Raw genomic sequence first — 288,358 nt, 5'->3', positions numbered from 1 at the left:
GGGAAAAAAATAAATAAAAAGTCTTAACTTCCACCTTTTTAGTTTCTGGTAGAGCTGTCTGATATGTTATAAAGTTTTGTGACTTACATGGCATTTCATTTTTATCAATGCCATTTAGCCTATGGCTGGTATTCCATGGCAGAAGGACATGGGGAAAGATGTACTCATTTTTAGTTTGACTGAAGAAAAGTCTATGGTTCATTAGAACTTAGATGTCTTCCCATTAGAAAAACCCTGAGGAGACTACATTCCTTTTCATTTCACTTTATTAAAATAATAATAAAAATAATAAAAGACTAGCATTTCTGCTCTGTTTCCATTCACAGCTAGAAATTCTGCAATAATAACCTTTCTATCAGTATTTTATCATTTTTGGATCTCAGTTAGAGATATAATCCTTTACAGGAAATTAAAAGCAAAAGCAAAAAACTATTAATAAGAATCTCCAGACTGCCCACTGATTCAGAATTGAGTCTTGATTCAATCATCATTTATCCTGTTGCACTACATTATATCCAGTCTTTAAAAGAAACTTTGATTCATACTTTCAGTTTTTAAACATATTCAGAATATGGTCACTTAGGAAAAGATTAATCTCTTTTGTCTTGAGTTGCTTCAGAGGCAGCCATTTAGGTTCTGTCTTCAGTAAATGGAAGAAGATAGAAACTACCATAAATTATTATCATTATTCTGTCGTTTTAATCATTTTCTAATTTAATTCATAATTGATCTAAGTTAGATGAGATGCATCTTAGATCACTGAATGCTGTGATATACAGCTAATATATTTAGTAATATGTAAGTCTGAAATCTCAGACTTTGAAACTAATCACTTCAATCCCTACTTAGGCACCTGATTTCAAAAGCATTACTTGGTTGTTCAAGTTCCTGGAATCCATCCTAAGATTTTCTAGGGAACTGAATACAATTGCAAACTAGAACATGAACAGGTAACCAGATCTGAAAATCTCTGCTATAAAATTCTGGCCCGAAAGCTCCTTTTTGATGTTGGAATTAACACAACAGCTAAAAGATGTTGTGTATTAATTGGGATGCATATGGCCCATTAAAAAAAAAAAAAAAAAAAAATAATTAAAAAAAAAAGTAAGGCTTAAGAAGGACACTCTTTAAGAAGGGAATTCTGAATGTTTACATCACTATCAAGCTCCAGGGCAATAACTCTAAAAAATAACAACAGAAGCAATAGATGGGGCAATCCAGCCTGCAAAAGAAAGGAAGGCACTTGATCCATTTAAAGGTCGAGACCAGGGCTGTCAAACACATTTTCACTGGGGACCATGGTAACTACATTTACATTTATACAGTCCTAAAATTGCATTCAGCCCTTTAAGAGCAACTGCGAGGCTGACATGGTCCCAGTGAAAATGAGTTTGACACCCCTGGTGTAGATGGATTGACACAAAAAGAAGGTAGATCTCGTTTTTGTTATGGGTAAAGTCCTGATCCCTGACTGTTCAGAATGAGGCCTGTTTACTAGTTTGGGTTTCTTTCTAATAGTAGTCATTGTTCTGGGTAGGAACAACCCCAGGTTCCAGTATAAGTTGGGGAATGACCTATTAGAGAGCAGCGTAGGGGAAAGGGACCTGGAGGTCCTGGTGGGCAGCAGAATGACCATGAGCCAGCATTGTGCCCTTGTGGCCAGGAAGGCCAATGGCATCCTGAGTTGTATTAGAAGGGAGGTGGTTAGCAGATCGAAAGAAGTCCTCCTTCCCCTCTACTCTGCCCTGGTGAGACTACATCTGGAATATTGTGTCCAGTTCTCCGCCCCTCAGTTCAAGAAGGACAGGGAACTGCTGGAGAGAGTCCAGTGCAGGGCAACAAAGATGATGAAGGGAGTGGAGCATCTCCCTTATGAGGAAAGGCTAAAGAAGCTGGGTCCCTTTAGCTTGGAGGAGACTGAGGGGTGACCTCATTAATGTTTACAGATATATAAAGGGTGAGTGTCAGGAGGATGAAGCCAGGCTCTTCTTGGTGACAACCAATGGTAGGACAAGGGGTAGTAGGTTCAAACTGGAACACAAGAGGTTCCACTTAAATTTGAGAAGAAACTTCTCAGTAAGGGTGACAGAGCACTGGAACAGGCTGCTCAGGGAGGTTGTGGAGTCTCCTACTCTGGAGACATTCAAAACCTGCCTGGACACCTTCCTGTGTAACCTCATCTAGGTATTCCTGCTCCGGCAGGGGGATTGGACTAGATGATCTTTTGAGGTCCCTTCCAACCCCTAACATTCTGTGATTCTGTGATAAGACATGGAGTAATGTCTTGTACCTGAGTCTTGTCCCAACACAGATTCAATATCTGTCTATCCTGGGATAGATGTCGGATCTGGACAACCATCAGGATTCCCTCCACCTCTTGAAAGTATTCATCAAGATTTTGAGACTTCAGTGGCAAGTAGTCAAATTTTATGACTTTGGCTATTTAAATTTCCTAAGAGACATTGCAGATAAAAGTGTTGGCCATTAACTAGATATGCAGACCTTTGCTAAACAAGAATCAGATTACTTAAAAAGGAATTATCTTAGAAATATTTTGGTACTCTGAATACAAAGGTGCTCTAATTCTTTGGCTAATAGGTTCCATAAATAGGACTAGTGATTTATCATTTCAGTGTTAAAATTTCTTAGCAGAGGAGACTATAGATGCAAAATGAAAACTTCCTTATTTAATTCAAATATAATGCAAGAGAGAGCCCTGCTGGCAGAGCTTGATAAATACAATCACTATTTTAGTAGCCTAAGTAAATTACATACCTTATAAAAATAAGAGTGAAACACACATCCTGGAATATTTACTTCTTCATATCCTCCTTCACTTTAAATGGTTCATTGAGAAATCCGAAAACATATTCATTCATATGGATGCTTCATTATTCCATTGCTCACAGGAGTAGTGCTATGATGTAACCTCCTCCTTAGCAGAATAAATGGACTATGAAATATTTCACCAGGACAACACATGTAAGCCACCTTGCCCCCTGTTCTTGGATGCTCTAAAAATGTGAGGGTGAATTTAAAGTTTCTGTTCACACTGTGTTGAAGCTCCAAGTAGTTTTAAAAAAGAGAAGCAGAAAAAAAACACCCAGATAAAAAGACAGAAAGCTGAAAAGAGGATTCTTTGCTACTTACATGGCCAGCAAGGAACGTAAGAAATATCTATTCTGTTTGACTCAAGCATCTACACTGTATCTTTCTGCAGTACATTTCTGTCATGTGTGGGTGGCGTTGGGGGTGGCAAGTGTTCCAGAAGATTTTACATGTACTTAAATTGGTTCTTCTGTATAATAACAACAAGAAAAATACCAAGAGCAGACGGATTCGAATAAAGCTGTAGTAAGCAGAGTAAACAGGCCAGCATCAAATCTAAATGAAGTAAGTGCAACTAGGGTATAATGCATACAAGAAAGAACTAACTACTGGAAGAAGGAAAAAAAAAAAAAAAAGCTTGTCTCATTTTGCATTATGGTTCAGAAGACATACTAGTCTCACTCATCAGCTTATGAAACAATCACAACAAGTGAAAAAATTGACACTGAAGTAGAAGTGAAAAGATTTCTTCATAGCTGCACATTATTTTTTCTTAATCTTCTATTCAAAGGATCCATGATAGCCCAGTAAAAAGCAAGTGCAGCACTAAACCCTTTAAGTTGTAGGGAATATTCATTTCCTAAACTAATTCATCCAGTAATTAAAACTAGGCATCTAGTAAAATATGAGACAGTAAGAAATCCATAGTACCTACATGAGGTTGGCTGACCTGTCAGAGTCTACAGGAGAAACACAGACATCTGGAACACCAGGTGGAGGGCATGTAAAATACCTTAAAGCCTCCCAAATCACACTAAAATTCTTTGTTTAAGGTTTAAGATACTTGTGTGCAAAGATGCCTAAGAATTTATTACAATTCAGTGAAGAGCTAAGGGAAGAAACATTTACCTAAATGTAAACAACTCCATGAAAAGATGTGTCAGGATGTCTGTCCTCTGGCTGAGGTTTCATAGGATGCAGATCTCCCTGGATCATACTTTCCAGCCCTTTGCAGATCTCCCGGACACCCCAAGACATCACAAATAACACTAGAAACCTACATTTACACAAGTGCATCAAGATCCTTCTCTGTACTGACAGTCGAGACTAGAGTATAATTCAGCTCATTCAGCAAGAGGCATTTACATCCGGGCAGGAGAACAGCCCTCAGAAACAATAAGGTTAGGTGAATTAATGGCTAGTTTAGTAACGTTTTGCTGTTTGTTCATTAGAAAAATAAGTTAAAATTTCCTATGGAATGCAGTTTTATCCTGGGAAAATATAATGCAAGTAAGATGCAAAATCATTCTTAGAAATGTTTATTTTGGGGAAAGATGAAGAATAAGCAAGACAGAATAAAAAATATATATTAAATTTAATTCACTTATAGGTTAAATATGCAGAGCTCAGATTGTATTTAATGGAAGAACTGCATCCATTTCTGGGCTCACCAGTTTAAGAGGGACAAGGAGTTACTGGAGGGAATCCAGTGGAGAGCCACAAGGATGACTAGGGGTCTGGAGCATCTTTCTTATGAGGAGAGACTGAGAGAGCTGGGTCTATTCAGCCTGGAGAAGGCTGAGAGGGAGTCTTATCAATGTTTACAAAGATCTGAAGTATGGATGTCAAGACGATGGGACCAGACTCTTTTCAGTGGTGCCCAATGATAGAATGAGGAGCAACGGGCACAGACTGAAACATCGGAGGTTCCATCTGTATGTGAGGAGAAACTTCCTTACTTTGAGGGTGCCAGAGCACTGCAACAGGCTGCCCAGAGAGGTTGTGGAGTCTCCTTCTATGGAGACATTCAAGACCTGCCTAGACACATTCCTGTGCAATCTGCTCTGGGTGAACCTGCTTTAGCAGGTGGGTTGGACTGGGTGATCTCTAGAGGTCCCTTCCAACCACAACCATTCTGTGGTTCTGTGGTTCTGTGGTTCTGTGATTCTGTGAACGAGTTGACTCATGCCAAGATTCTACATATGCATTTTTTTACATATATGTCTTTGTGATGGAGAGCAGGAAAAAGTAGGAATCTAGAGTAAGAATAAAGATGAATACATACCTGAGGGCAAAATAGGAAGGGTAGTCGGTGAAGCCAGTCTATACAGTTTATATCACAAACCTGGGTAACAGGTTATGTGAAAGTATGCCAAGAATTTGAAAAGGAGATTAGCTGTGGTCCTAAGCAATATATGTCAAGGAACTAAAAAACTCACTAGCATTTACAAATACACTTACTGGAGGTACAGTCAGTGTCATCTTCTGTATTTTAGCAAGCTATAAATGGATTTAATCTAATTAGTTAATGCACAGAGGCTGTGCAAATACATAGCCTGTCCGGGACAACTGCTTTCTAAAAAAGGTATCTGTCCCATGGTTTATACCTCTGTTGTCACTGGCAGGCTTTGTATCTGCACATTTACAGGAGAAATGCTGGTATTTTTTATCCTTTTTTTTTTGTACTTTCTCATATCTGTATCTTTTCAAATGATGGGATGCAAAGAGAGAAGAGCAATTGAGGTCTAGGTGTACTTTAAGCATAAAATGTCATGTTGATGTTCTTAGTAGCAATTCCCAGCGTCTAGTTTCTTTTTTGATTTCCATAACATTTTCACAAAACTATCTGTTATAAATTCAAGGTCTTTCTGTCCAGTTACAGTGGTCAGATCAGAGCCCATTAGTACTTGTCCCACTATACTTGGCACTGGTGAAGCCACACATTGAATACTGTGTTCAGTTTTGAGCCTCTCACTACAAGAAAGACATTGAGGTTCTGGAGAGAGTTCAGAGAAGTTGGTGATGGCTCTGGAGAACAAGTGAGGAGCAGCTGAGGGAACTGGGGCTGTTTAGCCTGGAGAAAAGGAGGCTGAACGGAGACTTTATCAATGTCTACAACTACCTGAAAGGAGGTTGTAGCATGAAGGGTCTTGTTCTCCTCTCTCAAGTGATTGGACAAAAGGAAATGGCCTCAAGTTGCTCTGGGGGGGATTCAGATTGGATATTAGGAAAAAATTCTTAATGGAAAGCATTGTGAAGCATTGGAACAGGCTCCCCAGGGAAGTGGTGGAGGCACCATCCCTGGACGTGTTCAAAAGATTTATAGATGGGATTCTTAGGGGCATGGTATAGTGCTAGAGTTAGGCTATTGTTGGATGCAATGATCTTAAGGGCCTCTTTGAACCTAACTGATTCTATGATTCTATTAAATATATAAATAGAGGGAAAAAGCTGGCCAGACCAAGTAACTCATACAAAGCTGATTTCTACATATGAATAAACAGCTAAGGAAGACACAACTCAAAGTTTCTCAGCTATGTAAGCAAAAGTGAATCTTACTGCACCAAAAGTAGAAGAAAGCAGGTTGTTTCTGAAGAGCATTGAGATAAAAATGAAAAAAAAAAAAAAGAAAAAGAAAACAAAAGAAAAATATATGATGAAAAGTTGAGACAGATCCCTAGACCCCTGAAGAGCAAGACTGTGCAAAGGTTATCAGTATGGAAAAACATCAGAAGGCCCTTTGCTCTCTTTCATTCTTTTCTTCTGCCTTTTTTTTTTTTTTTTTTCTTGTTGTTGATATTTTTTTTGTTGTTTTGTTTTGGGGTTTTGTTTTCTTTCAGTATGAGCAATCATTATTCAGTTCCACACTTTCATAAGCATCAACTACAACTTCCTTTGCTTTCATATAGGTGAAGTACACAACAGATATGTATTCACTTTGTTACCCTGGAAGTCTGCTGCCCTAACTAACTGCCTAATATTTCCCATGCCTGAAGCAAACACTGGATGAATACAGCACTGGATATGGTGCATAATTAAGCCAACTGAAGTTATCTGGTATTCATGACATCCCAATTAAGTAAGATTTTGGAAAGTGACTAATTAGAATTCAGTCTCTTGGTGAGTGAGTACACAGTTTTCTCCTTAAGTTATTTCAAAATATTCTGCTCAGTTTATGAAGATTGGTGGTTTTTTGTTTGTTTGTTTGTAGTTTTGGTTTGGTTTTTTTGTTTTGGTTTGGTTTGGTTTGGTTTGGTTTGGTTTTTTTTGGCTAACAAACATTTGTACAAACTAAGCATAAGGTCCAAGAAAAGTGAGTTTTTTTCTTCATCATCTGTGTCAAAGATTCTTCAGATCAAGTTCTCTCTTATGGCCTGTTATTACCGCTGAGTACCCTGTTATATGAGGAAAGGCTAAGACAACTGGGTTTGTTCAGCCTTTAGAAAAGAAAGCTTAGGGACACCTTATCACCATGTGACTGTATTTAAAAGGTGCCTACGAATAACAGAGACTCCCTTTTTACAAGAAATCAAATGGAAAAGATGAGGGGTAATGGATACATATTATTCTTGTGGAGATTCTACTGGATAGAAGAGGACAATTTTTTATTGTGGGGACAGTCAGCTATTGGAATAATCTCGCCAAGGAAGTGGTGGATTCCTCAACTTTGGACACTTTTAAGATTTAGCTGGACAGGGTGCTGGGCCATCTTGCCTAGACCTTGCTTTTTTCAAGAAAGGTTGGACCAGATGATCCTTGATGCACTTTTGAAGATAGTGTTCTATGATTCTATGATCATGCTATTCAAATTATATTCCAAGAAGCACCTTTACGATCCTGTCATCTCTGTCAGGATACACAATGCAAAGTGAGGTCAGAAACTGCAGACAATGGGGTAGCACAAGTGTGCCTTTTCGATTAGAATTTAGTTAAGAATCCTGTTGATTGTGAACAATTCACTTCCCTCTTCCCCCTCTCCCAGGGTATATTTCTTCAGCAGTCCCGTAGTCTTAACACTTTTGTTTTTCTTTAATAAGTTGAAGACAACAGATCTGATAAGTTACTCTTCCAGATACTCTTTTACACAAAGAATATGCTTCAGAGTGGAATAGTTTAATAGAATTAAGCCAAATGTTCATTATCTAAAATTGTATTTTGTTGGCTCTTCAATCTATGTGTCATAGATTTGATATAGTTCAAGGCTACAAAGTGACCGCCAAACCACTAAAAACTTCCAGATGCAGAAGTTAACATCATGTTTTAAAAAGGTTTCCTAGTTAATGCTTTCTCTTTCTAAATCTCATTTAATTAAAAAAATATTTTAAAAAAATTAACTTTCACCTGTCTTAAACAGCTTCTCTGAAAATAAAATACCTTCATGTTTATAAATTTGCATTTTAATTCAATATCGAATTTACCTAACTTAAGGTTGTAGTCTGTGCATCTTTCTTTGCCCACTTGAAGGCTGTTAAAAACCATTATATTAGCAACTTCTTTTACACCATTACTTGTTCTCTTCTATATCTTCTCTTCAATAAACTAAATTGATTGTTTCTTAACCTTCTTATCATAAGGTTTCTATTAATATTGCATTTTCTGCATCATTTTTTTTTTTGCCTGTTGTGAGTAAGTCCTGTTATCTTGCCAGTATTCCAGCAGCCTTCTGATAACAGTTGTCTACACACTAGATCTATCTACTACTACTTTTTTTAATTAACTGAGAGACACTTTACACTCACTGCACAACCTAGTTCCTGGCCATTGACTTTAACTACAGCTGAACACTATGAATGAAGATGTAATTGAATTCAACTCAGTTCAACTATACCTCTTTATGTATAGGTGCCTGATTCCCACAGTTTCTGATGTCATATTTTCTTCAGCGTCCAGCCCTTTGAAGAATAGGACAGCCATTTAAGAACTGAACAAATGCTTGACACTTCTATATCCTCAGGGTCACCATCTACAAAGACATTTCTATTCATCACTCTCCAGCTAAAAATTTCTAATGAGAGACCTAGGAGCAATTCTCATTTTCCTGCTTTTTCTGTGTAGGCCAACTGTGGCCTTATTGTGTGTTGAAATAAGATATTATTCCATGCATGTGATATTTTGCTCTCACTTCCTTGAGAAAGAAACTCTGGCAAACAACCAAGAAAGAAGCTGTGATGTGCTCCCTCAACAGAAATGTCTAGGGAGCAGCACTGCAGAATTTTGACACAGCTTAGTTATTTACCACACCTACAGCTGATCTGTTTCTACTTCTCAACTTTATAAATTCTTAGGACTCTCTCAGCAATGGCATCTGACTTGGCAGAAATGCCTTAAGGGTATTATTTTTTATAACTTGGATCTGTGCATGGAAAAAGGACAATATGCAAGACACAAGAATACATTACTCTCTTGAACAGTCTAGTAGAAAGTAAAATGAATTCTCTTTTCAAGCATCTAGCAAACAAGGTTTCTGGCCAAAGCTTAACCTGCAAAGAGCAACACTTCTATTATGCTTCTATGCACTGGAGTAGCTTTCACCATTAGTCCATATCCCAAATAGAAAGACTTACTATAGCAACCATGTATATAAAGCCGAAGAAATTTGAATGCAACTGCTGTAACCTCTATTATGAACACATCTATTCCTAATATTTCTAAGTATACATGAAGTCTATATTTTAGGTGCCTCTTGGTAGCTAAAGAATAATGAGTGTGTTGTCAAGTTATGCAGTCAGTGAGGTATGAAAAGAAACTACAGTGTTTGAAAAAGAATGTTGGGGGAAAAAATATTTTTCTTGAATGTATTTTGAACATTTTATATTAACTTTGCTTCATATTCTTTTAAAATGTCATTTTCACTGTTGTCCCAAACATCTTCTTTACAAATTTTGTAGATAAGTACTTTTTTAACATGAGAAATTATCTTGAATTTAGAAAGACCTTTAAAAAGAAAGAATTGTCAGTGCAAAATTATTATTAAAACTTAAACTTCTCAAGTTTTGATAGTAGCATTTTTAAGATTTTGCTGAAAACAGTTGATTTTTTTACTTTTTTTCTAAAACTTCATATGTATAGAAAGAAAGATAATTTTAATAATCTTGTACTCATTTTCAACAAAGTTAAAGAAACATAAGTTTTACAGCAACTTCAGGCTTTAGCATATACTAACATTCACACTTTTAGATAGAATTTGAAAGAACATTGTTTCTTTTTTTCCCCTGCATTTTCTTTCAAGGTTCCTTGTCTATTCTTTTAAGTTAAAACTTCTTCCTAGGTATTCTACTATATTTTAAAAGCTATTTGTGATATGTGTAAGTCTATGAATTATGCTTTTTCAAGGAGTCCTAGTTATGTTTTTCACTATTTGACTCATCTTTTATTATGTATTTGCTTATTTGCTTATTAAAATATTATGAGCATTCAGCAGAGAGGACCTGTTTGTTTGTTGTTTTTTTTGTTTTTTTTTTTTTAATGAACTTAGCTATATTTAGCTGTATCTTGCTTTTCTTTTGTGTATTTCTGATACACTGATTTTCCAGTACCATACTATAGACTTGATGGATGAGGAATGTTACATGAGATCGGAGCTATTGTAAGGGATACATGAGAAGCATCCATCCCTGCAACCACTTCAGGATGGAGAACCTAATTCTTACTAGAGCTATTCATTCTGACACTGTGCAGGCAGGAGAATAATGAAAGCCATCAAGGCTCAATGTATTGATTTTCCTCACCCCAATTTATTACTAAGACTTATTGGCAGTGACTTCCATTTGCTTTTGCCTTTTCACCTGCTTCTCACAGTCTCTTCCAACTGCTTCAAGCATTTCCAGCCACCATCAGCTGAGTACACCTTCTGTGCAGAAACAGCATGACCTCACACCAAATGAAGACTATGGCCAGTGACCAACAGGGCTGGCTGACTGAGCGAGTACTTTCAGCTCACTCACCAGCTGATCATTTAAGGCAGTAGAAAAAGGAATTTGTGTAGGCAGGTCAAGAATCTATTGTAGTTTACCATATCACTTGAAAGTACAAATGAACCACATCATATATAGCCAAGATGGGACTTTATACAGGATGCAGAAGATCAGCTCCATGTCTGCTACAAATAAGCAAATCTATGGTTAAGAAAGGTTTAATCTCATGCAAACACTCAGGGAAGTCCAGGTTTTAGTGGTATTTCTCAAGACTTAGTGTTATTCTTTGGTAATATTAGGCCAATAAATTATTTTCTGTTTGTTTATTCTGTTACTTCATTTTTCTTCTAAACCATCAGTCACTGCTTATAAGCTCCTTGGTGTTTCTGATTTCTTCTGTCCATCCTGAGTATATCCGATCTAGTCAACTATCACGTCATACTCTCCCCAGCATGCTGGGCTTTACAGAAGTCTGGTTTACCTTACTGAAGTAGATTCAATGCAAGTAAAGGCACTCTTTACTGCATGCTCAGCTTTTCCACAGTTCCTTGCCTGCCTTATTTTTTGCCCAGGCCATTCCTGATGCGTTTTTTGTCATCTGAAGGACAACGTTTCCCACTGACTTTACAGTGCATCTGTGATTTGCCATGTGCCCTTAAAACTTCTTGGAATCTCTGTCTACAGTAGCACTACCTTCAGACCAGATATTAGGAAGATATTTTTTATTATAAGGGTAGTGAAACACTGGCACAAGTTTCCCAGAGAGGTGGTAAGTGCCTCATACCTGGAAACATTCAAGGCCAGGCAAGATGGGGCTCTAAGCAACCTGATCTAGCTGAAGATGTTCCTGTTCATTGCAGGAGGGGCTGGACAAGATGACATTTGAAGGTCCCTTCCAACCCAATCCATTCTGTGATTCTATGTTGTCTTGTGCTAAAGGAGAAACATTTGTGGCCCAGGTACTCTAGCTGATCATTCTGGCTTTGTACAAGACAGAATACCTTCCTTCCATTCAGACAGTTTACTGGAGGATCTCAAATGAAAAAATTAATTCTTTTCTGTCTACATAGTGTAGCTGTTGAATAAATATAGCAAATTCATTAAATTTAAGTTGATGTTTTGAAGAAGACCCAAAGGTTAGTCCTGCCAACTAAATGAGTTTCTCAAAGTTTCTCCAAGAATCATCACATGTGATCTGGTGGAGAAGAGGGGAAAATGCAAAGGTGTGTCCATATATTGTGCAGTAAGAAGTTCTATACAAAAAAAAGGAGGAAAGTTTGGGGGAATTTGCTATTTTCTAGTATAACCAAATATAACACCTTTTTCAGATGACCCTAGACTTTGAAGAATTTCTCCCTTTTCATATACAGCTGAAATCTGGAGAAGCAAAAGGCCCAATAGTCCAATGAGTTTTTCCTAGCTCATTAATAATTTTGATAAAAGTTTGTCATTATTTTTCAGTTCCTATTAGCTCACTATCAGGGTATGAATTACTTAGTAAATCAAGGAAATAACTAAAAAGACATAAAGCTGAATAAAGCGAAAATACACATCTACTCTAAATGCCCTCGTCTCATAGTCAGTCATGTATCTAGTGAACATTTCTGGAACTACCTCCAATGTAATTTCACCATTAGTGCACATGAAGGTGTTGTCTCCTAATGATTATATGTCCCTTACTCTAGTTTTGTTATATTCAGTGGTATTTTTTCTCTTTCAAGATTTTATATCTGAATTACATGCAAAATTTCATGAAAACTTGCTTCTTAAATTTGTTATTTGTTTGTCACTGTTCAGGTTTGGTGTTTCCTTTCGTCATACACACCTGTGTATTTTGATGGAACAGTCAAGTGTGATGACACCAATGCACAATTTATAATGGTCAATGTACCTCTCGCACACATTTCTGAAGCTTCTTTTTTTGCATTACTCTACATCCCTGTCCTCTGTTTCTGTGATACCTGTTTACTTCATTAAATACAAAGTGTGTAGTAGAAATTTCAGCCCAGTAAATTTGATTTTTTGCCATCACCAGTAGAGTTCCAGGCATTGCATCTGTGACAGGGGCAGAAAAGGTCGCTCTCATGGGCCCAGGGAGACCTTAGCTGTTTGGAGCTGCTGTAGCCGGTTTGAGCTGGTCAGCCCCTGCCTTACCAAGCTCACATTTCTGTCACCAACCTGCCAGACCAACAGCCTTTTTGTGTCATGGACACCACTGCCCTCTCCTGTGGGACACCCGGAAGGAGTCAGGGGACAGTGCAGAGGCAGATATACACCCCCAGAACCCCAGGCAATGGACCAGGCTGGGGAGTCCCAACCCATCACAGACACCCTACTCCTCCCACCAGGGATAACAAGGCAGCCACAATTCAGCCCTGCGCATATAACACTGCGAACTGACCAGATGATTGTTGTAGATACACAGACTTCATGAAAACTCACTGGAAGGGCTTAAGATTTCTTTTAATTAAATATAGATGCCTTTGTCTACAAAAAAAAAAAACCCAGACTATTTTTTCAGAAGAAGGAGATACAGCCTGTGGGGAAGAGGAATAAGGCTTTCTTTTTTAAAAAATGACTAGACTAGGAGTAGCTGTAGATTCAATGTGCTCAATTCTTGCAGGGGGAAAAAAAAAAAAAAAAAGAAAAAAAAAAAAAGTGGCCACAAACTGTACTCCCAGACCCTTTCAAACAAACCCCTGTGAAGTCAGTGAAAACTATGAAAACATACCTAGACAGAGCTTGAGCCCTTGCTGTTTAATAGCATAACAGTGAAAAACGGGAATTAAATATTTGAACTGTGAACTGCTATGCTGTTCCCTAGATACATCTCACTGAACCTTGAAGGATCCTTTCAGTTGCCCACAAGCAGTCATGTGGCATTATTTGTGATGGCCTACAGTGCTCAAGTTACCTACACAGAGCTGGAAAGTAACACATGGGATCTTGAGGGCAACTGTATCAGAAGGCTTAGTGCATTTCAAATGGTGCTGGGAACCTGTGCAAGGGCAAAGTGCAACTTAGGTACTTAAAATGTAACAACAGAAAGCCTATTTTCTATTGTAGACCATCTAAATGTCATTCTTCTTATCTAAACTAAAAAAACAAACCCAAAACAAAACAAAAACAAAAACAAAGACCAAAAAAACACCTCCTTTCTTGTGAAAATGGCTTAACACTGCATAAGGTTGGCATCAAGCTTCTAGCGAAGAGCTATGTAAGGTGTAGCAGTACAGAAATCAGGTTTTACACTTCGTATTTGTCATGCTACTGAACTTTTTGTTCACATTCCTCTCCTCAAAATTACCTGTTTTACCTAGGCATGCTCTAAGCTGATTAAAACTGTGATTCTTGCTTTACAAATCAGTGGACTGTGATGTGAATTTCTGAACTTACCTCCAAATTAATATCAACATGTGAATTGCCCAAGAAAAGAGGCACAAATACTAAGTCTTATGATGAGAGAAGAAGGGGATACAAATCTCCCTAATATGTACAATGTTTGCACATCCTGTCATACTGTTCAGGAGGGCACTGGGTTCAGGAAAGACATCACCCTTCTCATGTGTCTTATAATGGGGTCCTGCTCCATTCAGAGACCCATGGGAAAAACATTTGCTGGAAGCATGCAACCACAAAGCCCTTAGAGACTTCACAATATCTTAAAATTTTCCTAAGAAATCAGTTTACAACCTGAAGCACAAAGCAATGTATTAAGACTGTATGAAAAACAAGAGTATTTAGCATTAACAATTTGGTTTTCTTTACATTCAAAATAAATCAAATATTTTCCTCCAAAATCTCCTGGTATTTAAAAACTTCATTAAAGTGAAAAAGGTCACAAATTAAACACAAAAACACACAGTCAGATTAATAAACTGCTTTATTTTTCCCTGTCACAAACTGTAACATTCCACTTGAGTAATTTATTCACTTCTTCTATGACTTCAAAATAGAATGGTAGTTATGAATCAACATTCAGCAATAATTTGAGCATAATGGAATTAATGAAATGTAAAGTACAGCTAAAAATACCTTTGTTTACTTACTTTTACTATTTTTAGTTTTCTTTTAAACTTTTTTCCTGTCATTTTTGAACTCATTGTTCAATCTACTCTTTTACTTTTCAGTTTGGAACAGTTTATTTTAGATTGGTTACATTAAAAATATGAAAAATAAACTATTATTCTATATCTAATGCAGTTGGTGAGAAATGTTAACTTTAAAGTCAACTTTTAAAGCATTTGTTCTTGCATAGTTGGGTATCTGACATGCTGTGATCACTGTTTATCATAGTAATCAATACTGACTTTTTTTCTGTGTGCTTCTACTGTACAATACTCACCTTTTGTCTTTTGTTTTACACTTAGATTATTACTTGCATGGGCCAAGACTGCTCAAAACAATAACATATAATAATATCCCATGACAAGATTTTCTCTGTGGTGACTCCAGGGAAATTAAGTATCTAGAGGTAAAGCCAAAGGTTGATTATTTGAATAAAAACTTCAAGTAATTTTCTAAGTGTGATAATTGTGTCTTCAGAGCATCTTTCGTTTGTATCTTACACTGAAAGTATGCATGTGTATGTATATGCATATATAAATTAGCATTCACCATTCTTCTGAAGAAAAACAAACAGTACAATGAAAAACAGAAGGCAAATCAAGATTTATGCCTGGAAAGCTATACAACTTTGGGTAGCAGTGCCTTCAGGTCAAAAGCAACAAAGAACAATGATATACAAATCACCAAAAATATAGTAAATTGATGCTAATATAATAGTGCTCACAAATAAAATTAAACTAGAATCCATAAATTCCTAAGTTCTATATAAAGTTATTGTAATAAGCAACAGTAAGTCAACATCCTATCCTTTCATGTGAAAATGGCCTAACCCTGCACTTTTAACTGCAGAAATCCAATTTACTAAATAATAACTGGCTGTAGATCTGCCAAATTCTGTGTTTCTATTGCAGTAAAAAATATTCCTGTTCTTCAGTCAACTTTTCTTTGAAAATATACTTTTCTGAACAGTTTTCTGGATGCTTTTCCAAGAGTATTCTAACCTTCAAATAAAATGCTAAAGTTCCTATGGCCAAAGAATAACCAGTAGTATATTCTGTATCACCTTTTACCTGTGAGAATGTCTACAAAAGTGCAGTAGGGGTGAAGCATCACCTACTTTTTATTTATTCACAATGAATTGGTGCCCAAAGAACTTCCAAGCATTTTTTACAAAATGTGAAAGTTATTATGACATATTGTGTTCACTGGCCATCATATTGTGATTTGTCTGGAAGGAGATTTAGTGTTTTGCAATTTTTTCATTTAATGTAAATAAGTAACTGTAGAGACTTTTGTATCAGGTTCAGTATAGATGCAGAGTTCATGCATTCAGTGTGATTGGCATTTTATTGAAAACGTAGTTGAATAAAGATAATAAGGATTTCAGGTCTACATTGATCAAACATAGGATTCGAATCCTGAAAGCTTACTCTGCAGATAAGTGAGGAAGTCACTAGTCTAAAGTACCAGTCAGTGTTTCAGTTTATTTTCTGCTGGAAATATTGCATGTTAGCTGGATAGATATTAATACAGGAAAAACAAAAACAAAACAAAACAAAACAAAAAAACAGCCTTTGTTTTCACAGGATTAATTTAGAGAGCTTCCAAGATGTGTCAGACCACTATGCAGATCTCTTTTCTGCACCTTGAAGACCATGGATCTACTAGCTTTGATAATCTATTTGCAAACCAAAGCATAAGCCTTCTTCAAACAAATTCTACCTATCCACAAAAGCCTTTTTCCTCCATCATGATCTCATTCTTTAAGAAACAGTAATATATACAGTTATATAGTATATATAAAATTTGAACAAGTATCTGGATGACAATGTGAGAATCAGTGACACACTCAAGTGCTAATAGAGCAACTTTATTACCAAGCTGCAGTTTACTTTCCTGAAAAAAAAACAACTTATTTGTTTTAGTAGTTTGTAAAACTTAAAAGGATAGAGGACATTGAAACCAAAGCCTAGGTATATAGAAGGGAGGATAAAACTACACAGATGTGTATAGAAGAGGCCACACATGAAGGCAACCTATTAATATGAATCATGTATGACTATCAAACCCAGCAAAAGGTAAAACTGTAATAACAAAAATTATACACAAGAGATTAAATGTAAATGTCAAAAGTAGAAATAAATCTCATTATTGAGACATTGAAAAGGAAAAAACAAAAACAAAAACAAAAACAAAAAAACACAAACAACAAACCTTTCTTAAAAAGTGCTTGTCTGCTGCCTTGAAATATGGAAGACAATATAAGATGCATGCGTGTATATCTGCAAATACATTAAGATTTTCAGCTCTTTTCCAGAATTTTTTTTGTATTGATTGCCTTACAGATTAGACATGATTAGTCTCACTTTACTTTTCAAATCATTGTGTACTGAGCATGTTAAGTGGAATTTCTCCTTGTTAATGCTGCTGAAAGCTCTATTAGAATCAGTGAAAAGGATAGATACTCCTATATGTAGCACCAGTTCAGTAGTTTGCATTTGCTATGTATAAAATAGATTGCCAATTCATCATTTATATTTTATGTATACTACTGGATCCTCACACTAATACTTTCATACAAATAAGTCAGTTCATACTTCAGGGTGGTAAAGAAAAAGAGGTCACCTGCACTTACAGGGTTCATGAACATTGTCTTCATGCAGGATTGCACAGGAACAGGGCGTTAAATTCCTGCTAAATGTGAGCAGGAGCCTTAATTCAGAAAATACTGAGAAACAGTCCTCAGATAACTTTTTTCTCCATGAGTTACCTTGGTTTTGATTTATTATTTTTTTTTTAAATACTGACTGTCACATCTGTAAGGTCTCCTTCAAATCAGTCACGTAAACTTTACACACTCCCTGCTGAAGGCCACTATTTTTAATAATAATGTGGAACAAGGTTTTTAGTCCAATCTCACATTTTGCTGGGCATGTGGGCTCTATTGAATTAATGTACATTAAAATGAAAAATGAAAATGTCATGCTTTTCAAGGACCAAGAGAGATAATGTATTCCTGCCAAAGTATTCTCTTAGCTTCAGCCAAAGTTTTCTTTTTCATTATGTGCCTGACCATAGTGGTTTCTATGTACTTGTGACAAGTTTTGGCCTATAGCAGTTGGACAAAACTTTGTTTGAGAACTAGCCAATAATCCAGGCATTTATACAAAAAAGATGAGGAAAAAGCAAGAAATGAATCTCCTACCAGATGTTTGTCTTGTGGTGTTTTTTCTCTGGCTCATCTTTCAGGCTATGAGCATTTTCCAAGGTCAATAGAAACTTTCTCTTCTTTTTTGTTTCTGTTGTTGTTGTTGTTGTTGTTGTTGTTTTAGCTTTCCAGTAATGTTGTCTAGATCACTGAGCAGGGAAAAGCTGCCTAATACATGCATGAATATAAAGAATAATGAGGAGAGGAAAATGAATTTACATCTACATGAAGAAATAGCTCAATACGTTTTATTTCTTCTATTAACAATATGCACTGGTATCACTAAAATATTGTATAGACTAAAGGACCTTTGATTTGTAGTAGAGATTTCAATGTGACTTCAATTAAAATAGGAAACAAAACACAGAATAAAAGTAGTATGTACCTTTTCCTGTTGAACAGGTGATGTGATGATGGATAGGGTATTCAGTGCATGGACAGTAAAGCTTTCACAGTAATAAACATATTATTCCAACACTTGGCACACAGTACCTGGAGTAGAATATTCCTAGTAGCAATATCCCCATCACTTAATATTTTAACAAAAAATTAATGCTAGTAGAACTGGTGACTTCAGAGGCCATATTATATTAAATACTCCTGGGTATCTGCTAAATTGCATTTTTTTAAAAAAATATTTGTTCTGCATAAAATAAGAGGGAGTTTACAAAATTTACAGAAAGACAACTGACTGCCATGAGCATGTGTGAGGGCCCTGTGGACTGCAAGAACTATTTGCTCAAGAGGATAAATACTATGTGAATTCCTTTGAATGTAAGCCCTGAAGTTCAGCAATACTGTTGATACAACTTACATTAAGATGTACAGTTCTCATCTGCAAGGAAGATTTCTAACTCGACTAAATAGAAGTTTAGCATATCTTTATAATATTAAAATATATCCAACTTTTCAATTCCTTGTACAGGAAATAAACTTTATTTAAAATGTTTATTTTCTATTGTGCTTTAGTCATGCAATTTCCATTGCATTAAAGGTATGTTTTCTGTTTGAAAATATGTATATCAGTACTTGGCATATATTTCTGGTTTCAAGGAAAACAAGACTATTCACAATGACAGAGTTTAAGATGAAGAGCACAAAGACCAATGATAATCATCTTCATAGTAATATGAAAGACAGTAGAACTATAAGTGAGAAATAAAAGCCATGACTCACAGAGACATAACTGGTGTCTCCAATAGATTTCATACACTTGAAGCTTAATTTTCAGTCTGGACAGTTTTATTGATAGAGACTTTCTAAAACATTTTTTTTTCTGTTGGTCTGATTGTTTTTAATAATAATAAATAAATATTGCATATTTTTCTTGTATAGGTTTTGGGTTTTTTTAACAAAAATATTTAATTAAAATACTATACAGCATATTAGCATTGTAATGGTTTTCTGTGCATGCATGCATCTTGGTAGACAGCCAGTTGAACATGAGTCAGCAATGTACCGGAGCAGCAAAGAAGGCCAACAGTATCCTGGGCTGTTTTACAAGAAGCACAGCCAGTAGAGCAAGGAAGGTGATTATCCCCTCTGCTCAGTGGTTATCCCCTCTACTCAGTGGTTCTTAGACCACATATGAAATATTGCATCCATTTTGCTGCCTGCCAACCCCCTGCTCCCAAACAAGAAAAGCACTGATCCACTGGAGTGCAGGTCCAGAGAAGAGTCAGCAGGATGATCAAGGCTAACACACTTGCCTTGTAAGGAGATGTTGAGAGACCAAGACTTGGGCAGCCTGGAGAAGAGATGACTGCAGAGACGCTTAACAGCAGCTCCCAATGCCTGCAGGAAGGTCTTCAAGGAGATGAGTCAGGTCCTCTATTACAGTACATGATGGGAGGACAGGATGCAACAGAAAAAGTATTTCTGAATGTATATGACAAAGAATATTTTCCTTCCCTGAAGACAGTCAGGTGAGTGGAGCATGTTCTCCCCAGAATTTGTTCCAACCCTAGTGAACGAAGGGGTTTTCAAGGCCTGACTAGATAGAGTCCTTCCTGAGCATCTTCCTCTGACTTCACAATTGATCCTGCTTGTAGCAAAAAGTTGGACTAGACACCTCCTAAAGTCCCTTCAAATTTAAATTATCCTATGATCTTATGATATTTTTGGTTGAAATCAAAAGATTTCTAGGTGCCTACAGGAGCACTTAAATTCATGGAGATTTCTGTGTTCCACTGATAAATGCGAATTTAAGAGGCATAACCCCAAAAAAATAAAGGTTGGCAATTGCTGGGTTCTCACACACAGATCAGGTAGTCCTGCTGATGACAATCCTGTCAAAGGCACGTTACCTGCTGTCAGGTGCCTTGGTATTTCAGCTGCATTCTTCTTCTGCATTCCACTGCAGTCAAGTATACTGGTTGACTCCCCCTGGTGACCAGAAGATGCCACAATGCTGGGTAAGTATATACCCACTTTTCCTGAAATTAAGACAGGGTCTTACAATATTTTTTTCTCCAAAATATGTATTAGGGCTTATTTTCAGGGGATGTCTTATTTTTCCATGATTAATAACCTGTCTGGCATCACTCCACTCCTGAGCCCATTATATTAGAGTCTCTAATATTTGGGTCTCGTGCAGTCTTTCGAGTGTAGGGGAAAGGGACCTGGGGGTCCTGGTGGACAGCAGGATGACCATGAGACAGCATTGTGCCCTTGTGCCCAAGAAGGCCAATGGCATCCTGGGGTATATTAGAAGAGGGGTGGTTAGTAGGTCCAGAGAGGTTCTCCTCCCCCTCTACTCTGCCCTGGTGAGACTACATCTGGAATATTGTGTCCAGTTCTGGGCCCCTCAGTTCAAGAAGGACAGGGAACTGCTGGAGAGAGCCCACCACAGAGCCACAAAGATGATTAAGGGAGTGGACTATCTTTCTTATGAGGAAAGGCTGAGGGAGCTGGGTCTCTTTAGCTTGGAGAAGAGGAGACTGAGGGGTGACCTCATTAATGTTTGCAGATATATAAAGGGCCAGTGTCAGGAGGATGGAACCAGGCTCCTCTCGATGACAACCAGTGGTAGGACGAGGGGTAATGGATACAAAGTGGAACATGGAAGGTTCCACTTAAACATGAGAAGAAACTTCTTCTCAGTGAGGGTGACAGAACACTGGAACAGGCTGCCCAGGGAGGTTGTGGAGTCTCCTTCTCTGAAGACATTCAAAACCCACCTGGATGCCTTCCTGTGTAACCTCATTTAGGTGTTCTTGCTCTGATGAGGGGATTGAACTAGATGACCTTTTGAGGTTCTTTCCAATCCCTAACATTCCATGATTTTGTGAAGCTGAAAAGAAAATGAAGCAAGGCTCTTTTCAGTGATGTTCAGTAACAGGACCAGAGGCAACTGGCACAAGCTGAAACCCAGGAGGTTCCATCTGAACAACGGGATAACTGAGCACTGATACAGATTGCCCAAGAAGGTTTTGGAGTCACTCTTCTTAGACATATAAAAATCTAACTAGATGCAGTCCTCGGCAACTTTCTGTAGGGGGCTCTGCTTGGGTGAGGTTGGGCAATATGACTATGACTATATCTAGGAATGCCAAACTTTAAGCAAAGACTAGTATACAAAGACTATCATTCCCTCTTGGCCAATCAGGACGCTCTTTACATTCTGCTCCTAAGTGTAGTATTCACATGAAATCTTGCCCTTACTCAGGATTGTGATTCCACAGATACTGGAGTTCATTTCAGGAATGGGCACAGAATCCTTTTTTTGTTCTGGTTTTTTTTCTTATTATTAAATATGACAGTGCTTTGGTGTACTGTAGACTTGTTATCTGATATCTGATAATTGTGCATTGTCTAGCATAGCCTCTTTTGCACTATGTACTGTCATTCTTGTTGCATTATAAGCATAGGTATGTGTCTTTTCTGCAAGAAGCATAGAGCCTTTGGTATGTGTTGAAACCAAGCCATTCAGAAGCAGCTTGATGAGAAGCCCTTAGTACTATCAAAGTGCTTTTACATCTCACTGAAGGCCATATTACTTTTGCCTCTTGCTTGACAAGTGCCTCAGAATAGATTTGTGCTTAGCAGTGATGAAGTAACACGGCAGCATTGAGGCTGTAACATGGCTACATCACATTTTATGACTCTAGGAAAGGTGCTTAATTGATAAATAAATTGTTCAAAAATGTTCAGTTCTATTACAGCTACTACCAAGACCATTCAGGTGAGCAGATCATCCAAATTCGGTCAGCTGATAACCTTTCATTTCCTTCAGGATGTTGGGCATGCACTGCATTGCAAGTCTGCATCTCAGCTATATTCAGCAAATCTTTCTTTACTGTAAGGATGTTTAAATCAGTAGAGCCCAATAAACCTTCACAGCCATTAAAATTATTTTCCACCCAAATGAGCACAGATAGTAACCAAGCCTCTAGTTTAACGAAACCTTGTTTGGAAATTTGCCCCTTTAAATGACAGTAGTTAATTTTAGAAGTCTGTATACTGCTTTTTCTTTGGAACACTCTTTTTGGTCCTTTAAAAACCAATGTTTCTAGCAGTTTCCATCCAGTTGTCATACAGAGAGGTGTCTTCTTCTTTGGTCTTAAACCCAATGAGCCAATTTTTTTGTGCTGTAAGATAGTAACTTGAGTAACATTTTCTACAAACTGTGACTTTTGCTGAGCACACAGCAATGTAAAAGATGTTTAATGTCATGTTTTATAGTTGATGCCTTTATGGCCTGTGCTTTTTTATGGTATGTAATGCTTACTGTTGTACTTTTCTACCTCAATATCTAGCGAAGAAATTAACTGAAAATATTGTCGACTTGCTGTAGCTGATGAAAACAATAAAACAGTGAATTGTCTAAGTAACATCTCAGCTGTGAAGAGGTATTTTTAGTTACAACTTTTGAAGAAGGTTTGGGTTGATTGTTTTTTTGTTTGATTTAAATTGAAGAACCACTAGTATACCTAGATAAAATATCTATGATAATCATTAAAATGTATCAAGAAATATAAAAGCACATTTATAGACTAATGTACTCCATGTAAAAGCTTCATCTGCAAAGTACTGTGTGTACTGTGTAATCAGGCTTTTCTGCAATTTCTGTTCTTGTCTTTCCATTCTGTTCTGGCCTTCTGCCTCATTTACAAGAAAGAAAAACTTCTTTGCAGAAGATAACAACACAGACTGGCTTAAAGTAAATTTTCTATTTAATATTTGGTACAAGACTGAAGTACCTGAAGATCATAAGACAGGGAACTACTATGGCTCACCTGTTCTATACATTCATTGAAAACTTCTGCAGTCCTCTCTTGCTTCTCTTTCTTTGAGCAGTCCTCCAGAAAAGGATCTGTAAGTGCATCCTTAAATGCATTCTTCTTTTAAGAGTCCTCTGAGACTAAAACAAGACTTTGCATAAATGCTCACAAGTGATTACCTGAGTGTAATCCCCTTTGATTGTAAACTCCTTCAGTGTTAGTACTTGTTCATGTATAGTCCTGTCTTACCTTATCAAAATACCCATGCAATACAAATTATCTGCTTGAAGAGAAGTGACTGTAAATTTTGTTTTACGTAGTGATTACTATCCTTGGCCATTATTATTGTTTTATCTGATCAGATTCACTTCTGTCTTCTGTGATTATGGTCATTATAATCAATAGTAAAAAAAAAAAAAAAAAAAAAAAATTTAGTTGATTCTATCTGTGGCATTGTTATTGGGGCATTTGGCATGTTTAAGAAACAAGTAGTGAGTAACTGAATAAACAGGTACTCCAGAAATGTTATTAGTAATGGAGTAATAATCTCTGTAGGAGAGTATTAATAGATAACTGATTCTTTCCCTACAATTACCTGACAGTCTTGAATTTGTAATCCAAGGATCTTCTTTGCTATTTTCCTTACAGTATCACCTTGTGATCTGTTACTATCTGACAAAATTCCAGTAGCTCTACTTGGATGCAGTATTTTCCATTTATTATGTATTGCAAGTGAAATCACAGTGACACTCCTAGATGTATAACATAGTTTATTAATACAGTAAAATAAGAAACCCCAAGATTCATTTTACCACAATGTGTAAATTATGTACAGCTAACATATTGCTGTCATTATTTAATAACTATTACTTACTCCTTATATATTTTGAGACACTAGTACTCTTAATATTATGGTCCTCAGATGATATTTGATTCGTTAATTGCTAAAAGTAGAATGAAATTTATGCAACCTCATTTAGCTGTCCAAAATGGTGGCAGTGGTGGAAGTAGTGCTCTCTTCTATCAGTGCATAGGGATAAGCACATTCAGAGCACAGTTCATCTTAGCACGAGATAGGAATGCAAGGCTGACAGGAAGAAATGGCTACAGTCTTTCTATGCACCATGAAGAGGTGGAGGTCTGACCACTAATCCAGACTAGTTTCTGAACTAGGGCTTCTTTAAAAGGAAACTTTAATCTATCTGTAGTTTCTAGTTTCTGATTTGGATTTTTAACAGTTTACTGTTTATTATTTTTTTTCTCTCATTTCCTTTCTTTTCTATTAACCAAATAATAGATTTCAGAACTCTATTTTTTGGAGGACTTTATTTTGTTTGTTTGTTTAGTAAGTATAAAAACATCAGTGTTTAAAATGATCATTTCTTCACAAAGGAAAATAAACAAGATGGAATGTATGCATACTTAGGCAATTGTTGGGTTTTAGTTGAATTTATACTGTAGGTATCTAATCTTAATTTAAATTAGTTCAGCTGACTGTTTTATTTTAACTTCTAAATAATTATGCATTATTTGTAATGACATTATAGAAGACACAAAATTAGATTGCTTTATGTTTACTAGCCTGCTTAAAATCCGCTATGATAAACTATTTTTTAACAAATTCTCTAACGAAATGAAGCTTACATGAGTTACCTATCTGTCTATCTGTTTGTCATCTGTTTCACAATATTGTTTTTTAAAATGGTTGTTCAATTTCTGCCAGAAAGAGTGGAATTCTCAAAGACAATTTGTCTTCTCTTTCATAAATCAGGTGGCTGGAAAGGCTGGCCCATATACTTACAGTCTGAGAAAGGCTTCAGCTCATTAATTTTCTGTTCTGTTTGACCTGTTACCAGACAAAAAATAACAAATGGATCAACATATATGGCTTCTTATGTAATAGGTAATTAATGGGTGAATGAAGAAGCCTGATGTATCTTGAGAACAGAGTGTGCAAGGGCAGAGGGAAAAAATGTAGGGAAGTGTGGGAAACATTGAAAAGTAAAATACAGATACAGGACCATATGTCAGGGGTTCTGAATTTGTTCTGTCATTAGAGCATAGTACAGAAAGCTATAGGAAATCAACCTGCACTATTTTCACTGTTTGGAAAACAATTTTGACACTCTTCTTATAGATAAATGTTAGAGAAACTATTCATCCTGCTGCTTGTCTGATTTGTCAGTCTACATCTGACCTCTGTTGATGTACCAATGTGTGCTTTGTCTTATACTGTAGTTGTATTGATTTTCACTCACAGTAAGCCCTGCTCATTGCTAAGTTCTCTATAGACCCTATGCCCTTTTCTTAATTCTCCACTCAAATGTAACTGAAGACGTACACTATTATGGAATAAAGAATAACTGACATTACATTGCATCCTAGAAAATAAGTCGTGTTTTGATTTTGCTTGTTTCTTCCTTGATTGTAAGCTTTCATAGTAAGGACAATAATTTACTCTCTTTGTATGTCACTAAGCTGTTGAAGGCATTACTATACTGCATTGTCATGTGACAGCAGCAGATAGCTCTAGTTAAAAGGGAATAGTCGTGAAAGCATAGTTATATGTTGTATTCAACTACTATGCAATATAACAATATCAAAAAACATTGGAGAATGTCAGTCCAATGGCACTGATCACTTGTAAGTTTTCATCACCCAGTCTCTACATTAGACCCTTTGCAAGTAGTATTAACCAACAAGAAAATCATTATTCAGGATTCTAAGCTTCATTGTATCTCCATTGTGACTTGTGCACATTAAAGAAAAAAGTAATTTGTCTAACGAGATATCAGAAACTTAAAGCTATAGTTAAATCATAGATGTCTGTTTCTGTATGAATATATAGGCTTCACTACTTCACTTGTTATATCAATATTTCAGTGAATGCAAAATTTTTTTCTATGTTTTTGAGTTGTCTTAATGTAATGAGTCCATTTCTGTTTCCTTGTTTCAGGCTATTGATGACACTACTGCAGGAGTATAGCAGTGAGAGGAGGCTGCAATAAATAGGTCAGAGTAATTATCTCACAACTTTCCTTTAAATCTCCTATCACTATAGGGTGTAGACCTGACGATGAAAATATCTTTGCCCAGCTCAGCAACATGCTATGAGAGACAGCTTATGGAATAAGATACTGAAAGAGATAGCAGCATGAGAAAGTGTAAAAATATAACATGAGGAACAGAAAGAAAATGTCTTTGAGATTAAAGCAGTAAAAAGGTTGAGACCTGATTCTCTTTGCAGTAACTGCCATAAATTGGGCATAATGCTATGAAAGAAGTGAACAGTAGTTTACTTGAAAAGATTTTCCAAGTTTTATATTTCAAATATAGCTGTCCTTATGTCTAAGGAAATAAAATGTGGCAAAACTACGTGATGAGGCAAAAGGTAGTTCTGGAAGACATAAAAAATAATTATTCTTTATATTTTGACCTTTTTGGTAATGTGTTTAATAAGTTATTTGCTTGTGAAACTTGCAGACCAGTGTACAGTGATTTTGAAATCAGTTCATCTCTTACTGTTCTCTTGTATTTTGTATTTCTTGTATTTTTGTGTATTTTGACATGGTCAGGGACTTAGTATATGACTTGAATGCCATGATATTTCAGGAACTGAGATGTGTGAGCTGGAAAGATGACTATTAACTAAAGCAGGATTATATTTGTCTTTTTTGTAACTATGATGACAAGAAATATATATGAGTAAGTCCAGCTGAAAGTTAGTGATTTTTTTTTTTTTTTTTGCATAGAAATACAATAAGCTGTGAGCAATTCAATCAACAATTGAAACTGACAAACCATCCTATTCCTAGTGCTATTGATTAATGAAACTTATTGAAGATGCTGAAACTTAGACCTCATGTGTATGAGACCTGAACCAGAAATCTACAGCTGTATCTGTTTCCCTGATGATCAAAAAAAATTCTGCCTTGCCATATGTGCAATTAAAAGTGTTATTCATTTTTTTTTCTTGCTTCTTTTAGCAATATTGGTGCAGAGATAAATACCTATCACAAAACTGAGGAATTTTGTTAAGCAACTGTCTGTGATTTCTACCTGACAATTTCACCTCTTTCTAAAAATGTTCATAAAAGAGAGCTTGTTAAAATGCAAAACCAAAAACAAAATAACAAAATCAAAGAGAAAGAATGAGGACAAAAATTAAGTATGTTTTAGATTATTAAGTAAGAAACACAAACTACAGATTATCCTGAGGTTTTATATTTGTATTTGACATGTTTAGTGTGGAAAATAGTATTAATTTATTCCAGGTTCCTCCATTCAGTTATCATCTTATTGTAATACACTTTCTGAGAAAAGCCTCCTGGTCTGGTTGGAAAAATCTAATAATAGACCCAAAACCTGCTTATCTCAGTAGTAACTCGTTAATGGCTCAGTATCAAACAGTATAAATTCTGAAAATTTGGTCTTTTGCAATTTTCTGGATCTTTTCTTACTGTTTTTTACTGGTTTTGAATGTTAACTACAGCAGTCATTAACATGTGTTCTTACTGAGATGAGGTTGCTGGAACAAATAAACATGGCATGACTCTCTCAGTAATGCTCTTTTAATTTGCAAATTGAGTTTTAACAACATCTGATTTTTACTTCTGAGTTTTTTTGGGGAAAAAAAAAAAACCAGGTAAAAAAGGTTAGTCTCTCAAAATTATGACAGCCATGTAAAGCAGTTGTTTCATGGTGTCTTCGGGAAGGCCTGTGGACTTTGGAGCTTGCAGCCTGAGTCTAATTTCTGCTACTTGAATACTAAAGTACACTTACCTGAAAATTTGAGGTTGGCTGCTTTAAAAACAAAAGGAAAAGATGAATGAACAGGACAGACACAGACTCAAAGCAAGCTCTACAGACCATGTGAACAACTTAGACTCAAACCTAATGGTGTAGTGAGATGAATGAAGTCTAATACTGCATCTAATAAAGACTGTTCACATGTATGCCATGTTCTTAAGCACTTTCCTGGGAGTCAGTGTGCAAAGTGAATTTAGATAATAATGTACTTCTGGAACACACAATCAAAATAGACGTCCTTAACTCATTACTATTTTTGTTGTTGATCTGTTCCTCATAAGCTTAAAATGCATTACAGCTGTCTGTTTATTAAAGGAAGATTCATGCTAGAAGTATAGAAGTAGAGCAGCAATGGGTAATAAATACTTATGGAGCACTATATATTTACCTGTGCATCAGTTATTCCTGTCTGGTATAAAGAAGGGAAATTTTTAAGAGGCTAAAAATATGAAAAACAGAATGTCAATCTCATAACTTCAAGCATTGCTTTTGATGCTGACTAATATTCTATCAAGGAATAATTGATTCACAAACTGGGTTTTCAGGTATTTTGCCCCTGTGGGCTAAGTAGCATCCAACGAAGATCAAAAGTGCCTTTGAAATCCGGTGTTCAGAGACAAAACATAAATGTGTTAGATGATCTAGGGCACAATAACAAGCATACAGAGAAAAAAGTTTAGTACATCTCCCCTGATGGTACATTAGATCAAGGGATACACTGCTGAAATGTTGATGTAACCTTGGACTGAAATTATAGTAACTTCTGTAAGACTTTTAGTAGTGTAAGATCAACATGACCATAAACACTAGGTACATAGCAGATGACCAGTCATCTAGCCAAGAAAGCATGGGGTCCTATCTTAGAAGTGTGTATATTTTTATACCATGCTATGTTACGTCATGTCATGTCATGAACTAAACTGAGGTGATAATGTTTATTTTCCCAAACAAGATGAGGATGACTATTAGAGTTTTTAGTATTTTTCTATGTAAAGAGGATGTAGCTACTCAAGGAAGGATTTATGAATGTACTGTGCCACTTTAGCAGTACGTTGGCAAATGAGTTCTGAAGCTCCTCATTTAGACTCCTGTCTGAGATATCTGGGATAGCTAACATCTATGCTTCTAGGTCCTTAACAATCTAACTTCAGCTCAAAGTAACGTCCATTTTTTTTGCATAATAACTTATCTCTCAGAAAGCAGAAGACTTGTATTCAAGGTCTATCTCAGAAACAAGTTCCCTGAACCTGCGTCTGCCACATTCCAAGAAAACTCCAGGCACAGAAAGTATTTGGATAGCACGTTTTCCATTCTCCTGTAGAAATTACGACATTCTTTGTTTAGTTTTCAAGCTCCCCAGTTTAGAGGACCTACATCTCATTGGAAAATTATAAAAAGAAGGACAGCCCATTTTCTACTGATAACTATATTTGAGCAAAATGGCTCTAGACACATTCTGCCTTCTGGAAAGAAGAATTTGGCACCAACTATGAACATGTGAGAGAGAAGAGATGCAGCCTATTCCAAATAGCAGTCTTTTCCACACTTCCTCTACCTTTGTTACTATGCATAATCGAATGGAGATTTATTGATCTTGGCAATAGGGCACTCGCGCAGAATAGCTGAGACCTGAACATCTCGTGGTCTTTATGTATTTTATCTGACTCTAGTTTAATATAAAATTGTAAATGCACATGAAGTCTCATAAACACAGACACATTCTTGCCCTCCCTTTTTGGCTAAATTACTTGTTAAGCCATTTGCAGTTGATTTATTTCAGCCTGACCTAACATAACAGTGCTGATGGACAAGGACAGAATTATGCAGGTTATTTGTTACATTATTGGATTCTCCAGGGAACTGTCTTGGATAATAAATTAATCTTAAAAACAAAGAAAAAAATCACCCACACAAAATATTTTGTAAATAAATGAAAGAACTTAAAATTAAGGACCTAATCAACATCTCTGCCTAATCCCTAAACACTTGAATATTTCTAACTTTATAAGAATTAATAAAGGTGCATTACATTATGACATAAATACATGTCAGTCATGGACGCATCCCAAAGTCAGTTTTAGACCGACAACAAGTTTCAAAACAGACTTTATTCTAGCCAGAAAAGTGTAGCCAATAAATTGATTAGGAAAAAGGTTTATACAATTATTTAGCACTCCAACAACGTAGAATTCAGGTTCGGATATCAATTGAGGAGATTATTGGGGTATGACAACATAAGAATAATGAGGAACCACAACGTGCATGCATACACTCACAAGAAAAAAAACCAGAGGCTTCTCACTCCAGGGTACCCACAAGAAATAATCACTCACTTGGATTAGGCAAAGGCTCACACTTGCCTGGTTAGGCAAGAACTCATTCAAGGATATATCCAGTAAATAACCACTCACCCAAACAAGGAGGTGAGGCACTCTCAATCCTGGGAAGTCTCCTTAGACAGTGTCCCAGTTTAAGGGGAGGGTTCCAGTTCACAGACCCACTGCTCCAAGAAGACCACTCAAAGGGCGCCTTCAGTGGGGACCTCGTTTTATAGCCTAGTCAGATCTGACTGTGGGTATTACAACACAGTCCAGAAGTTTCGCAGCTACTCTGGGCATCTCCTCTGTTAAGGACCCTGTCAATTGACTGAGGGTCCCACCTTTCTGTCCCACCAGTTGATGGAGGTGAAATCACCCTGCTCCGGTGTAGGAGAGGATGTGACTGTCAACACCTTGGTACTACTCTAGGTGTGTACTTGGGGACAGGCACAGTGGGGCACAAAAGGTGCTAAAGAGCCATCAGCTGCCCCATTGAAGGCTCCAGATCTCAGGGGAATGTGCAACTGCCACAGCAATATACACATTATTCGTTAGGTATATATTGCTTAGCACACACAAAAAATGAACTAGAGAAGTTTTTGGTCAAGAGGGACCTTCTGCCAGTATTCTGTCTTGACCTCTTTTTATAAGAAGAGCAACTTTTAAAAGAAAATCATTACTTTTTGAATTATTTAAAATACTGATAATGTAACACTTAGTACAAAATTTAATGATCGTATGACAAAAACCTCAGATCATTCTAGAGTTTTTCATAAAATCTAAGAAAACTTAAACAAATTTTAGGATTGGTGCTGTACTGCAATTTCAGTAATATGTTCTCTAAAAGCAAACAAAAGACAAAATGAGCCATATAGTAACTTGGTTGTGTGGTTTTGCTGTTGGTGATTGGTAGCAAAGAGATATTTTCTGCTTTCATTTTCAGATATGGTAGTACTGACAACCACTCTTCCCTAGCTTTGATGAGAAGCAGATTTCACTAACAAAGTCAAACTGCAAGATTTGTCACATGTTCATTTTAAAAGTGTTAGATCTTGAAAGTCTGTAAAATTATTTTCATGGTTAAGTTCATACGCTGCCTTGGGAAAGATGTGATTTGATTAATCAACACTTAGTATGTGAGTTGAGTTAATGATTAACACTATGTAAAATTTGCTGAATATGTTAACTTTTGAATTGTAATTGGTATTAATGAACATTAACAATCCTGTTGATTATAAACCAAAAGTACCATACAGGAAAACAACCACTCTGCTGGTTTTCTACAGGTTTAACTATGTTTTTATGGAAAATTGCTCCATAACTGGAATCATAACTGCATAATATGAAAAGAAAGATTGTAAAATTGCATAGCAGTGGCTTACAAGAGTTTTCAAAATTGTCCTTATCCAAAGTAAAAAACATTGTGAAATATAGGATGCATAGGAAGTAACATAATTTGCCTTATACTATTTTTTATTTCCTTAATTTTAAGTAATGTGGCTTATAGTGTTAATAAAATAGTAAAAATGGTCTCTTAAATAGGATGAATCTTTTTCCTACCCTGTGCATTTAAAAATATTATACTGGTTGACTTCTGAAAAACATAAGGCTTACATAAGATTTGTGAAAACAAACAAACAAACAAAACCTAAGATATTTTAATTCCAGACACTATTAATATCAGTAAATTGATATGTTTGTCACATTTAAATTTCTGTTTGTTCAAAATTATAGAGTCTATCAACCCTAACATTTTTTCTAGTTGTTTGGTATTTGTCACAATAAGTGCTGCAAATTTGGCCTCATCTTCATGGTGAGTTAAGCAAAGACATTACCTGATAGTATGTCATAATAATGAATTAATTAAAGCTAGGGAAGTGCTCATAATATGCTAATGAACTCTACTGCCCAAGCTAAAAATAAGTAACTTTAAAAATAACCATGGAAGCCTTTAGAGTGGCAATTATTTAATTACAGGGCACCTTTAAAGAAATTAATGATAACTCAAAGTGAATATAATCATTTTTCCAGTTATGCAACTTCACAAGAGCAGCTAAGAAACAGCATTCAAAGTGTAGAAGTTCAGGTGACATCAATCAAGGCAGTTCCATGGAGTTCAGTCAAATGACAACTGTTTGTGATAATTATGCACTAAGTTTTAATTGCTTAGTTACTACAACTGTATTTGACATCTGAGATGTCACTCAAGTCCTTCTTAAATTTATCATTAAAACAATATAAAGGTATCATGTATTAACCTTTTATAACCTCTTACACACAGAAGCCCTGATTGTACCTTCACAAAATCCAGGTAGTGCTGAAAATGGGTGATACATTAATTAAAGTATATAATGCTTAAATGTTAGTGCAATCCAGTCTTAATGGGTTGCTGGTGATGTTTTACACTGTTCGTTTCTGTATGCTGCAGAAGAGATGCAGAGGGACCAAAATGGAACCCAACAGTGTCTTTACTCTATTTAGGCCAGACTGAAAGAAAAAGTTTGGTTGTATTTAACCACTTCAGTTCAGCTTTTCTGATTGAAAAGACACCTGCTAAATGACTAGCTAAATTCAGTATGTTCTTCCCTTTTGATCTGAAATTTTCCTCCAGAGCTTTTGCAGCAATAGATACAACTTCTCTGATGTGAGCAGTCAGGTTATTTCCTCTCCAAATAAGACCCGCCGGAATTAGAAAATAGGCTGACAAGATCTTAATGTCCTGAGGGACACAGTTGACAAGTAATGCTCTAAAAACACTCCGTATATACAAACTTCACTGAAATGCCAAAAGCAAAGCAAGAAAAAGCACAGGAGACTAGCCCTGTTTCATTTAAAAACACAAGGTGTATAGATGCTTTTTTTTAATATAATATCTTACCACACAGACAGCTTGAGCAGGTTTAGGCATACCTTAGCCCAACATGATTCAAACATGCTTTTAATACTCAAGAACATAACCCAAGTCAGAAGTTTAACTAGGTGTTGCAGATATTCAGTTCTAGTGAAAATGTCTCGCTCTGTAGCAGTAAATAAAAAACATGGGCAGAATACAGAGAAAAAACCCTCATATATTGTGCCTACATTTCAACAGTTATGCTGGTTCTCTCATGAAGTTTGACTATGAACTGTACTTTATCACTAGGCTATAAAAAACAGAGGTGTCAAAAGAAACAAGGCAGAGTAATAAACTCATAGGTTAAAGCTCAGATGACTCAGGCTTCTATGCAGCTCCAAGCAAACAAACACACTCCCAAACACTGGGAAAATAGTAATTGCATAGAATGCAAATATAATCAAAACAAAGAGTAATGAAAATATTCAAGATATTAAAACAGTTGTTATAAATATCTAAATTCTTTGAACTGTTAGTAAGACCCCAATAAATCCACCAAAGTCCTCACAGTAAGAACAGTAGCGCTCCAGATACACAGGCCCCTGAGCTGTAAGACAGGAACAGGGAACAAAATGAAGCCCAAATAATCCAAGGGGAAATGGTTGGTGACCTGCTACACCACTTTGACATACGTGTCTATGGGGCCAGATGGGATCCACCCAAGAGTACTGAGGGAGTTGGCAGAGATGCTCACTAAGCCACTTTCAATTATTTATCAGAAATCCTGACTAACTGGGGAGGTCCCTGTTGCTGGAATTTGGCAAATGAGATGCCCATCTACAAGAAGAGCTGGAAGGAGGATCCAGGGAATTACGGGCCTGTCAGACTGGCATTGCTGCTTGGGAAGGTCATGGAACATGTCATCCTGACTGCCATAATGCAACACATATAAGACAACTAAGTGATCAGGCCCAGTCAGCATACGTTGGTTGACAGCCAACTGAACATGAGCCAGCAGTGTGCCCAGGTGGACAAAAAGGCCAAAAGTACCCTGTTGTATATCAAGAACACTGTGGCCAGCAGGACTAGGAAAGTGATAATCCCCCTGTGCTTGGCACTGGTGGGGCCACACCTCAAATACTGTGTCTGGCCCTCTCACTACAAGGAAGACATTGGGGTGCAGGAGAGAGTCCAGAGAAGGGCAATGAATCTTCTGAGGGCTCTAGTCCTCTTATGAGGGGTGGTTGAAGGAATTTGAGCTGTTAGCCTAGAGAAAAGGAGTCTCAGGGGAGACTGGGAGACCTTATTCCTGTCTACAACTACCTGAAAGGAGGTTGTAGCATGGAGGGTGTTGGTCTCTTCTTCCAGGTAATGATTGACAGGACAAGAGGAAATGGCCTCAAGTTGTCCCAGAGAAGGTTCAGATTGGTTATTAGGAAAAAATTCTTCATGAAACAGGCTGCCCAGGAAAGTGGTGGAGTCACCATCCCTGGAGGTGTTTAAAGGATGTATAGATGAGGTTCTTAGGGACATGGTTTATTGCCAGAGTTAGGTTATGGTTGAACTCAATGATCTTGAGGGTCTCTTCCAACAAAAATTATCCTATGATTCTAAATTAAGGGATTCTATTCCAGAGACAAAAGAGGATTTATGGTTTCTACCTTTCAGTTGTTAGGATTGTCTTGGCTATCAGTATCAGAAGGAACATAAATAAAACTATCTGAGATCGAGCCTCAGTGTCCCTTAGAATGATTAGAAAAGTTCTGTTAAAATCAATATGCTGAACTCAGAGCTTGTATTAATACAACAGTTTTTTGAATACGTGCCAGAGGAAAAAGAAAATAGGGTATTCTGAACTGACTTTTACTAATTTTACCTATCAATGTCACATCTTTTCAGACAGCTGCCTTTTTTTGGGGTCAGCAAGCCAACAGTGTAAAATTGATAATGCACATATCTCTGAATCGGGGATATCTTATTTTCAAATTTTCTCAAAAATATCTTAACATGAAACAGAATTTATTTTAAGTTTGCAACCTAGCTAGTGAACTATTCTCTCAAGCACAGTATTCATACAGTTAATATAGCATCACAAAAGTGAGATCCCAAGAACTTTGATAGTATTATGGATTTCCATTATTGTAGGAACAAGCTCAAGCTAATCTGCTTTTTTTTTTTGGTAGGTTTTGTTTTGTTCCATTTTGTTTTCCCCAATGTCATCTCTGTTCAGCAGTCCAAAAACGTTTAAGAGACTCCAGCATCTAGACTTATCTGTATTATCTACCGTCAGAAGATACAAACATAACTGTTCCTAGCTAAAGGTCACGGTAAGATCTGCAAGTATAACAAATGTGAAATTCTCATAAGCAAGTGTAAAGACAAGGTTATTAGATTTGTGACCACATTCTTTAGCAGTGGATTTACTCCAGTATTTTAACAATAAAGAACTATAGATTATGGGTCAAGTTGCTATCCTGAGCATAGTGTTTGTTTTCTCATGATTAGAAAAAAAAAGGATTTGCTAAAAGTGTACAGTCATTATTTCTTCCTTTTCTTATTTTGAGAAAACTCACTGGCTTGTGTTTCAATATCACACCCGATATTCTTTTTCTCATTTTAATCAGTGGTATTGTGTTCCGCTTAAAGAGAAATCTCTTGCTTGCTTTGTTGATAGTATAGCTATAGTAATGAGACATACTTGGAGTCATCATCTGTAGCTAAAACTACGTTTATACTTCTTGTCCAATTAATTTTTTTTCTTTCTTTTATGCCTAACACTAAGAGTTTGATTATAGCTAGAAAAATATTTGATATCCTTACTTTTCACAATGTTGCATGCAGTTGTAAGGAGATGCCTGATGCTCATCTTCTCTGATGATATGACATTGTTTCAAATTATTCTGCAAAATAGTGTGACTGAGACTGGAGCTATACAATATCCTGAAGTCAAAATTTTAAATTAAATAAATATCTCAGTCTAGCATAACAGTAGAACAATAGCAGAGTGTGAATTTTCCAAAATGGACATGTTTGCTAGGAGAGTTTATTAAAAGGCTTTAATTTCCTGATATTCACTACAAACAAAGAAACACCAAATACAGTAGGAAATCTTGTTTATCTGGAAATTTTCAGAATCTGGCACCATCACAAAACCAAAACATGGGCTTAATCTAGCTTCAGTGCAAGAAGATCTGATCAGATTTCATTGCCTTGTTGTCTTTTTTTTTTTTTTTTTTCCCTCTCATTTCTTTCACACTGTTTCTGCCATTTCTGGAGGTGGCTAGGCTAATTTTTGGCACTTTTATAACGCTATATTCAAACAAACAAACAAACAAACAAAAACACAGTTAAAGCAATCAGTATTTTTTTCTAGCTCAATACCACGTGACCTGTTTCTACAGACATATTTACGACGCAGAAAAATACTTCTGAATTTTACTCTTTGCCTCTGTGTTTTGTTCTATTCTGGTTTTGATTTGTTTCCTTTCAAGTTTCCCTGGCAGTACTATCAATGACAATTTTCACATTCTTTTTAATCACTTTTCTCTTTCAATTTTTTGACCCATATCCTCTTTATAACTATCAGCCAGACTAAAATACTTTGCAGTTATGTAAGATAAATTTGCAGGATCAGAGGTGCTGTGTGCCTTTCAGTCAATGACAAAAATAAACTTGTAAAGAGCTATTTGAAACATAATTTATTCTTTTAAGCTATGGAGGACTTATGCATCAGAGATTCTTAGACATGCAAGTTGTTCACTAGCTACTGGGCTGTTTATTTATTGTTTTTATTGTATTCGGCTTCTCTTTATAGATAAAACAGCAGAAACTATTGTAAATTGGTTGTTCAAGCTGTGAGGTGGAATCCATAGATGAACATTAAAATGTACATGACAGAGATTGCAAGAAAACAGAAGTTGATGATGGAATTTGACGTAAAGCCACTGGTATTGTTAAATATTAAAACAGATGAGAGAAAAATTTCTTTCATAACAGTATTTGCTGTTGACCAAGAGCAGCTCTTACACTGCTGCCTGTGAGACCCTATTCCACTTGAGGTTTACCAAGGCTCATTTCAGTAACATCTGAATTACTTTCCTCTTGAGTTAAATACAAATGAAAATGGTGGTACACAGGCCAGCACCAATACTACAACATTAGTACACCAGAAGAGGAAATATAGTACTGTGTAGTGTGAGGGGAACACCACCAACTAATAAGTGGTAGAACTGAGACTACTATCAAACCAGAACAGATTTTTCATTGGTAGAAGTCCCTATGTGTCAACAGTGTCATAGTGTACTGGAGTCACCCTGTACCACATCTCATTAAAATCTCATACATATTTGTAAAATAAACACTTTAAACTTCCTGAATGCCAAATTAATGAAAATTGATTAAGCAAATTTATTTCCCCATGCTTTGGGCATTCTAACCACTAAGAAGAAGTTTACTGCCTCTAAAGAGTGACTAATTTTTAATTGTAATATTATTTTGACTTAGAGACTATAGATTTTCAGTTGACTTCAAAACTTCAGGTTTAAAACCTCTTGTGATATAATGACTAGAGTTATGAAAAATACACAGAAGTGCATCACAGCTGAATCCAAAATTTTATGTTTATCAGTGGTAGAATTATGAGAAAACTGTTATTGGCATACCTTTTAATTGAAAAATCTAAAACTTGAGACAGGCCTCTCTGAAAAAATCATTGATGCGGACAAAGCTCTTAAGGTTGGATATATAGTAACTTCAAATTCCTCTCAAATAGTAATTTCAGGGTAGAGATTAATGGCTTCCCTATAATAGCAGGCAAAACACACTAGCTTTAACTAAATTTTCTTGAGGTTTTCTATGTCTATAAATCTTGAACTAAAAATGGCACTTGATTTGTGAACCTAGAATCTTGAGCATTAACTTAAGAGATGAAAATGAATTCTGATAAAGTTTGTGATAAAGAGAACCAGTTTCATACAGGCCTGTTAGTATTTCCTCTGCAAATAGATCACTTGAACAGTAATTGTATCTGCCAGGGGACAAAGCAAGACAAGAAAATGAAAGAAAGACAAGAAAATAAAAGAAAGTTAAGCCCAGATACCTTTTTATGACTTACCTGGTACATAAATGCTGAGTTTGGCCCTGTCAACACTCATAACTATCTGGGATTCCCCAGATGTGGAACTTTTTTGTTGAAAGCTGACTCAACTTTACATGGAAACTGAACAGAGTTTTGAGGATCACAATAACGACATTCAAGTCTGAGAGTATCTTAACTTAATGCACAATTAATTCTGTATGGCATAAAAAAAGAAATATAAAACGAGTATGCTAGCTAGTCTACAGTAACAATGCTCGTTCTTGTCTCCCTATATGTAATGAAAGTAATATGTAACTATTTTATTTATGTTATTTTATTATAATAATTATGAAAATATAACTTAAAAGACAGCAAAACTAATATGTCCCTGTCATAATTTAATCTATTATACTATCATAATCAACTTATTTAGACATCATAAGAAAAAGTATGATTATGCTTAGAATATATTAAACTTCTGTTTATTGTTTTTATTCTGAAACAAGTAAAATCTTCAAATAAACTGCAGATTTCAGAATTATCCTCACTGTTCCAAATAACAATTACAACTGACTCTTCCGGTGGTTATGTGTCAACCATGGAAAAGAATAATGCACTTGTCACAAATACATATATTTATTTTGAATATCAGACAGGTGAAATCTAATATTTGATCCTGGAAATTTTCTAGATCAAGAAACAATCTTTTTTTTTTTTTTTTTTTAATCCCAGTGATAATGATGAAAGCAGTTATTTTACACTTACACTTTTATTAGTAAAATAAGATCCTATGAAAAAGGTGCAACTGTGCTTTTCAAAAATCTAGAAAAAAATCTGCATTTTCATAGTAACTAATTCAATACACAGACAAAAAATCAGTGCTTCATGTTTTCTTCAGCCTTATTAAGACAACAATCTCAATAATCCTGCCCTTTAGAAACATTTAATGTATTCTCCCTCCCACTCAAATGTTAGTAGTACTCAAATGAAACAACTGAAGATGAAAATCATTGTAAAGACAAGATGGAGAACTAGATAGTCAATAGCTTGAGAAGAGAATGAAAGCTGCAGGACAGAGTAGACTCTTGAAGGGAAGAACACTCTTCTGAGTGAAATATCATCCCCCTGATCATATTGCCCCAAACTCTTTTAATAACTGTCTTTCTCCTCCTTCCACTACAACTTTAAATTATTTTGATGATAAATTTTAGTTTGTGGTTCCAAACACTATTGCATAATGGAACGGCAAAATTCTATTTCCTCTATATTCCTGAGAAAATTTGAGTCCATTCCACTTTCAGTATTCATATACATGCTACTTTTATACTGAACAGTGGCTCAGATGTGTCTCATAAAATTTCTCTTTTGCGCATCAAATTACAAAGAAGAGGTGAATTATCATACATTTAGACAGAAAACACTCAGTATTTACATTCAGTATATTAATTCATTTTACTTTTTCTTCGTAACTATTAAAGATACATAGCTCAAACATTTGTGAAGAATTGTTGTAAACTTCCCAATTTTATACTATTTGAAATCCTTTGTGATTAAATTGCTGCTTCTGAATCCAAACCTGCAGAATCCTACATTGTATTCTGGCTCCCACTATACCGTATGTACATTTTACTGGCAAACATACCATGAAGTTTCATGTCTACTTTTATTTTCAAGTAGAACAGTCTTCAATGTGTTAGTCTGTGCCTTCTTATATTTAACCCCAAGAACCTGAGTATTGTGTCTAACCATGAAACATAAGGATTAAGTCTCATCTCCTTCAGAATTGAATCATAAAAACAAATATACAAAGCCCCAAGACAAGAAAACTTTCCCAGGTTCAAGAAGATAAAAGATCCTTTAAAAATCTTCTCATTTGACTTTTTTGTGCTGCAATATGCCTAATTTCTGTAAGAATATAAGAGAAATAAAATAGCAAAATGCATAGACACTAAGAGTGGAAAGAGACATTCAGGAAGAAGTTGTGGGATTTTGGTTTCAAATTGGAGTTCAATGTGAGTAAGATGTTCAGGACAAGGCCCTAAAGGAACCTTTTCTATCTAGTTCATTACATTCTTTATTAAAACCTGTAATGGATTTGTGATAACCTCAAAAGAGACATTGCATAATTTAAGAATAAGCATCGCTACTTATATGAAGTTGAGCCTAGGAAGTTCTTACTCTCTTGTACACCTGACAGTACTGTGGGATAATTGCCTAATTAGTAGTTTAGCTTTGGCAGTGAAGATGCATATGAAATTATATTGAAATTCAAAAGCTGTCATTTATGCTGGCTATATGCCAGTCATTGCAGTTATCTTTGGAAGTCTATTTATCCTGTGGGTTTTTTTGTAGCAGCCACTAACCACTGATGAAAATTAATAATAGTAATAATAATAATAATAATAATAATAATAATAATAATAATAATAATAGAAGTGTGAAATAGCTGAAAGAATATCAGTTACTAATGTTTCAGGGCCTCTCAAATTAACAGAAGCTAAGCAATACACAGCACTGGAAATAGGCTGCAGAAATGGGTAAAAGATCATATCTTGGTACACCTAAATGCTAGCCCTTGGGTATCACCTGCTGAGAAATCATCCTCCCTGGAAGGATGTTTACAAATGAATTCACTCTACCTTTGAAATTAGACTCCTGCAGAAAGAAAACATTCAGTGTTAGTGTGTTCAGAAGAAGGCAGAACAGAATCTATAGTTTAGGATAAGGCTTAACTGGTTTTCAGTACTCAAGGTTTCCTTTATCCAGTTTGAAATTTAAACATGCTGATAGCATGCCACAGTCTAACAGGAGGAGTCAGAACTTCTGTGCAAGGCAATTTTATGCTGGAAGTATAAGGCATTGAGTGGATTGACACGTGAGAGCTGAGACTCCTCAGATAGCCCAAGGTAATAGTGATGATGTTACATGCTGGTATGACTTCACCAGACATGAATACTGAGCAAATTAGTTAATTCTGTAGCTTGGTTAAAAATTGTCTCATAACGTAGCTGAACACTCCACAAAGGTGTCTTCAGTAAAAGGGAAGCACTCTGTAAAAATTCAAACCCTACAGTGACAGAATTTGTCTAACAATCAAGTATATTAAATTATTTGAACAGCCATGTCATTCATCTCAAAAAAATCAGACAACTGTAAATGCTAAAGCCATGTCAATATTTAAGTTGAAATTTGTCAGTTAATATCCATTTGCCATAAACATAGTCAGTGTTTCCGATTGTTTCATCAAAACATAGAATCACAGAATCATAGAATCATTTTGGTCGGAAGAGACCCCCAAGATAATTGAGTCTAACCATAACTGAAAAGCAGCAGCAAACGGTGTCCCTGAGAACCTCATCTATACATCTTTTAAACATACCCAGGGACTGTGACTCAACCGCTTCCTTGGTGTAATGCTTTAACCCAAGTTAGCAATATAACCACAACAGCTGCTCGCTCACTCTCCACCCTCCTACCCCTGAAACAGGGGAGAGAATCAAAAGGGAAGGGAGAAACTTGGATTGGGATGAACACAGTTTAGTAAAATAACAAAATACTAATATGTTACTAGTAAGTATATATATATATATATATATGTTAGAAATAGTATATTGAATAAAAGATGCTCAATGCAATTCCTCATGAACTCCATCCGCATTGAGCAGTAAGTCCCAGGAGGCATACTCTGTCCCTGGTTCTCAGAACAGAGCAATTAAAAACATTAACTCTGTCCTGGGATGTTATCTTCTTATTCTCAAATTAAGTTTAAACAATAACCATGCTAGCTATGAAAAGCACTTGCTTGTGATTTTAAAGTTCTATATTACAAACTCATTTCTAGCTGAAACAAATTTGCATCAGACTGAACACTCAGCAAGCTATTCAATTTAGTTGCTTAAGTCTACTTGTTATATATTACTTCAAAAAGCTTTGTACAAGTTTTCCTCTCATAAAAGAGAAATGTTTAATGCAATGAGAGTATATTTCCAGCTTGATTAACACATCTCATAATCCTTCTTAAAACAAATTAGGATAGAATACCTGAAGTTCTGCCTCTGGATATTCAAAAACCTTCAATTGCTGTGCAGCTGGGGTGAAGTTTTTAACAAGCTTTTATGTTTGAAGTGCAAATTAAGCAGAATTTAAGAGTCGATGTCTAAAGCAGTGTCAAAGTTCTACCTCCTGCAAGTGCTGAAGTGCTTGACAAAGCTAAGTTTTAATCAGAAACATTAAATCATGCACCCAAAGCTTGATTTTGCCGAAGGCCACATATATTGTTATGTTGGAAGAGCCTTGAAAGTGGTCTACTACCTTACTTTTGAGACTATTTTGGTATAAAAAGTCTGCTGCCATCTAAATTTAAGCTTCTTACTCCTGAGGTTCTTTATATATTTAATCATAGCATCATAGGAATAGGGCAGGATGAGATTACAGGCGGTCAGCAATTCTATGTCAGGATCAACTCTATTAAATCCGTTCTTGACAGGTATTTACTAAAGATATATTTAAGAACCTCCAGTTATGTAAATTCAGCAGCAGTGTAGGAAACACATCATCTGGAAATAGTCCCATTTTTGCTCCAGTATACTGGTCCTCAATCCATCTTCTCTGCAATCACAGAGCATTTCTGAGATCCCTTCCAGAATTCAGTTCCTTTAGGAGGAGAGACAACTAGACATCTCCCTAGCAAAGCCTATATGACTATGGTTCACAAGTTAGTTCCCTATAGAAACCTCTCCAGCAACTAGTGTACATTAGGTCACACTAAGTCGTCCTCTTTCAGGCCATGCTGGCCCTCCAACAGCACAAATACTCTCAGGATATGCCTTTTTTTTTTCTCTTTTCTTGTATGCTGGCACTTTGGTATCTTGCGTTAGAAACATAACCGTTGTTGTATGTGAGACAACCAAAATAATATGTTTATCTTGGCCACATTAGGAAGAATATAACTCTAAAACAACAACATCAACGCTTTAAGTATTGCAAAATGTTTCAGCTCAAAGAAGGCTCCAGAGGGCTAAGAGAGCAACATATCAGTTACAATGTGCTTTGAGTTACTCCAAACTGAGCCTAGGGAGAAGGGATGAAGTAAGAATGATGTGATTCTTCCTATCCAACTAAAAGGACATTGCAGGACAACTTCCCACCTGAGGGATTACAATGTCTCCTTAATTGTTATGTAAAATTATCCCCTCTCTGCCCCAAAACGTTAAGGCCCACGATGAAATCTTCCATAGTCATTACATGAGCAGTATGGTGTGTGCCATCTGCCTGATGAACCTCTGGATGAGTAGGTACAAACACCTTACTAGTACTGAGACAGATTGTACTCTAAGGTGTGTGTCATGTGGACGAATCTAGACTACTAACAAACACTAGGTAAATAAATATATGGGCCTATGTGGGTCTACTAGAAAACAAACAGGGACTACTCCCTGAATCATGTTATTAGAACAGTATACGTGTACTTAATTATTTTGTTTGTGGGTTTTTTGGTTTTTTTTTAATCTAAATTCAGTATTTATTACCAGTATTTATTATTATTATTTCCTATTGTTGAAAACTTGCAATGTCTATGAAAACTGTTAACATCTTTTTTCTTTGATTTCATTTCCCTAAACTCTATTACCCCAGCTTTATCCAACTGTTAGCCATATTAAGAGTTGCAATACAAACACTTCAGTTTTAAGAAAGACAACACTGCAGTATAGACTGTGAAAAAAATTACATCCCCTTGGTCTTTGTTTCTTGACTATCCACATTGCTTAATTTTTAATTTATTCACAATCTCCCTTCTTAGGGAAACTTCTAGCTTTCTCTAAGACAAATCCGAATGCAGTTCTGCTGGATAGTTCACACCAGAGGCTACTCCCAAAAGGGAAGCTGGAAGACTACATCATACCAACTTCTGCCTGCTGTAGATAGTCTTACTCTCTCATCTCAACAAACTGTTCATCCTGCAATATCGCCATAATGCTCTCACGTGCACGGGACACAATACACATACTTCAAAATTATTGATGTAAGAGCACTATTTCACTTAATTAAAGCACATTCCTCATGTTGTTTGAGAAATTTTAACTGTGAAAAACTCCCATTATGCCCGTGTAAACAAAACAGTAATTAGATTTATGTAGTCACTGGCAGTGAGAACTGCTAGTAGTGAGAACTACTCAGTAGAACAAATCCAAGTATTTACTTCAGAATTAACTGAATAGTTCTCTAGCCGTCATTTAACAGCAGTCACGAAATAAAATAATAACCAGAATATATTTTTAAGAAAATATTTGAGGTACCTAATATATTCTCCTCAGAGATCACTGAATAAAATAATATGTCCACTGTCTATGTAAATTTGATATTTTTCTTTTGCTGCTAATATTCAGATCAAATGTCTTCAGCACAACTGAAATTTTTAAGCAAACAAATACCTCATTCTTATTGTGCTTATGATTTAGGAAAGAAACCAGGCAGAAGTAAAACAGGTTCATCCTAAGATCTATGCTACACATTCAGTGTTAATTTTACTTTTCTTTGAAAATATAATAAAGAAAAATGTCTATGGATCTGTCTTCCAAGAGTGGACAGCCTGCAATCACCATTTATCTTTGCTTAATTTTATAGCCTGTGGTTGCTTTGCATAACGTTTTAACATTTAATGTAGTTTTATCGTAACTCTCAAATAGTGCCAACAATGTCAATGCAAATGATTTTTAGTAGTTCATGTCACAGACCAAGCAAGATGTCTCGGGAATTTTCTCTTCATGCTGCATCAAGTCCTTCATCTCTACTAGTGCACATATGTTTCAGGCAGCTCTCAGAGACCCTGTTAGTGAAGAGCCAGAAAAGAGCAAAGCATGGTTTGGAACATGTAAAGCAAAATTCTATCTCTTTCAATAAAATGGATACTTTCTATTAGATTAAATCTTTAAGGACTGAATGTTATGAAAGGTGAAGGATTTCTCAGTAAATAAGCGTTTCTGACTTTAATCTTTATTTTAATGTGTAGATGACAAAATAGGAAGAGTAAAGGTAGTAGAATCCCAATGTGGCACTTATAAGTGGAAAGGGAAAAATATCTCAGGCATTTTTGGCAAAGGGGGATACTCATTAATAAACACATAAAAGATGTACTCATTTAAGATGTATTCCCTGAAAAAATGAATTATTATTTAAAAATAATTGCAGTTTCTTAAAGTGACAAATACTTGCATGGCTTTCTACTCACTATGTGCTCTTGAATATTTTTTGGCCTTTGAATTTGTTTCTATCACAGAGATGGCAATGTTTGGTACTAATTCAGACAATTTCAGAAAATAATTGGTTTGGTTTTTGGTTTTGTCTGTTTATTTTTGTTGGATTTTGTTTGTTTGTTTGTTTTTTCCCTAGGCATTCTGGTTATCATAGAGGAATGTAATTGTGCATGAAATAGTACTGAAGGAAATCCTGTATAAAGGAAGGTACATAATTTCTTGTCCTTAGCAAGGCGCTACAGCTGCGGTGCTGATATAGGTAATTAACTGCTTCTTACAGCTGATAGAAGTCACAGTTGCTGCTTGTTGCTCTGTGTTGCATGAACAGGCAGCTCCTATTTGCACAAGTCATAAATAATAATAAAAACCCTTTTGTGTCATGAGCCTAGAATTCTACACACATTTAACAGTGCAACAGCTTCCTGAGAAAACAGAAGTCTTTTTCAGAGTGATTTGTGTTGAATTTGTCATCTTCCCACATACAACTTATGTCTTCAAATGTTGGAATGAAAATGCTTCAACTATGCAGAAAACTGTAGAATGTCAATAAAATATAGTATTGGCAGATTAACATAATGTTTGCATCCTACTTTTTAAGTGTCGTAGCATCTGAGCTGTGTGGTAAATGTTAGAAATCTGAAATTTGGCAGGAACATTTAGTGACCTGTGAAAAACAGTTTATATTTGGCTAAGAGAGTTTAAAGCAATCCTCTGCATATGGAGGCTGTATTTGCATGGGCAACTGATAGATGACAAAAGTAATGATCCATCAACATTTTAGCTCCCTCATGCCTCTATATGTATGCATGTTTAATGGAAGTTTTCAGTTAGTGCATATCCTGCTACTATTAAAATGGAGCATAGAATGAAAACAGTGTTAAGATAAAAGAATGTAGAGATTGTTTTCCAAATGGGAGACACTACACAAGGTTCAAAACCAGCACTGTCATCTCGGAGTTGTCAGGGTATTTATGGTGTATCAAATGCATCGCTATGGCAATCATTACCTTCTTGTGCTGTGAGAGTGGTATGGAAAATGGTAGAGCCTTCTCCAGTGGAAGAAGCAGGCTTGTGTCAGGCAAGAATGGAAATCCATCTGTCCATAGTTCTGAGAAAATCAGAAGCATACAGGGCTATATATTTGTGAATGGTACAGCAAGAGGAAAAGCATTTATGCAGCTATAGTGATGCCTATTGCAAAAGAATAACGCATGATGATATTGTATCATTGCAGAAAAGCCATAGCATGTCACTATCTTCTGTAGACAACTTAATATGTTTTATGAAAAATCTTTTTTTTTTTTTTTTAATTTAATGACATTCTATTAAATAAACAAACAAGTACTATCAATCTATAAACTAAAATGTGTGGAGAGAAGTAACTATACTATGTAGTTCTGCAATTATATTAAGTTTTTTAGTGAGCAGTATTCTGGGTGTATGTGCAAATGGACATGCATATGTGCTGTTTCATTCTATTTGCATCATAAAATATTGCCTGCAGCTTCTTCAAGTCACAATACAGTAGCAACATGTAGTCAAGAGCAACACAGAATTAGAATTGCTGTTAATGCAATACTGGTTAATGCCAAAAGATTTCCTATTAAAAAAAAAAAAAAACACCCCTTTGGTTTTCTCATTACGGGACTAGAATATATAATTTCAAACTCTAGGTAGTGTTTGTTCTGATTTGATTTTGTGCCTATCAGATTGCACTGTTAGTTATGGATGAAATTTCATTTGCCTGCTAGCAGAAAGCTCCTATCAAAATCCATGTCAATTAGAACTGCCTTGTATTTCATTCTACTTCATATTTTATATTTAAATGGTTATGAGAACACTTGGATAGAGTCAGCATAGGTGATTTTTAATCTCTAACCATCATTATGTACTTCTTCACAGTCAAATTCACTAGACAGCCAATCACATTTTTTTGTTCAGTTTAAAGGAGATTTTAATAATCCAAAACATTTCAGACTTATATTTTCTGCATTATTATTCAGTCAGGTACAGGACAAAGGGACAGAACATTCTGTTAACAAATGATATTCCTTGCTCTGAGTAGTGGTATAATTCTACCCTATAAAATAACCTTTCCCAGTGCCTGCAAGAACAACAAATTTCTTATAGAGTCACCAGGTTTATTATGTCATAATCCTTATGTGGATATCAAGTAAGTACAGTTATTCTATACACAATTTTCATTTCTCATTTTTCTAACAGACAAGTGCTTTCAGAAAAATGTTAGAAATACTTTAGAACTAAACCCCAGATCCATCTTTAAAATACACATATTGATAGTTACTTCTGGATTTCATTCTAGTTAAAATTTTCTATTTTTATAAAGAGCAAGTAAATTTTTTTTTTTTTTTTTTAAAAAGGTCCATATCCAATAAGGAAAGTTACATGCATAAACATAGATATGAGATTAAGAACATTCTTGATATCAAAATGAGGTTAAGAGTCTGGGATGAAAACTGCTAGAAGAATATCGGGAAGTAATAGAAGCTCCAGGAAAGAATGTTTTTGAAAGCATAGTCCTCTTTCTTTCCCCTTCCATTTCAGTCTGTCCATTCATTTTTGAATACCCAGAATTGCCTATCAGTGTTTGGTAAATACTGAGGAAACTGGAGGAGGATGGAGTTAGCTAAAAATCTGAAATACTGAGTTGACTATTTTTAAATAAAAAGCTTTTTAGATAAGGATACTCGAACTGTAATTGCTCCCCAAAAATTATACTGCTTGCATTTTACTTACAAGAATATTCAGAAATAGTTCTCAAAAATTAAAAATATGAAGGATGATGTTCTTTTTATCAATAGTAATTGCTCGCTGTGTGGTGGATGCACTCGATCCCCCCTCAGCCAAACCAGCAGCAGTTTGATCCAGGCTCCAGAGGGGGTAAAAGCCTGAGCCACAGCCAGGCCAAGAACTCCCTCCAGGAAACCCACAGGGAAGCAGAACAGCAGACTGAACGCCAGTGCCTTCTGGGCACAGGGAGTCTTGTGCAGACTTTTCCTACTATATGCAATTTGACTAGGAGTCAACCACTTCATTCTATAAGTGCGACAGCCTGGATGAGCCCACTTTGAGCTCTCCCTGCTAAATAAGTGAGCTGTATGGAAATGGTTTTATTACTTTGAGGTCAGTGGATGAGCCCAATTCAAGTTCAATATCAGGGTTAGGGTAGAGTAGATGCATACTGAGTGTAATGGATTATTTGGAGATAGAAGGTTGTATGATTTTTACTGTGATCTTTGATTCATGTTACTTGGTAGACTAGATTTGTTAAAATTTTAAGCTGTATGGTCCTACTTGTATTTAGCAAAAGTAACTGCAGACTACACTAAACACCTGCAAGATAAAGTCTAACTTGCATTTTGCTGGGAAAAATGGGACTGACAAGAAAAACTGTGATCCAAGGCTAATGTGGAGACACCACAGACATCTGGAGAGTGGGCCCTATTTTTGCACTTCACTGAGAAGAAAGGATTTTTCCAGACAAAATGACACCTTTAAGGATATGGACTAAAAACATGTATGTCTACAACTGAACAAAACAAAGTTCCACATGGAGTCAGGGAAAAGGGGAGCAAGGGACCTGGTGGCGAAATTTTGCTATTGGATTGAATCTGTGTGTGAATGGTCTGTAAAGATATAAACATTTGTAGTTTTCTATGCTTGGGTGGACCTCTGCACAGGTATCCAGCTTGAGCCAGTCATTTTGCTATTTTACTCTATTAAATATTTTTCCTGAAAATTTTGCTTCCTGGAATTCTACTTTGCGTGTGATTACGGGTCTCCCCTGAAAGTTTGCCTTCGGACCTCTAAGTACAGGCTCCGGAGCAAACGGTTATCAGGGGGAGAAGAACCCTGAATGTTTGCATTGTGACAGATATACACATTGCCTGATAGTTTACCTCTGGAGCTTCAAAATGCAACCCCTGAAGAGTCCTCAGGAAGAGAAGATGCCTAAAGATTTTCTTTGTGAACGAATACACGTGCCTGGAAAGAAGGTAAGCAATATTTGGCTTGGTGTACCCCCCCTATGCGGTAAATAATAGAGCAAGCCCACCACTGAACTCTTTAAGGTCGTGTTTCTCTTTAAATAAATCTATACTTTGTTCTGCAGCAAGTAGAACCCTAAAATCGCTCCACCGCAACACGCTGTTACGGAGCAAGGAAAGGAAAACATTTTATCTTGCTGTGTGTCTTGAGAGCATATTCTCCTTGTTTTATCGGCTGTTCAAAGTTAGACAGGACTGCAAATTAGGCATCTTGTTTATAGGCAAAAATAGAGAATATAGGGAAGACATGGGACCATCCTTTTCTAGGACAGTTTCCATTCACGCAGGGCTTTGAGGTCACTCACTGTATGGAAGTTTGCCATAAGGGTTTTGCTGGAAACTGGAGATGAAAATGTGCACTGGGCTGCAGCAAATAATGTGCAAGTTTTCCAATGTGGGCAATTGCCCAGTAGGCACCAAACCACAAGCCCATTGCCAGAAGAAACTGCATGCTCATTTTCGATTACTAATTAAAATGTAGTTCATAAAAGAAAAGGCACTTGCAAGTTGGACTTTCTGTTGTATGTCCAAACTTCACTTTGACTCAGTCAAAAATTTTAAAAATCTTGTAATAGAATATCATTGCTGTATCATTGGATTGCTGGTGAGGCTGTCAAATGTGGGTGGCTGTCAACAAGCTGTACTTCATTACTTTACGCCTCAGATTCTCAGTGAGCCATTATGAGTCATTAAGTGATCAGAGTCATTTGTGCAGAACTGCAGCTTCTACACTTTTCATTTCACTGTCTATTTTTGCACATGGGATGTGTTTCCATATTTGTGTTACATATATATAAACACTAATCACAGTAATCCAGTGTGAATACATTAATATAGATTAATACAGAGTTTGTAATTACAAGGAACTTCAGTCCATGAAAACTAGGTGATACTAAAAATTCTCTCTTGCTTTGCATGTGTAACAGATGATAGAGGGTTGGGATTTTTTTGACGTGATTAACTGAATGCACTACTTTACAGCTCATGACTCAGTCATTCATTCAGATTTTACATAGCCCTCTAAATGTCCTTGAGCATAGGAATGAATCCTAGCAGGTACTCAATTACTTTCAGTGAAAACCAGTGAAACCAGTGAATGTTGTAAATGCTCAGCGCTTCACATAGCTCTCCAGAAATGAGCCAAAAATTATTATGCCCCACAGTATTCACACTGAAATTACTTTGGTCCAAATGCAGCTTGTCATAGCACTCCAAGGAGAATGAACACATTTTATTCCTCAAAACAGCCAAACATACGCATATATATATGCATATGCATATATGTGTATATATTTATAATCTTTCATAAAGCTGATGCTTAGAACAGTGCTAAAACACTGCTTAAGTAAAATCATGGGAAATAAATACATGTTCATATAATTTCATCAAAAAGTACAGTTGAAAAATTTTGAATTCAGACCTTGAAATGTATAAATAACTTATGTAACCTATTTTTCTAAATAAAAGGAACTAGAATCATTATGCTGTTATTTTATTTACCTAATAACAAGCATTTCAGCAAGTGGGAGATGATCAGAAATGAATTCATGAAATAAAGCAAGGACTAGTTTGCCTTCAAATCAGAATTTAAAATTGCTTCAACATTGCTTTAACTTAAATATACAATTTTTTTATAGATAAAAACTGTTCTGTTTCATTTTGTGTCTGGGAACAAAATGTTTGCTAAGCCCCACAACCCCTTCTGAATTAACATTTTCATCATACATTTCAACAAAGACTGAAAAATTGTTCCCTAGACTCACTAACAAATTTCTGTGTCTTATCTTTCTGAGAAGGTCAGAATTAAAACTGGAGCAGGACAAAGACAATATAAAGAGGAGTCTGATCTCTTGTTCTTTGTCTGAATAGGAGTAGATGCTTTATTTGAAAGATGGCAGCACTTAAGCACAGGATGCAGTGCTGAAATATTGCTTCAAGGCACATTCCAACTGACTATCCTTGCAGTCTAAACAATTTCCTTTTTATAAGTCAAAGTGAAGGTGACTGTTCTACCAAGATGCCTTTCTGGTTGCATTATAAATGCAAGTGGAGAGAGGATCTGTGTTCAGGACCCAGGACCCATGCTGCCAAGAATATAAAGTCTTAGCAATGTGAGTGTGAGGTCTGGACACAAACAAATTAGATTTATTCTGTCATACTGGACTCAGTATATCCTGCAGAAGGCTATTTTTGTCTCCTTCCATCAGCACTTACTGTTAGTAAAGCACTGGCAAAAAGCCTTCATCAGAATTGAGGGAAGGTGTTTTATGCATAAGGAAGTTAATCCCAAAATATCTATTCTTATACATTACTCTGTTATCCTTATTCACTGTTGGAAATAGAGAAGCAGTATATCATCAATAATTGCTATGCTTAGGTTTCACAGGGACAGTTCCAGAATTTCCAGATGATCTTTACTTTCCAAACAGCCCTACTGATTTCCTAATGTCCTGGAATAGCATTTTTACATTATTTATGTGCCAGATCTTCAGATCGTCTAAATTAGTCCAATTCTACTAAATCCAGTAGATGTATGTTTTTGTACAATAACAGGGGACCTGGACTGTGTTCTGTTCTTCAAAAAGAATACTGTTTATTGACTTTATTTTAAATTAATGGGACTATTCATAGAACAAACTACTTCTCAAGGTGAGCTGTGGGGTGGTATCACCTGATACATGCTCCTGAAAAACTCTTCAATAATAAATAAAAATATACTTTTATTACAAGCACTCTGTGGATTCTCATATCAAATATCCATTTGACCACTTTTCTGTAGTAGGTTGATGAATGTTATTTTAAAAGAGAGGAAGCTTTGCAGTGTCACTTGAGGATGTAATTTTTAAAAATATAGCTGAGAGGAAAACTAAAATCTCTCTTATACTGGTGTTTATTCTCACAAAATTTCATGGCACCAGTCAGCCACTGAACCTATAACTTACCTTAACCTCAGGCAGAAATGCAAAAAAGATTAATAATGTTTTCCAAAAATCAAAACCTGTAACTCCGTATTAGAGAGCCCTCTGCCACAAATAAATTTAAATTCTGCTATAGCATAGTGTTAACAGCTTGCCTACGACCTTTAATCATAGAAGCATAAAATCATGGGGATCATCTAGATCCAACCCCCTGCCTTATGCAGAGACATCTTCCACTAGACCAGATTGCTCAAAACCGCATCCAACTTGGCCTCAAACACTCCCAGGGATAGGGCATCCACAGATTCTCTGAGTAGCCTATTCCAGTGCCTTACCACCCTCAGGGTGAAGAATTTCTTCCTTACATCTACTCTAAGTCTACCCTCTTTCAGATTAGTACCACTACTACCTGTCCTGTCACTAAATGTCCTTGTAAAAAGCCCCTCTCCAGTTTTCTTGTAGTCCTCCTCTAGATACTGGAAGGCTGCTATAAGGTCTCCCTGGAGCCTTCTCTTGTCCAGGCTGAACAATTCCAGCTCTCTCCACCTGTCCTCATAGAAGAGGGGCTCCAGTCCTCTGATCATCTTTGTGGCCCTCCTCTGGATCTGCTCAAGCCGATCTTTCTTATGTTGGGGACCCTGGAGTTGAACACAAAACTTCAGGTGGGGTCTCATGACAGTAGAACAGAGGGGGAGAATCAACTGCTGGCTATGCTTTTTTTGCACACTTTATGAGCATAGGAGAGAGAAACTAATCTGAACACAAATGCAAATAATTTTGGGCTATGATTCATTTTTTAATTCCTACTCTTTTAATTAATCGTCACTTTTGATGTACATCATGATAGTCAATATTTTTTGACCTTGGTAAGAGCATAAAAGTCACCAAGATAAAGTTACAGAAATCATTGTTGTTCTGTTTCAAAGCTGGAAAGAACAGCTTTTGAAGCCACCATTCATTGCTATAGGATTCCATAGTTCAGATATGTCCTGGTTTTAGCTAAAACAAGACCAATCCTCTTTTAGTGAATTTTTCTTTCAGCTAGGTTCATCTAAGGAACTGCATTTTTCTGAGGCTGGCTGGAATGCAGAAAAGGCCCATGTTTACCCTTCTTTCTATAGCAGCCAAAGTCACTGATAGACCTCATGTTCCACAAATGAGGGGTCATAAAAGGGTCATACTTGCATGGAGAAGTGGACAGAACAAGTGACCCATATTGACCAAAGAGGTATTCCATGTGTGTCATATTCAGTGTAAATCTGAGGGAACACAAGGGTCTTGCTCCTCTTTGTTCATGGTTGGCATCTGAAGAGGACCTTGCTTGTTGCCCTGCCTGTGATCATGATCCTGATTCCAGTCCCTGCATTCCCGAATCTAGTTCCCATCTACTGCAGAGTCCAGTTCAGGACTTCCTGGTGTCTGTCGTGCAGCCACTGGCATGACACCAGCCCCAACAGCATGCAATTCTGTGATCATCTGGGAGACTCAATATTGCTTTTGTACATTTTGCATTATTCTCTCATTAATATTATTATTATTAAAGCTGTTTTAATTTTTCAACTTGTCTCTCTTTCTTTTCTTCCTTTTCCATGGTGGGGCAGGTGTGGGTTAATAAAGAACATCTGCCACTTCATTTATTGTCACCTGCTCTAAATGGTGGCAAGATGCAAGACAGCATGAAGATTTCCAGGCCATTTCAATACAAGCTAGGAAATGATTTAAATTAATTTACCTTCAGCAATAACTTTTTTAACTGCTATATCTGAATCTATGAGAAAACATTTGTCTGTCCCTTAAAGGCAAAAAAATGGTGAATGAAGGCCATGTCATTGAGGAAAGTCGTGCCTCCCTAAAGCCTCTAGTGTTTTTAAAATTATGGTATAGTATATTAACTTCTGGTTTCAATTGACGTGGTTTATTATCCCTCAAGGTCAATACTTTAATTTGCACTTCATTAATTATAATTTCATCTCAGCAAAAGTAATTATCTAATTATTATTTAATTGTGTATTACTGTTACTTAACTAATAAGGCAGTTGAGGGTAGTCTTAATTTAGGAGGCTTTAAGCAAAGTTGAATTTAATTGCTTCTTTTAATGCACATTATTTTAAAAAATTATGATAATAACTAGCATATTGTGACTAAAATGGTGAAGTAGGACCTAAGTATGGGGTACTTAGGAAGTAAGGTGCTATAGTAGATCTCTTTGACACAAGTCATGCCTCAAAAAGTTTGTATTTTGTAACCCATCACAGAGGTTCTAATTCAGGCATTCAAAAGACAGCTTAAGCAGAGTCTTGAATGGGTATTAAGGGTCAGCTGAAAACCACTCAAGAGTAGGCTGAACTGTGAATGGGTACAGCTGTGATCTCATCTATACTACACCTTGGATAAAAGGTTAAGGCATATCTATTAGTTCTTGTAAATACTAGTACTTAGGTTGTTTTGCGAACTATTTCTGTCTCTGCACACAACTGAACTGTACAGGTTGCCAGGGAAGAGTCCAGCTAAAAAAATCTCCCATTAGGTTGTGTTCCACCCACTGGTCTCTTTCATGTCTTTCTACTTAATTTTTATTGTATCATTGTCACTGCCTAGTCCAGAATGAGTTGCTTCTTCTTCCGCTAATGAATTTGTAGGGTGTAATGTTATATTTGTATCACCATGCCTAGAGTAATAGAAAATGCACATTCAGATATATTACCAGCCTAAAATCCATGATCTATTATGTGATGATTTTTTTTTTTTTTTTTTTTTAACACCTACTCTTTCTGCCAAGATTGAATTGGAGTTAAAAAGCCAGGGGGAAATCGACTCTTTTCAGAGAGCTGGGCTGTCAGAGTTCTAATTTGTAATTCTACTTTTGAGACTGTCAGAGACCCTTTTTGCAACTGAAAAGTTTAATTACTGCAGTTGCAAGGGTCATCACTCACTCACTGCAGGGAAGATGAATAATACAGAGCTATTAAATAAAGGATACTTACTGGATTTCTTTATAAAAGTAGTTATGACAAAAGTACTACTGTTCTTGAGGATGATAACTTGATGTCTTATCTAAATTTCTGCGGTCATTCAGAATAAAATACCCTTCTATCTACCCCATGTAAATAGCTTTCAAAATCCTTTCATAGTTCACAGGTATTGTTAAATGCAACTTTGATGGTATCCATAACTTTATAATTTAGAAATTAAATTGGGAATTTCTGTATTGTTTTGACAAGTAATCAAAAGATAGAAATAAAATCTTCAAACATTCATATGTAGATACGAATCAGACATGATCTCCTGGTCAGGTTCAAAACCTTTTTCTGCTTTCCCTCCATGTACATTTGGGTGTTCAAGTATATTTCTCAGAAGTGCTCTTCTGTCTTTTTTGCACAATTCATCTAGCCAAAGAACAGCAACAACAAAAAGTTATGTACTTTTTAACTAACCCAAACTCTGCCATAATAGTTACAAGTCAAAATTCTTGTTTTTAAATCAGTTTAAAAAAAAAATAAATTCCATTTTGTGGTCCCTTGACTGACATTAGTAGGACTCTGATCTTTATTTACAGTATTTATTTTGATCCATATCATTTAGTCAAAGCAGACACCTAAGGGATCTACCCATGTGAAATGACTCTCTTTTTCTCAGGTTTTCCAAGAAAATTCAGAGCTTACATAAGACATCGATGATGTGTTTGTTTCAGGACCCCAATTCCATAAGACTTAGCCCCAACATGTATATAAATCAGATGTTTTATCCACAGAATATATATTTCAGCACACTCCCTTCAACTAACCAAAAGTTCTTGATTCTGTCAAACATAATACTTTGTTCATAAGGCATTATTTCAAACAGTTTCATAGTTCTTGACCTTTTTCAACATAATGTTTCCATACTGTAAATGAACATGTTGTAATTGATGATGGACTAGCTAAAAACTAAGATGTGCATATATAAATTGTATATTATGATGGACATTGTACTAATATAACTTACTGTCATTTCTATCACCATTACCAAAATATTTTTTCTTGCCAATTTACCTTCAACATAACTGATTGATAATGTATTAAATTGGTAATGTATTAAACTGAAGTCATCTGAGGCTGGATATTTAAGGATATGTCCAAAATAATGTGTGATACTGTCCATTTGATCAAATAATTTACCTTTTTAGAAAACTTCTCCACCCTTTCCCACTCTCCCCACCTCTCCCTCCTTTTACTCCCCTCCAGTGAATCACTGTGATCGCTCTTCTCTAGGTACTCTCTGAGAAACGTAGTTTTTAATGTTCATATGTCTCTCTCTACTGCTTCACACCATTATATTTCTCAATCTTGTTAAAGACTGTTGTTAAATAATGACATGATCTGCATTTAATGAACATCACTATGAATTTTTAACATTGGACTACTTTTCTAGAATTAATACAGCGCTAGCACATTAGAAGAATTCTTTCCAGAAAAAGAAACCCAGGAAAACAACAAAACAAAACAACAACAAAACAAAAACAAACAAATAAAACCCCAAATAATAATTAAAAAAAACCAAACAAACAAGCAAACAAAAAAAACCCCACACTTAACCCTACCAGAAATGCATCTAATCAGGTTAGTGATGGAAACAAAGTTGAGTTCTACCTAAATGTAATCACACAGTTGCAGTATCTCAATGTTTCTTAATTTTGATTTCATGATTCATGGCTTTGAGTATATTCTAACATAGCTAATACCTAGAGTGACTGCTAATAGGTTTTTCTGTTTTGATTTTTTTCTCCAAGAATGGCAGTGACACTTTATGGTTCAGTTTAGCTTTACCCATAAGTTATTATAATTAAATGTCTAACTTAATTTCTAATATAATACCTCAACATGCAAACCCTCATTTAAAACTGAAAACAGCATAAACAGATGGAAATTTGATTAGCTACTTTACTGCTTACACGTGTGTATTCTGCCAAAAGAGAGTTGTTGTATTTAACTGAATTTTGTTTAGACTTGCTGCACAAGGAGACTGCTTTGCTGGAAAGACAATGAACAAAGTATAAACAGTTTCTGTTCCAGTTTAAAACAAAATCAAACCAAACAAAAAAAAAAAAAAAAACAACCAAAAAAACCCAACAAACCCACAAATTAAAAAAACAAACAAACAAACAAAACACCACCAAAAAACCCCCAAAGCCCCCAAAACTTAAGGTCAGGAAAAAGACCAAGGTTTTACTAGGTATTCGATTAAATTAAATTTTCCACAATCATTGTATGTCAAGATTGAAATACCTGGCCAGTAATGTGACTAGTTTGGCACCTCTATAGGAGCCTAATGAGATAGAATTGTATTAAATAGAGTTTGAAAGGCTGAATGTTTTAGTGAGCTTGCTTGCTTACGTATTTTAGACTGAAATGAATGATAGTTATATTATGTTTACTATATCGCACATTCTCCTGTTACTAAACTTTATTCTTTTGCAGGTGGCAGCATGGAAAGCACTTAATGATCTGTCACCAGTAGCAAGAGCAGAAGGAGTCACAAGACACTAAGCTCGCTTCCAAAATGATGGTATCTGTTTTACAAAGAATGAAAATAAACCCAAGTAACTGAAATAAAATTGCTGCACCTGCTTTTATTTACCTTCGAGAGATACTTGGAGAAGCTCTAGGGACCACTTAAGATTCTTTCTGTAAGTTAGCATATTTCCTTACCAGTGTAGTGAGAGATGAATAACTGAAGTGGTAAACTTTTAAAACCTGCTGATATTTAGTTTGTTAAACTCTTAACTAAATAGTTCAAAAAGGAGAAGTTTGCAGAGTCATAATTAGATACAGATTGGGGAATTCTTGAAAATATTTTGTATTTTCAGGTAGTCTTATGAAGATCTACATTGGCCTTCAGGCTGTCATCCCTTGCAAGACATTTTCTCTCCCAATAATACATAGTTTAGTAAACCACTAAGAGGTGCTTTGTGATCCATCTTTGCATTCTGTTGAATTGTAGGTCAGAGATCACTGAGACTTAACATCTTCATATGGCTCCTTCAGTTAAAATTTGGAGATGGTTAAACCAATTGAGTGAGACTGGATAAGAGTGACACAGAATGTCCAAAACAGAAGAGTAGGTGTAATAGCAAGCCAGGTTTTCTCTGAGCATTGTCAAAATTCATCTTACTCAACTGAAAGCATCTGAGTTAAACTAATACCAGCCATAGGCTCTCTTAGGAATCATCAGAGAAGATAAGACACTGCAGCTAAGCTGAATGACTCTCTGAAGTTCTTACAACATCCAGAGCCACCAGCAACAATATTAGTCATCTAGATACTTCAGTTAAATGTCAAAAAGCAGATGTGATAAATGCATTGACCAGAAAAGTCATAAGTAACATGGAAACACTAAAGGGTAATCAAGGTTTGAAACTAACAGACTTTATCTCGAGAGATGCACACAACTAAACGAAAAAAAGAGGGGCAGGGAAATACCACTGAACTGTTATCATCTACATTACACCAGTCCAAGACTTTCTTCCTGGCTCTGTTTCTGTCTCTTCAAAGTAGCTCTCAAAACCCAATATTTAGGCACAGTCTAGGAGACAGCTGACTCAAAAACCTTGTCCAAAAGGTTGTAGGGACAAAGCTCCATTAAATACACCTTCAATGCCACTCTTAAGGGGCTTCTGAAAACTTTTTTAAAGGTACCCTGAAGCAATCCACATGCACCCGCACTATTCCTAATGGCACACAACATACAACTTCACATTACAAAAATAATGCTCTATTAGACAGAGACAAAGACCTCTCTATTATTACAGGCACTATGAATACACAAAAGCAGGGTTTGCAGGTGAGCACAGGGTTCGGAAGAAATCCAAGTGCTATGCAACATAAATATGTTAGTATGTCATAAAATGAATTCCACCTGTTCTAGGACCACCTATAATTCACTAGCTTTTTTAAGTTAGTAACACAAGTAGAATTAAAAAAATAAATCACTTAATGATATAATAGGTTAGACATTTAATGATCTCTCACTGGAAACATGTTTTTCTCTGTTCACAGATCTGCTCTGGAAATAAATTAGGCCCCTGACAAAAGAGGCCACTTTAAAGGTTAGTTTAGCAGTAGAACACCCTTATGGACTGTTTATTGTTCATTCAAAGAGTTAGAATAGGTAGGATTGGCATTGCTTAATGTCTGACATGTTCACTAAGGTAGACCTAATTTAAGATGTCTGTAATGTGGATGCCTACTTCTCAGTTAACTGCTCTGGATTGTTTCTTTTGTAAACATTAAGAAATAGACACTTCCAAGGAACAATGTGCCTGCCTGATTTTGAACATGTTCTTTAGAATAAGACGAAGTGTTTATTACTGTCTGTTCTTTAAGGCGGAAGCCTAAGGTGATTAATTCAGACATTGTACAGTCCAAGGCTGATCAGCTGAATCACAGTATGGGTGTTGTTTGTCAAAATGATAAAAACTACTCAATTCAGTTTTCCAATTTAGGCACTTGTGCATTAGCACTCGACATTTTTTCCAGATAAAACTCTCCATTTAAGAACCCCTAAGAGTTTTTGTCCTTTTCAGACAAACTACAGCAGGAACAAGAAGGCAAACATTTCCACTTACAAATTAATTCAGCATCAAGAAAGTCAGGAGATACATATACTGGGATTGAGAATTTTTGGCTCTGAAAGGGATGCTAAAGGCAGTCAATATTTTTAATTCAGCATGAAGGCTCCTCCATAACAGAACCATACTAGACAAGTTGCATGGTGTCAGTCATCCTCCCTAGGAATTGTGTAAACAGAGCAGACACCTGGCACATTTCAAAATCATAGGTGTTTTAGTTAGGACATAATTCATATTAGTTTGATTTACACCAAATTAGAGGTACACTAAAATAGTGTAACCGGCAATGAATAGTATGTAAATATTTTGTTAACACTGTGATGGAATAGCCAGGTATAACACTTAAGAATTCTATCTATGTGAGCAATATGACCACAAAGAATGCGAACAATGATGAGTATTGTTGCACACAGGAAGCATCTAAGTAACAAAGATTGCAAGATGAAGAAAAATACAAGCAAAAGGGACTTCAAATACACAGTCCTCCTGCTGAATGCAGAAGAAAGATGACTGGCAAAAGTGAAAGTAAGGTATGGAGTACTAAGAGCACTTGAGGATAATGTGAGGGATGGCATAAAAAGTCTTAGTAAAATCCAGAAAAACTACATCCACCATCTTCCCTTCCTCCACTAGGAGGGTGATCTTTTCATAGAAGGACATCAAATTAGCTACACAGGAGTTTCTGAACCCATGTTGCCTGTGCCTAATGACTGAACTGTTCTTTAAATATCTTTTAGTAACATCTAGTATGATTTCCTCCATATTTTTAACTAGTACTGAGGTTAGACTAACAGCTTTGTAGTTCCCTGGGTCTTCCCTCATGCCCTCCTTGTCAACTAGAATAACATTGCCTAGCTTCCAGTCAATGAAGTCCTCTAAAGACTCCCAAGACATCTGGAAGATGATTGAGAGCAGTCTTACCGTAACACTTCTAGCTCCTCTGCAATGAATCCCATCAAGCCCCACAGACTTGTGAAGATTCATCTGATACAGCTGGTCCTTACAATTTCAGTGTCCACTTTTCCTGCACTCCTGGTCCTCTGACTCAGAGGACCTGGCAATCCAAAATCTATGAGTATTATTAAAGAACGAGGAAAAAAACACAACAACAACCAAAAAACAAACATGGAAAGTTTCTGCCTTTTCTTCATCATTTTCAAAAAGTATCAGTCCAATTTTTTCCTTGGACCTCCTCTTACTGTTGGCATACTTAAAAAGACTTGATGTCTGACACAACACTGGCCAGTTTAAACTTCAGTTGAGCTTCGGTCTTTCATCTCTTCTCCCTGCAGATGCTCACTTCTAGAGATCATACAATTTATTTTTCCTCCTGAGTTTCAAGATTTCTCTGTTCAGGCATCTGGTCTTCTGTCTCACTTGCTTGTTTTAAATAACAGTATCCATACTGTAGTAATCACATCTCACAAGCTAAGAACGTCTTACATGGAAGCGGAGAATTTTTAATGCAAAATAGCCTATGACAAAGCCAAGAAATGTGTAAACCATCATAAACTTGAAAGCATTCAAACTAAGCTGCACAGACTAGAGGTCAGCAAAATACAGTCAATTTCTTTGAGTCATTTTTAATAAAGATTTGCTATATATTTACATTACAGGAAAAAAACCTGCAATAATCAGATAGCCCATTTTCCCATAATTTTTTCAGCACCATTGTACTATTTTCTCTCTTATTAAGCTAAACAATCCTGAAAAATATATGGTTATGTTTATTAGAATCCTAGCAAATCCAAGTAATTTTGTCTGTCAGTACCTACTGCATGAATATAAATGTAATCTATTTACAAGTACATCAGAAGGATATTTTTTTATTAAGAAAAAAAAAAAAAGCATGAAATTCTGAAGATACGGTACAAAGTCTCCTTTGTGTTTTATTCAGTTAGTGAAACTTTCCAGTGCAACATGAGAACATTATCAACGTTATTCATCTAATCTGCCATTCCCACATCATTTTTGTTAGAAATATAAAAATAAATGAAGATCATATTGTTTATTCAGATAAGTATTTTGAAATTTTCCCTACTAATTTTCATTTCATTTTGTTATTGAGAATAATGAAAATCCAAAATGTCTCACACAAATACTGTACCTTGGATGAAATGAAACCAAAAACTCATCAGGAAGGTGCAGCCTGAAAAAGGGTCTGGTTTTCTGTCTGCCTGTATATCACACAAGTAAAAAGAGAAATAAGAACAACTCCCATTTTATGTATTGAAAACTTGAATGAAAATGTCCAATACATAATTGCTTTAGTCAATGGATACATAATAACATGAAAACATTATTATGCAGGTGGCACAGGTAGTACTGTACATATGTTTTAATTTGGCGTTTATTTTAATATTTTATGTACAGGATTATTTTTAAACCTTTCTTACTTTCATTGTTTACTGAGACTGTCTTCTTTGACATAAGAAGATGTCATTTCAAAGTACTTACAGATGACATCTTTTTCACAGTTTGTTTGAATACTAAGCTATAGTCTCACCAAATTTAATGAGAGCACTTTTGTGGGAATGCACTATACAGTACTTGAATAGCCCACGAAGCTGGTTATAGAATTCATAGTTCTGTACCGTATGTATATCTGGGTAATAACCAAAATACACAAAAGTTGAATAACTGTGGAACTTCCCAGAGACTTAGTGTCGACCATTTCTCATTAAGTGATTCATTTCGGGTATCTTGTCCACCTTGCGTTACATCAAGTGCATCAAGTACCATTCAGCCTCTCTGTTGGATTACATAAAATGAATTGCCTTACTTTTCAGATCTGCAAGCCATAAAGTTGTAAGTATTTGGGTAACCAACACTGTCTTCACTTCTACCACACTTGTTTCATGGCAGAGCAAAATGTGGGTACCAAACTATGATGAAGAAAAAGTGCTTATGTGAGCTATAAAGTTAGCTCTCCTCAGACTAATAAATCACTGAAAATGAATGAAATCTGAAGTGCAACAGCATGCACGTTAGCTGCAACTATCATCTTACACAATACTAAGAAAAAAACAAACAAAACAAAAACAAACAAAACCCAAACAATAGAAATCTCACACATAAAACAAAAGAAATATAAACAAAATAATAATTTAAAGAATCTGACAATCTTATACTGTTCTAAAACTTCAAGAAGGGGGAAAAACTTATAAATCTTTTGGAAAGGTATGAGTGATTTTGAATAGCCAACTGTTTCACTTTAACAAGCTTCTGAGAAATATGCTAATCAAAAAAAAAAAAAAAGAAAAGCACTTTTTTATTCATTAAGTGACAATCATATAACTATGACTGCTAGCTACAAAGGCTTATAACAGATTGCTTGCCATATTGCTGTCCTACTTCAAGAGCAGCTGCATGAAAGGCTACTATGTTAGATTGTATTGCACACTTTGCGCAAAGCTGGGTAGCATCAGAATTCAGGTATTGTCATACTGGATCGGAGCATTTGGTCCACTGTCTTAACCCTGACAACAGCAAGTTCATAGATTTCATATGCATAAAGCTTCTGAAGACAACTTCTGAACTGTCATCTAGAGATAAATATTTCCTCAATTTTTATTATTTAGTGGTTGGCAAAGGACCTGAAACTTGGAGCTTTTATTTCCCTTTGTGCATGTACATGGATGTGTGGGTTGTGTGTGCATGTATGTATGTGTGTAGATGTTATATGATGGGAAATTTAATAACTTATTACCTCCATAAAAAGAGAGTTAATTTTTTTTATTTTTTTTTTTTTTTAATAAGATGGTAGAGCAGTATTTGGATAGCTAAAAAAGTAAAAGAGGGGAGAGCTGTGATTTTTATCACATTTTAGTCCTCCTACAAAGTTAACATGAGAAAGTTAACTTGGTCTTTCAGCTACTTACCTGAGACTACCTTATGAGGGTCATCTATGGAGACCATTGATATGTGTATGAGACAGCAGTCAAAACACACCCATATCATTCAAATAAATGTATAATAGGTCCAACCTAAAAAATGGAATAATTTGACTTTTATGCTGGCAGTCTCATGTTGTAGAAAAAATGTTATCCTCTTTGCAAGTGGGAGGAAGGCCTGACACACCAGAAAGCTATGCTATCATTCAGCAAGACCTGGACAGGCTGAAGAATTAGACAGAGAAGTACCTAATTAAGTTTAACAAGGACAAGTGTAGGGTCCTGCACCTGTGGAGGAATAACCACAGGCACCAGTACAGGTTAGGGGTGGACCAACCGGAAAGCAGCACTGAAGAGAAGGACTTGGGAGTTCTGGTCAAAAACAGATTGACCATGAGTCAGTGATGTGTCCTTGTGGCCAACAAAGCCAACGGTATCCTAGGGTGTATTAAGAAGAGTGTGACCAGCAGGCTGAAGGAAGTTATCCTCCCCCTCTACTCTGCCCTGCAGAGGTTGCATCTGGAGTACTGTGTCCAGTTCTGGGCTCCCCAGTAGGATAAGTAGGATAAGAAATTACTGGAGGGAGTCTATCAGGTGACTACAAAGATGATTAGGGGCCTAGAGCACTTTTTTTATGAAGAGAGAGTGAGAGAGGCGGGTCTGTTCAGCCTGGAGAAAAGAAGGCTGAGAGGGGAACCTCATCAGTGTTTATAAATCATTGAAGAGTGAATGTCAAGAGGATCGAACCAGACTCCTTTCAATGGTGCTCAATGATGGGATGTGAGGCAATGGGCACAGACCAAAGCAAAGGAGGTTCCATCTAAATATGAGGAGAAACTTCTTTACTTTGAGGGTGCCAGAGCACTGAAACAGGCTGCCCAGAGAGGTTGTGGAGTCTCCTTCTATGGAAACATTGAAGACCTGCCTGGAAACATCCTTGTGCAATCCACTCTAGGAGTACCTGTTTTAGCAGGTGGGTTGGACTGGATGATCTCCAGAGGTCCCTTCCAACCCCAACCATTCTGTGATTCTGAGCTTTTTGTTGTCTTGGAATATAATACATATTAGACATCAGTGCCAGCATTGTAACATATCACCTGAATGCTTACTTCTCGTTAAGGAATTTTATATTTCCTAACACTTCTCCATTAAATGAATAATCTATTGTGTATATATCAGCATCAGAAGTTTTTGAAATCATTAGAATTTGCTTTAATTGAGTTTTGGTTTGGATTTTTTTTTATTGTTGTTGCGTGTTTTTGTTTTGTGGGGCGTTTTTGTTTGGTTGGGGTATTTTTATGTTTTTACCCACACATTTGATAGAATGTTGTTATGTTCTCCTTCAGCCAAGCCTTGTTGAGCCAAGACCTGATACTTCTGAAAAGTAATAAAAATATCTTAGTGAAGGTGAGGAATGAGAAGGAAAGAATAGTAGAAGTCAAAACTCAAAGCAGAAATAGAATCTATGCTTTTACATTGTTATACTTTACACTGGATATATTTTGCTCAAAATTAAACAAAAGGACTTCTGGTAGAGTCAAATTTAACTAAACTCTATCATCAGCTCAAGATACTATTCAAGTGGGACTCCATCCAAGACACCATTCCTGCCCCTGGGTGTACATAAATTATTTAGGTGACTCCCTGCTCTGTCTAAAGCTGCTTTAACTTTCATTTCTCCAGAAATGTCTCTTCTGGGCAAATAAGTCACTATTGCAAACCAAGTTTCAATGAACCTAAAGTTTCCTTATGTTGCTGGAGAATCTAAAGTTAGCTGTTGTCAGATCTGTAGCTGACTTCATTAAGGCTGTGATTCGTATTTTGCATGAGAATGCACCGTTCAGAGTATTCATCCATCATACTTGAGTTGCAGTCTTTTCTCAGGACATTTCACTTGTAGATTAAGTAAGGAGTTGTAGCCATATCCCAAGAGAGTAACTAAAGTTATTGATCTTGGAGAGGGAGAAAAGAGGCTATACTTGAGGCTAATATACAGCTGGAAATATCATTGAACTGTACCACATCTATAAGAATACATAGCTGCAAATTAAAAAAAAAAAAAAAAAAAAAAAAGGCAAGCAAAAAACATACAAACAAACCAAACAAACATAAAGAAGAAATAACAAACAAACACGTCAAAAAACACCTAACCTGCAGGTACTAGGCTTGGTTTTGTTTATTATTTATGTCTTTGTAAGTTCATAGACTGAGCCAATGACCTAAAAACCTTTAACATATTCTCTCTTTATGTCGAATCTCCACCAAACCTTGGTTATTTACAAATCTACTGAGAAAGGTCGTCATGTTCTTGTCTTGTTTCTCCTTTCTCCACAAGATTTTTGATATGTAAAATACTCACGTTTTCTCCAGAAAATTCTGGAAAACACTTTGCAGTCAGACCAGGTAGAGAAAGAGATGTAATAAGAGATTCTTGTACTTTGCGGCAAGATTCCTCTGTGGAGGATTATCCAGTTCCCACTTAGTTTAGGATTTCAGTTACCATTGTGCTCTAAGAAATCAAAGACCATGGAGTGAAACAATGGAATTTGGTACAGGTAAATAGAGTATGTTTAGTTTCAATGCCTGTGAAGGCCACAGGCAAATAGCGCAGTTGATAGAAAATGTATGCATATGGGCATGCAAATATCTCTGTAAAGAAGTGGTTTTACAAGCTGATAATGTAACAAAATGGAACATGAGCTACAAAATGAATCAATGATGTTAGAAATACCAGACAGGTGTTTATATAAGACTTCATACTATCTGCTATTAAAACAAAGAATACAATTTGGAAAGAAAAACCCTCTTCCTGAAAGAGTATGCACTGTTTGTTTTCATGTCTGTCTGAAGTCTACAAAAAATAAAAAAGATCTTTTTCTTATAAAAAACAATAAAGATGAGGATGGGATAATTTTATATTACCTAAAATCACTACGCAATTTTTTAAAAATCTCCTTTCTTCAGCCTTTTGCATACAGGTATTGCATGAAAGTCTTTGTCAAAATGCTTAGACTATAAAACTACTCAGAAAAGGAGGGGAAGTGCAGTCTATACAACCTAAAAATGGAAATGGTGTCCAGAACCTTTGAAAATACTTTTTTTCCAGTAGATAGCTACTTTGCCCATGTTTTGTGCCATGATTATTTAAAAAAAAAATCACTTTCTTTTATAACTGTTTATTGTCCTAATCTATTGATTTCTGTTATACATATCCTCCTCTAGCTTTAGGATAAATAATACAGGTTTCTTTACTTTCCTTCGATTTATACAGATCTGTTTTCTTTTTACTTTCCAGCTTTGTATCTATTTCATTTCAGATAACTTTTCCTGCACCTACACGATCAGAGTAGTTTACGGAAACTAAGTCTCACTGTGGTTCAGAAATCATTATTTCATTTTCTCTATTGGATATATTTCAGCTGAATCTTTCTACAGTCATATTTGTTTCCAAATTTGATTTCTGTGGATGATGCATTGTGCTACTAATAATGTTGCCTACTTATTCTCTTCATTGTTTGCCTCCAGAGAGAAGTTACCATTTTCTAGCTGAAAGTAATTCTATATTTGACCTTGTTATTGCATGTTGCCTTGCTTCAGTATCATCAGGGTCAGTTGCTTCTTTTCATGTGATACTCCAGTCCTTCTCTATGTTAACATCATTATCTCCCAACTTTGTGACAGTTTTTCTTTATAGGGACTTGTTTTTTTACAACAGTATGAGGGATTTGAGCCCAATTCCTGTTGAATTCCATTGCACATTTTAAGAAAATCTAGACTGTCTGTACTGTAGGTATAAAACCTTACCTCATTTGAAGCTAGAATGTCTATTTCTGAAATGCATAGCATCTGACACATATAATTAAAAATACTAAACATTTCAAAGCAATCCTGATATGACTAGTCAAAGACCTCAGAAATCTAGTAAATTAAATTTTCACTATGATCATCTACATTTATTTGAAGATTTTTCATTTCTAGTCTCAGCAAGAGGTCCTAAACATGATAAACTTGAGATTCTGTTTGCAACTGTCTTTTCAAATGCAATAGCATCTGGACATGTCTTAACAAACATTTTAAAGTCCTTGATTAAGCCTTTCCTTGATAAGTTCAAAGACTTGAAGTACAAAAAAAAGAGAACTCCATGTAAATATTATTCAGCCATACTTTTTTTCTCTCCCTGGTGACAGCTATAAAATGAAATTCCTATTACATGTTTCAGCTGAGATTTGGGTTGTATATTGAGGAAGACTGAAAGCAAACACATGTTTTACAGTGTATGCATGATAAGCATTTTGCCTCCAGGAAAGACGTCATTTGACTACAAAATGTATTAGATTTACATTTTGAATATATAATCATTATTATGATGTTTCATATCAATAAATTAAAATATAGCAGTTATGATAGGAAAGTAGTAAAATAAAAGCCAGTTTGTTTTCCTGTTTCCCTTTCCAAGAAGCACTCAATCCTGACTCTTGAGAAAAAAACCCTAAAGGCAAATTAATCTGTCAACAAGGTTTGTTTGTTTGTTTGTTGGTTTTTCATAAATGTTTACTTAGTGATATGCTTCCCCACCATGTGATAGTTTCCCATACTGGTTGTGAATAAAATTGATGTTTGGGTTATTATATGCTGCATTGATAATACCAATTTCCACAACAGAATGCATGTCTTTGCTAAATTCCTGTCTGTAAAATTCAATTGCTGGGGTTTTTAGGCAGTTTTATTTCAAGTATTCACTTCCTTTACTTTTGACTGGAGTTTAACTTCCTTTTTTAAATAGTAAGTAGTCTTGGTTACCAAACATTTCAATTTAATTCAGATGTTGCTGAGATACAGTGGTATACTACAGATACTTTGACATGCCATCCCACTGGAGACAACCAAAAAGAAGACAGAACTCATAGCTTCTAGCTGTTATCTAGTGGCAAATGCCCCTCAATAGTATCCGCTAATTTAAAATGTTCTGCTTTCAGAAACGCATTCTGGACAATTTTCCCATTAAAAGTTCAGTCACAGAAAATATTTCAGTATTACTCAACCAGTTCTAAAGAGAAACATTTTAGGATGAAGGACTTAATTACTCCTTTTTTTTAATAAATAAATCCATTAAAATGCACTTGCTGATTCACAGCCGAGTAGGAAGCAAATATTTTTTAAACATTTGGTTTGGTATTATTTTTCAATATAAATATGCAACTTTAAGTGCGTGCTATATTTGTTTTCTGTTCAGCACTGTACATTTAGAAATAAAAGTCTTCATAAAGTACAGTAAATCTAATTATTTATAATGGAAAGTGAAACATTCAGTCAGATAGGTTCTGACTACACATCTCCAGAAAGGAAATAGCATGTTTATTATAGTTATGACAGTGTAAGGGAAATTAAAGAGGTGAGGTACAGTAACGACAAAAGTTGGAGAGAAAAATTATCTCATTAATGTTTTCCTTCTGTCTCACTGCAGACACCTCCCACATCATTCTGTTACATTGCCTAACTACTTCTTACAATCTGCATTTTGAGCTAATACAATCTACCAGTTCCAACAGCACATTCTCTCCTAGAAGTCTGTGGCCTTAACTCAGATGGTCCTCCAGAGGGTAGATGCCATCACCCAGGTCTTCAATTGCAGGCCTTGCAGTGGCTGGGGCAAATGCAGCGTTATCTGCGGGAGTGAGCCTGTGGTCCAGGCTCTGGATCACCAGGTGAAGGAGCTCCGAAAGGAGGTGAACAGGCTATGTACCAACAGGAGGTTGACAGTGTCTTCACAGAGACCCTACAAAGACAAGAACCTGAACATCATAGTGCAGGGAAGTAAGGCCAGCTAGAGGCTGTACTTGAACAAGTGGAAGATTGAGAGTCTAAAGACGGAAGTGCTTGGAAGCCTGAGGATTCTGCCAATTGCAGAAAGCCTCCACTTTCAGATCTGAATTTACAGAATTAATACAGTGTTCTAATCACCAAAGAGACAGATCAGGCTCCATTAAGGAAAGCTGTGAAGCTAGCTGAGCTGCAAACAGATGGTCTCCTTCCCACAGGTGGAAGGGAAAGGACTGAATGGAACTGGGTGCATCCTGTAAAATAACAACAGTAAGTGCAGCTGGTGGTGCAGGTAGTACTTCAGTTTTTATGACCATGGATCTCTCTTTGAAGAATAAGGACTGCTACTGAGAGACAGGATCTATTTGTCAAATTGAGGCAATTGTAACTTTGCTAACAAGGTGACAAAAGTCAGGGGGTATTGATTGGAGGGAGAACAGTGAGGATGACACAGTGCAGAGAGCTTTTTGCAGAAAGTAAATCAAGCCAAGGAACTATGGACAGACTCATCTTAAAATAAGTGGATGATGTGCCTGTACAGAACACTCTGGCTCTTATGGGGATGTGAACCTTCCTGTTAGTTGCTGAAAGAGCAGTACAGCAGGATGCAAGCAGCATGGGAGGCTTCTGGAGAAACTTAGAAAAAACTGACAGAATGAACATCTTGGCCAAATGACATTTACCCAAGTAAATAGATCCCAAGAGGAAATGAAGAAACTATAATATAAATGTCAGCAACCTATCTCTTTAAACCAGTTTTGGTAGAAATAGCATTTAATAGCACATTTGTGGAAGAAAGACTCCAGCAGTAAAGAGGAAACAAGCAAGTCAACCTGAATATTTGATAAAAGATGGAATTAGTAGGCATATTATAATACTATATGTAACATGGAATGGGGAAAGGAATATAAGTATTTTCTATCAAAAATTCCTACTCCACAAATCTACAGGAATTTTTAGAGAAATCAAGTAGCACATCAGTCTATGTCATCTAGTCATAATGCATTCAAATTTCCAAAATCTCTAAAGGCTTTTACAGAAAAATAAGGTAAAGAGAAGGTTCTGTAAAACATTAGTAACTTAGCACAAGGCAGGAAATAGAGGATATGAATAAAAGTGAAGTTTTCACTCTGGAGGGAATTTACCACTGTAGCTATCTAGAAACCATGTTGCTTAATATATTTCTAAATGTTCTAGAAAACAATGAATAATAAGGCTACTAAGTTTGCTGGTAATGTTCAGTTATTCAAGACACATGATCACAGGGATCTTCAAACACAAATCCCACTATATTGACACAGTGCACAATGAAAATCAAATTCCATGCCTATAAATGCAATAAAGCTAATGGAGGACAATATCTTAACTACACATATAAAATACTGTCTGCCAAATGAATTATTACCACTTTAGGAAAGAGGCAAATTAATTTATCGTGTGTCTAAATTAAAATAAATAATGAAGGACGTGGAAGCCTTTCTTCACACTTGACATAATTAAATTGTGAAATTTGCCATAGTGTGTATACAGGCCAAAAATATAATGGAATTAAAAGAGGAGCAGAAGTAAGTCACAGAGGACAGATTTATTAGTGCCCTTCAAGAACAGTAAATCTAAATATAATCTGTATCTGAAAAAGTCCTTAGGACACTTATTTCTAAATACCATGACAGTAGAAAGGCTGTTCTTCACATACTGTTTTTCCTAAGTATATGCTAATAAGCTTTGGAATTTTGCACTACAGAAATAATAACATATTTTGACTTTTCACTGTCTGCGTGAGGTAGCTTTCACAAAACAAGCTTGATTAATATTTTTTTGTTAATATGCAGAAAAGCATTTTGTCCTTTCTGAGCTTGCGTAAGAACTACTCAATATCTAAAAATTACCTGAAGAGGATTAGCATTTAAAATCATCTTAAAAAGAAAATGCAGTATTGTAATTCAGCATATTTTAAATCATTCTTTGAAGTTTAAAATTATTTTGTTGATATTTTTCTTTATATTTTCATTAGAAAATAACAGAAAGATAATTTTTAATATTGGTCTCAGACTACCCACTATCCAGTGCATATGTGTTTGCTACTCCAAATTTTCACAAATTAACTTCATGTATGTGTGACAGGAAAAAAATTATTTCAATAAATATTTATTATATCCTGCTTTAAATGGCAAATATATCCTAATGAGTCCACATACTGAAACACTAAAAGTTTCTTCTGCTCATGCTTTTCAGAGTCCTAAATAAATAGTTTATCTCCTTAATTCAAAAAGAAGTAAAATTTGTAACCTGAACCCAAAAAGAAAGCAAAACTGATTGGTATAATGCCCATTTTTAATGCAAACTGAATTTTGAGGTGCACAATTCTTAGATATTCAGAACCACTCATTCATCTAGTAACATCCAAAGTTATAGAGCTCATCACTCCAACTCTAAATTCTGTTTTATATATCTCATTATTTTATATTATATATATATTTATATTATATATATATATATATTATTTATATATCTCATTATTTTATTTCTTGCAACGTTCATCATTAACTTTATGAATCCTGTACTGAAACTTCAGAATTTATTTCTCTAGATTTTTAATTTATTTTGCCAGTAGGAACAAAAGCATTCAGAAAGGTCCAAAGTAATGAATTTATAAATGTCACAGTGATTCCAGTTCATGGCATTTCATCCTGTACTGAACATAATCATACAAACTCTTACTGTCTCTTACTGCCTCTACACATCAGTTTTAATTTATTTATCATGTAAAGTACCTAGAGATTATTCTGTAATAAAATCACACATATCATCAAAATCACACTTATCATCAAAAATATATGAATTGCCATTCCAGATCAGGTAATTGTGTAACTAGTCTTTTTCAGCAGATAGATTTAGATATTTTTTAAAAACTAGTAGCATGAAAAGTTTAATGTGTGAAATCTGGCTTATACAAAGGCAGCATTATTTTTTTTCTAGGTACTAATTAACATTCTTTTAAGACATGGTATATTATCAACTTTTTTAGGCTTAGTACATTTTTGGTCATGGCTACATTAAATTATGACTACTCTGGAAACTCACGTAACATGATAATGGCTATACAGATACGCTGCATCATTCAACTATAGGCTCTCTTACTAGGCTCAGGGAAACTTGAAGATGAACCTCAGCAGTAAACAATAAGGCAAGGAAGGCATTCTGTTCCTTAATCTTTTGCATGTTCTTAGTTAATAGGTCGCTTGCCCCATTTAACATAAGGTCCATACCTTTCTTAGCTTTTCTTTAGCTGCTGTTGTACTTACGGTAACTCTTCCTGCACTTAACAACCCTTTCCAGTTCCAGCTCCAGCTTTTGGAAGATGTCTCTCTGTTCCACCTGGGTAGCCCATTTCTGTTTCCACTTTCTGTTTACTCATTTTTTTTATTGTGGTTGACCTTAGTGGGGAGTTCCCTGTTCATCCATGGTGGCTATCTGCTGAATTTGGTCAAGTTTCTGTATGTTGGAACGGATACTTGTGCTGTGAGGAGATTGCCTTTGATATGCAAAAGTCTCCAGGGCCCCTTTGCTCTCTCCAGTGCAGTTTCCCAATGGATCTTACCAAACAAGCTGAAATTCCCCGAACAAGCTAAAATCTTCTCTCCTGAAGTCCAGGGCTCTTGTTCTACTACTGATCTTTCTCAGTTCTTAGCAGATTTTAAACTCCCTAATCTTGTAGTTAATGCTGCTGAGGCAGCCCTCAGCCTTCATATATGTAATGGAATCTTCCTTCTTTGTGAGTAATAGATCCAACAGGCTATCACACCCATTTAACCCATCAATCAACTGCATGAAGATAGAAAACTTTTACAGTAAAATAAACTTGCCTGATGACACTGATTTAGCAGAACCCTGACTGTACATCTGATGAGGCTCTCACCCAGTATATTCTCATAGAACTTATTTTCTAAATGTGATTTGTTCATGGGTTATATCGATCACAATTCTACTTTTAAATCTGCTGTACACATAAAAAAGCTTTTAAACATTATTACATTTTAAATCAGATGCAAATGAATTTTTATGCAGAAAAAATATGGGTTGACTGAGGGTGAATCTAAGAAAGCCAATTGATTCAGTTCATTTTTAACATTGTATTTACTTCAAAAGCCACTTTTGAGGTGAAACAGTAAGTCTTTTTAGTTATCACTCATCTGTGGTCTTCAGGGAAAAAAAAAATTAAAAAAGAGAAAACTAGTGCAGATCAAATAATTCTACTTCACAGTACTAAATTTTAAATTTTTCCTTCCTGTTTTACTCCTTTCAGTTATTTAAAAGACTATTCTGTTTACTAGCCTCTCCAAGGGAATTTAATATCCCTCATGAAATCCTTCCTGAATATTATAATTCTTATAAATTTGAAATAGCTTCCCACTAGTCTGTCATGCAGTCTCGTAGGAGTTATCTAATTTAGCCATCTTTCAGAATGTTAGAATTATTTATACTAATAGAGCCATTACTTTATAGAAACAGTTACTAAAATTATTCTTAATAATAAATGTATTTTCATCTTATATTTTAGTGGCTACAGTGTATCAATGTGAAAGTTCTGGTTTTCAGGACTTATCTTAGAAATATCCAATTAAGCTACTATTTTGCTCTGCAATTAATTAATTAATTAATCAATTCATTTATTCATTCATTCCGAGATTTTGCTTGAGTTTTTACTACATAATTTACTCACATTACCTTTATCTTACTCTTCGCTGGAAGATTCAGTACTCTCAGGATTGGTAAGTCTGAGAACAAATTATACACACTCATCTAGATTGTTCATCACCACTTAAATAGAAAGAGAGAGTTCCAGGAAAAAGAGGACTTGCTAACTTGAAAACTTTAAAATATTAAAGTTAATACAAAGCCAATTCCTACTGATGACAATGCTAATTTTCTTTTAACAGTTACTTTACTTATTGCACATTTTTCAAAGGAAGAAAGACTTGAAGGTAGTACTTCAGTTACTTTGTTTCATGATTAGCCTAGACTGAAATTATGCTGGTTGTACAAAAGAAGTATCTTTAATACTGTAATTCTGTAAATGTGTTAATAAATACATGTTTCCAAACCAAAGGAACACAAATTCTAATGATCTTCAAATATTTCTAAAAGAGCATCAGTGATGTATAAAATTACTAGATTTGCAATCTGACTAGTGTTTATATTTATATGTCTAGTAAATTCAGTGAATTTATATGTGTACTGAATCTCGCAGCAAAAGTCAAATTCAAAATCTCTTCCATAACAGATAAAGACTGGATTTTTCTTCTTAAAAAAAAAAAAAAAACCAAAAACAAAACACACACCCAAAACAAAAACAAAAAAACCCCAAAACTAATATTCCTAGAATATTCATGTCAGATTGCATATAAACATGTATCCTGCACGTGAGTGTAAAACTGAGACTTTTTATACTTGCAATCTCTATTTTGAAATACACATGGAATTGCTAATCATTTTTAATGAAATGTTGATTGTAATGAATAATGCAAAGTACTGAAGATGATCAATGCCATTGACAGACATGCAATTGTGGTATATTCAATTTGGTATACATTATTGAATAAAGTAATTCTGATCTTTTCACTAATATCCTGGTGTGATTTTCAACAACAATAACAACAAAAAAAGCATAGACACTTATACACAAAAACTAGTCATGTGTATAATTACTTTGTAAGAATATGATGAGAAACAATTGTAAACTTTGATTAAAAGGTTAATCTGTTTACTTTCCAGAGGTTATCATTTATCTTTTAAAGCAAAAAGAGAACACACGTATTCTGAAATCTACGATTCATCAATGTGATTGGAAATGACATGCTTCCCAATGCTCTGGCTAGACTTCTGCTTGATAAGCATAGAAGGAGCATAAATAATGTAAGACATCATCTAAGACATCGTATAAGTCATGAAGTTTGAATATTAGAAGTTCAGTAGAAGAAAGGCCAAGAGTCATCAGTTGGGGAGCAGAGTTGGACCAGTCATATGTATTGCTCTTGACTTCAATATCTGGCAAAAGCTGCTGATTAAACCAAGTTTCAGGATTCTTTTACTTGCACAGAACAAATATCATATAACTGCAACCCAGTCTCATATAATTGCCAACACTTGATGGTTATTAACTGGGAAAACAAAATGCACAGTGTTATTTTCCACTGTAACAAATGGTTTATTTTCATTCCATCTCGTAATATCTCTCCCCCTTTTTTCACCTTCTTATAGAATTTAGGAAATCATAACAAAATTTTACAGAAACGGAGACACCAGTTGCAGTGATTTTTCATTGTTTAAATTTACTCACAATATCTTTTAAGCCATATTTTTATCAATTTTTATTAAAGTTGTCTTTAGTATTTCTTATTTTTAGTGTAAATAACTCTTCTTTTTTTTAGAAGCTGGAGAAGGACCTGTTAAGTAGATTGGTTAGAAGCTGATGTCTCTGTTGTATTAAACAACCTCATTTTGCATCAACTCTGATTCTAATAATAAATATCAGTTTATCTGTCTACACAATTCTTTTATCAGAATGCTTTCTTAAGAGGAACACTGTGAAATGTGACATATTGAAAAAAAATATAGAAAAACTATGCATGGGAAATTATCTGGGGAAGCTTTAGTAACAAGATTACAGTGAATGTACTTGCATAAAGCACAGATGGTTGGAACTTACTCTGATATCCTCAGTGCCCACTCATTCACTTGGTATGCTTAAATGCAAATCACAAGATAGACCCCTAAGTTACATTGTTAAGAATAGTGATTGCAGTAACAGTGTGACAGTTTTTACCTTTATGCCCACCATCTGCACATTCTGTACCATATATTCCACAATGCTTTTTAACAGAAAAAAAATCTCAAAATATGCACTAAATTCCTGGCTGAAAGATATATATATATATACACATGTATATATATGTATAATATATATACACATTATATATATATATACACACATTATATATATATATACTTATAGAATATATGTACATTTCTCTATATATTTGCATTATATGCATGTACATTCAGATACCCACTAACACATACATGTAGGAGGGCTTTTTAGGAAGCTGTAATTTAAATTGTTACAAAATTTATGCCATTTAAGTTTCAGCTGCAAGGAATATGGATCTTAAAAAATAAAACTCGTGTCTTCTACTCCTTGTCAAGTCTGCCAGTGCTAACAGGAGCTAAGCAAATTACTACCAATAACACAAAAACATTGAAAATAAGGAGAAGGTATGGGGAATCTTTTTAAAAAGTTCTTTACTTGATAGAATAATATGACTTCTGTATTATACTGGAGTTTTCATAAACACACACAAAATTCAGATTCTTTTAAGGTTTACTTTTGAAAAGGATTTAACAAAGGGACAATAAATATTTTAGATAATTACTCATGCTGGCTTAAAAAGATTATTTCCCCAGGACCATGCCATATATCAGATCACTCTTATTTTGGATAAGATATTTTCTTGTCCACTTTGTTAAATTAAAAGAAGATAGTAGTAACTTTTTGGTTTCAAAGTGCCATTAGTCACAAAGGATCTGAATGTTGAATGCTAGAGAAATCCAATTACTCCATATTTCTCAGAATTAGTGATCAAGCTACTTCCTAGCTCTTCTTTTAATATCTGCTTTTCTTTTCAAGGTATAGGTGGATGCGTAACAAATATTATAAAATTAATTATCAAGTATGTTGCACATTTTCTGGAAGGTCCTCTCTATATTTTTCATTCTTTATCTCAAGTCATTAAACTCACATACAGAATACACACACACACACATATATATATACCTGTGTGCATGTTTAATTATCCTTAATCAATATAAATATGCATATATTTTTTAAGAAAATCTTATAAAACGGCTAATATAGGCAGGCATATTTCAGATTCTATGATAGAATGAGGATCTGAACATCAAAGCATTTTCTAAACTTAAAGTTGACATTAATCTCAATTGGGGTACTGTCACTGTGTGGCAGGATGCAAACCCCCGTCTCTCCCCCTCCCTCCTTCAGTATGGAAGTAGGCACATCTCCCTCTCTCTCTGCTACTTGAAGCTAACAGCTGCTTTTGTTTGGCCCCAGAGCACCCTGGCCAGGGCCATTAGGAGAAGGGAGTGCCGAGGCGCCAGTGAGCCACTGGGCACCTGCGGCCAGTGTGGGGGATGTTTGGAGGCTTCAGGGGCACCCACAGCCAGTGTTGGGGTGCAGAGAAGCTTCTGGAATGCCTACAGTCAGATCTGATCAGCCACTATAAAAACGGAACTCTCGCCGAGACTCCGCCCATTGTTGCGAGTCTCTCGGAACATGAGCAAGATCCTGCCACCGGGAGACCTCCTCCCCAGGATGGAGACTCCACTTGCCTTGCCACCGCGGGTGTGAGTAAAACTTCTCACAGGATTGCGAGTATATTTATACTTTTCGTGCACAATATGAGCATGTGTAAAATTAATCCTTGCATAATCGCGGGTGTATTTTCCTCCCGTGCTTCCACATAAGCACGTGTAATATTCCGTGCACATTTGCACGTGTAAGTAAATTAACCCTCACAGGATTGCGACTGTATTGTAAATTTACCCTTGCACAATCGCGAGTGTACTAATTTTCCATACTCACTACGAGTATGTGTATCTCTTTTAAAATAATCCTGCACTGTGTTTAGACAAGTGTGTACTCGTCCCGGACTCACAGACGGCTCCGGCATTGTTCTGGGTGAGGCCATGTGCATGAACTCTGTGGACTGACTGTTGTATTAGTTGCTGCCCCTTAATAATTTTCCTCAACTGATATCCGAACCTGTATTTAAGTCACTTTTGGAGTGCTAAAACCCTGTTTCTCACCGGTTTAATAAAAGTTGTTTTGGACCCTGTTGTCCCTTACACTAACCTCGGGGTGCCTCCGTGACACACTGTAAGCTCTATTTAAGTTACGCCTTTGTTTTCAACAAACAGATGATAGAAAAACTTTCAAAACAGGAGCAATCTAGCCATTTTAGTTACACTAAATGGAGAAGATTCACTCTCTGAAAGTATCTTACAAATGAATTAAGGGTGAGTGGATGACTAATTTACATGAAGATATCTGCCTTGTATTGTGCCACATGAATTCTATCCCATTTCTCCAGAGTATGTGAATAGTATTCACAAAGGCCACTTAACTAATTAGATTTCCTGTCTTAGTCAAAATATTTGTGTGCAGAAAAGCTTCTCTGAGTGGTATATATCTTAATGTGAGATTACATGGTCATAAATCACTGAAGTATTACAGGGAATTGCAAATAAGTTATTTTCCAGATGACCTAGAGATTCAACAGAAAAGTGTACTGACAATGAATCGCTACTCTTTTAGCTGACACACATTAAGAAAAACAAGAGCGTAGATAATTGCACCTTTACAGTGTAAAGGTATTCTATTTCTCTGCTTGCCTTATTTTGTTTTTCTTTTGGTGGTTGCTTAGCCATTTAAATAAGATTCCCTTCATCAAGATCAAAGAATAGAAGATGGCTGGCAGAAAGTTCCTTAGGTTTGATGTATGAGGTGATAGCAGTACTAACAGAAAAGTGATTTCTTGAGTCACTCAGTTATAATCCCATAATGAAGTAAATGACTCATAGTGAAAGAACCTTATTGAGAAAACATAGTCAGTATGATCTCAAGAAGAGTTAGATCTACTGCTCAACTACATGAGTTACAACATTAGGTGTACATGCAGTCTCAATTTTCCACAGTTGTCTGGATTAATTCCACCCTCCTTTTAGCAACTCAGTTGAGGGTGGAAAGTGATTTTCTTATTTATCTTCACTTTCTGAGTTCAACAATCTTTGAATGCCAAAACTAGGTTCTTCCCAGATTAAACTATACATGAAAATGCAGTTCAGGAGAGCACCTGGAATATTACAGCTCCTATGCAGAATTTTGCTCACTGGTGCAGTCTAAAATTAGCATACATTACAGTGCTTAAAACGAACATAGCACAGGCTCTTGGTTCTCACACCAACAATTTCACCCACTCCAGTTGTGCTGCATTACCTGCTGATGTAGACACAGCCTTTGACATCTGATAATGGAGGGCAGTCATTAATTCCCCACTGGAGTCAGCTGAGAAGGGCAGCTTAAGAGTTCTTTTCCACCTCCATAAGATCTGTTGCCCTTCAAAATACTGCACTCTACACTCATTATGGGCAGCTAGGCTGAGGTTGTGTATCATTTATATTAAATGCTTGAAGTGAAACCTCTTGAAGCTGTGTCTGTGTCCCCACTTAGAACTACTTCTTTCTGCAAATCCCATATTTTAAAATTAAATAATCTACTCACATCCTTTGAGTTTAAGGTCCCATAAGCACATTCTGCAAGATTTCTGCAAACCATCCAGGCTAAATTATATTAAGAAACCTGTTATTAGATGCAAGTATATGTACTATTCTAGCAAGTGGGAAACCTACATAAGCTAATGATCACAATTAAAATATACATGGTGATATAATTTTTATATTTTTTGGAGGATTAATAGCTCCATATAGAAAGACTAGCAGTATTTTTCTTTGACAAAGTTATTGAAAGTTGAAAGCACGTCTTTGGCAAGAAATTGAATTAATCTGCAATTAAGATGTTGCATTAATATCAAAGGAAAATATGAAAAAGTATCAGTGATGTTAAAAAAATAGAATGAAAATTAAGAGAATCTCTCTGTGAGATTAACCTTTAGCATAAAATAATAGAAATTATCAGAACTGAGTAATAAATGAGCCCACTCTGTTTAATCAGTCTTTCATTTTCAATGTTAATATGTCAATACTTCCTGTAATGCTGAAGATTAAAGTCACAAGAAGTGCAATGTAAGTCACAAGAAATTTAGAGGTACAGGGTTTTTTTTTTCTTGGTTTGTTTTGGTACTGTTTTTGTTTGTTTGTTTGTTTGTTTGTTTCCTTGTTTTTTGTTTCAGTTCATTTGCTTGCTGTTGTGTGTGTTTTGGTTTGCTTCTTTTTAATCTGAGAGGAGCTATTTTGGTTTTTACAGGCTCCTAGTGAAGTAGTTAGAACAGAAAACCTAATGTATGTAACATCAAGATTTTATACAGATAGTATATAGTTAATATATTAAAATAATAAATTAATAGCCAAAAGCTCATATATTTTCTGTTATGATTTATGATTCTATGCATCAATATCTCCCAAACATCGATTTTTACCACAGTAGTTTCTTATTATAAGTGGACTTCCAAATACTATGTTTTCAACTGGGAATGTCAGTGACAGTACAACTTATAGTCTTTCTAGATGATATGATTTTTACTACTTTCCCCTCATTTTATTTTTTCTATAATTCATTAATTCATGAAGGTCAAAAGTCCTTCAACTAGTATGAAAAAACTCAACAGCTTAAAATCCCACAGCAGAAAAAGTAAAAAAATATATTTAAAGATCTTTAACTTTCCACTCTTTCTGCCTTTTGGAAGGTTGATCAGTCCCTATGTGACGGTAATATTAATGTTGATTTCTTGAAGAGCGGACGTCCTCAATTATGCGGTTTAAATTAAAGGTAAAAACAAAACTTTATTAGTATGCATCCTTACACTTTTTTGCCCCTCCACAGTTTACTCATAACAATACACTTTCTCTCCTACTTATTTCAAAAAACTATTCCCTTAACTCCTCCAGAGACTTTGTAATAGTAACACATTAAGCTCAAAACCACCTGTATTTTGGTCTTTGAATAGCGTCAGGGAATTTTTATTTCCCTTATGTTTTTTTGTCTGAAACAAAAGAAGAATATTAAATTAAATATTTGAATGTCACAAGTATTGAAAAATTATTCAAAAACATCACCTGTAGAAAAGCAAAAATTACCATTAGTATGCTACTTTCATTTTTTTAATTTTAATTTAGATAACGATAATTAATTCATGTTAGTCACTGTAAATAATTAATATTGTTAAGTTTCTGGACACAGTGATCTCTTTCCTACCTTTTGTTTAAGGATGGTCCTATGCATAATATGAAACATGGGAGAATTTGGGCGCAGCAGCTGTTCAGGGATGTCTATGCTACAATGTCTGCAAATTTCACAAAAATTAAGAAAATTAAGTCTCCAGCCACTTTGGTCCATCTTAGATCTCTGCCATGGATCCAAGGAATCCTCATATGTAGAGATATTTAGCGCTTGTTATGTAAGTGTGATGGTTTGACTGAAAATTAGTTAATTTCCTTTATGCAATTAGAAACCTTTCTTTTTCATAGCTTATTATTTGACCTAGAATCAAATTACCTTACTCAGACCTTACTTTCATCTTATTCAGTATTTAATAATAGATTAAATATGAAGCATTACTTTTCAAAGGGTAAGCAAAACGAAATCTGTTTAAGAGGTTCAAGTGTAATCCTTTTATCAGGAAATCTTAGAAAATAAATAAATATCTCAATAATAGCATATCACTCTTAAAAAAACATTGAAAAGCAAACTTAAAGGAACACTTAAAATTATTGAATCTGTCTATAAATAATGTAATTCTGTTATATTCTTTAAAATTTTTTGTTAAATACAAAGGTAAAGACAGTTCCAAATAAAACACTGGTAAGTTGAATTACATTGATGAGGTTTGGTTCAACAGCCCATCCTCCCCACTCTCCCAACTCCAAATGTTCAGTACTTCCAAATTAACTAGACACAATTCTTCCACAGTGTGAAGCTCAGAATTCAGACTTAAGCAGTGCTTAGCTGCTTCAAAATACGAAACATAAAATTCCCTTTATTACACAAAGAACTGCCTACTTTTAACCAATTGTAAAAGTCATTTTTATTTTCACATATATATAGATATGTACATTTGGATCGTTGCCAGAAGTTGACATGCTCATTCAGGAAATGGAATACTTTTTTGCCTTCTTCAGACTGAAAAAAAGGAATATTACTAGTATCCAAAACAGGTGTGTGAACTTCACCAACTGCAACACTTTGCATAAATCCTGCTTTCTGTCCAGTGATTTTTTACTACAGTATGTACAATGAAACCAGGTAAAAGAGCAATAAATGTTCCATTTCTCATATGAACTTCCTTACTGCAAAGTAATTTTTCTTTTTTCTTCTTTTTTTTTTTCTTTTTTCCTTTCTCCTATTTTCTTTTTTCTTTTTCCTGTTATCTGTTTTCTTTTTTCTTTCTTTTTTTTTTTTCTATTTATGAGTCTTTCATTCTTTGCTACACATCACCTCACTTCAGTAGGAATTCCAAAGGATAACACAATGGCTTCTAGCTTTTAAACACCCACCTATATCTACCACAATGAATCAAAGATTTATAGGAGACTGGAAAGACATAGTAAAACAAGAATAATACAGTGATTGTAAAAAAAAACAAACTGCTAGTTCGGGTTATGTCTGAAGGTAGATAATTATCAGACTCTACAGCATACACAATGGCAAATGTGAGAGGTATACATGACATAGTTCTTTGCTTCCCTACTTTCTCACCTGTCCATTTCTTTTCCTGTATCAGCTTCATTAACAGAGGGACACTACAAGGGAAATCAAAGATGTGAAAAAGACAACTAGGTCACCTCATCTGCAGAGACTGTATGCATCTTAAACAATGCACAAGCAGGGCTTGATTCATTCTAACACCTGTACTTTCTTTTTTATTTTTATTTATTTATTTTTTTAAATTAGTAAGAGTACAGATATGGTCTATTAAAAAAATAATTCCAGTCCTTATTGTATCTTCCATTTATGTATCTTCTATTGCAATAGAAAGTTGTTTGTTTGTTTGTTTGGTTTTTTAAATGGTATTATTTTCTTTTTAAGTGTACTCTGGTTTCTATAAGACTTTTGCACACTTCATCCTCATCCCTGTTTATTCCTATTTTTATCACTTGATTAAGAATTAGAATGACCAGTTTAATTTTGAAAGTGCTAAATGTTCCCATATGAAATTTAATTACAGTCCATCTGGCCTTAGTTAAAGCAACATCTATATAGAAGATATTAAGTAGAATGCAATTACATATTATGTTTCAAAATTTGAAAATTAGAAAGTAACATGACTGAATGAACTGTGGTGCAATAATATTTATCACATAGAATTTGCATTCATTCCAAGACTAACTGCTAACTAGGATAAATTATATAATCATTATCATGTGCTTTCTGTTTCTAAATTTTTCTCTTTGACATTTTTGCATTAAGAAATCATTAAGTTTTATTTTTTAATGTAATTTTTCCATTTAAATTACCAAGAAGTTACTCATTATGGTTATGACTCAACATGGCTTTTGGCGCTAATATATCTCTGAAAATACATTGTTTATAGTTCCAAATCCTTAGCTGTATAATTTAAAATTTTAACTTGTTTCTGAAGTGGGAGAAATATTATTCTTTTGTCTTCAGCAAAACTATTCTGGTTTAAAGAAGCTAGGGAATTTTCTCTTTTTTATTGTACCTTTCTTTCTCATGAACTTTAATACAGTAAACTAGATAAATATGCTTCTAAAATAAGAAATGTGTATTTCCTAACCTGCTCCAGAAACACCTTTTTTCCTTTCCAGCTGTGAATGTATATGCCCTGCTCTAAATGCAACATGTAGGATTATGTTGATATTGCATTCACTTCCTTTTCGCTGCTGCTGACACCACGTTTTCCCTTCTGCACCACTTCGGTTGCCTCTTCAGTTGTCCTTCAATCCTTCCTTGCCTCTTCTCAGTTCAGGCTGCTCCTTGGTTTAATCTTCCTATTTCTCATCATTGACTGGTGTCATCTTTCTCTTCTTCAGCCTTTTTGCATGCAAGGCTGTATCCTTGGCCCTTGCCTATTCTTCTGCTGGCCACTTGTCTTCCCGCTTTTAAACAATAGAAACTGGAAAGATTAGACAGTGGGACTTATCTGGGCTTCTCTCATGCAAAAGGCTACAACCTCTTCAAACGCTAATCACAACAGGTTGGTAACAGTAGGCTGTGACTACACCTGACATACTGTGCTACTTTTATGTGACAGAAATATGTACCAGAGAAGAGCATATCAGTTCTATCAATTTTAATAATATTAGGATTTAATCCTAGCACACGTATCTACAGTTCAGAATCAAAGCTACTGTGCACCTGTGTCTGTGGTGGTCTGTGTATCAGTTAAGTGGTAAAAGAAAAGAAGAAAAAGAGAATGTAGGGACATAGAAATGTGTTGTTGACTTATCACTTTAAAGTGCCAAAGTAAAGATATCTGACAAATTGCACCATTCCCTGAAATGTGTTGCCTTAAATACGTCTCATGAAATTGAAAAAGAAAAAAAAAAAAAAAGAGTAACTGAGAACTCCTCACACTGCATCAAGTTTATTAAACTGGGTGACTGGGTGTTTATCAGAGAAAGATCTGAAGACATGGCAATTCACAAAGACATGTTTCATATACACTAGTAAATAAATAAACCGCTCAACAGTAGATGATCTTCATTTTCCTTTCTCCAGAAGAAGAGTAAACTAGAGCAAGTGTATGTAATATTTTAATTTTCAAGGAATGTCAAGAATGTCTATTTTGTTTTGTTTAAAATGGTTTTATTCCTTTTCTTAAAGAGAAAATATGTTCACCATTTGACTTAGAATAAGGCATTAACTTCTAATCTGATAACATACATAAAAGTCAAGGTTTGTTAAATTATCTCTTAAACCAAGAATATGACTTTCAGGAAACTGAAAGAAGTGTACATAATATGTTTCCCTCAGAATTTTTAGCAAGAATGCTAAAAATGAAGTGAGCCATGACATGAAATATGAGCATTTAAGGCATTTGGAGTATAAGTACTTGTCCTTGGTGGACTGATGATGAGTTAAATGTTATGCTTCTGCTGAAAAAAGACAGAAAAGCTCTAAAGCCTGTTCAGATCTGCATAATCATTTGGTTTTGATTGCAACTTTTTGCAGTTACTAAAGAAAACTGGAGTAGCAGAATCCCATTTAAATATGAGGTTTATCTTTTTTTTTCTAAAAGAGGTGAATGGTCTTCAAAGGATCACAGAATCACAGAATCTTAGAGATTGGAAGGGACCTTGAAAGATCATCTAGTCCAATCGCCCTGCAGGAGCAGGAACACCTAGATGAGGTTACACAGGAAGGCATCCAGGCAGATTTTAAATGTCTCCAGAGCAGGAGACTCCACAACCCCCCTGGGCAGCCTGTTCCAGTGTTCAGTCACCCTTACTGAGAAGAAGTTTCTTCTCAAGTTTAAGTGGAACCTCTTGTGTTCAGTTTGAACCCATTACCCCTTGTCCTATCATTGGTTGTTACGGAGAAGAGCCTGGCTCCATCCTCGTGACACCCGTTATATATTCATAAACATTAATGAGGTCACCTCTCAGTCTCCTCTAAGCTAAAGAGACCCAGCTCCCTCAGCCTTTCCTCATAAGGGAGATGCTCCACTCCCTTAATCATCTTTGTTGCCCTGCGCTGGACTCTCTCCAGCAGTTCCCTGTCCTTCTGGAACTGAGGGGCCCAGAACTGGATACAATATTCCAGATGTAGTCTCACCCAGGCAGAGTAGAGGGGGAGAAGAACCTCTCTCGACCTATTAACCACCCCCCTTCTAATACATCCCAGGATGCCATTGGACTTCTTGGCCACAAGGGCACAGTGCTGGCTCATGGTCATCCTGCTGTCCCCCAGTACCCCCAGGTCCCTTTCCCCTACGCTGGTTTCTAATAAGTCATTCACCAACTTATACTGGAACCTGGGGTTGTTCCTACCCAGATGCAAGACTCTACATTTGCCCTTGTTATATTTCATTAAATTTTTCCCTGCCCAAGTCTCCAGCCTGTCCAGGTCTCGTTGGATGGCAGCACAGCCTTCTAGTGTATCAGCCACTCCTGCCAGCTTGGTGTCATCGGCACTGGCCCTTAAACACGACTCTGACTTAAACACAACCATTTAAGTCAAGTTGCACATAGAGAGGGTTTGTTCCTGTGTTTTGGGGTTTGCTTTTTTTTCAAGGTAGCAATGTGGCTACTCTTGCTCTATTTTTTTCAGTATTTCCTCATAGAAATAATTTCATTTTTTTCCACAGAATGACATACATAGTCTACTTACATTTAGCAGAGTTTCTGCGTGCTTAGCTTTAGGCACATACATACTTGATGAATGGCATTTGTAAACTAAGATTAACTTATATCTCTAACAGCTTTGTTGAACAAGTAATTCAGGTTTTACTCCACAAGAGTAAGAAAATAGAATTCAATAAAAGTTTGAGACATCTAAAAATGTATGTTTATTTAGAATCATAGGCTAGAAGTAATACCAAGTTCAGGTAGGTGTCTACATGAGTTTGGTATTGAAGATCTAATTACTCATGGAGATCAGCAACTCAATTACTTGCCTAAAGATGATTATCTTGTGCTATTCAAGATGTCAGAGTGTGCCTAAGACAGATACATAGCTTTTGTAGATATGCCACAGGACTGACCATGCCCTCCTAGAATGGCAATTAAGAGCCAAGCAGGTCTGCAGCCTGCACAGACAGTTACACAATTGATTCAAATGCATGCTGTCAACCTAAAGCATTCAAATCAGCATTACTGTTGAGCAAAATTACTTAATGAAGCCTGAAAATGAAAGACAGAGAACACAGAAAGAAGTAACAGAACCTGTTCATGAAGAATATTAGATCACAGAGGTCAGGTCATGTGCAATAGAAGGGAAATTATGACAGTATTAATGAATTGTCAAGCTTTTTCTGAAGGTATCTTTTAGTTCTTGTACTTATTCCACTATAACATTGTAGACTGCATTTTTTTCTAGCCCTTACATTTTACAAAGTGATTCAGATTTACTGGCCAAAATCCTCGACTGGACTGTAACTCAGAACAGCAGGGCAAAGTCCCCTAATGCCAGAAAAGCCAAGCATGGAAAGAGCACTAAAGAGAGAAGTCTTGAGTAAGTAGCAGAGAGATAACATAGTGTTCAAGGGAAAAGACATGAGATCTGGTGCATCTTCCTGCACTTACCTGCAAATTTCAAGCGCTATATTTACCCTACTTCCTAAGCGGGTAGAAATTACTATGTTAGAGCATCTGGTTATCTAAAATGATATAAAAATTAGTCTTACATTAACTTGAAAGTCAGTGAGAGCAAACTGTACTTTGTGAGAGCAAGCTATACCTTGAGTTGATGTAATGTTAAGCTAATCAGTAGTTAATCTATCCATTCTCTCTCCCAGGAAACTACACCTGATGAGGATATTAGCTTCACACTTGTGTGAATGACTGTGGAGTTCTCCTCAGAAGACATATTATCATCTGTGTATGTCAGCCAACAAAGAGAAAATCCAGGAACGTTTCAAACTAGAAAGGGATTTTATTTATGGCTATGTAGAGAAGTATATTTCTTTAAATATCCATATTCTGCATAGTTTGACAATGGATGTTTAAGGTCAACAAAGGTCCACTCAAGAGTACTGTCCTGATGGAGAAATCCACATCAGAAAACAGTGAACTAAGAAACAACAGAAAGGCACAGGCATACCAGTGATCTACCATCTGTTTATGTAGAAACAGAACAAAACCAAGAAAAAAGTGAGAAGAACTTATGTACTTGCGAAAGGAAAGCTAAATGAAAGTTTTCACTAGAAAGCAACATTTTAATGGAAATGGAGGAGATCAATTCTTACATTGGTATGAAAGAGTGAAACAGATAATAATTATAATGGATGCAAATCTTAAAGATAAAAGTTACGGGATAAGTAAATGCTGTATGAGAAGTTAGGAAATACGTAAAAGCCAGAGGACATTAATGAAACTGAAAATGTAGAACTATGAGAAAAATATTAATTAAATCTCTCAGAAAAGCTGGAATGAGTTTTTGATACATAGGAGTTTTAGTCAACTTAAGAGCTACAGACAAAGAAAATACAAAATAAGTTTTCTAAAGTTACTTAGTGTGTTGAAGCACAGAATGTTCATTTTCAATAGATGAGGCAACAGAAACATTGATATTTATTTTTATTTGGATCTAGATAATATGAGAATGAAATATAATTTGAAATAAAAGCAAATTCCAAGCAGATAGTATTTTCATCCATGCAAAGAAAACTGAGAAAAAACAGCTATCGTATTTGTTATAAAAATTATGAGTTAAACTCCTAAGATCTTCCTATTACCAAAAAAAAAAAAAAAAAAAAAAAAAGTGAGCAAGGGAGGGTCAGTGCTCATAATTCATATATTGAGTTATTTCTCAACTAGATTATTATTGGTTCAACCAAGGTATATAACAGCAGCATTCTGTTATCAAGTGCTACTTGATGTGCCCTACCACCTTCTACACAGCAAGCAGTTGCTAGCCCAGAAAGCAAGGAAAGGTTCTCCTTAAGTCCTGTGTTTTATCTCCCAGCCCTGTTCAAATATCTTTGATGCACTACTGTGTACCAATGGCACTAGACACTGATCAAGCTGGTAAATGAATCCATGAGTGTATTCTATACCAATTAAGGATAGAAAAGCATGGGAAACCAAGAATATTATGGCTTACATGCATAATCATTATCAAAATAAAAACATTTTAAGTGCTTTAGAAAGTAGAAAACTGACCTTTTCACAAAGGTTAAGCTTCAGGGCAGAAGAGCCTCTGTCATAGTGTGGAGTGCTACTGTAAGTCAGCATTTTAATTACCTGACTGATTTACACTTCCAGTTTATTTACCTCTTCTCAGCAGCCAGCTCATCTTTCATCTTCTGTGTGCAATCACAACCAGTGTGAAATGTTATTAAAATGCTTAGACATAATTGATAAAGAGGCAATTTCCCAGCATGCTTAAATGACTTTCAGCAGGACTTATTTTCTTAAGTTATTTTTAAGATCATGCCCTAAAGTTTTTCTAAAGCCTGGCTTCCAAACTCAAGATAGGTGTGGTTTCTTACAGAAGACACTTCTTAATTCTGTGGATTAATGTAAGACACTAGTGCATCAAAAATTCTCAGTATGAATGCAGGTAATGCAATGCAAAAAAAATGCCTCGGAGGGAGTAAAAAACCTGACATGTTTGCAAGAAAGGAAATACAGAATTATATTATTTTGTATCCTCTCTATTTTCTTTCAATTAATAATATTGGGATAACTGCCTCCTTAATAGTGATTCCAGAAATGCAGCCCTGATTTGCTCATTGCATAGAAGTCTGTTTTCAGGCAAATGTGGTCCACAGGCTTTCATGATTATCTAAGGATGATGAAAACAGATTTTCTTATCTTTCCTCAGCTACTTTAATACAGTTTTTTCCTCCATAGTCATTACAGTTGATTTGACTTCCAAGGTGATTTTCATTTTATGGAGCCACAAAGTGGACATAGAACTAAAGGCTTTAATCTGCATGCCTTGTTCTGGAAAGGATTTTTCTTTTAGGCAAAATGAAGGTCCTGTTCCAAACAGCCTGATTTCTAATTACTATGTCATGAGTAAGACACTGTTTTACTCTTATCAGCAGAGTTCTATTAAAAGAGAAACTACAGACTTCAGCAGACCAGAAACCTTATCTGAACTCTGCCTTCATCACCTAATCAAAGCAGATTTATAGAAAATTGTGCATGTCTAAGGGACTGAGTATTCTGTTGAAAAGACCATTTTGGAAAGGAATGACATCTACATCATCAAGGACAGAGCATTATTAAATTTATAAGCTGCCAGGCATCATAAAAGAAACTGCTGGTTGAAGCTATATACTGTTTGCCATGTGATGTCACACTGGATATAATGTAACAGGATCTGGCATATCAGTGGTATGATTAAAAGATAATATTAGTCCTGTGTCTTTTTAACTAAGGAATAATTCACTTCCTGGGTGGATAACTGGGGAGACTGAAGAGCTAGTAGCTTGTGCCCTGAGGTTACTGCAAGTAAAAATAGTCCATGACTATCTCTTCAACTCTTATTTTATGAATGTGCATCAAAAGTTCTTTACATAATTGATATTTGCAATTACTCCTGAGTTTTAATTATGTATTTAGAATTTGCTTTTTAATTTGGTTTATTTAAAATAGTAATTTTGTTAAACCTTGGAACACTAATTTTAGGGGAATCTGTGTTGAGAAAGTCGCTTGAAAAAATTGCACCATAGTCTCTATTCACTAAAGAAGTCCAGTTCCAAAGGCATGATCAGATTATGCATCTGTGCTTCAGTTCTCCAAGCCAATACTCTTCTCACATTTTTTTCTGAAAGCCACAACTGTCTTGATATGAGTCATGCTAGCAGTGTGATGCTTCTTCTAGGTAATTGTTTAGTTTGTTTACTGAGACATAAAACCTTAAACCATAAGAACTCTTATTTTGGTCTCTGTTATTTTATTAAATGTATGCTTTCTAACATGTATTCTATACTTAGAGCTGGAGAGACAGTACATAATACACTAATAATATAGATAACAAACAGCGTTGTTGAAAAGAGCATCTACATTTTACTGAGAAAACAATCTCCTTGCACCAGCAAATGTGGTCATGCTCAAACGTGGTTTGGTATTATGATTAACTGGCATGATTTTTTGTTGGAGTAGCAGCCTGTTCCCAGATGATGCTGAGGCAAGTTGAGTTCAAGGAATTGCATGTACAAGGGACGGTTGCTGACAGGCAACCTAAAGGGAACCATCCAAATTGGTATGGGAGGGAGGGCACAGGAAAGAGTCTGGGATGAGAGTGCATGCAGTTTGGTCCTAGAAACACTAAAATGTTCCTGGCTCATTTATATACCAGTAGAAACATAGCCTGGAATTTGCTTTAGATTTCAGTGCTTCAGCTTTAAGATAATACTACCAAAGTCTTTTGCAAAGCACTTTGTCACCTACTTAGGAAAAAAAAAAAAAAAGAGACTTTTCATTATTATACTATTTCAACCTAACTAAATTTTTTTAAGAAAATTCTCACTTTTTTCGCTATATTAAGGTCTCATTCTCATTTGCAAGACTTTTCCCAGCTCAGCACCCCACTAATTGATTTTCATCTCTTTTCACATTACCATCAATCCACTCCCTCTCTTCTGCAAATGATGTCAGCCTTACTGGTTTGTTTGCCATACTCATGCCCAAAGTATCTCTGCACTTCCTACTGAGACAGTGACTGATCAGTTTGTTATATTCCTACCCTCAGTTGTTTCTGACAGCCCAGATTTACGCAATTTTACAGTAAATCAATCAATATGTAACTTAGAAATAGACCACCCAAGAAAAGTAAGGTTTATTTTGTAATCGTTTAATAAAAGAAATGAATTAGCAAACAAGATGTATGTGTTCTTTTCCTCTGTTGAGTTGTTTGTTGCTTTTTTAAATTTTTTAAAACGTATGAGACAGGAACCATGCCTATCTTTTTAAATGTATAAGCTTGCAAATTTATAGGCTCCAAGAAGAGTGGTACAAGAAAAACAATCAAAAATTACAACAGAATTACTTAGAATCATAGAGTCATTTAAGTTGGAAAACACCTTTAAGCGCACCTAGTCCAACCGTTAACCTAAAACTACCAAGTCCACCACTAAACCATGTCCCTGAGTGCCATATCTACACATCTCTTAAATACCCCAAAGGATGGTGACTCAACCACTTCCCTGGGCAGCCTGTTCCAATGCCTGACAACCCTTTCTGTGAAAAATTTTTCTTAATATCCAATCTAAACCTCCCCTCGAGCAATTTGAGGTCATTTTGTCTAACCCCATCACTTGTTACTTGGGAGAAGAGACCAACACCCTCCATGCTACAACCTCCTTTCAGGTAGTTGTAGACAGCGATAAGGTCTCCCCTCAGCCTCCAGGCTAAACAGCCCCAGTTCCCTCAGCTGCTCCTCATAAGACGTGTTCTCTAGAACCTTTACCAGCTTTGCTGCCCTTCTCTGAACTCTCTCCAGCACCTCAGTGTCTTTCCATGCATGGAAATAGCAGAAAAATAGCTAGAAGGACAATAGTAAATACCATCAAGCAGCTGCAGCTGGGGTGTAGAAAAAACACATCACACTAATTGTTTTACTTACCTTGTGTGCTTGACAAGTAGAACCTCTATGTTAGATAACATATGCCTGTGATAAACTCTAAGGTACCTTATAATTGTGCTTGAGATTCCTGCTTTGTTGTGAGAAAGAGTAGAAGACTGCCCCTGCTTGAAGCCTTGAAATACAAGTGAACACAGTAGCACTACTGATCTTCAACCAGGGCTGAATTCTGCAGCACCTGTGTCTCTGCTTGTGTCATGGAATCATAGAATGTTAGGAATTGGAAGGGACCACGAAAGATCATCTAGTCCAATCCCCCCGCCAGAGCAGGAACACCTAAATGAGGCTACACAGGCTGTCCAGGCGGGTTTTGTATGTCTCTAGAGTAGGAGACTCCACAAACCCCCTGGGCAGCCTGTTCCAGTGCTCTGTTACCCTCACTGAGAAGAAGTTTCTTCTCAAATTTAAGTAGAACCTCTTATGTTCCATTTTAAACCCATTACCCCTTGTCCTACCATTGTTTGTCACCGAGAAGAGCCTGGCTCCATCCTCATGACACTCACCTCGGCCCGGGAGCTTAGGTGCTGTGTTGAAGATCCCCAAGTAGTGAGGTAATTAAAATAAATTTGCTCTTTGAAGCTGCATTCATGGCCTTTGGTTGTTCTTGTGACCTGCCTGCATAGGCTCACAAAACATGGTATTTGAGGTGGGGACTCCTCAGCACCAAGTACAGTGAGACGATCGCTATCTTAGTCCTGCTGGCCACACTGTTTCTGATACAAGCCAGGATGCTGTTGATCTTCTTGGTCACCTGGGCACACTGCTAGCTTGTACACAGCCAGCTGCATCTCTCTTATTTGCATACTATCACACCAGTATTATCCAGTTCCATATATATATATATTCTGCTTGTGTTGTCACTTGTGACTTGTGAGCTAGAAACCGAAAACTGCAAATATTGTGGTTTTAGGCTTATTTCAGATTTCTTTTAACTAGAGTTTGAACATGTTTATGACAAACCCATAATCCCTAGTCCTTTTTACTAGTTGAGAATACCAACAGGTGTAACTTCATCATAATTTTCAAACCACCTGCTGCTGCTTTGTTCTTAACTTGCATGAAGCACTATTAAAATTTATGCCTGCAGTCTGTTTCTCAGTAATTCTTGGTCTTTAATGTCACTCTTATGTTTCTCTAATAGGTGTTCTTCCATACAATTGTTTTTTTCCTTCTCAAATGTAATGAATATCTAAATCCAAGACCTGTATGTCTGTTTCTTCTAATATTTTCTTCTCCAACCCTTTGCTTTCTCATCTATATCATTGTTCTACTGTGAAGCTTCCTTGACATTAAGAAAGAACTGGAAGATTTTATTTCTGAGGCTAAGTATTTTCCTACAACTTTTTTGGCAATCTAATATGTCCCCTGTTACATGGATTTTTTTGTAATTTAATCTCAACTAGCCAAGTCCAGTAATCATTCTGAGCAAAAGTCCTGTAATTACATATAAGCTGCATATGTTATAGAATATGTAGAATTCTAAAGCATTATTGTTGGTATCAAAGCATTTTTATTAAAGATGGATCATAAGAGTAACCATGACATAAATATGTAGTCATTGCACCAGTATGTGTAACCTGCCATATCGGTTCAACAGTTGCACTTGATAATCCTTTTTGGTCCCTTCCAACTCAGGACATTCTATGATTCCTTTCTTAAAATCATCAGTGTAAAATGGCATGATTTTGGAGTAGAGCTGAAAGCAAGAAAGAAGATCCAAGGAAATCTCATATGTCACGGGATGTTTATTTCAGGATAATTTAATCCAACTCCTTTTGCGCTTCACTTTGCACAGGTGAAGATTGACACACCTAAACCTAATTAGCTACCTGTGGACCAGGGAACTTTTCCTTGGGAAGAAAAAAAAAAGCTGTTTCTACTCTTATGGGGGAAATGTTTACTGGAATAACATTTCTTTCTATAGGATCTAAAGCTGTGAGAAAAAAAAAACAGAGTTACATGAAATGAATATTTAAAACATAATACTACTGCCAAGCATTAGGCAACCACCTACACATCCTACTGTGTGACTACGCTGTCTAATAATATTCTTAGTTCTGCTGTATGAATCAAGAACATATTTCTTAAAAAATAAAGTTTATTTTATTCTTTTGAGAATGTAGGTTATATATCTTGTTTTAAAATGAGTAATTCTGTATTCAGAAATAAGCATGACTCTGATATTTTAAAGGCAAAGACTAGAGGATATTTGCTTAACTACTTAACTGTTACTTTGCAGATGCCTATTTTAGGTCAACAAAATTGCAGCTAATACATAAATATATTAAAAGCTCAAGTTCCACATATATAATTTAAATAGCATAACGGCAATAATTATTGCATGCATATTTACCACTGTGCATAAACAGATACTCCAACCCTCTTAGTCAAAGCAGATAATAGTAAGAAGAAAGTGAAGTGCTCTTAATTTATCCAGTGGCTTGCTGACTGCTTAAAGATCTCATAGAGAATATGGATGGAGTAGATTACTCCTGCAGAAGGGATTTGAACCTGCGATCTTCACTGAAAACACATAAAAAACCAAGCCACTTGGGGATGACATAAGTAAGAAGTGTCTTAACTCCCTGTACCTAAACAGAAGTCTTCTATTTTCCTGGAATAAGTCACTACATTGTGCTTTACTGCACCTAGGATAATGAAGAGTGCTGAGTTACAGGTTCTATTTCAATTACTTTAAAAATAATAATATGTATAAAAATTTGATAGTACAGGAAACAGAAGCTGTGAAGTTCCCTAATCACAAGCCCACAGAGGCACACTAGTTGTCTGAGCTGCTAAGCAGCTAAGCTACTGTAGCCTTCTAGCCCAGTAGCACTGTATTTCCATTGCTACAATAATCACAGGAACAAGCCATTGATTTGCAGGTCCTCAGAGCAGAGGCTTGTAAGACTTGTCTGAAGCTGTCTTGAATGCTTACAGCCTTATTTTTACTTGCTTTAGCTGTAACAGTTATTTTTCTTTTCTTTTTTTTTTTTTTAATTTTTCTAATGGCTGTGCCTGAGTTAGTTTGCCTTTGATTATTTCTATATGATAGGCATGATAGTTTTTGCATAAATAGTAGTATTAAGCAGTTACTCCTTTTATAACAGGATATTTATGACTGACATAGTGATTTTATGTAGAGAAATATAGTCCTGGTCTGATAGAAGAAGCCTTGAGAACTGGGTACACAGAATATGGAGAAAGAAGCACAGGCATGGGGTGATGTGAGACAGCTGGAAATCCCATGGCACACTTATGACTACTTAAAGAAATGCAGACCAGGATCTAAACAACTAGTTTTAGGTATGATGGAAACATTAAGCAAGGCCGTGACATATGTAAAATGCACCACATCATACAGTAAGTTTGGATGTGACTTGCAGACCAAGAACAAAGTTTAAAAGTGTTTTGTCAGTTATATAAAAACAAACTCAAGGGAATCTTAGAAGGTAGAAAAGAAAACAGCCAACATCAACATTATGCTTCTTTCCAGCAAATAATTTGAGGTGCTTATGACTCTCTGCATTCCTCTACAAACACACCAAACTAAGGACATTGACTTTAGTACCCAGAGGGACAGTGGAAGAGCCAACATGGCACAAAGGGACACTAGGAGCTGTGTGTATAACACTATCCTGTCTTTGTTTGGTAAACAAACTCTCCAAGTTTGCTGTTCTTTGAATAAATGCAGATAATTGTAGCAGCTGAATTAATCTTCAAAATCACATTACAAATTCAGTCTTAACCACAGTGCTGATTTTTCAATTCTATTTTTTGTTATTAATTGAGAAAATACTGGAAAAATATACTCAGATGTACATCATACCTAAGAAATGAAAGATATGTCTGTGTGTACATATGCAGGCATGTCACAAGAAGAGCCAGAGGCCACGAATGCATTGCAAAGAGCAGGTTTTATTTTAGTTACCTCTCTACTGGGGGATCTCCAAAGTGGCACCTAAGCTCCCAGGCAGAGGTGACACAGTTGGGGACGCAGGTGCTGGTCAGTTCAGCCCTGCTGGAAGATCCCTGGGCCTGCTGAGCTCGCCTGTATTTCCAGGCTTCAGGCAGGCACAGCCTCCCGCTCTTTCTCACAACAGAGCAGGAATCTCAGACATAGTGATAAAGTGCTTAGAGTTTCTCACAGACCTATGTTATCTAACACAGAGGTTCTACTCATCAAGCACACAAGGTCAGTAAAACAATTAGTGTGATGTATGTGCTTTTTCTCCAGACAGCTGCAAGTCACTTGAGTGTATTAACGTTTAACTAATCTCCTCTCCAAATCTTCCGCTGTACTCCCATACAGTGACATTTAAAGAAAAAAACAAAAATCAAACGAAACCAAACAAAAAAACCTAAAAACCCTTTCATTTATATGCTGGTTTTTTACAGGATTGTGTTTCTCTTGAAACTGGGTTGATTGCATAGACTCCAAACACTAGAGTTTCTGTTTAAATCAAATGAAAAAATAATTCAACTTTGCCGTGTACAGAAAACAGTTCTGAACGTTTTTAGAAATTTTATGTTCAAAATGCTAAAGCAATCACTAGAAAAAACAAGTATTTTTATCCCATGGAGTAATTTATACTATTTAAAAGAGTAATTATCACTCTTATCTAAGAAACACAGTTCATTTAAACAAAGGACCTTTTCCATCATCAGATTTTCACATAGTTATAGTCTTTAATTTAAGTAAAGAACTCTCCAATGGCTCTCTATTTTGAGTAGAGATTAGATACTGTATGATACAACCTGAAGGATTTTGTTTTGTCCTGACAAACTAATGTAGAGTCTGAAACATTATGGAAGTAAATACAGAAGGTATGCAAATAAATAATTTTAGTCATCTATGTTTCTGTGTAGCTAACGTTTCAGTCAGTAGTAGAAAAATATAGAGCACTGGAAAATATTAAACATCACAGAAAATAAGAGTATAAGCTGGTAATTACTTCCAGCAGAGTTTGATACTTTAATGATATTGACCAGTATTTTGTTTGGAGGATAACTTCACAGGAAGAAAAATCACAGAATCACAGAATATTTGTTATATTTGTGTTCCTTTCTGCTGAGCGTTTCTAAAGCTTCCATAGTTTAGTCCCAAGTAACAGTCTCAGAACTCAAAGAATATATCAATTCTAGAAAGATTTAATTAAATTTACCACTTTAGTAACAAAATAGTTTGAGTAATAAAAAATTAACTTGCAGAACTTCTGAAAACGAAAGTATTACTCTGTGGTTGTTTTTCTATGTAATGCTCATATCTTCATCTTACAGGAAAAATGGAACAGTGAGATTCTTACAGTTGGTTTTGATCATCCTGACAAATTAAGTATGTCATTTGCACACATCACTTGGATTAATCCTGCAAGGGCATATCTTTGGGAAGGAGTTAGTTCATAGGGGTGACAATATTTTTTTTTATAGAAATATTTGGAGCAGAGTGGAATCCAGATTGATGAGGCTTTTGAAAGCTTTTCTGTACATTTTGGCAGTTTCTGAGGAGGAGGAATGACAGTCTTTTAACACAGTCCAAGACTAGTTTTGTAGAAATCCTTTGAGTTTCAGTGTTTGCCTCATCCAGCATGTTCTGCCACTGAACTCTCCAGTTTCTATCCTCCCGAGCTCCATCTAAGTACAAAACCTTTGGCCACTCTGAGAATGTTGAGGAAGTAGCAATTTAAGAGATAGTGTACAAATATGAATTATCAATATGTGACAGTAAAGACTCATTTAAATGAAAGGCATGGAATACAATTATCCATTATGTTTGTTTGATTTCTTTGGCTTTATCTATGCTGTATAACAAACAAAGAAATGAAAAAGGTCAGGAGACATTTGTTGGGTTTTTTTTTGTCCCTGGAAGAGAGTGTCTTGCATCCAGGCCTCCTAAAACATCCCCTAAAATAGAGGGCAATGTCTCTATGTATTAACATGCCTCTAGCATGTTAACTCTGGGTCAATATCTGATCTCACATTTTGGCTCCATTTAATAATAACAGCAGCAACAGCATCATAGTATGAACATATATGAACATATATGAACACTCAGAGATGAGAAAAGGAAAAGGAATTAATAGATCCAGAATTTTCCACATCGCTTAATGACTGGTTTGCTGTCAGCTCAGCCTCAGGCTGCTCCAGTGTGGTCTTTCCAGCTTTCAGCCTCTGTTCTGCAAAACCTTACTCCAAGACTGAAGGTTTTCCACCACTGTAGATGAGACTAACCAAGCCTGGCTCCCCGTCTTCCGGTGGAGGCTGTAGTTTTCTCCATCAGGACCTATCAGACCTGCCAGTCCTATACATGTGTCTTGAACACAACACCGCCTGTCAGTTAACACTAAATGCCAGTGTTTCTGCAGGTTAGTTCAGCCAGTACAGTCAGACAGTTGTCCACACATCTCTTCCCTTCACTATTATATTGCCATAAACATTTAATACACTATAGGAAATTCTACCACACCTTCAAGTGCTGCTCCTAAAGGACACAGACTTCCTTCTTTTCTTTGTCATATCTGCCAGCCCTACAGGGATGTCTCAGTTGTTCCTTTGTACAATTTCAATAGCTGAATCTAATCCTTGGTTTCCGCAGGGACCACAAAATTTTAGTAATAGTTTATGTGAAGTTCCATATGCAGTAGACTCCTGTTTGAAACCTGAACAGAAACCCGCCTGTGACTGAAGAGAAAACATGAAAATGTTCATTAAAAATTAACTTCTACCATGTCTAGTACAGAGAAGAACAAACATGTCTGAGGTCTGATGAAATCAGTGTTGGATGAAAAAGAAGTCATGTAAACAAGATACATTTCTGTAAGCGCCTCTGCATAGGAAAAAATACTAGCCCTTCTGCTATGTCGTAACATAACAAGCAAAAACAGAAGCCCAGCAGCAGTGATAAGCTTGTCCTACTATGCAAAACAGATTGTTTTAAAAGCTCACCAGGTGTAAACACAATCTCAGAGCCCACAAGCCCACTGATGCCACTGCGAAGCAAGGACTCATTTACTGGATCACCTTCACTGATCCATGATTACACTAGTTCTGTACTGTTTTATATAAGAGGATGGTCTGCTTCAACATATTTGGTGACACTCGTTTTTAAGGAATTACCCAGATCTCTACATTCACTGCAGTACTTTTGTTTAACTATTACTTTTATTTTATTTTATTTTATTTTATTTTATTTTATTTTATTTTATCTTTTTAACTGGAAAAAAATATAGACAAAAAATACTTGGATATAAGGTCTTTCAGCTAAGTAACTCTGCTTTGGTGTCAAAAAGAGAAAGACCACAAGCTTCCTTCAATGCTATGCAAGTTATGGTCTTTTGCATTTCATATGATATAGCTGAAGTATCTTTTTAGAGTTCTAGAACAAGATTTTATCTCAACACCTCAGGGTATGCTGGTTCATAAATTCCATGCAAAGCTTTCGAGTTTCTTGTAGTAAACAACAAGATAAAACCAACGAAGTCTTTTTTATTATATATAAAATGAAGATCTCTGAGCTGTTATTAATTTTAGGGTAGGATGGAGAGAAATAAAGACTGAAGTTTCAAAATACTCTAGTCCTAAACTCCTACAACAAAACCAATTAAAAACCTATATAGCAAACATTTCTGCATATCATGGGCATACTTTCTGATGCTTGTCTACAAGTATCACAATACAATCTGATGAGTCAGAGATAAACAATTTTTGACAGAAGCCATAGGTTTCATAAGGAACATATCCATTCTAGTAAGTTTGGTATTAGCAAAACTGTAGTTTCTTTTATCTTTAAGACACCAATACTCTTTAATGAGAAAAAAATGTTCAGCATGTTCCAGTTCTTCGAAATTTCTAACATTAGAAGGAGTTCTCTTTGGTAAAGAAATATTACAGCAGTAAAGGTATGTGTACTTTTTATAAATGAAAAATAACTTGGAACACTGTGTAAAGGTTGATGTTTTTCTGTCTTATTCAGAGTCTTGGGTTTCTGAATTGAACATTCTGATATTTGACTGCCTTGCAGGGCACATGTCTCTTGGAAAACATTCTATGGATTCTGAAAAAAAAGTCAATCCAATTATATCTTTTTTTGTCTTTTTTTCTTTTTTTAAATTATTTTTTCCCCCAACACTACCTTCATTAATCTTTACAAAGATATAATCTCCAGGAAGTATTTAGTACATTATTTATTATAGAACGCTTTTTTATCACTGTTCAAAATCATATACTGCATTTTTGAATATTCAGGCCCTAATCCATAATTTTTAAATGCCAAATACAGTAATTCCTTCAGACATCTCTCATACTTGAATGTAAGCATCCTACTAAATACATACTGAGGTAACAATTCAACATTATAGAAATCATAAGAGTAAATTCAGTTTCTGTTTTTCTGTTCCTTTTTTATTCTTTGAAATGCAGAATTTCTGCCCCTCTTTCATTAAAAAAAAAACCTTTGTTGAACACTTGTAAACTTTTTTGCACATATTTGCTGATATGTTTATTACTAAGTATTTTAGGTGCTTAATAGCCAATATGTTTTTGTTCTGTTTTGTTTTCCCCTTTAATGCAGAATGGAACTATGCAATGCATAGCTCAATATACAGCTCTTTTAATAGAACAAATATATTTTTTTCTTCTCTATGGAAATTATCATCTATTCCTCTGGTGTCATTTTGTCCTACCTATAAAAGCTATCTTAAACACCTTTGTTGTATTTCTGAGTTGGCCTTTCTTTAATGGATGTTCACAATTACATTTTTATGTGAAATATTTCTGTCTTTTGACTATTCTATGAGAAATTGATTTCATAATAGTCATATTAAACATAGAATCAATTAGATGTTTTATTATTAATCTTTCCAGCATTTTCAAGTTATTTTTGTATACTATATTGTTACAATAAGTGAGAAAAAAAATCTAAATAACACAGTTTTTGTTAATATACAACAAAAAATAAAATGTTTCATATAATTCTGAAACCGATAAATTTAGTTATTGAGTTAGCTTACAGTTAAGTCTGCCACAATAATTTTCATAGCATTTAAGGAAACAAAAAAATGGGGATACAATCACAGCTAATGGGGATAAAATCACAGCTAAAATGGGGATACAATCACAGATAATTTGTTACTTCACATGTTTCAGGAAGGTATTCAAATACTTCGATAATGATTGTGATTTTTAAATATATATATAGAAAGCCAGAAGATTTTGAATAGTGAAGCCCCACGTGTGTCATTGCAATGGCACATGAAGTCTCACAAGTCAAAGAGAGAGCACCTGACATCATACATATAATTAAGAGACAGAACTTGATAAAAATATTTAGCAAAAAAAAAAAAATGAAAAGTATCATTTTTAATTGGAAGGTCCTGAATCTCATTTAAGGAAACTACCATTCTTGTAGTTGTGGGAACATCTATAGACTATATTGAATTGTGATATAACACAATAACCGAGCTCTAGGATTAAAGCAGTAGGTAAATGGAAGAAAGCAAAGAAATGTGGACTCGGGAGAAGGGAGAGGAGAAGACAATAATGGAGATAGATGTGATTGCACAGGTGACTGCTCTAAGAGTCTCAGAACTACTGAGAACAGTCAATGGCAAAACAGAGAGGATACTCAACAATATGAATTAGAAAAAAGAAAAAGCATGTGTGCAGCATCTGGCATTTTTGCACAGCTGCTGCAGAGTGCTCTTACTGATTAGAAAAAAAATACAAACAGCAGGTAGGTTGTTGTCTCTTCATCTACATTGCCACAAACACAAAAAAAAAAAAAAAGAAACATGCTTTTTTCCCCTACCTTATATCATTTATAGTTTGCCTCCACAGCTGGTGACTGAGATGTATTACTGTACTATTTCTCCAAGTTTCCCTCTGACCCTTGACGATTTGTATTCTATTAACTACCTAGCTCTCTCAGATGTGTCAAGAAATTCACTGAATTGCTTTACTGAAAAAAGGGACAGAACTAATACTAACAAGGTGAGCACTATCACTTGTTTACTGAGACTTGCAAACATACCCTCTTTACCCACTATTCCTTGGCTTTGCTGTATGGTTCTGACCAAAATTCTTTTTTTTCTTCCTCCACAGGACAGAATGTCTCTTTATGTACCGGGTGTACTTTCCTGCCTTTGAGTTCTACATGGATGAGTGGCTTTGTAAGCCTGCATAATAATTTCTGGTAAACTAAAAATCCAAATGATCAATGCTGTGCTTTAAAACTCATTCATGACCTCATATACCCTCCTGGTGTCTCACAAATAACATTTTAGGGTACTGCAAAGTTGTAACTTTTATCTGTCTCATGAACAACCCCAGAGTATGTCAGAAAATCAGAACAAATTAGATTAACTCACGTTTTAAATGAGAGAAACTGTAGAAGATATATGTGCAAAATTGTTTAATTCTCATTGTCTTGTATTGAGTGACCTATGTAGTCATCTAATAGCTTAGCAAGACCATGCAACAAGTAGGAGTATCTAACAAGTACTGACTTTTTAGTTTTTTTCATCCACTTTTGTACAAAGCATAAGTAGCAACACAAGCTGAGAAGCAAAGTTTATTGTAATGGAGTGACTTGGCTTGAGTATTACAATGGTGATTACACAGAGAAATACATGTATTTGTACTTTTAAATCAGTATCTTACTAAGTTTGTTATTTGCATATGATAAAATGGGGAGGGAAGTCACAAATTTGCTCTCATCAACCTAAAAATATGTAATGGTAATGGAGTTACTTTGAGAATATTGTCATACTAAGGATTAAGTGGCAGCTATAACTCTGCATTTCCAGTATTTATAACATTCAGTAGCATCTCTAACTGTTTGCTAATTTGCTCTTGTGATGAAAGCTTCATAGAAAGATTATTTATTGCCTCTTGAGTTCTGTGCAATTATCCTTTTTGCTCTTCAAACCTTGCCAGACCAATTAATATTCCTTATCTCTAAAAAAGGTAGTTCTTCTTATCCCTGAATAAATGTGGTTTTACAGCTGCTCCCAGCACACTGATTATTCTAGAATACCAGTATGATTCCATTATATTATGTATAAGTGCAGACTTTTCTCTACTTATCAAACTCAAAAAAATCAGAAAATGTTATATAAAGCATCGATAATACTTTAACATTTTTGCTTTTTGCATTCTGCTTCAATTTTCTTATCTTATCCTTTGCTTTAGAAAAAAGGCTACTCAGCACAACTGAAAGCAAAAATCTAAAATCTAAACATCCACTAAAATTACAATGATTTTTTTTTTTTTCAGAAGCGATATTGTCATTTTGTGTTCACAGTTGAAGCCAAACTGACGAGAGTTTACTCAAGCAACTGACTGAAGGGGAAAACTGTGACCTAAAGAGCTCATACTGTGCATAGGGACTGATATTCTGCTTGACAGAGATGCTGGTCATCCAAGTGACCTGAATTTTCAGCAGATGTCACATGGGTTTTCTAAACCTATTCTGAAATGGATCTATATTAATAATTCATTGCTACCTTTTCTCTCTAACTGCTACAGTTGTTTATGTAATCCTAAGAAAGTCCATAAGCTCCTTATGCCACCATGTTACATAAAGAAAAAAGACAAGGAAATGTAAATCTACCCCACTTCTCCTTTTTACTGGTCCTACAACTGTCAATATTTTCTCTAATGTTAAATTATCTTTTCTCCTGTCAGTAAAATGAGATTGCTTAACATCACACAGTAGCAGTACTGAATATGGAATAAAACTAAAAACAGATTATATTTTGATACCTTATAAACAATTTGATAAAACAAAGTATGTAAATTGATAAAATATGAAGATAAAATGTCTTTCCTACATGGGAACACCACTACATTTTGCAGAATCATTCCGTGTCTTTTTTTTTCAGACCCCATTTCATACATTTCTTGTTTGTACTCTGCTCAGAAGGCTGCGTTACATCATTACTTACAAATTACAGTGGATTTGTCTTAAAACATGAAAATCTCAAAAGAAAATTGTATTTAAATTGCATATAAAATCAGTCTTAACCACTATTTTCTCAATGTGAGAGTTCATAGAATTAAATATGTGTAATTAATTTTTTAAATTCACGTTGGTTCAGAAATCTTAGAAAACATTACATATTCATCAAAGTATAACTACATTTAAGAGCTGTTTATGATAGCACAAATCATTGCAAAAGGTCAAAGTATAAATTCCTCGCCCATTTCTCTAGTTCCAAAATATTTCAAAGTAATTTACAGTTTTGACCTTTTGCATACCTCTAAGTTTTAGGTATAATTAACTAAAAAAAAAAAAAAATCCTTGTAAGTGATTTCATAAATTTTGCCACTAATAATGACCAGGTAAGAGAATGATGGCCCTAGTTCTGCAATAAAATGCATTTAGTTTTAAAAAGCAATGGTGTTGACATTTTATCCTATTTTTAATGTAAATGCTATTTAAAGGTACAAGCATATATATTTAAAAGAGTAGTTGGAAAAAAACAAAGAACAATTAAAAAACCACACAAACACCAAACAAACAGAAAACACTGTCTTTCTTTACATTTAGTGATATCCTTTTTTCCCTTTCACCATAATTTCAACAACATGTTATTTTTTTCTGTCTTGATAGAAACTTTAGAAACAAAATTTCTTCATAAGAACAGAACGTATAAACCATCTCACTAAATTTTGGCATATAAATTCAGGTCACTAAGTTTACTGTTTAAACAAGTTCCTTGTTTACTGAATGGAGGAAGCTTGGTACCTCCATTTATAGAATAAGGGAGATTACTTTTCTCCTTTCTCACTGCTTTTAACAAAGTGGAGCTGGTTAATATTCAGTCATGAGAAGAACACTTTGCCATTTTTTAAATAAAACATTAACATTTCCCTCTAGAAGCATTTCTTTGTCATTAGGGCCTTTTTCTAAGAATTTCCCTCTGAAATAAACATATTGGCAGCCTGTCTTTGTCTATGTACCTTTATATTTTGTGATCTATTCTGAAAGTATTACAAAAACATGGAGTCTACTGCTTTTCTTGAAGGACCAATTTATAGAGAAAATTAAAATGCTTTCACACATTTTCTGTATCTGTAGCTGGTTTGATATATGATCACATGATAAAATACATCTCAATGTACAAAATATGCTGTCATATACTGATAAGGATAATGGCTGAAACTTTGTGGCAAAACCGGTTCATCCAGCCACGGGAGATTATACATTCAGTATAGTGTGAATTGTGATTCACATATCAACAACAAGCTAAGGAGCCACAGCCCAGGCCGGCTGGCTGATACAGGAGGTGAGGGATGTGCCGGAGGGCACATAGCTCCACCTTCTGATAGGCCCAGCATGGCACAAAGGGAAAAGCTGAGACCTCTCAGCACGGCCCATGACTTGTCAATCTTTTGCAATCACCTCTTCCCCTCAGACTTTTCTGTCTTTCACAATAACCCCTCCACGAAAGACCAAAAGTTATGCAAGTAGGCAACCCAGAGGGTTATAAAGGCTCACCTTGTGCAAGCACTGGCAGTGCCCACCCACCATCATGAGGACCACCCTGCCCACCAGTCTTACCATATGAACTGAACAAGACACCGGAGGACGCCACACATCACTGGTCCTGAGACTGCAAACTCCATCACACATAAAGGGGAGCCATAAGGATGATGAAATTTTTCTCTCTTTCTTTCCCATACTTCTACCTTTTCACTTCCCTTTTTATATGTAACATAGTAACATAAGGTTTACAGCCCCGCATATGCTGCAACTTGTAATGTTTAACGATTGAACCTACAATAACATATATCCTTCTGCCACTAAATCATATACCATTTGGGTCAAGCTGCAAAATAAAAGCCTTTTTTTTTGTGGACCTTAAGTACTGTGTGTACTGTTTTCCAGCTGGGGGGGGACCCACGAACCTGAGTCACTTCACCCCGCTACTCATACCTGAGGGAGGACATGACATATGGACACTCTCAAATACATGTATTCCCTTTTTCTTCACTCTTTCCCTTGAAATGACTTCTATTCCATTTATGTGAAACTTTTCCAGAGATAAGTACAGCATTTCTGATATTATACCCAAACCAAACAGAAGCACTCCTTAGAACTCTGATATGTGAAATGGAAGCACTTACTTAGCAGAACATTCCTCTGTGTTCTACAATGTCTCTATAATGTTTTAATCTCTAATATAATTTTTTAATCATTCTGTTCTTGTTCAAGACAGTAGATGTCACATCTTAAGGTTCATGCTGCAGAATGCCAGTAGCACTTACATCTTTTTATATAGAAGAAAGTCCAAATATCACTTAAAAATGTGGATGGTAAATTGGGGAAACTTCCCGCTCTAGCCATAGAGTGTTAGTTATCTTGCTGTTCATGGCAGCTGCATTGTTGCATCCCATGGTCAGGAACAGAAGCGTAACGGGATGGTAAGAATGAATAGGTAACCAGAATAGAAGAAAACTATATCTTAAACTTCTTCTAAAGACCAGTTTTTCAAACTTCAAACTGGGGCACAGAAAACTGATATAAGCAAGGAAAGGACACATTAAATCATCTATGGAGTTAGGTTTTTTATTTTGAATTTTTGAGATGATACTCCTTTTTGGAGACCTTGTAAATTCTGAGGTTATCTGTGAAGAAAGAGAAGAGAGTTGACAGTGACAAATTGGGAAAACAAAACTTTTCTAGTATTTGTCATTAAAGAAACAGAGCCCAGCTATACTTTTATTTCAGTGTCATCAGCTGCTTCATGTTGTCAGGTAGTATTTTACATTTTTCTATATTTTCCAAAATTTCAACACTGCCACTGCTGGATGGTTAGAATAGATGCTCTTTTATTAGCTGCCAAGACACCAGGAATATGCTTATCTGATAGCAAATAGAGCATCACACCCACCACAGAGGGGGCTTAAACAGTAAAAAGAGCATAGAGACATGTAGGTTGGTGCATGACTTATTCTAGAAACAGGGCAAGTTCTTGTCAACAGACATTACCTCATCTAACTCAATCGAAGAGTAAGAAGATTATTTTTTTGAAATAAATCTACAGTTTGATTCACCTAAATCAGATTAAGAACTGGAAGAATAAGGAAGAAACATAATTTTAATTAGTTCCATGTATCTTATAAGACATTTACTGTGTAGTAAATGAGAGGTTAAGGAGAAGTTTAAACATTTGTTTTAATTACTTGTTTAGGAATCACAATAATTAAAACAAAAAAAATCACTTACATTACCAGGAGATGTTCCAAGGAAGAAAAAGGCAGTATGACCCAGTGACTAAATTACAGGAGGAATCATTTATTAGTTTATATTTTAATGGCAACCTGTAATGTTTTCATGCGTGTTAAAGTGTAGGTTTTGCCTCCTTGGTTTATTTTTTGGTTTTGTTTTCTACTTTTAGAGATGAACTGACTTTTCAGAAGGAAAATTACTCATTTGGAAGACTTATGGTAGATGCTGAGTGCTAAATTATTCATGGTGTTCAGTTGTCATGCTTGTAACCATGCACAAATGGTCAGATCAAAATAGTTTATAAGGTGGATCACTTGTTGCCATGCATTTTCTTCATATGATGAAAGGGTTAGCCTTAACTGGCCTGAAGTATGATAGTTCAACATTAGGTGTCAATATATAATATCACATAAACAACACTTGATTAAACATATGTGCAGATTATTCCTCATTGTTATATATTTTTTCCTTGTTTAGTCTTTTTCAGTGATATAAAGCAAGAGTTTCTGAGTGCTAACTGTTACTAAAGAAAATAGGATGAGAGGAAATGTCCTCAAGTTGCAGCACAGGAGGTTTAGATTGAACATGAGGAAAGGGCTGTCAAGCATTGGAACAGGCTGCTCAGGGAAGTGGTTGAGTCACCATCCTTGGAGGTATTTAAACGACATAGATGAGGTTCTTAGGAACAGTAGAGGTGGACTTAGCAGTGTTAGGTTAACAGTTGAACTCTATCATCATAAAGGTCTTTTCCAACCAAAACAATTCTATGATTCTATGTGTATAGGTATATATATATGGTTTGCATTTCAAAATATGTATACAGTTTATATAAACAAAGTATATACGAGAGACTGTAATTCTTAATTAAGATAGTGACTTGAAACTGAATTAGATATAAATTATTAGAGAAGTTTGTTTCCATCACAGAAAACTTTCAAAATAATAATAATATTCTAATTGTCTTTTAAAATGTGTTTTCCAACAGCCATGGTGATTTTTACACACTTTTTCTTTTAATGGCAACAGAATGAGAGTCATGCTATTTCACACCAGAAAATAATGTCATAGTTAAGATTGTTTTCAGTATCAGAACATTTCATAAATTTTGACATATTAAATCATATGCCATAGTATGAACTTAATTACAATACTCCAATTTATTCTTTTAACAGTAGCATTATAATTATTTTTTCCTGTCTTTCATGCAGGTGTTCATAACTTAGACTAAATTTAAATTTCTTACCAGTGTTGAAAGAATGATGAACACACAGGATAAATGTTTGTGTCAAAAATATTGCTGTATTATTGGACAGGATAATCAATTTTTATTCATTCACAGTAATTAAGCAAAACCTGTAATAATAGGGAGAATTATTTGTCAGAAACTGAAGTTGTTTGTTAATTCTGAACCACTGGAACATTTTATATTTCAGTAAAAGCTTTTGCATTTCCTCGAGGTTGCAGGACTAATGCTTATTACTGTACAGATTAATAGCTATAAATTATGTCCTATATTCAGTATAAGTGAATAGAAATTAGTCTTATATTTAGGAAATAAACTACATTGTTCATGGAATTCTTTTAACTCCTACATACCTATATAGTCATGGCACTCATAGCAGCCATTATAAAGCATTTTGCATTTTAAAAGGTGTGAGAGACGGTGGCTCTTAGCATATAGTTTGAGCGTGTGTGAAAGATGGTGGTCCTTAACACACAGCGTAAGTGTGGAAGGCTGAGGTATTGTTAATTATTTGTCTCAAAGCTTGATTGTTAAAATAACATGCTTAAAACCTGCTTGTTACAGAAAAATTTTTGTACACCCTGCTTGCTTAATTGGGCCTGCTGTAAAGGCCTAAAGACAGTGAATTAAAGTGTAAAATGCATGATCACTGTGAATTGCTAAAACTCAAAGAATGCTTGAAGCTTGTGTAAGCTCAAGTGAAGCTCCAGTGATATCAGCCACCTATATACATCTCCAACCAGGCCTGCAGCATGCCCAGGGAACGCTCGCCACCAACTGCCATAAAATGACCAAGTTACAACTTGCAAGTGTGGCCATCCACCACCAGGACCAAAACCTGTCACCTGAGATCAGTGCACTTGAGACTCGAGCACTGCCAGCACCTACCAGGACCTGGATTCTGCTACAGGAATCTGGACTCTGCTACTGGCATGACCCAAGACCTGCAAACTGCAAAGCATTACCAAGGTCTGAAACCTGAGAAGTGCCTGACAGGAGACATTTGGATCCCTGGCTGTGATGATCTCTTGCTTATCTCTTGCTTATCTTCTTGCATGCTTGCTTAACTTTCCTCCTAGTTTCTCCCTGCTTCTTCTTTGTTGCTTTAGCTTTATGTGTGAAAATGAAATATATTTACTCTGTCTTTAGGCATAAAAATAAAATAAGATTATTTAGTGGCATCTGACCTCATTTGTGTCTTAATCTCACCCTTGGAATCATTTTTGCACCTTCCTGAGTACAAAATTGGACCAGGACCCCACAAAGGGTAAGAAAGTACATAACTCATAATGTCATAAGGTAAAGTAAAGTGACCATGGCTCAAGCTGCATAAAACAGTAAGCCCTGTAATAGGCAGTGTACAGAGTCTTGTTAGTCTGACTGGCAGCTGCTTATATGCTGTTTATAGTCTCAGTTATTTAATTGTGACAAATGCTACTGTCATCCTTAGCATGGCATAGAGGCTTACTGCAGTAGTAAGTAAATTTACTTATATGTAATAAACTTAGTTATCATTCTTTTTATTCCTTTGGCTTTTCTCTATTTCATTATGAATCAGGATGTTAGTTTTAAAATATGCAGGTTCCCAGCTGTCAGGCACAGGTACCCTTGGGCACGTCCTATCACAGCCCAAAACCATCTCAAGTTCTTATAGGCACAAGTCATAAAAATAAGCCTTCTCTCTTTGAACAATCAACTGTAACAGTAAGAACCATCCTTGAATATCAGTTTTCTAATTTGTACAGTAATGGTCAGAGTATGTGCTGGGGGTGAGAGGATGAGAGAAAAGAGGGAACGTGAAGTGACAAATCTGGTATCTGATTTCAAAACAAAACAGACACACAGCATGTTCATGTGAGAGAAATATTTTTTATATTTTTGCCTCTACAACTAAATACATATGACAAATATAATCTGTTAGTAATTTCCTACATGGCAGTACAAACTTTATCATTTTAGGCTGTGTTTTTGTCACTGTTGCCCATGCAGAGTAAAAGGGGCTAAGAAGTAGTGTTTTCACAAGTAAAGGGAGTCCTCAGGTTTACTCAAGACCACAAATAAAAAAAATAAACATATGATTATTGCATAACGTCACCTTGGGACAAGGTGAATTTGTATAGATAGTTTTCATGTATTTTTTTTATGCCTTAATATTTTTTTGAATGTTCGATTACTATTTTTTTTATAGTTTCATTTTTTGATAATTAGAATACATTCCAATAACCGTTTAAGGGGTTGAAGTTAAGGGGTTTTTTTTGTTGTTGGATGGTTGGTTCATTGGGACTTGGTTTTTTTTTAAATACATAAATTATTTACATTGTTTGATACAGGCTCTTACACTTAAATCTTCTAAAATAAAGATTCTTTTTCTCTGGATTTTTTTCTTCCTGTCTGCTCTTCCTCTGAGAACAGAGAAGTGGGTATTATTTTTTCCTCCAGAGCTTTTTTTTTGTTTCTCTTTTCCCATTATTGCCTGACTTGAACATGTTTTTGCTCCTCTGGGCTTTTGTAACAACAAGCCTAGAGGCTTGCTGTAGAACACTTAGCTTCTGCATCTGACCTTTTGCACATGGGATGAATTTCTTATAAGAACTCTCTTTTCTAACAGGGATAGTAAGCCAGGTACAGAGTTATAACTTATGTTGGAAAAAAAAAAATATTAAAAAAACCTCAGTCTATGTTTTTTCCTGACTAAAGCAGGCTGCTGTGTTTATCCCTGTGGAATTTAATACCAATGGGGAGACTGCAAGTTAACATTTGTGCACCACATATAAATAGACCACTTGAGAAACAATTTTTTTTTTAAAAAGAAAAAGTTGTATCTTGATTGTAATCAAAGTATGGTTCTATTTAAGAAATAATTGCAAATTTGTTGTGTTTTGTTTGTTTTTTTTTTTCTTACCGGACATGCATGATACAAAAACATGGAAACAACATGCAATCAGAGAAATTGTTATATGCCTGTTACTATAATAATGTGTTATAAACATCTCCATTGATTTTATAGTCTGTTTACTAAGTAAAATGTGGGAATTTTTGGTTGAGCCTGGGAAGGAAATATTTCTTTCCTCTCAGCTGCAGAAAATAGTATACATATAAATAAAACAGAAAAAGTTTTATTCTGTGAGAAGTATCAGGGTTCAAATTTTGTGCCTCAGGCTCTTCTCCCAACCCAAGGTGACCTCACCCAAACTGCACAGGAAAGACTCCGATCTCTTCTGAACCTTGAAACTTATCTATGCACTGGCAGACTGATAGCCAGCATAAAACTAAACTGTGTTTACTGGTAGTTGAACACATAACTACAGGACCATGTTTGAGCTGAATGCTCTGAATTTTACAGCATGGATATCATTCATCAAACTTCAATGGACCCCAGTCTTTAAACAAATGCACAGCAGCTAGTACCAAAGCGCCGTTTCATGTTATTTTTTTTTTTCCATGTCAGGAGAATAAAAAAAACCCTGTAAACTGCAAGATTCACACCAGCAAGGAGGAAAACTTGAGTAATGCTGCTGTGATTCTCTCTGCTATGGGAAGGTTTCCCAACTCCCTTAGAGAAATGTGGTAGTGCAGGACAAGGGATTAGAATGGTATTTTTACTAAGTCCACTTGGAAACTTTGTCTGCTCAGTATGATGCAGTGTGTTAGAAAAACACTATAAAAATAATCCTTAACACTGTGATTTCTTTTGGTGTCTGGGAATATGGCAGTGCATGGCAGCTCCTGGTCAAAATACAAGAAAATTGTTAAGAAATATGGGGTCTCATAAAGGAATATCTAAAGCCTTGATGTTGCCATTATTATCCATAGTTTACATACTGTAAATAGATTATTTGTGTTGAAATACCTATTCGGATATATTTCTTCTCTAAGAGGTGCTGATTGCTAATATTGCTTTCCCAGCCATAGTATAAGAAGCACTAAATATCTCTTGACCATAAGGTAAATGCAATAAGTAAAAATCTTTTTGTTGACTGAGAGGAAATCATATTATTTGTTGTTGTATTTCTCAACCTTTTTAATTCTTTATCTGTGAGCCTGCTTGTTTTAAGTGTAGAATTCTCTCTTTCCTCAGTCTAATGATATTTTGTGATCTCTGCGTAACGATATATTAAAGTGCAGTGTAGATTCTCGTTTGTTTAAATAAACTCAAGGTCTCTTTATCAAGCTATTACTATGACTTCACTTTTCCTTCTCTGCCTTAAAATTACTGAAGAAATATTCTGTGGTCAACTATGCCAAATCAATGGCATTTAAACTACAAGTTGTTAACAATTCACACACCACATCATTATTTTCTCCAAGGCAGAATGGAATACCCAAAATCCTTTCATAGACCATTTCAAATTCCCACAGACTTCAACATTATTATTCACCATCTTCTGATTTAAACTGCTTAGTAGAATTGTTCTTACCATGTTCAACTTGAGGGAATGATACACTTCCATACTGGGTAAAGCTTCTCTATACACTCTTTGAATAGAATCCTTCTTATAAGAAAGAAGAAACATTTTTGGTTGATAGTTGATGAAATGAAGAAAATAAATCTCTTAAAAGCATTTGCTTTTTAGGGGTTAGGAGTCAGTTGCATGCCTCGTATCACTACTACATATCATTCATTGCCCTGGCTGTTGCTTCTGTTTCATTAGGATTTAGATTAGGATTAATCTATTAGATTTTTCGCTTCAGAGTAAAGATACTAAAACATTTTATTAGCAGTATGAAAGAGAAAAAGATTCAGTATCTGCATTGTGTTGAACTCATTCTTTTCATTGATTCAACTTCAAATAACTTAATCGTAGTTGAAATCTAATTACTTTTAAATTCTCCCATAATTTGCAAGGAAACAAACAAACAAACAAAAAAGTATTCATTATTATTAAGAAAAAAAGAAAAAATTGAATTGAGAATATTTAGAGACTTCCTGAGCAATTTCTGAGTCAGAATACACCACCTAAATTCATTTTCTAGATCAAGCAGTAGTATTAGACTTGGCTTCAACTAAGTATTTGTATTGAGTAGAAAAAATGACCTGGAATTCTTATGAATAAGATCTGTCATTATTATTATTTTTACCTTCAGGATGCATCTGAAAGTAGAATCTTCTGCTTGAAATAGGGAAGTAAAGAAATCATTTCTGCTTCAGGGGAGACCGAGTCTCCATAATAAAAATAATCCAAACTCATATTCCAACATAAGTTCTAGCTTTCTGTTAAAATACAGGATAAAAAATGTATATTCAGTCAAAAAATATATTTTAATCAGACTTAAATTTTATGTATAATAATGTTCTTTTATCACTATATATTCAAAAATCTAAAACACCCCAAACAAATAAATAAATAAATAGACCCAGAATGTACAATGAGTGTCTGTTTAGGATTTTGAATCTGCAATATTTCTGAGTCAGCTAGCTAGATACCAGTTGCCATTAAAATGTAATATCTATTAAAAAAAAAAAAATGTTGTTAAGCAAACTTTTAATTGGCATCTGTATTTTAAAACTAAAAGAACTCCCACTTTCACTTGACAAAAACTTTGATGTGAACTTTCTTTACAGGTTAAGTTTGATAGTGCACTCTGAAATACCATTATTTTCCAGATGGTGAGAATAACATCAAAGATATAGGGTGTGAAAGTGTTTAGAGAATTTTTTATTGCACCTGAGAAGATGAGGGAGCAGGCAGCTGACATTTCAAATGCCTTGATAGCATCTGTTTTTTTCCAGAGTATCACTTCACTAGGCTTTCATTTTTATACCCCACTGTTACCAGCTTCTCAACTCTTTAGAAAGAAGAATCTGATATGCATTTTCTGCCCAGGTTGTCTGATGTTATCCTCAATTTCTGCAGTAATTTACCACTAGTCCCTGACATTTATTATCTGCCTGTTACTGATATGTTTTTTAGTTTCTAGAAAATAGTTTTCAACTCTTTTGGTCTTCTACAGGGATGGCAGTATTGCTTTTGTTCTTTAAACTACTTTGTCTAAAGCTCCTGCTCTTTAAGCTATTTTCTTACTTGTAAATCATCTGTTTATGGAATAAAAAGCAATACAAACTGAACCCTTTGATTTGGTAGAGATCAAGGCAGTGAAACAAAGTATTGCATTTCCAAGTCTTGTTCATTTTAACATTTTCTATGCAGTCTTTCACCATCTTCATATTTATGCAGTAATCCATCGATCAAACTCCTCCAGGTTTTCTACTGCAACTCAAGCAATTTGAAAATCATAGAGACTTCTCACTTGATGCCTTCCTGTGTAACCTGATCTAGGTGTTCCTGCTCCAGCAGGAGGATTGGACTAGATGATCTTTTGAGGTCCCTTCCAGTCCCTAACATTCTATGATTCTGTGATTCTGTGACTTTAGGCACCGAAAACCTAGAGAGCTTAGAGCAGAGGTGTCAAACTCATTTTCACTGGAGGTCATATCAGCCTTGCAGTTGTCTTCAAAGGCCCAAATGTAATTTTAGGACTGTATAAATATAACTACTCCTACATATATAAATGTATAAATGTATAAATGTATATAATGTATAAAAGTAACTACTCCTATCTCAGACTATGAGAGTCACTCTTGGATCTCTGTTTAAATCTACTGAGAAGAAAGAGTCTTCTGTGTAGAGGTGCTATCCTGGACACTTCATTTGAGATTAGAGAAAATAAACCCTTTCTAGCGGTAAAACTTTCTCCACTTTCTAAGAAGAGAATCTGCTCTATCTAGCTCAAAAGTAAATGTCTGAATTATGGTTTCTAAACCACCAAATTCTTTGTCAAGTAATTTAGCTTAATGCTTGTGGTTTTTAATTTGTCGGCTTAATTCTTTTAAGTTTTACTTAAATTTCTGATAAGAGGTTTGTATCTGCATCTGGTATATATTATGTGCAGCTGAGGTTTGCATATGTAATTTCTAACAGTAAAACTGGTTAAGAAATGTGAGAACACGTTCATTGCCAGTTTGATTTTTTTTTTAAAGCCTGTTCAGAAAGAAGAAAAATTAGACAATTGCTATATTTCTACTTTTTTCTTCAGTGAATTATTTTATCTGTCATTAGCAAAGACATTTCATGATTGATATCCCATTTTCTTTAGTTCTAAATTTCATTTATTTAATAAGTTTTGTTTAATTTTTATTAGAAACATCTCATACATAAAATAATAACATATGTAGTTTGATGAGAGCATAATCTGAGTGATTTATAATTAGTGAGGTTCTAGTTGTTCATCTGGTACATGTCTGAAAAGAACTTTTTGCAAACCCTTGTAGTTGGTACCCTTGAAATCATAGCACTAAGCAATAAGATTGTTAAGCCCAAGGTTTTCAGTGGAATTGATACCAGCTGAACTGTAAGTTTTCATTAATTTATGTTAGTTAACTTTATACTGTATACTTTTGTATCTACTCTGGATCCTCTTCACATCTCCACTACCTGTTTACAATAGGGGAGCTTGGTACAATTCTGTAAGCTTATTTTCTTTGTTTTCTTTTTTCTGAAGTGTCTTAAACAGAAAGCTAGTCCCAGTCAGTGTGGTCTTTTCATTTAAAAACACGAGAAGATATCTCTAAAGCAGCCCCTTTCTTTCTGGCTTTGTGTTTTGGAACTGTGTCAATAAAAGCAATGTCAAGTGGACTGGTAATTAACCGGAGTCAAGAATCGCTAAGTTATGGGAAACAGAGAGGTAGATGAAAAAAAATACAGGACAAAGAAAAGAATCCAGAGTTTAGGACTGCTCTTAATCTTACTGTCTAAACAGTTGAATACAGATCAGAAAAGAAATAAAATTACCAGACAATTAATAAAGATTTGTGTGTGTGTGTGTGTGTGTACCTTGTTCTAGATGTTTCATTACTAGACATTATCAATTGATATCATCAACTTATGTGAGATTGTTTTTCTATGCTGTAAGAGAAATATGTACAGATGTACATGTTCACTATCATTGTTTCTTGCTGTGTGTCTTGAAGAGGATGAATGTTCTCTTTTTCTCTTTTTTTTTTTTGTCTTTTTTCTTTTTCTTTTTTTTTTTTTAAGGGAAGAATCAGACAGTGAGGCTTTAGAGAAATACTGGACATGTAGGCAGAAAATCATAACGAAGGACCCAGAATCAGATCATTAATCAACAAACTAGGCCTAACATTTTGAGCTAAAATTGATATCTCTTGAACCACTGTTTAACTGGCAATAGTAAAACTCATTTTTCAACCAAGAAAGAACAAAGAACATGTAACTAAGATGTTTTCATGTATATATGTCATAAATAATTTGAGCAAGTCTCTGAGTCATTTATTCAATTCTATTCAGAGCCAAGATAGAGAAAATTTTCAACTATCTCCCTTTAAGCCATATAAGAACAAGAATTTACTGTGCTTGCTTGAGAAGTTGCTTGATGATTTCTGGTATAAGGAAGTCAGAATACTCAACAAACTTAAGAGCTAAACTCTCTATTTAACCAATTTACTACAGACAACCGATCTGTATAATGTGAAGAGGAAATAGAGTGGTGTCATGGAGGCACCCCGAGGTTAGTTTAAGGACAACAGGGTCCAAAACAACTTTTATTAAACCGGTGAGAAACAGGCTTTTAGCACTCCAAAAGTGACTTAAATACAGGTTTGGGTATCAGTTGAGGAAAATTATTAAGGGACAGCAACTAATACAACAGGCGGTCCACAGTGTGCATGCACATGGCCTCACCCAAAACAATTCCAGAGCCGTCTCTGAGTCCCGGAGGAGTACACACTTGCCTAAATACAGTGTGGGATTATTTTAAAGAGATAAACATACTCATAGTGAGTACGGGAAGTGTACACTCGCAATTCTGCGAGGGTAAATTTATAATACACTCGCAATCCTGTGAGGGTTAATTTACTTACATGTGCAAATGTACACGGAATATTACACGTGCTTATGTGGAAGCACGGAAGGAAAATACACCTGTGATTATGCGAGGATTAATTTTACACGTGCTCATATTGAGCACGGAATTTTACACGTGCATATGTGCACGGAAAGTATAAATATACTCACAATCCTGTGAGAAGTTTTACTCACATCCATGGCGGCAAGGCAAGCAGAGTCTCCATCCCGAGGAGGGGGGCTGTCGGCGGCAGCATCTTGCTCATGCTCTGAGAGACCCGTGACAATGGGCGGAGTCTCAACGAGAGTCCCGTTTTTATATTGGCTGATCAGATCTGACTGTAGGCATTCCAGAAGCTTCTCTGCACCCCCACACTGGCTGTGGGTGCCCCTGAAGCCTCCAAACATCCCCCACACTGGCCGCAGGTGCCCAACGGCTCACTGGCACCTCAGCACTCCCTTCTCCTAATGGCCCTGGCCAGGGTGCTCTGGGGCCAAACAAAAGCAGCTGTTAGCCTCAAGTAGCAGAGAGAGGGGGATGTGCCTACTCCTTCCATACTGAAGGACGGAGGGGGAGAGAGGGGGGATTGCATCCTGCCACAAGTGGAAATGCAAGCTAAGCAATAGCAGGTGCAAAGATTTGAGATATGATGTGGCATAACATGCGAAAACCTACCTGTAATTCAAAAGAAATTTAGAATGCAGATTCATCTTTCCTCTTTTGTTATGAAAAATACCTCTGTCTATTTACATCCGAGTATAAAATAAATTGAGGAAAACTCCATATTATTTTGTGACTGAAAATATGTGTATAAATACATACACAAAGAAAAAAAATATTACTGTGATGAGAATGCTTAGAAGACAGATAAGTCAGATGGTCTTTAAACTTTGAAATAAATCTCTGCTAAATTCACCCATTAACAGCCTACTTTGTGCTGATGCTTAGCTCTTACACATTAAAAATCAATATTGATATAAAATGTATCAGTGTCTCCAACAAAATATCACCCAAGCAAAGCATACAAACTATCAGCAGTTAGCTGTGTGTACACAGCACCATATCACAGATGCCACCAATTACTATGGTTAGTGGTGACCCTTATGGAGATCACAAGGATGACATTTGAGAGCTCTTTGACGGGATAAGTCAGAAGCACAACATCCACAATTTCCACAATTTTCCTGTCCTGCGTCTGATGTTTTCATGCTATATGCTACTTGCCTTGCTCCTCCCACCCTCAGGAGGGATATCCTGATACTGCTTGTTCGGAGGTGAGGACTGGCTCTCCAGTTATCTTAGTGTTTTTGGTAGGAAGTCCTATGAGTTTTCAGCTGCTTGTGCTTGTATTGTCTTCTGCAGCTTTTCTTACTTGGAAGCCTTCTATGTGTAATTTGTCTTTTTCCCTTTGGTAGTAACAGTATTCGCATACTTACGTAAAATGCTTAGGGATTGTGTATGGCTATGTCCTCAGTGTTACAAAATGCTTACATACTATCGTTGGTTACGTTATTTCAGTATGCTTTTATTTGTGTTAGTATTAATTACACCTTAGTCAATAGACTTATAATTCCTAGATGTCACAGGAGAGTCTGTTTTGGCTACCATTAGTTGTAAGACACTGTCCCTGTGCCTGCTGTGAAACATTTAGGCTTCTCAAAACAAAAGCCTCTCCATTTTAGTTATCCAAATAGCATAGAGCTTTTTTGGCAAAGGCATTGGAGCCAGTATCTCCCTAAGCAGGGCTAGTAGAAACCTCCAAGTTCCAGCCTTCCACCTTGCCATAATACATACAACTTAGCAAGCTCTGCTTATATCTATTTCACCTTTGCAAAGATTATTTTTAGAATTTTGTCTAAGACATAATGCAAATTGTGTGGATTGGAGGTGTGCAGTTCAGATACACTGAGCTCTTTGTGCCTTAATTTTTTTTCTTACCAGGAGACCTTCAGTCTTACTTACTTGCTAAAATAAATCATCCGTCTGTGCTATTGTGACTTGCCTTCCATTCCTCCTAAATAAAACGTAGATTATAACATCAGGGACACTTCAGCGTTAAAAGCCAAGGAGATTAATGTCTACACTGAGGAGTCTTGGCTGAGCAAAAGTGATTGCTGAATGAAAGGGATGTGGCTGTTTGAAAATGGAAGAAGACTGAAATGGAATGTGGAAAGAGAAGTGGAAGTACAAATTAAACATGATATTTTGGCACAGAATTCTATTGACACTAGTTTTCCTTTCACTTCTTGACACTGAATCAGCACATAAAATCCATAAATCCAGTTCAGTATCTGTAGGGAAGCCACATTCTATGTGTTGTCTATCCACAGTAATTAAGCTGCAGAGTGGTGACATCAGCTGCACTCCTTCTGTAATTTAAGGGAAAAAGAATGTGAAATTTTGTCTCATAGGTAATCAGTAGAGCTGTTTACATAAATAACTGAGATCTACTCAAATTATCTATTAGAATTAAATAAAGTATTTAGCTTTATTATTTTTTTTTTCTTCTCTCACGTAATAAACAGCTGCAAAATTATTTTGTTTTCTCTTCCAGGGGTGGAAAATTATTTATTAAATAGTATGAGTAAAGCCAATTAATCTCTGGAATTCTTCACAGATTATTCACTTCAAGTATTTGCAGTCAGTGTTACATGTTCTTGGTGTCTGGTGACCAATTATATTTAATTGTTTCTGTCTTATTTAGGTAAAAGGTAAATAATAAACTGTCTATGAAAAATGCTATGTCCACATTAGAAAGCAATTTTGTACTACGGGCAGGGGGTGGGCTCTCTAGATCAAAATACAAAATGTGGAGTGACTACACTGACAATATACACAATGTTTTGAATGCAGTATACCTTTTTATTTCTCTAGATTAGACTTAGTCTGTTCACCCAGATACACGTCCCCACCATCCCTACGATTTGAAGATGTCCAAAAGGACAGATCATTGGTTCACTTAGACTAGGTCCAGTAGTTTGAGTGTATTTGATGCATATCTGAGAGCAGATCTCATGTTGTGGTTACCTCCAAAACCAACCAGATTCTTGTGAAGGAATATCACTTTCAAACTGAATCAGTGCTCAAGAATGGCCAGAGGATTCACTCTGAAACCTCACTACTGCTCTTAGCAAGTGTGCCAGTCTGGGAACAGACAAATAACAGATGTTCTTGCTTTTACGTGGATAACTTTTATGTGTAAATGTAAGCTATTACATTTAAAAATGTAGTAACAAAACACATTAGCAAATGTTAGCCAGACATAACCATTACTCCAAACACATCATTTATAGGACTTTCATTCTTAGGGACTAAAAGAGTTGTGATCCAGCCTGAAAATAAAAGCCACCTCCAAATCAAACAAGTATTTACAAATACTCTATTTTGCAACTTGTCATCAGGTTTGTGTTTGCTTTGGTATTTTATTTGTGTTTGTTTTGTTGGTTTTGCTTTTTTTGTAGTTTGTTTGTTTGTTTGTTTTGGTTTAGTTTTTTTTGTCACTAACTTGCTGCCTCTAGAAGCAAGAGGAAAAGTATTAAGTTACCTATAACTATGTCCTAGTTTTGTTAAAAACAAGACCAGTTCTCTCTTAGTGATTTTTGTTTCAGCTAAGTTCTTCTAGGTGACTGTACTTTTCTAAGTTTTTTGCCTGCATATTTTTCCTCAGATGCTGTACTCGGTGCTGATAAGACCAACCGAATGCTGAAGAAGCTCATGTTTAGTTTTATTACTATGGTGACCAAGAAAGACTGATAAGTTTTCCCACGTTCCATTGTGAGAGGGGCGTGTTTGAGGAGGGGTGGATGGAACAGGTGACTAGAACTGACCAACTGAGGATCTACTGAGTATTCCATCCCATAAACGTCATACCCCCTATATAAGAGGGTCACTCTCTCTTCGACCACGGCTGGCATCCAGAGAAGACCCTGTCTGTCTGTCTGTGATTTACAGGCCTCAGGCGCTGTAATCACTGCAACTAGTTTCTGGTTTGCTGTGAAGTCCCACACATGACTTTCGAGGTCCTGAGCTGCAGCTGCTGGAGCCGCCAGCTCCACACACCCAGCTCCGCTACTGCTGGAGTGATGTCAACTCCACATCAAGCATTCAAGATTGGTTTTGTATATTTTGTATATATATTCTATCTATTAGTAGCATTAGTAAAAGCCTTTAAAACCTTTCAACTTGAAGTCCAAGTCTCTCTTCCTTCCTCCTTCCCTATCATCTTTCCAATCTAAGGGATGGGGGTGACAGAGGTGAGGGAGTAACAGGGAGCATCTGCCATGGTTTATTACCACCTTGCCTTAAACCTTGACAATCTACCAAATTGTTTCACTCAAAATTTGGGTGGAAAATACATTATCCCAAACGAAATAAAGAATTTCATGGGAAAACATGGTGTTTCCTCTGGAACAAGATGAGTTTTTTTTGGTTGGCGTTTTTTTGTCAGGTCTCCTGCAAGTGATGCAGAGGAATCATTCTTCTGTTGTTTTTTGACAGCTTCATGCTAGGTTTAACCTTGTTTAGCTTTAGTTCTGTGTCATATTTAGTCACATCAGCCCAGGTGCTCCTTCCTGTCAACTGTACTGCTGTGGATGTAAAACCATCTTGATACTGTTAGAGAAATGCATCCCTCCTAATTGAAGCCATGTAAAAGTTTGACAGTTCAAGCTCTCACTATTGACATTCTAGAAAGGGAAAAAGAAAACAAAACATCTTGAATTCCTCCTTTTTAAAAATAGGTGTCTCTGAGAGAACACATGAATTAGACCTTGGAAGATCCCACTCTACAGACTATTGAGGAAACCTAGATGATACCATGACATTCCTAGCTTTTATAGGTTAAAGTTAATGAGTTGGAACTCACTCTTTATGCCAAAGTTACCATAATTTTTGCTATTCAGTATCCTAGTTCCTTCAACGGTCCTTGATATTTGTTGGTTTTTCATGCTTAAAACTCTCTCTCCCCTTTAGCTATCTCAGTAACTCTCCTTCATCAGTTTTCTCCATTTTCCCCTCTCCCCATTCAAACACATGATTAACAAATGCTGGTATTTGTTTCTAACAAAATGTCTTCCTCCTCTGTCCCTTGAAAAGTTTTCCAAATGCTGTAACAGGTAGTCTAGTTCTTCCTTGTAATTTATCAATCTGAAATCACTTCCATAAACTATGTATTGCAATTCTATAATGCCTCCTTCTGTAATTCATTCAGTTCTTCATTATACTGCTATTGGAACTGGAAAACATTGGGGTTTTTTGTCTCTGGAACTCTTCAATTTGACTTAGTGACCTGAATACCATTTTAATATATTAAAGATAAGTATGCAAAACCTACATGTTTGTTGAATAACATTTTCCCTACAACATTTTTAGAATAAATGTTGGCCTAACTGCACAGAGAGAAGCTAATCTCAGAGGATGAAGTATGCATCCCTAATAAGCTCTTTACTCATGTTAAAGGAGAATGAGTGACAGGGAGTGCAAGATCTTATCTAAAAGACAAAATACATTACAGTGCATAATAATGTACATAACAGGTCTGCTCAGATATCTGCTATGGAAAAATGCAAGAAATCACTATGAAATTATGCCTGAAGACAGACCACTTATTCTAGTTATGGGTGAGTGTGCTGTTGAGATCAATTAGATCACGTAAGTCCTGCAGACAGCAAGAATAGCAGTAATAAAACCTAAAGTAAAGAACATATTGCACAGTGTGCTGACAAGGTCAAATTGATAGTAATGATGTGTGATGGCAGCACTGCAATAAGGTTGTCTAATACTGTATGCATCTGATATTGGTTTTCATTACCTATACCCTGGAGTACAGTCAGAAGTTCACTAAAATGATAGTGATTACCCAAAGGGCAAAGGCAAATAAGGCAGTCAGTTCAGTACTTGTACATTCTGCAAACTGCATGAAGGCAGACAAAATTGTACCCAATGCTAGATCTACAAGGCTTACTACCTCTGGGATCAAGTTGAGTTTATATTGCCTTTTATTCATTTTTAAACTGATGCAGTGCTTTAAAGTGTATGCTGAGTGAGTTTATTAAGACAGTCCATCAGAGACCATGATAGCTCTCTTCAGAACAAGTTTACAATTTACATTATAAGTGTGTACTGTAAATCAGTCTAATGCGTATCAGACATGAGATGTACTGTTCTAGAAGCTCATGCTTCAAGTTAATACTGAGTGGACACTTAAAAGCTTGGGGTTGTACCTAGTTTCAATAAGCAAAAGAGTGTTCGGATGAGAGTCTAGTGTTTTTGTAATACAGATTCCTTGTCATTTTTCAAAAGCAAAGCAAAGCAAAACCTATTCAATGCCTTACATCCAATAAAATATCTCTCACCACTCCCTGAAATTCTTCAGTATCTTTTCTTCACTTCTTTCTTACAGAATGACAGAAAGATTAATAAAAAGTAGTGTGTTCTTTGGAAGGGTATATCAAACATTGCAAAGAAATGCATCTGGAAAGTTACTTCTGGTCTTATCTGGTGTCCTCATAACACATGCAAAATGTGAATGGTTGAACAAATTAAGCAGAGAAATTTTTCATGGGGTACTTCTCTGACTCATTTAGGCTTTTAGAAGAATAGTGGATTTTGAAATGTGATCATGTGCAATTTTCTCCCCCACCACTCCAAAAAGTAAAAATTAAAAATTGGGGTGACATTCAAAACAGAGGTGAACACTCAGAAAACGTGAATTTGTGAACTTGACTGCTTTTGACTTTCTCCTTATTCCAACATCAACATGAACTTCTCTTTTCATAACTACATGACATTTCCTGAGTGTTGTGACTCTTTTGGAGTGTTAACTATTCGAGGAATCAAGGCTGGCATAATAGGTTTTCAATGAACTTTGTTAATCAGCTATGTGCACACACTCTGAATCTTCCTGCCTGTGCACATGACACTAATTTGTATTTTTGCCTAGTTTCTCCGACAAAGTTTGGAGGTTTTTTGTGTCTGTGACTTCTTGTGCAGCTCTAAAGAGGTCAGGTGAAAGGGTGTCAGACTAGTGGAAAGCCTCCTGTGAGGAAGCAGCTGGGTGTTGACCCTAATTCAAACATGGTGGAGATGGGTAGCAACAACAGGAAAACAGTGCCCATAGCATTTGGATCACCCAAATGAGCTGCCTCGGGTTTTTAGTTGTTGCAGAAGGAAAATACAGCAGTCTGACTCCTGCATATTTCAAACCCTAATTTAATAATTTATAGAAAGGCTTCTCTATATCGGATGCATGATGCATATAGACTGAAGGCTTCTAGAGAGTTGGTCTTTAAACGAAGGCAAGGATACATTCCCTCAACAATGGCTTCATTTCTGCCCCTCAACAATTTCTTACTATACAGCACTACCATGGCTTTATCTGTAATGCCATCTCTTACCATCGTATTCATATCTCCATGTTCCTGTCAATCTCCTGTCCCTCACCTCCTTCAAGAACTTATTTTAAAAAGTGTGTGGGCTCTCCCTCTCTTCAGTCATTACTTAACTGGGGAATTACATTCAGTTTGGAGAATCATTACTGGATATACACATTCAGGAAAGCCAGTCTTACTGACATTATGTTGCATGTTCTTGCTTTCACATGCTTGATATGCTTTCTGAATACTAAGTTAATATTTTTAAGTTAATAAGTTAATATTTGCCTGGTTATATTATTTTTCCTCCCAAATGCCTGGGTTTCTTACGGAACTTGTTGAGGAACAACAACATCTCAGAAAATCCCCACTAACTTCTCCCGGTAAATAAGTGCCTAAGAATTCACTTTTGCATCTGCAAACAGTCAGAAGGGTTCATGTAAGTTAATAAACCTTCTTAAGAATTGTCCAAACTCATAAGTACATTAAAAAAGTCTTTAAAAAAATCTTTTAAAAATCTTAACGTCAATTTTTCAACATTATTTTTAACCTATGCATGATTTCTGTAGAAAATCATACATACTGCAGTTTTATTAATAAGCATAAATTTATTTTTGTCCTAAGTTTTCTTTCTAAGAGAAGAAAAACCACTTTCTTATTATGAGACTTTTAATTTTATTCTTTTCATCTTAAATGTAGACAGCCAAAGTCAATACCCACACAAACACAACATTTGGGAAGTTTGCTAATATCAGTTTATTATTGACAAAGTACTGTCCTAACATGTTATCTTACATGTGTTGTGCACCTTTGATCAAACAAAAAGCCTAAAGATTTGTCAGTCCTTCAATTATTCTATACACTGTCCTTATAACAGCAGGTATGATTATGACTAATGCATCCTGCATCAAGATGACTTCCCTAAAATGCTGAGATTAAAAAGGAGAAACAAAAAACACATTCATTATGTTGAAGATATGAGTTTTTGTGCTGAATAAGAAAATATATAGATGTAAGTAGTATTACAATGATTGTAATTAGTTAAAATTTCCTGGTTTTTATCTGCTGGGAAATCCTTTCATCTGAAGTATTGTACGTGCTTCTGTGAAGAACAGAACAAGGGAGACTCCTGCTGGCTCAAACACTACATAAATGAACATTTTGTTACTAACTTTCTTTTTTTTTCATTTCTTTATGTACTTACCATTACTCATTTGTTGTATAATAACATCAAAAGGCTCTGAAAATGGGCGAATGCACTAGGCACGCTCCTGCAGCTCAGAACTAACTATTAGAAATTTTTTAAAATCTTTCAGAAAACAGGTAGAAGAAAGAAGGACAGAAGTTGAAGATGCATATACACAATCACATAAACTACCAACTAGTAGCTTGTGTGGTTCTCAAAAGTCTGCAGTGAACTATGAGGCTACTTATTCCATATATACTGCTACCAGTGTAAAAAGTGATTACTTGGTGTAAATATTTATATACGTATCTCTATATAACTCCTATGCCAAAGTATATTTAATCAAATAATCAGGAAGTGCACTGGTCACAAACTGACTTTGTTCAGCTTAATTCTAGTCTCAGGCTAAATTCTAATGTATTGTAACAAACTATTAGGAGGAACAATAACATTATCACATACTGTTGTTTTTCTCACAAGACCTTTGCTTTGTTCTGTGCACAGGATGGTGGCCACTACTCAGAGAATGAAGCAAGAGCAGCTCAATATTCCTTTATCCTTCTCCTGAAGTATATCCCTAGAGCCTGTGCAAAATGTGCACTGAATAAGGAGTTATTCATTTCCTCTTGAGCTTTTTATAGTGCTCACCTCTGTATTGGAAGTCTAGATCTTTAAAAGGATTTAAGGGCTGGAAAGACAAAGGTATTTAATATCTAAATCCCAGATAATATAGTGGGAACTACACACTGCACAGAAAAACTGCTTTATCTTTGAGGACTAGAGTTCAGGGCTGCGAATGTCCAACTGGCATTGCTAATACTGGAGCAGAGACGCAGCACAAAGGCACCAAAATACAGGCTGATATTTCTAAATAAAGGAGCAATCTGACATGCAAAGATATTAGCTGCACTTTACAAAATATTAGAGCCATTTGAAAATGGTAGTTCACCTGAGACGTTCATTCCTTTTTCTCAGGACAAGTAGCTCAGTAACTCTTACTTTTGGAGGTAATAAATGCTTCTTCCCCTTGCTGTTTTTTGTCTACATGGGGATACCCCAGTTCCAAAATGAAGAGTCGCAAATAATTTGCTCAGTTGCTATTTAACCCTGAAGTTGCCTAATCTTCTATGTAACATATTTGTAGGTGCCTATCTACATTAAATTAACATGTTTTGTCAAAATGAACAGACTTTACCCACTTTTCAGTAACCACTGGATTTTAGTATTAAGGATTTTACCCATTGTATCACACAGGGTGAAAAATAGATCTTCTCAGAGATGGTTAAACTCAGAGAAAACGTAGCTGGGGAAACATTACTATTTTCTTTTATTGGATATGTTAATAGTTAAGAATAAAGTTATAGTTAGGAATTCTTCTGGAAAGAATCTCATTAAAAACCCTTCAATTTAAGGACACATTTCCAGAGCCCTCCTGGCTCTCACTGATTTAAGATTACAGTTGTCAAGATGAAATCTTTCTGAAAATAAATTTTATGTACTTCATCCTGAAAAATTCACCTCTGACTACATTGAAGCAAAGGGAGAAACATCAGTGATGTGCTCAGTATCACATCAGATATTTATAAAAGGTTTTACCACGTAATCCATTTTGCAGAATATTTCAAAATCTTTCTTAAGTTCTGAGTCATCTTCCCTCCCTTCCTCCCTCTATTCCTCCCTCTCTCACTTCCTCATCTTTGATGTCTTTCCCATTTTCTTCAAAGGAATAGTCATATCACATATAAGTTACAGGCAAGAAGACAGCAGTCAGAAAGGAAGGATGATATAAGACCATGCAATTAAAGCTGGCATTAAAGTGCATAAGAGCATATGCCTGCAAATGATCCAAGGCCATAGACACACCACAAGGCACACTGTCATGTGAGGAAAGGCCCAGACCATCTCTATGGTCAAAAGTGTTACATTTCAATGGCTCAGTGTGGCACATCCCAACTGGGAGAGTTGAGAACACCTATAGCAGGTAACTACTACAGCTGCTCCTACATTTATATAGCCCTAAAATTATGTTTTGCCCTTTGAAGGCAATCATGAGGCTGATGTGGCCCCCGGTGAAAATGAGTTTGCCACCCCTGACCTACAGGCTTCTCTTTTGGAGGATGGATGCATGTGGCCTCCAGCGGGGATCTATCTGACCCCGTTGGATCCTTCCTGGGGAGGAGGCTGTGGGCTGCATGCCAACAAGGGATCTCAAGGCAGGTGGTTCTTCTCCCCGAAATGACAGCTGCTCAGCAGCCCCCAGCACTGCCACCACACACAGCCTAGCTGCTGTTAATGTGTTCTGCGTTGCCATCATGGGGGCTTACCAAATGGAAGGAAGTTAAACAGGAAGAGAGCCCATAGCAAGGTTATCATGGCAAGATATTCTGCACTAAGGGAGGATATTTTGTCTCTGCTTGAACTCTTTGATCTGATCTGACGGTGAAGACAGGAGGCAAATTTTGTTTCAGGCTGCTGCTGCTGATTGAATTTTTTCCAGTTGTGTGAAACATGTTACTAATTTTGCTTTATGGTTACAACTGTATGTAAATTTCATACGATATATTCTTTCTGACTAATTATTGGTTGTTCTATTATTTAATATTGCCAGCTTTTTTTAACAATCAGTTAAATTGTTAATTCACACTGCATCTGTGGGCTAGGATAAGTTTCAACTACTCGATAACAGTAAATTATTTAAAACACTACAGAGAATTTGTGTTTTCTTACCACTTGACAACTTGTAAAACAGGATTCAAGGACTAAGTAGGACTGGGAACTTCCATAGCAAAAGCAGGCGATCACAAACATTTTCCTCTGAAGTCTAAAACAGCCAAGAAAAAGGGTACTTGCAGTAGACAGTTGTCACTTGCTTGAATACATTTATGTTGCCTTGCCCTGGTGACACTGGGAGTGCAAATGAGTTTGGGGCACTCAGTTCCATATTTAGGTTTTTCATGGTGTGCTATTTAGATCTTCAGCTTAGCCTTCAAAAGTTGCCACCTAAAAAGTTAGGTGAGACCTTGATGTATTAAGATTCGGGCAGGAAGATTAATTCACCCAGCTCTAGGGAGTTTGCATCAGAAGCAGGGACAGGACAGTGGCAGGGAAGAAACTCTCTCTTGTTCCTTTCCCATCATCAAAAGTGGAGATGAAGAGAGGTTCCAGGTCTTCCCTCAGTTGTTTCACTCCTCCTTTCCCAGAAGAAGGGCAGATTAATCCATTCGACAGTATGATGGAAAGGATTTAGCGATACCAGAAATACTTCAGAATTTGCAGAAGGAAACTAATATTCCATTAGAAGGTAGCAAGGAGCTTGATTGATTTTATTAAGCCAGATGTTAGTAAAGAGCCAAGAAGAATTTACCTGCAAGTAAGAAATCATTAATCTTAAAGTTGCAAAATCTCTGTTTACCTTTTCTCAGTCTATGACATTTTCTGCAGTTTGGCAATGCAGAAAGGTTCATTAAACAAGGAAATAATTTATTTTGAATTTCATAAAAGTAAGTTGATTTACAAAGGTCATTAACGTTGTATTATTTACAAATATGTCACCACAGTTACAAACAGATACTCTTGTAATGTTTTTTTACTTTGGCATGAGCACATGCAACAGCAAAAACTATTGTCGCTTGCTAAAGCTGCCTAAATGTGAAAATTAACCAGAGCTAGATTCTTATGTAAATGGTAACTATCACCTGCTTTTTACAAGGAGTCACATGAAAAAGATGAGGGGTAACAGCTACAAATTACTCCTGGTGAGATTTCAACTGGATACGTTAGGAAAACTTTTCATAGTGAGAACAATCAACCACCGGAATAATCTTCCCAGGGAAGTGGTGGATTCCCCAGCCTTGGACACTTTTAAGATACAACTGTAAAGGGTTCTGGGCCATCTTGTCTAGACTGTGCTTTTGACAGGAAAGTTTGGACCAGATGATCCTTGAGGTCCCTGTCAACCTGGTCTTCTATGATTCTATGATCTGAAAACTTAAAAAAAAAATACAAGGAATGGAAATGTTTTTCTATTGCAACTGCTGGGCCTCATCCCAAGGCTGTTAATCAGAACAAAAAGGTCTTGAGATACTTTTTCTCTGCTCAGTCTAGATGTAGACAATAGCAGCTCTACTGAAATATGATGCTGCATCTGTTTATTAATTTTTCATTGCTCTACATTAGAACTTTGGGCTCATTAAAAATAACAGTCTGGGTTTTAAGTGGAACTGCGAAAGGTAGCAAATCTTATTGCTCAAGAAAATATGATGTATTTATTTTTCCTTGACCCAGAGGGATTGGCACAAGTTTTCAAATTAATGTTTTTAAAATAAATCATAGCATCCCTTAGGCCGCCATAAATTTAGCACTCCTTTGTTTCTGCTGAGAATATGCTAATTGCAGATTTCTTGCTGATGAGCATCATCTTGTATAATAAGTACGTGAAAATTTCAGTGAAGCATCCTACATTTTCAGCATACTTGTATGCAGTGGACATTCCCTACATACACAGGTTCAGGTTTATCAAGAAAGAAAACATACGTGTTGATTATAACTAAAAACGTGTTCTAATTATTTTTATTTGCAATTTCTGAACAAAAAGACATTCCAAACATTATTTTTAATGTGGTTGAAAACCATATAATTAGTAAAAAAATTAGATTCTCCTGCCTCAACTAATAGCGTGTTTGTTCACAAAAAGTAGGACTGACACTGTTAGGACAGCTTGCAGGGAGCAGTACTACTGAAGGTGACTAAGTGACAAAAGTTCTGTATTTCAATTGTCCTCCTCAACTATTTTTACACTGAAGCAAACTTTCCAAGTATATTAAGATAAAAACTTATATTTAATCATTTTTTTCTCATCCTAATTTCCAAGATGCTGCAAGTTCCATTCACGCATAGAGATCTCAGCAATATTGATGTGTTTTATATTTAGAAGAGACTGTACTTCTGCATCTGCACATTCACATCTCTTCTGAAATAAACAGGAAAATGAAAGATCTCTAGTGATCTTTTCTGCTACATTTGATTCTGGTGTAGAAGCAGTAAGCAATAAGAGAATATAAAATATGTGACAGAAAGATGTTGATAAAACTCAGACTTCACAAAAGTGGAAATATGCTTGGTGTTGCTTTTTGAAAAGTCAGCACAAGCTAAATGCAAGTTTTCAGTATGTGAACATAAGAGCACATGAATCAGGAATAATAGTTCTAGTTTCATACCAATTGTTTCCCATTATGAGCCTTTAAGTTTTGGTTGCAATATGTGGAAAAAACCAGATCAAATAAAACCAAACCAAACCAAACCAAAACCAAAACAACAACAACAACAGAAACCACCAAAACTGAAACCACAATACCAAATACCAAATGATCTCATTATCACTTTCACTATTTGTACAGTGCAACTTTTAAAACCAGGTTATTAAAAAAAAAAAAAAAAAAAAAAAATTAAAAAGAGGAAAGAAGTGTACCTTCTTGATATTTATTACACTGTATCGATGTGTACAGTTTTTTAAAAAGGCTGCTTGCATCCTGTATCAGGTACAGTGCTGTTTGATAAATGAGTTTAATACATAGATGTCTGCCTCAGAGAAAATTCTTCCTAAATTTCAGAGAGGCATTTGTGCATAAAAACTGTTTATCACATTATCTAAACTAGAATGTGATCAGCTTTTGTACCATGGAAGGAGAAAAAAGACTTCCCATTAGTCTTTACAACAAACTATTTGTGCAATTACATAAATTAAAATAAATATAACTAAGGAATCCATGCATTGAGAAACACCATAATACTTTTATTTATAGGTTGATTCGGGAAACAGGCATGTACATTTGTGTGCAGAAGACGGTGCCTTCTGGGCAATCAACATACTAATCCAGCTCTCATTTCACAGCAGGCCAGAGTAAATGGGTTTGTTGTTTTAGTCTGGTTTGGTTTTGGTTTTTTTTTGTTTGATTGGTTTTTGGTTTGGGGCTTTTTAGTTTGGTTTGTTGTGGGGCTTTTTAATAATATATGGACCACTTCCTTCAAAATAACAAGTTCTTACTGTATAGAAACTACTGGTTTTCTCTTGTGCATCCTATCATTTCAGAGGACACTCTAATGTCACTGTCATCTGAGAGTGATAGAATGAATGAGGATACTTGGAATTTGCCCATATCTTGTTTTTCCAAAATTACCTATCACCTCCAATAATAATGCTATCCATTACTGTCTACTTTGTTGCATCTTCATATCACAAATCACAATAAAGACAAGTTCCACAGAACTTGCGTTTTGTGATTTTCCCTTATTAAAGATATCAAAAAAATCAGCCAACTTACTCAATGTTTTTCAGTTTTTCTGCATGTACTGAAGTTCATGCAGTACTTCAGACATGGCTATGAAAAAAAGAAGAAAGGTATTTTAGCAGTAGTTCTTACACACACACAAAAATAGCAAAAGCATATGGCTACAAATTCAGAATATGACATGCCTCTGTTATTTCAAATTCATAGGTAACAAGCACTGCTTTTAAAAGAAGTGATAAGGGGTGTACAGAGTCAGATATTAGAAAAAGAACTGGATATTATGTTTCTTGATATATTAAAACTAAAAAAAAAAATAATTAAAAAAGCATTTGTAAAACATACATGAACTAGTGGGCTTATTTTTAGGAACCCTTTAATTTAATATTTTAATAGTTATTGACTTCCATGCAAGTCAAATAAGTCCAAGTTCAATATTTTCTCTATAATGCTAATTTGTCTTTAATTGCCAGAGTTATTTAAGTTTGGTTGATGTAAGGCTGACTGTGGTCTAAAGAATAATGGAGTCTGACAACATTATAGAGTAAAGATTTATTGAGGCAGTAAGAAAGATGAGAAACAACAGATCCATATGATGACTCACTCAATCACTGCTGCTTACGCTACTGACATCAGTCAAGGGCCTGGGTGTAACGGGGCAGGGTGTTGGCAGTTTGCCTATGCCAGTGATGTCAGCCAAGGGGCAGGGTGTTAGGAGGCAGGGCATCATTTCCACCCCTTGAGTCTCCCAAATCATGACTTGAAAAAGAGTTATAAGCTAGGGTAAGCTATGTAATAACCTGGGTGAGGCTGGTGTTCTGAAACCTGCAGGGTGCACGTTACACAGTCAGAAGTCAAAAGCCAGTGTATTGCAAGATGAGTACCAGGGGTGTCACATACCAAGTAAATAAAAAATGTATGCCTGGCATAACTATAACTCCCAACGAAATATGTCTTCAAATGCATTTTCTGTGACTTTTTGTGGTTTTTAATGCATTCCTTGGAAACTAAAACTTTTGAAAAATTCTGTAGCATGTCTTACACATCTCAATACACAGCTATGTAATGTTATCTGATTGAAAGGCAACTGAAGTCAATTGACACAATCTCACTCGCTTCAGTGGATTTTGTATTGGTTCATATGATGGTCCATTCCTTTGATGAATGGGGGAAAAAGGCATCAAGTATAAGTTATAAACATTTATAATATTTAACACTGACCTTCATGAAAAACAGGCAGTACATAACTATAACTCTAAAATTTCAAATTTGGAAAAGTCCTTGGCTTCTGTTTTTCATGATAAAGATAATAAAAAAAATTTGTGCACAAAAAAAGAAATAAATGATGAGTTAGACAATGTCAATTAGTTGTTGTTTTTACTGGAAGTTGGCAATCATGGCTTAAAAATTTATTTCTCTATGCTCTTACATCACATTTCAGGAGACATAATCACCTTTATAGGTCCTACTTCAAGTTAGCAGTACCTAAATTTTTAGTGATGTAAACAATATTGACTTTGAATATGAATACTTTATGAGTTACTAGTATAAACATCAATTAGAAATGAAAACTGTATTTCTGTCTACTGTTGCCGTCTTATTAATAATTATGCACATGCTACTTTTATTTACTTTTCTTCAGAACTCTTAGAGATTCAGAAAGAAAAAAAATCTGGTTTTGCTACATACTTTAAAGAATTCTTCAGTGGACTTTATCTTGCTCAAGTCTTATCAACTTTTAGATGTCCTAAGTACTTCAGCTCTCCTGATATGATTACCCTTAGTATTTCACTTTCTGCTGATTCCCTTGGGAAATTAATGTCTATTTCTTAGAGCTATCTTCTGTCACACTTTTTAAACACTGAAGCAAATCCATTTTCTTTTAAGTGATATCTGCCTCTCTTGACAATAAATTACCTTTGCAATCTTTCATAAGGGGTGCTTTTTCTCCTGCTAACACTTTATTCCTCATATACTTGAAAATTTTCTTCCTAATCATAGCTTGTTGTGATCTCCTTTCTACCTCTTTGCTTTTGGTTTTCTCATCTTTTACACACAACTTCATTCTGGGGTCGTTTCTCTTCACTGTGTATTTTGCATTTTATACCACTTACATAGGTCTAGTTTACCCTTAATTATGTTTGTCTATTTTAATCCTCCTTCATTACTGGCTTGGTTTGGTTTGTTATTAGTTTGCTTGGGTTTGCTTTTAATTCTAAATAATTTGCGACTACATTGTTTATATTCACATTTTGCAAAACTTTATTTTTCCTTGTGATTTTAAACTATTCTCTTCCTATGTTTATTTTGAAGATTGCATACTCAACCTAGGTGTTAGGGGTGTTATTCTTCCCTTCAACTTCTAATTAGAAAAATTATTTCACAGAATCACAGAATGTTAGGGATTGGAAGGGACCTTGAAAGATCATCTAGTCCAATCTCCCTGCCAGAGCAGGAACATCTAGATGAGGTTACACAGGAAGGCATCCAGGCAGGTTTTGAATGTCTCCAGAGTAGGAGACTCCGCAAACTCCCTCGGCAGCCTGTTCCAGTGCTCTGTCACCCTTACTGAGAAGTTTCTTCTCAAATTTAAGTGGAACTTCTTGTGTTCCAGTTTGAACCCATTACCCCTTGTCCTATCATTGCTTGTCACTAAGAAGAGCCTGGCTCCATCCTCGTGACACTCACCCTTTATATATTTATAAACATTAATGAGGTCACCCCTCAGTCTCCTCCAAGCTAAAGAGACCCAGCTCCCTCAGCATTTCCTCATAAGGGAGATGCTCCACGCCCTTAATCATCTTTGTTGCCCTGCGCTGAACTCTCAGCAAAGGACTAGCTTAATAGTTTAAGATGCAATTGAGTTTCCTTCTTTAAAATTATCAGATTGTATCTGTGTAAAAAAAAAAATATTAATTTGATTAGTTTTCTTAAGATAGACAGGAACAGTGTATCCACTATTACACAATTTATCCGTGTTCTGCTAGGTTTTTTCACTAAAGACAAAACCAATACAGGCACAATTTCAATAAATCCTTCAAATAAAAACAGCTGCAGGAATAATACAAGTGCTTTTGAAAAGGAAGCCTCTCTAACTTCAAGCATGTTATTAAGTTGAAATTCTTCACTGAGGTAAGAGCAGATCTTAGTGTGGAAATTTCTGTCACTTTTTCAAAGTGTGTGAATTTGTGAGAGCCCTAACTTTCCAGTGTCCTTTGTTTTGGTCTTTTATGACTACATAGCAGAATGGTTTCTATATCAGTCTTGAAGAGTAAAGATGCCAATAAAGGAGGCATGAAGCCTTCAGTGGAATTAAAATGCCACACTTGAAATATGGTTACATAATTATCAATTTATCTTTTAAAATTAACCAAGGCAGCTAAAAGGAGATACAGTTTCTGTGTACTTATCATACACTGAATTATGACTAAGACTGGAGAAAGCTTATCACTCAAATAATTAAAGAACTTTAACACTATAATTTCTAGTTAGATTAAATTTTCATTCTGCTTAAAGAAAAAAGGTGTAACAAAATGTTATTGTAATGCCAGAAATAGAAAACTGACATCTCCTCTTATCCATGCTGTCTAGGGTTTTTTTTTCCCTTTTACACATGAACATGAATGGGAATTATATACATGCATTAGTTTAGGGTATAAGTTATATGTAATATATATATATTTTTTTAATAGAAACTATAATAAATCTGTCAACTAGAATCAAAATATTCAGTTTAATTCATTCACTTTGGAAATGAAATAAACTAAATAACAAGATTCTGAATATGCTTATAATTTAATGCAATTTAAATAGCCTAGTTTATAAATTGTTGTAGTAAATTTTTTTTAAGTTCCTCACTGTATAAAAGTTCTTAATAGTGATTTGATAATACGACAAATGGAATTAAGTAAGAGATTTATCATTTGAGAGACAGAGAGAGTGGATTTAAAGAATAATTGTTTTTTAGTATATCTCACATGACTTGTGGTTATAAAGGCAAAAATAAAGATGAAAATGTCTAGATTTTCTAGTCCATAGTGATAATCAGAAAACTTAGAATCATAGAATCATAGAATTGTTTCATTTGGAAGGGACACTCAGGATCTTTGAGTCCAACCATAACCTAACTCTAGCACTAAACCTTGTCCTTAAGAATCTCGTCTGAATGCCTTTTGAACACCTCCCTGGATGGTGACTCCACCACTTCCCTGGGCAGCCTGTTCCAATGCCTGACAACCTTTTTTGTGAAGAATTTTTTCCTAATATCCAATTTAAACCTCCCCTGGTGCACCCGGAGGCCATTTCCTCTTATCCTATTGCTTGCTACTTGGGAAAAGAGAACAACACCCACCTCGCTACAACCTCCTTTCAGGTAGTTGTAGACAGCAATAAGGTCTCCCCTCAGCGTCTTTTTCTCCCCTATTTCCTCCATCACTTCTCATAAGACTTGTGCTCCAGGACCCTCATCAGCTTCATCGCCCTCCTCTGCACTCTCTCTAGCACCTCAACGTCCTTATGGTGAGGGGCCCAAAACTGAACACAGTGTTCAAGATGCAGCCTCACTAGTGCCAAGTACAATGGCAGAATCACTTCTCTAGTCCTGCTGACCACACTATTCCTGATACAAGACAGGATGCTGTTGGCCTTTTTGGCCACCTGGACACACTGCTGGCTCATATTCAGCCAGCTGTCAATCAACACCTCCAGATCCTTTTCTGCGAGACAGCTTTCCAGCCACTCTTCACCAAGCCTGTAGCGCTGCCTGTGGTTGTTGTGACCCAAGTGCACAACGTAGCACTTGGCCTTGTGAAACCTCATACAGTTGGCCTCAGCCCAACGATCCAGCTGGTCTAGATCCCTCTGTACGGCCTTCCTACCCTCCAGCAGATCAACACTGCCACCTAATTTTATGTCATCTGCAAACTTACAAAGGGTGCAATCAATCCCTTCATCCAGATCATTGATAAAGACATTAAACAGAATTGGCCCCAATACTGAGCTCTGGGGAACACCACTCGTGATTGGCCGCCAACTGGGTTTGGCTCCATTCACCACAACTCTTTGGGCCCAGACCTCCAGCCAGTTCTTTATCCATCACAGAGTACACCCATCCAGGCCACGAGCAGCCAGCTTTTCCAGGAGAATGCCATAGGATATGGTGTCAAAGGCTTTACTGAAGTCTAAGTACACAACATTCACAGCCTTTCCCTCATCTACTAGGTGGGTCACCTTGTCATAGAAGGAGATCAGGTTGGTCAAACAGGACTTGCCTTTCATAAACCCATGTTTACTGGGCCTGATCACATGGTTTTTTTGTATGTGCCATGTGATGTTACTCAGGATGATTTGCTCCATGATCTTCCCCAGCACCACGATTAGATTGACAGGTCTGTATTGCCCCAGATCCTCCTTCCCGTCCTTCTTGTAGACTTACATTCACATTTGAACAATGGACTATTGACCAGGCTTTGTGCTGTTGATCTCTCAAAATCTGAAATCCTGTTAGAAGGAAAAGCTATCAAACAAAAAATATATTTGCATAGATCACACAGGCTCATAGTCTGAGATTTCACGTGAAAAAGACATCCTTGTTTATATTATGCAGCTTTATGCATTATACATAAAAGACCTTATCAGAGTAGAAATTCAGAAATAATAACAGAAAGAATGAATCAGAAAAATTTCTCTTTTATTTAAGAACATCAACAAAAAGCCTAAGAACTATTATACTTTTCCTTCATTATGCTGTTCCTTAAATTCTTGCATTTCTGGCTCTGAAGTGGTTTGGAATCAAGAAAAAGCATGCTTTACAAATTTGGGTGAAGTATAAGAGGTGAGTTGAAAGCAAGGGGCCCTACTGAAGCCAAGGTAAAACAAAAGAGAGTTATGTCTGATATTTTAGTCTAGAGATAATAATGGTATGTTACCTCTCCAGCTGCAGGCAGACATGGCTGTTAATGAACTTTGCTATGAGATGGGCTCAGTCTAAACAACCTGATCTAATTGCAGGTGTCCCTGCTCATTGCAGTGGGGTTGGACTACATGACATTTAAAGGTCATTTCCAAGACAAGCTATTCTATGATTCTGTGATTCTGTGACAAGTCAGTAAAACAAAACTTTCATCATATGTACAAATACTTTTGTTATTTGAGTGTTTTCACAGTACCTCAGTCAAAGATACTTTATGGATACTTTATGTCCACCATGACCTGGTTACATTTTGCATGACAACATTGAAAGATAATCATCTCCTTTTAAAACAATGACATTGAACATTTAAGAAATGCACATTTTTATTTCATATGTCTTCCCTCTTAGCTGTGGACTCTAATCCATTCCACAATTGAACCATAACCCCACAGTAGGAAATGAAAATGTTTTTACTGATGACAGGGGGAACTGATCTGTATCCATGGTTCTTATTATAAATACATGGTCAGATAAAATTAGATTGAATGGAATACTGAAATTCTTCAAATATTTTCTTTGTTTTACACCTAGGGACATTACAATTACTTTAGGAAGATTTATTTGTGTGTTTTAATTTTCATACACATAATTGCAACTTACTTTATTTTCTAATCCACTGCAACACCTAGAGTGTGATCTGAAGTCCATTAAAACTACTGAGAGCCTTTCCAAAGAACTCCCCAAAAGTTATCTTAAGTTAATTCTTCAGAGTATGGCAAAAATTCCCAAGAAGTGAAGACATGAGGTAGAGTAGCTTTTTATGTAGATGTTATGCACATTTGGAACTGCCACAATTTCTACTCCCACAAAAATATCATAGCGTCTTCCTTTGCGTACAAATTAAAATGAACAACTCATCAGTTCAATATCCCTGTTACATATGTGAAAGTCCTTTATTTTTATTTTGTAAAAATGTTTAGTAGCAAATAATTGCTAGTTGATTATGTATGGGAAACTTCAAAGAGGAAAAAATAAGCAATTCTCAACATTGGAAACCTAATCTAGCTAATTTTCTGATAACTGAAAAAGAATGCTGTGCTCAATTCAGAAACTATGACTCCACAATGCTATAGTAAATTATCAATATAATTGTATCGTAAAATCCTTTTAGAATTAGGATTGCAAGCTGTTTCTTTTCCTTGGTTACGTTTAGTAGCTTGATCCTGAAAATGCAGAATTCAGTAGTTCCACTGAATTTAATAAGAATGCAAATGTTAGTGAAGTTTCTTGCCTGAATATGTTTCCTGAATAAGACCTAGCCTCTCAATTTCCAGGGTAGAGTGTGTTCATTTAGATATATGATATATTCTAATAGGAGTCACGCTGCTAAATCTCTGTGAATCCTCTTGAAAATTAAGACATGGAAGAAAAGTTATTTGAAGCTTTTATTCATAATAGCACTATTGCTATTATGATGGATAAATGGTTTAAACTATTTGACCTTTTTATATGAATAGATCTAAAGCTACTTTTTCCCTTTTTTACACTATATTTTTTTTTTCTTTTTCCATGGGGTGGGTTGTTTAGTTTTCTATGAATATGTCTTTGTATAGTGCAAATAATGTTCATATTATATAATTAAATACAAAAAAATATTTTTATGTGTTCAGGATTTCTACATATATTTAATAAGTTATGTAAATTATACAGAGATCAAAATATGGCATGTTGTTTAAATCAATCCAATGTTTATCATTATAATTCTAAAAAGTCTCAAGACAAAGATTAAGGAAAAGTCAAACTAGTAGTCTTGTGAAGATACAGAAAAGCATCACTTTGTCTATACATGTCTCTAGACTTCTCTTTAAACAATATTAGTCTGTGACTCGGCTCCTGTCAAATAAATGATTTATACTGAGGAAAGCAGGGGAAGTTACACCTTTTAATGTTTGGAACGGACTCTTACAATTCTTTGGCCTTATGGGTTTGCCTGCCAAATAGCTCAGCTCAAGTCAGCAAAAAATCTTTGTGAAAACTCTTAGACATTATTTTATCATATTGTATCAAATTCCTTTTCCTACTATCATATTTACTCAGAATAGTCTCAGTAATATTAAATCTACAGCACCTGGTACATTTCTCTGGCATCAATACTATCTGTTATTCAGCATTGTTTGTGAACTGGAGGTTTTGGATATTGAGACACAGGTATCAATAGTGATAAAGCTAATGCCTTTTCTTCATGTAGATCTGATAAACTGCAGATTATTCCAGCAGTATTGTCCACCTATGCCATTTCATTAATTATAACATAAGCTGATACTATCAACATCGTTATACCTGTACTTCTTTGACACGTTTGCCCCATGATCCATAAAAAAGCAAATGACAGCTGTCCTCAAAGCCATAGAAAATTTAAGTGCAGTAGCTGCATTTTCTGATGTATTGATTTCATTTCAACTTTTACCTGTTTTTTATTTTTATTATTTCCTTTTAGCTAACACTGTCCTATTACTGTTGCTGCAGAAATCTCCTGGATATTTTTCACTATCTGTCTTTGTTTTGGATGTGATGGAGTTAATTTTCTTCCTAGTAAGTGCTCTGTTTTGGATTTAGGATGAGAATAATGTTGACAACAGACTGGTGTTTTAGTTGTTGCTAAGTAGCCAAGGACTTTTTCTCATATTGTCTTGTCAATGAGAAGGTGGGAAGTGCACAAAAGGTTGAGAGGATATATGGCCAGGACAGATGACCACACCTGACTGAAGGCACATTCCATACCATATGGCATCATGCTTAATTTATAAATCTGGAGGAAGAAAGAGGAAAGGTGGTATGTTCAGAATGATGGCATTTGTCTTCTCAAGTAACCATTATGTGTGATGGAGCCTGGCATTCCTGGGGATGGCTGAACATCTACCTGATGATGAGAAGTAGTGAATTAATTTTCTTTGCTTGCATGTGTGGCTTTTGTCTTACCTATTAAACTATCTTTATCTCAAACCACGAGTTTTCTTATTCTACCCTTCCAATTCTCTTCCTCATCCCACCTGGGGCAGGGCAGGGAGTGGAGGGGGAAGGTTGAATAGTGAGCAAGCAGATGCGTGGTTGCGTGGTGCTTAGTTGTCTGCTGGGTTTGAACCACAACACTGTCTCAAGTGGATCACTTTTATTTCTCATTCTATTTATGTGTCTTTTTCCCTTCTCATTTGAAATCTCCTGTATCTTCTTTATCTTTTGCAAGAATATTATAGGTCAAATTAAACTTACTCAAGAAGTATTCATTTTCCTCCAATAGCAATAAATTGGGCATTGAATGAGTCATTGAGGTACACATTCCCAGTCTGGAGTTCTATTAATTATGTAAAATTAACCTTAACCTAAGTGTCTTTCCATTCCCAAAACACAAATTCCATGGCAATAACTCTTGCTCAAGATACACAGTCAAACAATGCTTATTCATACCTTTCTTCCTATCACCTTAGAAGTTCAACTCTGTAAGGAATTTGCTTTAGCTGAGTTCATCTTTTGAAACTAGTTTTTTAGTAAACGATTAGAGTACAAGGATGTTTCCAGGAATATTAGAAAATACTGCTACAACATGCATTTTGAACTCAATAGCATGAATATTCAATACAGAAAGGCAGTCCCAAGAGTTTGCTACTTTAGCTAAGGAATTCAAAGTGTTGCATAATTGAAAACTTTCATTTAAGTCCATCTTATTTATTCTCCATGGGTAAAACCCAGAATAGATCAATCAACAAAGGAAACAAGTGCAATCTATGTGTTCTTCATTGTGTCATATTCCTTGAGCAAGACAGAATCTGCCCTCATCACAATGTAAGTATGACCATAGAAGGCAACACTTGATTCATGTCTTTCTTCTGTATTTTGCTTCGGAACTCAATTGTAAATAAATCGAAAGTGGAAGAAACAGAGTTTAAATCTCTAACTATTGCAAAAGACTGATCACAGACACCTGGTTCATTGCATTACAGAGAGGTTTTTACACGGGCAAGGCCAAAGAATCCCAAATATTTTTTTTAAGAAACTGTGCTGGTTTGACTGAAAATGAGTTAATTTTCCTCTTGCAGTTAGAAACCTTTCTTTTTCATAGCTAGCATGGTCATTATCTGGACTTGGTTTGTGAACAAGAGATAACAACCCAGCATAAAGTTAATGTTTTTAATTGCTCTGGTCTGAGAGCCAAGAGCATTCTGAGCACTCTGCCCACAGGTGTGAGGCGTCAAGGAAGGGCAGCATGGATGGGGCAGAGCTTGACTGACATTGAGACTGATCTATAAGAGTATTCCATCTCATTTATATCATACTTCATATTTAAGCAGGGGGGGACCTTCTGGGTGCTCTCTCTGGGGCATTCTCACTCACTCACTCTCGCTCTTTTGGATGTTCTCGCTCTTGCTTGCTCTTAGGTGCTTTCTCTTTGGACCCAGGGGAGTTTTTGGATGTTTAGTTTGGCCTTTTGCTGTTTTTGCCTCTGAGCCTTTTTGCCTTTTTCTTCTCTCTTTGGAATCAGCTGTTGGGACCAGGTGTTGGCTCCTGGGACTTGCTGTTTGTTGTGGATAGAGTTTGTGGGGAATTGCATTGATTATTTTTTATTTTATATTCTATATTATATTTCTATTATATAAATATATATATATATTTACTAGTAGTGTATTAGAATTTTGTTACTTTATTAAACTGTGTTTATCTCAATCCAAGTTTCTCTCTTCCCTTTTTGATTTTCTCCCCTATTGGTGGGGGGAGGAGTACAGGGTGAGTGAGCAGCCATCATGGTTGTATTGCTAGTTGGGGTTAAACCACAGCAGAAATGCAGCCACAAAGGAGGATTTATTTTGGGCAAGGCTCGGTAGATCAGGGCTGCAATATGCTGCACATTTTTGTATTTCCAGAACATTGTAGGAAATTAGATCTTTAAAATCACTTACTTGGCATATCATCATTCCTTGAGAGCATCATAAATTGATTCTGTTGGATTTATTTGAATGTGTTTATGCAGTTCCCTTTTTAGTCATCATTGATTGAAAATGTGCATTTGTCTTTAAGACAAATTGTTGGTGAAGTTCAGTATTAATAAACTAATTCTTACTTGATCACAGATATCTGCATTACATTCAGATATTCAAAGTAGGTAGTCACAAAAAGAGATTAATCACCTGTCAAAAAATGTTCCTGGCAAAGCTAAAGCACTGAAAAGAAACTTTAAGAAACACAGACATGAGGAGAAATAAATGACAAATGCTTCCTATGTAACCTATTTTGTTAAGTTTTGAAACACTACAGAAATTTTCTACAGAGTTGGCAACTTTTTGCATTCCAGAAGTGACTGTGTTTTTCAAGAGAAAAACACCGTAAATATTTACTGTGCTAAACAAATCTGCCAGTAAGGCTCTTTTTTTTTTTAATTAATTGATTAAAATTTTATTATGTAAAACAAAACAAACAACCACAACACAAATATTATAACATTCTAGTAACATTTTGCACATTTTTTTTTTGTGACAGAAATTTGACTATAGTACAAAACATTTATTGCAGGACCTAAGGAGGAATATTCATATGATGTGAAGAATTAGAACCTATATATATATTCTGCTTTACCACTTCATGTCCTATCAATATATGGTGAGTTGAGGTGATGTCTACTATTTTTGAGAACAAAGAAGGGATTTGCATGTGGAAAAGAAGCATTAACAGTGAAGAGAGGAAATTAACACATGGAACGTAAGACTTGGCAGCAAACTTAAATACCTTGATTATTATGATTAATACTAATGCAAGAAATATTCCAACCACGACAGTTCAAAAGCAGCAATATTGTGCAAGAATTTATACAGCATGGATTAATTTTAACATTTATTCATCTTGATATTATCTTATTTCCTCTTTTACAGTACAAAGTCCTTTCATTATACACCTGGACAATTTCCATAGGCTCCTTTTTGTAGGCTTTGCTCTCCATCATCAGCTTGCTCACTGTCCTGCTTTAACCTCCCCGTTGAAACCAGGGCTGCGTCTGTTCCTCCCTTGTACTATGACTAATTTCACCCATCATAGGTGTCCATGTGCCAATTTCCTGTATATCTTTCATCTGTTCTTGCAACAAACCATTCCACCTTGTTCGAAGAGGAAAAAAAAAATCCTTCGGAGGATCAAAAACTAAAAGAACAATCTTGCATAATTCATGCCACTATAACCAAACTTCTACTATCTGCATCATTCCCATTCCATCAAGAAGGACATGGAACAACTTTCATAGTCCAACTGAAATAACATTAATAATAGTTTATCTGAAAAGAGCTAATCTAAATTCTTGTATTAAAATACAAATCTTTAAATACTTAAAGATAACCAAATAATTACTTGATGTATGGTACTCTTTCACATTACCTGCATATTACTTTATCCAAAAAATTATCTAAAAGATAGTCTGTACTACTTTAAGTTTTCAAAAAACTTACTTAGTGTTCATTATCTTTGCTGGTTTTACTTCTAAAATCCTGAACAACTTGATTCAGCACACAGTAAATACTTGAAGCACAGTGAGAAACAAAGAAGGCATTTTATTTAACAGTGAATAATTAAAAAAAAAAAAAAAAAGAAGAAGTTTTATCTTGCTTGTTAAAGTAAGATGAGAAGTTTTCTATTAACTAGGCTGGGAAGCCTTAGGGGCCACTGAAAGCTTTTTAATTGCATATTTAATTAGAAATGTGCTAGAGAGCTGGTGTTCAGCCTTTGTGAAGCTCATGGCTCCTGACAAAATGTCTGCTTTTAAGCCATTTTGTCTCTTGAAAAGTTTCCTTAAAAGTGGGTTAAACAGAAAAAGCATTATTTTTGGCTGTTTTCACTTCAAAGGGACTTTATTGATTTATCAATCCTGTTGTAAAACCAAGATAAAATTATGTCTTCAACAGTAAGAATTTCAGGTAAAATAACACCTCTAAAATAACAAACTTTAAAGATTCTAACGATTTTTTGTTTTGCCTAGCTGACCAGCAACAACAGGAGACAAAAGAAGGAAAGAAGAGGGGGATTATGCCTGACTCCTACAGGTACAGAGTTTGCTAAAGCAAGCCACCAACCAAGTTATCCAGAAGCCACTGTCTGGAACTGAAGAGAAATAAATTTATAAATATTTTCTTTATCTTCTGAGTAGAACAACGTTGACAGCATTGCCTGCAGTTGTCAGGGTTCCCAGCATTTGCTCTAAACCTGTACAAAACATGACAAGCCTAGTCTGTCTTCTGCCCAGTGCTCAGTAACACCACTTTTACCAAAAAAAAAAAAACAGTGTCTGAAAGAAGTTTACTTGAGATTTACGTTGCCTCAGAAGTGCTGGCTTCCCCTGAGGTAATTTAATGGATAAAGGAGGGCAACCCCAACAAAAGCTGACAGCACTTCTGCTCCCAGCATTGCAGGTATGAATACACATCAATTATGGCTGGATAAAAATGTTTCTGAAACAGACTAAACCAGTAAATAAGATGCTGGGTTTTTAGTGGAACACAGTATTTGAGTAAGTACAGTCTTTTAGAGATAAAACTGAAAGCTTTTTGTTGTTTTACATGACAAGCTCTGTTTTCAAGGTAGTTTTCATTAAATAAAATATTAGAAATACATGGAAATTAGTTACTTAAAAGTGTGATTTTGCACACTGAAGAATAAATGTATGCTGAAAACCAACTAAATAATTAAATTACATGTTATGTTAGACAATATAGTTAAATGAAGAGAATGTGCAAATGTCTTTTGATACACAAAAAAGACAAATCCACCAAACTTTACATGATACACTGGTGGTCAAAAAGCTTTGTAATAACATGGAAGTGCTGATGCCTTGCTGTCCTTATTTCACCTTCACTAAATAACAGAGCCAGAGACTTGAGATTCCCTAGAGTGTGTCTTCTCAGATAACTTAATCTATGCCTTTCATGACTAGTAAAATCTAGCAAGTAGCGGCCAGATGTTGCAATAACACCAGAACTGGATTTTTTCTTTTTTCTGTTTGAACCACATTCATACTTTATGGTATTCCATGTTTTTGATGATAGAACATGGCAAATATATTTGAAGGGAAAGAAATCAGGTTTGTTAGAAATAACTTGATTTGAGGAAATAGGCTTGAATATTACCTAATCTTGGCTCTTATAAGGCACTTTCTTTTCATTTCTATCTTTGACTATTAATTATCAAACTTATCAAAAACGCAATTCTGTTAAAAATAATTCAACTTTACATTTCAATGTTCAAAGACTGGTCCTTGAGAGTAATTACCTCCTACAACTTCACAATGTATTTATTTATTTATCTATTCTGTTAATCATTTATTTATTTATAAATGACAAAACAATCATAAAATCATCATAGATTGATGTCAATTGATCTTCCTTTATTCACCATGGCTGTAACCCCATCATAGAAGGTCACCAAATCTGTCAGGCATGATTTGCTATTAGTGAAGCCATGTTGGCTGTCAACAATGACCTTCTTATTTTTTATGTGCCTTAGCACAGTTTCCAGGAAGATCTGCTCCATGATCTTGCTGGACATGGAACTGAGACTGACTTGCTGCACAAAATTGTAAAACACAGGTGTGAGGTGAAGTGAACTCCATTGCTATCAGTACTCCAGTGATGTTCAGTTCTGTGTTTCAAAACCAAATAGAGTAACTCTGTGTCTGGCATAGACAGGGTCCCAAGGGAAAGCTGGGTGATTTAGCCTAAATCCTATTAAAAAGACATGATGTAGCCTGGCAAGAAAAAGTATTTCAAGTACTGGCTGATTGCTATGACTGCACTTTCTGATGAAAGCACCTGCTAATGGAGTTCCAAGGTTATGGACAGTCCTAAACTCTTACTAGGTTGTGGTTGAGCTTGGATGCACAAATAGCCACAATGACTGAAAAAATCTGAACTCAAAGTATACAAGAGTAATTCAATATTTGCCATAATGTCTTTCCTTCCTCTCTCATATTCCTAGGTTCTCTAATATTGAGTAGGATGACCCTTTTAGTCACATGTTTGTATGTGTGGGGAACATTATGTACTACATATTACACAAACAGAAATTGAAAGAAGGCCCAGGTGACTACATTTGGCTTAAAATTTAGTGAGAGAAAGCAATGAAAATTGTCTTCACGGCCCTCCAATCTATGGACATATAGCGCATCTATTGAAAAGCCATTTGCAAAAATCCTCAAAGACTAGTGCAGTATCCACTGAAAGAGCATGTGCCATAAAGATGAAGCTATCATCTGTTCCTTTCATTAAAAGCTGTAGTGAATGAGTTATCCTGCAAAAGAAAGAACCACTGGGTATTTGTTGCACCACAGCAGCAGATTTAAGAATGAGACTCACTGCTGTTATCTCATATATTTTTAATCTAGATTGACATTTTAGAGATGAACAATGGAGAAAGGGATAAAGTTGAAAGCACTATGAATAATTGGAAATGTTTTACTCATTTCATATTAATTCTACATTTTTTAGTAACCAATTTAGTTAACACATCTCTGCAGTTATGCTTAGTTCACAAAACTTAAAATAAGAAATGTCTTAAATGGAGCAAGATTGAAAGGCAGGCTGGCTACCTGCCATACCGGCTCAGACTACTGACATATTTTACCCAGTGCTACAACATTCAGTTGTAGCAAAATACTGTAACAAAATACTGTCCTTACTAAAAAACACCATGCTTTCAAATAAGATCTTCTTTATTTCCAAAACAAAAACTCATAACTTGGAAATAAATCTTCTTAAAATATTGAAAACAGATCTTTTAAGGTTTCCTAGATTAAGTCCTTGCCTTTAATTTAGAAAGAAATATTGTCTGACATTAGATGAGATCCTCAGGCAAAATTTATACAACATTTTCTATGGCTTGTTCATCAAATTTAAGAGTACCCTATTTACATGTGCTGCTTTTATAGCAGGAAAGACACAAGCTTTTCAACCTATTAAACAGGTTGAGAACCAATGCTTCCTATGTTCAGTTCTTCCTAACTGTTCTGGATAAAAGCAGGTGATGTTATTTCCATATTATTTTTCCCACTGTCTCTGAAGAGAAAGAAAGTAATTAAATTCATTTATTTATTTATTTATTCATTCATTCATTTGTTTATCTTTGTGGGCTGTAAGTGTCACAGTGGGACCCAAAAAGTCAATTTAGGCAGACAACAAGTTCCAAACCAGACTTCATTCTAGCCAGAAAAGTATAGCAAATAAACCAACTAGAAACAGGGTTTATTCAAATTATTTAGCACTCCAGCAACATAAAACACAGATTTTATTATCAGTTGAGTAGATTATTGAGGTATAACAGCATAAAATTAATGAGGAACCATGGTTTGCATGCATACACTCACAAGAAACAAACCAGAGGCCTCAAGGGTACCCAGAAGAATTAATCACTTTCCTGGGTTAGGCAAGGACTCACTCAAAGACACATCCAGCAGAGAAAAAACAACCTCTCATCCAAACGAAGAGGTGAGGCACACTCAGTCCCTGGAAATCTCATTAGACAGCATCCCAGTCTAAGGGGAGGGCTCCAGTTCACAGTCCCACTACTCCAAGAAAACCACTCAAAGAGGTTCTTTGTTAGGGAACTCCTTTTATAGCCTGTTCAGATCTGGCTGTGGGTATTACAACATGGTCCAGAAGCTTCTCAGCTTCTCTGGGGACTTCCTTTGTTGAGGACCTTGTCAATTGACTGAGAGTCCCACCCCTCCTGCTCCCCTATTCAGTGGGGTGGAGGTGAAGTCACTCTGTCCCCCAGGTTGGGGGAGGACATTACTGTCAGCACTATCCTAGGTGTATACGTGGGGACATGCATAGGGGGGCACAAAAGGTGCTAAAGAGCCATCAGCTGTCAAATTGAAGGCTCCCAGATCTCATCAGGGCATGTGCAACTGCCACAGTAAGGTTGCTCCAGAGCTTGTGGAGCATACTTCTAGTTTTAAGAGTCTTCAAGAGAGATGTAAGTGCCTTTGAATGCCTGCTCATTGCTCTGGGAATAATGTCCTAACATCAGCAAACAAAAGACACTAAGAGCATAGCTCGTTTGTAGCTGGATGGAATCTGAAAAGGATTAGAGGACATGGAAGATATGTTAAGAGAAAAGTGAAGAAGCATACTTTTATATGATACTTAGACTTATAGAAAGAGATATGAAATTAGACATGGAAACCAAGGAAAATCTGAAATGATTCAGCATAGGAAGTGAAGCAGGTGTTATGTCACTCCACTGCATTTTCAAACAAAGATCTGGATTCTCAATGACAATTTCTATGTTTTTCCTTTATTTTGTTTTCTGACAGCACCTAGCTTTTGCCCCACAAAGAGAAAGGCAGTCTGCTTCACATAATCTACAAGAACTCAGCAACAGTGGGAAGACTTTCCTTGTCAAGAACAGATGATTGTCTACACTTAACAAGGCACCTGCTCCTATCTAATGATTTCTATAAAGTTCCCATTTTGCCCATGCTTGTGATATGAAAGGCAGCAGTATTCCTACAGTCAAGAGTTCAGCAGGAGTCCTGAAAGATAAGATACTATCAATTAGTTGATCACGAGTCAGTAAGTGCCAGGGATGATGCTTCACACAAAAAGCCCAGCATTATGTTTTTGCAAAACTCTGAATCTTGATTTAACAGAAGCTCAGGGTCATTCTCCCACTTTTCCCATTACCTGTTTCATTCAAATTTCCAGGCAAATGACAGCAAGATTAACACATACGCTTATATAAGTGTGTGTATATCTTTGTATGTACATGTGTGTGCAGGTATCTCTATATATAGACTTATGCTTCAGCATATGTTGTAACTGGTTGTCCCGGTTTCAGCTGGGATAGAATTAATTTTCTTCCTAGTAGCTGGTATAGTCCTGTACTTTGGATTTAGTATGAGAAGAAGGTAGCTAACACACTGTTAAGCGATGTTTATACCAAGTCAAGGGCTTTTCAACTAGTAGGCTGGGGATGCACAGGAAACTGGGAGCAGACACAATCAGGACACTTGACCCAGACTGACCAAGGGAATATTCCGTGCAATATGACATCTGCTCAGGTTATAAACTTGGGGAGTTGGCTGAGGTTGCATTGTGCATCACTTTTTTCATATATTCCACTATTATTGTTACTGTTGGTTTTGTTGTTATTGTTACTATTATTTTTCCTTCCTGTCCTATTTAACTACCTCTATTTTAAACTATGAAGTTTACCTTTTTTTCAGTTCTATCACCCATCCCACTTGGGGGGAGTGAGTGAACATCTGCATGTGGTGTTTAGCTGCCTACTGGGCTAAATCACAACTTTTTTTTTTTCCAAATTTCACTTTATTTATACAAAAGAGTCTGCTTGTAATCTAAGTGATTTTTATGTATAAAAATCTTCATGTCCCAAAATCACATCTGAATTCAGTAAGTATTTACAAGGAGGAACTCAGAAGAACCAGTGATTTGCTTTTCTTCATTAGCACGGAGTTTTATCAGTGCTGAATTCCTAGCATCTATGAGACAGTGAGGTGTAATACTCGAGTTTCAACTCATTTTGCGTCTTACCTATTTAATTAAAAGAGAAGCTACATGATGAACCACAATAGACAACTTATGAACTGTAAATACTTTATTAAAGTTTGTTGCAACTTTTGTTGTTGGAATATACGATTTCTGTTTTACAGTGTCATGTTCTTTTCTTCTTTGCGTTCCTCTGAAGGTCTCAGGTTTTGTCAGGACATCTCTAAAGTTCAAATGTAGTGACTTTTTTCATCTGGACAATCCCATTTTGATGATCCAATCTTATTGAAAAGTAGTTATATTTTCCTTCACACTCAGCAACTATAGTCTTTGCTGAGTGGATATTATGTACCAACAGATGTTTTTAAATTATTAGACATTTGTCAATAGGAAATATGACTGTGTAATAGAGTTTTTTCTAGAATGTTGCTGTTTAAAAACAAGGAAATTCATTTTAAATCTTAGTATAGCATTGCATTAATAGACCAAAACTGATACTTGTGGTATCTATTACTGTACATTCTAATGACTGCAATTTGTACATTATGGGCCTAAAATGCATGAGAGTTGCACTTATATATAATATGAAAGATAACTGTCATATATATTGATTACTTTAACTCAAATCTGAATCATTTAAGATGTGAATCATATAAGATAATTGTATTCATCTATTACTCTCTAATTCTCTCTCCTTGTTTTTCATATCACATCTTTCCAAAGAATTAAATCAAAAATATGTATGTGTACAAATTTCCCCAAACAGTGTATGCTGATTATTTATTTGAGGCCAAAGAGTTTCTGGAGAGTTTCTTGATGAAAAAAAACCAGATACTCACTATTGAAAATAAATACTCTCCTTTTTTGTAGGAAATTCCAAACCAGCATCCAAAGCCTTGGGACACCTGGTTTTGTTTTTGTTTTTCTGAACAGTGAAGAATGGCCGCGGATAATCCATGACCCCTTTATTGGCCTCAATGAGCAAGAAGAGACCACATAAAGGAAACTTCGCCCTCAAACTTGTTAGCTGTATTAGTATTTGACCTATGAAATGTAGTTGAAAGGGAAACATCTTCTCCCTTCCCTGCTGTGGCTGAAATTTCTGGATCAAATGATATCCAAGCAGCTTAGTGGGACTAATTAAGAACAGTATAAAAGAACACAGCAAATTAATAATCTGAATTCTAGTATCAATACTCAGGGTACTGAATCATTCTATGAAATGTTACACTTGGGGGCTTTGATCCTGCCTGAAACCTCATGTAGAGAGTAAAATAAACAAACAAACAAACAAATAAATAAATAATTGTATTCTGAAAAGGAATAAGAGTGATTGCTTATGCAAAACAAGTCTATAAAATTTGCTACTGTGACAAGTCTAGAAGTTGTGGTATATTTAGTAGCAAATTAATAGTGATACGGTCTTCAGACTCCTCTGAATGCACAGTGGGAAGAAACATCAATCACTTTTCCTGCTTCTTTCCATTCTCCCAGTTGACTCCAAAACATGCATTTAATCAATTTATACCACAATTAATCCTGTCCTTCCCTTAACTGTTACTCTTTTCTACTTCATATCCTCTGACTTCCACAAACATATATTAAGATGCATTAGAGAACAACATTTTGACTGCAAAAGAAACCACACAAATCTTCATATGGTCTACATATGAACAAGTCCATGGGAAAAAGTACTTGCACTGCGTTGTTTATCTTAGTTAAATCATACAGTCATAGAATGATAGAATGGTTTGGGTTGGATGCTCGAAATATAAGCCCTACTTCAAAAATAAGCCCTAGTTACAGTTCACAATAAAAAAGTCAATTTAAAGAGTGCCCAGGCAACTATACAAGTAAAAATTGATAAGTTTTGGAGCAAAAATTAATAGAAGGCCCTGTCTTATTTTGGGGGAAACAGGGTACAGACGTTGGTAAAATCTTTCTCTGTCTTTCTTATATGACCCCTTTAAGTATTAAAAGACCACAATAAAGTCTCCTTGGAGCCTTCTCTTCTCCAGGCTGAACACCCCCAACTCTCTTAGCCTGTCCTCATAGGAGAGGTGATCCAACCCTCTGATCATTTTTGTGGCCTCCTCTGGACCCTCTCCAACAGGCCCATGTCTTTCCTGTACTGAGGGCTCCAAAGCTGGATGTAGGACTGCAGGTGAGGTCTCACAAGAGTAGATTAGAAGGAGACAATCACCTCCCTAGACCTGTTTGCCACGCTTCTTTTGACGAAGACCAGGATACAAGTTGTTTTCTAGGTTGCAAGTGTACGTTGTCAGTTCATGTCCAGTCTTTCATCCACCAGTACCCTTAGGTCCGTCTCTGCAGGACTGCTCTCAATCTCTTCATCCCCCAGGCCATATAGATACTGTATATTGCCTCAGCCTGGGTGCAGGGCCTTGCACTTGGCCTTGTTGAACTTAACAAGGTTATCATGGACTCACTCCTCAAGCCTCTCAAGGTCCCTGTGGATGACATCCCTTCCCTCAAGCCAATCAAATGCATTGCTCAGATTGGTGTCATCTGCAAACTTGCTGAGGATACATTCAATCCTATTACGTATATCATTGATGGAAATATTAAATCGTACTGGTCCCAGAACAGACCCTTGGAGAATACCACACATTACTGTTTTCTACTTGGACATTAAGCTATTGCTGGTAACTATTTGGGCACATCCATGCCAATACCTTATCATTCTAATAGTCCATCCATCAAAACCATATGACTCCAATTTAGAAGTAAGAATGTTGTGGGGGTCCATGTCAAGGGCCCTTGAGAAGTCCAGGTAGTTTTTGAGAAGTCCATTTGTAGTTCTTCTGCTGTCCAATTCAGTGGGCAAGCAAAAATTAAATAGAACATATTTTATTTCTAAAACTATTTCTATATGAGGTGGCAGACCTATAAATTAGAATTGGGTCATACTTGACAGGCAAGCAACAAACTTACACCCCAGTTAAAAAATATGGTGAAAAAAATGTGCAGGGACTTCGGGGACTTTTTTTTTTTTTTTTTTTTAACACATCAGCAAATGGTGAAAAGACGCAGCACAGAATGAGAGTCTAAGCCTGTCCATCAAGGATACCCTCTACACTTCCATACTTTTCCTCAGTTTTTATTTAGACAAACGTCTCTTTTACATTCCTGGCATCATATTTATCCCCTCTAATAAAAGGACTGGAGTCACATCAGATATTCCCTCTTAATGAGAAGACTACTCAGGGAATTAAAATGTGTAGATTTTAATCCTATCAGTGCTATTAGAAAAAATATAGATACTATCAACTGCCGTATTTCTGAATGGTATTTCTGAGTACAACCATACTTCAGAGAACTAGAAGGAGGATCTCTACTTTGTAGATCCCAGACATTCTCAGACAGAAGATACTTGTTCAGACATTCATCTGTCTCTCTCAAAGTTTTCAACGAAAGCCTTCTTAGATGTCAAAAAAGGCTGCAGAAGTGTTTTGGTTTTTTTTCTTTGTTTGTTGGGTTGCTTTTTGGTTTTTTGACTCATCTAAAGTCTTCCAGAATTTGAATCTAAGTGTTAAAAAAATAATTTGGATCTTATAATAAGTGTAAAGATTTTCTTTAATCACTGAAAGTTACTCACAGCATTAGGAAAATTAGATAATTGTGGATATTTAGACTGGCCATCAGATTGGCTGATAAATCTGAGAACGTAGTCCAAACTGTGAAACCATTGCAGACTTGTGAGATGTCTTCTTTTATTAAAGTGTGAATAAAAATCACCTCGTTCTAAATCATATTTTAAGAACATTTAATTTCAGTATATGTTTATCTATTTATATAACTCTGTAATCTGTACTTGAAATCTTATTTTAAAATATTTTCTATACTATTTTTTAAGATAAAGAGGATGAAAGGATTTCTGTTTACTATATCATCCACAGTTTGCAGGCTCTTGCCATGTGGATATTGTGAGTAAAAAGTTACTGTTTCTTTTGCCTCATTTACTTTTGATTTAAAACTTAACACATACACCGATAATGATTTCACAATGTCATGAGCAATGTCAAAGCATTTTCTAAGCTGAAACGTGAATGTTATGTAAAGCCCACATTAGCCCTTATTAAAATTCAGCTATATTAACAGCAGTATTTGGCCACTGTCTAAGAATTTTATTTCTAATCAAGACTTAATTTATCCAGAAAGACTAGTCTGCAATGCATGCATTCAGGATGTTACACTATGAATTCAATCATCTTTTGCATCTCCAGAAGGGAAGAAAAAAAAGTTATATAAAAGGACACTACTTCAGTAATCCAATTGCCATATAAAAACAGAAGGCTGTTTTTTTTGTTTTATCCTACAAACATAATATTATTGGACAGTACTCAATTTTGAAATCCTGGCTGCTTTCAGCAAGAGTCTGAGAAACCTCACTCCCTCTGCTGAAGTTCTGCATGAACTGAAAGGCACTCAGAACCTCAAAGGAGCAAGCAAAAAGCAATCACTTAATATGACATTTGTCCAGGTGCCTAACAGGGATGATGGTGAGTGGGAAGATTTATTTTCATACTGTTGAAAGTGTGCTTTACGCTTTGCAGGCAGAATTAAGAAAAACTGTTTGCCCCGAAGATCTCACAGGCTACTTACAAAAAGCTTTCAGCAATGCACCTTCTGTGTAAGCCCTGAGGAGCAAAGATCTTTGAACGTTAGGAAAGAGTCAGAAAATATATAAAGTGTGTCATCAAAAAGGGCAAGAACAGAAGTTTATATTGTAAATGCTAGAAACCCCATGTGTTCCAGGCTGGTAAAGGAAATTGAACGTAGGAGGCAAGAAATATAGAACCTGATATAAATCACAGAAAGATAAATAGAGATTTCTCATTGTTTTCCCTGAGCTTTGCACAAAGGCTACAGTTACCTGTTTAATCAGTGTGTTATTCCTTCCGTTAGTCCCTCTGGGGAACTGCGAGCAGCTTCACATCTATCAATAGACAACTTCAAGTTCCCTTGATTGATGACTATTTTCTTCAGTGGTCTGGAAATAAAAATAAATTTTTCTGTCATATTTCTTTACAAAATAATGTTTGGTACCTTTCTGATCCTTCCAGAACAAAAAAGGAAGGACTTAAAAAGATAAGAATATATAATCTTTCACACAAATTATGTCAACCTACATTACAAATGACTAGAAAGACAACAAACATTTCTGAATTTTTGTGATAATTTTGGTTAAATTAAGAAAGGTTAGTGCCTGTGAAGATAGTTTAGGATTTTACTCTGCTCTAGAAATCTCCATTAAAAAAATCAGATCTTCTTCTGAATTTTAAAGTCTTAAATGTTCTTTGCCATGGTTTTATCAAAATAGTCTGAATAGTCAGACAGAGGGTGACTCATGCTTTTTCCCTTTTTGAATCTGAAATGAAGCTTAAAAAGTTTCCTAGGTTTCCCCTAAATAAAACTTGGACAGTTGAGTTCTGTACCAAGATAATATCTTTGTAAATGCCTCATATGATCAGGTTTTTTTGATTCAGTGATGGAATTGAAAAATAGTGTGAAGCTTAAAACTAAAATTCAAGGACAAATATTTTACAGTTAGATTTGTATATTTTTATTTTCCTTCCATCAAATATTGTTCTGAACAAAGACTACTGTTTAATTTCCACTTTAAGATATTTTATAACATCACCCTACGAAGCTCATGGCATTGTCTTGTATCTCTTTTTTATGTGTTTAAACATTTCAGAGTTGAAGAACTGACTTTCATCAACTTCATGTTTTAGATCAGAAGGAAAGTAACAGAAAACTGTTGATTCCAAAAGCCTTGAATATTTTATTCTGTCATCAGGCAATTCTCATGTGTTCATAATGATAGTAAGAAATTACCAATCAGTTAAGTAGAAAGAAAGAGACTCTCAAACCGTAAGACCTTTCCTACAGGAGAGATTTAACTTCATTATTTTTGAAATGTGACCTTCCCAGCAGCATTTGTAATTATACTTCCAAATTAGAACTAATACACTCTCAAAACCAGTCTCTCAGTTACTGAGCATATCAATTCCATTTCACGGAAAAAGTGAGCTTTCAAAATAATGTTGGAAACTTTATACTACAGAGAAATGCAGATATTCTTGAATCCTAAATAATAAAAATAAGTATTGTCTACTTTGTGAGGCACTAACAAAGAATATTCAATGCAGATTCATCTTGCTGTCAGACTTGAAAATAAGATGCAAGATGAAATAAAATTTACTAATACTAAGAACATTTTTTAGTCTTCTGTCTTCCATATGTTAGTATAATAAATGGATAAATTAAAATATATATACTGTTCATAAGCTAGCATATACAGTTATTTGTTGCCAGATTTCTTTTTTTCAGATACTTTAATTTGTATTATATTTATGGTGTATGGTTGAATCCTGAATCATAAGTTGAGACCTTCTGACAAAAGGATAGAAAACACAGTAGGAAAACAGTGGGATATTCCAGAGGTTGTTACTGAACCTCCTTTCTCCTGTGCTAGTGGATCTCCAGAGTACAAGACAAATGGTTCAGGCTAATGAAAAAAATCTCTGTGATGCTGAATTGATGGATTGCTTCAGCATGAGAGGGTAAATATTTCTGAGAGATAAGCCAACCACTTTGTCCCTTCTTTATTTTTATTTCATATTATAAGATTTGCTTTGATTTTAAACTTCTAGGAAGATAATATCTCTGTAAGTTTTCTCAAACATTAACACAGTTCAGACAGAGATTTCAGGTAAGAGATTTCATCTTCTATCTCTGAGGATGACCTGATGTTCAGCTTGCAAACAGGTGCTCATCTGAGTACCAGGTACAGATATTACCTGCCTAATCACACTCATATAGCTTCCAAAGCATTTATCCCCCATACACACAAAGTCACATGCAATGTACACAATTATGTTTTGAACAAATACATGTACACCTTTCACCTGTGGCCCCCAGAGCCATAGTCTTTGACTGAAAAAGAGAGATACACCTGGATGGAGGATTGGAAACATTTCCCACTAGCTGTGCCTTAACTTCTAGGACTATAGATTGATATATCTGACCTCCTGCTTTCATTTTGGTCCTGTTCTTATATTTGCACAGTTACAATTATTCACCACAAAACAAACAAACAAACAAACAAACAAATAAAAAACACACACCAAAAAAAAAAAAAAAGTCAGGAGAGTACATTTTTACCAAGTCACACAGTGGTATTTCATCTGTCTTTGTTTTGCATCGACAGCCAGTGCAGCTGCTGTGCACTGAACTCACTGCTGCCTGCTGTGCATATGCCTACTTTTGAGTTTTATTTCCCATCAAGATAATTTTGAAGCAAATGTCTCAATTCTTCGTTTCATATCACAGAAATGAGTTCCTTTTTGAATGAAACAAGAAAACACACTCCAGAAGGACACCTAGTGTGGTCTAGTTGCTAACAGATTTTCAGTTCATAGGACCAGACAAGACCTATTCAAAAAGTAAATACCTGAACTGTGCAGTGGGGACATCAGGTCCTCAGAACCAACTGTTTGTGAGTCTACATCTATTCCACCATACTGCTTGCTACTGCATACATAGCCCATGTGTGTTGGCCAATCGGAGCAAGACTAATTAATATTGCCATTCCAGAGACCTAGAAAAAAGATGAGGTACTTTTTTGGAGACTGACTCATGACAGAGTTCAAGCAGGAGCCTGGGAGCTTGGCTAGGCAAACTAGTTAACTTTTGCACATGCTCAAATTCAAGGGTGATTAAGATATTTTGAGCAGTTAGTTAGCATTTAGTGCTTAACCTGGTTACATCTATACTAACAAATATAACAGAAAAAGCACATGAGTGCAGACACAGGTACAGAATAATCTGTACTATTTCATTATTAGCATATTCACAACTTTTTGGTCTATGCAGGTTAAAACATCTCGTAGATAATAGGCATACAGAGAACAAGGGAAAGTAAAGCCCAAACACTCTTCCCAAAATGACCGATGCCATGTTCTGAGGGAAAAGTTCACCTTTCCATAAAAGATATTGAAAAGGCATGGCATCTTTCTTATATAATACTGTGGTGATATACACTAATGCCTGTCCACATCAGTTGGGTTGCTGCAGGATAATAGGTTGTGAGAGAAGCTAGAGAACTCTGCAAGCACTGACCTATAAGAAAATAGTTCATACAGACTGTGAATTCTTTACTAAATTCCAATATTTTGTTCCTTATATCTGGAAGTAAATTATCTGTTATCTATTGAGAAACCATGATAGTAAATACTTAGCAATGAGAAGAGTGAAGAGCAAATCATCCTCCCAATATTGGTCAACATAGCACTGACACTCAGTTACTATCTATCCAAAAGTTAGATTTAAAGAATAAATCCAAGAAAATGCTAAAAAGTGTTCTGGTGTCAATGGTTTCAAAAGAAAAAAAGCATGCCTGTATAAAGGAGAGTAAAAAATAAGATGGGAAAGGGAAGTTTCTGACTAGACAAAAAGACAGGAGAAAATCTAAAACATCATGAATAAATGGGAATAAAAGGCATTCTAGAAAAACATGAAGCAGGATGACAGACTGAGTTTCCAGAGGGCAGCATATATTTGAGATTCATGAGACATTTATAAGATCATTATTACCTCATGCATACAATTTTCAAGTGCTTATATTAAGAGACAGAATTCAAGTGTGTTTTGCAAATGGGTGCTGTCCTCCATTATATTTTTCTGAAAAAATGGGTTCATAACATCTACCATCAATAAATGTAAAATTAGTACATATAGTAATATGATACTAAAAGTATCATCCTGAGCAGAGACTTTTAAGCACTGCTTGCTGTTTTCTAGAGCTTTCAAAATAGACTAGAAACCCTTTGAGCTAAATTTTTCCATGCTCATTTTCAACTTAAAAATGATTTTTTTGAAAGTGTAGAAAAATATGAGTTAGCTACTTTGGAGTTACCTGAGCATGAAAATGTTTTTTCATGCCTAAATGTGACTTTCTTTGCACCCTGATGATTCAAAACTAGTTTCATTTTCAAACGTTGCATACAGCATACTCTGTCAACTATAAGAAGCATATGCTTTGTAAAACAGAATAGAAATTAAAAACAAATACATGTATAGAGAAAAATAATTTTTATATGAACCATTGTCAGTTTCTGAATTTATTACTCTTGTTCTCCTTCTGCATTGTGGGAACTATCATGCTAAAATGTTTGTAACTGTAAAATCCTATAGTGGTGCAATTTTACTGTTGACCATGAACATATTTGGAAGTAAAGGAACCAAAACAACTGCATCTGTTATTTCATCTGTGCCAAAATGCAATAATGTTAGCGTATAAACCAAGAGAAAATGGTGCATATATACCAGTAAACTATAAGTCGCAACTTTCAATACCTTGTTGTACGTTTACCAGATTACATCAAAGTATTTTATTTTGTTGTGGATATGGTAGTCTTTATAAATCATTTTAATTATGAAACATCTCACAATAAGCAAACCCTTATTTTGAAAAATGGATTCATTATATAAATTATGCAATTGATTTAATGCTTGCACTTGATTACAATCAATAGGTCAAATTTTTGTAAGAGGCACAGTCAGTAGCAAACTGCAGCATCTAAAGTCACTTTGAAAATACTTTCAACTACCTAAGGATAAATCCATACTATACAATAAAGTACTCTGAGGCATGCTGAACTAGGCTGGAGTGTGTCTCTGGCATCAAGTGGCATAATCAGATCTTGGCAGACGCTTTGGAAGGTGAATTAGCTGCATCACCTGTGCTTGAGTCTCACCCAAGAACAGGACTGCAATTGGCAGTAACATTATGCTCCCATATGTTCTTATGATTGAAGTCACAGAACCAGTGTCATTGCTATCAGCTGAGAATTAAGACTTTGGTTGAATGAGGCATGTATCCCCACCTCACTATATAGATAAAACTGTTGGTTGAAAGATAAAAAAACAGAGAATATGAGTAAAATGTTAGTTGTCATGTCTAGGGAAGTCACCTAGATAGTTTCAGTGCTGTTTAGTATATACATATGGATGTATACGTATATATTAAAACAGCTGTGTGCATATATATATATATAAATTAAAATAGCTGTATTTTATATATGCGTGTGTGTGTGTATCTAAAAACATCTGGAAAGATGAGTAAAGAGTGGAAAGTTGGCTGATTTTGTAAAGTATTCAAGGGAGTAAGGATGCAGCAGATTAGGAAAGATATTATGAGACATTATAAGGCAATAAAATGGAAGATGAAGATGACTGCAGATTAATGTGAATTATAGCACACATGGAGAAATTATTCCAGCTTCATATATTAAAAGCTGGTCTTAGCAATGACCATTACTATTCACAAGCAAGACAGAGTGTTTAATAAAAAACATCAGCTTAGTGCTTGCAGAAATCAGATGAAAACAAGGGAAGAGTAAAGAATTATCAGGAAAGAATTAAGGAAGATAACCAGAACATTATGCCACTGTACAAACTCAGGGTCTGCCCATATTTCTGCAGGTCTTGCCCCCTCAACTCTGAAAAGGATACAGGAGAAAGTAGAGTTTCAGCAGGCGACAAGAGCTAACTTACCTTAGGGGCATATTATAATAAATTGCAAAATGGTGGTTTTAAGAGCATGGACAAGAACAAACTGTTCTTTGTAAATTCTAGGGCCATGGTATGAAGGGTGTGAACACTACAGAAAACATGAAACTGGCTAGATGGATCCTTATTAAGTTAGTCTTTATTACATTTCAGTGTTCTTCATGATCAGACACTTTAATCCTTCCTAGACTAACCCTCATCAACCTGGATAAATCAGATAGTTTACCCACGAAAATATAAATTGAGATTCTTTTTATTAAATGAATGTCCTAGAATAAAAACAAACAAACAAACAAAAATTTGTTTATATTACAGGTTTCTTTGGCAACCAACAAGGTTTAGTATGGTGATGGCTAGGGTTCCTGAGTATTGAAGGCAACATATTTAAAACAAAAAACTGCAAGGCCCTGAAATGAGCTGCATTGCGATCATGTCACTCAAATGAACAAGGATAACAATGCATATAGTCTCAAAATGTTGCAGGTTTGGTAGTCATCACTAGATACCATTTCCACTTGGCGATTTGTTTCACATTTAATATTAATAATTTTGTGTGCATATTATATTGTAGAAGAATACTATCCCTCTAGTGGCACACATGAGTCTTCACATTCATGTATCAATGTTAAAAAAAAAAAAAAAAAAAAAAAAAAAGCAGCAGCATTGTTTTCCTAGACAAGAAGGTCTCAGATGCAGTCACAGATATCTACAAATATTTGACCATACATGGGATTAATATTTCAATGCTCCAGCAATTTGAAAAAAACAATGTCCAGAGACAAATATAGGTGGCATACAGATACTTAAATCTGCACTGTGACCCTTAGGCCTCTTAAGAATATGAATCCTTGGGATACTCTTAATTCCTCAGGTACCCAAAATTCTGCTTATCTATTTGTCTAAAGGCACTTTGAAATTGACAGTAATGATTTAATGTCGTCTAGATCAAGCTCATCTTCCATAAGAATACATCTTCCACAAGAATCCAAAGATTTTCACTTTTTTCACTTTCAAGGTGATAGAGAGGAGCACAGGCAAGAGGCTGTTCACAGAATACATTTATTGAATGAACATCATAAAAAAAGTAGACTTTACTACCATTTTCCTGAAGAAGGAGTCCAGAAGAGTTGTCAATGTCCTTTAGATAAGGATTTAGTGCTTAGGACTCTCATCCAGGACATGAGATATTCTTGGTTTAATTTCTCCTCTGCGTGAGGAGACTTAAAACCAGGATTTCTATTTATGCATTTTACACTTCAAATACTTAATCAGCCCTTGGAGCTGAATCCAAACTCCAGATGTCCCAGAGGAAAATTGTAAGCACTAAATTACAGTTCTTGTTCACTCACTTTTTCTTTATCCCAGTGGGAGCCAGCCCACTGCTCGAGACGTAAAAAACCTGCAGCCCACAGTCTGTGTACTCCCTGGGCAGAGCAGTGTTTCAGGACTTGCCTGAGAGACTTTTAGTCTATGCCTATTGCCTAAACTGTTTTAGCTTAAACTGTGTCTTAGATATGGTAAAAACCCAGCAGTCACTGCATAACAAACAAGAGCCCTGTTGTGACAGGGGACAGTGGGAGAGGCTATTCTGCAGCTTTCACGGTTTAGCCAGCACTTAATGAGAATGAAGCAGGTTGTTAATGAGAGGGAAGCAGGCTGATAATGAGAAGGAAGCAGGCTGTTTTAAGAAAATATATAAAAAATCATTCAGGCAGACCCAAGGTTGCAGTGGAATGGGCCCTCAGGACCAGTACTGGACTCCTACAGGCAAGTACCTTTAGACAGTGATGACTTGCTGTATTGGTCCACCTCTCATCCTGAGGCAATAACCTTAAGAGTTTTCCCTCTTTTACCCTTCTGATTTTCTCCCCCATCCCACTGGTGGGGAGTGAGCAAGTGGCTGTGCGGGACTGAGCTGCCTCACAGAGTTAAATTATTACATTCCTTCTCTTTTGTTCTTGTGAGATCACCCCTGGAGTGCTGTGTTCAGTTTTGAGCTGCTCAGGGCAAAAGAGGCACAGACAGACTGGAGCAGATCCAGCAGAGGGTCACCAAGATGGCCCTTGGGCTGGGGCACAGGACATTGGAGGAGAGTCTGAGAAGGTGGTTTTTTCATCCTGGAGGTGAAAATAGAAAATCTTACTTCTATCTACAATTACCTCACAATGGAGGAGGTCAAGCTAGACTCTTTTCTTTAGAATTTATTTAGAAAAAACATCCAAAGGATAAATGCAATATTAATAGATATGCATGATACAAATGCAAAATATTCTTAGAAAGGATATGTTTCTGGAAAAAGAATACTAATTTACCAATTGCTTTACTATTCAGTGATGAAAAATTTGGAGAAACAATCCCAAAATTAATATTCCACAAAAAAACATTGCTGAAAATTTCACAAAGTGTGCTGTGACTCCTCCTAGCTCCATCTGCTGCCAGAAAAAAAATTCTGATTTCTCTTTGTAGATAATTGAGAAGATACATAGATTCCATTGAAATGAAGATGAAGACCACATGAAAATGCCTGAGAAAAAAATATGTTTAGTTTATTGTTTTTATCTTTTAAATTGTAAATTTTAATCTGCTTTCAGTAGTAAAATAATGAACTTGTATAAATGGTTACTATCTTGGAAACTTGTACTATAGAAAAAAAAAAAGATCTGTGTATAAGAGCTCATTTATTTGTGCAGAGAAAAATGAAAGAAAAAGATAAAAGTTATTTTCCAAGAATGGCAAATGGCAAATTAGGTGTTTGAACTCCAGATGGTAATCACTGAGTTAGATGTTAACTTCCCTACAAGATGGTCTTACGGGTGATAATAATACAATGTAGTAATATTTTCTGTTAATTTTCTTAATTTCTTCTTGGATATCTTCACTAGTTTTGACAACAAAAATTGCAGTGATTAGCTGGAACAAAATAAATATTCTTTGCACCGATTAAATAATTTTTTCTTATTTGTATTCAAATTACTAAAGTGAGGACCTTTGCTCAAGGAGTATTTTGAGTATATAAACTGAATTCAGTATTTTGAACAGATAGTTTCAGGGATAGAGCTGGACAACTTAATATAAATCAATGGTTTTTTCAACATTTTCTTTTCTTTAGCTGGAATACTTCACTCCAACATGGAATACAATGCCCTGTTTATTTTTGGTTTTGGTGTTTTTTCTGTTTTATTTGGTTTGTGTTTTGTTTTTTAACTTATATATATCTTCCCCACCTTCCCTGTTTTGCCTCAATAAATACAATATACCTGCAGGTTAAACATCTGGCCTTTCAAATATTCCAATTAGTGAAGCATACCTCCACCTCAAAACAGATTAATATTTTATCAATCCTTCACCCTTATTCTTATTTCTCTTTATATTGAAGTCTTTCATCCTAATTTTCATAGATCTGTCCATGGTAACACCTACCTGGTCAGAAGACATGACTTTCCCATGTGCTGATGCAAGTTCATAGGGCCAGTCAAGGACTGTCTCAAGACCCACCACTCCATGACAGTCATATGTTTTCAATCTTGCTTTATGTAACAAAAAGATACAACAAACATAGCTGCAAACAACTCTTGGCATTATCCCACTGAGGAGAAAGGAAACCAAGAATATCACATCTAACAGACCTGAATCACAAAATGAACTAGACTTTCTGGGAGAGAATTATATTAACTATATGAATACAGTAAGTTTCTCTTTTAGATTTTATCAGTTTTTCCAAAATCAACAGAGTCTGTGCAACCCCTATCCTCCTGCAGTAGCAATGCTAATTTTTCTAATGATCATAGAATCATTTAGAGTGGAAAAAAAACATTAAGATCATTAAATCAAATCATTAACCTAACACTCCCAAGTCTACCACTAAATTATGTCTCTATGTGTCACATCTTTTGAATACTGCCAGGGATTGTGACTCAACCACAGCCTGGGCATCCTGTTCCAATGCCTGATAACCATTTTTCTGAAGGAATTTTTCCTAATGTCCAATCCGAACTCCTCCTGGTGCAATTTGGGGTCATTTTCTCTCATCCTATCTCTTGAGACATGAGACCAACACCCACCTCACTACAATCTCCTTTCAGGTAGCTGTAGACAGCGATAAGGTCTCCCCTCAGCCTCCTTTTTGTCCAGGCTAAACAGTCCCAGTTGCCTCAGCTGCTTCTCATAAAACTTGTTCTCCAGACACAATAGCCAGAGGTTATCATATCTTGGTCATTTCCTCGAGTCTATCAGAGATCCAGTAGGTATCTCTCTCCAGGGATTGCTGGTCAAAATATCTTGAAAAATTGTGTGTGAAGTTGAATATATTTTTTTTTCTGACCAGATGAAACAATATAAGCAGAAAGTTTACAGAACAATAATATAAGTGTTTTCAATTCTAGTAAAATACTAGCTACATGAAAACAAGTATATTTTAGGTTAGTATTGGTCTTGGATATCATTTATTTTTCTTTCAAGAACACAGGCAAAAATATGGAAGCCCTGAAAAATGAAGAAAAATAAAAGTGTAATCACATATAAAATCAAAACATTGAGAAATGCAAACAACTCCAAAGATAGAATGCCCAAATAAATCTAGTCTCTGTATACTCCAATTTTTTTTTCTCCTTATATGAGGGATTCAATTAATATCCCAGTAAAATACAGCACACTTAATTCTTGTCATATCATAATGAGACTGGAAAAATGAAGAAATGTTCATAGTACTTAAACTTATGACTATCACTTTTGAGTCTTTGTTTTGAATAACTTTTTAACATATTTCTTCCCTGTTGTCATTTACTGTAAGATTTATTTTTGTATCCTGTGTTTCCAGATGAAAAGATAGTTTCAAATTTGTAGTGATAATTAGCCTTGCATGATTCAGTACTAACATGGCCTGACATCTTAAAATTGAGGCTAGGTCTTGGGAAAACACTTTGGTATTATGACAACCAGCTCTGCAAGGCCTAAAAGTTGGACTACTAGGTACAAGATTATAAGGAAAGACCTAATAATTGATTAAGCAAGACCTAGAAATTGGACAATTAGGTACAAAGTACTTACATTTCACAAATTTGAGTCAGACTATAACTTTTCTAAACATGAAGGAGGATACAGTCTACTAATTTGGAATTTGCAATATCCATTGGATGAGAACTATAACAAAACCATGATGACAGAATGGTTGTGGTTGGAAGGGACTTCTGGAAGTCATCTGGTTCAACCCCCACTGCTTAAGCAGGGCCACCTACAGCAAGTTTACCAGGACTATGTCCAGATGTTTTTTGAATTCCTCCAAGGGTGGAGGCTCCACAACCATTCTGAGTAGTTACAGTGCTCAGTCACCCTCACAGTAGAAAAGTATCTCCTGATGTTCAGATGGAACCTCCTGTATTTCAGATTTTGACCATTGCCTCCAGTCCTGTCATTCGGCAGCACTAGAAAGAGCCTGGATGTGTCTGGTTTTTACTCTTCCTTCACAATTATGAGATTGTCCTTGAGCCTTCTCTTCTTCAGGCAAAGAAGTCTCAGCTCTCTCAGTCTTTCCTGATAAGAGAGATTCTCCAGTCCTTTTGTCATCCTTGTGGTCTTTTGCTGGCCTGCCTCCTGTATGTCCACATCTCTCTTGTACTTAGGAGCCCAAAACTGGACCAGTGTTCCACATGTGGCCTCTCCAGTGCTGAATGGGAGAAAGGATCATGTCCGATGAGCTGCTGGTAATATTTTTTCTAATGCAGTTAAAGATACCATTGGTCGCCTTTACAGCAAGGGCACATTACTGGCTCATATTCAACGTGGTGTCCAGCAGATTCTCTAGGTACTTTTCTGCAAAGCTGTTTTCCAGCTGGCCTGCCCCTAGGATAAACTGATACATGGAGTTGTTCCTCCCCAGATGCAGGACTTTGCACATCTCCTTGTTGAATTTCATGAGGTTCCTGTCAGTCCATTACTCCAGCCTAACAAGTTGGATGGCAGCACAACCATTTGGCATATTAGCCCCTCCTCCTCATTTCATCAGCAAATTGCTAAGGATAGACTCTGCCCCATCATCCAAATCTTTAATGAAGATGTTGAAGAGGATTGGACACAGTATTGACCCTTGGGGTACACCACTAGTTACTGGCCTTCAATTTGACTTTGTGCCACTGATTATGACCAGCTGGGCCCCATTGTACAGTCAGCTTTCAGTACAACTCACTGTCTGCACATCCAGTCCATGCATCATCAGCTTCAGTATGAAGATGTTATGGGAGACAGTCTTGAAAACATTGATGAAGTAGAGGTTTCTAAACCAAGTTAATGTACACACTAACAGGTGTCTCAAAGATACCTTTCATAGGCTTACGTGTTTGTCTCAGAAATGTATTTGGGTATTTCTGCAAATGGGGATACCACCTGAAACTCAAATATACACCCAGCTTTTTGCACAGAAGTTCAGCATTGCAATAAATTCAACATTTTCCATATTAAACATAGTATCATCCTGTGACAGTTTGAAGGTAATCTTTAAGCAATAGAGTACCCAGACTAAAAAATCTGCCCCTTCCCACATCTGTGCTTCTCTGAAGTTGGAAAAAAAAAAAAAAAAAAAAAAAAAAGACACCAAAACATGGAGATCCAGCTGAAAAGTATGTTTTCATCTGGGTGGGAGAAGACATTTCTGAATTAGATACTCTGGACTTCTTTTTTTTCTTTGTAATGTAGAAGTCATTGTTCTACCACTTCATGTCTGTGGCATCCATCAGAATTATCAGAGATGTGATATCCTTTGTGGGCAGAGAAGAGACTTGAATTCCAACTTGGTTTATCAGGAAAAAATAACACATTATTATTATCAGTATTTCCTTGGGCTTAGCTTTTAACAAGGTTATATATAATTTCACTATTTTTATGAATCTGTATCTCAATTATAAATATAGGGAGAATACCTTCTGGTTTAAGTATAAATGGGCACAAGGTCAATCAAATCACTAATGGCAGTACTTTTCAGTTTTGCTCTTTCCCAATGCAGTGTAGGACTGCACAAATGGTATATTTCTTGCAATGCAGAAATTATTCAAGTATTTAAATGCATAGCAAAATATGTAACTTTTCATTTATATAACTTATTGAATATATAACTTACTTTCACATTTTATCTTCTCCAGTTCGTAATAGAAGATAGATTGTTACAGAATAAGAAGCATAATAGGAAACATTGACTCATAAATAAAACCTTTTTTTATTCTTCTCACTGCTATAAAAAGAAAGCTGCAAAGTTATTTCATGTCACAAAAATACAGAAATTATAAAAAAAATCTGTCTGATGGTTTTGAAGTTAACAGTCATTTTAAACTGCCACAAAATGTTTTGTTTATTCACCAGCAGCAATCAAAGTATTGAATGTTGACTGCAGTATACCAGTATGAGATTAAAATAATAAATAGTGAATAACACCATTTTAATAGAATATTTTTAAGACTGTGCTTTATGAATGCACTAAAGGCTTTACTTGAAAAATAGAAGTTTGTAAAGATGCCTAAAGAAATGTATACTGATACAACACAGAATTTGATAGCACAATAACATGTCATTTCTTTCAGTAAAAGTTATGAGATTGACAAAATAAATAATACAAAGTTTAATACAGAATTTCAAATAAAATTATTGAGGAAAATTTTTAGGACTTCACATCTGAGATATGAGGATAGAGGGGTTAAACATGCTTTACAAAGCTGTCCTCATCATTTTAATCTTGTTGTTGTCTCAAAAACATCCAAAATACTGATTTTTCTTCTGGCTTTTTTTATGCTTCTTGTTCTTTTGCTTCAACAAGAATACGACTTTTACTTCTGGTTCTGGTCTCTATTTTTTTGTTACACTAATTTACCTTCCTTTTAATTCTGAGAGCAGTCATGCTGAGTGGAATGAATGTGTGAGTAAGAACCCTGAACTAGACTGTTTAAAAGCACTAAATTCTATTATTAGTTATTTTTAAATTTAGTATTGTCATGGTATTTTATTTATATTCTTATATATTGGCTAAGGGTGATCATTTTCCTATTAAAATGACTGGATGTTTCAGTAGATAACAATATCAGTCTCTAAAGGAATCCAACAGGCTGGATAGCCAGCCACAGTAAGCTGTAAGTCATGCATTTGATACTATGGTTTAGTGCTTTTTAAAAATTCCTAATTTATTATTAATCCATATAAAATGAATCACATAGTTATCACTGTTCCAGTTTTCTCCAAATCTGGTTGATCAAAATTTTTAATCTAACCAAATCTTCCAAGTCTAACAACATCACTATAGTGCTGTGCCACTAGATTTGGAGTCCAAAATCATGCCCTCTTACTAATAAAAGAGTACGTATTCATCTACAGTGAAAGTCTCCCTGCTAAATAAAGTCTTGGTCTTAGTTATATATATGTATAATTAATTTCATGCACTCCAAGTATTTCTACTGATGTCAATGGTCCTACTCAAGTTTATGTGCTTGAGGGCATGAACAAGTCTTTGACTACTCCTGCACAAGGTTTTAAACACCACTGTCTACAAAGATATCTGAGACTTTCCTCCTTCCTTTAAATAGAAATATTTATTATCAGTGGCAATGGTGGCGTGTATATCTGCTTCCTAAACACTAAGCTGCAATCACAAGTCCATTTCATATCTCGCCAGGGGAAGCATCTGTCCCACAAGGCACCCTCACAGTGAAACAGAACCATTGTGACCTGTCCTTCTCTCAGGACTAGCACATATTAGGTGATGGCTCTTGTTTGTTAACTCAGGTAATGAGGGCTTGGCTGATTAGTTGATTTTCTTCTGCAAAAAATATGCGTAGCTAAAAATAATTCCAAATTCACAGTTTTGCCTTGACTTTGAATTTCTATTACTTTCCCTTTTGACAATTACAAATACAGATTTAGCTATTTCTTGCCTTGTATTCTTTAACTTCTAAACCTGTGTGGGGCAGTCCAGTCTTTCTCATTGTGCAAGGCAAGAAACAAATTCTGCATAGGACTGGAAAGTGTAAGACCCTGTATTTTGGCACTCTGTTAGTTAAAGGGCACAAAGGCTGAGAGAGGCTGGGCTGTGTGTCCTGTTTGAGCCCAGGTAACTCCTTAGGCTAGGTTTTTAGTTATACCACCATAATTTGGAAAAAGTTTCATTCTTTCAGTGAAAACCTTACACTTTCACTTTTATATATTCCCTTCAGACATCTTTTTAGTTGTTATAACTGTAAAAATGAAAATATCCTAGCATGGTTTGTTTCTCTTAATCTTAATAACACAATACAAAACATGGTCCTTACATCAGTGGATAACATAAAGTGTTGTCAAATATCTGTGTTATTGGTTGTTCTAGCAGACACAAATGAAATATATTAGTCAGGGGTAAAAACTCAAATGCTGGAGGACAAAAGTTGTTGCAGATGTATGTTTTGCCATGCTGTTATCTGAGAAGCAGGTGGAGAAAAACAGGTGTCACTAGTGACACTTTTGGATAAAAGAGCAGTATAAGTGTGATGTTTGGGCTCGCTAAGAATTCAGGTGAGTTAAATGTTTCTTCTCTGTTCTAAAAAAATGTATATGCTAGAAGGCCGCTGCCATTCTTGAAGTCCTTTATGTTTTGTTTGTGTGTACATATCAGTATTAAATTTTTGTTTAATTTGACACAAAATAATGGTGAGGAGGCTTTTTTTGTCCTCTTTTTGCATTGTAAATTAGTAATTATTGATAAACGGTGGGAAAATCTCACTTCATATGTTGTATTGATTAAATACAAACATGCTTGTTTCTAAGAGGTATTTAATATTTGGAGTTCTACAAGAGACAATAAACAATTCCTTTTATGACAGAAACATAATAGAAAAATAATTATTGAAAACCAAAGGATAACTATGGTTGTAGAATTATTGCTTACAAGCAGTGGAAGCCTTCTTTCCTCATCTTCTGATTCTGTGTGCAATATGATGAGGTCAAAGTGTCATGTTTCTTCCCTTGGTTTCTCAGCCAAGATGAGGCTCTGCCAACCCCTATTCCAGGTAGCATTTTTCCACTGTCCTGAGCTGTGATCTTGGCCAGTTTACTGTATTTATTTTTCTTTTCTAGTTCTTTTGAGCATTTTATTTTTTTAAATAAATTATTTTCCTCAAGGAAAATAATTGCCTCATGTCTTTCCATAGTGCTTGACACTAATGCAATTATTTTGTAATAAGTGAAATGTAGTGAGGACTCAGATAACAGGAAGATAATTAAGACTTCAGATGTCTTTCTGCTTTTTACATTAGTTTATTAGAGGGTTAAAAAAACAAAACAAAACAAAACAAAACAGTAAACCAAAAATGGCAGCTCCGGGATCTTGGTTTCAGTTTCCTTGATTAATTTGATCCAGGATAATTTATGTCTTCTTTCTGGTTTTTGGCTCCACAATCTGCTACAGGAATGAATGATGGATAAAGTTATACGGAAATAATGTAGAGCCTAGTTATTACAGCACTTAAGTGGGTAAATATTTCCCTTTTCCTCTGTGAGTTATGGAACTGCTGTGCAATTTATACCTCTATTTGTTATGTTTTCAGTGGAACTTAGCTGACCTTCAGATGGTCTGACTACTTAAATTTGTTTCATAACAGAGTTAGAGGTGAGAAGATAAAAGCATCTATCCACCTATCTCAGAATAAATACTTCGAAACGCATCTGGAAGACAACAGTAGATCATGTAGTCAAGAGCCAAAATAAATACTTATACCATTTTTTATTACATTTGGTAACAACATCACGGGCTGAAAAAACTATTAAAACTTGTAATTCTCACAGGCAACTTTTTTTTATTGTATTATTTGCTCATAAATCTGAGTTGGTAGATTTTTGCAAGAGTCCAGTTTAAAAGAAAATGAAGAAGAAATTCGTAATATGAAACACTGCAGTTAAGCTCTGTAAAGACTATGAAACACACATCCTTTTGCATGGAGATTCAAGCAAGTGGCCTAATTCTAGCATCATAAACTTGCACATGTTGAAATATTAAATGCAGCCTAATCTGAGACATCCTAGTTTTACAGAACTAGAAAGCATAAGGAAAAGGCAGTGGAAGAGCTTGGAATAATTCTACAGGTCTTATTTTGTAGTTAATTTGTTCTATTGTTGTGTTTGTTTTGTAACAGAAGGCACATATAAACTATGGTTTTATTACATTGTCCATAATAATTTTCCTGCCTTTCTGCACCTTGTAAGCCTTCTCCCAAACTTTATTGGCACTAAGGAGAACTCTGAAACCTGGATCCATAATATCTTTGTGAAGTCTTACATAAGAACCAGCTGATATGGGACATTAGTCTTAGAATTAGGTCCTTAGTGTCTGTCAAATTATGTTATTCTAGAAATAACATGCCAGGTAAAGGCACTTGACATACATACTTAATCAAGAAGTAGAGCCTTGACAAAGTTTAACTATGTTTCTATAAAATTATTCTAGTTCGCAATGTAGAAGGATCATCCTACAGTGGCTTAAAACATTTATATTCACTTAAATGAATATATGACTTCCAGCAATTCCCTGGTTTTTGCTCCCTCCATCCCTTAGCAGAAACTATTCATTTTACATATTGCATATTACAAAATATTTCATAACATATATGTCAGAAGACTGTTGTAAATGCTCAAAGTGTTAGATTCTAGCCTTTTCCTTGCATATTATATAGAGTTCCCAAAAGGTCAACTAACTCCACTGTGCTTCAAGTCTACCCTCAGGACTTGAGCGAATACTAAGTTCATCACCGACTCTAGATTGGGAGGTGCTGTTGACAGTCTCGAGGGCAGAGGGACCTAGACAAATTGGAGAACTGGCCAATCACCAATGACATGAAGTTCAACAAGGGCAAGTGCCAGATTTTGCACCTGGGATATGGCACCCCTGGCTGTACATACATACTGGGAGACAAGATGCTGGAAAGCAGCTCTGTGGAGAGGGATCTGGGGATTCTGGTAGACGACAAGTTGAACATGAGCCAACAGTGTGCCCTGGCAGCCAAGAGCGCCAACCACATCCTGGGGTGCATCAAGCACAGCATTGCCAGTCGGGCAAGGGAGGTGACTGTCCTTCTTCCCTCTGCACTGGTGCGGCCTCACCTGGAGCATTGCGTGCAGTTCTGGGTGCCGCAGTATAAAAAAAGATATTAAGCTGCTGGAGAGTGTCCAGAAGAGGACTATGAAGTTGATGAAGGGTTTAGAGAGGAAGCCATATGAGGAGCAGTTAAAGACATTTGATTTGTTCAGCCTGGAGAAGAGGTGACTGAAGGGAGACCTCATTGAAGTCTACAGCTTTGTCACAAGGGGAGGAGGAGGGGCAGGTGCTGGTCTCTTCTCTTTGGTGACCAATGACAGAACCCAAGGGAATGGCAGGAAGATGTGCCAGAGGAGGTTTAGGTTGGACATTAGGAAACTGTTCTCCACCCAGAGGGTGGTGGAGCATTGGAACAGGCTCCTCAGGGAGGCAGTCACGGCCCCAAGCCTGATAGTGTTCAAGAAGAGACTGGACAACATCCTCAGACACATGGTGTGAACTGTGGGGTTGTCACATGCAGGGACAGGAGTTGGACTTGATGATCCGTGTGGGTTCCCTCCAACTGAAGATATTCTGTGATTCTAGCCTGCTGTTCACAGAGACCTGGCTGGTTACATAGGTCTCAAACTTTCTCTTCTCATTAAATTAAGTTTGAAACATAGGAAAATAGACACATATTTCATAATACACATAGATAACTGTTTAATTTAACTCTTAAATTTTAACTATGGCTTCGTTATGTTCCTAATTTTCTAATATACTATGCCACATATACAGTTGTTCCAATGGAAGTTTCATGTAAATATAAATAAAAATATCTAAGTCAATATTTTTAACAAAATGCAGTTCTCACTACAAGAAATAGCACTGTAATGGGCAGTATTGCCTAAAAACATAATTCTTAGAATTACATTAAAAACAATGGGCAAGTAAGATTTTAATTCATTTTAACACATATACATGATCTTCTTTCCATCTTTCATTAAGGTTTGAAAAGTGTTCAAGTTCCTTATGCAGCCTTGATGGACTAACAAGCTAGAAAGCAGAGACTGTGGATTCAAATCTGCCTTCGAATATAGAGGTTTGCAGCGAGTTTCTTTGTTGTTTTGTTGTTGTTTGTTTGGGGTTTTTTGTTTGTTTTAATTTTTCTTTTTAAGAATAGGAACTATTTTCCTTGTTCAATCTTTCAAGAGGAAGCACTTAAGAGAGTAATTCTACTCTTTATTGTGGCTCCAGAGACCACTCTTCTGTTAAATTGGTATTTGATGTTAAATATGTTATCCATATCTGTGTCTTTGGACAAGTGTTCAGATATCTTACAAGTTCCTAACATGGGACCGGCTGTTATTTTCACTGACATTTTTATTGATGTGACAAGTTTGGGTAGAAGATCATCTCAAGTACTCATTTTGAAATTTGACAGCATGCAGGTTACAATGGTCAGGTTAGTAACCTCCATCTAAACTGTCAAGGTTGGCTGAAACCAGAATACATCCTACACTTTGACATTTCTCTTTGTATTTATCCTTTCAATTGTTTTATTTTGGAGAAAGGATTTTCTTTCATCATGTATATATAAAACTGAGGCACAGTGGGACACCAAATCTCAGTACAAATATTTTTAATTATAGCAAGAAGATTTCAAATTAGGTGACATTAGGAGATGATGGCAGTTGAGTAATTGTTGGTATCTAGTGCCACTGAAGAGATTTAAGATGTACAGTTTGTCATCCACAAGTCTGTTTGGAAAGATGTATGGGCCTCCTGGGTCCTTCGTTATAACTTCCAGACTGTGCAGATGCTATCACAGTTGGCAGAACTGGCAAATACAACACAAGACTAGCCCTTTATAGCACTAGACAACTATTCTTAAGCAACTGCATAAATGCCCTTAGGTTCTACTCTAAGTTGGATAGATATAGGCACCTTCATCCCAAGATAGTTGTTTATACAGATCAACTTATCAACCTTCAAAGATAGTGGTCTCTCTCTACATTTAATTTATAGAAGGTTAAGCAATTTCTTTCTGTTATTTATTTTATATTAGTTTATTTTGGTGGCGGATTTTGTGGTTTTTGTTTGGTTGGTTTTTGGGTTTTTTTTTGGGTTTTGATTTTGTTTTGTTTTGTTTTGTTTTGTTTTTCTGAAAAGCTAAGGAAGGTGAGATGAACTAACTGTAATCGATTTTCTATTAAAAAAAAAATTAAATCTAACCTAGAAGGAAGGCCAGGAAAATTAATTTAGAACCAATAAACCTACCCTCCAGCTCCTAAACTAAATGTGAAGATTAAAGACACTTGTGACTAAGACGTCACTTTAAATTGACGTTCTCTCTATCAGTGACATTTTCTCCCAGTCTACATAAATATTCAGATTTCAGTTCTCGATGACTGCTGACATATCAGGCCACTTCGGTGACTGAACTACTAAAGCATTTAAAGGTTTGCAGAGACATGAAAATTGCAAGTCAGTCACGTTCACAACAGGCACTTGACTAACATGCTGAATTTGGTCTGTTTTGAGTCTGAATGTAACTCAAAGAAGGAAAGTCTGTACTATAGCAACAGCCACATGAACCCGGACACATATACACATGCCTTCTTAAAACCAAATACTATGCAAGCTCTACTGTATAAGAAGAGCTATTAGATGGCCTTTCTATGCTGGAGTCTACCTTTCTCATCTCTTAGTGCATTCTTTCCCAAGGAAATTATTACATAGAAGACATAGTTTCATAAGATTTTAAATTAATTTATCAAAATTTTCATGTGAGTGAAATGTAGTAAATTTAATGACACCAAATTACTTTTTAAAGCAAATTTTATGTGACTACTTTATAACAATGTATAAATTTTTAATTGCTAATAAGAGTGTCTTAAGGAGTTGTAAAATACAAGGACATAAATTGGTTGGCTCAATAAAATCATTCTACATTTGCTCATTAACAAATCAAGAAATATATTTAAATCAAGGTTCCAGTAAAATTAGCAAATCTTCCTTCTCAGTTGCAGAAACTTCTTATTGTCAGCAGAAAACCAGATCATACAACCCGATATTGTTGTAGAAAGTATATTTTATTGAGATTTTTTGTTGCTATTTGTAGACAAACAACACACATCAGGTTAAGTCCTCAGAGTAATACACCTATGTTACTCATTGAGAATGGAAAAGACTGACTTTAAAAAAAAAAAAAAAAAGCATTCAGTAATCCAGGCACAGAACCCAATACTAAGCAGTAATTGAAAATGATGTGTTTGCTTGGAAACTGCTGAGAATACTTTGTTTCAACTAAAGAGAAAAATAAAGTAGGCATTAAAATAGCAAAACCTGTTCCTTCCTAGGTGCAATAGATCTAAGTTTTAAGAAACAGCAATAGGGAACACTGAGAATGGTTCTTCAGCCTCAAAAATCTCTCAAGACAACACACAAATGTCAGAAGACTTATCCTAAGATTGGCTACGTAACATTAGACAATTCAGTTGGAGTTATTAGATTATGGATGCCTAGACTCAGACTCAGATTAACAGTAATGAAATATGCCTACTAAGAATAATGGTCCTTTCAGAAAAGAGTACATCTAATCAAGTGTGTTATGCACCATTGAGCTTTTGTTCAAGGGGCTTTCTGTTTAATAGCCATTTGGTGACATTTGGAACTGTGTGCAGTTATTAAACAATGTAAAAAAGCTAATTTGTTTCTTGGCAGGAGGAGTTAGCCCTTTTTCTCTCACTGAGATTCAAATAAAATGAGCCTCACATTATATAGCCACAGAAAAGGTAAAGCATACGCATGTGATAATGAAAAATATGACATTCTATTATTTACAATCTTGCAATCTTCTGTGGGAAGATTTCATTGAAAAAAAATGTAGATATATTTCAAAGCACACTGAACAAAATAAGGAGAATGAGGACAGAATCAATAATATTGTCTGTAAATAAAGTTTTGGTTTGGTTATTTTTCATTTGTCTAATGAGAATACATTATAGCTCATAAAAGTACATAATAACATATCACAACAGCATAAAAACTATAGGATGGCAAGATATCCCTGGCCTGGTACCGTTATTCAAGTAAAATCCCTCTGAAATCAGTATATGGTGATTTAGGAATAGTATTCATAAGAAATATACAACCGTTTCAAGAATGTATCTTTTCAGTGATTGTAAGATTCAATTTGATTTTTACTTAGGTTTGTAATACCAGACTAGAGCCCAAAATCAAGATGCAATGAAGTCACTAAAACAATTAGCTTTTGCTCGAGATTCAGAAAGAAAGGAATCATTCCCAGTAGCTTCTTTATTAAAAAAATCTGATTACAATCTGATCGCTTTTACTCAAAAATAGTCTACAAAGACAATTTAGAAAGTTAAGGTGGACATTCCCTAACTGCCTCACAGCAATCATTTATCACATCAATTTTTGTGAAATTTGGGATTCATCTGACCAAACAGGTATCAGTGAACAAGTCATCACAAACACATATTTAATATCACTTTGAATTCAATAACTAATCCTTCTAATCCAAGTAGATTAATTTTGTGCAGGAAGGCCACATCCAGATGCCTGACCTCAGGTATCTAATACCACTTGTGATAAACTAAGGTGTTCCATCTCATCATCATCTGCTAATTCTGAAGGTTACAGCTTGTAAAGGACTTCTTTTGGCATATGCCAGCCCTATGCAAGTAAACATCCTAAAACTCTAAAATACCCCAATACAGTTAAAGTGACCTCATAGGGCATATTCATCCCTACTTTTTACAAAAAGTTTAAAATGCCTAGCTCAGATTTTCCTATCCACATTTGGTTGTATGACTTCCAGCCACAGTGACTTTATACATCTGAACATGCTATGGGCCAGGTCAGAAACAGACATTTTAAATTATCTCTGAAATATTGTCTTGGATACATATTGGATTTAATCCTCAAATAGACTAAGAAAATTCATTGAAGTTTATATTTGTTCTACCTAACTGTTTACACTTAACTAAAGCGGATCCATCTTATGTTCCTGTATATGTCAGCCTGTCTAAAGCTCAAACTGACAGGTATAAGTCTGGTCTCACTGCAAAAGACCTGAAAGTATGTGACTGAAATTCTGTGGAAGGGTTTAGTGCTCAGTACTGTGTAACTGTGGATGCTCATAAGCTTCAGCTCAACTCAGAAAGTTAATCATCCAGCCATTAAAGCTTACCCCTGATTTCTATGGATATATTTGCAAACTAAACAGGGACAGACCACTGCTTTTAGCACTGGTATGTAATTTCCATACTGTTAAATTCTTAACATTGCCCTTCATCCGGGATTAGCTTGTCCTAGCTTGTGATCTTGAACCCATTATCAGGCAAGACAAAATCTGCACGTAGTAGATAATATTTTCAGTAGATATCTTGGTTATGGCCACCCTCTTTGATCAATGTAGGCACAAGGTCAGAGGACCGCCTCTGGTCTGTTTTATTTAGTCTCACCGGTGTATTTTGTATGAATAGCACAATTCCTGGCTCACTTCAGACTTTGGCAACTACTTCTCTCTAAAGACAGTATGGACAAGACTGTATTGATTTATACTCCCTCCACCCTCTGTAGTCATTGAATCATAGAATAATTTCAGTTGGAAGACACCCTCAAGATCACAGAGTCCAACCATAACCTGACTCGGGCACTAAACCGTGTCTCTATTCTGGCAGCTGTTGGGATAAGGGACAGCTTACCCTTACTACAGACTCTCCCAAACAACATTCCCACATTATTTTACTTAGGGTCATCACATATGTCCCAGGGGAACCCCATAGCAAAGTATCATGAAGACAGTCAGACTTAACCTCAGGGTTAGACAACAGTGACAGGCTCTGTTTTACATAGCTGTTGATCCAAGTTTAGTTATAATTCACCTATGTTGAATCTTGTTGTTTCAAAGGTGTGGACTGCCACCTCTGTATGTTCATAAATTGTTGTGATGAGCATCATAAAGGACTTGAGTCAGTGATTATTTTTCCATATCTCAAGATTAATATTTTGACATTATTTTTCCTCCAGAATTTTAATGAGAAGTCAAAATATCAAGACCACACAAAATTAAAAGCTTCAGAAAAATTCTGTTGAACAATGTCATTAATTTCCATATGATTTTTTGAATTTAAAAGAAAAAGTTTTAAATTAGATAGGGAATACTTCAGTCTTGAAGCAGTTGCACTATTTTATATATCCATTCTCTTTCATGTGTCAAACACTTCAGTCACACTGTGTCTAAAATTATTGTAGCATTATGTATCTCCTGCTATTTGCATAAATCCTGATGCACCCATATGGAAAATAATACAGCACAATAACCTGCTACTGCTATTAGCCTGGTCAATAACATTTACAGCTAGGTATTTCTTTCCAAAGAGTTTTAATGGATGCTTTCAAATAAAATCCTGTCTGAGTAAGATGTGGTACAAGGCAGGTGATTCCATAAGATGGCTTCTAGCAATCACCACTCAAGTCTTGATAACAAAAAATGCCAGGACTGCACACTCAGAAGGCTCTAAATTAATTGCCATCAAAGCCTCAGATGTTTCTTGATGAAAAACTGACATTGAAGAAACCTGTTGAAGAATAAGTTGTTATGAGATTTACAAGCATTCTTTTAGTAGCAGAAATCAGAAAGGACAGGCTAGTTTGAAAGGACACTTAGAAGAACCCAGGTGTGCTAGAATAAACCAAGCATGCCATAGCATCCTCTCTGTCGCACAATAACGTCTCACAAATAGACTATTCTTGATCTTCTCAGTCTTTTCCTGTTTTGTATAACACTTTTGGAAACTGTTTGGCATATTGTAATAGTAAAGGAGTAGAATTCAAAATGGTTTAAGTGTTTTATTCGTACTAATCTTATTGGAAATATGATTTCTTTCCTTGTCTTTACATCATGAGTTGTACATCCAAGATTTCCCATACAACAAAGCAAGGCATTTCTAAACTTATCGCCTACATTTCAATAAATAAATAAATGGATAAAATTTAGTTAACCTGGAAAATACACTTCTCACATTTTCAGCAAACTTTTACTGAAATGTATTTTATGATTTAATCAAGAATTCCCATGCAACTTTTTCCTCTTTCTAAAATGCCAACAGTGAATAAGCAATTTTAGCCACTTCAGATTCTACAGAATATGGAATTAGATGTCACTTTACATAGAAAATCTGTTCTTTATTAAAACATGAACCCATTTGGAAAATAGTTTTCAGTTCCTGAAGGAAGCAGTATCAATATGAAATCATCTGACCAGTTCATAATACTTAAAGTACTGAATTATTTTTACAATTATTTTAAAATAGCAATAGACACTTCGACAGTGAAATATGTTGTTTGTCAAACTGCTATTTATCACTACAAAAGAAGTCATATTTGGAGAAAATCAAACATAATTCTGTCTCAACAACTTGTCATTTTCTGTGGTACATACCTCAAGTGTGTATAAGCACTGCTCTGTGAATCCGCATAGTAACTAAAAATGTTAAGTGAGTTAGCCAGTGTTAAGGTTCTGATCTGTTTAGTAGGAACTCAGTGTCAGCAAAATGTTAAAGAATTTATAATAGTTTTTAACTGTCAATTTTAATATTTTTATGTTTCAATTTAATTATGTTACTGCCAAACTACAGTTTCAAATGCAAGAGAATGTAATATCTGATAAAAGTCACATTCATTTAACAGATTACTTTAAGAAGCAATTTGGCACAAAATATTAATCCTGAATACTTGGTGAGCTCAGCATTCACACTATTAAGAATTTCATCTGATGTTCACCCCCGTAAATGAAGAACTTAATTGGAATACACCTGGGAAGATTTTTTTTTTTTTTTTTTTTTTTTTACTATAAAGCATTATATTCCAGGCTCTCTTATATCAAGTAGCAGCTAATAACATTCCAGCTAGAAATCCTGGTCTTGACTCTGCTTCAGTTTGAATTATATTTTTGTAACAAGCACAGTCCAGTAGCAATCCTATTATACCTCTATTTTTCTTTTCTAGGTCATGCCCAAAATTAACCACAGAAATGGCTTCTTAGGATGCCTACACTGAATCCCTTACACATAGTATTTAACTGTCAGCTCACTGTCAGGATCATCTCGAACTATCCTAAAGAGCTCTCTTAAAAACAAATATGCCACAGAGAAGCCCATATCTCAGCAGTGTGGTTGCAAAACAGTTTGTTGTCCTCTGGGTTTGTACCAAGGACCAGATCTCAACTCTCCTTAGCAATATCATCTTAACTGTAGGATTCTGCTGTCTCTGAAACACACACAGTGTCGTGGTGTTTCAGCACACATCCCCCACACCTTTAAGGAGACTCAAGAATATTTCTTTCTCTTAGGTTTGTATCATCAGTGTCTTCCATTTTATATAGAGAGTTGATTTTTCTGGTGACAAGTTATAGGCAGAGTGAAGACTGAAGAATACAAAGATGTTGGCATACAGTGCAAAGTCTAGGTGAACTCTTTTAAGAAGCTCAGATATTTTTTTCCATCAAGTCTTCAATTATTTCCTGCCTCTTTGTAAATATAGTGTCTTTTTTCAAAATTGATAATTATTGATGTTTTCTGTTTGCTTTTCAAGATAGGTCTGGTTATGATGTTAATGGCTGTATTCCACAATCATTCTGGTCTTCAATTTCTGCTGAAATAACGTGAAACTGTTAGCAAAGTAAAAGACTGTCAGGCTTTTTAAAAAAGTGATTGAATCTTCATGATCTGCCAAACTACTTGATTTAGAATAATGGAGAATAAGTAATAACGGGAATCAGGCATCCATAGAATGCTGGTTTAGGTGAGTTGGCAAACTTCAAGGACATCTCAAAAGTTGTTACTACTAGATCTTTGCTCAGAAAACTTGTAGAAGATACAAAATTGCATGAACAACTAATCAGAAAAGGCATATAGGATTAGGAGGTTTTATTTCTATTGCATAAATATACTTTCTATTGCATCTATTCTACATCTAAAAGATTCCTGGGAAACTCACTACTCCTGGAAGACCCCCTTAACAGGATAAATATTAATGACAAGTACAGTCAGCACTTTTGTGCATTCCTATTCATCAGCTTCCTTTGCAATGCTGAAAATAAGTAAACTAGAGATTTTGCAGGGTTTGATTTTTTTGGTTTTTTTTTTTTTTTTTTTGCTCTTTAAGATATTTTGCAATTTCTAGAAAGCAGTTTCAGGGACCTGCCAGTCTGACAGTGTTCCACTTCTTCTCATACTAAGCAGAAAAGATTTATCCACAGAAGGAAAGGATGCTAATAATATATGTGAAAGAATCTGAGGGGGATCACGGGTAAAATTCTCACAGATTATCAAGATAATTTTGACTTTGTTGCTGAATGGTGTAATAAATATTTCCAGTTGTTTGGTTTTCTTTGTTGTTCAGTAGTACATGTGTACATGTACTCCTGAGTGAGTGCACTGATACAGACACATTATGTAATGGAGTACGCTATTTTAGTTAACATATCTTTTTCTTTAGTAAAAGTCTTATGTCCCAGGAGTATAGTGTCATATAATATTAATTTCATCTGACCTGAGATTTTAAATTAATTTTTTTAATATATTTCCTTAACATATTTAGGTCATTTTGTCATTTTACTGAAGACAGACTATTCCTGTTTCTCTATTTAAAAACAAAATATTATGAGGAGAAACTGGAAATACATAACTTTCTTATGTCTACTGAAAGAACAGAAAAAGAAAAAATGTAATGTTTTAATCTATCATGATATTTCTTTCTGGACCCCTTCTTTCTACATGCAGTTGCACATGCTAAGCCAAGCCATTTCCATGCAGCATAGATATCCTATAGGAACACAGATGAGGATGACAGGATTTTTGCCCTTTTTCGTACACTGCAATTCAATTTAATTAATTAAGAATTAATTTAGGGCTGTTCTTTGACCTGATCACAGTGGTCCCTTCTGATTCTTTGGTTTAGGAATATACAAATGTAGAGCAGCAAAACAGATGTCCTAGCTTTGTATAAAAGAACCTGCCTACCATATATTTCTAATAGTGTCAAGAAAATCTGTTGGGAAATGTCTGGACCATATGCTTGATGTTGCACATCAGGCAAGAACTGACCTTCTAGATAGAAATGTTCAAGCCAAAAGCCTTAACAGTGTCCTTTTCATTTGCTTCACTTACTTCATATTCAGTATACGATAAGCACACAAGAGGATTGAGAGCTGAGGGCTGTCATATCTGAGAGGCGATAATAGCTCTCATTACATCTGCCACTGCAACTAAAAATGCAGATTCAGCTGACAAACCATCTAAATTTGGCTGAAGGATGGAAAGCAACTTGGCAGATCAGAAACTAAAAATACTATGATCCTTCATTTTGTTACTCCTACTTTATGCAAGTACTGGACTGAATTCAACAAAAATACACTTGCAGAAAATCATAAAAAAGTGAGTCAGGCCTATATATTTTAAAGAACAGAATCTCCTAAAATATACTCATGATAAAAGGTGAGTGGGTCTTTTGCAGAAATGTCAACTTTTTTCTTTTTTTGTCAACACTGCCTTCTCCATTGTAATTCACATCATCTGTAAAAGCAGAGGTGTGATTAAAAAGGCCTATACAACGCAAATTGTCATAATCTTAAGGATTCTACTTGGAAGAGTAGGCTGATGGACAGTAATTGCAAAGACCCTTATTTCAGCTTGGAAAAGGGGTAATCATGTGATTTCCAAATGCTTACATAGAATCAAAATGGACTCAGGTGAACTAAAACCACCTTCTTCTTTAGAGTAATATTACAACTATTTAAATGAAGACTTCATTGATTTATCTCACTGAGAAATGTACAGTCTATAGACTTTCAACTATGCATCTACGATCTGGCCATCTCATGTTCAGTAACTGGTTGCCATGAATGAATGCTGCTTGAGGGGTTAGGGGATCACAGTGGTATTTCTCTGCCTCTGCATGAAATATTTCTTAACACACATGTGGAATATTACATTTCCTTTTATTTCTGTCAGCCACTCTTAACACCTTGCAAAGGGAACACATTCACTGCAGGGCACTCCAATTTACAGATTTTATTGTCTCAGACCACCAGAAGCACTAACTACATGTAAACTTGGCTGAGCTTTATTATATAATGTGTGCAAAACCCTTCCATCCTCCAACCTGGCTTCAGAGAACTCCAGAGAAGAGGACAACTCTAAAAAGGGAGTAGCTTGAGTGACAGATGGGGTTGCAGGAACAAAACAAATGGAAAGGCCAATGGGTAGGCCTTACACGTGGTTGCTTTGATTGTATTGCATCACCATGTCTGAAAGGCATTCCTGTTAAAAAGACAGCTATAGCATATGAGTGTTTGCAATGTTACCAGTATATAGAAAACTAAGCCACCTAACTCTACCTAAGCGTAGTAAGGTGAGCTGTCATTCAGCCTAAAGAAATAGCTTATGGTATTGGCATGCAAAAGTCCAAGAGGCAAAGAAATGATCAGCTTTTTTTGTAAGTCTCCTTTAAACTAGGAGGAAATGGAAGAAGCTGTGCGCACACCTCTTGTATGATGGGAGATGGTGTTTATTTTTGAACTTATTTTCCAATTCTGTACATATTCTTTTAAATATAATAGCACTTTTTATTTTTAACTATGTGAAAATGTTAGTACATATTTTGGAGTTTTTTAGAGGGGCTGGAAGAGTGTAGAGTTGATAGAGCCATAGCTAGAAGACATAGGAGCAGCATAAGGAATGGGCAATGGTATGTCCTAGTAGAAAATGAACTTCTAGTAGAAGAGGCTATGTATGTATGTATGTACAGCTAACGAAAGCAATTCCCACTAGAAGGTTTTCAAAACCTTAAGATATAAGTGAAGGTTACTGCAGGAAGGGCAGGTCAACTAGATGGTCTGTTACCTGCCTTCGCAGAGGAAGGACTATGAAACAGTTATGCTTATATAGTAAGAATTAGTTATTATTACCATGTTTATTTACTGTTGTGTTTGTTAGTGTTTTGTATGTATATTGAATAAAAATATTATTTATTAAACTTTAATTCATATCTGCACTTGGGAGACTTAGTTATTTGAGTACCAAAAGCTTAATACAGTTATCCCAGGTTTGCTGATAGATTCTTGAGCTGATGTTTTAAAAGCAAGCTCTTAAATTTTATTCTAACCCTTATTGCTGTCTTTCAAGTCTTGGCAGGAGGGTGACACAATCCCTTTTTTAGAAACAGGATTATATAAAATTAAGAAATGAATCCAATTATCAGATTGATAATATTTTATCTAAATTAATCCCTTAAGCTCCATAGGACAAATTTGGATTGCAGTAGTTCTGCTTAGCTATCAGTCCTCAGAATAACTATTATCAATTCAATGACATTTGGTACAGGAAAGTTCCAGCCATGTAGCTGATGCAGGGTGAATTAAGTCACTCCCAGATTAAACTGAATGTTGATACCATGGTTTAAAGGCAGCTTGCCTGAATTACATTTTGATTAGCATCAGAGAATAACCTGATTCGCCACACTGAACTTTCCTACATAGTACTTAGTATAGGTACTGTTTCAATGACAAATATAAATTAAAGAAAGAATCAAATTATATAAATTAATAAACATCTGCTGCTGAACATACAGAGAGATTATTGTATGTAAATGTTGAACATCATTGTTCAACAATTCCAGTTGAACTGTCTTAGATGTTTGAAAAAACTCTGCTCTACAAAAAGTCCATGCCAAATGCAGTTATAATTCATGTAGACTGACAAAAAGAAAAAAAAAAAAAGGCAATAAATAATAATAATCAAGTAGACAAATCTGTGTGTGCTTACAGTGATGGGGAGGGTGAAGGGTGGAGGCAGAGGAAAACCACACACACTCAGAAAGCTTAGTTCTTTTACAGAGTACTGATTATAGAAGGGGAAGTTTAAATAACTTTCTGGAAGTTGATAACTTATAACTTTAGTTAATGGTTTTAAAGACTCCAAGATTAAATGCTGAAGAATCTCCTAATGGATTAAAGGTTACTTGCTTGTCAATGTCTAATCACAGATGCTGCTGAAGCCATTGAAGGCCTTTGACAATGCAGAAAATCACAAGCCTCTGTATGAGATATGGTTATATTAAGAGGCTAGAGAGTAGAAACGATTGCAGAAAAGAAGAAAACACACATAAACCAACAAAAAACAATAAAATAGACAGCAAAACTGTGTTCAAATAGAAAAATTATTCTTGCATTTTTAAAGATAATTCTCCAAGGGCTTTTTAAGGAACTAGGGGGCACTCTTCTCACCATAATAATTTCCTAGAAGAATACCTACCTCATCATTAAAAAAGATCTTCCCATTTTAGCCATTGAGGTGAGAAGATATATATATATATATTTACAAAAATAGGCTCATTAGGTAAATGAGCGGTCAGAGACATGCTGGAAATTGGAAAAGTTAAGGTATTATTTTTGTTTCCATGAAAGCCCAAATTCAAAATTCAAAACTCAAAATTCGAAACTATTTTAAAAATATAAGTTATCAAAAAAAATTACAACCAGAGGAATACACCAGTTATGTATTTATTCTGCTACGGAAAAAGACAGATTCTCTTTATAGATATATACATAGTATGCTTTTAATTCTCCTTTATTTCCATAACTCTGCTTTTCAACAGTATTCTCGACATAAAAAACTCAACAGAAATGTTATATAGCAAGTAAGTCAGTGTGAAAAGCTTTTTTTCCCCTAAAATTATATTTTGAGATTTTAAGATTTATAAACTAACACACTTCAAAGAGACAAGACTCATGTCTGCTAGATCTCTTATAAAAATTTATCTGCAGTCCTCATATGATGGTTCTGGTGAAGTTCTTTTTCATGTCTAAAACTTTACTTAAAAATAAATCTTCAGATTTCTCTTTCAGTAATTTTTGTCAAGCATCATTATGACTGTGATCCATGAAGCCTGATAAGCTTTTAATATTCCCAAAAGGGGAAATGGAAAATATTAATCTAAATTGCTAGCATGATGAATATCTATGAATATATAAACATTTTAAACCACAATGATATTATACAGAAAAAGATATTTCCCTAGTGTATATGTTAAAATAAGGAAGACTGGACAATAGAGTTATCTCAGAGAGAAGATGAGAATTGTGAACAACTTTTGAATTAAATAGCTTCCCTAATCTGCAGCAACCTAATAAAGCCCCTTGACAAAGCCTATTGCCAAGACAATCTCTTCTATTCAAAGTCCATAGAAAGTAAGTTTAGGCTGAAAATAAGGGAAAGGATCTTGCTTTCTTTAGGAAGAAGCTTTACCCTCTTCATTCTGCTATCCTTTTTCTGTGCACATTTTAGTGGGCAGCTTTTGTCTTATCATTTTCTCCAGACCTCCATGACTTCAGATGTCAAGCTGAAACATCTGTTTTATTAATTAGTACCACATAGAGAACATGCAGTCAGGCTGAGAAGTAACATAATACTCAGTACTTAACCTAGTATCTGGGAAGAAAAAGAAGAAGCAACATTCCGTCTCTACCCTGTCTCTGCTTCTAATACTTTGTTCTCATTCTTATGTGCAGCAGAAATGTACCTCTAACTACAAGAATTTTGTGCATATTTACCCCTCTTTATAGATTCCTTTCACTCTACTTTTACCACCACCTCTCTGACTGAAACTACCTGACATATTTCATAATACTTCTAAGTAGAGAACAGTTTGGGTTTCTATCACTACACGAGGTCCACAAGATGATTTCTTGTTAAACTGGGAAATGCACTTTCAGAGATTATTTTCTCATGTTCCTCAAAGGCATGCTTGATCCCACTGTACTGAAGTGAGAGAAAATATAAGACCTTTATTTTAAACTGCTACAATTTGGACACTAGATAGATTTGTTTAAGATATTGTCATAAATTATCTGCTTCACTGAATTTTATAAATCATTACTATGGTACTTGCACCTTAAACTACTTTCACTAACTTGAAAAAATTTGCTGGTTCAACAAATATTCTTATTACTAGTTAATGTAGTCTTTGAGAACTGTTTCATCGTCTTATCCTTTGCTACTACTTGCCACTGTATTATTCAAATACCTCTTGTGATGATTAAATCATACATAGTTTTAAAATAAAGTACAATCAGAAATAGTTAAATGTAAGAATAAAAAGGGGACTGACATGTCAAAACTGCTACAAGCTCTACTCATTAAAAATGCAAGTCGGCAAACATTTAGAGGCAAACTAATAATTTTATATTATTAATTTTTTCTCGTAATTATACATACATATAATTTGTATGCAAGATGAATGTGAAGTAATATGCATGTAGTAGAGGCATAGTTACTGGCACAGAGTGGGAGTTAGTGAAGAGTGCTGTAGCGTTCCCTTTCTGCTGTTAGTTGTTCCCTGGACGATGGTACACACATCATTCCACATGATTGGAAATGCTTTGACACTGCATGATCCCCACAAATGCAAAGCCTACCAACCTCTGGCCCTAGCCAATTTGTCACCAACATTTTTCATGAGGCTAGCAAGAAATACTCTTCTAGAGTTGGTAAATAACAAGATATTTTTAATTATTTTTGTTGAAGATTAAGAACTTGACAGAAACTTCCTTTATCCCTGTACTAGAATTATTACTAGTTTACATGAATTTATAAAGGAAAAATTGAAAACAGTTTGAAAAAAAAACCCCTAAAGTTATAATTAAATATCTTTATACAGGACATATTTGGCACATCAATAATAATAGGTAATAAATACTGACAATTGTCATTGAAATTACATAAGATTGATTTTTGCTCATAATTTTACTTCTAAGATGCCTGTAAATGTAACTGTAAAATTCTCATTCTAATTTGTTGGCCCATTTGAGCTGGAGATTTTTTTTCACATCAGTGGAAGTGCAGGGGAATTTGCAGTGGAATAAAACAGAATTTATTTTTTTTTTTCCTCTGAGACCAAAGTTTTACAAAACCTAATAATTTTTAAATCTTTCAAACTGCTATGAAAGCTGTCTAAAATTATTGGACTGAATTGCTTGAAGTTAATGAGCCTTGAGATACTTTTAAAAATGAAAAGTATGTATTTCATAGTTATCCAAAATTAACTTGTATCACCCACCACAGAACTGTATAGTCATGCACATAATGTCAGATTTATCTGACAATGATTACAGTGGGAACTTCTAACACTAAAGACTTTCTGACACCTTTTTTGTCTCTGTAGGTTACAGTTATGATATTTTTCTCATTGATTTGTATACAGATGCGAAGAATAGTAATTTTTAGTTGTTCAGTACAGTGGGGCACATTCAGGCCACAGTTTCATTACATCTCTATCCACTCATTCAGGGTAGAGGGCAATCATGTATGTCTGGAGTTAAGTAAGCCTACAGTGATACTTCACTCTTTGAATAATCGTGTTAATAAAAACATACAAAAAGGTAGATTAATAGGGGGTTTTATGAGTCTTCATATTGTGTAGTGGAGCAAGACTGATTTTACTAGGCTTTATAATGGCTCTATTTAGGACTCTTTTAACCATTAAGCCCTTTTTCTTCATTAAACTGTGAGGTTCACAGTAATTTTTGACTAAAAGTGCATGTCTGCTATCATTTTATCAATCCTGTCAGTACCTTATCAGTCAAGCATAAACAGTCCTGCATAAATTACATTTTAAATTATTAGAAGTTTTCTTTTGAGCAATTCTATACACACTTTTATGTAATTTAAGGGCAACTAATTCTATTAAACAACAAATTCTTCACAGAATTTTCTTTAATATGCCTTCCGGGCAGTTTCTAAAGAACTTCTGTAGGATTTTTGCAATTTTTTTTTACAAAAGAACAGGACTCTCTTATTGTAGAAGACACCAAATAAGCACTCACTTGTTCCATTAGATATCGCTTGTACCTGGAAACGACAATTACATTTGCTCAGAAGAAATGGAGAGAATTGCTGGACTATTGACTATTATGTATAGTCACGTACATATTATCAAAGTCAGGACAAAATAACCTGTTATTTTCCTTAATTCAGTTTTTGGTTTTTAATATCAGCTATCCAATAGGATGAACAGACTGGGCCTTAAGAATATTGTTTTCACCTGTGATATTTCCATTTAATGTGATTTGTAAGAATAAGTTAAACTCACACCTTTTATATCTGAAGGCATACAAAACTCCAGCACTTCGTTGTTTTCAGGTTGGAATAGTTGCACTTTCTATTGATAATATTTAGGTACTTTTCTCAGAAAACCTACCACCATGTTTACAACAAGCAGAGCAGGATTCTGAATATTGGCTGTCCTTAGTCCAGTTGAATAACTAGAAACAATACTTATAATAATTTTCAATTGTCACTAATATATGGGCCATAACAAGCTTTGATTTCTTTAAGGCATTCATAGACTCCTGATAACATGAAAGATAAACTTCTTAGCTTGAGAATCCTACTTCGGGCTCTGGGATTTACACTGAAGTGAAACCTTAGACAGTGGTCTCAAAAGACAGGTGACTTGCACATGCTCACTAACATGTACCTAAGGGAAAGTGGTTTAGGTAAATGGGGTAGGGCTTGTTTCGTTTAAACGTAAATAAATTTAATACATATATCTACATGTGAGCGGGGCATCTAGATCTCACCATAATTAGTAGAGATCACCAATACAGTCAATGTAGTCTGGTCTCATGATAAAGTAGACACCTCTCTAGTCTCCATTAAATTAGATTTCCAGTTTCATAAGTAGATACATACTTAGATATTGTAGGCAGGACTCAGTTCTCTAAAAATTAATTTCTAATACATTTTATGAACCTTATTATATTATGTCCAGTCTCCAGCTGCCACCAAGAAAGCCACAGGTCTTCCCTAAGTTCTGTGTTTCATCTTTCAAACATCTGCAGGTGCCTCAGAAACTATTAGGGCACCAATAATGACTCTAGACAGATATGCTTAGGCAGATGAATCCCTCATGAGGCTATCTGGATATGAATTCTATTATCCTGGCTGAAAATCTCATTCCCATTCTCATACTGTTTTAAATCAGATATTAGAGCATGAGGAGTTCAGCTATACTTTTTCAGAGAAGAGAGCAGAGGCTGACACCACCTATGTTCTGATGACAAACAGCAGTGAAGGCTTATAGAAAACTACAGGAAAGATCTGTATGATGGAAAGGGTACTGAAGTACTGGTAGAGACAATCTGTCTTCTTTACAAGACATTTTTAAGGGGCAGATTAGTCAAATGTGTCTGACAGTGACTGTAGGGATGCAGAATTAATGCCTGGGATTGGATTAGATCACTACTTGAAGTGCATTCCTGTCTTCAGCTGTGTGTTGCTCAAATGGTAGTTAAATGGACAGCAGAAATTAAGATTATGGATTTGATTTTGTTTAGATTTTTTTTACTTTTTCTTTAGGCCAAAATAGAAAAGGCTTCATCTGATAGAATAGTTGACACTCCTGAATAACAAGACAAATATTCCAATGCTCTGAGCATATAAAAATGTGAATAAAATGTATCAATTTTAAAATTTCAGTATATGTATAAAATTTAAAAATTGATACATTTATAAAATTATGATAAGAGCTACTACAAGACCTTACAATTTGTGGAAATCAATGAAGGGTCATCTTAAAAAAAAATAAAAACTCAGCAACAACAGATCTAGTGGTAACGTCTATTTATATTCATCACTACTGGAAAAGGAAAGTATATTCACTGAATGGTGATAGGTGAGTTTTTGTTTCTTTGTTTCAAACAGGTGTTTATGGCATATTTAGGGCAGTATTCATTTCCCCATGCAAAAGAGTTTAAGAAGAATGCAGATAAGTACTTCTTTTCTTACATGTATCTTTATTTCAGACTGGTATAAAGACTTCACAGAAGATGTAAAACTTACCTGGCCTCTTAGAGACTGCATCAGCTAAATAAATTGCATTCTTGTCCTTGCCTCAGGGTATCCAGCCCAGTTTTAACACAATTAGAGTAAACAAACAACAGCTACAAAACATAATGTTCTATTTTTAAATGTACATAAAATCAGCTTCTTTTTCTTTTTCTGGTCTGTCCAGGAGAGCAAAATTACTCTTTTCATCTAGAAAACCATTTGTATCTAAACATGGAAAATGCTTATAAAGGATTACTGACTTCATCATTTGCATATGGTTTCTCTAAAAAGAAAAAGAAGAATTTTCATTTTAAGTGCTCACATAAACAGGAAATCAAATAACATCATTTTAGTCAAAGACCAATCTGAAAACCTAAACCAACCATTGTGTCTGACTTTCAAAATCCTAGTTGTAAGCCCTTCAATGACCATAGTATAGTCATCAATTCACCTTCATTACAGTTACTCGAAAAATTAGAAAGTAAACTGTTAGGAGTGTAGGAGTTGAGATTCCTGTAAGGTTCTCCCTATCACTACTGATTTTCTATAGCTGTAAAAGACCCCGCGTAGTTTCCTTCTCTCATGGAGTTCTCCTTTTTATGAAGAAAGATAGCAAAGTACTTCAGCCTGTCTTTGAAAAAAGAAAAAAAAAAAAAAAAAAAGAAAGTGTTTCTCTGTAGTCCTTTCATTTTCTCTCAGAAACTGAACGAGAACAATCCTGCCTTCACTACTGTAAGTTTGGGAGACAGGTGTCATGTTCTCCAACCACTTCTAGCTCAAGGTGCTTGATAGACACCCGCTTTATCTTTGCAGTTAGAAAGTATTAACTACTTTAACAGAACATATGCTTCTGCAGTATCCCTTCTTCAGTGCTTTCTCTCTGATATGAAGCTCTATCAATTAAAAGTGTAATTCCCAGTACCATAGATAATACCAGATAGCTGTATATATTTTTAAATGCATTAGAGTTTGAACAGATCCTTTGTCTTTATTTTGGCATTGGTTTTGTAAGAGTTACCTAACTAGCCTGAAACTAAGTAAAGCAAACTTTTAAATAATTACAGAAATACTATGTTTCCTCTTACAAATCTATATGTTGATCTCATACCAGTCAATAAACAGAAATCTATAGAACTAAAAAACAAACTATGCTTCATTTAGGAGTTATATTTTTCATAAAATCTACGTGAGGCTGTAACCCTGTCTGATATTATATATACACAAATTTATATGGTTTCACATTTAGCTCTAGCTAGTAGATCTCATATTCATATATGTGAAACAAAGAGATGGAGGCTGTTTTTACAGCGGTTTAGAATAGTAAAGTTTTTACTTTAAAAATCAGACTTGAGAAAGATGAAACTTCTTCTCTGTTCTGCTTTTAGTAGTGCATCCAAGAACCACTCTGGACAAAAAACGCTGTCTGATTTTGAGTGAGAAACAGTAGAATTCACCACCCAATGTAAGGAGTTAACACATTCAAGTTCTGATTAACACTGTAACTTTCTCTCCTTGTTACTCCTGTAAATTCCCCCCAGCCTCCGTCAACTTGAGGAGTTTGGTTGCCTGTGTCCCGACGATACAAGGCCCAGCACTAAACGAGCACAATTTCACCCTGACTCAGACTTCTGAGTAAATTGCTAATTTATGTGGAGGAACAGTTGTTAGAAACTCTGTAGAAAGGTAAGAAAGGTAAAATCTCAGACAGAATTCAGATGGTTGAGATAGGAAATGTTTCTGTCTCAAGGATAGCCTTGCCAATAAAGTTTCCTGGCTATCTTATCAGGGGTGATGAGCAAAGAAATACCTTAAATCCTATCTGTTTTTCTGTGTTTTATGAATAAATAATTGATTTACATTTTTAAGCTGTCAGTAGTCTTTTGTAGTGCACAGACAAAGATGCACTCAAGGATAAAGGAGCAGAAGAGAGCTGGCAGCTCTTTAAGGACATTTTTCTTAGAGTACAAAAGATTGATTGTCATGTGTAAGAAGCACAGCAAGGAAGGCAGGAGACCAGCAAGGCTCAGTAAGGACTTACTAGTCAAACCAGAGTATAAGAAAGCAATGTATAGGAAGTGGAACAAGGAACGTGTGTCCTGGGAAGAATGTAGGAAAACTGACCAGATGTGTAGAGATGAGATCAGGAAAGCTAAGACACGGAGCTGAATTTGGTAAGGGTTGCAAAGAATAAGAGCTTCTACAGATACATTGGCCATAAAAGGAAGATTAAATAAAAGGTACTCATCCCAAGAAATAAGACAGGAGAACTAGTGACAATGAACATAGAGAAGACTAAAATACTCAACAATTTTTGACCTGTTTTCACTGATAATCACTCTTTTCATATCTCTCAAGTCCTTGAACCTCAAGGCAGGTGATACCTAAAATCAGCAGTTAGTAATAAAATAAGTCTATAAGAATAAGGGTCATAGATTTTAGGCATTTAATAAGTTAATAAGAACAAGGTTCACACATTAGATTTTAGGCACTTATTAGGCATTAAGTCACAAGAATGGTATTTGTTAAGATGAGCAGGACAAGGGTAGGAGACAATGCCCTTGCCCTCATAAGATAAGGTGGCAACACCAACGCAAGCAGGTTACAAGCCAAATAACAAAGGAATGTAATGCATATGCAAAAGATTTATTGGAAATGTGATGAATATGTACGATCTGGGTGGGTATAACCTGTGCCTGGAACTTCTGCTCCCCACCACTAAGAGTTTGATGGCGCACCATGAAAGGATGTTTACTTTTAAAACTGCAAATTTTGATTTTAGAAGTTTTTTAATTGGCCGATTTATAGTATCACAGGGACTTGGGGAACAAATCTGCTCCTGTATTAAATGAAGATCGGGTTTGTGACCACCTGAGGAGCATGAACCTGCACAAGTCCATAGGACCCGACAAGATGCAATCCAGACTCCTGAGGGAACTGGCTGATATAGTTGCTGAGCCACTCTTTGTCATGTTCAAAGAGTCAAGGCAGTCAGACAAAGTCCCTGGTGAGTGGGAAAAGGGAAACATAATGCCTGTTTTTAAAAAGAGTAAAAATAAAGACCCTGGAAACTACTGTCCAGTCAGTCTCACATCTGTGCCCAATAAGATCATGGAACAGATCCTCCTGGAACACTCATCAAAACATATGAAAGGTGGGGAAATTATTAGAGACAGCCAACATGAGTTCAGAGAGGGAAAACCATGCCTGACTAATCTGGTGGCCTTCTGTGATGGTGTGACTACATCAGTGGGCAAGGGAAGAGCTACAGATGTCATCTACCTGGAGTTCTGAAAGGCTCTTCATACCACGCCCCACAAAATCCTTGCTACTAAATTGGAGGGAGGGATAAGGATTAGATGGAATGGCTGTGTTCAAAGAGTTACAGTCGATGGCTTACTGTCCCAGTGAAAACCAATAACGAATGGTGTCCTTCAAGTGCCCACACTGGAACAAACACTATTTAATATCTTCTTCAATTACATATATAGTGAGATTGACTGCACCCTCAGCAAGTCTGTGGGTGACACCAAGCTGAGTGGTGCAGTTCATATGTCTGAGGGAAAGGATGTCATCCAGAGAAACCTTGAGAGGGTTGAGGAATATGTCCATGAGAACCTCATGATGTATAACAAAGCCACGGGCAAAGTCCTGCACCTGGGACAGGGCAACCCCCAGTATCAATATAGGCTGGGGGATGAAGAGAAGGACTCAGGGATACTGGTGGATGAAAAATTGGACATGAACCAGTAATGTGTTCTTGCAGTCAGAAAGCCAATTGTATCTCGGGCTGCATCAAAAGCATGACCAGCAGGCCACTCTCCCTTCCACCCTCTGACTCTGTTCCACTCTTGTGGGACTCCACCTGGAGTATTGTGTTCAGCTCTGGGGCCCCAGGAGCTAACAGACATGGGCCTGTTAGAGCGGGTTCTGATGAGGTCCACTAAAATGATCAGAGGCCTGGAACACCTCTCCTATGAGGAAAGTCTGAGAGAGTTGAGGTTGTTCAACCTGGAGAATGCTCTAGGGAGACTTTGTTGTGGCCTTTCAGTGCATAGAGGGGGCTTATAAGAAAGACATAGAGAGATATTTTACCAAGACCTGTAGTGACAGAACAGGGGACAAACTTCTAAACTGAAAGAGGATAGATTTAAACCGGATATAAGGAAGAAAACTTTTACAGTGTGGGTGGTGAGACACTGGAACAGGTTGCCCAGAGAAGCTGTGGATGCACCATCCCTGCAAGTGTTCAAGGACAAGTTGGACGGGATTTTGAGCAATCTGATCTAGTGAAAGAGTGTCCCTCTCCATGACATCAGAGTTCTTTAAAGGTCCTTTACAGCCCAAAGCATTCCATGACTCTATGCCCAAAAAGAATGACCTAAAAAGAGCTGGTGACAAGACTAAGCATTTTTCTTATATTCTTTAAGCTGAATTCCTATGAGTCATTATGTTATCATAGCTGTCCTGGCTGGGCACCCTCCCAACTTCTTGTGCACCTGGCGCAGCATGAGAAGCTGAAAGTCCTTGGCTACTTAGCAACAACTAAAACATTATCAACATTATTCTTATTCTAAATCCAAAACATATCACTATACAGCTACTGGGAAGAAAATTAACTCTATCCCAGTCAAAGCCAGGACACCATGTAAGGTAACACAAGAGAAATATTATCAGAAATAGAAACAACTTTTCTTAAAGACTTCTGTTATAGATGCTCTTTCTTACAGAACTTCTGTTCAGACTCTTGTTCACTGACATCCTCCTTTCCAGCTGCCCATTTAAACAAGACCATTTCCAACTTCTGACCTCTCATCCCATTCTATTTCTGAGAAGTAGTTTATGCTTTTTTTATCTGATTTTCTTGTTCTTTTAGAAAGGAGACAATGTCTCTTAATTCTCCTCTGAAGAAAGAATTTTTTTTTCTTCTCTAGTTAAGTGACCTAAAGCCTCTGCAATTCCTTGACAAAAAGGAGGCTTTAGAATGATCAATATCTAGGTGAAGGAACTGTAGTCTTGGAAACAGAAAAGGAAACAACCAATTAAAGAAAAAGCTTTTCTTAAAGAAGATTTTAATATGTTATAAGATAAAAATTGCCTATTAACTAAATCTGAAAAACAGTTATTTCTAGGTAAAAATTAAAAGCTGACAACAAATAAAATGAGCTGTGACATCTGTGAGCAGAATATCTATGATGAAGCATTTCCAAGAATGTAAGAACATTCCGTATGAGTTCTTTTGTTTATTTTATTTTATTGTGAAAAAGATAAAAATCCAGCCCTGATTTCTGGATTTCTTACTGAAATGCTGATTGCAGTATACTGTAGCCATGTTACATCTCAGAGAAATGGTCTGTTGATAGGTAGTATCACCCTTGCAGCAGAAAATAAAGTGAGTGCTGGTTTCATGTTCAGAACTATCCAGACACTCATGTAAAATGTGTCTGCTAAAATAATACCCTTGGTCATTGCTTCGTTAAACTTCTTAGCCCTTAGTGTAACAATGATAATTATGCTTCAGGTCAGAGAAGAGAAGAGAAAGCAGAACAGAAATATTATAACAACTAGAAACCAAACCCTTGGCAATAATAAGAAAGAAAAAAAAACCTGTAGTATTCATTATGTGACATTCCTTGCAGTGTGGCAAACACACAGTGCAAACGTAGGAAAAAGATTCCAGTGAGCCAAAGAGTTATCTCCAGTCCTAGTGGAAATAACTGATCTTCCTACAGACAATTTCAGAAGTAACTCACTAAAAGTGCACCTTTAGGGGAAGAGTATTTGTCAAAAACCACAGTGAAGAAACATAGCTCTTAAACAGCATACCTTTCAAGATGACAAACTCAGCTGTCTTTCATGGAGCTAGGGAAGAGAGTCTCTGGGCACTGCAAATAACATACTGTTCCTTCTCATGGCTTCCTCCTTATAAAGTTCTTGGGAGCAGAACCACCAGTATCTTGTGAGTAAGGCCTTTAATCTGTACCTTTATTCCACTTTATTCTCCATATAATTCTCCAGGGAATATGTAGAAGAATTAGTAAATTGCATGTGAAAAATGTGTGCTTCTTCTGATAAGGCATTGGTGAAAAGCGAAGATGAAGAGAAGACCATAAGAACTTCAAGGTTCTTAAACTGAGAGATACTAATCAATTCCTTTATATTTATGTGTTCTGGAAAGATCCAATATAATTAGGAAACAAATGTTCTGTTTTGTCATATGGATACTGATATGTTGTTCACATGTAACTACAGGCAAAGACTTGCAAAAGGAAAAGGCGATGTTGCAAAAGAAAACGCTTTTACATGTCCGACATTTTTTGACATAAATTATTCTTGTAGAGTTAGGCTTTCAGTTTGTAAGATTAAAAAATGGCCCTTTAAATTTTTTGTGTCTAAAAAATCTTCCCATTAGCCCACTGTTCCAGCAGTTGTTCATGTATCTCTATAGCTATCTTCAATGGTGATCATTTGCTAGAATAAAGTGTTATCACAAACTCTTTTTGTTTAAAGGTTCTCACTATAATAAAACTAAAATATTTATTTCACTGCCTTAGAAGTTTACTTTTTCATTCAAGGAATTAAGTACTCTTTTAAGCAAGCAGAGAACACGCATCATCTGTCTAGGCAATACAAGGCAACATGAGATTCAAACAAAATATTTAAATCTAACAGAACATCTGATGTTGTCTTACAATGGAATTCCTACAGAAATGGATACTTGCAGTATCTGCTTTTGTATCAAATGTATTTTTCATGATCCATGTCTCTCGCAAATGCCAGTAGAAAGATCTACAGGAGCAGTAATAGTCTGATGTCCAAAGTCATTACTCCTTAGCTGACTGAGAGAGAGGAATGTAAAGTTCAACCACTATCTGTTGCATTCAATAGCAGGCAAGTGACCAAGTAACATACCCTTGTTCTAGCTACGGTAACACTTGCAGAGCTGCAAAATACCTACACTCTCTGCATTTTTTTGTCCACTTAAGAGAAAAAATCTTTCGTTAGGGTGTGTGACTTACTGGGAGGTGAAGCAGTGGATATGGAATAGCTTGTTGCTATCATCGAGGGTCAGGGAGATTAGAATATAAACTAGGAACCTGAGAAATACGATCATGTATTAGCTGGACCAAATGTTGTGAAGGTAGACTGAAGGAAAAGGCAGGAAGGAGATAAGGTTAAAAAAGACCAGAGAAAATTATAGACACTGAAGAGGGATGGTTGAAAACAGAGGGGCCTGATGATACTAAGGTGTTTGTTTCTAAAGAGCAAAGAATGGGGATCTGTAGGAAACAAGGTACGGTGGATTTTACTGATTATGAAATCTGCTTTCTCTTTAACATTTCACTGCCTCACCAGTTCTGTGGTAGAAACTGTTATTAAAGTAAATTTTTTATTGCATTTTTATTGTTTAATTTATAACAGAATGCATACATCTGGACATGTATCCATTTATTCTATCCCGTACTCGTGATGAATCATGTCTAATAAAGAAACATCATTTGTTTTTGAAAACATGTTACTGTAAACAGAGAGAAAGGTATGAAAAATCACAATCATCAAAGAGAAAGATAAAAGATCCACTAAATCACCTAATGCATTGCACCGTTAATGTGCAAGTGATCCCTGCAAGATCTGATAGCACTTTGTTCAAAGCAGTAATAATAGTCCTTAGCAAATCAGTTTCTGTAAGTGCCTTATAAAGGCAGCCCAGAGGTTAAGAGATTTCTCTCTGTCAGGAAATTTTATACTCCTCACACTAATTTTTGCTGCCCTTTCTTTCAGTCCATTATTCCTAATTAACCTTAATTTATCACCCTAAATCATTCCACTTTCTCCTTGGAGTTTAGTCTCCTGAATATTTGTAGTTGCTGTGAAATCTTATTCCTTTCTTAAAATTAACCCCTCAGACATAATTTTTTCTACTCTTCTGATAGTGATTGTTTTCTTGTACTCTGAAGTCAGTACCATTCTGGAAAGAGGTCCTAATGACCAAAAAGAATATTTCAGCTGGAGGATAAATTTTTAGTTCTATGTTAGAAATAGTCCAGCAAAGAGTCATCAGGATGACTAAGGGGCTGGAGCATCTCTTGTATGAAAAAAAGTCTGAGAGAGCTGAGATTGTTTGAGAGAGGGTTGAATCAGATGACCTCCAGACATCTCTTCCAACCTCAACCATTCTGTGATTCTGTGATTCTATACCTTTAAAGATGACCAAAAATGTGCTGTCGTTTTCCTAATACAAATATGCGAATTCCTTGTACAGACCTTGAAGTCTTCTTCTTGTTTCTTTATTCCAAATTTTTCATTCTTCTTTTCATACTGAATATCAGTGATTTAGAATAGATATGTCCTAATGCCTTGTTTTCTGAACAAATCTTATGTTGTTTTCACTTCTAATCTTCTCCATTTATTTTTATTGTATTGCTGTTTCATTGACATTTATAATGTTTCTTAAATTATCATAAACAAACTTTTATGAGCATGTTCTATTTCACATTTAAAAACTGAACTCCATTTCTCAGCAGTCAATCAGGGGAGGTCTTACAATATTCTTCCAAGAACTACTCGCTGAGATTAGAAAGAGGGCAGGAGACAATCAGTTCCATGTCATCTTTTGCATATTCCTGATATTTGGTTTTTATGGGACCTGAATGCCAATGTGCACACAAAGAAGTCTTCAAATATTTTCTTTGGCAGCTACAAGAAAGATCATCTTAATAAGAGATCAACAGCTTGAAAGAACATACTTCTTAGCAGAAAGATTTTCTACTTTCTTGTTCTGTAAAATATATAGAGCTAATTGACAGATCTGACAGTACTTTGTCTTCTCTCTAACCATTTTCTTGATATTTAGAATAGGGGAAATATCACACACTCTGTTTACTGTGTATATTTGAAAAATTCATAACTACTTGGCATGCAACATTTTCCAAAGAGGCATTCATTCTTTCTGATTTGGAACTAGCTTCTATTTACTTTTATTTCTGTATTCATCTTCTCCACCAGCATATTGTTTGATTTTTTACGAGTCTGCAGCTTGATATTACTTTTTGTGTTCCTGCTTATCTAAATTGGCCTCTGTTGTCCTTTTATCTCTTCAGATTTCTCTGGAATACATTTCAGTTAAGGCTTTTCCAGCTATTTCTGGAATCAAAACTAATGCCTTCTGGAAAATTCTGTAATGCATTCTATTTAAAATCAGTGATAATTAAAATACTAATGTTTGGAGTCTCATATTTTGCTAAAAGCATCTGGATAAAAATTATTTATTTTGTTTCTAGTATTTTATGTCTTCCTCTTTCCCATAGGCATTTGTCTGCTTCTAGATTGTAGAAATAAATATCTATACTACCAGAAATAGAGACGCTTTTAGGTGTTTCAGTGCTTGTCCCATACAGATGCTGACTCCATAAAAGAAAAAAACATGGATCCATGCAGGCTTCTTCTGGACTCTATTTTCCACAGAGGGAAACTTGGACACATTTTCCAGAGGGTAACTGTAATATATTCCAGAAGATACTCCATCTTCTTTCAAGTCAGTCTGTAAATTGTCTGATATGCACCGTGATGAACACCATGATATATTTACTTGACACTGTACCTGTGTCTTCTCCCTGGACAATATTTTATCTTTTTCTCTCTAACCAACTATAAAAGATATCATCTTAGCTTTCAGTCGTAGGATTTTTTTCAGATACAGCCTATCTTAATTGTCAGTTATTATTCTGACTCACTTTCTCTTTTGAAATTATTTTTCTCTTGTCTCTAATCTCTTTTAGTATATATTTTTAGACGGCTTCCCTTGACATTGCCTTCTTCAGAAGCATCAAACTCAGCTCACATAGACACAGATACATAGGCTTTTTAAGACATTGATAAAATTTATTAGGAGAGATTTTTACTTACTTAAATACTCTTTCAAAATAAAAATGCAGTATTTATTATGTCAAACATCTGAAAACTGACTACTATCTCCCAAATACTCATCAGTGAGAAATCATCATCAATGTGTGGTTTCCCTGGGTTTCAGAGCAGTACATACATTTTCAGTGTTGTCCGTGAAGAAAACACAGTAACAAAGAACTTTCTTATTCCAAAAGCCTGATAGAAAGGTAAAGAGCAAAGAGAACAGTAAAGTAAGGCTGAATGAATTTGAACAAATTTAGCTATTGAAACAAAATTACTTATAGAAGATCAGATACAAAGCAACATATTTAGGAACAACTAATGCAAGTTAATGGAGGATGTGTTCTGGAAATCCCTAATCAGCCATGCAACTGAATGTTAATTTCTAGGGCAATGTCATAGCCACGTGACTAAATGTCATAGTTATTTAAAGCAATGAGAATGAATACCAATTTTATCATTATATACATCACTGATGAGACAGTATGGAAAAAAATACTCTGGAGTTGCCATTTTCAAAAAGATGTTAAAAAACAGGAGAAGGTGGAAGAAGAATGGGAGGAAACTTTCTTATTAATAAATATAAGTCATTCTGTCTTGTGTATTAAAAGGAAATTGATAAGTTTTCTTGTGTTGTCCAAATGCATTTATGACCAGAAAGCTCTAATACTAAAGAGTGTTTGCTCAAAATGCAAAAGGTAATAGTGAATACTGCAAACCAAAAGGGAAGCAAAAGTAGTCAGTTTGATAATAACAAGCATGAGAAGCTCTTGGGATTTTTGTCTGCAAAATCATCATCAAGTTTTGTGAATGTTTGTATATACATTGTAAAAGAGAGTTTAGCAGTTGAGGCTTCTTTTTGGAGAGTGGTGAGGTGTCTCTTTGGATTATCCCAGTCAGCTGCTCTTATACTGAATGTGATGACAAAGCAGAGAATATTAGCTTCAAGAATTAAAAAAAGGACAAAGCAAACAACATAAAAAGTAGTGTCCTGACACCTCTTCACATCTGTGAGTATGTAATTAGACCAAGTAGTTCTGAGACACACCTTGATAGTAGTGTTTACTGCGAGTGAGGGTTTAATTGTGCTTTGCCAATTTTGAGCTTAAACTACCAGGTGAAGTGAAAGATACATACATAGGTATTTGAGTTCTGCTCTATTCTACTTATTCCATTATGAGTTTTCCATCTTCCCTCTGTTTTCACTTCCCATTATCTCTGAATGCAACACTATAGGCCCTACATGCTTCTATATCTGAAAGTTCATATTGCTTTGATATTATTTTAATTTTTATCTTTCTTCGTCATTTACAGATTTCGCTACAATTTTTACTCTTTGTTTTTCATATCTTTTGGAAAATATAGCCTGTCTATCAGCCTGGATGATTTATATACTGGCCCTCATTCTTTTCACCTCCCATCTCTCTCACTGTATCTTTCTCCACCTGTCTTACATGACACCTCTTGTTCCATACAAAACAAAATAAAACAGAGATTGTGTTATTTGTCCAGAAAATATGTTGAGTTAATTTTTTTGTCTAAGTAATTTTGCATAGAACTTCCTTTCTTCTTCCAAACAGAAAAAAACTACCATATTTCTAAAACAGGCAACATATGATCATGTGCAAAGATTTTTTGTTTTTTAAAGAATACTAGCCCTGAAGACAGATTTATTTGTCTGCAGCCATACTTATGGGTGGAACATGGAGAATGCACTTATTTCTGTTCTTTATTGCCATAACATAGCAAGCAGTTGGAGAGCCTACAAGTCAGTCCGTATTACTGAACATAGCTTTCTGGTGTATGGTAATAAGCAGCCACAGGCAGTAACTGGCAGCTTGGTGCAAAACCAAGATTGTAAGAAGGATAACAGAACACATTCATAGCACTCACCTACCAGCCACCTACATACAAAGTTGAACCAGCCCAAGATAGCTGGATGCCCAAGATAGCTGGATTGCATTCAGAGATTGCTTCTTCCACGCTCAGGATCAGAGCATCCCCACACGTAGGAAGTCAAGGAAGGGAGCCAGGAGGCCTGTGTGGTTTGAATAGGGACCTGTTGGGTATGCTCAAGAAGAAGAGGAGAGTTTACAGGTCGTGGAAGCAGGAGCTGGACACTTGGGAGGAATATAAGGCTGCTGTTAGAGGATGTAGGAAGGCAGCGAGGATAGCCAAGGCCTCCTTAGAATTACAGCTGGCGAAAGGGGTAAAGGACAGCAAAAAGAACTTTTTCAAATACATAGCAGATAAAACTAATACCAGAGGCAATGTAGGCCCACTGATGAATGGGGTGGGTGCCCTGGTGGCAGAAGATACAGAGATGGCAGAATTACTGAATGCCTTCTTTGTCTCTGTCTACTCTGCTGGAGGCTGTCCTGGGGAGCCCTGTACCCCTGAGACCCCGGATGAAGCCAGGTCAATGGAGGAGTTTGCTTTAGTTGATGAGGACTGGGTTAAGGAACAATTAAATAGTCTGGACATCCATAAATCCATGGGTCCAGATGGGATGCATCCGTGGGTGCTGAGGGAGCTGGCTGAAGTCGTTGCTGGACCGCTCTCCATCATCTTTGCCAAGTCTTGGGAAACGGGAGAGGTGCCCAAGGACTGGAGGAAAGCAAATGTCACTTCAGTCTTCAAAAAGGGCAAGAAGGAGGACCCGGGTAGATATAGACCTGTCAGCCTCACCTCTGTCCCTGGGAAAGTAATGGAACAGCTTATCTTTGGTGCCATCTCAAGGCATATCAAGGATAAGAGGGTTATTAGAGACAGTCAGCATGGCTTTACCAAGGGTAAGTCATGCTTGACCAACCTCATAGCCTTTTATGAGAATGTAACAAGGTGGATAGATGATGGCAGAGCGGTGGATGTGGTCTGCCTTGACTTCAGTAAAGCCTTTGACATAGTCTCCCACAGCATCCTCGCAGATAAGTTGAGGAGGTGTGGTCTAGACAATAGAGTAGTGAGATGGGTTACAAACTGGCTTAAGGAGAGAAGCCAGAGAGTGGTAGTCAATGGTGCGGAGTCTAGTTGGAGGCCAGTATCTAGTGGAGTGCCTCAGGGGTCTGTACTGGGGCCAGTATTATTCAATATATTCATTAACAATTTAGACGAGGGAATAGAGTGCATTATCAGCAAGTTTGCTGATGACACTAAGCTGAGAGGAGTGGCTGGCACGCCAGAAGGCTCTGCTGCCATCCAGCGAGACCTGGACAGGCTGGAATGTTGAGTGGGGAATAACCTGATTAAATTTAACAAGGGAAAGTGTAGAGTCCTGCATCTGGACAGGAACAACCCCAGGTTCCAGTATAGCTTGGGAAATTACATATTAGAGAGCAGTGTAGGGGAAAGTGACTTGGGGTCCTGGTGGACAACAGGCATTACTCTGATAATGGTAGACTGTCTGTATGTCTCAATTGTCTCTATGTGTAAGTTAAATGGAAAAAAATATCTGAATGCTCTAAGCAAAGAATTGTCTAAGCAGGGGAGACTGAGTAAAGGGAAGATAAGAAAATGTTATTGAAACTGAAGAAGAAGGAAGACTGTCAAAACAAGGCCACTACCACATAAATCAGTGGAGACTGACTTTGAGATCTAGGTCACAACCACATACAAAAAAAAAAATGGAATGGAATGCTATCTTTCCATAAGACTAATTTTATTGGATTTTTACTACACAACTTCACATTAATCTCTGAGAGTGCAAAGTTTGTCTTACTGTCTGCCAAGGCTATGAAACAAAAAGGAAAGCTTTTATAACTTTCTACATGAAACCGTGTGAGGTCTTGAATAAATTTGAACAACATGTGAAAGATAGATTCCCAAGGTAAGAACATTTGGAAAGTCATTGAAGTATGGTTCACAAATCCTAATGTGACTTGTGACATGGGTTTCAGTATCTTTGAGTTAAAATTTGATACACTGGTTAAGTAGAATTCCCATTTTTCCATGTCTCAAATGAGTATACTGTGCTATATTATTCCTGTTAATTCTAAAAAGCATTGATAATTCTGCTAGATTCTTCATATTATCTTCTTGCTGTAAATTAGAACTGAGAAAATAAAAGAGGAAAGAAAATTTCATTTTAAAACAACAACAACAAGACACATGATTTTGCTCTTCCCCTCCTATAGGTTTAATTTCTGAAAATGCTCTAATGACAAAATTTTACTAGCAAAAATGTTTGTAGTCTATGAATTTTTATAGGAAGTTTTTTGCAAGAACCCCGTTTTAATTTAATATGAATGGTATAAGTGTCAGAAATGGTTTATGCTTAACTGGACATTGCACAAATCTATTTATCTGCTCAATCATAGCTATGAAATAGAAATTAGGCTTTGAAATATCACAATCAATGGAAAGAAGGTAAAACAAGTGAAGAGTAAGAGTCCCCAAAGTCATTCTTCGGCCTTAGATATATTACATAAGGAAAAAGAACTTTAAAACTAATTGCATCTATTATTTCTGGTGAGTTCTTAGTGTAATTCTCTATCAGCTCTAAGACTTTCTCCAGATGCAGCTCCATCTTTTTACCCGTTTTTTGTCTTTTTTTTTTTTTTTTAGCTAGTTAGAAGTTAGTAGCTAATATATTTTTTAACTATGTTGAATGTGTCAGCTAATTAGAAATGCTTGAGAATACAACCTAAATTAAGACAATGTGCACTGTGAGGTAAGATGCCTGTTTTTACTGCCCTTCTGACTATATATTTTATATATTTGCAAAGCTAACTTACAACTGCAGCAGTATAGAACTCATGGTAATAAAAACTTTAGGGCTTACAATATGCCATAAAACCATCATGGACTATTTCTAGAAAAATCATGAATTATTAATGAAGCAAGATTCAGAATCATGTTTTCTGTCCTGTTTCCATTTATATTATGTCTCAGGCTCATCAGTTTCAGCTTATTTTAACTTACGAATGGTAAACTTTCACTTTTGCACTAGCAACCAATAAACTTTGGCCACAGTGTCAAATAAAAGGAAGCCAGCCATTTATGACATATATGGAAGATTTGCTTATTAATTAAACATAGACATTTAAAGAGGAAAATGTGAATGTCTACAGCTTCAAGGCAGCTTAAAATTTATGAGAGCTTTACTAAATGATTTATTTCAGCTTCATCCGATAATTAAAGTTGAATAAACAACTTGCAGCTATTTTTTTTTTTTTTCCCTAGAAAAATCACCCTTTTCTGTTTGAAAATTAAGTAACAATATGTGAGTTCCTGTGGTGGATTTACCTTGGCTGGATGTCAGATGGCCACCAAGCCACTCTATTACTCCCTACTTCAGCTGGATGGGGGAGAGAAAATATGACAAAAGGCTCACAGGTCAAGATACGAACAGGGAGATCACTGAGCAATTACTGTCACAGGCAAAACACACTAAACTTAGGGAAATTAATTTTATTTATGGCCCATCAAATCAGAGCAGGATAATGACAAATGAGAGCAAATCTTAAAATACCATTCCCTCACCCCTCCCTTCTTCCCAGGCTCAACTACACTCCCAACTTCTCTACCTCCTCCCCCTGAATGGCACAGGTGGATGAGGATGGGGTTGAAAAGAGGCAACCAGAAGCTTAAAACAGTCACCTTTCCTTTTCTGCTGAACACAGAGTTGAATTTCTCAAAGTAATAATGTATTCTCTGACAAGAAAAGCACGGTAGACTTCAGACGGATAATATAATCATGGAATATCTCACATTGGAAGGGACTCAATAAGGAACATCAAATACAATTCCTTCCTCCTCACAGGACAACCTAAAACTAAACCATGTGACTAAGAGCATTGTCCAGACACTTCTTGAACTCTGACAGACGTGGTGCCACGATCACTTCCTTGGGGAGCTGTGGAGGACTACGGTGGGTCCATGGATTCCCTGACAGAGGGAATGGGAACAGAAATTAGCCTTGAAGATATTAAGGCCTACCCGTGAGAAAGAGAGGAGTAAAGGAGTATCTGGAGATGTTAAAGATGTACCCATGAGAGAGAAGGGAGTGAAAGAGTAATATTGATGATAGCAAAAATAGCCAATGAAATGTTACTGCTGTAATTTGTAACCAATAGTGGAGACACATGAATTGGTAAAGCTGTATAAAAATGCACTTGTGGCAATAAATGGCATCTACTACTTTCATCCTGGAAGAACTTGGTCTATGTCATTTGTCCGTCTCAGCCACAACAGGGATCCTGTTCCACTGACTGAACACCCTGTTAATGAAGAACCTTTTCCTAACATCCCTACCAGACTTTTCATGATGCAGCTTTATTACAATTCCTTGTGTCCTATTGATGGTCACCAGAGAGAGGAGATCAGCACCACCCCCTTCACTGCCCTCTTTGAGAAAGCTGTAGACTGTGATGAAGTTACTACTCAGCCTTCTCTTCTCCAAGCTTAATAAATCAAGTGACCTCAACTGCTCCTCATAAGTCTTGCCCTCAAGACCTTTCACCATCTTGGTCACCCTCCTCCTCTGCACACACTTCAGTAGTTTTATGTCGTTCTTATACTGAGGTGCCAAAAAAGCCTGCACACATTCCTCAAGGTGGGGCTGCACCAGTGCAGTGCAGAGTGGGATAATGACCTCCCTCGACTGACTAGGAATGCTGTGCTTAATGCACCCCAGGACATGGTTGGCCCTTTTGGTTTCCAGGCCACACTGTTGCTTCATGTTCATTTTGCCACCAACCCAGACCCTCAGATCACTTTCCATGGGGCTACTCTCCAGCCTCTTGTCCTCCAATTTGTATGTATAACCAGGATTACTCCATTCCGGGTGGAGAAGCTGCCACTTGCTCTTGTTAAATTTCATATGGTGGGTGATTGTCCAGCTCTTGAGTATATCCAGATCTACCCTCAAGGGAGTCCACTGCTCCTCCTAGTTTAGTATCATTGAAAAACTTCCTTAATATACATTCAATTCCTGTGTCCAGGTAATCTATAAAGGAAAGTGAAATAAAAGGGGGAAAAAAAAAAAAAAGGAAATTTTTTTTTTTCCTTGTTATTCATTTTAAATGCCATGAAAAGTGAAATTTTTGGTCTTTTGGTTAGATAAAACAAATAGATGCAATTCATTTATAAATGTAATTACTGGTGATGTTAATTGTATTTAAAATAACATTGATTGTAATTCATTTCTTCACTTATTTCAGTATATATTTGCATGTACATAATAATTCAAATCAAAAGTAAGTCTTTACTATGTCATTTTTTTTACTACTATGAAGGATAGGACAAAGAATGTCAAAAGTTCTATATCAAACTAAGGTTACCTTGCTATATTTATGTGTTTACTCCTGCAATGAGAGAACCAAATACCACTTAGAGTAGGTAAACCACTCCTCCAAGGAACTCAGACCAACATGAGCATTCAGTTCCTAAAACAAAATCTTAAAAATTGACTTGAACTAGACAGTAAAACTTATTTCTTCTACTCTCCTAGATTAGTTTTACACTTGAAATCTTTTATGCAACAAAAGCTTTCCAGGAATGACAGCTTTCTAACTTAATAACTTATTCATACACCCACCAAAGAATTTAACCATCACAATGCTAAATGATGGTGCCTGTTAGAACCATGCATTCTGGCTACAGCTTGTCAAAGAACATTTCAAATAGTGTTAAACTGCGATGTCCTTCCAGTCTGATGCATAAAAAGGGTTGTCTAGTCATAAAAATAAGATAATACATGTAAATACTACAATATTTCATGGAACTGCATTAAAATATTATTCCATCTCCATTATAAAAAAAAAAAACCAGGTATAAATATGGCTTATATTTCATAAGAAGATACAAACACTACAGTAACGAGTCAAGTTACATTTTCTTTTTCCATCTCCCCTCAGAATTATAAACTGTATTTTATTCTTCCACACTGGTTAATTACTAGGACATATTACATGGAGTATATCTGGAGAATTCTTACAATTTGATCTATTTAATTTTTAAGAAATGTTGAGTTCCTTTTCAATCTTGAATATTTCAAAGTATGGAGCCCGGAAGATGAGATGAGAAGCCTACATTGTTTTGAAGTTTGTATAACATAGTATCTGTCAACTTTACTTTGCTCTAACACTCTATTTAATACCTACTGCAACCTTGGAATCTGAAATCCACAAAATACATAAACTTACAATGCAATTTTGTAACACTCTTTAGTTACTTTAGACTATGTCATCGATGAATCAGCTTTCCAAACTATTTTTGGGGTTTTTTTGTTTTCTTTTGGGTTTTTTTTGTCCTGGTAGACACATGGAACCTTGTTTGCAGTATAGTAGCTTAAGCTTTAGACAGGGTTTTGCAAAATCTGCATAATCAGTTACTAGTTCTTTACTCTCTAATATACTGCCAAAATTTCTCTAAGAAATCACTAAAGAATTCTAATGGCACTGTCAGCCTGGTGCATATAACTGACAGTGTTAACCTTTATGTTTTGAGAAATATTCAGTAGTTTTTCCCATACCACTTCCCAATAATATCTATTTTTGTGTTTCTGGATAATGTGTTTCAGACAGCCTCCCACATACCAGGTTACTCAAAGCTGCAATATAACCCACAGTTAAATAGAGAATTATATGACATAGATTTCACCATCTGGCATAGGAGCTTGATCTTTTTCAGATGTTCTAAAATTATTTGTCAACCAAGAATATTTCATTAGCTAGCTGTTATGCAGTCATGATACCCTTCATTATATGAAAGGATAGAAAAATAGCACTAACTCTCAGACTATACACACTTTGGTACAAAGATATTTGCAATTATTCCAAAATACCTAATGTATACAGCAGCTTAGTCCTGTAAACACTATGGCTACATTTGAGTAGCTATGTGCTTAAGTCCATGAGTCCAATCCAGAAGGAAAGCGTACAAGAGTACAGCACAATTTCATATTCACAATAATGATAAGTATCTTGATTTCAGGTGGGAGTTGATCCAGACATTATTGTACAAGGCTGTCAGTAAATACCAGCTCTTCACTAACTTGGAAATTTCTCTACCATATTTCACTGTGTAGACATGTCTTCTGACATAATTTTGGGTTGACAAAAAGAATAAAAAGAGATACTGTGATCTGAAATGCTTGTTTAGCTGAGATCCTTGTGCCACATAAATAAAATAACCCCTTGGATTTCAACAGAGCTGTATCAATTGAGTTCTGCCATTCACTGACTGAAGCATGTTTATTTGAGTATTTATTGTAATTTGCATTACCACAAACAATGGATGTTTTTTTAAGAATCCAAAATTAGAAACAAGTCATCAGTGTTTTTTACTAGCATTATATGCTTTACTAAAGTACATTTTGGGTAATCACATGCTCTGAAAGTGGTGGTAAGGTTTTTTGTGTGGTTTTAGTGATTTAAAATAGATTCATATACAAGTAAAACAATGATCTCTGATAGCAAAGAACTCAGGGCCAGTTTTCAAAATAATAGAAAAGTCTAAGGTCACAGAGAGATACCTGTTAGGTATCCATATAGGTTAGGTTCCATATAAACCCTGTAACTCCCAAGGACTCTACTGAAAACCTCAATGAGTGTTCATCTGCTCTTATAGGTACCTTAATTTCATTAAATCTAGTTGACAGTTCTCAAAAACTCCTCTGATCATGCTATCCACATCATTCACAGACAAACTGTGACAAATTTTTTTAATAGTGGATTTTTTTAAGTATACCTAGATCTATTATCTTAATTCATGAGAAGTCATTTAGAGTCCACAATAAAGAAACTCAGCAGATCTGTCAACATGCTTCTCCAGTGTCCTGACACTGTCAGACTTGTAGTTCTTCCCAGTAACTGTACAACAGTGACTCTTGGTTCTGAATAATCAGAGAGGAGGCTGAAACAAGATAATAAAAAAACAACTGTATAATGGGGGAAGGAGGGTAACCTTCAGGCAAAAACCTTGAGTGGGAAGTTGCTTTTGTTCCAGGAACCTGGTGTTCTGATGAGCCATTGGTACTTGAACAGCTCGTGACTGACTGTGCACAGAAGAAGCCAAGGCAGTTGGACTGGGAATTGGCCAGAAGAAAATCTGAACACACATACGCTCAGCTGCTTGACTGCAGTGCAAGGGCTCCTTCAGCTCAACAAGTACGTACACTGTAAACAAATGGTTTGAATGCCAACACATGACAGATTCTTATTACCACTTCTAACCTAGGAAATTTCTTCAGGTGGCAGATGGATTAATCCAATCAGTGTATTTTACATAAGCCTAAGACTGTAGAGACAAGAGCACAGTAAATGAATACATAAAATCAATCCTCACTGTAATTGTTAAACTATCAAGACAGTTACCTACACTGCCGTTTTTGTGTTAAATTATGTGATAACTAAGTATCCAGGAACAGGGAAGGCAAGAATCCTTCAATTTTACTCTTCTTCTACAGCATGTATATCTTCTTTCTACTAAATCATTTATAGAATACTTTCTGGTTGTCTACAGAAAGCTCAAGATATTTTTATATATCGTTAAAGAATCTGATGACCTATATCCACATGTGATGGAGAAATCCCATGGGCTCAGTTAAAACTCCTATCATTACCTACTTTAACTTTATAAGCTACTTAAACTGGATCTGTTATGCTCTTGCTTTTTTACCATCAGGAATTTTACATGCTCAAGTGTATGAACACAATCAGCTAAATGATACTTATTTTTTGACAGTTGTTCTCTGACAGGACATAAATAGTACTTGCTGAACTGAAGAAACCAGCTACAAGTCAAAGACTGTGCTTTAAAAAGAGTAAGTACATAGACTAGTTGTCTTTCTATAATCTGGAACCTTTAAACAGAAAGTTCTCAATATCCATGCTGAGCTAATTAACATGAGTAAGAGTTTCAGCACATGGTCCTCAATCCAGATTATATTTCAAACTGTAACTCTTTGTTAATGGACTTTTCAAAATCCGTTTGATGCAGAAAGAACAAACAAACAAAAAAGCAAACACAAAAACACCCCACATTGTGCAGGAACCTGAACTCCTTCTGGCAAAATGACATACAAACCTAAAGAATATGTCTGAGAAAAAAATATGATGGATCTTTTAAGGTACACACAGAAGCAAATAAAAATAATTCCTTCAAAAAATCTTATTGATATGGAAAAATAAATCACAAAGCTAGAATTAATAGCATATCTAGCTTCTATTGATGGAATTAATCTCATTTGGGCAGGAGAGCAGGGTGTGGAACAGAGATGGGTAATGCAATAGCCTGCCTTTATTTTTGTAAACAAACCACACTTTGTTCAGACCTTGTTTTCCTTGGCTGAAACGTGGCTTTGCCCACTAACCAGTGTTATTAAACTATATTTCTTACCTCAGTTTCAAATATTTTATCCAGCTCACCACAAGCTTTAAGACCCCAGAGGGACCTAAAACTTCTAAGAGCTTTTCCAAAAATAGATGCCTCAAACCAAGCAGCACCTCAACAGGTAAGTTATTTGAAGCTGGTTTCTCTGAAATTGAAGTTCATCTTCCAAGGTGAGCAAACATTTTAGAAACATGTTATAAGTTTGTCATCAAACTCAAATTCATAAATTCTCTAACATCTCTGTTAAACTGGAATATATTCATTCTTGATTTTGATCTGAGAGACTTGCAAATATTTTCCTTGACGTTTATTTCATCTTTTTCCATTTTGCAAAACTATGTTCCTTTTTTTCTGCTTACCTAATATACCTAAAATGGGTCCAATTTTTTTCTTCTATAATTTTAAAAGCACTGCACTATAACTATACATCCCTGCTTTCTCTCAGCACCATTGAAAACGTCAGAATTCATCTGGGGTAATACTAGTCAATTAATGCTTTGAGAGAATAAAAGGCAAATGAATTGTTTTTTGTTTACGAGCTTTCTTCTTCTGGAGGAAGAAACTACATTGAAACACTAGGGAGAAAATTTATTCTTTTTCATGATAAGAGTACAAAGTAATGTGACTAAAAATAAGTGATCTATTCTGCCCTAAATACAAGCACAGGAAAATCTGAACTAGAAGAAAGCATTGTAAAACAATTATTTTCTGCACAAGAAGTCAGAGGCATGCTTAAAACAGATCCATGCAAGAAAAACCCTCAATTGATCTTTCTGTGAAGAAATCACCATATTCAGTATATATACAGGCAACTAGATGAAATACAGGAAGAGGCTGGTGTTTTTCTCATGGCAAAGCAACTGTGTCATGCAAGAGCAATGGTTTTATTTCTCTAAAATAAAAGAGGAGTCAGTCATATTCAAGTCATCAAGAAGTGCTTTATTTATTTTGGTGAAAGCTGTTATCATTTTCCAAATGTGGAATTGTGCATAATAGGTCAAAGAAGGTCCATATATCAAAGATAATATGTTTGAAAATACTGGAGTAATCTCATCCATCTGCTTAAATATTATTTGTGAAATTAATGTCTTCACACATCTCAGATATAATATGTATTAGTTAACAGCCTTTCAGTTTTGTAATTGTTTTGTGGCAAGCTGAATTTAAGAAAAATTATTTATTTTGAACAAAAGGAATAAATGATAAGATGACTTTTCTCTCCTTCAGAGTAGAATAACCCACTCTTCAATCAGCATTAAAGACTTTTTAAGAATGTCCTGAAAAATTCCAAGGAAAACCGTGTTTTGTGAGATATCAGTAATGCACAAGAAAATACAGAAAAGTAAAACAAGGGAGACCCCTTGTGGCATGTTTCTCATCTAATAAAGACACCATTCAGATGGTCTAATATTATTTATAATATACCATGGAAATAATTCTATTTTCTATAAGCAAGTATGATAAATAGTACTCAGACAATCTTAAATGTTTCATAAAATCAATATATAGATTTTTTGCATAAATCAACATATTTTGTTTTTACTCATGGAGTATATAGAAATATGTACTTCTCTCTAGCCTTTAAAAATAAGAGTGCTGTCTCTCAGATAACTGATGATCTAAAAATTCTCATTAATGTTGTTAACTGTAAATGAAATATATCATTCCACTTCCATGTTATTTTGATAACAAAATTAGTCTTTTAAAGGTGAATTTTTAAACCAAACTGTCTTCTTGAGGCTGTAAGTTAAAACATTGTTTATTTAAAATATCAAAATAAAATCTTCTGCTTTTACTGGACAAAGCTGTTTGCGAAAATTTTCTCAGATACCATAATAAGCACAGACATTGACAAAACTTCTATTTACAAAATCCTTATTAACTGGGAAAAAAAAAAAAAAAATAAGACAATCATTTGCCTGACAACTTGTCTAGTAAGACAGACCGTCTACCAAAATTGGATTTTTTTTCTAATGTAACTGAAGAGAGTTTGCTGTAGAGAAGAAGATAACCCAGAAGCATTTTGATGACCTCAGGCAGAAAGCAAGACCTCTGGAAGAGAATAAAGAGAAAGAGAAATCAAAAAGATTAGAGAAAGACTGTCAGGCCCTCAAGATGAATTCATAAGCAATGAGGGAAGGGAATTCATGACTTTACAAGATGAGGAAGTATCTTATAGATAAAGGAGTAACTATCATCCTATCTCAGTTAGTAGAAAAATTATAAAAGCCTGGTGGCAGTCAGAGATAAATGCCTTAGCAGTGCTAGTTAAAGCTACAGCTGCTCTAGATTTCTGAGCAATGTGATCTTCTCATGGGGAAATGGGGGCATCAGCAGAATAAACCACTCTGCTCTTATCTAAAATGGTCAGTCTCCATCATGTCTTTCCTCTGTGGTTTTGTAGTCGTTAATTCAATATAAACACAAAAGAACAAGTCATGGGTGAGAGAAATCTTTTGCAAAGCACATATCTCTTCTAACCAAGGTGCCACTCACTACATTAACATTCCTCTCAACCCAGCTTGAAGAATTTGGAGTGTTCTCAAAAGAAAAATACTTTAATAATTCATGGGGCAGCAGTAACACAAACAAACAAACACCCAACTACTTGGTTTCTAAGGTAATTGTGCTAGCTCTTTGAGTCTTTCTTTGCTTTATATAAGTATATTGATGAGAAACTTGGCTGTTGTTACCACATAGGCCCTCAAAAGAAACACCTATAACTTCAACAGGCAGTTCATCTGCTATATTCTGTCATCAATAAAGTATGTACATGGTACCCATAATCATGTTATGACTCAGTCACAAGGGGAATAGACTGGCTTAGAAGTATAAGGTTAGGTGGAAAGACTGCCTGCTGGATTAATACATAAAATGAAGTTACTACAGCATGAGAAAAGAGACTTTTCTTGAAGACTGTGAGAGTTCTCTTCCTTCATGTCTAATGCCAGGGAGCTACTCCAGTGTGATGCTCCAGTGTCCATAAGCAGCCTGGCTTAGCCCAGCCATCGGCATTATGGCACCAGGCTTGAGGCAGATCTGCAGCTCTTGCAACACTTAGAGCCTTGTTATGGGCAGCTGGGAACTCACCACACATATGGGCTGGGGATTTATCACTAGCTCAATTAATATTTTAACTATCTAACAGTCCCCATTGTCTAATTATTACAGCCAAAATCTTCCTTAGATTCTCTGTTGACCATTTCAGCCTTCCTCAGGAAGGCTGAGGCCTGGGACCTGGTCATGTTGCTGGTGCTCTGTGGTCCTTACTGGTGTTAATGGCTCCCTTGGCCAGGGCCCTGCTTAAGTCTCTGGGGGTACATTTCTTCTCCCTCCCTGCCATTTCCTTCTGGGGAACCCCTGGGGGAGGGAAGCAGATGTCCCATCAGCCCATGATACAAAGGGCAATTGCTTCCCCTCCTGTTTGTTTGCAGGCAAGAGGTAATTAGTGTGTCCTTAAACTTCAGAATTCTTTATGGATGAATATGCAAATCTTTCTCCATAAAAGTCATGCCTTGCTTGTTTTCATGTAACTCCTCTGGTTAGGACTATAATTGCATTTGTATATGCATGTCTGTACTAGATCAGTCCAATAACCTATCTTCAGAAGTGACGCCTCATGGACTCATATGAAGAGCGAGAACTAGATAAATATGTGCTACTGTTCCCAGAACTCTCCCAGTCTTGGACTGTTTTCAGCTCTCAAACACCATCCATGGATTGAGGGTTGTCTTAGGCTTGTCAAAGCTTCTTTACAGTAACCCATATTTGAGCAGACCTTGAATATTTGTCCAGGCTTTTTGAATATTGCAAACATGAATCTGTAATACCTTTTGGCACAGTTCCACAGGCTGAAGGCAGGCACTGTCCTTCGATACTTCTCTAGTTCTTGTTCTGGAAAAGACAAATTACCTTTCATCCACTCTCTTTGTGCTACTCATTTCATAGCTCTTTGTTATATGCTTCCAAAGCTGGAACAGATTTTATAATACTAAGTAGACAAAGTATTTCTTGGTATTTATTATAGACAATGTTGTGCATGTAAGTCATGCCACAGGAATCCCACTAGATGACTTGCTGTGTCTTGACATGTCTGAAAATTTATAAAAATCTGCTCAAAAAGTGTAGAATGATGAGAAGCAAAAACATATTTCAGTGCTACTAGCAGCTAAGACTACTTTAAACTATTATATTGAAAAGGGTTTACATCAGCCTGGCTGAATTTACAATGTGGCTGAATGGTTGCTAGGTTCAGAAAGACAACTCTTTTCAGGACAATACTGACGGATACTATTTCTGAGCTTCCTTTCACTGGGGAGACGTTGGCTTCATATATTATATATAAATTACATTGTTTTGAAAATGAAACAGAATCATGATGGTTAGGTTTTGCCATGCCTTCACTCTCAGTGTTCCCTGCCATTCCAATTTACCATCTCGTCTTTCAGACTATGAAGTGGACAACAAATATGAATAATATAAGCATAAATAATCATATGAGACAAACCACTCCTGAGACACAAGCGTGTCCAAGCATAGACATAATCTGAAGCTTTAGAAGCAAAATAAAAAATGTATATGTACTCCTGTATTTTCTAGTCAATATTTCTTCATCCTAGCTAAGTTTTTCTTTAATACAGGATCAACTCAATATGTTATGGAAGACAACTTCTTACTTCCTGTATTTTCAGATCATCTATGAAAAGGAGATATCGCCTTGAAATTTTAAGAAATGGCAAGGCAGAAACCCTGTGTTTGTGCAAAAATCATTACTCCAAAAAGAGCAAAAGACAATTTTATTTCATGAAGCACACTGAGAAAGCTGAAAAATTGTGCTGCGAAAACAATATTACAGACAAACTAAGCCAACTAAAATAGTTATTGTAAGCAGCCTAGGAATTCTGATGACCATGATGCTATTATAAAATATAACTGATACTGTTGTTTTGAGGAGCAAGAGTTTGTTCTTTTTTTAAATTTAGGCTGGACAGATATTCAGATCTACACATTGCCAATGCTCAGCCAAGGCTCTAAATTTAATGTAATTTTATTTTAAAGAGTTTTAATGGCCCTGTAGCCAGCACATAATGGTCCCTAGGACATTGCATGTCTAGAATGTCTCTTTTGTGCTTGTATGTCCCTTTGTATGGCCTTTTTATGGCCTTAATTTAAGAATGACCTCATATGACCATTCCTCATATGGTCATATGAGCATATAACATCCCAAGTACTACATTTTAAAGCTCCATGTATATTATCTATATAAATCTCATTAACCTTTTTGTCCCCAATATTTTTTTTTTCTTCACAGCTTTTAAGTCTGTAATACCATGCCAAAATACATCATTCACAGAAACAGAATTCAGTAATTGCCACAAAAGTCCACGTTACTCAGCTAATTACACACCATGGTGGCCCCTCTAAAAACTATGATTTTCTCTATCACATAATTAGCCAAGAAAAAAATTTAAAATGTCTTTCAAGGAAATAATGTACAGATAATACTGCTCTTTCTTTCCCTTAATTCATTTTAAAAAATTAAAAAAAAACTGTATACAAACTGTTATATTATTCATTTAGAATGTTTGTAACCAGGTACATAGAACAACTCCAATGATATTTTATTTTATGGGAAAGTACATAAACATTTTTTTAAGACAAAGTCACTAATTAGACATTAATAATAATTAAGCAGTTGCTATCTCACCAGTGCTAAGTGGAAAAGAAGGATTGATTCCTCCCAGTTTTGTATCATACATGAGAAGTTGTTGAGACTGCACGCTGTTCCAGCATTCTCATTGCTAATTAAGACATGGAGTAGTACTCGCCTCAGTATCATCCCCTAGGGTACACCACTAGTGACTTGCTTCCAGCTGGACTTTATGTTGCTGATCAAAATCCAGTGGGTCTGGTCTTTTAACCAGTTTTCTTCCACATCACTTTGCACTTACATAATTTATAGTTTGTCAGCTTATATTTGAGGATGTTGTGGAACACAGTGCCAAACATTTTACCAATATCAAGGTAAGTATCATCCACTGCTGAATTTGTTCTATATTCAAGAGATATTTCTTCTTTTTCAGAAGAAACACATTCAGTACTCTTTAGAATTCTGGGTTTTTATTGCCTTATATTTGCCAAACAAAAACTAAGGAACCCCAATCAGTGGGTGAGTGAGAAACCTTGGCACAAGGCATTTGATTATCAGTAAAAGTCTATCACTTAATATTTGAAGGTTAATAATATAATAATAGAAAAGTATAAGCAGCATACTTTTAAGAAAAAATAGACCATTACAGTTCATATATGTGTGAGTTTATCATCAATTCACGATGTTTACAATTACATGTCTATTCAGAAAGAGTACAAGTATAATTCTTTCTCTTCATGTATATTGTTTGTCCAGGTACAGGTTACTTGTCAAAGGCCTGTCTCACTACATGTCAGCAATGTCTACCACATCCTGTCTCCAGTTCAGTAGGTTACATGGGATGAGATTTCTGTGCAGACAACAGGAGCTAAACAGTGGTTCCCACTGAAGCTGCACACAGTATGCAGTTCACGTAGAATTCACAGCTGCAGGATGTCATGAACTCTAAAACTGTATTTGAATTCAGTTAAGGAATAAGTCAGCAAATTCATGGAAGAAAAATGTAAGTGGCTATTCAAAACAATGGGCAAAATGCAACATCTTACTCAGGAAAATAAGAAACCTCTAACTTCCGCAAGCTGGAAAGATATATGATGTGTAGGATCAGTCTGTATATCTTCTGTTGGTTAGAATATTTTTCTAATCATTTGCTACTGTCTCCAGTGACATCACTAATAGGTTGAATTTTAATCTTACCAGCATCCTGATTTTACATTCTGAAGCTTAATAGAAGAAAAAACAGCTTTTGAAAATAGGAACATGAATAGACTTGCTGAATTCAGTAGGACTACTTAAATACTGAAAGTAAAGAATGTGTGCAAAATCTATATTGTGTATGAACCTTTTCTTATGCTTGAAGTATAAGTATTTATTTGTTCAAAAGCTAGTATAAGGCAACATTTTTATAACATCAAAACTCTATATCATAGATAAACAGTACTTCCCCTGAATTTTTCATAGAGGAGTATTTTATTTGACTTCAAATGAATAAGGTTGTAACTGCAGCTCAAATCACAAATTGATTATATCATGTATCTAGACAGTAAAAGAGTTTTTCAAGGACTACAGCCACAGATGGTTGAACTTTGAGTAGTTTCTATTTCTGTGTTATAGGAATTTTGGAAACAATCATTACTTCCTGTTAACATTCTACGACAACATTTTAGTCTGCCTTCAAGGTAAAGACTTCAGTTCTCAGGAGGTTATTTGAATTCATTTAACAATTCATCTTCACATAATATTCCAACAAGAGAGTCTGTTCTAAAAAAGTGTCTCCATTTTATTGCTGTAATGTGAAACATTATGTGCTAGATAAGGTCATATACTCTGTTGTTTAAAGACAAAATTAAGAATGGTTGATGTCTTCTGTTCTATCAGCCATTAATAGATACCTGAAATCACCACAGACCTATATGGATTGATATAAGAAGTGAAATCATTAAGTTGCAAGATTGCTTATAACCATATTGCAAAATCAATGAAAAATAAAATATTGGTATGAAAACATAAGAAAAAATATTATAATTATTTCCTATCTTACTGGTGAAAGTGCTAGTAAATGTAATGAATACATAGGGCATTTCAATTTGTTAAAATACTGACATTTTTTTTGTATTCCTTATTGATGGTAGCATTTAAGCAGAAAGAATAATAGGTATCTATTCAAACTTCAAGTCACAGAATAGCTGGTATGAATAATTAGTGACAAATAATTAAGCAGATAGAGCCCTTTTTGTCTCAATGAATTCCTTGTGCTTTGATGTAATAATTACTTTTGTCACCATTAATATTATTGCAAATGTTCATTATTCAAAAATGATGAAATAGTAAGAATTCTTCATTACACAGACACTCCCAAATTATTCACTTTGGTTACTAACACATGAATGAGTCTTCTTAGAAATTTTTAACTTCATGATGGGTTTTTATAAACAGAAGACCAAAATGAAAAGGAACATCAATACTTATTTCTGTTCTTATTTCTGTCTTATTTCTGTTGTTCATCTTTTTTCTCAAAAAATAGCAAACTGCAGGAATATTTTTGAAAAAACAAAACGGATTGAGGTTTAAACATAATTTGCCATTTTCATTTTCAGTAAGAAATGTACTTCAGCATATAGAATAAGTCATCTTAAGGAATACCTTTTCAGGCAATCAGTGTGGTCACCAGAAGCTGATGGTTAATTACTAAGGAAAAAAAAAAAGAAGTTCTTACAAATACTTCAGAAATCATTAAGGTTTCTAATCTAATATGAGGATCTCCTTATCGAAACATACATATTAATGAACAGGATACAAATAAGACTTACCTTGCCTATGAAACATAACTGGTCCAAGCTAGTGTTTGGGCCATACTAGTTCATTTTCCTCATAAAATCAGGTGCAGTTTTTGGTGGTGGTTTTGTTTGTTTGGTTGTTGTTGTTGTTTGTTTGTTTGTTTGTTTTCTTTTTTGGTGATGCAGCTGAACAGGCCATCATTTTCTACAGTTATAGAATAGCTGCAGTGATATATTTTTTTTTTTTCATATTCAGCAGAAAGAGAATAGTTTATAAATCCTACAAAATAAAAATATGTCAGTTTACAACTGTTTATAGAGTAAGGAACTTTCCTCACTGTAGTTACTTTTTGTCCTAACACGGTGAAAAATCAAATAATAGATGAGCAAATCTAGCCTTCACAGGTGTCTCACATGTACATTTCGTTATTAATTCTTGAAAAGACGTTTGCTCTTATTTTATTTTTTTTTATCTGCAATGGTCAGGTGTATTCCAGTTGTGTTATTTTTCAAAATTAAGATATTATTTTCTAAGAAGTTCTGAGTTATAGGAATCTTCTGTAAGATTTGGCACACAGCTTACTAGCCTGGGCAAGACTGAGTGTTGTTTCTCAGTACAGCCTTAGAAAATGGAACTCTGTGAGAGGTGCAAGAAGTATGCAACTGTTTATTGACTTCTTTTTATAATTTTGCATTTTAATTGTCTTTTGCATACCTATTTGTGCCTCTAGCACATAGCTGTAAATACTTGCCTATTATTTTTGAACAGGATTCATTATTAATAGAAAATCACATTGTTTCTTTACGTTCTTCATGAGAGGCATTGTTGGTACACACTCCGCTTACTTGATTCTATGCTTTTTGTAACTCTTTCTAACCTCTCCAGGTCTAAATTAAGTTTTTGCTTGAAAGTGAATGTATTTGGGCTCCTCTCTCCAGATTTCTTTTGAAAGTATCACCTAAAAAAAAAAAAAACAAAAAAAAAACCAACCCAAAACAATACTTGCCAGAACTCTTAAGTCACTCTCTAGCCAAAAATTGTATGCTAGGATGTTGATTTTTATCATACAAGTGGAACTTTCATGGTTTTACTTGACTTAGTTGATCATCTTTATTTTTCCAGAAGAGTGAAACATAAGAAAAAAAAATGTCAAAGGCATTATAAAATGGAATGTTTCATGGGATTTTCATAAAGCATTTTTGTTTTGATCTCAACGAGAGACACAAACTGCATTCCTTATTATACAGATACTAAATTAAAAATAAAAAAGAAAACTCCATGGAGCAAACAGAAGCAGAGCTGTTTCTCAGCCAAGTTCCTTACCTTCTAGGTTATGCCTAGGATTTTTCTTGTGTTCTGTCTTCATGGTCCCATAAATATTGCATGTTTACCTACAGTAGAAGTACAGTTAATCCTCAATCTGATCTTGATGATCTTCTCAGCCTAAACAGGGAGGCTGTAGGTGTAACTTTGAATAACCTTTTCCAATACATAGGAAGAAGGAACAATTTGATCAGACCTTGCACTTCATGTTCACATTGATACTAGGGAATGAAAGGGGTAGAGGTATGCATTGCCTTTTTTGAAAGTGGAAATAAAACTGTTCCTTTCTCTGCAAGAACTAGTATAAGTGTTCATCATAATAAAAATATTCAGGGTAGATTGTTCTAAATAATTTAAAGGCCTAACCTTTCAGGAGAGGTGGGATTTTGAACAAGCGTGTATTCTTAGCATTTCTTCTTGGTCATCTCTTATCCATCTGATGTCTAGTATGTATTTTGGATGAGTCTGAGAGCAAATAACATCCTCTGAAAGAGAAATTCTGTCTTTTCATTTAAATGACATAGAGTAAATCAGTATTAGATTATTCCATATCCTGCTTTTACTTTTTTCTTATTTATTTGGAATAAGTCATATTAGATAAAAAATTACAGTGGTCTCTGTCTCACTTTTTTGTATTTTGCTTTGGAGCATTTCTAGTTCCTCTTGCAGTTAATTAAACAAAATCAGAATTATTTATGGTTGTGAATCTCATGTAGTTAGTCTATAATCCTTAGTAAACTGTTTTAAAAACACAGATTTTTCTGCCCTACTAAATAATATGTGTCAGGGAGCACATCTGATCACTAGGTCCCTTGTCATGCACATAGCTGTTAGTCTTTGGCTGGTTTAGGTTCATTTTTTTGCCCCATGCAATAACTGAATGTGCCTTGTGTATTTGTTCACCACAGGAACTGCTCCTGATAAGCAGTAGGGATAAGACTGCAAAGTCTGCTCCTAAACTGTCCTGCTGCACTGAATCTGCAGGCTTTCCACTCTTTTCCACTCTTACATGCTTTTATGTGCCAACCTACCCCCAGGATACACAGCGTGTATTCTTTGTTTCACACTTCAGTGTGTTACAGTAAAGGCCACACAATTTTTTTCAATACTTGCAACTGAAAAAATACTGATAAATAATAATTATGCCTTTGGGTCATTTGGCACCTAGAAAAGACTGAGGCCTGACTGCTATGAAGTGTCAATGAAACTCATTTCCTGCACAGGGACATAGTGTTCAGTTCAAATCTTCTTGTCTTTGGGGTCAGTAACTGATCCCTCTTTTATTTACCAATATAGATACAGCCTTCTGTGTAATATGGTACACTGAGGTTAGAACAAAGTTGTTTTCGAACTGAATACCAACATATGGTGCTCAACGACAGGATAAGGGTCAATGTGCACAAACTGAAACACAGGAAATTCCGTGTTCCGCACTGGAACAGGCTGCCCAGAGAGGTTGTGGAGTCTTCTTCTCTGGAGACATTAAAAACCTGCCTTGATGCTTTCTTGTGTAACCTGTTCTAGGTGAACCTGCCTATAGCAGGTTGCACTAGAGGATCTCCAGAGGCCCCTTCCAACTCCAAACATTCTGTGATTATGTAATACTTTTTGTCTTTGGGAGCAAACATGAAAACACCATATGCCTGACAGTTCTGTTGAGCAATTATTTGGATTATCTGCTCATTTTAATCAAATACAATGGCATAGAAGAAAGCTTAAAGGAATCAGTGTCTACACACATTCACACACTTACAGAAGCAACAGAATATCTAATAGTTCAGGACCAAAAGCAAGTAGAGTTTCAAATCTTCTTCTTAATTTGGCATTAGCCATTTGGGAATCAATAACATTTTCAGTTAAAATGAAACTAACATGATCAAGCGTAAATCAGTATGAAAGCTGATCTCCAAATCTTACAAGTTATGTAGGCAGTTTCAAACAGAATTTTAAGACGTCCTATTCTTCCAGAAGTTCTGCAAGTCTAACCAACTCTGTCTAATCAATTTGTTCTTATGTTTTACTTTTCTCTCTTCGATAGTTTATGGCAGCCACTAGCCATGGCATTCTCATAAGGACCAAGAGATTTTTTTTTTTTTCACCCCTTCTGCACCTTCTAGATAACTTTATTATGATTTCTGAAAAGTACTCATGTTCAATGCGAGCTACATCGGTTTTCCAGTGTACTGTTAGAGTAGTTGTATAATTCAAATTATTTATTTTATTTAGAACTTCATTTCAAATTGACCTAATTCTTGAAGTGAAGAAAGTAAGGGTAAGAAAGTGAGAGTAAGAAAAAACAAGCCAGATGAGGAAAAAAAAAAAAAAAAGAAAAAGGCAAAATACCAACAACTCCCTGCTAGGTTATTTCCACAGAGTAAATTGAAGGTATTTATCTTTTTTTTTTTTTTTTTTTTTTTTAAGTTAGGTTTGTTATGTTTGTTCTATATCTCTCCTTTTCAAAAAGAAAAATATTTTTTTCTTAGTTTGTTGGGTGAATAGTCAAGGCTTTATTTCAAGCTTAACAGTGTAACTTAGGTCTGGAATAAGGCTTTGATGCCTTGTTTGATTCTTTGTCAGTTGCTTTCTACACTAGTTAATGCCACTAGGAAAAACAGGAAACTTAAATCACTAGCTGAGACAAGTTTCTATCCAACTGGATCTCAGATTGACCAGGAACACTGCCTATCAAAGACTAGATACAAAAATTTGTCCTGGAACTGTCAAAAATCTTCAAATTTACAATGAGTCCTTGAGGGAGAAACCTTTTTTCTTTCTCTTTTAAAAATGTTTTCCTCTGGCCTTTCTTGTTAAAATATGTTCTCTGATCACAGCTGACTTTGAAAACCGCTTTGTAAAAAAAGGAAAACATTCCTTTTTGAGTAGGCTAGAAAGAGTTTACTGTAACCCAGTTAACACTTCTACCATTAAAGAAATGACTAGACAACTGATGTTGCTGATAAAGACCCTTCTGGGATGGAGAGGTCATCTAGACAATATACACCCCACATGAAACACATCAAACCCATTAAAACTGCATGTTAAGACAAAAAGAAGGGTAGTTGTCATAGGTGATTCCCTTCTGAAGGGAACAGAGAGCCCAATATGCTATGATACTATGACTGAGAGAAAAATCTAAGTTTGTAACCTGGATATTTTGCTCCTATGGTGAGATTATATAGAAAAGAAGTTCAGGGGGGGGAATATTAACACCAGCTGATACAACACAAACGCAAAATTCTTGTTGGGCAGGTACTATATGATGTGTTAGAGACACACACATGAAAAAAAAAAAAAAAAACAAACCTACAACACCGTCTTCACTCAGCACTGGCGAGGCCACAATTGAATTAGTGTCCTGTTCTGAGATCCTCCATACAGGAGCAGTGCACAGCTACTGGAGACAGTCCAGTGAAGGGCCACAAAGATGATTAGGGGACTGGAAAGTTTCATCAATGAGAAAAGGGTAAAAGAGCTGGGACTGTTCAGCCTGGGGAATAAAAGGATCAGGAGAAATCTCAACAACACATACAGATATATGAAGACAGAGACAGGTTCTTTCCAATGGTACTCAATGACAAGACCAGAAGCAATGGGTACAAACTGAAACACAGTTCTGGGTGACCCTGCTTGAGAAGACCATTTGGACCAAATGACCTCCAAAGGTTTCTTTCAACCTCTACCAACATATGCTTCTGTGATTGTGTTGACTTTTGATTTCTGCTATATTTTTAACATTTTTTTTTTTACCTTTCCAACAATTCAGATATTTGAACTGAGCTGAAAAGCTCTTTAAACTAGAGCTGATTAAATGCAGTAGTTTAGCTCTGCAAGAAAATTTATCTGACCTCAAGGAATGTGTGTTTCTCAGTTAGTAAATAAAGTGCATACAGCTATAGCTCCCAAAAATGGGAATATAGAATTTCAATGTATTGTTAGCTATAAATTGTATTTAAAATTATCATGCCGAGAGATGCAAAAGAAATTAAAGTCTCTGAAGTTAAGATAAAGAGAATAATATATATTTTCATTTAAAATAAATTTCTATAAAATTATGTATTTATGAAATAAAATAATTATTCTCTTGTTGAACATAATTTGGAACAAAGTGCTGCAGCTGATTATATGTGTGTACATCAGTTAAAGAATTTGAGGTCATTCTCAGGGGAGTGTTTAGAAGACAATGAATCCGTTTAAAACTTTAAAAAAAAGTAGTTTAATAAATTCACTCATTAACAACACAGTTCATGATATAGGTGTGTTCTTACAAATTATTAATCATTATCTCTACCTATACAAAACTCTTAGTCTTTAACAATCATTTCCTAAATTACCTGTGAGTATGCAATAACATGGAGCTGATGTCTTATATTTAGCATTGATGGCTATGGTCCATGGTAGGTCTTAGCAGAAGTTAAGGTAATGAGACCCCAAGAACTCTTTTATTTCATACTGAAAGAGGCTTGTCCTTTTTAATTTACATCTTCCTTGGGTCATCCTTTGCATTTTATGCTTCTCACCCTCCCTCCTTCAAAGGAGAATCTCAACTGCCTGTCATACTGCTTGTCTTGCTTTCAGTTTTGCTGCTCATCCATCATTGTTTTCAGCACAATATCCTGATTATTTGCAGTCACCAGTGTTTATGGCAACTTCTGTCTTGCAATTTTTGTTACTTAGATGCGCATGCATCTGCAGACTTCGTTGTTTGCCTCTTTTGTGATCACATTGCTCACATATTTACATAAAATTCTTATGAGTTTTGTCTGGGTATGGCAACATAGTGTTAGGAAATACATAGCATTGGTGATTGCACTATTTTTGCATATACTTGTATTTAACACAGGCTAAATTATGTATTGGTTAGTGCATTTTTAGTTTATAATTGCCAGATGTATCTGTTTTGGCTACAAAGGATCTCATTAAAATTGATACAATCTTCTAGATGAGACAAAACAATAGGTTGGACAGCAAAGCGATTCCTCCTGCCCATTATGTCTTCTCAGGATGTGTTCTGCTCATCAGTACTCTCCTAAATCCAGCAGTTTTCATGATTTCTTTAAGGCTGCCTAAACTCCACATGCTCTTTTCCAGGTCACTGGATCTTTTTTATTGTTATATTTAAGATAGATTTCTTAGCTCTTGGTTTTCTTCCTAATGCAAGCAGGCTAGTGGGCACTTTCAGATTGCCATTGATCACTGCTTCTGTTGAAATCTTCTTCCCTGCTATCTTAATCATTATCTTTCAGCCTGTGCAGAACTCCCGGAGGTTCCCCAAGCCTAACATACACAATTGCTTTCAGTTGAACTAGAAAGGGGTTTAGTTAGCCAAAAAATGCAGTTTCATAATCAAGCCAGGCAAAATCTATCCTTCTTTACTTTGCTATCTATATCCCTTACACTGTCACCAGCACTTATACAGTCATGGCATCCATGAACTGACTCATCTGAAACTCAGCCCTCCAAAAAGGAAAAAAAAAAAAAATCTTTTAACTCATATCTGATTCAGCTACCTTGCAGCCATAGAAACATTAGTGCCCAAAGAAAAATACTCAGGGGCTAAAGAAAGAGAAGAGGAAAGAACCATTTTTTAGCAACATGGATGCTAACCAACCACGAAAGAACACAGCTAGTGTTATCGTAGCTGCAGTGGGACAAAACAGGCAGCCCTATTCTCTACCACCCAGCTATTCCTGTTCTAAGAAATTGTGCTGTACAATAAGCATGTAATAAGCCACAAGCAGAGAATAAAACTATCCATCACTATACAAAGGACAATTTTATTACATTCCCAGACCCAAAAGAACTGTACAGTCAGGTGTAGAGACTTCCCAACACACACAGCTTCATTTTAGCAAGGCTTATTAGTTCTGAGTCAGCCCCAGTTTTGCAGGGCTTAGACAGTTTCTTGGAGAGCAACTCAGCCATTTCTCCTGAGCTCCAGAGAGTCAAAAGGGCTCATTACCTGGAACACTGGAAAAATACACAGAGCCAGCTCTCGCCCAGTACTGTGACTGGCCTAATAAGCTTTCTTAGAATTTGGTGCTCTGGAGACCACAAACAAGCACAGCTAACACTGAACTAATAAGCTGTGCAACTTTGAAACCGACGCTGTGTTTGGATCTGCTTCTGCCATTCTCCTTCATGCTCCTCATTCTAGGAACACAGTAGAGTGGTGTCAGTGGCTTTAAGACCTGGTCTATCTCTAGAAATAATAAACTAATAAGGTATAATGAATGATTAATGTGTTGCAGTTCCTTTATTAAACAGGGCAAGCTCTCATTCCTGCCATACTCAAAAGCATACATATATAACCAAAAATGTTAATAACTTGTTTGGTTTGTATTCTTACTGCTCCTGTGCTGCTCCATCATACTCAGCGACACTTGCAGCTGCAATGTCACAGTGTGGGGATACTTGAGATGATTACTCATTGTGAAGTTTAGGTAAGGAAGGAGTTACAGTCTCAGTGCCATAATATATAAAATTCCTAGTAATTTCCTTTTCTACTGTCTTCCTTTTCCTTTTCCTCACCTGTCAGAGAGTGTTTCTTACCATCTACTCTCTCATGTTACCATTAGCTTTCTCACAGAGGAGGACATAGAGATGGATTCACTGTCAATAGAAGAAGCATAAGAAGTTTCAAGAGATGGAAAGGGGAAAAAAATGTAACAAAAGAGGAAGGTGAACTGCCTAATAATTGCATGCAGAGTGAGAAACCCTGAAGTTGGCATCTGACACAAGTACACATAAGCTAAAAAGACAGTACTGGCAGACGGTAAGACAAAAGTTAATCCCATAAAATACCAATATTTCAACTAATGTGAAAAGTCCTCGTTAAGGCAATAATGCAATTAACAGCTCTTATTAATTGCATGGCTTATTTTTATTTTCTCTAAATACACATTTTTAGAAGCTGTACTAAATTGTTGGACATAATCCTCTTTTCTTGGTTCTCAGAGATTTTTTTTTACTTTGTTTTTCCCTAATATTTCATATTTATTTTTTAAGCATTCTTGTTTTTATTTTAGAAATGCTTCAACTTTTTATTTTTTATTCTGTGTTTTCTATATAAATTTCCTTTTAGCCTTCTTTCTCTCCAGTCACTTCTGTTTATTTTCCATGTACTTTGTCCTAGTCTTCCTTTAAGCTGTTGCTTAGAACTTCTTTTCCCCTACTCCTCTTCATTTGGCAAAAGGTTCAGGAATGAACTACAATGCCTAGAGATGAGGACTTAGCATTACAGATTAAAGAACAGGGTGTTGAAACTGGCACAGATGTCTCAAGTGACACAGACTGTTTATCCTAAAACCAGGAACCAACAGTATGTTATCTCAGCATTTAGTATGCTACCCGAAAAAAATCCTATGTGTGGATCCTTAGGAACAGAGAGCAGCAGCCTCCCTAAATCAGCCAGTAGGGGAGTACAAATGAAAGGAAGTTATGTGAAAATGGCTGTATGTCTGCTGTCTAGGGGAACATCTGGACTCCTTACAGTATGTGAATATTCTATCTGAGGATAGAATCTCTCCTGTACTCATGATTTGTCACCACAAAAGCCAAGTGAAGTGCACTAGTAAGTAGCCAGTGTAACTAACTAATCAGTTAATTAAGTTTTAAGAGTGAAATTCAGAGAACTGTGACTTAATATAAATATACTTAGCCGAAATTAGCTCAAAAGGCTGTGCATAAGAACTAAGGTTAATGGGAGTGACCTTTACATTCAAAGATGTTAGTGGCATTTTGGTGACCTAGCAGCCTTGTCAAAAACCTTCCCACTGCTCTCTAAGCTTTTAAGTCAGACCTTGTAAGAGTCAGTATACCAAATGTACAGAAAAGGGTTAGAAGGAAGGAAAATGGTTGTTCTCTATAAACGTATGTGCAGGAAAAAGAAATCTGGTATTTGAGAGTTCTTTGATCTAGAAGACAAAAGCAGAGCCAAATCCTGTGGCCAACTGTCACTACTGAACTTGTTTGTCCTTGACATAAGTTATTTCCACCTTAATCAAACTTCGGAGTTGGTTCCATCAGCAGGATGGAATTTGTTGGCAGGGAATATGCTCACAGAACCACTTACTGAGAAAGAATATGAAGAGCTAATGTAACCCAAAGACTAAGTACATGACCCTGCACTAGATTTCGCTATGTGAGCTCTGACTTGTAGGATGACAGCAAATATCACTGAATGGGAGCACACCCGAGTCCAGAACATGATGGACCCCTGGTGAATGATCAAATTCCAGGAAGATGCTTTTCTTTTGGAAATAACTCATAGATAACATTGAATAATGCCCTGCAGTGTTGCCGGCAGGATATATTATCTTCCTTTAACTTACCGTATAGTTCTGATTACATATATCAAGTAAAGAAGGAAGCCTTACTGTAAATTGCTAAATAAAAAAATTCCATGTCATTCAGAAACACCTGATTATGCTGAATTTAAGTTACATAATTGTCCATTTTCAAAGACAGTACATTAAAACATGTTTTACACTGAGTTCATATATAAGTGTTTCACATTTATCATAGTATCAATTATAACAAAAATATCAGGAAGTACAAATATATAGGTAACAAAAATTATAGTACATAGTCTAGATCCCTGAAGCAATCAAATCAGGGGGTGAGAGGTGAAGATACCTAGTAATTAATTTACACTGTTATGGTCAAGTTAGATAAAGATATCAGCCAGGCTAAAACAGTGCCAGTGAGACTTACAAGGTGCTTAAGATGATGTAAAATGATGCCAGGGTCAATGATGAGAAGATGTTAAATTGAGTAAAATGAGCCATGAAAGGACATTGTTAACAGCCTGAAGATGAAGGACATTGCAAATGTTTTCAAGGGCAATGTTGGCGGAGCTCTCCCATTTTAAATTAGTGCTTTTATCAGCAGAGAGTAGATATGGAAGTGAATCCCTAACTGTATTGTAAAAAGTTTTTTTCAGCACCTCTGTAGGAAAATTATTTGGTTCTGCTTACTGATAAGTCTTGAAATTATTAAATAGATTACAACACTTAAATTTCAAAGGCTAACATAACTATAAATTTAGAAGATATTAACTCCACTAACAGCAAAACAAAAATTAACACATTACAAAGTAAAGACAAAATAGAGAGCAAATTATAGTATATCATACTAGAAATACAGGACAAACTTTCTCCATTTATAAAATGGCTTGCAATAAATACAGTGGAGTGCTGTTACAAGGAAAAATATTTACATTATAAATATAAAAAATGTCATAGTAAATTACTGTTTTAGCATTGCTAACAGCTTTTTGTGGATGATAAAAAATTTATATAGGATACAACCTCTACTTCCTAATAGTGAATGAAATAATAAAATCTGGTGTGTATGTTTTCACTATGTATAGCAACATGAATGATGTTTTCACAAAAGCCACAATAACTACCAATATATTTGCACCGTAATTTAAAAGACCAAGTAGCTCCACACTAAGGATATAATCTTGAATATTATGTTGATGAAAATGGTTTAAATTCTACCTGTGTTATCAAAATTGAGCTAAGCATTGCAATGTTTTGCTGCTATTTTTGTGTGGTACATTTGTGTATGGATACAACCATAGTATTTGTATCCTTTTTTATATGTTTATTTCACACTCATATTCAACTACTGAGGCTTTTTTTTATAATCCAGTTATTAGCGTAAAGATCCAATGCTCATAAGCCCAAAAAGGAAAAAGCATTGACATTAAAATAATAAAATATTCTCTTCATAACTGTGTTAATAGATATGAAAGGAAGACCATGAGGAAGTGACAACTGCAGTCTCTACAGACACTGGGAATTTTATGTAAATAAATATTTGCTATAATATTACTTTTACATTATACACTTTCACATACTGGTGCTTTATATAATTCCTACCTTGGGACACGATAAATCTGCTTTGACCAGAGAAACGTCAGCAGTGTTTGGTTTTCTTAATGATGGCTGACTTTATGGAACATTCCTACTTCGTTTAGACAGTAACAGGATTTTATATAGCATTTCATCACTGAGTTCTCAGTCTTGCAAACTTTTATTTGGGTACTTAATTTTACTAGTGAAAAAAATGTTGTTAGATAATAAAGATAAGCATATGTTAAAGTGACTACGAGACCAGGTCTGCCATACAGATTTTAACTTACTTTTAACTTTACTTTACTTAGAAGGCAATACAGAATATATAATGGTTTACTTGTGCTAGCTGTAAAAATAAGTAATGGTGAGATTAGAACAAGTGTGTATTTCATCTCCACGGGCATTCTTCTTTGTGAGGAAACTTAATAATATTTTTGATGAATAAAGATTTAGTAACAATAACTTTACAATTTTGTTATATCTGACAATTTAACATCAGAATCAGTTTAACAGTTGTCATGCTTTTTGTTCTGTCTTAATAAACTGCATGTCAGCTGATATCCTTAGTTCCTTGTATCAAGCCAACAGAATAAGAAAAACATCAAAAGAAATGCTGACAAACATTAAATACAGTGGTGCTGCTGCTGGGCATCTTTTTCTTCTAGTTTCTCAGTAATAATTTGTCCTATGCCAAACAGTACTATAACAGAAAATAAATCTATTCAATCTGAAATGTGTCCATTTCAATTTCAAAATAGAATTTGATATCCAGACTTCAAAGGAAGCAAATTAAATGAAAGGATAAAAATCACATCAAGGCAACTGGTTTGCTATCCTTTCTACTTTCATGCTACTTGATGTGATAGATAAGCCCAAAGCAATATTATAAATGAGAACAAACTAAGAGCTTTGCAGGTGTTCAGATTTTGGAATAAGGACATCTCAATAGTCTCCAGTTATTTTTTTTCACATTTTGAGATCTGAAAAACCTTTGGAGGCAGAATTTCATTATTCAAACCTTCCTTGAATCAGGCAGAGCCAGTAAAGATCTGGTACTACAACAGAAAGAAGTCAGAAAGGTCTGAACAATTTTGTTATTTCCCACTGGTTGTAGCCTCTTCAGCTGTCACTTCTTAACTGATAGATTTTGTGTGTAATTTTGAAAACTTGTTCATAAAGTAATGATGTGCTGCACTTTGTGCTGTTGTTCCACTTATGCCACGTCAGCTCCATTAGTCTGTCATCACTCCAGGTCTTCCTTGCCCTTTCCTATTCACTACTACTATTTCCAGATACAGCTCAAGCTGGAGTTCTTCCAGTCTGTGCTCACTAAGTGCATAAAGTACAAAACTCTCCTGGGTGCCTGTACAGAAACACCAGGAGACAAAAACACAAAGAAATGGACAATAATTTTATTTTTTCTCACATAAAGAGTTAGTCTCAGGTTTTCCAACTTTTTAGACATGAAGCATTAATGACAGAAACATCTAAAATAATATGCAAGCATTGTACCAAGAATTTAATTAATTCTACTACAAGTTTAAAGGAAACTTTGAAAACCATGTTAGCGTGAAATTTGAAGGTACATTTCCTATTACTGGAAAGCAGTATATTATGATTTTTTGACTAAGGCAGTAGAATTTCACTGACTTGAGGGACCTTTATTTCATTCATCTGAAGAATGGCTTGAAAGAACAATTTATTTACCAAATGAATTTTCCTTCCTTCATAATAATGACAAAAAGATAATAATTTTACACACATTGGAGCAGTAGTACAGCTTATACATTTCTTGTCAACATGCATGTCCTTATCATAAATCATTCAACATACTTCTTTTAGAACTCCAACCTCCTGGAATTTTAAGGATGTTAAAGCTCTTCTGCACGTATTTATTTCTTTATAATGAATAGCTGCAAAGAAAATGCTTGAGGGAAAAAAGGACTCTCGAGCACCTCAAACATTAGCAATTAAATTAAAAAAAAAAAATATTAGAAATTGGTAACTTCTTACTTTTTTATATTTTCAATCATATTGTTAAATATGTCTCAACTACAAAACCAAATTTATGAATATGCCTGGAAAACAAAAATTGTTAACAAAGACTAAATATTTAAAAAACTTTATTAGTGTTTAATGTAGTTTGAGGTGTGCAGTATAAAGTTTCATGTAAGTTTGTTTCATATGTATTACTGGAGTTATTCTTTAAATAATCCGATTTTGTTGCTTCTTTAAATATGTTAGAAATTAAAGATTTCCTGTGACTCTTTAATAAAGGTTTGATTTTAATTATATTCACTTACTATGTAAATTAGTTTTAAATTACTCAGTTTATTAATAACATATCTAGAGTTGCAAAATAAATGACATTTATATTTCATTAAACATGCTTACAATTGTGAACACTTACAGAATATGCATACTTAATTATGTCACAAATTAACAAATTGTTTTACTGGTTAAAACAATGTGTCTTGTTAGCAGATTTAAAGATTTGCAAATGTGGTACAGGCATAGGCAATTTTATTCTTTCAGAGCTAGTAAGAAAAAAAATCTATAAAGTTCATTTAAAAATGTAAATTAGGCTACACTAATTTCCCCCTTGCATTTGGATTTATAATCATATGAAATTAATACTATATTCCTTCATGCTTTTCTGAATTATATTTTCTAATACAAACACCTGTTTCTAATGTGTGAATGAAGTTTCTAACACTGTTGCATATTATTTCTACATTTAAGAATAAAATATTTAGGATTTAATTTTTTCAGACCTTCAGAATGTTTGAGCTGCATTTCAAGACTTGAAAATGAAGAAAAATTATACGCCAATGATTTAATACATACCATGCAAAATGAAAAGTTTATTCTATTTACTTACTGTGATCATGGAAAGAGGTGATAACAGTAATTCTTCCACTAACAAAACTTTGTCACCATTGTAGTTTCTTTTTTAAAAATGTGAAAGTATTTGACAATTACAAAGTAAACCTTTTGATTATATTCCCATTTTCAAAAGCCAACAAAAGATGCTGAGAGAGGTTACAAAATTTGTTTAACACTTCACAGTCAATAATAGTAGAGCCAGCCATAAAATATCCAAGCTCTTTAATCATTAGGTCATACAAATGTTCCCTCTAAAACAAGACAATTTACCTCTGGTATATGCAGACAAGGGTACACTTTACATATTTGAATCTGTTCCAGTAATAAATCTAGATATTTTGTGTATTTCCTTTAACCCTTATTCTGTCTGTAATGTGGAAGTTCTTAATCCTGCAAAGATTTTCACAAGGTTCTACACAGCATGAACTACCACAAGGAAGTTACTGGAACAGCTCACAAAGAATAAAGCTCAACATATGCAGATCTTTTAACAACCAAGATATAGTTTCACTACCTCTATCTTCTTCTGTGTAGCGAAAATTACTTCTTTACTGTCTTTTATAAACAAGATTTCAGAAAGTAGCTATATTACGTTGAAATGATATTTAATATTTAATTAATTTCATTTAATGAGGAAATAAAGTTCAAAGTCTGTTATACATATCTACTTTAAATCAAATTAGCTCATCATGATAAGTACTATTACAATACACAACTACTGAAAGTGGAATTAGAAGACAGAATGAAAATCTGGTGAAATTTTATTTCCACTTTAAAAGCAACTGGAGGAGGCCTTAGAAAGCTTTTGTATCTCCATTACTAATATTAGTGCAGAACTCGTAAGTATTCAGTTATTATTCTGGAGCAGGAAGGTGACAGATTAAAGCAATTTTTCTCATTTCTCACAAAATATCTCCCTGTGCCCAAATCCTCCCACATCTAAAAACTCTCCAGTCTGCTGATGTATATGCGATTCTGTATAGATAAAGTTCTATCAGAGCACGTCGGCCTAAAGTTCACTTAGTGTCAAACAGCTATTTAGTCTGCCTGCTTTTCCAGATTAGTTAACCCTGTAAATTCCCCCTCTTTAGGTAAAAGCTAATTGTGTCACTCAGGTATGATCAGACCTGCTTGTTCTGAGAACATGGACACCTGCGTCTTGAAGAGAACAGCACTGAAATTCAGGTTTAGGAAAGCAGACACCACCTATTATTTGGACTGTGTTTTGGAAAAATAGTCTCCCGGTAAAAATGTTAATCCACAGTGTGGGAAAACCTGAGGTTTCCTCTTGAGTTTGAGAGCACTTGAAGAGACACAGCAGAATAGTGACCTGGAGTTAAAAACAGTGCTCCCCTAGATGCATTTCACATTAGATGAATATTGAATAAAGACAAAAAATGGTCTAATGGGTGAAACATAGACCTCTTTGACCAGCCAAACAACTGCCTTATGTATTACATAATAACTATGCTCTTCCTTACTGGTTCTGCCTTTTTGTCATTTTTTTTTTCTTTTTTTTACTCCATGACACCTTGTTACACTACGGGCTTTGATTCAGTGCCAGGTTAAAAACAGCACAGAAGTGAATTTTTCCACTTTCGAGAGGAATGCTTCAATGAACTGAATTATTATGGGAAAGGTGGGCAGTGCTGCCACTATGCTGCCTTATTATATTGCTCTATTTGACACTCTTCTTCAGAAGAGGACTCATCCTGTACATGCTTATAGGACCATTCTGACATATCTGTCTTCCCAGTAGTCAATGGAGAGTGGATGCCTAAGGAACAGTTACCCTCTGCTTTTAGAAGTACCTTCTTCCTTCCTTGGACATTATAGGAATGTAAGTGGGTTTTTTAGGTAGAATGGATCACCCCCATTTGGGAACACTTCTAACATTTTAGTTAGGCAATTAGCAATGATTACTAGTTAACCTCGTAACTAGTTAACCTACAACTAGTCACCTAAAGCTGTATTCCAAGATTTCTTAGAGTTGCAGCAAAAGGTCATCTCATTCTATATTTACACCAAGAGATGTGCAGTTTAAACTAAAATTGCATTTTAACTAAAATCTCTACTTAATTATAGCCACAAAACTACTAAAAGTTTTTAATTAATATAAAGTACTTAAGCAAGATAAATAGTAGCTGGGAGATCTATATACAGACAGAATAGAGCCAGTAGAATGACTACAGAGCTAGTTTTGGAAAATCTTTGGTTTTCATATGATTTAATGAGGTAAAAGTAAACTTACAAATGTTGTCCAATTAATCCATGTTTAACATTAGTGTCATTTTAGATTGTTTTCAATTAATTTAACCTCTTCCTCAACAGCTTTGGCTATTTTTTTAGCTATTTATCACAGAATATCGACACCACACTAAAAATTCTTGGTGTGAAACTCCTGTGTGAAACTAACCTAGATATCAATAACCTGGATTTCCATGCGTGTGTCACATCCCACCCTCAGGTATGAGTGGTGAGAAGTGACTCAGGTTCATGGGTCCCCTCCAGTTGGAAAACAGTGCACACAGTACTTAAGGTCGTCAAACAAAAGGCTTTTATTTAGCAGCTTGGCCCAAATGGTATACAATTTGGTGGCAGAAGGATTTACGTTATCGTAGGTTTGATCGGTAAACACTAAAAGTTTGCAGCATATACGGGGCTGTTAATCTTATGTTATTATGTCACATATAAAAAGGAAAGCAAGAGGTAGAGTTAAGTAGTAGTAGTAGAAAGAAAGAAAAGAAAGATTTCACCATTCTTATGGCTTCACTTTGTGTGTGATGTAGTTCACAGTCTCAGGTCCAGTGATGTGCAGCATCCTCCAGTGTCTTGTTCAGTTCATGTAGTCAGACTGGTGGGCAGAGTTGTCCTCATGATGGTGGGTGGGCACTGCCAATGCTTGCACAAGGTGAGCCTTTATAACCCTCTGGGTTGCCTGCTTGCATAACTTTTGGTCTTTTGTGGAGGGGTAATTGTGAAAGACAGAAAAGTCTGGGGGGAAGAGGTGATTGCAAAAGATTGACAAGTCTCTGGTCATATTGAAGGGTCTCAGTTTTTCCCTTTGTGCCATGTTGGGCCTATCAGAAGGTGGAGCTATGTGTCCTCTGGCACATCTCCCACCTCCTATATCGGCCAGCCAGCCTGGGCTGTGGCTCCTTAGCTTATTGTTGTTATGTAAATCGCAATTCACCCTATACTGACTGTATCATCTCCTGTGGCTGGATGAACTGGTTTTGCCACAATGTTTCAGCCATTATCCTTATCAGTACATGACAGTGTGCTTCTGTTTTGTGTATTTGATATTGCTATGCATATTTTAGCTGCTAGGTGACATACTCAGAAATGGCTGCTGTCCCTTTCAGAATGAAGGTTTACACTAATACACCCTTGTTGAACATCATCTTTCTCTTTCAACTTTGTTCTTGTCAGTTCTATTTTCATGAGAGCAAGGTCAGACTAAAAAAAAAAAAAAAAATCCATCTTAGCAGCTGAGAAATTCCTTCACAAGAAGATTCTAGGGGGAAAAAAAAAAAAAAAAGGGAAAATAAATCAGGGGGGTTTGTTTAGATTTAACAGATCTAATTATTTCAGATTTAACAATCAAATTAGTCAAACCATTTAAGAAATGAAAGGATCCATGACTGTTAACATTAGTACAGCTTTAGGTTCTACACCTAAATGTACTTTTCAAACCATCAATAGAAAAAAGTGTTGTTGCATACCACATTATTAAGCAGTTTTTTAGTTCTTAATACGCTTAATTCTTAAACGAATTAGTTCTTAATTCGCTACAGATACTACTTTTGAAATAAGCAATATTAGAGCAGATATATTTTATTATTTAGTTTTAAATGTGCAGCTATTGTAACATTCTGTTTGTAGTTTGTATAAGGTATGCCATTTTACTTATTCATTGAAGATAAAAAGAAAAGCATTTTGTATTACAGATTAATCAATCTGATTATGAAAATATCAACAAAAGCTATTTGCAGCTGAACATTTCCTTGTTCAGCAGCCATCATAAATGGACTTTCAAACTTATATAATTGCATGCATATCATTACAATACTACATTCAGTAAGTGTCAGCCCACAGAATTTCACGAGCCTTAGACTGCATTTCTAGAACAGGTAATCAAAATAATTATATTCAACTGGAAATTGATGGTCGGAATCAATGCAAGTAAAATGACCTCTATAGAGTCAAAGAGAGTTACTATTTTCACTTTTGAAATTAATCTTGCTCAGTGTTAAGACTGCTTATGGTATGTGCCCTTAATCACTGACACAGAACCTCTGCACAGACTTATCACTTGAAAGTGTTAGATGAGAAGCAAGATGAAAATAGATTTCCTTGAAGGGATGGCGTAGCAGTGTCTTCTGAATATAAGCGTATCAATTCTGAAAGGACAAAGCTGTGATCTGAAAATAACATTAGAAGGAATCAGGGAAGAAAACTCATTTGTATTATCTTTCTTAAAATGGAAAACCCCAAAGGGAAGGCTACAGCATGTGGATCTTTTTAGGTTTCTGTTGCTTCATTCATTCAAAATAACCATAATGATCACACAATAAGGCATATGAGAAATCCCTGTGCCTGTGAATTTGTGTATGATGTAGCTGCTTTTATACTAGTTCCAAAAATTAAGGCATAAGGGACAAAGTCAGTCACTGGGCCAGGAGTTGAATACTGTTGATTCCAATTGGTCTACAATGAATGAGATATAAAATGATCCTTAACTGAACCCTGAAAAGCATAAATGTGATATAAAATGTATATTGGGGGGGGGGGGGGGGGGGGGAGGTAGTTTGTTTACTTGTATATTTGTTTTTAAATCTGATTCTGTCCTAGTTACTCTATGGGCTCTAGCACTTTGAGTATGTGTTGTAACTAGTTTAGTACAAAGATTAAGGTGTTCTATTTCATTTACACATGGCTTATTGGAAGTAATTACTCGTTACTTCTCCAGCACAGATGCAGATTTTACAGTCTCACCTGGGCTGCCATTATGCCATTCTCCAATATTACAGGGTATCCAAGCTATGCCCTTCATATGCTTTTAAACATTTATTTCCACTCCTTGGTTTCCTCTCTTCATTCTAAAGCAAAAGCTCAGTTATCTCAAGGGATGTGTCCTGGAGTATAGAATCATTTGTTTTCCAATGGCCTTCTTGCTGTTCAGTGATCTGTGTAAAACAAACCAGTGGCTGAAATTCAATTCCTGTAGCACAATTGCTACACAAAAAGTAAAACTATCACCAATTTCATAGGAGGGATTAGGCTCACACTTGCAGCTAGTGTTAGCACTGAGATATCTTTCTGTTAAGCAGCTCACAATACTATTTCTTCTTTGTATTACTCTAAATGAAGGGAGCACTGCAGTCATTAATATTACCAATCTGTCAACCTACAAAAGCAGTGCATTAACTTTTTAATTATTGTATGTCTGATATGAATCACCATATAGACCCTGATCAACATTTATATGCGTGAAACTGAGAGAGAACATAAAGCATGCCACCAGGCTCACTTATATGTTTTTATTACCAAAATTACTTTTAGCTTTACCCCTTGGGACACCAACTGTTCCAAAGACTAAACCCGCTTTGCTCCTTCAGAGTCAGGTATTGCACACCTTGCTGGAGTTTCAATAGGCACTTTGCTTCTCTGAGAACTCCGCCTCTCAGAGGTTCCTCTGATACAACCAAGGTTTACAGTCTCCATCATAACATTGAGACCTAAGGACACTACTGGAAGGGTTCACACATCTAACCAGAGGGTTTTTTATATGGGTGTCCAAAGGTCTTCATGCTCTTAGCTGCCTAGCTAGCTGTTATTGTGGAAAGGTGTGGGGTCTCCTGTTGGTCCATGAGACCTCTGTCCACTCCACGTGAATTCCTGTGGATTCTTTAGACATTTAGAATAGCACTCAAAATTACCATTTTTATGTATTTTTAAGTATCATCTCATCTGGCTGTATTTTTTAATCCAAAATTTTTGAAAAAGTGATTTTTATTTGGCTCCTTCTTTTCTGCCTCTCTGCTTTTATGTTAATCTTAAAATGAGGCTTCTGCTGTGAAGCTTGGCATGTTTTTGGTTTCTAAACACAAAACAAAACCTCTTGGAAGTTAGGATAGAAATGGATGGATACTGTCATAATGTCAATATTCCAGACATAATCACTGTCTTTGAATTTTTCTTTCTGCTTAGTTTTAAGTTAGATGGTCTGCACAATTCCTGAAGGGTTTTATTACTTAATTTGGAAAAGTATTAACAGTTTAAAGTTTATTTGGCTTCAGTGAAAGCATATATCCTGAACTAAATTTATCATATACGGGCTTAAAGATTTCTAGCTTATTTGTTGATAAGTTACAGAGTATAAAACATGCAATGAAAAATTACTTGAATGTGACTTCTGAACTATTCTATCAAAACATTTTATCACTCAGCTATTGGGACTAGCTTGCTGCTGTGAATTAGCCCTTCCTTTCTCTCTTCTCCCTCTTAAAGTCTCATGATGTGAAAGGATGAATGTTGCCACATCAGTCATCATAAAAGAAATTATCAAAAGCTCAATATAATATACAATGTGAGATACATTAGGGTGCAAAGTGTTATTTCAGCAGTGTTAAAAGGAAATAATTTTCAATTGCTTAAGTACAGGATAGAAGCAATTTGCTAACTAGGTACCACTAGGTAAGCCTGAAAGAACGTGTGTTTGATTTGTGTTCATGCCAGTTTCTGAACTTAGTGGTTGTATTTGATACACAGAGGATAATTTATATATCACTCATTAACTACATATATATGTAACATGAGTTGGAGGTTTTTTCCTTTCTTTTTTCTAGTGGTCCACAGTGCAATCAATGTAACACAGGCATTATTTGCCATATTCCTGTGAATGTAACTGAAAGTCTGATATTAGAAGCTGTACTGTCAATGTCCTAAGCATATGGAAGGTCTAGGACTAAAATGCTCCATGAATTGAATAACGTTACTACCTATCACCCTATAAACTAAAATGGCGATATATTGATTCCTTGCTTACTGTGGGATGCTGTGCAAGCTTCTTGCATTTAGGATTTGTCATATTTTTCTCTTCTGCTTCTTGGAGGAGGGATTGTTTTTTTTACTGATGTACACCAAGTGTACACCAAGAAAATTAAAAGGACTCAGACATGGGCCTTAACAATGACATAGAATTGTCCACACTTTTGACTATTAGCACAGGCCATGGCATATTTTTAGCCCATACAGACTAGCATTACTACATTAGAAGATTTGGAGTTACCTGTTAGAACTAATCCTAACAGGCAATTTGAGTGCCCTCCCCTATTTAGGAAAGGAAAGAAAAGGAAAGTATGATGTATGTACGTGAGCTGAATGGGTATGGGCTGCACTATGTCACTTAGCCCCAGAATCAAAGAGCACTTCACAGACCATATTAATAACTGGGATAAATTTAAATTTTTGAGTACTGTGTCATACTTTATAAAGTATTGTTTATAGTAATTTGAAAAGTAAAAGCAGTTGTTGCATATTCAGTGGTAAATTTACATATCAGCGTTTTATCAATATTTCAGTGATAATTCTTTAGAGTATTTAGAATTAATTTTAACAAAAGATGGAAAAAAAAAAAAACAACCCAAAAACAAGCCAAAAAAACCCCTACAAATGCACTAGTGGTATTATTTATGAAAATAAGTTATTTAATCATTTTGTCTCATTGTTCTCTCAGGAATTTGTTTGCAAACAGATACTGATTTCTGTAAATATATTCACATATGCTGAAGAGCTGAAATACACAATATATTTAATGCATGGAATATATTTACTGAGGAGGTGAAACAAAGTACGATTTATGTCTTGACTAGTGTGGTGTGTATTACAACATAAAAATACGACTAGTGGTTTGTATTGAAAATAACCAAGAATATATTAAAACCAAACGAATTTCTGCATTAAAGAGGAGTGTCATTGTAGCAATAGTTTACTGCCCTTATGTTGTTTAAGCGTATGCTCATACAAATGCAAATGCACTGATGTGTGTTATGAAAGCCATGCCCTTCTGCCCTTCAGTTAAACCTGTGATCCTGTTCCCTGTTTATAAAGATGAATTTGAGGCATCACTAATTTAAGAGTCTATGGGTGGAATTTAAAATCTCATTGTAGAAGAAATAAACCAAAGGAGTTTTCCTGTACTTATCCTTTTGTCATAATCTCATTATGCTCTAATTGTCATAAGTTTAAATTTGAATTTAAAATGTGCAGAGTTGAACTCAAAAGCAGGAATTGAGCAAAAAGGATGAAAGTTTCTCATTTGAACTTGATAGAAGTGATATTTGACCCCTAATTCTCTAAGGAGTTAATGTGATACTCTGCTCATACATCTTTAGTTAAAGTATTACTGACTATTTAAAAAAAATATTTTCTCATTCAGTTCTCCTAATTTCAGTCCACTAATTGGGATAAATCAATAGAGAGAGATGGGCTTTTTCACACGACAGTTCAGCCAAAGGACATTCTTAATAAACCTATTTTGTTGGATTTCTCCATTAAGAAAATGATGCAGAAAATGGGATAGCAACTAATAGAATTCTGCATGATATGCTTCTTTCAAAAATTCTGTGGATACACTCAGAAAGAAGTGTAAAATAAAATGTCTATTACATTCTGTAGCAGAAGAATCCTTATTATAGCAAGTTCTAAGTAGCAAGCTATTTCACAAACCATTGTTTGCATGGCAAATAAAAATTATCCTTATATTATTTTCTCAATGTTTAAAAAAAATTTGTGGGAACATTTTATTAAGTTGGAAAGTTAACATTAAGGAGTTGCTCCAGTCAATATATCTAGCAAGAGAATCATTGTTTACTGCACCTGGATTTCCACAAATTGCACTCAAGCTGATAAGGAACTTCAGTAGGGACTCAGGACCTAGGGGATTAGCTGTAACTGGAAACACGCATCTTCTTGCTTAAATTTTGTTTACTTTTCTACAAAGCTTGTTAAGTAGCCTAAGTCTGCATTAATCCTTCAATATCTACTTTTGGCAATTCTTGTCAGGAAAAGGATAAGGATGAACATAATCAGTAGTGTCACTGGCACCCCCAAATGAACAACAATCTGTTGCTCCTCTGCTACTCTGTAGGGGAAATTGTTGAACAACTTACCTGATTCCATACTATAGAAGTTGAATTCTTTATAACTATCACTTTTCCTGTTTAAGGCACTAAGTGATTCCTATTATTTTTCTGGTTTGATAAGAATCATAAATTCATATACCTTTAATGAGACTGCAAAGAAATTTGAGAAGGATTTGGTATTTTGACTAAAACCAACAATTTAGCCAGTCTTTACTAAGCAGAATTTATTATATAATCCTACATCTAGGGAAAATTTTTACCTTCCTTACAGTTTATGTTTCCAAAGCAAATTCTACCTTTTTTTTTTTTTTTTTTTTCTACGTAGCATCTTATTCAGACAAAAAAATGTATGTGGAGAAGGGAGAAGAATATTTTCTTTAATCTAAAAATATATATCTTTTCAATAGTTGTGAGATTTTTACAAAAAAAAGCACATCTGCAAGTAAATATTACACAATAGAAGTGAGGCGGCAGATTAATTTAAACTCTTCAAAAAGAGATGATGGGGCAATAGATGGTAAAGAATGTTCATGTTCCACAGGAAACAGGACTAATAACAGTTTTGAGATGTATTCCAATTTACAATGAAGTATGAAAAAGAGAATCTGCCACTCTGCTGAAGGATAACTCACAGAGATCCAAGGAAGTGCTGAGGCTTAATAAAGTATGAAGCTAGAATGAGACTCACTGCTGTAGCTCCATAAAACCTACACATTTTTCCCCAGGACAGGCAAACTGTCAAACAGACCCTATCATTGAGACTGCAAAAATATTAATAATTTATATATAAAGGAAAATAAGCTATGGATCCAGAATATTTGCACATAAATCTGTGTGGGGAGGACAAGAGAATCTCTATAACGAGCTGAATTCTGGATGAGGTATTTCTTGATGAGTCTTTACAAACTGCATCAAACAATAGTATAGTATTAAAAGGAATTTACAAGTTTGTCAGTTCAGAGTTATTTTCTTGCAGACAGCATATTATGTGACTAATTCCATAACATAACTTGCTTCATACTTAAAGCTGTTGACTTTCCCATTTTTTGTCCTACCATTGTGTTTGGAAGGCTCTTTTAAAATTTACTTTTCTCAATATTGCAGGTCTCTTTTTTCTCTCATTCTAACATCTGCCATGAAGTTTAATTGCCTATGTTAATCCAAATCCTTTAGAAAAAAGCAGCAATAGACAAATGTTACATAATTGTTACTGATTTCACACATGATGTAACACATTTGAGATAGGAGACAGAGGGGTTGGCAGAAAGTCTGGTGACAACTGTTAATTCGCCGTACATGTAGAGAAAGTTCAAGAGCTTGGCCTGAGGCTACATAATTAGTTATGCTATTGCTGGCTTAAGCTGAAAATCTAATTTAGAAAACAATAAATAGTTAAAACAAGCGATACAAAGAGGAAGTGGCTTCACACATGAACACCTGACTCAGTGTCAATGGTTCAGTTTGAGGCAGAACACTTATGCATAGGCAACAAGCCACCAGAAGGACTTGAACCAGCTATTTCTTCACCGGTATTCCTATTCCTTGTTTTACTTTCAATTACTTTGTTGTGAAAGTGTTTGAGCAGACCTGCAATTAACTCATCTGAGGGACTGATGGTGGTGATTAGACCAAGTGGTGCAGAGTGACTCATCCACATTTCTCAGGACTAGCCCCTTTTAGAACTTCTTTAAAGGTCCACGCTGCATAGCTCTTGACTGCATACACCCAGTGTTTTTTCAAACTGGTATTCCGGTAATGTAAGGGCTATGTCACATCCCATCAGAGTGATGATTTTACATCACATTACCACACACAGGCTCTGTTTTAGAGGGAACTTGTTCTTTTTTTGCCAAGAACACAGCCAGAAGTGAGTCAAGATTTATGCAGTGTGGGCAATAAAGGAGGCAAGATACAAGGAGAATGGAGCAGCTGTGATTCGATTGTGAAGAGCTCTGCTTAAATGGTTGAGGAGTTTGGACATCTCAGTGGCTCCTCTGCAATTTTCAGGAATGTGGCTATCATAGTTTAGCCCCAGCCCTCACCCCAGCTGGTAAATAAACCACATGCGACTTGCTCACCCCTCCTCCACTCACAGTGGTATGGGAACGAGAAATAGTAAACAAAGGCAAAACTCATGGTTTGGGATAAGAACAGTTTAACAGAACAGCAAAGGAAAAAAAACAGTAGCAACAACAGTAATGAAAGAACCCACAAAGCAATGGACATACAGCGCAACCCAACCACGTGACAGTACCACTGCATCAGCCTGCCCCCCTCCAAAGCAACAAGTAGGCTTCTGGTCGGTTGCAGCTCATGCTAAACTCTTCTACTGCCCTGGCTGCATCTCATGCTGAAATCACACCCCCACACACCCTGAACCTCAGCTCACACCCGAAATACAAAAAGCATCAAACCACATGGTTCAGAGAGAACCCAGAGCATCCCAGGCTGTCCTGCTCACAGCAGCAAGAGAAAGAGAAAGAGAGAGAGAGAGAGCATACGACCACCCTCTTTGCAATTGAGCATGACCTGATATGGTATCAAACACCACCTTTGGCTAGTTCTAGGTCATCTGTTCTGACAGTGTAAAAACTGACCCTATCTGGGCCGACCCAGCACAGTGACAAAGAAGGAAGAGATGGTACTGAGATGGTGCCAGGTACACTGTAATTTCACAATCACGTAGAATGGAGGTTGAAAGTATTATGGCCAAATTTTCTGGAAATTAAGGCATTATATTGTGCCTTTGCTATATTTTCATTACTTCATGACTACTTTCCTACTCTCCAGTAAAAATGTTCATGATCATATACAATTTCAATTTGCTTCTACCTGGAAGACGCTTAGTCTGATAAGGAGGCTTTGACAATTACATATAATTTTCTTCAACTTCAAAATAGAGATCGAGATAGTCTGGCTGTTTGTCAAGAGGACGATACGGCATACTGAACCAGAGGAAGTTGCAGCTAGGTAACAAATGCATCTTCGTTTTTCAGTCTGATGGTAATCTTAGATGTTGTTAAATCTGGTATTTGCTTCTGTGGACACAAGCAAGCTGGCAACACAGTGACAGACCACTTGGAATATTCTGAGGCAAAATGCTGTAGAACTATTTGACCTGGCGTGATCAAACATGTCAGAAAAGGCCAAGTTCTTGTGTGACTGATTCACTTTTCATCGAACTCACAGATAGTGTCTGCCCAGTAAGAAAGACTCTGTTAAATGTTAAGAAAGGAACAAGCTGTCATGGATGTGTGATTTAGAGTCCTGCTTTGCTGCAGAGCAATGTTTAGATCACTGAAAGAAAAGTGCGACTCAACAAAGTTCGATGGCAAGGTTCATTCCATTACATACTGCATGGAGGAAATATGCCAAGCATAATCAGGTGAGAATTTTTTAGTGACTTATACATGGACAAGAGATGCTAAAGGGTAGAGAGAAGCCTTCCTGTTGAGTCACAAGGTTCAGAATGGGCCCCCTTACTTTCTAAATTACTTCTCATAGAGGAGTCTAGCTACAGCTTGACCCAAACTTAACCTCATACTTGGTTCATGTCTAAGAGTCATAGAGGGTAAGGGAAAACAGGTAAGGGATTATATATGTTTATGGCCAAAGGATCATATGTGTGCACTTGATTCTTTGTATCACTTGGCTAGGATTTCAAAGTTTCATCATTCTGCATGTCAGCCTTCTTACTTGCTTTCTAGGAGCCTGGTGCCAGGTTGCTTCGAACTCTGGATCCCACATCTCTCAAAGCAAGCTCTCAGGCATCAAGGTTCAAAGAAATAATTTAATGGAGTAGTGCAGCAGCAGAGTTGGCTCGAGCGGGGTGCCTTCTCAGAGATACCAACGTGGGCATAGATGTCCCTGGGTAATTATACCCTTACAGAGTATTTACCTGCAATTCATGCAATGATTCAGTCCAATAGTAATATTTGAGTCTGGGGTCTTCTTGCTTCTCACGGGATTCTTTCATAGTCTTCGGATAGACCTGTTAGAGCGAGATAAGGACTAAGCAAAACAAGTCGATTCAATGTGAATCATGCTAAGCCATTTATTACAGAAACAAGACTCCTTATATACGTAACTATATTCTAATCACGTGTCCACGCTCCAAGCATGGATTCGTTAAATGAGTATCGTGGGCTGTTCGTGCTCTGGAGTCTCACTGATGATATGTCCGATGATTCACACTACGCCTAGACCCCGGTGATTGTGGAACGCCCCTCTTTCTCACAGCAGACTCTGCAGTCAGGTCCCCGAAGTGGCCTTGAGATTCCTTTGAGCCAGACTAATTCATCAACAAAGTCTTTATTTACCAAAACCCCCTCCACATAGACCCTTGTTTTGTTTAGCCTCAGACATCTTTGCTACCCCATAGCCATTTCATGCTGGCCTTGGAAGTGTTATTCGGTCCGAATAGATCCTGTTTTGCCAAATAGAGTACAAAACAGACCTTGTCTTGCAGGTGTTCTTGAAGGTCTGTAGCTTTGTGCTTGCCTTGAAGGTGTTATTTTGCCTAAGTAAATTCTGGTTTTCTCAATAAGGTGCAAAACAGGCCTTATCTTGGATGTTGTGTTCATGGTTTGTAACTGCTTTGTTTTCATTAAGTAGATACAAGTCTGGCAAATATGAGCAGGACTTCACAACACACAGTTTAAGATTTCAACAAATTTAGCTGCCTAAGTAAGGTGAAGAAGACAGTATATTCAAAATCACACAAGCTTGTAATTCTAAGCGATTCATTCTTTTTGAAATACACTTACTTCAGGTAAATGATTACTATAAAACTTAAATTGGGCTCATCCAGTGATCTGTGATTAGTAAAAGATCCTCACCACACAGCCATCTTATTTAGCAGGGAGAGCTCAAAGTAGGCTCACCCAAGTCATATTTATGGAATAAAGTGGTTGGCTGGTAGTCAAATTGCATACAGTGGGAAAGATATTAATGAGAGTCCTTGCACCCACAACTTAATCAGTGTTGACTGTGTCATTCTGCTTTCTTGTGAGTTGCCTAAAAGGAGTTCTTGGCCTGGCTGCAGCTCAGGCTTTTACCTCCTTTGGAGCCTGAACCAAACTGCTGCCGGTTTGTCTGGGGGTAGGTTAAGCGCATTTGTCACACAATCCACTGCCATTCTAGTTTGAGAAAGTCAGTAATAAATTGCAGCATAACGCTGTCTGGACAGTTCTGGCTGAGAACTTAAAACAAAAATAAACAAACAAACAACAAAACAAAACAAAAAACCACACAAAACCAAACAAACAAAATAACAAAAAAATAACAACAACAACTACAACAACAAAAAAACACCAACCTGGAAATCTCAACTGAGTGAAAAACTCAAATGGTGACATTTTTGTAGGGAGGGAGATCTAAATTGGTTCAAGCAACATGCAGGAACAGATAAATAGTTCTGAAGGGTTAGGAGAACAGTAGCTTCCTCTTGTCACAAGATGTTCTAAGAAGTGGATACTGTGTGGATCTGACTTGCGGACTACTGGGCTACGTAATATGGGAAAGACAGAAGAAATAGCTAATTCTCAAGTGAATTAATTGGATAGTGGAAGATCTGTTATGTGATAATAATTGAATGAGAGATGCAATTGAACTGTTCTTGTGATAAAGACTGAGAGATTCAATCAAATTGTTCTCATTTCTTTCAGCACTAAGAACTGTCCTGATTTGAGGAGCCCTATTAGTATTTTTGCTGGAAAAATCAAACTGAGTCTGAAAACTGGGTTTAGAAATCAAACATCTGGACACTGTTTTGCCAGAAGAAAGAGCTGTCAACTGGTAACAGCATGAAAAAAATAAGACTGAGAAAGTCATGACAGAAAAACTGAAGCAAATCACTTATTTCTAGAGCTGAGTGGCTGTAAGCACATTCATAAGAAAAAATTCTGCTAGATAGTTTTTTCCACCCTAGTTACCTGGCAAAGACTTACTGTGAAAAGATACATTGACACTCAATCATAGAAATATATCTTTCAGAATCCGAAAGTGTGTGCTTCCTTGTGCTATGTAGTGTATCATAGGAAAGATTTAATAATATATACCTGACTTGAGAAAATTCATGTTTTGTATAGAAGCAGGTTTAGGGCCCTAGTAATCCAGAAGCTGTGCAACTTGCATGATAGAACTACAGAGAAATTGCCTTTACATCTAATCATGTTTTGTTGAAACTATGGCTGCTACAGTTTCATTGAAAATGTAACAGCATATTTAACAGCAATATGTCACAATTCGGTAAGTACTCTCTGTGTAAAACTGAGAAACAGAAGGTGTATGACCTATCAAGTATTGTAAATGCAGAAGAATAACACACTATTCAGGAGAAATAAAGTATTTATAAAAATATGCACATGCCCTCACCTGTCTCACAATTTACACAGCAACTCCTAAGTCTGTTGACAAATGTACTTACTCTACCAGAGTATTAAAAATGCAATATTCATCCATTTGCAGATCCCAAGAGCAGCTGACAGTTGTCCATGTTTGAGTGACACTTCTTCCACTCTTCCTGAGAGAAATGAAAGAATGTTCAAGGCTAATCACAGATTTTATCCTTAGGTGTCTCTTCCAGAATAAATTTGTTCATCGTTTAAAGGATTCACATAGGTGTGTCTATGATGCTGCTCATGCTCATCATTTTCATTCTGGTCCAGGTAAAATGTTAAAGCAAATGATTCACTACCCACAGAGACCTGATACCTTAGTAAAATACTATTAGGAATGTTAAAATTATGGTGATGTGAGGTGAGAGCTGGTCCTCTGTTTTATAACAAAGGTGCATTTCCTTTTTTTCTTTTCCCATGGATTTTTATATTTCATTCTTTCATTTCTGGATGTGTACCTCCAACTAAATTTTATTGCTTTGAATAGTTAATAATAGAGTATACCTTCAGAAAAATAGTCAAGAGCTAACCAATCCTTACATCACTTTTACTTAGTTGCCTTGCATAAACATTTCACCTTTTAGTGAAAGTCTGCCTTCTCCAGGAAAATAAAGGACAATATACTTTCTCTACATTCTTTACTACCATTCCCACATTCTGTGACAAGCATAGAAAATGCATCACCAGTATGTCTGCTGTGTTCTCAGCAGCTCGACAAATCCTTTTGGTCAAGCCTCCCCCATTATCTATGATGAAAATGATGAAAAATGAACAGATGTTTGAGGTGTCTGCATTTGCAGGGAAAAAAAATAAAAGGCAGAAACAGTGTTGTCTAATGATAAATTGAGTTCTCATTTTCACTAGGGCAAATGATGTATACTGAACTGAAACTTGTGATAACCAGGTACTAACTAACCCTGTTAATCTGAGAGAAATACATGGTACATTTTAAAGCATAGCAAAAACTCTTATACCACATCCATCCAAAGCTACTTTTAATTTATTCAGTACGATGCCATGGTTAATAAATAACAAATTATTTTTTTAATATCCTATAGCTTTGAGATGTGCCTAAAGCCTCAGAAGAGATATTCGCCTGATAATAAAAAGTTCATGGTTTATTCAACCACAGCTGCTGTTGTAAACCCTAGGTTGTCATCTATTTTCCAGCTCTTGAAAAAGATTTATAATCTGATTTTAAATGCAACATGTATTTAGCCCTCAGATCTGTAGCAAAAACAGTCACATTGAGACTTAGTGAAGAGAAAATGAGGGGGGAAAATATCTTTGTGATAATAAAGAAACAAAATTAAAATAACTCGACTTATTTTCTTTCTAAACACCTCTTCTAAAATCTTCAGTTAAAAAAAATAAAAAAAATAAAAAAAATCCTGTTTTCTTTTTTCCCTAGTTAGAATTACTTTTTTTTTGGCAATCAAGAGAGGCAAATAAAATCAGAAAGGCCTAGACCATTCACTCATGCAATTATACTTCTCATCATTCAACTGGATTGGATAAGGATACCCTTTTCTTCAAATAACAGTCCTATATTTTAAAATTTTAGAAACTGACACTATATTGTGCCTTTTCTCTAAAATATCCACACCTCAGTTACTTATATCTACCAAAATATCTCATTTTTCCTGAGAACTAGATGTTATTTCCAGATGTTTTCCTATCTGCAACCATTCCACAAATCTGCTACCGGCAAATCCGTCTCCATACTCCATGGGCCTCTAAGTCCATACCTAAGACACTTTTGCAACTAGTTCCAGAGTTTTTTTATGACTATAATGGTTTCCTTGCTGTAACAAACGAGATTTATGTTAATATTGTTATATATCTGACTCTAAACTAAATTCATCCTGTTCTCACTCATACATGGGTGGTGAAACACTGGCACAGGTTGCCCAGAGAAATGGTAGATGCCCCATCCATGGAGACATTCAAGGCCAGGCTGGACAGGTATCAAAGCAACCTGATCTAGTTAAATATTTCCCTGTTCATTGCTTGGTGGTTGGACTAGATGACCTTTGAAGGTCCCTTCCAACCCAAACTATTATATGATTCTATGAGACATGAAAGTGAATTCTACTTCTGGTATAGAATCAGTTTCATAGTGGTTTCTCCAGGATTCAAAGCATATTGAGACATTACGAGAATAGTTTATTTTACTTATTGCTTTAAAGTAGTGAAGAACATGTTTAAGAAGGATTTTCTGTCCCCCTCTAAGCAATGGAGAGATGTGCTCAAAATCTCAATGATCTGGAATACATATTGGCATTCATTAGAAAAATAGAAAAGAATTTCCATTATTTCAACAGGTTTTTCTATTTTTAAGCAAGAATTTAACCTCCATCATCTTCTCTGATGCTTTTGGAGAATTTTAATTGTATCTTAAGGAGTAAAGAGACATACTCTAAGACCATTTTAAGAGGTCAGCATTTCTTAAACCCAGAAGGAAAGATTCAGTTGGAGAAAAAAAGATACATTGTCTGAAATAATAAATGTTTGTGCATGACTAATGTTATAGGTCAACATTTGGAACATTTGGAACCAGCAAAATAAGCAACCTGCTATGAGCAGCAACTATAGTACTTATGCATATCCATCACTGTGTATTGCATGCTAAATAATTTATCATTCTTTGAAGTTTTGGCCCAATGGTTATAAAAGACCAGACATAGTAATTTTAAAATAATGAACTTTTATGCATTTATTGACCAATTTATTGCAGTAAGACAGGCTGCCCATGGAGGCTGTGGAGTCTCCTTCTCTGGAGGCATTCAAGACCTGTCTGGACACATTCCTGTGTAACCTCATTTAGGTGTCCCTGCTCCAGCAGAGGGATTGGACTAGATGATCTTTCGAGGTCCTTTCCAATCCCTAACATTCTGTGATTCTGTGAAGACATTCTGTTGAGTCTAAGTACATGAAAACTGTAACAGGCACCAGTAAGTCCCTTTTTACAGGAGGCAATATGTCCTCCTGAAACACTGCCCAACACCTGGAAATGTGCTTACAGATTGCTCTTTGCATGGAAGCCTCTTTCCTAGTGATACCACATCATGGACAGTCTCCAGCTCACCAAAGCCCTGCCCTGCCCAGCCACCCACAGTCCACGTTCCAGCCTGGCCTTAGTTTGTCCCTGTTCCCAGAGAGGTGTCCAATGCCTGGGGCTGCCTCAGTGTCCCCTGACTGCCCCACTCCTGGCTGTGGTGGCAGGACAGGCCGTGGCTGCCTGGCTCTGCCCTGACAGCCCATGGGGACCACAACAGGGACCCCTACTGCTCCCGGCAACTTTGCAAGCAGCCAGTACACAAGGCACCTTATAGAATAATAATTACCCTGACAGAGGGTAATTTGCATTTCAGACTAAATATTTTAATTACAGGATGCATAAACTGTCAAAACAGAGCTAAATACGTGCAGAATGTTGATGTTTGTCTTTAAATAGAATAAATGCCTAGAAAGTCATCATATCAAAACTTCCTCAAAACACACTTTTTATTAATATAACTGGATATGCTGCTATGGAAAAGCTGCATGAACACTGACAGTTACTGTCAAATTTAGTTTCAGTTCAGTAGGAAAAGACATGAATTAAATAAAAGTATTTTCACAAGAAGAATAAAAACTTGTTTAAATGTCCTTTCCATGTGTACCACAAGCTACAAATGAATAATTTTCATCTATATCCCTACTTACTCACCCTAAATCAAACCTCAGATGCATGCATGTGGGTAACTCACTTCCTTCTTCAGGCCAACAGAAAGTTGATAGACACCAAAATTTTCTCTTCGGATATGCACATTCACACTTCTGCATCTTCCTGTGCATTCCTGAAAGTGTTGTGGTTTAATTAACAGTCATTATTTGAGCATGTTTGGCTTCTGTGGAGCACTAGTTCACTAAACAAATAGGTTACTGTGTTTTGTATTCATTTTCAAGAGGTAGAGGTTCAATAGGTTGAAAGAGTAATACACAGCATACATAATAGTTTGTCGCTATGATTCTAAATTAGATTCTTGCATCTAAGCTTTTAAAAAGTTATGTAAATCTTCCAGGTAAACTGTCCACTTTCCAAAGTCACTAGAGATTCTAGTTATGTTGCAGTACTATGAAAATCAGATCAGTAACATAGGAGCTCAGATAAGAATATATGTTAAAATAATAGAATGCACTCATGAAAAACTAAACTGCCACTTTCCTTTACCTGTTTAAAATAAGGATATTTTCAGAAAATTTTTGAACTATTTTATCAACCATTAAAGAATTAGATAATGTGGTGCTGGCTCCTCATGTTGTTCAATGAAGGAAATTATGACCATTTTAGTTACAGTATTTTCTTCAGATTGTTAACAAAAGTTTATCAAAGTTTCTGATTAAAATATATGTGTCTTTCACTCATTGGTTTCAGTTACTTCACAAGTATTTGTCATCAAATTACTTTTTTATCCTTATTTGGATAAATTAAGCAGATTGTTTTATTTTCTGTATGAAACAGGTTTTCATGTGTCTAGAACTTCTCATAGTTCTTTTCTGAATCCATAAGTATTTCCAGTATTTTTCACACGTATGGGCAGAATATGTTAATCAGGACTAGAGACAGAGATAAGGACACCTTCCTTGTTGATTGTTTCTCCAATATTATGTTCTTGCACATTACTATTTTACTTAAAGCAACTGAATAAGAGCTCTTTTTGAATTGTTTATTGAGAATGTTCACAATCCAACAGATAGTTTTCTATTTTGCAAATGTGATCATTATCATTCTTAGTTTGGATCTTAGAAATTGTAGGTCAATTTCTGTGTTAAGTCACATTTTAGAAGGTTAGATTAGGTGAACATAATGCTTCAGCTTTCCTCTAAACCTGTGAATGAAGACAACAGAGGAGTCACAGATAAAGAGGATGTGCTATGATTGAAGCACACATTCCCATCTATAGTATATAGCAAGAAGTCATACACTTCTTGTTGTATGAAATAATACAAATATGTTGTAGAGTTTCTACAGGAGACATTAATGAATCCTGTTCCAAAGATTACTTCAGCAAAAACATCAGTACTGGGGTTATCACGTTGGGATTATAATCTGTATGTCATTCATTATTAGAACTCTGATAACCTCGGTCCTTCAACTAATCATATGTGGAAGCCTATTACCTTCAGTAGATTTCAGTATATGCACAGAATCAGGACATAAAATGTTAAAGTTAGCCGTGATCAGTTGATACTTTAGAAATGCAGCCACTCCCCAGTCTCTGAAGTGTCAAAGAAATCTGTGTTTCATATGTTTCCTATTCTCCTTCCTTCTGTAGACAATAACAAGGGATGCAACAATCAAACCAGTCACACTCTTCTGTAAAAAAGATGAACTTCCTGATTGATTCTACTCTTCTCAACCTCCCAAAAGAACTGTGGCCTTAGATGTTCTGCAAGTTTGAAATCAATACTGAAGCTTAGTGCCCATAAATATTAGTTCTTATCTCTTACTTGTCCAGTTTTGATTACATGACAGTATTGTACAAGACATCTTTTCTAGTGTCAGTACATACATATAGCTGATTTTAGTGCTAGCTTTTGCCTTTTTTTTCTCAGAAGGGCTACTCTGCTCTTTTCACACTTTTTTTTTCTAAAGCACTCTGGATTATCCTCCTGTTGTATACATTATCTCCCTCATTTTCTGGTTAGTATTTTTTATATTTATTTTATCTCACTTTTCTTCCTTCGAAATTTTTTCCTTTTTTTTTTTTTAATTACTGAGCAACACGTTTATTTTCAAGTAATGTCTTGGGGTTTTTTGCTGTTGTTTGTTTGGAGTTTTTGTTTTGGGTTTCTTTATTTTTATTATTTTTTAATATTTTTATTATTTTATTCCTCTGGAACTATAGATTCACTGTATTTTGGGGGAAAAAAAATGAAATTTGTTTGTTTGTTTTACAGTTATCATTTTCTGGCTGGAAGTTATTAATAAATGCAAAAGAAAAAAATCAAAGCTCAAATTACCCCTTACATACCCACCATATATTTTTCCCTGATATACAGATGTATTTTTGCTGTTTTGTTTTAAAATGAAGTAGTCTCCATGTCATAGTCCATATTAATCAGTATAAAATTCCATTATTTGTCTTTACTAAATCCTTACTGTCTTTTTTTTCAGTATTTCTCTGCTTCATGAATATCAAAAGAACATTTTTCTTGTTTTTATATTCTTTATTGTGATCAGTAAGCTTTCTTACTGTTTAGCTTTTGATCTGCATTAATTTCTCAAAACTTTAGGGACTTAGGGGTTCCCTGTATTAAGGCCATAACGTTACTGAGTGGAGGATTGACTTTATAGCCAGTGGAGAGTGAGAAAGGGAAGGAGAACTAAGATGGGTCCTGTTCATAAGCTGAATAGCCTATGTATCTGTGTCTCTGCTATGTGTGATGGGTTGACTTTGGCTGGACACCAGGTACCCACCAAGCTGATCGATCACTCCCTCCTCAAGTGGACAGGAGGAGAAAAAAACAAAAAGGCTCATGGGTTGAGGTAAGGACCAGGAGATCACTCACCAATTACCATCACTGAAAAAAAAAAAAAAACAAAAACAAAAACCAAAAACAACGGACTGGACTCAGGGAAATTCGTTTAATCCATTGCCAATCAAATCAGAGTAGGGTAATGAGAAATAGAACCAAATCTTAAAATCACCTTCCCCACACTTCTATCTCCTTCCCGGGCTTAACTTTACTCCCAACTTCTCTGTGTCCTCCTCACAGTGGTACAGGGGGATGGGGAATGGGGGTTGTGGCTAGTTCATCATGAGTTGTCTCTACCACTCCTCCTCCTCAGGGGCAGGACTCCTCCTCACATTTTAACCCTGCTCCAGCATGGGGTCCCTCCCATGAGAGACAGTCCTCCATGAACTTCTCCAGCATGGGTCCTCCCCAGGGGCTGCAGTTCTTCACAAACTGCTTCAGCATGGTTCCCTTTCAAGGGGTACAGTCCTTCAGGAACAGACTGTTCCAACATAGATCACCCAGAGGATCACAAGTTCTGCCACCGTTGCTGATGGGCTTGGCTTTGCTTAGCAGCCGGTCCATCTCAGAGCTGGCTCGCGTTGGCTCTATTGGACATAGGAGAAGCTTCTAGCAGCTTCTTACAGCAGCCACTCCTGCAGCCCCACCACTGCCAAAACCCTGCCATGTAAACCCAATACACTATGCAGAAAAAACAGAGAGCTTAACTAGAATGATAATTTAGGTATGTCATTAGGTGCCTAAATTTAGATGGGCTAAAGTTTGGTCAACATAATTACTTTTACATGACAATTGTACTCATAATAAAATTGTTAATGGTCAAACTAAAGAGTGTCAACTTTTGCTTCCAAATTGCATAAAAGAAAAAAGTTATGGTCCTTGCATAGAAATTCATTTTTCAATCATTTTTATCAAAATATACTATTAGAATAATGATTCTCATAACCTGAAGGAAGAGATAATTAACATTCATCTGACTTATCATTAAAACTTTCTTTGATCTTCTTGAATAAAAATTCTTAAATGCCATTGGATGTAGTATTTATAGTGAAATGTGCACATGTTACAATGCCTGGGTATTTTTCCAGACATTATAGACCATGTAGAGAGGATCTATCCACAGTTACAATTGTAAATGTAAAAGAGAGCACTAGTCTGCTTTATTGCCACTGGCAAGGTCTCCTTTTTTCTACATTTGTAATCAATGCAAAATAGTCAACTTCCTTTCTTTCTTTTTAGATTGGTTACTGTCTTACCATATCTGGTATCTTTATGCTATATAATTTCCTTAGCATTGGTGAGGTTAAAGCTGGTTAGCGCCTGCAGAAATGAGAAAAGAAACAAGACGCAAAGACATAAAAGCCTTTCTAATTTGTAGGATATTAGGTGGTGGTGTGAGATACTTTTGTTTTTTAATCATTGAGACCTTAAAGCCAACAGTTATTACAGTATTTAATTATTCATTTTATTGCACAAATAGACAAACACTGATCTCAGCAAGAAAGAATTCCCTCTGAGGTTTCTTCAGTTATTTGACATAAGAATTTTACCGTGTGCCTAATAGTTCTCATCTCTAGACTTTTAAATCATCTGGCTAATAAACTCTGTGAGATGTGATAGCCCAGGAAGAACAAGGAAAAACACACTGCTCTCTGTTGCCAAAGAGAACTGTATAGTGAAAATTTCTATTTTCATTCTGGTCTGAAAAAAAATGTCTTTCATGTAGGGCAGTATTAGTTTAATTAATAAATTAATTTAAAATAAATGTGTATTATTTTAACATTACCAACATTTCTTCAGTCCATTACCTTTTCATCCCAACTTTTTTTTTTTTTAATATTAATGAATCCTATTCATTAAAGAAAGATTGTCTTCAATCATATCTAGGCTGTCAAATAACTCTATTTTCTGGTTTCAAATTTCCAGTTCCTTGAATCCTCCTCCCACAATATTCTATGCTAAGGGCTGACTCACTTCCAACCTCTCTTCCAGAGTCACCTGAATAGTTCATTTTAGGGTGAAAACAAAGTAGAGTTCAAAGGTAAGTGCACTCTAGATACCATTCTAAGACTAGGAACAGATGTGGACAAAAACTACAGCAGATCTGCATCCCTGCATCTCACGGTATCCTACAACAGTACAGAAGATTTTGTATCCTGAAATGTCCACATCTATCCTTTACACCGCACTTCTGCAAATGCAATATATATCTTCAGTTTTGTATTATAAAAACACAATTTTGATTGGCCAAACACTAATTTTACCTTGTTTCAAAATTCTTGATGTTAGTAAATTTGATTCCTTCAGACTTTGTGGATACAATTCAGCTGTAGATTATAGACACCTAAAATTGGGTACCCATAGATAGCCAGCTAAATATACCTTTAGATTTTATGCACTAGGTTGATTAAGGACTTGATTTACTTACATTAATGTGGGCATTTAGTGCCTGTTCATATACTCTAGGGAATGAAAAACATCTACATATGGCTGGCAAATGCAACACAACACCAACAGAAGACCTATGCTGTTCTGAAGATATGGTCAGAGAACAGTTAGGAGGATATCCTGGAGCACATCAGAGGGTATTGGATGCCTATATTTGGGCAAGTGAAAGTCCTTGACTTCCAATGACTCTAAGACCTTAGACACATAGAAAAGCTTGTGTATTCTCCACTTAATTTAGTGTCCTGACTTGGAGCTGGATCCTACCCTGGGCATCTACAATCTGAAATTGATCTGAAACCCCTAGTGCTCGATCCGTATTTTCATAAACATAGACATCTAGATTAATTTCAGACATCTAAGGCATGCAAGACATACACACAAGACTGTCAGATATAGTGCCTGACTTTAGGGAGTAAATGGTCTTTCTGGGCAAGCAGGTAAGCAAGGATGAGTGAAATGGCATCAGACACATGATTACATCCATTGGCAGAATAAGATCTTATAAAAAGTGCCATAGGAACATCAGTAATAACACTTGGCAGAATTCATCTACATTCTGGGCAGCTTAAGTTCATTTAATGGATATTATACCAGGTGACTATCAAAGATTCTGTAACATTTTTTATAACAGAGTCCTTGTCCTAATTGAATTCTAATTCACTAACTTGCAACCTATAGGCCTAAAACCCCTCTGGGTGTTCTACTCAATACAACTATTTTTCAGTTCCTTCTCAGAATTATTAACTAATTGTCTTGCACACCTTATTTAGTCAGTTGCAGATACCACATTAGTGCTGGCTGATTTTCAGTAATCAACTACATTATTTCTACATAGTCTTTATGTATCTCAAAGGGGTGTTGTGAAACATAATTAATGTGTTTGAAATATTTGGAAAAATTCAAATGGAAACCAATGGAGAAAACTAGAAAAATTTAAAAGGCAGTTGAGAAAAATAAGTGGATATCAGATGTAAGACTGGCATAAGGACAGTGGAACAAATAGTCCTACTGTAAATAAATAGTTGTACCATAAATAACTGTAACAACTGTCCAAGCAGACCCCTGTCAAATAGAAAGTTTAATTTTCATTCCATTTGGATTAAATGCAGAAAATAAATTCTTAATTAAATTGGTGGGTGTCCATAGTATGGTTTCCATCAGTTTAATTAAACTAGTTTTAAAACCATCTACAAGAAACCAGTGTAATTTATATGTGAAACAAAGTTTCATGGTGCACCACTTCTGAATTAAAATGTTATGCTCTTTCCCAGCTTCTCCTTCCAATACTAACAAATAGCAAAGCCTTTCAATAGTATCCAAAAATAATTTTTAAAATTCAATTTAATTTATAAAAATTGAAGTTCAGCAGTATTTTATATAAATAGAAGAGTAGTGATGATAATACCTAGACAAAAATAAGATGTCAAAATCAATAGAAAATAATGTGTGGTGAGGGATATATGTGCATAATTAGAAATCCTCACCTCCTTGTGAGATTTCAGAATACGTAAGGCTGTAAAAATAAGGACAAAGGGAGATAAAAGCATTACTGTAAGAAATTAAAGTATTCCCTGTCTATTCAAATGACATTAAGAAATCCTTTCTCTTGTAATCCCCTGGATTTCAGAAGCCTATGGAATACTGGGGAGAAGTTAACACAGAGCACCAAAACTGCACAAATAAACATACAGCAGCAGAGTGAAAACCAAGAATGGGTAAAAGAGGTGAGCTCTTAACTTTATGGTCATCTACATCCCACTCTTTTCCACCTTTTCCTCCTTTCTCTGGAACATTGACTCTCCCTTGTTAGTCTGTTTTCTTCTATTTGTTTCCTCTCTAATGCCTATATAAGATGTTTCTCCGCACTTAGGTTTTGTTTGACACTTATTTTGGCCAGGCTTTCTGTCCAGTCTGTACCACACAGTTTCTTAAGGGTTTCACTTCAACACCCAGATTTATTTACATGGATTTGTACTCCTTTGGTTCATATCCATAGAGATATTATTGCCATCCAGAACAAGTGAAAATTATAGGAAGAAACAAAAGGAAATTTCATAGAAAAAATGAAATGGTCTCGTGTAACTTTGGCCCCAGATTATACAGAAAGAAGAAAAAATCTCACTGCTGCAAAATATCTGAGGGAAAATTAAGTACAACTAATCCTTGATTATGTAATGTCTTCCATTAAGAATCTTACGTATGTTATGTATTCTAATTTAAGTGTATATATTTGCAAATAAATTAATCAATACAGAAGAAAATTTTAAGGAATAGAAAATAAAACTTGCACCGCCATGGAGCCATGAATAACACCAATTATTTCCAAAATTCTTTATATTACTGTGTTTAAAACATACTGAGAAGTTTTAGGCTCATTTATTATTTTAAAAAAATAAAACAACTTCATTGATTTGAGCTTACTGATGCTCTCGAAAGGAAAATTACTTTTCAGTAATCATCTTGGAAGTATTTCATTGTAACTGACAATGTTATTGCTACAATGTTGTACCTTGCTCTAAGATAACTTCCTTCATAGTCATCTTAAAAGCATGTTTCCATGGCTTCCATTTCCCCAAAATAAAAGCAGCTACTCAAATAGCATTCAAAGAGCACCCTCTCTCAAAAATAATTGCTAACATGGAAAATTGCTTTGAAGAGTTCTAAGCTTCATACTGCCAATAAATTCACAAGTTTTATCACATTTAATTTTATATTTACTTTTTTTTTTTTCTGTAGGCTTACACAAAATCTCAAGAAAAATCAATGGAACAAAATCATCTTGAAGATACAGACAGACAACTTCCATTGCAGTAAAAAAGTCATGTATGCACACCTGAGAGCAGAACGTGGTTCACTGAAAAAAAAAAAAACCACCAACATTATGAATTTTCATAAATAACAGAAAGTAAAGCAGAAGCTCTCATTCCTTTTCCATATTTCACTCATTAAAGTAATGTTCTAAACAAGAGTGCAGAACTGTGATGAAATTAGTATTTCACAGTAAATACCATATCATTATATGCTTCCCTAAGCATCTGTTGATGATCTGTGCTGGAGATCTAGGCAATCTAAACATTTGGTCTGAACCACTAAAGAAATTCTATTATTCTTGTGGTTAAGTACTCAGAAGTCAAGAAGCACAGTGTGTTTATTGTTCCACCAACTTCATATGAGAATGGTTGAAATAGAAGAGTGCATTGGCAGATATTATTATACAGGATTGAGGAGGGAATTCAGGAGGAAATAAGGACTATTCAATTGCATCTAGAAGGCAGATAGAACATTGCATATGAAGCTGGGCAGAATGGTTTGGATGAAAATGATGTCTGCTACGTACTACTTCTGTTGACAACAGATGAATTCTGCTATGGTGTGGAATTTTATTACTTTCAGACACAGACTATACAAAGCAAATAGGATTATTTTAAAATTGTTTTAATTTCTGCCTGACTCTCTCATTTCATCTACCTGTTCCTTACCTTTTGTAGTATTTAAGTACGGATCTGCTTCCAGAGATTTGGTGTACTTTTCCACAACATTATTCTCCTGCTCTATAATTAACCTTTTGTTTAGCAATAGCAATTATAATTAAATTAGCATGCTGAACTAGATAAAATTTCATGCTAAACCTGCAGCTGTTGACTTCATTTCAGTTTGAATATAGACAAGGTACTGAAATAGATTTTCTCCCCTATCATCTCATTAAAATAATTATAGGAATCTTTTTAAAAGTACAATCTTAATGAACTTAAATTAACTTTTAATTTAAACAACTGATCTTGTCATTAATACATTACAGATGTTGTGTCTCACCATGAGACATCAAACATCTAAGGAGTTACATGGAAAACAATTTTAATTATTTCCCTCATTCTGGGATGTTATTCAATTGATTTTGCTTTAAAACATCTATAAAATACATTGTTTGTTTAGTGTCTAATCCCTTATAATTTCTTATTGTTTTCTTTTTCCCTTGTAGCCTTCTTAACACTCGCCATTTTTACTGAACTGTTCAAATGTCTCTTATGACAACTGTCTCATAACTGTCCAGCAAGTTTATCTGATGAATATTCTGTTCTGCTGCATTAGATAACAGTTCTTACTTCCTACAAGGGTTTTTGGTTCAAATCTTTTATTTTATATCACCTCAGCTGTCATTCACAGCTTTCATCTTCCAGAGTCATCTGCTTCTATGTACATGGTTTTTTCCCATTCTAGTTCTGCAAATGCAATACATGGTTTGAATGAGTCCATTAATTCATTCTCAACTTTTTTAAACACAGTTTTATATCCCACCCACAGGGGGATATTATAATCCCTTCCAGCATCAGTCTGGTTGTCACATAGCAAGAAACTAAGAAATATGTGGGCTTACTGCTAATTACTATATTGTATATTCCCAAAATGGAACTTTCTTCTGGTGTGTAATAATGTCAGCTTTCCAGTTCTCCAAGCCAACCCAAATCATCCTGCAGTTACCCAGTTTGTTCTTCTTGTCATGATAAATTTTTTACATTTAAGTTTCCTGTTTAGCTGAGACCAATCCTCATTTACTGACACAAAGAACAGAATTCATCTGACTAAGTAGTAAGAAACATGTTTTGAGAGGGTGATTCACCTCATATTAGTATAGAAATCTGGCATAGGTTAGATGACTCATATTCTGTTTCTCCCATGCAATACAAAGCAACAATACATGTTACTTGAATTACTTGAAAGTAGTCTGCTTTCGCTAATTCCACAGTAGTATTTATCTACTGGAAATTTTTCTACTGTGTGGTAGGTCTACCACAGCCAGCAGCTAAACACCCACACAGATGCTTGCTCAATCCCCAACACACCTCCAGTGGGACAAAAGCGGGATAAGAACCTACCTGTTCAACAAATAGCCAAAGCACTGGTGTATTATAAGCCTATTTTAGTCAGAAATCCAAAACACATCACCATACTGGCTCCTCTAATGAAAGTTAATTCCATCCCAGACAGACCCAGTACACATAGTTATCACCAAAGAAAAAAATACTTCGGCTCTTATTTTCAGTCAAAGTTGTCTGAACTGTAGGAAACATGAAGGAAAATATTACCCTACAAATTAAATTTCTCTGTCTATGGAGAAGATAAGGAACAACTTTTGTCCTACTTCATATTGTATGTGCTCTCCCATACAGAGCATCTTCACTTGTGCCCTTCCTTCTGCTAGCAAAAACTAGTTTTAAGCAAAGCAACTTCTATTCTCATCTCCTCCACCCTGTCAAAGGCAGTAATGACCAGCCAGTATTCATAATGAAAACAAAAGCAAATATAAGCAGTCTTTATAGAGTTCTCTTCAACTCAGCTACTAACCAGTTACAATTTTATAATTGAGTTATAAATCTTATAAATTAAAAGTAGACATAACATCTCCCTATAGGTAAAACTTGTCAGACTTGTGCTTCTTCTCTCTATTTACTGTGCACTGTTCTATGAAGTTGCTTACTAAAGTATCTCTGCTGCAGAAACTAAACTAAGGGTGCCTTTCTAGCAGATTTTTCCATCTCCGCAAAAGTTTCCTATCTGCCTTCTTTGGTTGTAAGTTATCCCTTTTTAAAAAAAAAAAAAAAATTGCCTACGTTACTACATGCCTTATTTTTAGACATCTAGTTGTCTAGCGGAGTTTGATTTTATACATCGAGGCTAAACATTCAGGCTCTATATCCAATGCATAAAAAGAGTTAGTTGGTCAAGTAGTAATGGAATTAATCTGCCTTATGCCCAAGCTACCCACTCATTATAATCACTGGAGAGAAAGAGACAGGTTCAGAGGCTAACTCACCTGTCCTGTCTCAATTTAATGTCTTATGAGGAGATGAATAGATGAATCACACCCTGGAGATGACGATGTCTCTTCTGAATATAAAGGTTGACTGGCATGACCAGCTAACTTTTAGACATCAGATCAGAACAGAGTACTCTTGGGCTGATATCTTACCCATATCTTACAATATGCTCTGTCTATACTCAGAATTCACAGCTTTAGGAGCAGAACAGCAATTGTTATCTCAATCTCTTCTTCTAAAAGGTGACTTGTGACTTCCAAAATATTGCAGGAGCTGCTAGAAGCAAGATCTTATTTCCATTCCTTAGTCCTAAAATATATTCTTGTCTTTTCATTTATGTACACACATAGTGATCTCTGACTAAGTATATAATCTACCATAAAAACAAGGACTTGAACATGGAAATTGCACTCTAATTGCTTTATGAAAATGCTTCATGAAAAGTAAAATAACCTTGCCAAGATAAATCACAATAGATTTATTACAGAATAAATTGTGATGTAACAGGGTACTCTACTGGATAAGGTCGGTTCAACCAGACATAGCTTAAACAGGCAACTGGGCTGCAGGCTCTGCAATTTTAAGTCCAAGTATTCCTTTAGCTGTGGCACATTTTGTACCAAACAGATCAGTGGGCCAGAACAAAGCACAAATCTGAATGTGAAAAATACCATGTTGGATGTTTCTGCAGTTATTCCTATTACTGGAGTCTCCACTTGGCTCTTTTTACTGTCTCTCTTTCATCGAAAGCCTGGTTTATTAGCATTTGAGAACATAGGACAGATCTAACTTGGCAGATAAGATATGCAAAGGAGCAGGCTGTAGATATTACAGTAGAGAGAGACCTATTCTGCAATAATAGAAGTAAAATGTTTCTGGCATGCTGAGATTCTGATATTAAAGATCTCTCTGTTCTGTAACAATACACATTCTCAGAGCCTGTCAGCACCTAGTGGTGGTTGGGATGCAGGAGTCAGCAGCTTTGGATTGGGAAAAAATGTAGAGATAGATGTTTAAATTTCATGCAAGTCCTCATGTCGATCTAGCCAGTAGGCAAGTTTTAATATTTAATACGTAGAGGCAATTTGCTTTGGTCTGTATTGACTAACAGTTTATCCATTTCCATCTAAAATACTTCACAGAAGGACTAATTCCTTTTGAAGACAAGCACAAGTAATGGTTATGTCAAACGCTGATCGACAGTCAAGCTGTCTGGGGTCAGTTTCTGTGCACTCTTTCTAAAAACATTTAAGCAACTCGAGTCTCCCCCTAGACACCCATAAAATTACCAACATGAATACAAAGTTATGTTAGCACAGAAAAATTGATTGGGAATTAGAGTTCACATATCAAACACTTAAAGTAACTGGTTCCGCTCCTGGTTCAGTGCCATATTCTGCTTCAGACCAAAAGCCGCTGCTGGAGCAGCACCACATTCTCTCTGCCTTATCCTTTCCTTCCTCACTTGAGGGACTCATTGCACTTGGAGTATAAGGAGAGGCTGTTCATCTTTGTATTCAGAGACATCACCGACAAGTCTTCCCTCCCCAAGACAGGCCCTTACTTTCTAGACATCACACCACGTGATTTACGCATATCTTAGTGAAAAATATTAATATACACTTTGAAATACTTCATGCTACCACTTTTGGTTAATCTGTTCATTAATACATTTTAAATGTCATCCTTATTAAATATTATTTAGGATTGTACAGCGGTCCTGCAGCTCCAGTGACTTGGTGTAATTATTCCTGATTTACTTCAGAATGATTCAAATGGAGGTCAGTCTAGGACACCAGAAGTTTCAAAGGCCAGGAGGACAAAACCACATTGTTGGCAAGTTCTGCAGAAAACACATGGGCAACATTGTTTAGGGGAAATTCCCTTACTAGCTACTTTTAAGAATAATTATATAATATAGATAATTAGGAGTATTCTTTGTATAAATACTTGGGTTTAAAATAGCATTTCACACTAATTATTTGCAGTTCAAGCTAAAAACCATTATAGAAAAGAAACTTAGCTTTTTAGCTAGTATAAGTCATCACGGTGCATTAGCGTCAGTACAGATAACTCTGTATAGCTTGCCAGATATTTACCAGCTAAGAATTTTAATTTGTTTTTTCTCCCTTCCCTGGAATGGATTGGTGGTTTAGATACATTTGGGGTCACTGCCTAGCATTGCCTTGTTTTCTCTCTGAAATGAGTTGCACTGTACAATGAAATTATGCTGATAAAAATGTGACATCAGATAGCCCTTGGGGAAATTGCTTTGTCATGTCACCCAGATTTAATTATGTAAAACTTAGCTGACATTGAATGTCATTCATTTATTTCTAAGATTAGAATTCCCTGTGACTTGATACTGAAAAACTAGGAAGTCATCTTATACTTGATTATGAGAAAGCATTTTATTTTTCAGTGTAATTAACTGAATAATGAAAAAGATACAAATCAATTCCTTGGTGAAGTGTTTTTCCAGGTCTCTCAGACCTGGTTTTGCAATATGTTACCTCTTCTGTTTTTTCATGATTTAGATAGTACACACAACATCTACAGAGATAAGTGGTTAGTGTCCTTTTTTTGCCCTTACGAAAAAAGTATAGCACTGAGAACATGATAGCTACACGCACAAACACACAGAAACACACACACACAGAAACACACACGCACAGAAACACACACAAACACACACAGTATATCACTGAGAACATGATAGCTACACACACACGCACAGAAACACACACACACAGAGAGTACATCACCGAGAACATGATAGCTACACACACACACACACACACACACACACAATTCCTTGCACATTGGAGGGCTCTGAGCTTACTGCTGCTATACAGGGACACGATCTCAAAAGTACAATGTGTAATTCTCTGAAAAGATCAGCCTAGTGTTCAGTAGTAACCAGAAATTCAACTGAATTTTAGGAGTTTCTAGGAAAAACAAGAGCTAAAAATAAAAAAAATGCCACTGCAAATTCACACTGCATGTGGATTTTTAATACTTTGTACAGCTCTTGTTCTATTTTAAAAAGCATGCAACAAAACAGAGAAATCTCCAAAGAGAAGCAACGGAATCATCAAAGAATTTGGAGGAACTTCGAACTAATAATCTTTCAACTGGAAAGAAAAAAAAAAAGCAGAGGCAGAGAAAGAAGGATGATGATGATGATGATGATAATGATGATGGAATCTGTGAATTCATGAATGGTACAAAGAAGGTGAATAGTGAGTGTCTGTTCATTGTCTTTACTTTTCAAGAACTAGAGGTACCTTTTACCTGGCTTTGTTATGTTTTGGCTTTGTGCAGGACTTGAGCCTTTCCACGTAAGAAAAGAGAAGAAAAACACAGGAAAAAAAAGTTAAAGAAAGCGATCTTAATTTCTATCTTTTATACGCTAGACAGAATTAATTTTCACACTAGCCTAATAAATAATGAAATTTGACTTATTTGAGAGCTATACTTCCTGAGTTCTTTCAAACACCTATGATAGTCTAATCTTTTCATAAGAGCCTGTGGAATCCAGAGCAGATATTTCAGATACTGCAGGGAATATGAAGATCTCATATGTTGGAATTAAATTTTGGTAGAAACTATTTGCAAGACCTTTCTTGTCTACAATCTGTTCCTCCATTTCTGAAGGAAAACATATTGTTCTCTTTTGGTCAAATATTGCAAACATGACAAATGTTCATACTACATGAGTTGGCATAACGTGCCAGAAGTTAGGACATATTAGAGGAATAGTAAGGGAAGAACATCCTGGAAGAGTAAACTCTGGAAAACAGATAATAGGATTCTAAGTGGTTTGCCTACAAAAAAAAAAAAAAAAAACACACTAGTTTTCTTTTACTAATCCTCTAAAAGCAGTTCCTAGTGTCATGATGGTGGTTCCAGCTTAGTCTTCCACATTACTAGGCCAGATACCAAGATAGTTGCTTAAATCACACTATATAACAGCTTCAGTTTCCATACTGATATGTTTTGTGCTGTGTGACTACTATATGAGCTGGGAGGTCTTTTAAGAAATATTTTTTTTTTTATTTATGTATTTTCAATGTGAAAAAAATTAATGAAATAAGACTTACCAATCTAAGTCATTAAGATGAATGGTGTCTGCCATAAGCTACAGTAGTTGGTAGACTGATAATGCAGTAACAGCCATTTTCTTTAACATCAAAACTGCAATCTAAACATTTAGCAGAGGGGTTCTGTTACAGGAACATATTCAAACACTTGTGGTTCTTTGTCAGAGTAAATTGTCTATACTGGGTATCCCAGGGTCTTCACATAAATAAAGTTCCTATAAAGTCAAATGGATATTTAATATAATATTTTTTAAGATGATACCCTTCTCATTTTTCATTATATTTTAAAAATATTATTATGGGAATCAATTCTTGTATTTAAGTTAAATATGATCATTCTACTTAGCTATTTCCTTCATTATATTACAACTTTTTCTAGAGCATAGACAATTAATTAGTAAGAATTGCATGTAAATGATGTGTATCTATCCATTTACAAAATGTGGTGCAACAACTTTCTAAAAAATGTCCCCATACACTTACAGGAATTTGCCTCCTTTTGTCACTCCTGACATTATATTTTTTGTTACTTTTAAAACCTATGTGAATTTAGTAGCTTCGCAGTCACATATTACTGGCTTAAGACTTGCCAAAGTAGGTGGCTGTTCTGCTTTCCTTTCAAATTTTGCTGATACTAGTCCATTCAGAATGGCAATGCCAGAGGCTTGTTTATATGCTCAGACTCCAGGCTGTCCTGTCTACTTAAAAATGAAACCAAGTCAGAGGTTTAGACGTGCGCATAACAATGAATCCTATTGACTTTATGTACTTTTTGAAGCTAAATGCATAACTGGGAGGAATGAGCCATGTGTCAGTTTAAATAATTTTATTAATCAAACTTATAGGACAAGTTGTGCTATGCGGTTATGAAGATAATAAGTTCTGCAAGTGTGTTAAGTTTCTCTGTAACTGAATGGAAGCATACTGGCTTTGTGCCCTTCCCACATTCTTTGTAAGTTTAAATGGCTTATGCCAATAACTTCAGGTTTGGGTAATTCAAGGATCTGTCTCTTCTGATAAAAAAAAAAAAAACAAAAACAAACACACTGAAGCCTGATCAGATCCACACAGCATTTAAAAGCTGGATGAGCCCTTTGATCTGTTCTGGGATGCTCCAGTGACTCTCCTGACTCCAGGTAGGGCACATTCTGGAGAAAGTTCATCCCACACACTGCTTCAAAAAGGGCAGCTGGGAGAAGACTTGTCCAGTTTTGGTTCCCTCTACCCTCAATAGTTCTCCAACACTACTCCAAAAAGCTTTATACCTGCAAACAGCTTCAGTGCTGTAATGGCAGACCAGGTAGCAATGTTTAGTAATTGAACCCAGCCCATCTTAATTTCTTGAGTGGATTTCAGTTCACTTAAATGTAGGTCACTATGTTTCTATTATACTTAGTGAAAATCGAATAAGTACAGTATGTGGAATTCAGGTATATTTATCATACACTAAGATAGACTTACATTATCTGAATTTTTTTTATCTGAATATCCTTCTGGACTCATGATTGTATTGATCAGGGTCTTATTACTGTTTTCTAAATATGGGAGTTTAACATCATATGAAATACTTTAAGATATCGAAAACATCTGCCTGGGGCTGACAGGCATAGGACGGGACCTACAGAAAACCTGTGCCTGTGGGTAGGCCCAGTTCAGTGGGACCCATGTTTGGGTAGGGCAGGACTGTGTGGAGATGGAGACCAGTTCTGCTAGGGCATCACTGGGACAGAGGCTGATGGCTCTGGGGGGATGACACGGAGCCTGGACCATGGACAGGGTCGAGGGAGCCCCAGTGGAGGATGGGCTGGGACAGTGAGGCCTGATGGAGCCCACCAAGTCCTGACAAACTGAATCTTAATGATCAAATGATGGTAAATTGAATTTCTTGTTAGATGTTTCCCATTGGATAACAGTCATTGATGAGAACTTCCTAAGTGTAAATACTGGGTGTGGTATTTACACACATTTGAATTTAGTTATTTCTTTTTTGCTCAAATGTAAATAAGAAATCAGTTTAAGAACAGATCTAATGGAAAAACCTACAGGGTGAAAAGAGATAATAGCTCAAGGTTGTAATACTATGAGAGTCCCAAAAGAAAACAAGAGAAAGAAATCAAAACATCTAATTCAAGAAAAACAGAGATGGCTAAAGAAAAAGAAACAATGAAATAAACCAGGGGAACAAGACTTCATACAGCTAATTCTGTACAAAAACATCAAGTTACAAAAGTCTTAATGTTTGACCACACATAAATAACTGAAATCTATATCTCAGTCTAAAAAAACTGTAAGGTGTAAGTATTTCAGTCAGTAGAATTAAGAATATTAAGAAAAAAATTTAAAAACTGGAAAAAACTATATTATCCCATTTTAATATAACAGGTTCTTACATGGACTTTTCAATGTTCAAATCAAAAAGATTTGCTAATGTAGTATCGCACATGCCTACATTCAGATGGTAAAATTTTAAGACACATGTAGCCAAGATTTCCTACACACTTATTTTTCAACAGCATTAAAATCACTAAAAATTTCTAAATTATCAAATAAAGTTAATTTCAGACAAATCTACCTGGAAGCTCTCTTGTATGAAGAAGTATCTAACACAATAACAGACCCGCAGTGTTAATAGTTTTGCATTAGCACATTATTCAAATTCTAAAGACATTCTTGAGGTGCTGAATGTGTTTTTCTGTGACACTCAAAAGAATAAATCTTGTTCAGACACCTACAGGCATGACATAGTTTAGCAAGAAGCAATGAATTGCAAATTTTACAGAAATACCCACTGTGCATATCTGGAGATAATTTGTGGTTTATAGAATACATCAGATGAATTTGAAAGGATCTGGAAGCAATTTCTAAAACACACGTGGAGAGATTCATGTAATTCTTGATCCAACACTTAACTGCTAGCATATGGCTTAACAACTTGTGCAACATATACAGGTGCTGACTGAGATAAATCAATTTCTTTATTCTACATTCATTTATGACTTCTCATTTCTTTTAATTTTCAATGTGTACGTGGAGAAGTGTTTAGCACAATCCAAAAAGAGAGAGTAGTAAAAACTATGTCTCTTATCATGCCAAGACTTATTCATGACAGCAGTGGGTTAGTTGATTGCTAGACAAAAGGAATATGAGAAACCTTACTTTATAAATAGGAAGTTTAAAAATATTGACCTCAGTATGACCTATTACAACATCTGTGATTATTCTAGCTTTTTTCTAGTTACAGAACCATGATTTTTATGAGGACCCTTTGTTTCTGAAAATATAAATGTAAATTTTAAAATTGAACATTTTCTGTGCATCTTTCTGGTTGGGTTCATACAGTGGTGATTTAATTTATAATGTGTGTTTTCCACTAATTCTGATACACTTTAAGTGTATATAAGATTGTATGTATTATACTTTTTTTTTTTTCCTCATTCAGTGATACTCTTTCAGGTTACCTGAAGTTATTCAGACCTCTCAAAACCTTGGACAACAGATGTTGAACAATTGATTTTCTTATTAAAAGTAATGTTGTTGACTTGAAAAAGAAAATAATGTAAATTTTGCAGAATCATATTTATATACACTGCATGCACAAAAGCACTATGTATTTCTGTTATTGTGTCGCAGTAGGGGCATAGTCTCTTCTCAGGGTGAACAGGAGAAGGGAACTGTAGTTTGCCTTAGTATTCCTTGCCCTTCTGTTGATCTTTTCTGTTAAAACTGCACAGGTTCTTAAAAATATAAGTTTACTCGTGTTTGTAAGAACCAATTTTTGTGAAATACAGCCATAATGACCTCTTCAAGCCTTACTCAGTAAGATGGAAGCTGTTCCAATGAATTATTCTAACTATATATCCTACTGTTTTCCAGGTGAAGACAAATGAAGTATGAAAGGTCTCAACTACTTGGTTATTTGGGTCTACCAAAACCTGCCTTTTCTTGTAGTTACTCTTTTCATTTCAGTGAAATCCATCAAACATAATCTATATTTTTTCCTATAATTAATGTTAAATGATTAAAGATCATATTAATTTTTAAAAGGCAAAATAAGGGATGTAAAAACTTAGTTTTCCTGACTTTGACTGTCCAATGGAAATTTCATATTGTGAATATTTTTGCTTATCGTTCTGCTATCTCTTTCATCAGAGTATAGCCTCTCCTGATTGTATCAGATTATCAAGTGATAGATTTTTATATCCCAGAAAATTTCTTTCCAGAAACAGCATGAAGTTTACTTGGGAGCAGAAGACCTTGGCTGTGCAATGGGGATTTCATATTGTCAATATTTTTGCTTACCTTTCTCCAGTCTCTTTCATCAACCTGAGTATACTCTCTTCTGATTTTATCAGGTTACCAAGTGATAGATTTTTATACCCCAGAAAATTTCTTCTCAGAAACAGCATAAAGTTTAACAGGGAGCAGAAGTTCAGGGTCTGTTATCTCTTTGATAAAGCCTTCCTTGATCTGTTTAAAGTCATTCCTCCAGGTCTCTGTCCTGAGGTTAAGATCTGCAAACTAAAAAACTCATTTCACTGAAATGATTTATCTCTCACTTCTGACTCTCTGTAAATCCTCTTGAGGCACTAGTATTGATTAACATGCCAATAAGGATTTTACCTGACTATCATTCACAGTCTAAATGCCAATAATGGCATGCGAAGAGATATTACAGAACAGAATGGAATTTCTTCTATATTTAGACTTGTTTATGAGTGTGAGATATCTCATGAACTTGAATGCCAAATGTTTGACATGTGAAACCTTATACCAAAATCATTCAGCTAGATAGTATAGTATGTCACCTTTAGTAGCATTTTCAGTCAGGACAGATGAATAATTGAGAGTGGAGTGGGTGGGGTACAGATACAGGATGTTAGGGCAGAAACAAATACAACTGAAATTCTTTCAGATGTCCTCTGAAACTGATTTTCAAAAACTGAGTGGAGCCTAGTGTAGATCTTGCTATGACTTGACTCCTCTTTAGTAAGCTAATAGGAATAATCTATACATCAGGGTTTTTTTCAGGTTTTACATGATTTAAAGGATATTTCTTTCAGCACTTTTTCAGATTTCACACTTACTGTGTATCATATTTCCAGATGAGATTTTTCTTCAGTGATGACATTTTAGGGATTTCAGGGTCTCTGAAAAGTCAGACTAGAGTTGTAGACCGGAAACTGTCACAGAAATTTTTTGGGGACTGTCTTTAGTCTTGTTCAACAGCTAATAAAGACATATAAACTAATGCCTTCAGTATCTTGTAACTATGTAACACAATTCACATATAGATTTTGGTATATAAAGGATACAAACACAATAAACTGACAGCAGAGTCTTCTGTTTCCCACCTTGATAATATGTAATATTCACAACATATTAGAAATTTGTTGCAGTCCAGTCAATTACCAAGACTATTATCAACAAATTTTAACTGTAATGGGGATGGGAGATAGATCTACTTATTTAGCCAAACTGACATTCACAATGGAGCGATAATGTCACTTTTGAAAGATAAGAAGTACCAGTGAGTAATCTTTGAAGAGAGTTGCCAGAGCTAATATTTAGATTTAGTTCTGAGAATCTGTAGGAAGGAGTTTTTAATCTGTGCATACCGCAATATATGAATTTTCAAATCCAGATCTTATTCAGTGAAACAGTACATAAGACAAATAGTTTTATGGGTTTTGTTTGTTTGTTTTTAAACAGGGAAGGAGGTGAGATATAAGTCTCAAGAAGTCTTTGTCATCGTTCTGACTACTTGCTAGTTGGATGAAACAAAAGAAGAAACTTAGAGTTGATGTAAGGTTCAAATACCTATGAGATTGATTCTAAACTGCTGGTGCATAAAATGTAGAATAAACTATTGCTTTATTTCTACTCGAGTCTGTCTGCCGCAAAATGTTATTTCAGGCTAATAGCAAAAAGAGGTACCTTCCATTCTTTAATGTAGAAAAAAGAATCTTAAAAACCAGGTTGCAAAGTATCTTTTCAGTGTACAGTACCCCACAGGAATCATTGAGCATCAATGTTTTCTTCTCTTATTAATCACCATGGACCATTTTGTGAGGAAGAAATGTAGCATGCTGCTCTGAAAGAGATGTTTCCCAGTGCCCAGTCTGAAATATAGGTTTCTAAATGTGTAGATGGACGCTATGGAGTACGTCTAAACATCAAGATTTCCCAGGGACTTTGTAACCCAAATGAAAAGCTGTGAGCTTTTTTTACTATTTTCTTAAAGAAAAAGAATATTTCTGGGGATTTCTTTTCTTCCTTTTAAACTGTCAGCTCTGGCAATTTGTTCTGGTCTATGAAGTTAAGATGGGTTAATTGTCTTATAAATACCACTGCCATTCCTTTTTACTTTTTTTTTCCCTTTCTTGTAGCAATAAAACCTTTTGCCAAGCTACATTCTAACATAACTGTGTTGGGTTTATCACCACAGAATTGTGAGTGTATAATTTAGAGAAAATTGCTGAGCCAAATAAATGTTTCAAATTTTGCCAGCACCTTCAGCATTTCCCTTAAGTTTCTTTTTTTGACTCAGAAACCATTTTCCCAGTCAGCAACAAAAGCCTAGCTTAATACCAAATTGCTTAGTTGAGTTGTGAATTAAATTGTGCTAACAGCTTCCTTTTTATGTAACATAATAAATACAGCTAACAATATTTTCAGGTTCAGTGAGTTTTCTTTGAAGCTGCATCATGATCTTCTGCCTCCACTAGGCTTTAGTGTTTCTGGAAACTTCATCACCACTGCAGAGTTACGTGTGATGTAGTTTGCCATTTTTCAACAAAAATAATTTCCCCACCCATTTATGTTTACATGCCACAATATTGATTATATTTTGCCTAGCCATGCAAGTAAAACTGCTTGAATAACTCACGTAATTAGAACCTGAAATGCTGCCTCTGCAACTGAATTTGCAGCCATATCATGCCTCTAAGTTTTTCAGCTTAGTAATATGTGTGATGACAGAGATTGTAGCTTTGAAGTCCTCTGTTGGAACACTTGTGGATAGAGATGCTACAATATAAACATATGCCTTAAACACAAAAAAGTTCAAGTTCACAGAAACATAGTAATTTTACAAAAGTATATGTTAGAAGGTTTGTGATTTTTGTATATTATAAATACTAATATTCTATTGTGCAGGTATGTACATTCATGACAGTCTGTAGATTATTTAATTAGATTACTCTGGTGTACCGAATAGATCAGATAAACAATGCTCTACAATTTTAAAGGATTTAAATAAGAAATGCTCTCTTTATGCAAAGGGAGCAAAACTTACCTAATTGACTAAAGAGATGCTGATAAATCAGTCAGTTAAACAGATTATTCAGCCTTCTGTGGGAGGTAATCTTAGGGTGTTGCTGTATGTTGAAGCAAATATTTTTCAAAGAGGTTTTACAAAGCCTTTAAAGACAGCAATGCCCCATTAAAGTTCTCTATGGTAGGCAATTCTTTTTCTTTAATGAAGACCATTCGATCAATTAGCACATTTTTTAAAGGTTTGAAGAGAAAAACATTAAGGTTTCAAGGCAAACTAAGTCCTTGCGCTAAGCAAGAAAGTTTTAATGTCTGTACTACAGTGCCACTAGCTTCACACTAGTCTTTAAAACAAACATTTTAGATCTATCAGAAACTTCTCTCTGAATTTCTCTTCTGTAAAACCTGAAGAAAACGGGCTTTTCATGGCAAGCTCCAATGCATTCTGTACAGGACAGAAATAATAAATAGCTTTAAAAAAAGCTCTCACAAATGTTCCATAACAAGCATAAAAACAGGGGGAAAAAAAAAGTCAATTATTTTTAATTTTACTCAAAGCAGATCATTAGTGGATACTTTTTAAAATAAGAAAATAATTAAAAGATATTGCTACAGACAGCTAGAACATTGAGAAATGGTGAAATCAAATAAAAAGTTTCATCATAGATTCCAAAGTCAGTATAGGGACATGAATATAAGTGCAATTTTTAGGTTTTTAAACTCTGTCAGAAACTACACTCTGGGATGCTTTTCAGCTCCCAACTGAGGAAGTCACATCAAGCCTTTAAAGGATACATCTGAACCCCATGCTTGGGGTGTTCACTCAAGCATAGCTTTTGGGGAGTTTCTTAAGACTATATGTGTAGAATTTTGATTTGTACCCTTCTATATAACTTTTCATAGGGTACAGCTATGAATCTGATCTTAGTAATATGGTTTAGCTGGTATCACAGAAACCCATACTACTGTCTCTAGAAGTCTCCAGCTCAAATTCCCAGTGTCTGCCAAGACGGGGGCTGATTTAAATAAAATTGTGTAATAAACACATTTATAAGCTTACATGCTTGCTTTGGTTTTGCATATTTCTGTAAATTTTTGCAAATCTATTGTCTCAGTGAAGTTAAATGTGAGGCTGAAGGGAAACAAACTAATCTGGTTTCTTTAACATCTAGAAAAGCATTCAAAAGATTTTTCACCAACACACAGAATTTACTACCACTTTACAACATGCTTTTAACCCAGAAAAGTAATTTAAGGAGATAGTATTATTAAAGACAAAACCAGAACACTTAGAGAAATGGTACTGATCCACACCTACAACTTTCCACTACTGAAACAGAAGATTTCATCCAGCTTTAGTATACCACACTAATATCCTACTTCACCTTCCTAAAACTTTATTAAAAATGCCTGACAGCAACTCCATGTCTTTCAGAGTGTATCATCCCCAACTTAAACAAGCCCAGTGATTGAATATGGTAATCTGCCACAAGCTGTTTCCAGTCAGCAGCTACTACATCTCTAAGTCATTACAGTTTATTTACCATGTGGGTTGAATTTTAGTTTTGCATTTCTTATTAGCCATAAATTCATTTTTCAGGTTCAACACAAATAAAAGATGGGTTAAAAAACATCTATAGTTTATCTATACAGAATATATGAAAGGAAATATGTACTGTAGTAGTAGTTGCAGCAATCTTGGCTAGGCAATCATCAAATTCAAGGAAAAACAATCTTTTAGCTACCCAAAAGATCACATAGAAAAAGTGGAACATACAAGATACAAATTAATCTCATAATTTATGAAATATGATGGTCTTATTACAAGACATACTTTGGAAGCCAGATTTGTGTACTCTCATTTTCGTTACATAAATCTTGACTCCACAAAATTAACTTCATCATAGTGGTGTATTGAGCTATCAGACAAAACTATTCAGGATGTACCTACTCAGCATTAGCAGCTCTTTGATAGGTGCAAATGAGCAGCAATGCAACCCCAAATTTCATAGATTAGAAAACGTGGAGCAGAGACACCATGCAAAAGTATCAAACTTAATTTGATCCCTTGTAGCTGTTCTATCTGGGTAACAAAAACATTATCAGCATCACTCTGCAGTCTCTTCACTCCAGGTTGCACTTGTAAGACACAGTTTGAGTAAGTCCCAATATATGAGGCTTTGTGTTTGCAGTTGCAATCCTGAAAAAGCCTGATTGTAACGAAACTTTCTTCCCATGTTTTACATTGTTTACATTAGATAAAATGTATAATTTCAGCCATATTCTCTTAGCCTAGGATAGACTAGCTAATCCTTAATAAGCCAACTACTGTAGACTAGCTAATCCTTAATAAGCCAACTACTTTAGGCTAATGTTTCTTCACGTGTGTATAGAACTCATTTGGTATTTGCTGGAGATTAATACACCTAAACGCAGATACCTAGATAAGAATATCTATTTATAGGCATCACGGTAATCAGTGAAGACCCGTGGTTCAATTCAGTTTTGCAGAAATGGACACTCTTTCCATCTGGGAGGTGTCCAAGATGTCTGCACAAACCTGGCAGGTAGAGCAGCGAATTTACAGGAGTTTCCAGTCTTCTGGGCAGCTGGAGCTCAGGTAGGCAAATTTATGCATCTCAAATGTCACTAAATGCCCATGCATAGGCACCCAAATCCCATCCCCTAATCAGCAAAATGAAAACTGATAGGAGTGACCATCTTGAAAGAAAAGGTCCAAGTCAGCTGCATAAGCACAGGCCAGTAGCATCATGGTCCTGTGAGTCCTGTTGGGTACTCTTCCCGACCCCTAGCTACTGCTGCAGATGAACTCAAGCTATTCACAGAAACTTTGTCACACAAAATCCTCATGTGTATGCCTCAAACATTGAGATAACAGGCACATTCATCTTGCTTTCACAGGAAGGAAACTTGTGTGGCCAGGGCAGAGAGGACCCCAGTACAGTCCTAATGCTGGGATGCTGGGGAAAATGAGGGGTCTGGGAGACCATAACTCACTCCAGCTGGCACATGCAGCCTGGTGCCAATGCAGGAAAACTCTGTGGTCATCATATGCATCCTCTACAGCACTTACTGTGGTATGTACTCATAAACATTACACAGATTATGGATACAGCTTTTAGGGACAATTACTATGACAACATTCATGACACAATTCTAAAATGACCTCCATACATTTTGGGGGGAGGAAAGCCATATATTTATTGGCACTCCAGAATGAGACCTAAAGGATGATGCTGATCTCTTCTGAACATTTATGCAACATGTGTCACTTTTTTTTGCAAATTCACACAGTGGACATTAAGGAATGACTGCAGTCCTCAATGATTTAGACAGCAGACTAAGCAATAATGTTAAATTCCAGCTATGAAATGAAAGCATATGTGTAAAGAATCAAGCAGAATATAAGTAGCATGCTGTTCAAAGTAATCAAGATTTTGATATACATGCAGGACGATGCTGACAATATGCTCAGAAACAATGAATTTTCTGACAAAGATATTGTAAAAGGTATACATAATAGAAATATTGTTTAAAAATCACTTAGAAGTCTAAACATATAGACTGTGTAACAACATCAGAGTGAAGATATGAAATAACAGATGACAAAAGGGATTGAATAAGTTTTAGTAAACACATTTTTGTATTTAAATCTTGTTTTGAGCCCTTTAGGAACAATGAAAGTATTAAGCAAGAGAAACATAACACTAGTGAAATAATTGAAAAAAATTATTTTTTTCTTAATTACCCCTCAACAGAACAGAATTGTATAACGTATTTTATTATTCCTAGAATAATGTAGATAAATCCTAGCATTCTGTATTTCCATTAACAATGAATGGGATAGATCCATAGTCTGGGGAAAAGCAACAACACCACCACCACAACCATGGTGCTTGAGTCCTCTATATTCGTACTCTGAAAGATGGTGTCTTATTTTATATTAAAGACAAAATCTCTTTCATCAATCCTAAGTTCCCAGCATACATTTAAAACAAACAAACAAAAAAATCACCAGAAAAATCTACCCTGTTCTTTCTGCATAATCTAGATGAAAATTTTTCAGAGATACAAGTCAAAATATAATTTATTTTGTTCAAAACTTTTTTTTGGGGGGGGAGGATGGGGGTGGCTGGACGTTTCAATTAGGTCTTGTGGATAAGAAAAAAAATCAGCCTTTATTTCCTTGCTAGCTTTGAAATATTAATCAAAGGACATTTGTTCTGCCTCATAGCATTGGACTAAAGATTTATTTTTTTATAGCATTTTTTCAAATAGATGTGATCCCATGAAACTGCATGAAGCTTTGCAATACTATTTAAATTTTCAATGATTTTCAAAGGCCTTCTAATATTTAAAAATTTGGAGGTCTATATTAAACTGTCTGCTGGGGAACTGACCTCAAAGGAACAACATAGAATTATGCAGTTCTCTTTCAGTTTTTGTTGCTAGTTCACACACAATGTTACGCTTCACAAACCTCAATCAAATAGATCTGCAAGCAAGGAAGTTGTAGTAAATTGAAATCACTGTGAATCTAACATATTAAGTACCTACACAAGAGAAAGAGGGGGAAAAAAAAGGCATATTTCTGCCTCTTTATTTTGGGATTTAATCCAGCTTTCACTGAAACCTGTGGGAAATTTTCCACACTCTTCTGAGACTTTGAAAGAAAGTTTGTCTGCCTTCAGTATTTATAGCATTTGTAGTAGCTGGCAACCAGGACACACATTTTCATAATCACATAAAATATAATTTTCCTTACTTTTGAAACCATGAGAAATACACACAAAATTAGACACTGCCTCTTACGAGTGATGATGTCAGAATCTTGTCTTTGGTATTTTACAAGTTAAAAGCTCTAGACTTATGAAGTAAAATATACCAGGTATTAAATTTTTGTTCTCTGGTGCACTATACACTGTATAAATATCCTTCTGATAAAAATGTTATTTACCATTTTTTGCAATGTACTTTTGTATCAAAATTTAAAGATTTAGGTTACTCAAACACTGAATTCTCAGAAGAAAATTATATAGTCCTTCTATGTATATGTTTAACCTCTCCTATTATCACTATTTCTACCAAAGACACAAAATTATGACTTTGAGTGGAGCATTTACCAATAATACAGACATGAGAAAGAAGCTAAAATGGAGGAGGAAGCCCCTTTGTCATTTATATTTCCTATTGTGATAGGATATATGGCTCAGAAAAGCTAGGCCACTGTTTTGTTCATCCCATACAATTTTATTTACATGTTAACTAATTGCCCTGAACAACTTTGCTACTGGTAGATGTTAATTACATACTGATGGCTCCATAACTTGCTTTGAACAGTACACACAAATTTAAATCCCTGCTGTCTCGTGAACAGCACTTGAATTATTTTTTTTTCTTTGAAAATGCATTGCCAGACACATTCATTCTTCTTAACCCATAAATAAGACTTCAGTCCTAAAAGTTCAGCATGCATTACTGAATTTTAGCCTAAACCAAATGCTCCACAAATATTGTCTTGTTAATTTTTATAGGTTTCGCATTCTTCATTGTGAAACAACAATACATAGTATCCTTGCCTTTCTCACTCAATACTGCTGTATCCTGTCATGCTACTATCTGTGCCCATAAAGGAACTTAGGTACCTAAATGTTTTGTCAGGCTTAGCCAATTAACCAGAACTAAAGTGAGGTTATAACATAATCATAGTGTGACTTCAATCTTCAGACTCCTAGCTGACCTTCAGGCATCTAATTCTAGATTAAAGATGCCCCAGACCAAGCCTTTTTTCTCTGAAGGACGATGATGTTCACATATATTTCTTTTATAATATATGTTGTTCTCCGCAAACTGAGTCTACCTCTAAGTTTCCGCAAGAAGCTCAATTGTATCTAGTGTGACACAGTGTTTAAATTGCTTTACCCTTTCAAAGGACTGATGGTTCTGCTGCCTCTCATTTCCTTGAAGCATGCTACAGTTATCAGACATTAAGTCTTAGCAAGATATCTGATTCACTGTACTGATTTTGGTTGGGATAGAGTTAATTTTATTCATGGTAGCCTGTATGGTACTATATTTTGGATATGTGATGAAAACAGTGTTAATATCACACCAATGTCACACAAATATTTTTAAACTGAAACCAGCAATTATATATGGTAGATAGTAAATGACACCAAGATGGAAGGTAAGTGGTTTGGCAGGAAAGATTATCCTACACAATTCCAGAATCTACAGTGATTTCTTGTAGGTGCCAGAAGTGAAAAACAGAAAGAGACAACACAAAATGCCTCTGTTTTCCAGGAAGGAGTCAGCTGGGAACTTGCTGAACACTTTCCCACTTCAGAGAGCTGGCACACAGCAAGTGTTCTCTTAGGTGCCAGCAGACCAGCAGATATTGGCACACAGATATTAGTAAGCCACATAGAACAAGGAACCATTCTCTGGCTCTGAAGTCTAGTGGTGTGGCATGGCCACCTCTGCACAGGTTAACACTCAGCTACGGATCTTTTCTAGGCCTTAAGTGATGCATTGTTGGCAAGGAGACCTAGTTGCTACTTTTAATCTATTTTTATCAGTTCAAAGTCTCTGGCAAAAATTCTACAGCTGACACTGAGATTACAAGATATATACACAGAATAAATATATATGGGGGATTGTGAGGATTCAAAGCCTGCTGAGATAGTGGTCGGGAACAAAACAGAGCAGAGGGGCCCAAACACAAAACATTGTTGTCCATAATGCCTTTTGGGATTGTTCCTTGGCATCTACTGTCTTCAGTTTGTGCTCAGATAAAATTTGAGAGAGTGTTGTCTGGCACAGTCAAAACTGAACCAGTGATGACACCAAGAATTTAGTCAAAACAGTCACAGGTTAATGCTGAAGACCATCTTCTGGCTTTGTTTTATTTTTTTAATGCACGCATAGTCAGCAAGAGTTTGGTCAAAGTAAAAAAAATCTGGTGAGAGCTGCTCTATTTGAATTAGGAAAGGAAATAAAGGTCTTATGCCAAAGCTAATGTAATTTTTACCAATCTAGTAAAGTTTTCAGGCTAAACCAAAGGCTTAGTACTATTCATGGGACTTAACCAGAAGGATAGATTAGGTACATAGAGGTAGATGCTGTAGGCATCAGCACACTGGCCTTTCCTCACAGCGTGTAAGTGCACAGTTTTTTCAATACAAAGAGGTCCCACAGGTTCAAGATATTCTCTTCCCCTCATCATGATGGTATCCTCGATCTGGCACTATTTTTAGAGTCTAGTCTGGATCACAGAATCAGATCTGTCGTCTGTAAGTGTGGTAAACTTAGCCCATACAAATCCATGCAGCAGTGAAACAAAAGTGAGGTTCAAAAGTTTTCCAGGGAGACTGTAAGCTCCACTTGGATTTAAAGTAGCTACAGGGATTAGCTGGATGTTCCCCTCACTACAATACAAATGGACAGAACTAACTATATCTTGTACACAGGTCCTAACATGCAGTGTTTGAAAAAACAATAGATCTTTTGAGCTTCCAAAGCTTTTAATACTGACACAACGATTCAAAAAGTGCTAGTCTACAGCTTTAATACATGTTGATTCATCACATGCTAAACTGACAGCTGCAGTGGAAATGGCCTTTGATTTTAATTACTCTGTTGGGGTTCTTTTGGGAAATGGAAGATCTGATGACACACAGTATCATTACTGGGTTTTTTACCTCTCTTAAAAGTTCATCCTTATTTTTCAAATCTTAAAGTATGGATTCTGCAGATTCTAAAAGCATTCTTTATCAATGTTCAGATATTTATCACCAAATGCTTTTCCCTCTGCAGTAACTGTCCGTGTGATTTGAAAAATTATGTCTTTGCATTAGCTCAGTTTAAAGTACTATGCAACATTTTTTCCTTGTTATTTAGTGTTCCCAGAAGACTTCTCATTACTAACTTCTTACCTCAGACTTCTTAGAATATCTTCCTCTGACATGTCTCTGCTTTATCTCAGCTTGTTTTTCAACATTAACAAGTAGCTCATATTTCAATAACTGTTTGCCCTATTAAGTAGTGTTGCTTCCTTCTTAGCTGAGCAACAATACACATATTTTGATTCATTCTCTAATATTCCTCTTATCCTCTTTCATAAGTAATAATATTTGCTTTCTTTTGTCTATACTTAAACACAGTTCCTCTAGACTGTCTTCTTTATACTTTTTATTCCTCTGACAAGGAAGTATCCATATCATTTTCATCTACTTCATTAAGTACAACTAGTGTTGACATTTAAAGCACTACCATACAGCAACAATTAATTATAAACAGTCAAGCTGTTTTGCTAAAAGATAGTAATTGCTGAGTTAAACCAGAGGAATGGACTATGAGGGCAACTAGTACTACATAACCTGGTCGTTTGTGCTTTTACTTGAGATTGCTTTTATGAAATCAAACTGCTAGTATTTTTGAAAAAGCTATTTGGCCTTCCACCTTCTCTGATGTAGCTTCAAAGAAGATGAAAGCGATGCACTACCCAGCACTCTGACTTTGCCTACCAATAACTGAGTGCTTAGAAGTACATCACATCTCAGAAGTAAAAAAATTCACTTCCATTTAATAAATGCTGACGTGAGCTGTAGCTTTCCCAGAAGTCATACATACTCTCTTTCAAAACATCTGTACACCTCACTTTCTTCACTCTCTGTCATTCCAGATTCTTCATTAAGATGTTGAACCCTGATCTGGTCCAATTTCTTCTAACCATCTCTCCTGTTTGTTGACAGCAGTACCTTCCAAGATTGCATGGGTAAATTAAATTCTCTCCTAGAAAAGCAGTTTTTGTGAATTTCAGAACTGCTTTGCCAGTTTATGGTAAAATTGTAAAGCCTTCCCTTTAATTTGGGAATAAACTTCTGTTGTTTCTTGTTTCTCATGAACTACTACTTTTTATTCCACTGTTCTCCAATGTTTAGACCTTAGAGGAAACGAGAACTTCTCCTGATTCAAATGACACCTAACTACAACATAATGAAGCATAACATGTATGGCTAAACCCAGGATCTGGAAAACAATTACTGTATTGGATCGAGGCAAAACATCCCTTATTTCCACACATTTCATCAAAAAGTTGAAATCCAAGTATATAGATTGGTGGACCTGCTTAAGCAGGAGGATTGGACCAATTTACCTCCAAAGGTCCTTTCCAACCTCAACGGTCCTGTGATTTTGTGATATACCTGTTTGTTGACTATGGGTTTGACTAAAAAAAAAGTTGTTTTAAAGAAGAATCAGAAAAAGATAATGCTTTAGATGTCACTGGATGACAAGAAATTGGGGGCTCTAAACTTTCAAAGCAAACAATACTTCAGAACAAATTGCTGTAACAAAGATGGATTTTCCCCTAGTTTTCTTTCTGATGAGAACAAATATCTGGTGAGACACAATTTTAATGAAGCTTTTGAGTGAACTTTATGGCCAGCACATGAGCTGCATACAAGTGTTCTCTGTGTTAGAAAGCTTTCTGAAAGTGACTGGATTCTTTCAGAATATATTTTTAAGCTTTATGGGAATTTGCACTTGCATCCAATCAGTATCAGTGGGATGTCCTAAAAAGCTTCCAAAAAGTGTCATTCAACCGTGGTGCATTTTAAGCAGAAAACTGCAGCACAAGGCATTTAAATTAATGATAGTATGGAAAAAGAGCAAGAGTTAAAAATTATACCCAATATAATGTGGCTAATGTGGATTTGTCTAAGCATTTGTGTGAGAGATGGTTCCTCCAGTTGGTTCCTCTTATATCTCTCCAATCAAATTTTACCTAAACTGGAAATAAGCTGCAATTTAGATTCATTACTAGCAAAGAATAATCTGGGAAATGTGTAAATGCTGATAATTTTTGTGCCATTC

This window comes from Nesoenas mayeri (genome assembly GCF_963082525.1).
Source record: "Nesoenas mayeri genome assembly, chromosome: 1".
In the NCBI taxonomy this organism is placed as follows: Eukaryota; Metazoa; Chordata; class Aves; order Columbiformes; family Columbidae; genus Nesoenas; species Nesoenas mayeri.
This window is presented reverse-complemented; position numbering follows the sequence as displayed.